Source organism: Hyperolius riggenbachi, chromosome 2 (genome assembly GCF_040937935.1).
Source record: "Hyperolius riggenbachi isolate aHypRig1 chromosome 2, aHypRig1.pri, whole genome shotgun sequence".
Taxonomy (NCBI): domain Eukaryota; kingdom Metazoa; phylum Chordata; class Amphibia; order Anura; family Hyperoliidae; genus Hyperolius; species Hyperolius riggenbachi.
This window is the reverse complement of record NC_090647.1, coordinates 563,306,241-563,594,598: the sequence shown is the minus strand read 5'-3', so window position 1 is coordinate 563,594,598 and position 288,358 is coordinate 563,306,241.

The window sequence follows — 288,358 nt, the reverse complement described above, 5'->3', positions numbered from 1 at the left end:
TCGGGAGCTGCAAGGAGATAGGCTGCAGAGTTGCAATGAGGAAGAGTGAGGCGGAGGACATGTCCTGCTACCAGGAGCAGGTCAAGTATAATGCTTCACTGCCACTGCTCTGCATGCCTTCGCAGAAGTGGGTCCCCTTAGCTGCTCAGCCCCCTGATGGCAGGGGTCATGGAGACTATGGTCACACCCCTGCATATTGTCTTTTTCTGCTGGTGGTTTTGGGATGATCTGGGCTGATAATAACCTTCTCCCATGTCTGTCCCTTCTCCTCTCAGTAGATTATATCAGTAGTCCTGCTGGGATGAATACAGAGACAACCACAGAGAGAATATCATCAGAGTTGATTGGCTACATAATTACCTATTGGGGATTCAGGTTCCTCAGCCTTTTACAGCTTACACTTCCAGAACAGAAGACAACTCAGGACTGGAACCAGGACCACAACCAGACCACGCAGGTAATTATAACTGAAGGCTTTGCAAGAGATAGTTGATTGATGTTCAATTTGTTCTAAAACAATAAATACAATATTAATATCCATATGTACAGTTCATTATAAAATCATGATGCAATATACAACTTGCACACAGTTTCATAACATGAGCGTAGCTGCTGCTCAACAGCTTACGATTGCGGTTTTGCAGTGCTGGGATCCTGCATCTGATTCCAGGGACATTATCTGCGTGTAATCTCTATTTTTGTGTGAACTTTCTCTGGGCAGTAGCATAGCTTGGCCAGCACACCTGGGGCACTTGCCCCCAATCACTCATCACGGGCCCCAATCCCAACCTAGAATGCTATGTACACTTTGGTGTTTACAGACAGGAAGGGTGGATTGCAAGAGGAGAAAAGGAAATCACAAAAAGTCAAGATATGAACAAGAATGGAGAAATACATTACAGGAGACAAGGATAGAAGAGGATGATAAGAAGAAGATCAATTCATGTACATCTGGAAGAAGCAAATATAGTTTGAGGAGGGGAATATCCAAGAGGTGAGAAACGCAGCAAGAGTTACCGTAGATGTAGAAGAAGAAAGGAGGAGCGCTCCGTAGTGCATTAAAGTTATTTAATCATAAAACACGCAATGTATTAAAAACACTTACTAGAACTCAGTGCAAACAAGCATATCTTGGGATGAAAACGCAATCGAACAACCATGGGTGACAACCTGCTCCTCCTCTGTGGCCTGCAGTGGTGGGTGCCCTGATGGTGATGGACAGTAGGAGCCTTCCCTCTGAACGTGTGCAGTGACCTCACAACGCGTTTCGGTGCATCCACACCTTTGTCAAGCACTTGGCAAAGGCGTGGATGTGCCAAAACACGTCGTGAGGTCACTGCACACGTTCACCAGAGGGAAGGCTCCTACTGTCCATCACCATCAGGGCACCCATCACTGCAGGCCACAGAGAAGGACCAGGTTGCCACCCATGGTTGTTCGATGGCGTTTTCAACCCAAGATATGTTTGTTTGCATTGAGTTCTAGTAAGTGTTTTTATAACATTGCGTGTTTTATGATTAAATAACTTTAATGCACTACGGAGCGCTCCTCCTTTTTTCTTCTTCTACTGCCACAGTTATCCCTTTCAGCCAGGGCTGAGGAGCTGCTAGTGTTCGCATTCTTTACCCATCTACGCCTTGTTTGATTAGCGCAAGATTGCACATCATTTCTAAGAGTTAGATGTACATGGATAGAAGGATATTGGAGAGGAGGAGGACATTAGGAGTTGAATCAGTGAGAGAGACACGATGGTCCTCGATGGAGAACGAATGATGGAAGAGTAGGACAGCAAAAGTGATATAAATGATGGGCGAGTAGGACAACAGGGTTCACACGAGAAGATGACGAAAGGAGTTTGGAGGAAGTGAATGAGGACTTGGTAAGAAATTCAGGAATCGGAAAGAAGGCCCACAGGTAACAGTAGACAGTGTTAGGAGGAAGAGAGAAAGAACACTTTTATGGACAAATATAAAATTATGATATTAGAGGGGTTGTTAATTGTAGAAATGAATATATTATCTGTAAACATATGAAAATCAACACTGGGACAATCTGAACAGTAGGGATGGTCAATGAAACGCAAATAATTCAGAACTAGCCAACCCGCGTCGTAGCATACGCCGCATCTATCTATCTAATAGAGTACGTGCCTCAACCTTGAAGCAAGAAGAAGTAGGCTTTCCATGAGAAAATGTATGCGTGCTCAAACACCAAGTTTAACCCTAGCAAGTCTGGCTTTGCAAATCCGGCCTAATTGGCTATTCATGAGGCAATGCTCATGCAAATATGCATTTGCTTTCGCATGCCAAACTATGCAGGGTCAAAAAACCAATACTGCAAAGTGCTCTCTCGCTGCCTGGGAACCACAGCGGCACCCCGGAGTGGGAGGCTGGGTGGCGCAGCCGCACCCCCCCCCCAAGCGTGGCTAGCGCTGGGGAGAGCCGTCCGCACCCACCTCCTAATATTAAAAACAGCCACTTACCTTAACGTCCATTGGGTTCTGCTACATGCGCATTAATTTTCTCATGGAAAGCATTTTGTGCAGTTGTATCCTTTGGAGGCAGGTGGTGGATGGCTTGCTCCGGTGGTGTGAACCCTGGAGTGAGTGCGCCTGTCCCCCCCCCCCCCCCCCCTCTGGAGTGCTGTATGTGAGCCAGCCCTGAGCTCTAAAGCTCGGGATGACCCATGCTTCTCTCCTTTCTCATGTGGTGCCCCCAAATTAATGCGCATGTAGCAGAACACAATAGACGTTAAGGTAAGTGCCTGTTTTTAATATTGGGAGGTGGGGGCAGACGGCTCTCCCCGGCGCTGGCCACACTTGGGGGGGGGGGTCGTCCACGCCACCCAGCCTCCCCCTCCGGGGTGCCGCTGTGGTTTCCAGGCAGTGAGAGAGCCTGGGACCCTGCGGTCCCCCCAGTTGTATAAAAAGGGGGCATTGGGAATCCTCCCCGTGGCGCTCCTGGACCTGGAGCACACCAAAAACTGCTAGCAGATCCGCAAAATGCTAGCAGATTTTAAAACGCTTTTTCTTATTTTTCTGTAGCATTTCACCTAGCATTTTGCAGTTTTGTAAAGCGTTTTTGGTGTAGTAGATTTCATATATTGTTACAGTAAAGCTGTTACTGAACAGCTTCTGTAACAAAAACGCCTGCAAAACCGCTCTGAACTGCCGTTTTTCAGAGCGGTTTGCGTTTTTCCTATACTTTACATTGGAGGCAGAAACGCCTCCGCAATCCAAAAAATGCCTCACCTCGGGAGTATGCGTTTCAGCAAAACGCCTCCCGCTCTGGTGTGCACCAGCCCATTTAAATACATTACCCAAGCGTATCCGCAGCCGCAAGTGGATCGCAAAACGCTGCCGAACCGCTCTGGTGTGCACTAAGCCGGATAGTGCTAATGTAGCATGTAGCAGGGTGACTGCTTTGTGGTATTGGTTTGTGCATGCATTTGCATGAGCATTGCCTCATGAATAGCCAATTAGGCCAGATTTGCAATGTCAGACTTGCTAGGGTAAGGCCTTTTTTCCATGGACTGTGGATAGGCAGTGAAATGACTCTCAAACTCTCACAACTGCTCACTGCTGCCTGGTAACTGCTCACTGCTGCCTGGTAACTGCTTGCTGCTGCCTGGTAACTGCTTGTTGCTGCCTGGTATCTGCTCACTGCTGCCTGGTAACTGCTTGCTGCTGCCTGGTAACTGCTTGTTGCTGCCTGGTATCTGCTCACTGCTGCCTGGTAACTGCTTGCTGCTGCCTGGTAACTGCTTGTTGATGCCTGGTATCTGCTCACTGCTGCCTGATAACTGCTTGCTGCTGCCTGGTAACTGCTTGTTGCTGCCTGGTATCTGCTCACTGCTGCCTGGTAACTGCTTGCTGAGCACACAGCTCAACAGTCCGTGGAAAAGAGGCCTTAAACTTGGTGTTTGAGCACGCATAAATTTTCTCATGCAAAGTACTTCTTCTTCTTGTTTGAAGGTTGAGGCACTTAGTCTATTATATATATAGATTGATGTGGGATCATACTGTAAATTTTTTGCAGCATGAAAACAGAACCATTGAAACCCACCTCAGCAGGATTTGATTGATCCATTTTTAACCTTTTGGGGACCGCCTGCATTAGATCCTATGCCGCACTTGTGGCTGTTCTAGCCTGATGCGGCGTAGGATCTACGCCACCCGCCGTTACCGCTCCCCGCTACGATTGTGCACACCCAAGAGGGGAGATTAAGCTAGCTGTCATATGACAGCTGACATCTCCCCTCAGTGATCAGAAGCCATCGCGTATGGCTCCTGATCACATGATCACTATGATCGCCGGCGGATCGTAGTGATCACCAGTAAGAGCTGCGGAGGTAGGGGGGAAAGAAGAGGATCCACTCACCTCCCTGCCATTCCCCCGACGATCGATGATCCCCACTGCTCTGGCCGGCATCTCTGCTTGCTGTGACGTAAGTCCCGGGCCGCGGCTTGATGACGTCATCAAGCCGCGACCTGGGACTTAGCGTCAGTACGAGCGGGGATGTCGGCCAGAGCGGAGGGGTCCACAGCGGCTCACCGCTGGAGCCTGGAAGGTGAGTGAAGGCTGCCAGCTACAGGGGGGGGGGGGGGGGAACATCTGGCTTCAGGGGGGACGTCTGGCCCAGCAAGCCCTAACAAGATCCAGCTGCCTGCCCCCTAAATGTGTGCCCCTCCCCCTCCATGCAAAAATGCCTGGTCCTTATATTTGCATATAATATTTGCACAATTCTGCATCAACATGGAATAATTTTATCTCATTGACCATCCCCACTGAACAGCAGAATGTGAGAAGTATCAGGTGTGTGATGTGACTGCACAATATCCGTGCAGTGAGTTATAAACACACTGCAGTATGATGACACTATACAGATGACATCCCTGTTGCCGCTCATATTTGTTTTGTGATTGATGTGAAACAAATTTTGATTGTGCGCCCTATTTGGGGTAAAGGTAATTACTTATTTTAGCTGGAGCTGCCAAGATGGCTGAATACTTTTTATTCAAAAAAAGGGGAAGGTGTGATATGATGTCCAGTGATGTCATGGAGAACCAGAACCAGTAGGATTTTTGTAGAGGGCTTATGATTTGCATATTTTCCCATGAGGCATTATGGGAGTAGCTTTTTGTGTATGAGAAACTTCTTAATTTGGAATAACTTTTGAGTTAATAAGACAAAATTGTACTTTCCATAGCATATTCAGTTTAGGAGCCTTTTTTGTTCTTTTTGGCTCACAAGAAAAATATTAGTGGTTTTAGATCTCCAGAATGTTAATAGGTAATATCTCTATCTTATAAGTCCAGTGTTTGTGACTGTACTTTAGGGACTCTAAGCAGCCTGGATCCTATGGCAATAGGAAAGAGATCCCTACTTCATGAAGAATAGCTTGGAGATAGTAGTCTCCCTAAAACTGTCAGGAAGTTATTTTAAAAGTTTAACCAACATCCACCATATTTACAGTCACAAAATGCTTCCTGCATTAGATGAAACCTACTGACTATACCTCAACTAAAGACTCACCATAAATCATTACATCATTACATGCTGCCTCTTTGCATCATCCCTCGCTAGTGGCATCGCTACTCCATGCCCTGAATATTTGGTAGTGGTGCCCAGGTTCCTAAATACTCCAGCTTAAAGTGTCTGAAACTCAGAATTTCTTCTTTGCTCTAAAAGATTCCTTACAGCTTTAAAGCTACTATCACGGGAAAAAAAATGTAGCAGAACAGCATTCAAGCAGTTAAACACAGAACTTTGTCCTGCCACGGAAAGCCCCTTCAGCTTAGGATCCGATCCGAAATGGAGATAACAGTATCTTTTGTTTACGTTCCTCGGTTGTTACATTGTGTGTAACAACTGAAGAGGAGCTTTCTTTGTTTCAAGCATGCACACAGTTCAAAACAGCTCATTAGAAGATTTCAATATATAATAAAAAGCAGTTTTAATAAAATGCAATAGCAGCTTTCAGAGCAGATAAATTGTACTTTGGGAACTTGTAATTTTTAAACAGACAATATTACTTGTACACAAAAAGCAAATATGGTAACTGTATAGGTAATAAAAAGTAGGAAAATACATTTTTATTGAATGTTATGTAAGCGTTTCAGACCACTTTAAGAGTCTTATGTGTGGGGTGATGGCTATGCAGGAACGAGGGCTGCAGTGGAGTGCTGCTCCTCAGGCTGAAGCTGTCTATACTGTAAGTACAATCTCAGGTGGTCCTTATGCGGGCGTCTAGTGAAAAATGGCGCCGGCAAAAAAATGGCGCCCCCTTCTGCCCGATATATGTTTAAAACGATATTTATCGTTTTAAAGGTTAAAATAGTGCAGAACGAAATTTATCGTTTTAAAACTGTTTTTTTTTTTTTTTTGGTCCTGCCTGAACGATATTTATCGTTTTAACCCCTGCTTTGCTGCCGTTTTGAAAATATCTGCCCGCCGGCTTTAATGTTTAATAGCAAAGCCCCCTTAAAAGCTAAAAACACCAAATTTGCAGGGAATGTTAAGAAGAAAATTGTGAACAAGAGGAAAAAATTTTTTTTCAAAAAGACCTTATAGTTTTTGAGAAAATCGATTTTGAATATTCTTCTTCTGACCGTGGGAAAAATAAACGCCCGCCGACTTTAGCGGTTAATAGCAAAGCCCCTTTAAATGCCAGAAACACCAAAATGTGTAGGAAATGTTAAGAAAAATAGTGGGAACACGAAGAAAAAAAAATTGTTCAAAAAGACCTTATAGTTTTTGAGAAAATCGATTTCAAAATCTTCAAAGGAAATGTAACTATTTAAATCGCGTACTGACATTCCCGTGGAAACTTTTTCCGCCGACTTTAGCAGTTAATATCAAAGTCCCCTTAAGTCCTAGCAACACCAAATTTGCAGGATATGTTAAAAAGATACTGGGAAACAATATTTTAAAAAAAAAATTGAAAAATTTTATTTATTTTTTTTTAAATTAAAATTTTTGGGTTATGTTCAGAGTGTGGGAAAAGTTTTGAAAAAAATGACGTGGGGTCCCCCCTCCCGAGCCTCTGTAACCCCTTGTCTCCCATGCAGGCTGGGATAGCCAGAATGCGGAGCCCCGGCCGACTGGGGCTTCGCACCCTGAGCTATACCAGCCCGCATGGTCCATGGTATGGGGGGGCTTCGGGGGGGAGGGGCGGCCAAGCCTTCCCCTCCCCCCCGGAGCCCTTGTCCAATCCATGGACAAGGGGCTCTTCCCCACCTCCGGTGCCCCAGGAGGAGGTGGGGGCGACGACTCCCTGGGGGGGGGGGGGGGGTTCATGGTGGCATCTGGGAGTCCCCTTTAAGAAGGGGAACCCAGATGCCTGCCCCCCTCCCAGGAGAAATGAGTATAGGGCTACTTTGTACCCCTTACCCATTTCCACAAAAGGTTAAATGAAATAAAAACACAACAACGAGAAAAGTCCTTTAATGTTCTAAATTAACCAGAAATACTTACCTGTACCTTTAAGAAAAAAATCCCACGTCAATTAGGTCCCACGACAGTATCCTCCATCTTGCGACCTTCAGTTACATGTTGATTGAAGATCTCCGCCGCCCCGACGCCACACACGCCGCCTCCGCCGCACTCACTGCTCTTAGCTATACTTAGTATAGCTAAGAGCAAAAAGCATCTTTAAATTTTAGCTCCAATGGTCCCCATTGGTTCCTTAACAGACCAATGGGGATCAGGAGGATCCCCATTGGTCGATAAGGAACCAATGGGGAGCCTTGGAGCCAAAATTTAAAGATGCTTTTTGTTCTCAGCTATACTTAGTATAGCTGAGAGTTGCGTCTATGCATCTATATAGACGCATTAGCGCTAGCTGCCGCTGCCCTCCCTGCCTCCCCCCACCTGTCACCCTCACCCATGCTGGCACCCATGGGTGCATTGGGTGCCAGCATGGGTGAGGGTGACAGGTGGGGGGAGGCAGGGAGGGCAGCGGCAGCTAGCGCTAATGCGTCTGTATAGACGCATAGACGCAACTCTCAGCTATACTTAGTATAGCTGAGAGCAGTGCGGCGGAGGCGGCGTGTGTGGCGTCGGGGCGGCGGAGATCTTCAATCAACATGTATCAGAAGATCGCAAGATAGAGGATACTGCCGTAGGACCTGATTGGCGTGGGATTTTTTTCTTAAAGGTACAGGTAAGTATTTCTGGTTAATTTAGAACATTAAAGGACTTTTCTCGTGGTTGTGTTTTTATTTCATTTAACCCTTTATGGAAATGGGTAAGGGGTACTCCTGCACCCCTATACTCATTTCTCCTGAGAGGGGGGTGGGCATCTGGGGGTCCCCTTCTTAAAGGGGACTCCCAGATGCCACCATGAACCCCCCCCCCAGGGAGTCGTCGCCCCCGCCTCCACCTGGGGCAAGGGAGGCGGGGAAGAGCCCCTTGTCCATGGATTGGACAAGGGGCTCCGGGGGGGAGGGGGAGACTTGGCCGCCCCTCCCCCCCGGAGCCCCCCCATACCATGGACCATGCGGGCTGGTATAGCTCAGGGTGCGAAGCCCCAGTCGGCCGGGGCTCAGCATTCTGGCTATCCCAGCCTGCATGGGAGACAAGGGGTTACAGAGGCTCGGGAGGGGGGACCCCACGTCATTTTTTTTTTAAAATTTGCTATCAATTTTTTTTTTAATCTTCTGAGTGTGGGAAATAAATAAAAAAAAAAAACGACGTGGGGTCCCCCCCTCCCGAGCCTCTGTAACCCCTTGTCTCCCATGCAGGCTGGGATAGCCAGAATGCGGAGCCCCGGCCGACTGGGGCTTCGCACCCTGAGCTATACCAGCCCGCATGGTCCATGGTATGGGGGGGGCTCTGGGGGGGGAGGGGCGGCCAAGCCTCCCCCTCCCCCCCGGAGCCCTTGTCCAATCCATGGACAAGGGGCTCTTCCCCACCTCCGGTGCCCCAGGAGGAGGTGGGGGCGACGACTCCCTGGGGGGGGGGGGGGGTTCATGGTGGCATCTGGGAGTCCCTTTTAAGAAGGGGAACCCAGATGCCTGCCCCCCTCCCAGGAGAAATGAGTATAGGGCTACTTTGTACCCCTTACCCATTTCCACAAAGGGTTAAATGAAATAAAAACACAACCACGAGAAAAGTATTTTAATAATCTTAATTAACCACAAATACTTACCTGTACCTTTAAAAAAATGTTCCCACGCCAATATATCCTCGGAAATGATCCAACGAATAACAATATCCTCTTATCTTGCGATCTTCAATTAACTTGATTGAAGATCTTCCACGCCAATTAAAATACTATACCTTACAATGCGTCCTGCGTAGGGACGCATAGCACGGCTCCCGCTGTCCTCCCCGCCTCCTCACCTGTCACCCTCACCTAGCCTGGCACCTGGTGCACCCATGGGTGCACCGGGTGCCACCCTAGGTGAGGGTGACAAGTGCAGGCAGGTGGGGAGAGATCGCGGGAGCCAGCGCTATACGTCTGCACAGGACGCATCCTAAGGTATAGTAACCGGCTCATAAATGAGCCGGTTCTTTTTGTATAGAATCAAATGAATCGATTCATTTGATTCTATAAAAAAAGAACCGGCTCATTTATGAGCCGGTTACTATACCTTAGGATGCGTCCTGTGCAGGACGTATAGCGCTGGCTCCCGCGATCTCTCCCCACCTGCCTGCACCTGTCACCCTCACCTAGGGTGGCACCCGGTGCACCCATGGGTGCACCAGGTGCCAGGCTAGGTGAGGGTGACAGGTGAGGAGGCGGGGAGGACAGCGGGAGCCGTGCTATGCGTCCCTACGCAGGACGCATTGTAAGGTATAGTATTTTAATTGGCGTGGGAGATCTTCAATCAAGTTAATTGAAGATCGCAAGATAAGAGGATATTGTTATTCGTTGGATCATTTCCGAGGATATATTGGTGTGGGAACATTTTTTTAAAGGTACAGGTAAGTATTTGTGGTTAATTAAGATTATTAAAATACTTTTCTCGTGGTTGTGTTTTTATTTCATTTAACCCTTTGTGGAAATGGGTAAGGGGTACAAAGTAGCCCTATACTCATTTCTCCTGGGAGGGGGGCAGGCATCTGGGTTCCCCTTCTTAAAGGGGACTCCCAGATGCCACCATGAACCCCCCCCCCCCCAGGGAGTCGTCGCCCCCACTTCCTCCTGGGGCACCGGAGGTGGGGAAGAGCCCCTTGTCCATGGATTGGACAAGGGCTCCGGGGGGGAGGGGGAGGCTTGGCCGCCCCTCCCCCCCCAGAGCCCCCCCATACCATGGACCATGCAGGCTGGTATAGCTCAGGGTGCGAAGCCCCAGTCGGCCGGGGCTCCGCATTCTGGCTATCCCAGCCTGCATGGGAGACAAGGGGTTACAGAGGCTCGGGAGGGGGGGACCCCACGTCGTCTTTTTTTAAATTTATTTCCCACACTCAGAAGATTAAAAAAAAAAATTGATAGCAAATTTGAAAAAAAAAATGACGTGGGGTCCCCCCTCCCGAACCTCTGTAACCCCTTGTATCCCATGCAGGCTGGGATAGCCAGAATGCGGAGCCCCGGCCGACTGGGGCTTCGCACCCTGAGCTATACCAGCCCGCATGGTCCATGGTATGGGGGGGCTCCGGGGGGAGGGGCGGCCAAGCCTCCCCCTCCCCCCCGGAGCCCCTTGTCCAATCCATGGACAAGGGGCTCTTCCCCGCCTCCCTTGCCCCAGGTGGAGGCGGGGGCGACGACTCCCTGGGGGGGGGGGGGTTCATGGTGGCATCTGGGAGTCCCCTTTAAGAAGGGGACCCCCAGATGCCCACCCCCCTCCCAGGAGAAATGAGTATAGGGGTGCAGGAGTACCCCTTACCCATTTCCATAAAGGGTTAAATGAAATAAAAACACAACCACGAGAAAAGTCCTTTAATGTTCTAAATTAACCAGAAATACTTACCTGTACCTTTAAGAAAAAAATCCCACGCCAATCAGGTCCCACGACAGTATCCTCTATCTTGCGATCTTCTGATACATGTTGATTGAAGATCTCCGCCGCCCCGACGCCACACACGCCGCCTCCGCCGCACTGCTCTCAGCTATACTAAGTATAGCTGAGAGTTGCGTCTATGCGTCTATACAGACGCATTAGCGCTAGCTGCCGCTGCCCTCCCTGCCTCCCCCCACCTGTCACCCTCACCCATGCTGGCACCCAATACACCCATGGGTGCCAGCATGGGTGAGGGTGACAGGTGGGGGGAGGCAGGGAGGGCAGCGGCAGCTAGCGCTAATGCGTCTATATAGATGCATAGACGCAACTCTCAGCTATACTAAGTATAGCTGAGAACAAAAAGCATCTTTAAATTTTGGCTCCAAGGCTCCCCATTGGTTCCTTATCGACCAATGGGGATCCTCCTGATCCCCATTGGTCTGTTAAGGAACCAATGGGGACCATTGGAGCTAAAATTTAAAGATGCTTTTTGCTCTTAGCTATACTAAGTATAGCTAAGAGCAGTGAGTGCGGCGGAGGCGGCGTGTGTGGCGTCGGGGCGGCGGAGATCTTCAATCAACATGTAACTGAAGGTCGCAAGATGGAGGATACTGTCGTGGGACCTAATTGACGTGGGATTTTTTTCTTAAAGGTACAGGTAAGTATTTCTGGTTAATTTAGAACATTAAAGGACTTTTCTCGTTGTTGTGTTTTTATTTCATTTAACCCTTTGTGGAAATGGGTAAGGGGTACAAAGTAGCCCTATACTCATTTCTCCTGGGAGGGGGGCAGGCATCTGGGTTCCCCTTCTTAAAGGGGACTCCCAGATGCCACCATGAACCCCCCCCCCCCCAGGGAGTCGTCGCCCCCACCTCCTCCTGGGGCACCGGAGGTGGGGAAGAGCCCCTTGTCCATGGATTGGACAAGGGCTCCGGGGGGGAGGGGAAGGCTTGGCCGCCCCTCCCCCCCGAAGCCCCCCCATACCATGGACCATGCGGGCTGGTATAGCTCAGGGTGCAAAGCCCCAGTCGGCCGGGGCTCCGCATTCTGGCTATCCCAGCCTGCATGGGAGACAAGGGGTTACAGAGGCTCGGGAGGGGGGACCCCACGTCATTTTTTTCAAAACTTTTCCCACACTCTGAACATAACCCAAAAATTTTAATTTAAAAAAAAAAAAAAAAATTTTCATTTTTTTTTTAAAATATTGTTTCCCAGTATCTTTTTAACATATCCTGCAAATTTGGTGTTGCTAGGACTTAAGGGGACTTTGCTATTAACTGCTAAAGTCGGCAGAAAAAGTTTCCACGGGAATGTCAGTACGCGATTTAAATAGTTACATTTCCTTTGAAGATTTTGAAATCGATTTTCTCAAAAACTATAAGGTCTTTTTGAACAATTTTTTTTTCTTCGTGTTCCCACTATTTTTCTTAACATTCCCTACACATTTTGGTGTTTCTGGCATTTAAAGGGGCTTTGCTATTAACCGCTAAAGTCGGCGGGCGTTTAATTTTCCCACGGTCAGAAGAAGAATATTCAAAATCGATTTTCTCAAAAACTATAAGGTCTTTTTGAAAAAAAAAAATTTCCTCTTGTTCACAATTTTCTTCTTAACATTCCCTGCAAATTTGGTGTTTTTAGCTTTTAAGGGGGCTTTGCTATTAAACATTAAAGCCGGCGGGCAGATATTTTCAAAACGGCAGCAAAGCAGGGGTTAAAACGAAAATTATCGTTTGGGAGCAATACAAATAAAAACGATAAATATCGTTTTTAAAGCCGGCGCCGTTTTTTAGCTGTCAAAAACGAAAAATAACTAGCGATAGTGGTTCTCTATGGGGCGCCGTTTTTTAACTACGATAACTGGCGCCATTTTTAACGGACCCCGGTCCTTATAGTCCAACCCGTTGTGTAGGAGATTCACTGCTGCACGCATGAACTGCAGGATGAGTCAGACGACAGGCAGGTATACTGAGTCCTTATTTTTATTTACAGCTGCCATTGACACCAATGATTTGGGGGGATCACTATCAAGCAACATCCCCAGGTCTGCATCCCTTTCTTTACTGCCCAGTGTCAGGTTAGTAGGGTCCTGCTCCGTCCTTATAGAGGGTAGGCATAGTCTTCAGGACAGTAATAAAATTCTCCCCTCATGGAATTACTTAGTTTCCAAACAAAACAATAATACAAATTAATTCAGTCTAATACTTTTATGGGCTTAAGTCACAGTATCTAGTATTAGTTGTGGTAATCCGAACTTCCCACCATGGTAAGTGAGGTAAAGAGTGAGTAGGGTCACACTCTGCACTTGGGTGTTGGTGGGCCTACGGACAGTGGTGTTGGCCTCTCCGGTATTGTGTCCTCTGGAGTCAGAAGATTGGTTTTGTCTCTTGATTCTTTGGTTTATGAGTTTAGAGGATTGTTCTGATGTTGGGTTCCACAACACTAGAGAAGAGATTTCTAAATCCTTCGGACATTTACAGAGTACCGCTCCTTGCTCATTCTCCTTCCAAGCTTGTGGCACCAATTCTGTAACTCTGTGGACAGCTCAACCATGGGTAAGAGTAACAGTGGGGTCGTACTCCCACAGCCATCCTGCCTGTGAATCCATCATCATTTTCTTCTCTTGTTCAAGTCTCTATCACTGAGGCTTGAACAAGGGCCCCCAAAAAAATGGAACAGTTAGTACCATGATCCACGTTGGTTTACCTAATGGTACAGGGTGGTTCCAGTGCCACGTTTTCAAAGGGCTAGTCGCCTCTCCAGATAGATCTGGTATACTGGAAGTTCTGCTAATCAAATACATATAAAACATGGTTGTGAGCTTTATTGATCCTTTCTTTGCTTCCCTTGGGTACTTAGGTTCCCGAATAAAGCCAAAGGGACCTACACAGCTCTCTCTTTAGCCAAATGTGGATCCATTCCAGCTGTACTTCCAGTTATCTTTATCCAACTCTTCACCTGTCACCATCTGTCCTGTCATACCAAGGCTGTCTCTGTCCTGGTGTAGAACATAATCTGCCGGTTGGAGAGGGTAGAGGGTTTCAGCCACAAGTGCAGCCACAAGTGCAGCCAGTCACACCTCCTTAATGGCAGTAGGGGTTGCAGAGATTGCAACCGCATCAGGGCCCTTGGGCCAGAAGGGCCTGAGGGGCCCTCCCTCAACTGCAGTATTAGCTCTCTATTGGTCCTGTGCTCATAATAATCACTTCTATAGATACTTTGAATAGTGGTAATCATTAACAAACTGTTCCCCATCCCTTTATTGCACCTCTGACACTGTATTTGTCATTGGCAGGTTTTGGTGCGTCGTATCAATTGTTATGTATAGAGTGCTTGGGGGGCCCCATTGTAAAACTTAAATCGGGGCCCACAGCTCCTTAGCTACACCACTGCTTAATGGCACACAGTACTGGTCAGTAAGCAGATGCTTACACATGCTGTGCGTTTAAATGTTGTCAATACACATTTCTGCAGCCACTATAAGACAGGTGCTTGCTTGGCCTGAGCACACACCTCTGTTTCTTTTGTGCAGTAGTCACTGTTCAGTAAGTGTCTGGTAGTTTCCAGCTGGTGGTGCTGCTGCTGCTGGTGGTGGGGCTCTTGAGTCATGAAGGAGAACTGTAATATAATGGACAACAGGCAGCAGCCCAGGGAGAAAATATTTCCCCTTCACTCCTCTAGACCACAGGTCTGTACTGATATCTTTACAGTTAGGTTCCTTACTGGGACGCAGACTAATGTGGAAAAAAAAATAATGTTCCTGACAAGGTTACACCAGTGTATATTGTTGACAGGCTCCCCCCTTGCCTGCATTACCCCTATTCTCAGGGCCGGGCCGAGGCAGGAGAGGCTCCCCCCTTGCCTGCACTACCCCTGTTCTGCACTATTCATGTGTTCGTAAGCAGCCAATTACATTCAGGTACCCAGCCTCACCTGCTGGCTGCTCATCACTGAGATCCAGATCTACCAATCTCACTCCACGCTGTAAATGTTTCTGTCACCCCCTACAACGGTGATTGTCCTTCTCCCCAAATAATAATATATATAAAAGGCTCACAATGAGACCTGGTTATATTAGCAGCCAGTGAAGGTCTATGCTGGTCTGTTCCTCACCTGTGACTGTCAGATATGTCCCTCTCCCACTGACCCGAGTGAAGCCCGTCATGGACAGCACAGAGCAGATGTAGCATCCGGTGTCGTTAGCTGTGACAGAGGAGATGACCAGAGAGCTCCGTGTAACTGTCATCCTAGAAGAGTTCTGCAGTAGTTCCATGGTTCCATTCACATACCAGGATATTGTTATATTATCATTCTCATCCACCTTGCTGACATCACAGGTCATGCTGGCGGTGTCACCCTCATACAGATGCAGGGAGGGAGGATGCTGGGACACCTGCAGAGCGCCAACACCTGGGGAACAACAAAGATTGTAGTCACTGACATGATACATATTTTATAAATGGTTTCTCTCAGAATTTTTGTAGCACTCACAATGAAGAAAAAATGTATAAAACCTAAATTGTATCTTCTAGTCGGAGCATGTATCTTCTATATGGAGCAGCATGGAAACATGGTGGCTGAGTGGTCAGCTCTGTTGCCTTGCAGTACTAGATTCCTGGGGTCTATCCCCACCATGTAGACCACCTGAATGAAGTGTGATTGTTTTCCCCATAGATTACCTGAGTAACAATGTGGTTTTGGCATATTTGGAAGAGGCAACCTGGATGATAAGCAGGGGTCAGGCCTGTGTCAGTGACACCATCCCCATTATCGGCCTGCAGGAACAGATGCTGGTGAAGCTCAGCGAAAATGGCACAAAGCGGGCACTGCAGAAAGAGATGACATTGTACCCACCACAGATGCAAGGCCGGATAAAATCATCTATGACAAGCGTGTCTACTAGGCCTAGTGTTCCACAAATCCAGGAACTGGTGGAAGGGGATGAGGATGAGGAGGAGATTGCAGGCTCAGAAGAAGGGGAGGAAGGGGAAGAGAAGGCTATGGAGACTACATGGCATCTATCCACCCAAACACAAGCTGGCACATCCCATAGATGGGAAGACCAGGCAGAGGAGGTCCAACTTATAGGAATCTGGGTCCACAAGTCCCTCAGCTGTTGGAACTTTGAAACATATGACTGCCGTCATGCAGGAGTGCCGGTGTATGGAACATAACAATAAAACAGAGATGAATATTGGATTGCTACATTGCAGTAGTCACTGTTCAGTAAGTTTCTGGTGGTGTCCAGCTGGTGGTGACTAGTGGTGGTGGTGGCTGGGGGCACTTGAGTCGTGAACGACAACTATACAGCTATAATGGAAAACAGACATCAGCCACAGCAGTCCAGGGAGAAAAAAAATTCCTCCCCATTCCTAGACCACAGGCCTACACTGATATATTTATAGTCATCAGGTTTCTTACAGGGACACAGACTAATGTAGAAAAATCATGATCTTCCTGACAAGGTTATATTAGTGTATATTGCTGGCAGCCTGTCCTTGTTCTGCACTAGGCATGTTCTTATGCAGCCAATTACATCCAGGTACCCGGCCTCACCTGCTGCTCATTACTAAGATCCAGCTGTACAAATCTCGCTCCATGCTGTAGATATTTCTGTTATCCCCCCAAAAGTGATCGTCCTTCTCCCCAAATAATAATATACATAAAAGGCTCACAATGAGACCTGGTTATATTAGCAGCCAGTGAAGGTTTATGCTGGTCTGTTGCTCACCTGTGACTATCAGATACGTCCCTCTCCCACTGACCCGAGTGAAGCTAAAGCCCGTCATGGACAGCACAGAGCAGATGTAGTGTCCGGTGTCACTAGCTGTGACAGAGGAGATGACCAGAGAGTTCCGTGTAACTGTCATCCTAGAAGAATTCTGCAGTTTCATGGTTCCATTTATAATCCAGCTGATTGTGATATTTTCATTCTCCTCCTCCTTGCTGACATCACAGGTCATGCTGGCGTTGTCACCCTCATACAGATGCAGGGAAGGAGGATGCTGGGACACCTGCAGAGCGCCAACACCTGGGGAGAACAAACATCACAGTCACCGCTGTGATAAATACTGTGATGTGGATATATATTTCATTAATGGTTTCTCTCAGAGTTTTTGTAGCACTCGCAATGAAGAAAAAATGTATGAAACCTAAATTGTATCTTCTAGTCCTCATAAATGGAGCAGTATGGAAACATGGTGGCTGAGTGGTCAGCTCTGTTGCCCTACAGTACTAGATTCCTGGGGTCTATCCCCACCATGTAGACCACCTGAATGGAGTGTGATTGTTCTCCCCATAGATTACCTGAGTAACAATGTGGTTTTGGCATCTTCGGAAGAGGCAACCCGAAAGATAAGCAGGGATCAGGCCTGTGTCAATGACACCATCCCAATTATTGGCCTGCTGGAACAGATGCTGGTGAAGCTCAGAGAAAAAAATAACACAGAGCTGGAGCTGCAGAAAGAGATGACATTGTACCCACCACAGATGCAAGACCCCATAACATTGTGTAGGACAAGCGTGTCTACTACTAGGCCTAGTGTTCCACAAATCCAGGAAGAGGTGGAAGGGGATGAGGATAAGAAGGAGCTTGCAGGCTCAGAAGAAGGGGAGGAAGGGGAAAAGAAGGATATGGAGACTTCATGGTATCTATCAACCCAAACACAAGCTCAAGCTGGCACATCCCATGGATGGGAAGACCAGGCAGAGGAGGTCCAACTCACAGGAATCTGGGTCCACAAGTCCCTCAGCTGTTGGATCTTTGCGACATATGACTGCCTTCATGCAGGAGTGCCGTTGTGCGGGAAATCTTCCTGACAAGGTTACACTAGTGTATATTGTTGGCAGGCTCCCTGCTGGCCTACCCTGTCCCTGTTCTGCACCAGTCATGTGTTCTTATGCAGCCAACTGCATCCAGATACCCAGCCTCTCCTGCTGCTCATTACTGAGGTCCTGATGTACCAATCTCGCTCCATGCTGTAGATATTTCTGTCACTCCACCCAAAAGTGATCCTCTTTCTCCCCAAATATTTATATAAATAATTGGTTCATAATGAGACCTAGTTATATTAGCAGCCGGTGAAGGTCTATGCTGGTCTGTTGCTCACCTGTGACTGTCAGATATGTCCCTCTCCCACTGACCCGAGTGAAGCTCCTCATGGACAGCACAGAGCAGATGTAGAGTCCGGTGTCACTAGCTGTGACAGAGGTGATGACCAGAGAGTTCCATGTAACTGTCATCCTAGAAGAATTCTGCAGTTTCATGGTTCCATTTATAATCCAGCTGATTGTTATATTTTCATTCTCCTCCCCCTTGCTGACATCACAGGTCATGCTGGCGGTGCCACCCTCATACAGACGCAGGAAAGGAGGATGCTGGGTCACTTGCAGAGGGCCAACACCTGGGGCACAACAAAGATCGTAGTCACTGACATGATACATATTTTATTAATGGTTTCTCTCAGAATTTTTGTAGCACTCACAATGAAGAAAAAATGTATGAAAACTAAACTGTAATGATCGCTGCTGCAGCAGCTATTACTGGAAGTAGTAGTGCTGCAGCTCAGGCAGTTCTGATCTATTTCCATGCAAGCTGCATAGCTTTGTCTGTCTTTCCCTGCTGTCAGCTTGTGACTGATTATCATTCACCTGTGTGGGAATCTGCATGTCTGCTCCCATTGGATGACCTCAGTATAAAGATCTGCTTCCTGCAGGGTTTCCTTGGGTTTTCATAGCTTCAGCTTAAGCCTGTCTTGCTGTCGCTTTAGCCCCCGATCGTGTTTCTTGTTATAAAGATACTTTGCTGGTCTTTGCATCATATATTGGTTCATTGCCAATATATATACATACCAGCACGTTTATTATTTTCCTTGTATTTGTGTTACGTCGATACATCAGTGTCGCTGATGTATACGTACACGAACTGTTTATATCCTGTGTGCAGTTAGTCAGCTTTCCAGCACGTTTTGGTAGGTTGCGCGTACCGTGACCACCCGTGCTGAGGTAGTTACCCTGCTCCTGGTTCTGTTTGTGGATTGCGTTCATCTCTGCGAAGAGATAACGAATCCTTCTGAATCCTGTTCTGTTACTGTTTGTGGATTGCGTTCATCTCTGCGAAGAGATAACGAATCCTTCTGAATCCTGTTCTGTTACCGTTTGTGGATTGCGTTCATCTCTGCGAAGAGATAGCGAATCCTTCTGAGTCCTGTTCCCTGTATTACTCTAGTCCTAGTCAGCGTTCCTGCTTATGTCATATATCGGTTCATTGCCGATATATACATATGTTAGTCAGACGTTACAAATAGTTTCATTGATAGCTGTAATTGTAATACGCTAGGAAAACATACTTATTGTATATTTATCTGTGTTACGTTCATCTATCTTGATCCTGCTGTTTTCTGACTGTCCTGTCCTGTCTTGTGAGGCACGCCATCGCCGCAGCGCATTGGCTGCCTCATTCCAGTCTGTCTGGTTTTGGACGCTTGCTGTTGCTAAGTAGCCGCTGGCTTGCAAGCGTTCATTCTGTCTACCTGTCCTGATCTCCTCAGTTCTGGTTTATGCGCTCAGCGCTACTTTGCGCTGAGACGTTATAACGAAAGCATTGTTTGTGGCTGTCAGATCTGCACCGGCTCTGTGCGCCACAATCTCCTATTGCAGTCAGTCCTCCCCTCCACTATACTAGGGATAGCCTGTTTCCTTGTGCTAGTGTGTGTACCTCCTCCACGCCAGCTCATGCGTTGCATGCTGACTGTGGAGAATACACCACCAAGCCTTACATTATGAAAACCCCATTACCAATCCCCATTGTGGGGGGGATTCCCAGAAAGTATGACACTGTTAATTATGGTTCCTGTTCCTTTAAGAAATTTGAAGAACTTAGCTCTGAAACAGAAAATGAGTTTTTCTCTGAATGTGCCAGGTTCCTGACCAATCCTGATCTCCAAGCGACTCCTGTTTCAACCTGGGCACTCCAACTAAGTTATATTTTGTTTAAAGGGGAATTATTACAGTGGGCATTTGATGTTCTCAATCATTCCGATTTGAAAGAGAGACCACTGGAATTTCTAGCGTTTGTGATCCATAACTGGTTGCGCATAGATCCATTGCCTTTTCCTCTAAATGAACTCCTGGCAGCAGGCCAATCAGCTGCTCCTTCAATTGCTTGCAAGAATGAGCAGCAAGCAGAAAGTGTTACTGATAATTTTCCTGCAGCTTTGAATAAATCACCAAAAACCGCAAGGTCAAAGGCAAAACGCAAACGTTCTAAGAAACGTGTCCAATCTGCAGAATCGTTATCCTTAGCGACTGAGACCTATAATGAGATTCTGCCATTAACAGATAATGAAATGCAATTGTCTTTCAGGGGAGTTAAATGGACTTATGAAACTACTAATGAACTTTCCTCCCTGGCTAGGGAAAATAAAGATTTTTGTTTAAAAGAATTATCTGAGTATGATTATGATGAGATATTACAGAGTATTGAACAAATCAACTTATTTGTGAACCAAGGGAAGTTTGCATACACTACAGTTCAACACTTGCTACAGGTATTGGAGATTCTTAAGAATAAGGAATCTGCCAATCACCTGCTAATTAACCCTATACATGTGCCTGCCACAATCATATCTGCAAACCATGATCTGCCTGTTAAGTATGCTTGGAATCCTCCATTTGAGAGGGGAGAGATGGAAGCTCTGGTCAATGAATGGAATAATGATTCAAGTTCATTTTGTCAATTTTACAGTGCAAAAAGTGAATTGGTATTGAATGCATGCATTAAGTCTGCCTATAACCTAATAAAAACTGGTGTGTGTGAGTATGACTTTGTGGCTCCATTGATTGATGTGTGGGAACTGATTTTGGATGATTTTTTTGTGACTCCGAATTCGCAAATTTGGCGTTCTGACCCGCCTGCTTCAGCACCTTTGGCTGATTCAGCAGGTGATTCGGAGCTCTTTTTGTGTGAAATTGAAGTTCCTGCAATTCCACCCTGTACCATGGATAACTCAGTGTTACTTCCCAGTAAAACAGAAGCCACTGATACATTCTTAACCTTGCCCTGCGCAAATTTCTCAGCAGAGAATCCAGAGGTCCTGCTGACTTCCGAGTCCAGCCTAGCCAGTACTCATGACTCTTTGTTTAGTGAAACAGACACCAGAAAAATCTTGCCTGTCTCTGCAAACACTTCTGCAGAAATTACCTGTGTTAATAAAGTTCAACTCCTGTCTGATCCAGCAGATGCGCAAACATTGTGTCTTGATCTTCCTGTTTCTACACCTCGCTCTAGTTTCATGAATAGCTCAGAGCATCTGCTATGTGAACCTGAAATCGCAGAATTATTACCTTGTTCAGAAAATGTTCCAGTGAACTTGCCCTGTACCATGAATTGTGCAGTAGATCTCTCCAATGAAACTCAGGTCACAGAATCATTATGCTGTCCAGCAGGTGCTTCCATGGTTTTGCCCTGCAATATGGACTGTTCAGTGATCCTGTCCAGTGAAGCTGTGGTCGCAGAGTCTTATGCTTCACCCAGTATTTTGGATACTTTAAACCCTCTAGCAGAGGAGGCTGAAGCACTGCTTACCTCAGTTGGTGTTGCAGTAATATTCACTTGTCTAGCAGCTGTTTTGGAATTACAGTCTGCTCTAATAAAACTTGATGAATTTCTGCCCAGCAAAGCAGAAGCCATTGAAATATTGTCCTCGTCAGCAAGTGTGTCAGATACCTTGCCCTGTACACAGTCTGATTTAACCAATGTTGTTGAGTCCCTCTCCAGTGTTGTAACAGCCGAGGAACTCCAGCCCTGTCCTCTGAATGTTTCAGAAGTCTTGCCCTGTAACATGGATAATTCTGATTCTCTGGTCAAAATAATAGAAATCTCAGAATTTCAGTCCGGTCCGATGAGTGTTCCTGAAACCCAGCCCTGTATCCTGAAAGATTCTAGTTCTCTGGCCGCTGTGGCAGAGGTTCCAGAGTCCCCTTCCTGTCCAGGGAATTCCTCAGTTTTGCCTAGTCCAGTGGGGGCTGCTGCAATACTGACTTGTTCTGCAGCGCCTCATGAGCTCCAATCCAGTGTATTAAATGAGTCTCTGTCCAGTCCAGAGGTAGTTGTGGAGTCCCTATCTGGTTCAGTGCATACATCAGAAGATTTGTCCTGTTTTGTTGGTGCCCCTGAATCTGATTTGTTACTGACTTTGCTGGAATCAGCGACATCTAAGTCTGATCCAGCATTCTCGTGTAAAAGTCCAGTGGTTGCGAAGTTTAGTCATGATGATTTTTTTTTGGCCAGTCCTGGTTTTGGTCCTGTCTTGGCTGACCCTGAGGCTCACAGTTCCTTGACATGCCCAGAGGTTTCTCTTGTGCTGGTGTGCCCAGATGTTCTTTGTGTGCCAGAATGCCCAAGTGTGTCTAAGGTGTTAGCGTGCTCTGATGCTTCCTTAGTGGGAACACGTTCTGATGTTGCCAGTCTGCCTGCATGCCCAGAGATGGTTCTGGTCCCTGAAAGCCCTGATATTGATGTTTGTCCTTGTGGCCCTGACTCGGGAATTGCCCTAGGTTCCATAGGGGTTCTTGATAGTTCTCCATGTGAGCCTAAGGGGCGTTCTGACATATGGGGATCTCTTTGGAGCTTCAAGGTGTTCTGGGAGGTCTCTGAGAAAACCTGTCCTGGTACCTTGGACTGGTTCAACAGTGGGTTTTGTGTTGGTAAAGACAGTACCGGTGGGCATTGCAAAGGCTTTGGCGTTTCTGAACGGTTCCTGGAAGGCGGTGGGTATCGCTCAGGGAATTTCGGAGGGCTTTCTTCTGGAAATCATGGTTCTGATGGGTGTCACACTGGGGCTTGTGGTACTGATGGGCGTGGTTCTGTAGGTTCTGGTTCTGATGGGTCCAGTCTTGTGGGGACTGATTCTGGAATTCGGTCTTGCCGGGCTGTCCCGGTCATCATGAATTATCAGTCAGACTGTTTTGTTGGGAATTTCGGTTTTGAAAAGCGTCTGGAATCCGCTTTTAAAGGCGGGGGTACTGTAATGATCGCTGCTGCAGCAGCTATTACTGGAAGTAGTAGTGCTGCAGCTCAGGCAGTTCTGATCTATTTCCATGCAAGTTGCATAGCTTTGTCTGTCTTTCCCTGCTGTCAGCTTGTGACTGATTATTATTCACCTGTGTGGGAATCTGCATGTCTGCTCCCATTGGATGACCTCAGTATAAAGATCTGCTTCCTGCAGGGTTTCCTTGGGTTTTCATAGCTTCAGCTTAAGCCTGTCTTGCTGTCGCTTTAGCCCCCGATCGTGTTTGTTATAAAGATACTTTGCTGGTCTTTGCATCATATATTGGTTCATTGCCAATATATATACATACCAGCACGTTTATTATTTTCCTTGTATTTGTGTTACGTTGATACATCAGTGTCGCTGATGTATACGTACACGAACTGTTTATATCCTGTGTGCAGTTAGTCAGCTTTCCAGCACGTTTTGGTAGGTTGCGCGTACCGTGACCACCCGTGCTGAGGTAGTTACCCTGCTCCTGGTTCTGTTTGTGGATTGCGTTCATCTCTGCGAAGAGATAACGAATCCTTCTGAATCCTGTTCTGTTACTGTTTGTGGATTGCGTTCATCTCTGCGAAGAGATAACGAATCCTTCTGAATCCTGTTCTGTTACCGTTTGTGGATTGCGTTCATCTCTGCGAAGAGATAGCGAATCCTTCTGAGTCCTGTTCCCTGTATTACTCTAGTCCTAGTCAGCGTTCCTGCTTATGTCATATATCGGTTCATTGCCGATATATACATATGTTAGTCAGACGTTACAAATAGTTTCATTGATAGCTGTAATTGTAATACGCTAGGAAAACATACTTATTGTATATTTATCTGTGTTACGTTCATCTATCTTGATCCTGCTGTTTTCTGACTGTCCTGTCCTGTCTTGTGAGGCACGCCATCGCCGCAGCGCATTGGCTGCCTCATTCCAGTCTGTCTGGTTTTGGACGCTTGCTGTCGCTAAGTAGCCGCTGGCTTGCAAGCGTTCATTCTGTCTACCTGTCCTGATCTCCTCAGTTCTGGTTTATGCGCTCAGCGCTACTTTGCGCTGAGACGTTATAACGAAAGCATTGTTTGTGGCTGTCAGATCTGCACCGGCTCTGTGCGCCACAATCTCCTATTGGAGTCAGTCCTCCCCTCCACTATACTAGGGATAGCCTGTTTCCTGGTGCTAGTGTGTGTACCTCCTCCACGCCAGCTCATGCGTTGCATGCTGACTGTGGAGAATACACCACCAAGCCTTACATAAACTGTATCTTCTAGTCCTCATAAATGGAGCAGTATGGAAGCATGGTGGCTGAGTGGCCAGCTCTGTTGCCCTGCAGTACTAGATTCCTGGGGTCTATCCCTACCATGTAGACCACCTGAATGGAGTATGATTGCTCTCCCCATAGATTACCTGAGTAACAATGTGGTTTTGGCATCTTTGGAAGAGGCAACCCGGATGATCAGCAGGGATCAGGCCTGTGTCAGTGACACCATCCCAATTATCGGCCTGCAGGAACAGATGCTGGTGAAGCTCAGCGAAAATGGCACAAAGCGGGTACTGCAGAAAGAGATGACGTTGTACCCACCACAGATGCAAGGCCAGATAACATCATCTAGGACAAGCGTGTCTACTAGGCATAGTGTTCCACAAATCCAGGAAGAGGTGGAAGGGGTTGAGGATAAGAAGGAGCTTGCAGGCTCAGAAGAAGGGGAGGAAGGGGAAGGGAAGGATATGGAGACTACATGGTATCTATCCACCCAAACACAAGCTGGCATATTCCATGGATGGGAAGACCAGGCAGAGGAGATCCAACTCACAGGCATCTGGGTCCACAAGTCCCTCAGCTGTTGGATCTTTGAGACATATGACTGCCTTCATGCAGGAGTGCCGGTGTATGGGTAATCTTACTGACAAGGTTACACTAGTGTATATTGTTGGCAGGCTCCCTGCTGGCCTACCCTGTCCCTGTTCTGCACCAGTCATGTGTTCTTATGCAGCTTACTGCATCCAGATACCCAGCCTCTCCTGCTGCTTATTACTGAGATCCAGATGTACCAATCTCGCTCCATGCTGTAGATATTTCTGTCACTCCCTCCAATAGTGATCCTCATTCTCCACAAATATTTATATAAATAATTGGTTCATAACGATACCTGGTTATATTAGCAGCCAGCGAAGGTGTATGCTGGTGTGTTGCTCACCTGTGACTATCAGATATGTCCCTATCCCACTGACCCGAGTGAAGCTCGGCATGGACAGCACAGAGCAGATGTACAGTCCGGTGTCACCAGCTGTGACAGAGGTGATGACCAGAGAGCTCCGTGTAACTGTCATCCTAGAAGAATTCTGCAGTTCTATGGTTCCATTTATAATCCAGCTGATTCTTATATGATCATTCTCATCCACCTTGCTGACATCACAGGTCATGCTGGCGGTGTCACCCTCATACAGATGCAGGGACAGAGGATGCTGAGACACCTGCAGAGCGCCAAAACCTGGGGCGGAACAAACATCACAGTCACTGACAGGATACATATTTCATTAATGGTTTCTCTCAGAATTTTTGTAGCACTCGCAATGAATTAAAAATGTATAAGACCTAAATTGTATCTTCTAGTCCACATAAATGGATTATCATGGAAACATGGTGGCATCTTTGGAAGAGGCAACCCGGGTGATCAGCAGGGATCAGGCCTGCCATCCCCATTATCGGCCGGCTGGAACAGATGCTGCTGGTGAAGCTCAGTGAAAATGACACAAAGTGGGTGCTGCAGAAAGAGATGACATTGTACCCAGTATAGATGCAAGGCCGGATAACATCATCTAGGACAAGCGTGTCTACTACTAGGCCTAGCGTTCCACAAATCCAGGAAGAGGTGGAAGGGAATGAGGATAAGAAGGAGATTGCAGGCTCAGAAGAAGGGGAGGAAGGGGAAGAGAAGGATTCGGAGGCTACATGGTATCTATTCACCCAAACACAAGCTGGCATATCTCATGCAAGACCAGGCAGAGGAGGTCCAACTTACAGGCATCTGGGTCTACAAGTCCCTCAACTGTTGGAACTTTGAGACAAATGACTGCCTTCATGCATACAATAAAACACTGATAAATATTGAATTTCTAAATGATTTGATCCACTTTACAAGCCTGATACTGTGTGACATCACTCTCTAATTCCTGTTCTCCTTGTTACCACGTACCGGTCAGCCGTCAGAGGTTCTTCTGAAGGGATTCAGTACTGTGAGAAAGGAACCTTTTGGATTGGTTGGCGAGGGTTCCATGAAGCAGGCCCCCCTACAATCAGCACAAATGCAAATTCCATAATGCTTGGTTAGAGCTGTTTGTGCCCATTTGTGCTGCAAACATGAAGGTTTGTGCTTCTTTAATTTTGAAGATAATAGCACTTATATTCTTCAAAACAATACCATCACCCAGCCCCCATGCAACAAGCTATGGACATGAAACTGGTGTGTTTGGATAGTGCCGTGTTTGTGTTCATTTGTGCTGCAAAATCATTAAAGATGGCCCGAACATCAGATTTCGAGTTCGCGTGAATCGGGCAAACCGCCATAGACTTCAATGAACAGGCGAATTTTAAAACATACAGCGACTCTTTCTGGCCACAAAAGTGATGGAAAAGTTATTTCAAGGGGTTAACATCTGGACTGTGACATGCTGGAGTGGGATACATGCTGAAAGTCCCTGGGAAAATTACGGATTTGAAGCAGAGTAGGGTTATAATTCACATTACATTCCTAAATTGGAGGCATAAAGTGCTTTAAAACATCTTGCGTGTGTATACATTGATCAGGTAGTGTAAGTAGTATACAGCTTCACACTGACAAACCAAACTCACTGTTTAACGCACCGCCGCAAACAGCTGTTTGTGTAGTGATGGCCGTGCTGGTGCGCACCATGGCGAGAGTGCAGGCAAAGGCGATTTTCCAGTCCATATGGTTGGGCTGAGGTAGGCCAATGGCAGAACAGTGACTGTCCAGTTGATCAAATTTGGTCTGTCCACAATGAAGCAACAACCTTATTATCTTGGGTGTGCCCCCAACACACTCATATAGCCGGTCATTGCTTCATTGTGATACGCAAGCCCCTTCACCCCGGCACGGTAACAATCAGGAAGGGGAATTGACACATGTACATGCCTTTTATTTTGTTGTTGCAGCTGCAGTGCAGCCAGAAAAATTAGGCATGCACACGCACCAGAAAAATTATTATTGTTTTTGTTAGCGGTCGTTGCTAGCAGCGGCTTTAAAAATTCAGGAATCCACCTGGAGTCCTGGACCCTGATGGTGGCGGAGGAGGCAGGAGAAGGCAGTCAAGCGGCCTGCAGGCAGAGATGCTGTGTGGGGACCGACTTAGTCTTCGGGCAGGCTTAACCCCTGCGGTATCCATGCCAGGGGCGTATCTACTGGCCCCGGGGACTGAGGGGCCCGGTACCTGTCTGTATGTATCAAGATGCCGGCAGGCCGACAAGCTACATTTAAATCCCCGTCAATTACTTGTTTGTGCCAAGAGGGGCGCATAGGACGCACGGTAATAGACACGCAGAGGCAGAGCAGCATGCTTGATGCTGTTGCCTCTAATCACGTCAGACTTGGCAGTCAAGTTTACTGCCCCGCCCCCTCACGCTTGTTGTGGTCTCTGGAGAAGAGAGAAGATGCAGGCACCTCCGTAGTGACGACAGCCTGCCTGAGCTGCCGAGACTCCAGGGTGACAGAGGGAAAGAGGCTGCCCTGCAGTCCTGCCACAGATTGACTCCTGCCTAAGGCCCGGTTCACACTTGCGGTGGCCCTCCGGAATCGCCGTGCCGGAGCCGCACCGCCTGCAGAACGGACGGAACGGACGCACGGCATAGCAATTAAAGCCTATGCGTCCGTTCACATGGGTCCGTTCTGCAGAACCGGAGCCGGACCGGATCCGGGCCGGATCCGGACTCCGGCCTCCGTTCCAACATGCGCTATTTTTTCATCCGGCCCCTCCGGCAGCCGTATCCGGGGCGGAGCCGGACTGCACCATCCGGCCAATACAAACAAATGGGAACCGGAGGCCGCACAACACACTGGCTGAGAAATCCGGATGTTCTACCCCACTTCCTATGCGGATTGTTGCGGCGATATTGGCTGGGGACACATGGGCAAGCATTTTGGAGTGGAGCAGCACGAGCTGGAGGTGTTGGCAGGATGTTGGCAGCATGTCGGAGGTGGAGGTGAGTGCTAAACAGCAGAGGGCCTGATTCCACAGGTCCCCCTTCTGCTGACCTCCCAGACCCCAACATTTTTTTTTTTTTTTACGTTACTTTGCCAAACGGATCCGGATCGCATCCTGATTACCACCTGATGCAACCTGACCGGATCCGGATCGGATCCGGATCAGAACCGTACGGTTCCGATCCGGATCCGGTCCGGATCCGGTCAGGTCATCCGGTCCGTTTGGCAAACAATCGCTAATGTGAACCGGGCCTAAGTTGGCTTTTATGTTTATTTATGTAGCCTGCCACTGTGCCTTTTGTTTTTTTATTATGCTAATTGTAGTTGGGGAAAGGGAGAAGGGAGGGGGAGAATAGGTGTGTAAAAGCAGGGGTTTCTCTCTCTTTTTAAAATAATGGAAGGGGGAGGGGAGGGTCAGAGCAGTTGTGAGGCAGGGGTCTTAGCTAACAGAGCTGGGAATTGGAAAGGTATGTGCTGGTTGTTAGGATGACATATTAGACAGTGCAGGGTAAAAACAATTAAAAAACGGGGAGCAGGTATGTATAGGAAGCTCTACTCTTGCCCACCACTCCCCCATTCTCTTCAGTTAACATCTAAAGCCTCCCCCCCGACGCTACTTCCGAGTTGGTGAGCAGTGCGCTGGCGCTGCATGGTAAAGTGTCTTTGATCACACATTGTCACAACTGTGTAGTGCTCCTGGCCACGGGCGCGTGATTAAAGATGCATGGGCAGCGCCTGCGCACTGCTCTGCGACCCAGCTGATCCTGAAGTAGCTTCATGGGGGCCTTTAGAAGATAACAGAAGGGGACAGAGGAGAAGGGGGGAGCAGTGGACATGAGGAGAGCTTCCTACGCATGCCTGCTCCCCCCCATTTTTACATTTTTAATATCCCTAATGTATACTTTTGGGGGTCGTGGGGGGAGTTTGCCCTCACAATTAATCAGGTTTTTTTTCCTGTAGTTTCAATTTCCTCCAGGGTGCTGCTGTCCACTCCTAAAGATCTGGCAACTGTGCATCTCCTTGTTCTCACTCCCGTGGCCTGGAGTGTTCAGCACATGCACAGTCTTTGTAAGCTGCGCAAGCGCAGAATACTCCCATTTGCAAGAATGCAATCAAGAAATCCTGTGGACGGGCCAACACATGCGCAGTAGCCACAACCAAAATCTAGTCTGGATCATTTGGAGGGGACAGTGGTACTCTGGAGGGTATCGGAACCACAGCAAGGGACCTGATAGACTGGGGGGGAGGGTGTCTGGAAGAAGCCCCAGGTAAGGACAAGAGCTTCTAGGATATGTTACTTGGCTATGCTCCTCTTCATACACGAGTGTGGCCATACTACACCTGTGTGAGTTTGGCCTGCATTAAGAGCAGCGCAGTGTGAAATCCAAGGGTCTCGGGCAGCGGCGGTGGTCTGGAGGAGAACACATAAAGCCTCTGGAGGATTCAGAAGCTTTTCTCTTAGATTGTTTTTTTAGGTCCCAATTTGCCTTGGGTTTGAGGTAAAAATTTACTCAAAGTGGACCTGAACTCTTACACAGGAAAGAAGAAAAACATATAGAAATGCACCCTGTATGTATTTAGAGAGTTTAGCCTGTCTAATTACCCCTCATCTGTGACTAATCACAAGTTGTAATTTGATCTCCTACCTGTCAGGTGAGTGCCGTGGCAGAGATGGCACATAGGCTCATTTGAAAGCACAGGATGTTAACAATAGGTCTGCTTCCATGGAAGCAGGAAGTAGACATACTTTAGGATTTGTGTCAGCTGTAACAAAGAAATGTTTTTTGTTTAAAGGTTATTATGACGTTGTGTATCTTTTAGAACAGAGAGGATGTTCTGAGTTCAGGTCCGCTTTAAAGGACAACTGGAGAGAGAGGTATATGGAGGCTACCATATTTATTTCCTTTTCAGCAATACCAGTTGCCTGGCTGTCAGGAGCAGATCAGGAGTTTCTGAAATATTTGTCAGATCTGACAAGATTAGCTGCAGGCTTGTTTCTGCTGTTATTCAGACACTACTGCAGCCAAATAGACCAGCAGGGCTGCCAGACAACTGGTATTGTTTAAAAGGAAATACATATGGCAGCCTCCATATTCTTCTCACTTCAGTTGTCTTTTAAGGCTTAGGCTTGTTTCATGGGGTCAAGGTTGTTGTGGATATTCTGTTGAAACAGAAGAAACCTGAGTATGTGAAGGGGTGAGGGCTGGAGTTGAAAGGGGGGGCCCCATCCAAGGTTTTGCAGGGGGGCCCAGTGAGCTCTAGTTATGCCTCTGATCCATGCCTCATTCATTTTAATAAATGTGAGGTACTGAACACTTTTTTGACCTAGGTGACTTTTCTTGTCAGTGACAATGCCTCCAGCTGCGCTGAAGGTCCTTTCTGACAGGATGCTTGAGGCGGGGCAAGACAGAAGGTGGAAGGAAAATTGTGACAGCTCAGGCCACAGGTCAGGCCTGCGCACCCAGTAGTCCACGGGTTCATCGCTGCTCAGAGTTTCTATATCGGCATTTAAGGCCAGGTAGTTGGCTATCTGCCGGTTGAGGCGTTTGTAGAGGGTGGATCCGGAAGGGCAGAGGCGAGGCGTTGGACTAAGGAAAGTCTGCATGTCCGACATCACCATCAGATCTCTAGAGCATCCTTTCCTTACCTGCATGGACATGGGTGGAGGATTACCGGCACCTTTTTCTGTTGTGCTGTGACATCACCTTTAAATGCACTGTAAAGCATACTTCCCAAATTGTGTTGCAAGTGCTGCATCCTTTCAGCCTTCTGGTAATGTGGTAACATCTCTACCACTTTGTGCGTATACCGAGGATCTAGTAGCGTTACCACCCAGTACAGGTCATTCACCTTGAGATTTTTTATATGGGGGGTTTTTGCCAGCGAAGAGGAAGAGGAGATGACTAGGTTGGATGCCGACCTAGTCATCTCCTCTTCCTCTTCATCAGTGATGTCAGGTAATTCCTCCTCCTCCCCCCAGCCAGCCACTAACAATACCATGGATACCCAAAAGGTGAGCAGCACAAGCCCCCTGTGATGCCTGCTGCGGTTGTTCTTCCACCTGCTCCTCAAAGCCACCTTCCTCGTCTGACTCCTCTTCCTCCCCCCTCCTCTGTGCTGCCGCAGGTGTTGACGACAAATCTGGTTCTGGTTCTCACAACTCTTCCTCCTCTTCCTTTTCACGCTCCTCTACAGCTTGATCAAACAAACACAGAACATTTATATCGCGCTTTTCTCCTTGCGGACTCAAAGCGCCAGAGCTGCAGCCACTAGGATGCGCTCTATAGGCAGTAGCAGTGTTAGGGAGACTTGCCCAAGATCTCCTACTGAAATAGGTGCAGGTTTACTGAACAGGCAGAGCCAAGATTCGAACCCAGGTCTCCTGTGTCAGAGGCAGAGCTCTTAACCATTACACTATCCAGCCACTGATCCACCACTCTACACACGGCATGCTCCAGGAATAAAGCATATGGGATCAGGTCGCTGATGGCGCCTTCACTGCGACTCACCAGGTTTGTCACCTCCTCAAACAGACACATGAGCCTGCAGGCATTATGCATGAGTGTCTAGTACCTCAGAAAGAAAATCCCCAGATCGCCAGAGCCTGCCCTAGCACCATAGCTTTACAGATACTCATTGACAGCTTTCTCCTGTTGTAACAGGCGGTCAAACATGAGGAGCATGAGGCTATTGCAAATCAACCGCCACACTGGCAAGTTCATTTTCCGCTGAATTTCGGAGAAGCGTGACATGGCCGTGTAGAGAACGCCTGAAATGCGCACACACCTTTCTGGACTGCCCCAGGACGTCCTGCAAGTCTGGGAACTTAAACACAAATTGTTGGATTATAAGATTCAGCACATGTGCCATGCAGGGCACATGTGTTAACCTGTCCAAATTCAAAGCTGATGTGAGATTGCTTCCATTGTCATATACCACGTTGCCAATCTCCAGTTGGTGGGGGGGGGGGGGGGGGGGGTCAGCCACTGATCCACCTGTTTCTTCAGAGCGGCCAGGAGTGCTGGTCTGATGTGACTCTCGGTTTTGAAGCAAGACATGTCCAAGATGGCGTACCTGGCATGCGGAATAGGCCCTGGGGAGCTGGGGGTGTGCAATTGGAGGAGAGGAGAGCGCAGCAGTAGAGTAGGATTCAGCCGAGGAGGAGGACATCAGAGAAGAGGATGGAGGAGTAAGAGCAGAGGAGAAGAAGAGAAGGTGTCAGCAGGCCTGCCTGCAAGCCCTGGGGGTTTCACCACCAACTCCGCTGCACAGTCACGTACTCCATACTTGTCAGCGGTCACCAGTTTTACCCAATGTGCTATATAAGTAATGTACCTGCCCTGACCGTGCTTTGCAGACCAGGCATCCGTGGTCAGATGGACCCTTGACCCAACGCTTTGTGCCAGAGATGACACCACTTGCCTTTCAACATCATGGTACAATTTGGATATCGCCTTTTTTGAAAAAAAATTGCGGCCTGGTATCTTCCACTGCGGTGTACCAATCACCACAAATTTCCGGAAGGCCTCAGAGTTCACCAGCTTGTATGGTAACAGCTGGTGGGCTAACAGTTCTGCCAAGCTATCTGTCAGACGCTGGGTAAGGGGGTGACTGGCAGACATTGGCTTCTTCCGCTCAAATATTTCCTTACCGGACACCTGGCTGCAGTGGGCAGAGGAGCAGGAACTGCTCAAGGTGAGAGGCGGAGTGGAGGAGGGTGTCTGTGAAGGTGCAAGGGCATCACAGGATAAAGCGGCTGAAGATTCTGCACCTGGAGGAGGAAGAGGAGGCGAAGGGTGGCTTTGCATTTGTGTGCTACTTTTCCTAATGTGCTCATCCCATTGGTGTTTGTGCTTCTTGATCAAGTGCCTTCGTAAGGCAGTTGTCCCTAGGTGGGTGTTGCTTTTTCCCTGACTCAATGTTTGGTGGCAGATAGTACAGATGGCATTGCTGTAATCTGAGGCAGACACACACAAATTTTTTTCACACTGGTGAGTTCTGGGTTAACGGCATTCTGGTGGTGGCAGCAGCTGACGTTGAAGGGTGTGTTGGCTGGCTGTCCCTAGGTGGCGATACATGCTGCCGGACACTGCCACCAGAAGTTTCCGCGAGCTCCCCCTGCTTCTTACAGCAACTCGTTTCCTCCTCCTCCTTTCTGTCTTCCCCTCTGAACTGTCCCCCTGTTCATCTTGTTTCTGGGATCCCATGTGACATCCATGCCATGATCATCATCATCATCCACAGCTTAGCTTGTATCAGACACCTCCAAAACTGCACCAACAACAGGTACTTCATCATCATCCTCACACCTTACGTCCATAGTGACGCATAACTGAGACATATGAGGTGGTGTAGCGCCTTCATCTTGTAACAATAATGGTTGTGGATTAGTAAAGTCACCACAAACGTGTGAATAACTCCTGCGTCATCTGATGTGGAGATGCTGTGGTGCTAGTAGTAAAGGTGGTGGCTGCCGGCTGAGTATTATTAAGTAGTTGTGGGGTGCCTGAATCAGAGCAGGAGAAGGAAGATATGTCACGGTTCCATGCGGAAGCTGAGGAAGATGAGGTGTTCTGTGTTTAATAGTCAACTACGTCCTCACTATCTTGGGGGTCGAGGGTACGTGCCTTCTGAACACTGTACTTTGGTTGAGGGCTGCACGAAATCACGACAGCACAACCTGGAACAGACCTGCGGGGTGACCTGCCTCTGCCCCGTCCGTGAACTTTCGCGGAAGGTTCGGTTCGCGCGAACTTTCGCGAACCGTAATAGACTACAATGGGGAGGCGAACTTAAAAAATTTGAAAAACTTCTGCTAACTGGAAAAATGATAGAAAAGATGTTTCAAGGGGTCTAATACCTGTAGGAAGACATGGTTGAGTGAAATACACATCAAAAGTCCCAGAAAAAAATCTGCATTTAATACAATGCAGTGTTTTAAGTTCAGAAATCTCATTGAATGTTCAATTGCAGGCCTACACTGCTTTATGACATAAGGAATCTCTCCCTCCCTCCTCCCAGAGGGTCTCGTCTTCCAAGGAATTGTAGTATTTCAAAAGCCAGCTTACATACCGTGGCTGGGAATTGAACCCAGGTCTCAGTGTGTGGTAGGTAACTCACTTAACCACTATACCACCACCAACACTACATGCTGAAGCCAGCCTAGCATGTACCATTATGATATATCCAAGAGAAAAATAGCTTGCTTAAGGATTTGTAGCATGTCAAAAGCCAACTTACATTGGCTGGGAATAGAACCCAGGTCTGAATGTGTGGTAGGTAACTTACTTAACCACTATACCACCACCAACACTACATGCTGAAGCCAGCCTAGCATGTACCATTATGATATATCCAAGAGAAAAATTAGCTTTCTTAAATATGTGTAGCATGTCAAAAGCCAACTCGCATTGGCTGGGAATAGAACCCAGGTCTGAGTGTGTGGTAGGTAACTCACTTAACCACTATACCGCCACCAACACTACATGCTGAAGCCAGCCTAGCATGTACCATTATGATCAATCCAAAAGAAAAATTAGCTTGCATAAGGATTTGTAGCATGTCAAAAGCCAACTCACATTGGCTGGGAATAGAACCCAGGTCTGAGTGTGTGGTAGTTAACTTACTTAACCACTATACAACCACCAACACTACATGCTGAAGCCAGCCTAGCATGTACCATTATGATCAATCCAAGAGAAAAATTAGCTTGCTTAAGGATTTGTAGCATGTCAAAAGCCAACTCACATTGGCTGGGAATAGAACCCAGGTCTGAGTGTGTGGTAGGTAACTCACTTAACCACTTGGTAAGTGAGTTACCTACCACACACTCAGACCTGGGTTCTATTCCCAGCCAATGTGAGTTGGCTTTTGACATGTTACAAATCCTTAAGCAAGCTAATTTTTCTCTTGGATTGATCATAATGGTACATGCTAGGCTGGCTTCAGCATGTAGTGTTGGTGGTGGTATAGTGGTTAAGTGAGTTACCTACCACACCCTGAGACCTGGGTTCAATTCCCAGCCCAACTTGGGTTCAATTCTCATCCACGGTATGTAAGCTGGCTTTTGAAATACTACAATTCCTTGGAACACGAGACCCTCCTTCCTCCGGGAGGAGGGAGGGAGGGAGGGAGAGAGAGGAGAGGGTAAGATAAGGAATAACAATCAGCTAGGAACAAGCCTACAAGAGCTAAAGAACTAAACTCTCCCTAGCAGAGTCTGTCAGCAGCTGTCCCTTAACTAATTACTGTAGGCAGACGAGTGAGTAAAATGACTTGCCTTGTATAAGGGGGGGGGGGGGCTCCAGCAGTGAGTGCAGTCTGATTGGTGACAATGTGCCTGCGGAGCATTATGGGGCGAATCAAACTTCCGCAAAAGTTCGCCGGCGAACGCGAACCACCTAAAGTTCGCCTGGAACCGTTCGCGGGCAAACCGTTCGGGCCAGGGGCGTAGCAATAGAGGTCGCAGCGGTCGCATGCGCGACTGGGCCCGGCTCCTGAAGAGGCGGGGGAGGGGCCCGGGGGAGCCCATGTCTTTTTGTAGTGCGGACAGGACTGAGTGCGGCCCGTGCGCCGTGCGCGCTATTGGGAGGGGGGAGCCGCAGCTGCGGGGAGAGCAGCCCGACCTCTCCCTCCCTTCCTCTCCCCGGGCCCCCCCCCTTCAGATGCAGAGTGACGCGCACGGAAGCGCTGTAGGCTGAAACTCACCTCCGTCCCTGCGTTCCAAGCGCCACTGATCTCCTCTCGCTGTATAGATGTTGTTACACACTGCTTCCGGCTAAACAGGAAGCAGTGTGTAACAACATCTATACAGAGCGGGAGGAGATCAGCGGCGCAGGGACGGAGGTGAGTTCTGCCTGCTACAGCGCTTCCGTGCGCCGCGCACTCTGCATTTGAAGGGGGGGGGGGGCCGGGGAGAGGAAGGGAGGGAGAGGTCGGGCTGCTCTCCCCGCAGCTGCGGCTCCCCCCTTCATTATGGGGGGGGACCTACCTACCTACCTACCTAATCCTGGGGGGCAGGTACCTACCTATCCTGGGGGGGCAGCTACCTAATCTAACCTATCCTGGGGGGCAGCTACCTAATCTATCCTGGGGGGCAGCTACCTACCTAACCTATCCTGGGGGGGCAGCTACCTACCTAACCTGTCCTGGGGGGGCAGCTACCTACCTAACCTATCCTGGGGGGGCAGCTACCTACCTAACCTATCCTGGGGGGGCAGCTACCCACCTAACCTATCTGGGGGGAGGGCAGCTACCTAATCTAACCTATCCTGGGGGGCAGCTACCTAATCTATCCTGGGGGGCAGCTACCTACTCTAACCTATCCTGGGGGGCAGCTACCTAATCTAACCTATCCTGGGGGAAAGCTACCTAATCTATCCTGGGGGGCAGCTACCTAACCTATACTGGGGGGCACCTACCTCATCTAACCTATACTGGGGGGCAGCTACCTAATCTAACCTATACTGGGGGGCACCTACCTATCTAACCTGGGGGCACTTACTTGTCTAACCTGTATTCGGGGCACCTAGCTAGCCTATACAGGTGGCAACTATACTGGCTACCTATATTGGAGGCACCTACCTAACTAACCTATAATGGGGGCACCTACCTATCTAACCTATGCTGGGGACAACTATTCTGGCTACCTATATTAGAGGCACCCACCTAGCTAACCTTTACTGGGGGCACCTATCTATCTAACCTATACCGGCGGCGCCTGCCTATCTAACCTATACTGGGGGCAACTATACTGGCTACTTATGCTGGAGGCACCTACCTGGCTAACCTATACCGGGGGCAACTATACTGGCTTACCTATGCCTGGCTACCTATACTGGGGGGACCTATAGCTGGCTATAGGGATTTGGATATGTGGGTGCGTCGGGTGTTGCCGGGGGAGGGGGGCTGTTGTTGCCGTGGGGGGGGGCCCACATCCAGACTCCGCATCGGGGCCCAGAGGTTTGTAGCTACACCACTGGTTCGGGCCATCTCTAATCACAAAGAGGCACACAATCAGTGTCAAATACACAGCAGCTCTGTGTTTGTGTATCACAGGGCTGTGTACTTTAACACACACACATGTGAAAAGCGCAAATGATTGCGTGCAAACCTCTGCTTATCCCGTGAAGTCAGGCTGTTCACATGAAAACCTCTGCGAGTGGCAGCTCGCATGATAACTGCTGTGATAGCAGTTATCACACTTTTGTGAATTGAGCACACAGAGAGATATCCTATAGTACTTTCAATTACAAATACAGTTGCCAGCTAAGCACTGGTTATGATAGACAGTGTGCTGGCTTGTACTAGATTAAAGAGGATAGTAGAACTGAAAAACCCAGCAATGACTGTGGCCTGGCCTTTATGCAGTGTCTCTCTCTCTCTCTCTCTCTCACACACACACACAAAAAGAATAGAACAATATGACCCCTCAAAAGGGCTTTTGTTTTGGGGTGCTTTCTGCAATAAAGAACAGCCTAGTTAACTGTCCCTGTCTCTCTGTGGGCTGCTGTATGCAGAGTGTCACCCACAAAGAGAGCTATGCTTTAGTAAGTTCAATCACAAATACAGTGGAAAGATATGCACTGGTATAATACAGTGTGCTAGCAGACGGTGGCGGACTACAAATGCCAGCTGAGACTGTGGGCTGTACCTATCCAATGTCACCCGCAAAGAGAGCTATGGTATAGTAAGTTCAATCACAAATACAGTGGAAAGATATGCACTGGTATAATACAGTGTGCTGGCAGACAGTGGCAGACTACAAATGCCAGCAGAGAACTGTGGGCTGTACCTATGCAGTGTCACCCACAAAGAGAGCTATGGTATAGTAAGTTCAATCACAAATACAGTGTAAAGATATGCACTGGTATAATACAGTGTGCTGATACAGTACAGCAAGGTCCAGACACACACACACACACACACACACACACACACACACACACACACACACACACACACACACACACACACACACACACACACACACACACACACACACACACACACACACACACACACACACACACACACACACACACACACACACCAGAAGAATGTTAGCCCTCAAAAGGGCTTTTTTGGGGTGCTTTCGGGAACAAATTTCAGCGAGGAGCAAGCTAACAACAGCCTAACTAACACTTTCCCTATCTCCACAAATGTCTCTCCCTTCCTCCCACTACAGCAGCAGACAGAGACTGAGAACATGGCCGACGCTGCTGTGTTTTTATAGGGGGGGCGGGGGTCCATGGGTGAGTGCAGCCTGATGTCTGCTGACTGTGATGTAGAGGGTCAAAGTTTAGCTTAATGACAAGGTATAGGAGGCGGGTCTAAAGGGCTATGCATCCGCTGCTCGCCGCGGAGGCGAACAGCTGAAAGTCACGCGAACTACCCGCCGGGCGAACTGTTCAGGCCATCTCTGAAAATCATCTATCTTTTATACTTTTTGAGATATTTAAGTTTTCATAAAGGTCAAAAGTTCACTCAGTCTCAAGTAGCCTTTGTGATGTTGTAGGGAGGCTAAGTGAACTTTTGACATGTATTAACATGTATATAAATGTTTTTTGTTATATGTTCAGAGTGTGGGAAATATAAAAAATGACATAGCGTCCCCTCTCTAAAGCTTCTTTAACCCTTGTCCCCCATGCAGGGTGGGATAACCAGGGCCGGTTTAAGCCACATGGGAGCACCGGGGCAAATAAAAACACAACCACAACGAGTAACGTCCTTTATTATTCTTAATTAACCATGAATACTTACCTTTAAAAAAAAGTTAGGATATTCAACCTCACCAGAATGATAGTGTTAGTGTGCCAGACGTGGCCGGGGAGATTACCGGCAGAGCAGTGATGGTAGATGTAATTCTTTGTCCTCCGTCTACTCTGTCAGTGGTTAAGTTTTTCCTTCCCCAGGGTGACTAATTTCAACAGCACTTGGCAGTGCCGAGGCTTGGCGCTGCTGCTGCCGAGGTGGGCTTGCTTGCCGGGTGTGGAGGGACTGGGATGAGAGGAGCCTGCAGCATCCCCCCTGATCCCATGTGGTGGCACCACCAATTGGACTGCTGCACTCTTGTCCTCCCTCCCTTCCACCAATGTCACCCAGTGCACCGTAAAGGACAGGTAGCGACCTGTCTCAAATCAGCTACTCCACGAGTCCATGGTGATGTGGACCCGCTCGCCCACAGAGTAGTCGAGCGAACGGGCCATGTTTTCCACCACAAACTTGTGGAGTGCTGGGATGGCGTTCCTGGAGAAATAGTGGCGGCTGGGGATTTGCTACTTGGGGATGCCAAACTGGAGCAGCGACTGCACCAGGGAGTAGGGAAGGAGCTGTGATGCCATGGCCCAGGTCAGCAACCCATTTCATTTCCTGATTCGCCTGTGACCAGGAGGCAGAGGCTTGGTCAGACCCTGAAAGGTGTCACTCAGCAGGGTCTGACACCGATGTGCTGCAGGGGAAGCAGAGGAGGCCAATGACGAGGACTGGCTGACAGCCTCAATATCTGTGTCTTGAGTAGCTGAGGGAGCACTGGAGGTCGAATAGCGCTTGCGTGCTACTGCTGCTGCGGTGGGGGATTCACGACCCTGAGGGAGGGATGATGCTGCTGCGGTGGTGGGCCTTGTGCTCTCAACACCCCCTGCTTGCAGAGCCTGCATCCTTTTGAACTCAGCATACTCATGGCGGCGGGAGCTCTTCAGGTGGCTCTGGAGGGATGAGGTACCCATCTTGGACACGTTGCGCCCATGGCTCAATTTTGTTCTGCATAAATTACAGAATGTATACGTTTAGTCATGGCTTGACACTTCAAAAAATGTCTATACCGGGGACGTCAATAACCTGTGGCCCTGGCTGCTACTGCAAGCAGAGGGTGCAGGTTCAATCTCTGTGGTTGGGGGTTGCATGGTGGTGGTGAGGACTGAAGCAGTGGCCTGTCTTCTACCATGCCCACTGCTACACCTGCCCCTGCCTGACATATGGTGATATCCTTGCCTAGGTGACTCATCATCCTGCTGCGAGCTTTCTTTCACAGACTCAGGCTGCACATACCACAACCTCATCACCGTCATCATCATCATCAGGATAAAGCTCTTCTTCTGACTCCCCCACCTCCTCTTCCTCCCCTACATCCCCAGACACAGACCCCTCTTCATCCTCAAAAAAGACTTGTGATGCTGGCCCAAGCACAATCTCCTCCACATCAGTCCCCAGTATGTCCTGAGCTTCAGCCATCAACACGTTCCCAGATACCGGACTGAGGGACAGAACACTCTCGTCTGGGGAGGGCTGCTGACCACTGGCTGCTGGAGTGGATGTCACAGCAAGCGTGGGGCGTTGGCTGCTGCTGCTGCTACTGGGAGTGCTGCTCACAGCGGAGGTCTGTGATGAAGTGATGATGTCCATCAATACGTTAGGTTCCATCTGCTCAACCACCACACGGGGACCAGAAAGTTTGAAATATTGGCATAACGGCGTCGGCTGAGTCGGCCCAGGCTGTGCTGCCCTTTCTGCTGCACCACAATACAGCTGGGCGCCCTCTCCCTGGCCGTGGAGCAGTCCCAGAAGTGGCGGAAGCAATGGCACTCTCTTTCCTGACACCACCACAAACCCTGACAGACATGTTGTATCACAAATATTACAAGGTGGAGAAAGTGTGCTGATTTTTTTTTACAGTCACTATGTGTGTGGGCCTGGGGACAGACGGAATATATCAGGGGGCTTTTTCAGTAAAGGGGAAAAAAATGAATACAGTAATTGAACACGAAAATTAGGCTGAATAATACAAGTTAGCAGTACAACGTCAATCACGAAACTTACTGAATGAACAACAGTGGCAGTATGACTGTCTGTAAGTAGTAACTGAAGTGTATCACTGGCTAATGAGCTGAATACAAGTGAGCAGTACATTCAGTCTGAACCTGCCTGCCTGCACTAAACACACTAATCAGTACACTCTCTCACTACTATCTATGACTACAACTAATTTCACAGTAATCACTCACTGGCTAGCTAGCTGAATAAAAGTGTAGTGTACAGTATAAGAGCACTGTTAGGAGTAAAAACGCTGGGGTTTGAGACACAAACGCTCTTGCTGAAGCAACAATGGCCTGAAGATGATCCTCTCAGTACCAGAGTCTAGCAAGGACGGAGCTTTTCATCATGGCCGCCGCTTTATATACAGGAGGGGAGGGCATAGCCTACCCACCTATGATTGGTTGCTAGGGCCTGGCTGGGGGCCTCTGATTGGCCCAGGGAAGTCATTTCCGTCCATTTCCGCTAATCACGACCTAACCACGGCTTCTGCACCGTTTTCACGACCGTGAATGCGATCGAATTTTCGCATTCATGGTCTGCCGAGGCAATCTTTAGTGATTGAAAATGTGTCCTTGGAATCGAATACTGGAGGCGAATAGCGGAAAATGGTTGTGAATCACAGCTAATCTGTGATCACGGCTTACATCCGAGCACCACTGATGCAGGGGCATAACTAGAAATCCCTGGGCCCCCCTGCAAAAATAAATCTGGGCCCGCCCCCCCCCCCTAGGGCCCACCCAGGGACTTTTTGGGGGGCAGGAGGGGTCGCAACATAAGAGAGCGTGGCCGCAGATCGACATTCCCTCCCCCCTCACCTCGGGCTCTCCTCCCAGTGATCCCCCTCCTGCAATCATTAGTGGCAGCGGGCGGGCCGTGGCAGGCTGAATACATACCTCCATCGTGCCGGAGGTCTCTGATCTCTAAGAGCTTCATGTTACTTCCTGTTTACACAGGAAGTAACATGAAGCACTTACTGCTGGGAACCTCCGGTGCTAAGGAGGTATGTATTCAGCCTGCCCGCTGCCACTAATGATTGCAGGAGGGGGATCACTGGGAGGAGAGCCCGAGGTGAGGGGGGGGGGGAATGTCCCCCCCCCCACGATCTGTGGCCACGCTCTCCTCTTATGTCGCGACCCCTCCTGCCCCCCCAAAAGTCCCTGAGCAGGCCCTAGGGGGGCCCCGGGCCCCCCGCGGGGGCAGGGGTCGCATCCCCTATTGTTACGCTGGTGCACTGATGGTTTTATCTGTTTCCTGGGGCAGGTACTGGGGTGAGCAGGTGGATCCACACCAGGAGTTGGCCTGAGACTGAGAGGGTGAATCAGGTGCAGCATAAAGCAGGGTACTAAGGTCAGCCTGTTGCAGCTCATCTGGGAGGGGCACACAGGCTGGGTCTGCAAGGCTATAAGACAAGGCTATTTGTGCTGAGAAGAGACATTGTGATATTGGAGTTGCGGTTTTGTTCAGGACTGGCACTAGGCCTGTACTCTATAGAGAGGTATTCTCAGTAGCCCATCCAGTGACAAGGATTTGGTTTCATGTTTATTTTTATTTGCATATTTCATACCTCCCAACTTTGTGAGAGGAGAAAGAGTGAAACTTAAGCCACGCCGCTGCCACACCCCTGATCACGGCCCCGTCACACCCCTAGTCACGCATACCATAAAGATTTTATAAGAAAAATATGTTATTTTATAATTCAAACCACACTGGCCCTGTCTATCCTGGTTCATTTTGCTTCATATTAACATTTTACAGTTATTAATATATCAATTTAAAGGATGGAAATACAAATTTGTAAATAGTCTGCACAGCATCTCAGAAGGTAAAAGCAGCTGCTACCTATTCTCCGGGCAACAAGGTAATGTTTCTCACCCTTGACTGTCAGATATGTCCCACTTCCCCAGAATTCAGAGGCTTTGGAGGTCACTTTCCTGCAGGTGTAATTTCCGGTATCATGTGCTGTGACAGAGGAGATGACGAGGGAGGTGGGGGTGACAGTCCTCAGTGAGGTGTTCCTCAGAGAATGTTGTGATGCATTGACAAACCAATATTGAAGCTCAATCTCTTCATCCCCAACATTGGTGACATCACAGTACATGGTGGCAGTGCCCCCCACAGTGACATAAAGGGTGGGAGGATATTGGATCACCACCATGGCTCCGGCACCTGCAAGAGAACAGAATATACCCAACATCTTGCTGTGGAGATAGATAGATAGATAGATAGATAGATAGATAGATAGATATCCTACATACTGTAATCAGCCATCCTAATGGCATGAGGTAATTTACCTAACATGACATTTTTACAAAACTGGTCTTAATGTGAATTGAGGCCAATGTGCCTATAAAAATACCATTTCAAATTTTTTGAGTTATGTTTACCAAGGCCAGAATGTTCAGCAGTCAGATAGTTTTATCACATATCTGGGATTTGTTATTTTGACAACAAAGTTAATCTGGACATCCTCCAAGATTAGTGATTCTGTATTTTTTGCCATGGGTTGCAGGGGTCAGAAAGTGTCAGGATCAGGATGGAAGGTTAGGGTTTAAGAGGCAAAGCAGGTCGTTTTGATGCACAGCGCTCAGTACCAAGCGGCAAAACTATGTGCCCCCTAGCAGTAATGTTCCGGGCTTCGGTGATTGCTGGACCCTGAATTACACCTACCTCTGAGTTGCGATAGCTCGGAGGGGGAATAGTATTCTACACCGCCGGTGATTTGAGCGGCAGCAGGGTCAGTTGTCATTCGGCTCAGCCTGCGCCCAGCTCACCATCAGTGTAACTATACGTACGCTTTAAGAGGAACTGTACTGAAAATAAGACATTTAGCCTTCCGCTGGATAAACTGAGATATGTAAGGATGCAGGCTCGTGTTGTACCAGGAGAAGAGAGGAACGTGCACAGAGGTGTGTAGAACTAGCATGAATACCTGTGATTACTTTAGGTAGCTTTTCCCTGGGTCAGGCATCCTTTAAAGGGAAACTTAAAGGACACCTGTAACAAGAGGTGTATGGAGGCTGCCATATTTATTTCCTTTTAAACAATACCAGTTGCCGGGCAGCCCTGCTAATCTGTTTGGCTGCAGTAGTGTCTTAATCACACACCTTAAACAAGCATGCAGTTAATCTTGTCAGAACTGACAATAATGTCAGTAACACCTGCTGCATGCTTGTTCCGGGGGTATGGCTAAAAGTATTACAGCCAGAGAATCAGCACGACAGCCAGGCAACCGGTATTGCTGAAAAGGAAATAAATATGTGTCAGCCTCCATATACTTTGTACATTCCCAAACATTAAGTGAACCTTTTCTACTTATTTTTAAAGTAAAATCAAAGATTGTTCAGAAAAATGCTTTAAAATATGTTTTTGCAGAGAGGCCAGAATTAAACTAATAATGTGCAGAAAATTAATTTGCAGAACTTGTTTATAAAAACAAACAAACAAACAAACAAACAAAAACACTTATGTACTAAGTTGCTTGGCTTTCAACACTGAGAATATGTATAGCTAGTATAGTTGCCCCCAGTGTAGGTAGTATAGTTTCCCCCAGTGTAGGTAGTATAGTTGCCCCCAGTGTAGGTAGTATAGTTGCCCCCAGTGTAGGTAGTATAGTTGCCCCCAGTATAGTTAGTATAGTTGCCCCCAGTGTAGGTAGTATAGTTGCCCCCAGTATAGTTAGTATAGTTGCCCCCAGTATAGTTAGTATAGTTGCCCCCAGTGTAGGTAGTATAGTTGCCCCCAGTATAGCTAGTATAGTTGCCCCAACTTAGGTAGAATAGTTGCCCCCAGTATAGATAGTAAAGTTTCCCCCAGTATAGTTGTCTCAGTATAGTTAGTATAGTTGCCCCCAGGATACATAGTATAGTTGCCCCTGGTATGGGGGAAGCTTGGAAGGAGGATCAGTGGGGACAGTGGCGGGGAGGGGGGCCACCATAGGTCCCAGCATAGTTGCCCCCCATGTAAAGTTGGCCTAGCATAGGTAGTAATGTTGGCCCCAGTATCGGTAGCTGCTATAGTTGCCACCAGCATAGCTAGTATAGTTGCCCCAGTATAGCTAGTATAGTTGCCCCAGTGTAGGTAGAATACAGGTAGTCCCCGGGTTACGAACGTCCGACTTACGAACGACCCGCCGATACGAATGTCCGCCGACCCGCCGCGATGACGTCACGCAGCTCGGGGACTACCTCTTGTGCCCCCTTTTCTAAAGCAGAGTATGCGACACTGGAAGCACAGGGGACAGAGAAGGCACAGTGTCCCGACTTAAGAACAGATTCAGGTTAAGAATGAGCCTACGGTCCCTATCTCGTTCGTTAACTGGGGACTACCTGTAGTTAGTATAGATAGTATAGTTGCCCCAGTACCAGTATAGTTGCCTCAGTATAACTAGTATAGTTGACCCCAGAATAGATAGTATAGTTGCCCCTGACATGGGGGAAGCTTGGAAGGAGGGGCAGTGGGGACAGCAGTGGGGAGGGAGCCAGCATAGTTGCCCCCTGTAAAGTTTGGCTAGCATAGGTAGTAAAATTGCCCCCAGTTTAGGTAGCTACTATAGTTTCCCCCAGTGTAGGTAGTATAGTTGCCCCAGAATAGCTAGTATAGTTGGCCCCAGTGTGGGTAGTATAGTTGCCCCCAGTATAGCTAGTATAGTCGCCCCCAGTGTAGGTAGAATAGTTACCCCCAGTATAGATAATATTGTTGCCCAGTACCAGTATAGTTGCCTCAGTATAGCTAGTATAGTTGCCCCAGAAAAGATAGTATAGTTGCCCCCAGTACGGGGGAAGCTTGGAAGGAGGGGCAGTGGGGACATCGGCGGGGGGGGGGGGGGGGGCAGACCACCCACCTCCCTCATCTGGGTCCCATCCTTCTTGCACTTCCCCCTTCAGATTAGCGGCGGCAGATAGGAGCGGGCGGAGAGGAACTTCTCACCTTCTTCCTGCGTTCCAGGCGATGACGTGCAGTGTCATTGTCACGTGACACTGGTCTCCGCCTTCTCCACCGCTCACTGTGCTTCTGCTAATCAGGAAGCACAGTGAGCGGTGGAGAAGGCGGAGACCAGTGTCACATGATGATGACGCTGCGCGCCTTCACCTGGAACGCAGGAAGCAGGTGAGTAATTACTCTCTGCCCACTCCTGTCTGCCGCCGCTAATCTAGAGGGAGAAAAGCACAAGCAGGAGGGGACCCAGGTGAGGGAGGTGGGGGGTCTGACCCCCCTCCTTGCTGCTCTCCCCACTGCCCCTCCTTCTTTTGCTGCTTTCCCCATCCTGCAACATGGCTTCTGTGGGAGGCCTTGGTGACCCCCCATCCCGTCTGTCACCCACTGTGCTCTGTCCTCCTGTGCCCAATGGCAGGAACGTCACTGTGAGACAGTTGAGATAAGAGCTTCAAAAGACAGTGCTGTTCACCACTTTTATGGTCCTGAAGCTCAGAGAAGCTCTTTAGCATTGATAACAACTGAAGTTTCTTAACTCTCCCTATACTGGAAACAATATTTGTGCTGTCAATGTTGTATTTCTTAGCTGTACTACACATACAATTAATGTTCATACGTTTATTTTCACTTCAGATTCCCTTTAAAATTTGAGTCATGTGCTATGTTTATTTTCTTTTAATTGTTAAAATGTGGCCAGTAATCTATTGGTCTTAAAGGACAACTGAAGTGAGAGGGATATGGAGGCTGCCATATTTATTTCCTTGTAAACAATGCAGATTGCCTGGCTGTCCTGCTGATCCTCTACGTTTAGCCATAAACCCCGAACAAGCATGCAGCAGATCTGGTGTTTCTGACATTATTGTCAGATCTGACAAGATTAACTGCATGCTTGTTTCTGGTGGGAGTCAGACACCACTGCAGCCAAATAGACCAGCAGGGCTGCCAGGCAACTGGTATTGTTTAACTACTTCACCCCAGAGGGGTTTTTACCGTAATGGACTAGAGCAATTTTCACCTGTCAGTGCTCCTCCCTTTTATTCTCTAATAACTTTATTACTACTTATCACAACAAAATGATCTATACCTTGTTTTTTTCACCACCAATTAGGCTTTCTGTGGGTAGTACATTTTGCTAAGAATTGTTTTATTCTAAATGTGTTTTAATGGGAAAAATAAGAATATAATGAAAAAATTAATTATTTCTCAGTTTTCGCCCGTTATAGTTTTAAAATTAAACATTATCGTGTGGTTAAATTTGACACATTTTGCTTGCCCAGTTGTCCTGATTATTAAACCATTTAATAATGTCCCTATCACAATGTATGGCGACAATATATATTATGTGGAAATATAAGTGTTATTTTCCTGTGTTTTTTTTTTTTTTTTTTGTCTGGTTTATAATTACATGTAGTAGTAAAGTTATAGTAATATTCCCTCATAAAATATAAAAGCTTAGTCCCTAAAGCAACAGTTTTATTTATGTATTTTTTTTAAACTTATTTTTTTTACGCGTTTTTTTTTTGGGGGGGGGGGGCTTTGGAAGTGTAAGTTGTTAATTTTATTAATATTGTGTATAAGTGAATGTGTATGTATGTGTAATTTTACTTTTTGGCCACAGGATGGCGCTAGTGAACACTCTCCTGTTTAGGAAGTGTTCACTCTTCTTTTTTTTTTTACATTTTACTAAACTGTGACTGCTTCCTGTTTTATGAATGGACGCAGATGCTGATCGCGGTCACGTCCATTCATTCCAGGCATTGCAATTGGGTAGAGGACTGCTTGGTCCTCTTTCCCAATCACGGAACACGGAGACCCGACGGGTAACGGCGGCGGGGACGGCGCACACACGTCCTGTTGCCATTAACAGGCTCAGACAGGACATTTTAATAAGTCAGTTTGCCATTAATTGGTTGAAAGGAATTAAATATGGCAGCCTCCAGATACCTCTCACTTCAGTTGTTTTTAATGTAAATGACTGATATGTTGTATATGTGCCACAATAAAAAGATTTAAAAACAAAACAAAAGGAACCACCACAAACGCCTAAAATGAACCCCTTCCCCCCACCTAATGTCTAAACCCCCCCGTAAGTGCCTAGAATGAACTTTCTTACCCCGGCGCCCAAATGACTGCTAGTTGTAGCCGATCGTTTATCTACAACAATGAATTCCTATGTATGGTTTTCCTATGGGGTTGATGTTGCTCTGTGAAATGTAAAGCTATAGGCTTGCTATCAGCGGTTCTGGATGCTAGCGTGGCTTACAGGGGCATAAAGAGATCATTTGCACATTCAGTAGCAGTGCATTGTGTGGGTAACCCCAAATGTTCACTTAAAGGGACTCCGAGCAGTGCAGAAACTATGGAAAGATGCATATCATTTTAAAGCTCTCTTTCTCCTCTGCTCGGAGTCCCTTTAAAGCTGAATTATTGCAAGTTTCCTTCTGTTTTAAGAAGGCAAATCACACCAAGAATTCCTATGTAGCAGCCACAGGGGGTACCCAGCTCACCCCGTGGGCATCTGATTATCGATAAGTAACACAAGTCTTTCAGATGCCTGCCAACCCTGCTGACCTAATGAGCTTGAGCTGCAAAATTCCTGTGTATATACCGTATTGTTCACCACTCTGTATACCTTGAAAAATCTCCAATACCAATGAAACATGGATTTAACAAGACATTTAAAGGCCACAGAATATCCAGGTTTTAAGGGTACTAGCTCTAATCTATATGAATTGGAACCTCCAGCCCAGATCTGCCCCCCCCCCCCCCCCCCCCCTACATACCTGTGAGGAGGGTCAGTAGTAGTAGCAGTGTCAGGACCATCGCTGATTCTAGCTGGAGGATCTTACATGCTTGTCAGCTATCAGCCAAGTGCCGGGCTCCTCCTCTGACCACACAACAGGCTGTATGCTGAAAAAAATCAGACAAGAGCTAGCAGGTGACTTATCCTTTCCTGCCTCAAAATCAGGGTTATAAAACTGTCTTCTTGGTGGACTTATTATCTAGGGTGAAGAATCAACAGGAACTGGAAGGGAAGAACAGGCTGGTATGTGAATAAATGTACGATTGGGAGTAAGGCCTGGTGCACATCAAGCGTTTTTGGTAGCGTTTTCAAAACCGCTGCCACTTGTGAAAACGCTTGGCTAATGTATCTCTATGGGATGGTGCACACCAGCGGTTTGAGGTTTTTAGCAAACTGCAAACGTGGCTCCTGCAGCATTTTTGCGGTTTGCAGATGCGTTTCTGCCTCAATGTAAAGTATAGGAAAAGCTCACACCTCTCTGAAAAATGCTAGATCAGAGCGGTTTTCCAGGCGTTTGTTACAGCTGTTCAGTAACAGCTTAAAGTGAACCTCCAGACTAAAAATCGACTCAGCAGCACTGAAAAGGCTTTGTGTTTCTTTAACAGTTTCACAGCATTAGAACTTTGTTTCTCTTATACAAGTCTCATTTTTAGCTGCACAGAAGAAAACTGCCCGGGCAGTTTTCCCCTTATGCTGTGCAAAGCATGATGGGATTTCTGATGTTGTTGTTCTCATTCTGCTGTTTGGTGCAATTTTTTTTTCTTACATTTTGAATTTGACATTTGAAGTCTAGTGCGTGCAGCTGGGAGGGGTTATCAGGACAGTTGGAACTGTGTCTCATGCTCCCTGTCACCTCCTTTCAACCAAAAAGATGGCTGCCCCCATGACAAAGATGGCAGCCCCCATGAATCATAAACATTTGCCTGTTCTTTTAAAACAGGGTGGGTAAAAGATTATATTACCTATCTATTCTAATTAACATAACTAATGTAACTTAATGACAGTATGTTTATTTAGGCTGAAGTTCCCCTTTAACTGTAACAATACATGAAATCTGCTACACAAAAACACTCCCAAAACACTAGGCATGATTAGAAAATCTCTCTAATCATGCCTAGAATCGCTCTGAAATCTGCTCCAAAAACCTCTAGCGTTTTGCGGATCTGCTAGAAGTGTTTGGTGTGCACTGGGCCTATGTGTGGGCCGAGTGTATGAGAAGGATTGGTGGATGGGGAAGGTGGTAGAGGCATGAGTGAGAGTGACCCATTTGGGGGAGGTGGAGTGAGAGTTGGGGGTAGGTACTAGGAGTGTCAGAGTGTCATTTTGATTATGAGTGCTGAATTTTTTATTTTTTTTTCTTGTTTTTTGTGCGTATCCTTTTTCCTCAATAAAGGTTCATCTGGCGAGTTGAAACGGGAACTATGATGCAAACTAAGAGCCACAAGACACAAGGAGTGTCTCAATGAAGCCTGAGGTCAAGTCTGGCAAGAGCGAGGTTGAGCTGAGTTCGAAAAAGGAAGAAAAAAATAAACATAATAAATAAATAAATAAAATTGTCTTCTTTATTACTAGCATAGCTGAGTTATCCAGATTGTTTCCTAATAAATTAGATTTAAGGTGGCTATACATGAGGCAACTTGGCGGAATCGGATGAAAACTGGTGCCACCAAGCAGGGTCGGGCCGAGGCATAGGCTGGAGAGGCTCCAGCCTCAGGGCGCAGTGTAGAAGGGGGCGCACAATTCATTCAGCTGTCATTCCTAATTGTGTTTGAAGCAGAAAGAAATAAGTAAAGGGGATACATAGCAGTGACTGGAAGCCATATAACTAGATATTAAGTAGAGTGACCAGATTTTTGTAGGCTCAACCTGGGACGGGGTGAATTGGGGGGGGGGGGGGGGCGCCGAAAAATAGGGGGTGCAGCGCGCCGAAAAATTTGGTGTCTGCAGCGTGCGCGAAAAATGGGCGTGGTCATGACATTCTATGGGCGGAGCTAACAGAATGATGCAACAGCGAGGCATAAGAAAGCAGTGTTTAAGCCGTGATGTGGTCAAACGTGGATTCACATCATAGGTGTGCAGAAACTGTGTGATGCTATTTAATAGTATGCCATAACCCCAAAGCAGCAAACACAGCCAACTATGACCATTAAATAATAAATGCAGCAACAGTTACCCCAGACACCACAAAATAAACGCAATGGGCAACATTTCAGCACAAAATAATCGCATTGCGGGCAAACATATCAGTACAAAATAAACGCAATGCGGGCAAACATGTCAGTACAAAATGAACGCACTGCGGGCAAACATGTCAGTACAAAATAAACGCACTGCGGGCAAACATGTCAGTACAAAATAAACGCACTGCGGGCAAACATGTCAGTACAAGATAAACGCACTGCGGGCAAACATGTCAGTACAAGATAAACGCACTGCGGGCAAACATGTCAGTACAAGATAAACGCACTGCGGGCAAACATGTCAGTACAAGATAAACGCACTGCGGGCAAACATGTCAGTACAAGATAAACGCACTGCGGGCAAACATGTCAGTACAAAATACACGCAATGCGGCCAAACATGTCAGTACAAGATAAACGCACTGCGGGCAAACATGTCAGTACAAAATACACGCAATGCGGCCAAACATGTCAGTACAAGATAAACGCACTGCAGGCAAACATGTCAGTACAAAATACACGCAATGCGGCCAAACACTTCACCTGCAAGAAAAGGCATTTACTCACCTGGCAGAAGACGTCCCCTCACGCAGCCGGCTTCTGGTGTGTGCAGCTCCCCCTGGCCTGGACGATGTTCAATCTCCCGCTCAGCCTCTCACAGGCAGAGCAGGGCTACGGCAAGATGGCGTCCGGAGGCGGAGCCCTGTACTGGAGACAAATAGTCTCCAATACAGGGCTCCGCCTCCGGACGCCATCTTCCCGTAGCCCTGCTCTGCCTGTGCCTGCCGGAGGAGAACATTGCAGGCTGGAGCGGGGCTGCGGGGAATGAACTAGCGCAGCGTCTAGTAGACGCTGCGGCTAGTTCACTGTACGGTGGCCAGAGTCCCGAGGCCGGGACGTCCCGCTGCTAAAAGCGGGACGTTTCCCGGGACCTCATGCAGCCTGGGACAGCGCCCCCCGAAGGCGGGACGCGTCCCGGGTAAAGCGGGACGTATGGTCACCGTATATTAAGGTGTTGGGGAGGTCGTGGACCCTGTGGCCCTCTTAGTCTAATAGCAATCAGTGTGTGACGGCTGGGGTGGCAGGAATGGAGGGGCGCACTTTCGTGTCTCAGCCTTGGGTGCTGGAGGACCTTGTCCCGGCTCTGCCACCAAGTGCATGCCCGATCGACAGTGCAACCAATTTTGGGCCAAAATTGGTCACATTAGTCGAGTGCACATGCTGCAAGATGTAGGGCCGGCTTGCTCGATCGCGTGCGTGGAGATAACCCCCGATATGGGGACAACCGCGAAGAGACCCCTGACGCTGCCCCCCCTAATGTATAATGTGACACCCACCCCCCAGTGCCCTGTGCACTATACATTACCTGTGCATGGCCGCAGCTTGTCCTCCTCTTGCTCCGGGCGCACTCAGCTCTTCTTACAAGCGCACCATGTGGTTGCCGAAGTAACGGGGGCGTGTGTGTGATAATAAAGTGCATCATTCTTGGTGTTCAAATAATCAAGCAAAAACATAAGTATCCATGCAGCTTGCATTACTTGTAATTTTGCATACAACTTGCATTATGCAAGTATTGCACATATAAATGTTATGATAAAGTGCCCTCATTCTTAGTGTTAAATTGATCATATCATCTGATATGTGTAACTAACTCCTTTCATTACTCTCATATATTCACATTAAAAGTGGCAATACATCAGGTGACTTGTTGGCCCATCGACTATCCCATATGATTATTGTAATCGGAATTGGATGAGAGCGCAAGTTCGAAAGACGATGCAAACAATTTAGAGCCAAAATTGGTTTCATTAATCAGTCAGACATGCTGCAAGTCGGCCGACTTGCTCAACCCGGTGCGCATCGGTAACGGCCAGCAATATCGAGATAAACGTGACAAAGCTCTGTCTTGATGCTATCCCCCCCAATGTGTAATGTGCCCCTCAATGCCCAGTGCACTATATATTACCTGTCCGTGGCTGCAGCTTGTCCTCCACCGGCTCCCGGCGCAATCCTTCATCCATAAACGCACCCTACATGGTTGCTGGAGCAACGGGGGTGCATGTGATGCCATGTGATGTCATGTCACACGAGCCTGCATATGCATTATATATGGAGCAAGGAGTGGGCCCAGAGCCAGTGGTGGACAAGCTGCGGCCAGGATCGGGAATTGGCCTGCAGTGTATGGGCAACCGACAGATCTCTCTCTATTGAGATTCAATTAGAGAGAGGTTTGTCTCTTAATCGAATCTGCCCATCATCGCTACATGTATGGCTACCTTCAGTCTTAGTTATAGGCATGAAGAATCCATTCATCGAGAAAGCCAGCAGCCAAAGCTAAATTCCTCATTTAAAGCAGCTGGACTCTTATCTTCATGTCATAGATGGATTTCTGATGTAAGTTGCTGGTGATATCACCACCTTGGTGCCCCGGTCAATGCATTGTACGTTACAAAATCACCAATCTATTAACCAATTCACCTTATGCATCAGAGCAATTTTCACCTCCCATTCATTCGCCGATAACTTTATCACTAACTAGCTGATGACCCGGCGTTGCCCGGGTATGTATTTGGCTGGTGTCAGCTCCGCCCACTTTTTCTAACCCTAACACACAAACACTCAATGACCAAGTTTGTGAGCTTTGGGGTCTTTGGCATCAATAATTTGTATATTCCCATAGAAAGTCACCCAATGACCAACTGTAGCAGGTTTGAGGCATCTGCTATTAACAGTGTACAAATGGCAGCAATTTAAATATTCCCCTTGAAAATCAACAGATGAATTTTTATTGGCTATTATAGGCTCCACCCACTTCCCTGAATATTACTCTCAGTCACCCAGTGACAATCTGGGCAAAGTTTGAGAACCCTGCCATTAACAGTGTAAGAAGGCCTGCAGTCAGGGCCGGTTCTAGTAACAGTGGGGCCCTGGGGCAGAATAAATCCGGGGGCCCCCAATAGACCAAAAAGTGGCATTAAGGGCCCTTTTTTGCAACAAATTTTCCTCCTGGGGCCCTGAGCCGACTGCTGTCCCTCCCTCCCAATCACATTCACCATCCAACTTAAGTGTGCTCCCCGGGGCAGAGTCTTTGGCAGTGTAGTTTTTCTCCTGCCCCAGCACAGATGAGACGCTACTCTACAAAAGACTCTGCAGAGTCCCCAGTGAGCAATAGTTTTGATGGGGGGGAGACACCTTGGGGGCCCCTACAGGCTCTGGGGCCCTGGGGCAATTGCCCCCTTTGCCGCTATGGTAGCGCCGGCCCTGGCTGCAGTTTTTACTTTCCCAGTGAAATTTGTTTTTGGCTCTGCCCACTTTATGTAACCTGGACACACAGTCACTCAATGACCAACTTTGTGAGCTTTTGGGTCCTTGGCATCAATAAAAACAAATCTGAATAACTGTTTGTGGCTCTGCCCCTTTTCTGAATTTGAACACCAGTGATCCAATGACCAACTGTACCAGGCTTGTGCCATTAACAGTGCAAGAATGGCAGCAATTTTAATATTCCCCTTGAAAATCAACAGGCGAATATTGATTGGCTTCTTTAGGCTCCACCCACTTCTCTGAATTTTAATCCCAGTCACCCAGTAACCAACTGTGCAAAGTTTGAGAACCCTTCCATTAACATTGAAGAAGGGCTGCAGTTTACATTTTCCCAGGGAAATCCATTTTTGACTCCACCACTTTTTGTAACCTTGACACACAGTCACTCAATGACCAAGTTTGTGAGTTTTCAGGTTCCTGGCATCAAAATTGTGTGAATGGAAGCAGTTTATCCAGCAAGGAAATCTGATTGGCTGTTTGTGGCTCTGCCCCTTTAGTGTATTTGAACCCCAGTCACTTAATGACAGCCTGTAGCAGGGTTGAGGCCTCTGCCATTAACAGTGTAAGCATGGCAGCAATTTCAATATTCCCCTTCAAAATCAAAAGGTGAATTCTGATTGGCTGTTGTAGGCTCCACCCATTTTCCTGAATATTAATCATAGTCACCCAGTGACCAACTGTGCAAAGTTTGAGAACCCTGCCATTAACAGTGTAAGTATGGCTGCAGTTTATATTTTCCCACGAAAAAGTTTCTAGTCTTCTTGACATACAGTCACTCAATGACCATGTTTATGAGCTGTGGGGTCCTTGGCATCAATAAATTTCGTATTTTCGAATGGCCGAAATCAATCTAACAAATCTGATTGGCTGTTTGTGGCTCCCCTCCCTTTAGTGAATTTGGACCCCAGTCACCCAATGACTGACTGTATCAGGTTTGAAGCCTCTGCCATTAACAGTGTAAGAATGGTAGCAATGTAAGAATGGAGCAATGTAAATATTCGCCTTGAAAAATCAATAGGTGATTTTTGATTGGCTGTTGTAGGCTCCACCCACTTTCTAAATGTTCACCCAGTCACCCAGTGGCCAACTGTGTCAAGTTTGGGAACCCTACTATTAACCGTGTAAGAATGGTTGCAGTTTATATTTTCCCATGTAAAAAAATTTAGTTGTTGGCGCCACCTACTTTTTCTAACCTTGACATACAGTCACTCAGTTACCAAGTTTATTAGCTTTGGAGTCCTTGGTATCATTAATTTGTATATTCCGATTGAAATTAAACAAATCTGATTGGCTGTTGGTGGCTTCGCCCCCTTTCTGAATTTGAACCCCAGCCACCCAGTGACCAACTGTACCAGGTTTGAGGCATCTGCTATTTACAGTTTAAGAATTGCAGCAATTTAAATATTCCCCTTGAAAATCAACAGGTGAATTTTGATTGGCTGTTGTAGGCTCCATCTACCGGTATTTTCCTGAATATTAATCAACTATGCAACGTTTGAGAACCCTGTCATTAACAGTGTAAGAATGGCTGCAGTTTATATTTGACCAGTGAAATTTGTTTCTGGCTCCGCCCACTTTTTGTAACCTTGACACACAGTCACTCAATGACCAAGTTTGTGAGCTTTCAGGTTCCAGGCATCAAAAATGTGTAAATGGAAGCAGTTTATCCAACAAGGAAATCTGATTGACTATTTGTGGCCCCGCCCCTTTAATGATTTTGGACCCCAGTCACCCAATCACCGACTGTAGGAAGTTTGAAGCCTCTGCCATAAAGAGTGTAAGAATGGCAGCAGTTTAAATATTCCCCTTGAAAATCAATAGGTGAATTTTGATTGGCTGTTGTAGGCTCCACCCACTTTCCTGAATCTGAATCTCATTTACCCAGTGACCAAGTGTGCCAAGTTTGAGAACCCTGCGATTAACAGAATGGCTGCACTTTACATTTTCCCATTAAAAATGAACGGCTGAAATTTGATTGGCTGTTTTACGCTCCGCCCACTTTTCCTGGATTTGTAACCTCGGTCACCAAGTGTCCAACTGTGCCTAGTGTGGGGACTCTGGCTTTATTACTGTGAGAATGGCAGCCTTTTCCATTTTTTCCATTGACATGAATATGTGAAATCTGATGTAGCTCCGCCCAGGTAAGCAGGGGGGACGCGAGACCCCCAGAACATATCATCTCAGGTAGTAAGGCATCCACATACCAAGTTTCCTTCAAATCGGTCAAACCATTTTCGCGTGATCGCGGCACATACATACACACATACATACATCCGATTTTATATACATAGATGAACTTTTACCTTATTGCCACTAGATGGTGACATAACCTCTATTCACCATTACATTACTGTTATTTCCACCTTTATATACTGTATGCATAGTTTTGTATCTATTTAATTATGATTACTTGTATACAATGTAAAATTTAGTGTATTAGGCTGCAATTGCATTACTGTTTGCCAGGATCCAATGTAACTGTTAAGCTTTGAGGTGTAATCTCCACAGTCAGCATGCAACACATAAGCTGACTAGAGGTGTACCGAACGGTTCGCCGGCGAACGGTTCCAGGCGAACATTGGGGGTTCGCGTTCGCCTGCGCCAGGCGAACTTTTCCGGAAGTTCGATTCGCCCCATAATGCACTATGAGGGTCAACTTTGACCCTCTGCATCACAGTCAGCAGGCACATTGTAGCCATTCAGGCTACAGTAAGCCCTGGAGCCCCACCCCCCCTTATATAAGGCAGGGTCCGGCGGCCATTACAGTCACTCGTGTGCCTGCTAGTGAGAGGAAAGGGACAGCTGCTGCAGACTTTTTCTCTTAGGGACAGATTAGTTAGGTTCTAGGCTGCTTTGCTTGTTCCTGACTGATTAATATTGCTTTTAAAGCACCCAGCAACAGCTCTTTTCAGAGCTCAACCTGTACATTTTTTTTCCTGACACTTTTGTTGCATGCACAGCCTTGCTAATTGATAGTGTGTGTGTGCCACTGCCAGCAGCCCAGCACATTCAGTGACTGACTGCCTGTGTGTGTGACAGGGAACTGCACATTGTACTACCCAGTACTGCATATACCCCAGTACCTGTTGTGTTTACTTAACCCACCTCATCACTGCATATACCTAGCTTTGTGTTGAGTGAACCCAGCTCACTGCATCTAACTACCCAGTACCTGTTGTGTTTACTTAACCCACCTCATCACTGCATATACCTAGCGTTGTGTTGAGTGAACCCAGCTCACTGCATCTAAGTCTAACTACCTGTTGTGTTGAGTGAGAACCCACCTCACTGCATCTTAAGTACCTTTACTGTATACTGTTCAGTGAACCCAGCTCACTGCATCTAACTACCCAGTACCTGTTGTGTTTACTTAACCCACATCATCACTGCATATACCTAGCGTGGTGTTGAGTGAACCCAGCTCACTGCATCTAACTACCTGTTGTGTTGAGCGTGAGCCCACCTGGCCACCTCACTGCATCTAACTACCTGTTGTGTTGAGTGTGAACCCACCCGGCCACCTCACTGCATCTAACTACCTGTTGTGTTGAGTGAGAACCCACCTCACTGCATCTTAAGTACCTTTACTGTTGAGTGAACCCAGCTCACTGAATCTAACTACCTGTTGTGTTGAGTGTGAACCCACCTGGTCACCTCACTGCATCTAACTACCTGTTGTGTTGAGTGAGAACCCACCTCACTGCATCTTAAGTACCTTTACTGTATACTGTTCAGTGAACCCAGCTCACTGCATCTAACTACCCAGTACCTGTTGTGTTTACTTAACCCACATCATCACTGCATATACCTAGCCTTGTGTTGAGTGAACCCAGCTCACTGCATCTAACTACCTGTTGTGTTGAGTGTGAGCCCACCTGGCCACCTCACTGCATCTAACTACCTGTTGTGTTGAGTGTGAACCCACCTGGCCACCTCACTGCATCTAACTACCTGTTGTGTTGAGTGAGAACCCACCTCACTGCATCTTAAGTACCTTTACTGTTGAGTGAACCCAGCTCACTGCATCTAACTACCCAGTACCTGTTGTGTTTACTTAACCCACCTCATCACTGCATATACCTAGCCTTGTGTTGAGTGAACCCAGCTCACTGCATCTAATTACCTGTTGTGTTGAGTGTGAACCCACCTGGCCACCTCACTGCATCTAACTACCTGTTGTGTTGAGTGTGAACCCACCCGGCCACCTCACTGCATCTAACTACCTGTTGTGTTGAGTGAGAACCCACCTCACTGCATCTTAAGTACCTTTACTGTTGAGTGAACCCAGCTCACTGAATCTAACTACCTGTTGTGTTGAGTGTGAACCCACCTGGTCACCTCACTGCATCTAACTACCTGTTGTGTTGAGTGAGAACCCACCTCACTGCATCTTAAGTACCTTTACTGTATACTGTTCAGTGAACCCAGCTCACTGCATCTAACTACCCAGTACCTGTTGTGTTTACTTAACCCACCTCATCACTGCATATACCTAGCCTTGTGTTGAGTGAACCCAGCTCACTGCATCTAACTACCTGTTGTGTTGAGTGTGAACCCACCTGGCCACCTCACTGCATCTAACTACCTGTTGTGTTGAGTGAGAACCCACCTCACTGCATCTTATGTACCTTTACTGTTGAGTGAACCCAGCTCACTGCATCTAACTACCCAGTACCTGTTGTGTTTACTTAACCCACCTCATCACTGCATATACCTAGCCTTGTGTTGAGTGAACCCAGCTCACTGCATCTAACTACCTGTTGTGTTGAGTGTGAACCCACCTGGCCACCTCACTGCATCTAACTACCTGTTGTGTTGAGTGAGAACCCACCTCACTGCATCTTATGTACCTTTACTGTTGAGTGAACCCAGCTCACTGCATCTAACTACCTGTTGTGTTGAGTGTGAACCCACCTGGCCACCTCACTGCATCTAACTACCTGTTGTGTTGAGTGAGAACCCACCTCACTGCATCTTAAGTACCTTTACTGTTGAGTGAACCCAGCTCACTGCATCTAACCACCTGTTGTGTTGAGTGTGAACCCACCTGGCCACCTCACTGCATCTAACTACCTGTTGTGTTGAGTGAGAACCCACCTCACTGCATCTTAAGTACCTTTACTGTTGAGTGAACCCAGCTCACTGCATCTAACCACCTGTTGTGTTGAGTGTGAACCCACCTGGCCACCTCACTGCATCTAACTACCTGTTGTGTTGAGTGAGAACCCACCTCACTGCATATAGCTAGCATACCCCCGAGATGGACAAAATGGACAAACCAGGTAGAGGAAGAGGTAGAGGCAGACCCAGAGGAAGGCCACCAGGCACCGGCAGGTCTGTGGCTGTGCGAGGTGGTGTTGCTGTGATTTCATGCGGACCTGCCCCAAAATACAGTGCTCAGAAGAAGGCACGTGCCATCACTTCCCAAAATCGTGAGGAGGTGATTGAGTATTTAACACAGAACACCTCATCTCCCGCAGCCACCAGCGCTACAACAAGCACCACATCCGCTGCATTTGACACTTCGCAGGAGTTATTTGGTGGTGGTGGTGAAATCACTGATTCCCAGCCACTACTGCAACAACAACAAGAAGGCGCAGGTACACCACCTCATACGTCTGAGTTAGGTGGCGATAGTATGGACGTAACGTGTGTGGATGGGGATGATGGTGGACCACCTGAAGTTGGTGCACTTGAGGAGGTGTCTGAGGAAAGCGCAGCTGGCCAGGAGGATTATGATGACGATTATACGGATACCACATATGTTCCCGGTAGAGGAGATGACCAGGGGGACAGTTCAGAGGAGGAGTCAGAGAGGAGTAGGAGGAGACGACTCCATGATAGAAGCAGAGGGAGCTCGTCCTCAGAAACAGCTGGGGGCAGTGTCCGGTGCCATGTATCGCCAGCTATGGCCAGGGAGCACACATGCCCTTCAACATCAGCTGCTGCTGATGCCACCGTAGCGCCATCACCCCAAGGGGGCTCAGCGGTTTGGAAATTTTTTCACGTGTGTGTCTCAGATCGGAGCAAAGCCATCTGTTGTCTCTGCCAGCAAAAATTGAGCCGTGGAAAGGCCAACTCTCACGTAGGGACAAGTGCCTTACGAAGGCACCTGGAGAGAAGGCACAAACAGCTATGGCAAGAACACCTGAGTAAAAGCAGCACTCCTCAAAAGACAAGCCAAACTCCTTCTCCTCTTCCTCCTTCAGGTGCATCGTCTTCATCCACTTTCTCCCTTGCACCTTCACAGCCCTCCTCCACACCGCCTCTTCCCTTGAGCGGTTCCTTCTCCTCTGCCCACAGCAGTACCCAGCTGTCCGTGAAGGAAGTATTTGAGCGGAAGAAGCAAATGTCTGCCAGTCACCCTCTTGCCCGGCGTCTGACAGCTGGCGTGGCGGAACTATTAGCTCGCCAGCTATTACCATACAAGCTGGTGGAGTCGGAGGCTTTCCGTAAGTTTGTGGCCATTGGTACACCGCAGTGGAAGATACCAGGCCGCAATTATTTTTCTCAAAAGGCCATACCCAAACTGTACCGTGCAGTTGAGAGGCAAGTGGTGTCATCTCTGGCACACAGCGTTGGGTCAAGGGTCCACCTGACTAGTGTTGGGCGAACAGTGTTCGCCACTGTTCGGGTTCTGCAGAACATCACCCTGTTCGGGTGATGTTCGAGTTCGGCCGAACACCTGACGGTGCTCGGCCAAACCGTTCGGCCATATGGCCGAACTAAGAGCGCATGGCCGAACGTTCCCCGAACGTTCGGCTAGCGCTGTGATTGGCCGAACGGGTCACGTGGTTCGGACCCGAACGCGCTCTGATTGGCCGAACGGTCACGTGGTTCGGGTAAATAAATACCCGAACCACGTCATATCTCCGCCATTTGTCTGTGGGTTTAGCTTTGGGTAGGCAGGCAGGGTAGTTCGCGCTCCAGCCACGCTAGCCAGGGTCCCCCCTGTCATTGTGTCACTGCTGGGAACAGTAGTACACCGCTTGCTCAGCCACACTATATAGCATTCTGTTTACTGCCACTCTGTGTACCTCGCTCAGCCACACTATATAGCATTCTGTTTACTGCCACTCTGTGTCTGCTGGGAATAGTAGTACACCGCTTGCTCAGCCACACTATATAGCATTCTGTTTACTGCCACTCTGTGTACCTCGCTCAGCCACACTATATAGCATTCTGTTTACTGCCACTCTGTGTCTGCTGGGAATAGTGGTACACCGCTCGCTCAGCCACACTATATAGCATTCTGTTCACTGTTCTGTGTCTGCTTGGAATAGTGGTACACCGCTCGCTCAGCCACACTATATAGCATTCTGTTTACTGTTCTGTGTCTGCTGGGAATAGTGGTACACCGCTCGCTCAGCCACACTATATAGCATTCTGTTTACTGTTCTGTGTCTGCTGGGAATAGTGGTACACCGCTCGCTCAGCCACACTATATAGCATTCTGTGCACTGTTCTGTGTCTGCTGGGAATAGTGGTACACCGCTCGCTCAGCCACACTATATAGCATTCTGTTCACTGTTCTGTGTCTGCTGGGAATAGTGGTACACCGCTCGCTCAGCCACACTATATAGCATTCTGTTTACTGTTCTGTGTCTGCTGGGAATAGTGGTACACCGCTCGCTCATCCACACTATATAGCATTCTGTTCACTGTTCTGTGTCTGCTGGGAATAGTGGTACACCGCCCGCTCAGCCACACTATATAGCATTCTGTTCACTGTTCTGTGTCTGCTGGGAATAGTGGTACACCGCTCGCTCAGCCACACTATATAGCATTCTGTTCACTGTTCTGTGTCTGCTGGGAACAGTAGTACACCGCTCGCTCAGCCAGAGTATATAGCATTGTGTTTACTGCCACTCTGTGTACACCGCTCAGCCAGACTATATACCATTGTTTACTGACACTCTGTGTACACCGCTCAGCCAGACTATATACCATTGTTTACTGACACTCTGTGTACACCGCTCAGCCAGACTATATACCATTGTTTACTGCCACTCTGATTCTGCTGGGAACAGTAGTACACCGCTCGCTCAGCCAGACTATATAGCATTGTGTTTACTGCCACTCTGTGTACACCGCTCAGTCAGACTATATACCATTGTTTACTGACACTCTGTGTACACCGCTCAGCCAGACTATATACCATTGTTTACTGAAACTCTGTGTACACCGCTCAGCCAGACTATATACCATTGTTTACTGCCACTCTGATTCTGCTGGGAACAGTAGTACACCGCTCGCTCAGCCAGACTATATACCATTGTTTACTGACACTATATAGCAGACTATATAGCATTGTGTGTACACCGCTCAGCCAGACTATATACCATTGTTTACTGACACTCTGTGTACACCGCTCAGCCAGACTATATACCATTGTTTACTGCCACTCTGATTCTGCTGGGAACAGTAGTACACCGCTCGCTCAGCCAGACTATATACCATTGTTTACTGACACTCTGTGTACACCGCTCAGCCAGACTATATACCATTGTTTACTGCCACTCTGATTCTGCTGGGAACAGTAGTACACCGCTCGCTCAGCCAGACTATATACCATTGTTTACTGACACTATATAGCAGACTATATAGCATTGTGTGTACACCGCTCAGCCAGACTATATACCATTGTTTACTGACACTCTGTGTACACCGCTCAGCCAGACTATATACCATTGTTTACTGCCACTCTGATTCTGCTGGGAACAGTAGTACACCGCTCGCTCAGCCAGACTATATACCATTGTTTACTGACACTCTGTGTACACCGCTCAGCCAGACTATATACCATTGTTTACTGCCACTCTGATTCTGCTGGGAACAGTAGTACACCGCTCGCTCAGCCAGACTATATAGCATTGTGTTTACTGCCACTCTGTGTACACCGCTCAGCCACACTATATAGCATTGCGTACTCTGCCAGTCAGTGTGTATATTGCTGGGATCAGTAATACTCCACTCACCGTCAACCACTATATGAGCTCAACATGAGTTCCCCAGAGACCTCCGCTGTGAGCAGCACTCCCAACAACAGCAACAGCCAACGCCCCACGCAAGCTATAACATCCACCCCAGCAGCCAGTGGTCAGCAGCAGCCCTCCCCGGAGGAGAACGTTGTGTCCATCAGTCCGTCGCCAGAGCGATTAATGAGGGCTGCCATTGAGGAGATGATGGGGCCTGATGTGGAGGAGGAGGTCTGGCTCAGGCCAGCATCCCAAGTTAATGTTGAGGACGATGAGGGGTCTGTGTCTGGGGATGTTGGGGTGGCAGAGGTGGTGGGTGGGTCAGACTCAGGAGAAGAGTTGTATGATGAGGATGATGATCGGGACCATCTGTATGTGCCTCAGAGTCCGACCCCGGAAAACATGTTGTATCGTGTGTTTAGGTACTAAAATCTGCGTTCCCTCCCAGTAGTGTTGGGCGAACAGTGTTTGCCACTGTTCGGGTTCTGCAGAACATCACCCTGTTCGGGGTGACTATATAGCAGACTATATAGCATTGTGTTTAATGCCACTCTGTGTACACGGCTCAGCCACACTATATAGCATTGTGTTTACTTCCACTCTGTGTCTGCTGGGAACAGTAGTACACCGCTCACCCGCCACTGTATAGCATTGTGCTCTGTGTCACTGCTGACAATAGTGGTACACCGCTCACCCACCACTGTATAGCATTTCTGTACTGCCACTGTACTGCTGCCAGTCAGCGTGTACTTTAAGGATAAGTGAAATGAGGAAGAAATCCGGTGAAAGAGGGAGGGGCAAGGGAAGAGGTGTTTCCCCTGACGGTTCACGTACAGGCCACAGGGGAGCACCCAAGAAAACCCACTCAATACTGCCCATGTTGTCCAGGACAACAACCCTCACAGATCCAAAAGAACAGGACCAGATAATTACTTGGATGACCTCTCAAGCGTCCAGCAGTGGGTTAAGCAGCACCAGCACATCACGCACGAGGTCCGAGTCCTCAGCCAGTTAAAGTCTGGGCTTTCTTTGAAGACTGCACTGAGGATGTTACCATGGCGATTTGCAAGGTGTGCAAGACCCGCCTGAGCAGGGGGAAAAGTATTAACAACCTCTCCACCACCAGCATGAGCCGCCACATTCTATCCAAACATCCCACTCTGTGGGCAAACGCGGCAGGACAGGGTACCACCAGCAACACTGCCTCCCTTGGGTTCACCAGACTCACCACCAGACCCGCCTCAGCAGCAGCAGTAGCCCAGCCATTGCGTGGTTCACAACATTCACAAACATCAGACGATGCTGACACTGTCACTTTCCGGACTAGTGCTCTTGAGGTCTCCCAGTGTTCATCAAACACAACAACCAACAGCCCTTCGGTGTGCAGCGCTACGGTTGAGTTGTCTGTCTCTGAGATGTTTGAGCACAAGAGGAAATTGCCAGCAAATGACCCCCGGGCCGTGGCAGTAACAGCCAGCCAGCATAGCCAAGCTTCTGGCCTGCGAAATGCTGCCATATCGAGTGGTGGAGACAAACAGCTTCAAGGGCATGATGTCAGTGGCCATCCCACGTTACGTTGTTCCCAGCCGCTACCACTTTGCGCGCTCTGCAGTGCCTGAGTTGCATGAGCACGTGGTCAGCTAAATAACCCGAAGCTTGAAGAATGCCGTTGCCTGCAAGGTTCACCTCACCACTGACACCTGGACGAGTGCGTTCGGCCAGGGTCGATACATCTCCCTTACCGCGCACTGGGTGAACCTTGTGGAGCCTGGCAGCGATTCCTCACCTGCTACGGCGCGGGTGTTGCCCACGCCGCAAACAGCTGGATAACAACAGCAGCACCTACCTCTCTGACTCCTTCTCCTCCAACGCATCTCAAAGCTGTACCTCATCCGGAAATGCTAACCCAGCACCAGCAGCAGTAGGATCGTGGAAGCAGTGCAGCACAGCTGTTGGCATGCGTCAGCAAGCGTTGCTGAAGCTGATCTGCCTTGGGGATAAGCAGCACACAGGGGAGGAAATTTGGAGGGGAATAAAGGAACAGACGGATTTGTGGCTGGCACCGCTGGACCTGAAACCGGGCATGAAGCTAGACACCTGGCACGAACTGGCAATGTACGCAATAGAGGTGCTGGCTTGCCCGGCAGCCAGCGTTATGTCGGAACGCTGTTTCAGTGCTGCCGGAGGCATCATCACAGATCGGCGTATCCGCCTCTCCACAGAAAATGCAGACCGTCTGACTCAAATTAAAATGAATCAATCCTGGATTGGAAACGACTACGCAACACTCCTGGACCCCAACCAAGTAACATGACCGATGAACATCTGGGATGGTTTAGCGTTTCCGGTCCCTGTTTATTGAACCTCTCATCTGTATTACATTTATGACTGCATGGCGGCAAAAAGCATTGCTGCTATATCCGCACGCTTTTTGTCCTCATGCAAGGCCTGGGTTGTTGTGTCTCACAAAGCGTGGCCTTCTCCTCCTGCGCCTCCTCCTGTTCCATCACGTGTGCTGCTGCTGCTGCTGCTGCTGCTGGGTTACCGTTGCCGGTCCCTGTTTATGGAACCTCTTATCTTTATTACATTTATGACTACATGGCGGTACAAAGCATGCTATCCGCACGCTTTTTGTCCTCATGCAAGGCCTGGGTTGTTGTGTCTCACAAAGCGTGGCCTTCTCCTCCTGCGCCTCCTCCTGTTCCATCACGTGTGCTGCTGCTGCTGCTGCTGCTGCTGGGTTACCGTTGCCGGTCCCTGTTTATGGAACCTCTTATCTTTATTACATTTATGACTACATGGCGGTACAAAGCATGCTATCCGCACGCTTTTTGTCCTCATGCAAGGCCTGGGTTGTTGTGTCTCACAAAGCGTGGCCTTCTCCTCCTGCGCCTCCTCCTGTTCCATCACGTGTGCTGCTGCTGGGTTAGCGTTGCCGCGTGGTCCCTGTTTATTGAACCACTTATCTTTATTACATTTATGACTGCATGGTGGTACAAAGCATGCTATCCGCACGCTTCTTGTCCTCATGCAAGGCCTGGGTTGTTGTGTCTCAAAGCGTGGCCTTCTCCTCCTGCGCCACCCTCCTCCTGTTCCATCACGTGTGCTGCTGCTGGGTTAGCATTACCGGTCCCTTTTCCTGGAACCTCTTATATGTATTACATTTATGACTGCATGCCGACAAAAAGCATGTTACCTGTGCAAAGAAAACAGACATTTCCCGCATTTAAAAGACAGTTTTCCCTTTGAAACTTTAAAATCGATTTTCTCAAAAACTATAAGCTCTTTTTGCTAAATTTTTTTTTCCTCTTGTACCCACTCCCAAGGTGCACATACCCTGTAAATTTGGGGTATGTAGCATGTAAGGAGGCTTTACAAACCACAAAAGTTCGGGTCCCCATTGACTTCCATTATGTTCGGAGTTCGGGTCGAACACCCGAACATCGCGGCCATGTTCGGCCTGTTCGGCCCGAACCCGAACATCTAGATGTTCGCCCAACACTACACCTGACCACGGATGCCTGGTCTGCCAAGCACGGGCAGGGCCACTACATTACATACACAGCCCATTGGGTCAACCTGGTGACCGATGGCAGCAAGCAGGGAGTACGTGGCTGCGCAGAGGACCGACTTGTCACACCTCCACGGCTTGCAGGTAGGCCTCCAACCACCTCCTCTCCACCTGCTATCACCGCTTCGCTGTCGTCATCCTCCTCCTCCTCCTCCTCCTTGGCTGGTGCCGCCATCTCCTCCCCAGCTACACAGCCCCAGCACCCCAGGGCCTATGCTGCATGCCAGGTGCGACGGTGTCATGCAGTGTTAGACATGTCTTGCCTGAAAGCGGAGAGTCACACTGGAGCAGCTCTCCTGGCTGCTCTTAACAAACAGGTGGAGCAATGGCTGACCCCGCACAAGCTTGAGATCGGCAACGTGGTGTGTGACAACGGCAGCAATCTCATTGCTGCGTTGAATTTGGGAAAGCTGACACACATACCCTGCATGGCACATGTGCTTAATCTGGTCGTGCAAAGATTTGTGTCCAAGTACCCAGGCTTAGAGGACGTCCTGAAGCAGGCCAGGAAGTTGTGTGGGCATTTCAGGCGCTCTTACAAGGCCATGGCACGCTTTGCAGAGATTCAGCGTAGAAACAACTTGCCGGTGAGACGCCTGATTTGCGGTAGCCCGACTCGCTGGAATTCCACCCTGCTGATGTTCTCTCGCCTGCTAGACCAGGAGAAAGCCGTCACCCACTACCTGTATCATTACAGTACAAGGACACAATCTGGGAGGATGGGGATGTTGTGGCCCAACAACTGGACACTGATGCGAAATGCATGCAGGGTCATGGAGCCCTTTGAGGAGGTGACCAAACTGGTGAGTCGCGATGAGGGCACCATCAGCGACTTGATCCCCTACGCCTACTTCCTGGAGCGTGCCGTGCGTAGAGTGGTGGATACAGCTGTGGAGGAGCGTGAACAAGAAGAGTTAGGGCAGCAGGATTCATTGGAGCCATTTACACACGAACCCGATGTTTCCACAACACCGGCGGCAGCACAGAGGGGGGAGGAGGAGGAAGAAGAGGAGTCGTGTGGGGAAGGAGAGGAGTCAGACTCTGATGATGGTGATGATGAGGAAGGTGTTTCTGTGGAGGAGGAAGAGGCGGTGGAAGGAGAACAACCACGGCAGCCATCACAAGGGGCTTCTGCTGCTCCACGTTCCCGTGGTATTGTTCGTGGCTGGGGGGAGGAAGAGGAGTTGCGTCCCGTCACTGAGGAAGAGCAAGAGGAGATGGAGAGTACCTCTGCATCCAGCTTTGTGCAGATGTCCTCTTTCATGTTGTCCAGCCTGTTGAGGGACCCCCGTATCAAAAAACTCAAGACGAATGACCTGTACTGGGTGGCCACGCTACTAGACCCTCGGTACAGGCACAAAGTGGCGGACCTCTTACCAACTCAACAAAAGGCGGAAAGGATGCAGCACTTGCAGAACAAGCTGTCGATGATGCTTTACAATGCGTTTAAGGGTGATGTGGCTGCACAACGCAATCAAGGTACCACTGGCAGTAACCCTCCTCCTCCCAAGTCCACGCAGGCAAGAACAGCACGCTCCAGCGATCTCAGGGTGATGTCGGACATGCGGACGTTCTTTAGTCCAACTCCTCGCCATAGTCCTTCCGGATCCACCCTCCACCAACGCCTGGACCGGCAGGTAGCCGACTACCTGGCCTTGAGTGTGGATGTAGACTCTGCGAAAAGCGACGATGAACCCTTGGACTACTGGTTGCGCAGGCTTGACCTGTGGCCAGAGCTGTCCCAATTTGCCATACAACTTCTCTCTTGCCCTGCCGCAAGCGTCCTGTCAGAAAGGACCTTCAGTGCAGCTGGAGGCATAGTTACTGAGAAGAGAAGTCGCCTAAGTCACGACAGTGTTCAGTACCTGACCTTTATCAAAATGAATGAGGAATGGATCACGGAGGGCTACTGCACGACCGAAGACTAAGTCAGTCCACTCCCCACACACAGCATCTCTGCCTGCAGGCCGCTTGACTGCCTTCTCCGCCACTACTAACAGGGTCCAGGACTCTAGGCGGATTCCTGAATTTTTAAGGCCGCTGCTAGCAGCGGCCGCTACACTAATTTTTCTGGTGCGTGTACATGTGCCCATCCCCCTTCATGATCATTACCTTGCCGCGGTGAAGGGGCTTGCGCATCACAATGAAGCAATGACCGCCGGCTATTTGAGTGTCTCGGGTGGGGGTGGCACACAAAAGATATTAAGGCCATTGCTTCATTGTGGTCAGACCAAATTTGATCAGCTGGAAAGTCACTGTTCTGTCATTCAGCTACATCAGCCGGGCAAGCATATGGGCTGAAAAGCCACCATCACCTGCACTCTCGTCACGGTGCGCACCAGTCCAGCACGGCCGTCACTACACAAACGGCTGTTTGCAGTCACTGCATACCTTTCACTGCATCTGTGACTGCACATTATACCTGGCAGTCAGTGCATAACTTGCACTTGAATGGATACACTTTCAAACAATTTAAAAATACAACCATCTAAACTTTCAAACAATTTAAAAATACAACCATCTATCATTTTCAAAAAATTTAAAAAAAGGGCAAAAAAACTTGCCCTCCGTAAAACATTCTTGGCAAATGCTTTCGACTTGGTTTGTCTTCCGCTGGCTCAAGGGTCCATCTGACCACAGATGCCTGGTCTGCAAAGCACGGTCAGGGCAGCTACAGCATGGGTCTCAGCAGGCTCCCACTTCGGGCCGCAATCCAACCTTCATTCCCCGCGGTGACAATGGCAGACTTGCCCTCCATAACGGATTCCCGTTAAAGGATTTAAAGTTAGTTCATTTCAATTAGGGCCGCAAAAGGTCCTCCTGAGTCCTGTATTGTTATTTTTGGTCACTACCTCGGGGCGGGCGTGCATGCCTGCCTGCTTCCCTCCTTGCCTGGATGTGTGGTGGTAGACGTTGATCAGGCTCCAACTCCGGAACGCAATACAAGAGGGAGCTCGTCCTCAGAATCAGCTGGGGGCAGTGTCAGGCTCCATGTATCGCCAGCTATGGCCAGACAGCCAACGTGCCCTTCAACGTCAGCTGCTGATGCCACCGTAGCGCCATCAGCCCAGGGGGGCTCAGCGGTTTGGAAATTTTTTCACGTGTGTGTCTCAGATCGGAGCAAAGCCATCTGTTGTCTCTGCCAGCAAAAATTGAGCCGTGGAAAGGCCAACTGTCACGTAGGGACAAGTGCTTTACGAAGGCACCTGGAGAGAAGGCACAAACAGCTATGGCAAGAACACCTGAGGAAAAGAAGCACCCCTCAAAAGACATGCAGCGGAGAACAACCGTGGCAGGGGGCTTCTGCTGCTCCACGTTCCCATGGTATTGTTCGTGGCTGGGGGGAGGAAGAATGGATACACTTTTAAACAATTTAAAAATGCAACCATCTAAACTTTCAAACAATTTAAAAATGCAACCATCTAAACTTGTAAACAATTTAAAAATACAACCATCTAAACTTTCAAACAATTTAAAAATACAACCATCTAAACTTTCAAACAATTTAAAAATACAACCATCTAAACTTGTAAACAATTTAAAAATACAACCATCTAAACTTTCAAACAATTTAAAAATACAACCATCTATCATTTTCAAAAAATTTAAAAAAAGGGCAAAAAAACTTGCCCTCCGTAAAACATTCTTGGCAAATGCTTTCGACTTGGTTTGTCTTCCGCTGGCTCAAGGGTCCATCTGACCACAGATGCCTGGTCTGCAAAGCACGGTCAGGGCAGCTACAGCATGGGTCTCAGCAGGCTCCCACTTCGGGCCGCAATCCAACCTTCATTCCCCGCGGTGACAATGGCAGACTTGCCCTCCATAACGGATTCCCGTTAAAGGATTTAAAGTTAATTCATTTCAAATACACAGCAGGGCCTCGAAAGTCCGCCTCCTGTATTGTTATTTTTGGTCACTACCTCGGGGCGGGCGTGCATGCCTACCTGCTGCCCTCCTTGGATGTGTAGTGGTAGCCGTTTCTCAGGCTCCACACCGGATTCCATCCCTCATTCCCCGGCCATTACCCGGGGTCACAAATGACAGACTTGCCCGCCTCCATATGATTCTCGTGAAAGGAATGTGGTGTCATCTTTGCCCGCCATAACTGGTTCTCGTTAAAGGATTTAAAGTACATTCATTTCAAATACACAGCAGGGCCTCGAAAGTCCGCCTCCTGTATTGTTATTTTTGGTCACTACCTCGGGGCGGGCGGGCGTGCATGCCTGCCCGCTGCCCTCCTTGGATGTGTAGTGGTAGCCGTTGCTCAGGCTCCACACCGGATTCAAACCTCTCATTCCCCGGCCATTACCCGGGGTCACAATGGCAGACTTGCCCGCCTCCACAGGATTCTCATTGTAGCGGTACTGAACAAGTACACAGCAAGTAGAAAATGTAAATTAAAAACAAAACGTAAGCTTTTTAACAATGCCATGGAAAGTTGAGAAGGAAGTCACACATTACCTGACATCACTGAGTGAGGAAGAGCAATCACGCCATGTTGCGCAGTAGTCCAGCATGGCCGTCACTACACAAACAGCTGTTTGCGGTGCGTTACACAGTGAGTTTGGTGTGTCAGTGTGAAGCAGTACTCTAATTACACTCCCTGTTTGATGTATACACATGCAAGATGTTTGAAAGCACGTTAGGCCTGCAATTTAGCATTCAATGTGATTTCTGCCCTTAAAACGCTGCTTTGCGTCACATCCAGATTTTTCACCGGGACTTTTGGCATGTATCCCACTCCGCCATGCCCCCCTCCAGGTGTTAGACCCCTTGAAACATCTTTTCCATCACTTTTGTGGCCAGCATAATTTTTTCTATTTTTCAAAGTTCGCCTCCCCATTGAAGTCTATTGCGGTTCGCGAATTTTTCCGCGAACCGAACCTTCCGCGAAAGTTCGCGAACCCGGTTCGCGAACTGAAAATCGGAGGTTCGCGACATCTCTAAAGCTGACGTGAAGGAGGTACACACACCAGCACAAGGAATCAGGATATCCCCAGTTTAGTGGAGGAGAGGACTGACTCCAATAGGAGATTGTGGTGCACAGAGCCGGTGCAGATCCGAACAGCCACAAACAACACTTTCGTAATAACGTCTCAGCGCAAAGTAGCGCTGAGCGCATAAACCAGGACTGAGGAGATCAGGACAGGTAGACAGAATGAACGCTTGCTTAACTAGCCACTACTTAGTGACAGCAAGCGTCCACAATAAGACAGACTGGAATGAGGCAGCCAATGCGTTTACAGCAATGGCGTGCCTCACAAAGACAGGACAGGATAGTCAGGAAATAGCAGGATCAAGATAGATGAACGTAACACAGATAAATATACAATAAGTATGATTTCCTAGCGTATTACAATTACAGCTATCAATGAAACTATTTGTAACGTCTGACTAACATATGTATATATCGGCAATGAACGATATGTGACATAAGCAGGAACTCTGACTAAGACTGGAGTAATACAGGGAACAGGACTCAGAAGGATTCGCTATCTCTTCGCAGAGATGAACGCAATCCACAAACAGGACCAGGAACAGGATAACTAGCTCAGCGTGCTGGAACGCTGACTAACGGAACACAGGATATAAACAGTTTGTGTACGTATATATCAGCGACACTGATGTATCAACGTAACACGAATACAAGGAAAATAATAAACGTGCAAGTATGCGTATATATTGGCGATGAACCAATATATGACACAAGACAAGCAGAGTAACAACTTCTAGAACAAGAGCAGAACTAGGAGGACTCGCTGACCCCTTCGCAGGAGTCAGCGCAGTCCACACGGACTAGGAACGAGGTGGGGCACGGGCAGAGTAACAGACTGAATCTGAGACTATGGTAGCCCATGAGGCATTGCAGGAAGCAGTTCTTTATACTGAGGTCATCCAATGGGAGCAGACCTGCAGATTCCCACACAAGTGAATGGTAATTAATCACAGGCTGATAGCAGGAAAAGGCAGACAATGATATGCAGCCTGCAGGAAAGGGATTGCCCCTCCATTGCAGCAGACAATGTTTGTTTACACAAAAGCATATTAAACTGTCATTAACTTCAGAGTGACTGCAGATGGAATCAGCAACCAGTTCAAGTGCAAACCAAACTATGCAAGCAAATGCATGTAATGACATTAGAACTGCTTGGTTTGCAATACCACTGCAGCCAGCAGTAAACGCTGCAGAAGCGATCATAACAGTAACATAGTATAAGGAGGCATAACTGCTGTGACATCATTATTATTTAATTTAGTATATAAATTCACATTTATATACATTAGTATGTAAATACTTGAATACATAAATAAATAATAATTTATTAGATTTATATAGTACAAACACTGGTGCACATTACAGAAGGGGGCCCCGGGCTCTGCCATCGCCTGAGACCCCCAAACCCACGTGTCACCAAGAGGGGGAGTCAATCAAGTTTAATTGTATACATCCATGGCTATATCATTCATGAACAGGTTGTCGGTAAAAAGAATCTGTGCGGGAAAACACAGCTGGCGGATTTTTAGACTTCTGGGTGGGCATTCATAAAAAAGTATCCATGTGCAGAAGCAGTGCGGAGATTCCCCGAACTAGGCAGGCGGTAGGCAGGCGGTAGGCAGGCGGAGACACGGAAGCTGCCGAGTTGATACATTTCTCCATGTTCCGCTCTGCTGCAGCTGCCTGGGAGGTCTGTGTGTCTCCATTCACTTACATTGTTATCGCCACATCAGAGGGAGCGGTACTTCCCGACCTCACACCGCTTGTGGTAATCTGTATGAATTAACATTTTATTACATTTGTTACGATAGTCACCGCACAAGGCGGTGATTTATCGCTCTGCTCGGTAATGTCAGGTTTTCATGCGGAAAGAGCCTTTATGAATGCCGAATTTGCTAACTGTTCAGTAAAGTCAGCTGTTTTAAGCATTTCTGCATGCGGAAATGCTTTATGAATGACTAGCTGATTGCCCGGCGTTGCCCGGGTATGTATTTGGCTGGTGTTGGCTCCACCTACTTTTTCTAACCCTAACACACAATTACTCACTGACCAAGTTTGTAAGCTTTGCATTGTTTGGCACCAATAATTTACATTGAAATGAAACAAATCTAATTGGCTGTGTGTGGCTCCACCCCCTTTTCTGAATTTGAACCCCAGTCACCCAATAACCAACTGTACCAGGTTTGAGGCCTGTGCCATTAACAGTTCAAGAATGGTAGCAATTAAATATTCCCCTTGAAAAGCAATAGGTGAAGTTTGATTCACTTTTGTAAGCTCCACCCACTTTTCTGAATATTAATCCCAGTCACCCAGTGACCAACTGTGCAACGTTTAAAAACCCTGCCATTAACAGAATTGCTGCAGTTTACATTTTCCCAGTGAAATTTGTATTTGTCTCCAGCCACTGATGACCCGGCGTTGCCTGTGTATGTATTTGACTGGTGTTGGCTCCGCCCACTTTCTAACCCTAATGCACAAACACTCAATGACCAAGTTTGTGAGCTTTGGGGTCCTTGGCATCAATAATTTGTATATTCCCATAGAAATTAAACAAATCAGATAGGCTGTTTGTGGCTCCACCCCTCTCCAGCATTTGAACCCCAGTCACCCAATGACCAACTGTAGCAGGTTTGAGGCATCTGCTATTAACAGTGTAAAAATGGCAACAATTTAAATATTCCACTTGAAAATCAACAGGTGAATTTTGATTGGCTATTATAGGCTCCACCCACTTCCCTGAATATTAATCTCAGTCACTCAGTGACCATCAGGGCAAAGATTGGGAACCCTGAAATAAACAGTGTAAAAAGGGATGCAGTTTACACGTTCCCAGTGAAATTTGTTTTTGGCTCCGCCCACTTTTTGTAACCTGGACACAAAGTCACTACTCAATGCCTAAGTTTGTGAGTTTTGGGGTCCTTGGCATCAATAATTTGTATTTTCCCATGAAATGAAACAAATCTGATTAACTGTTTGTGGTTCTGTCCGTTTTCTGAATTTGAACCTCAGTGACCCAATGACCAACTGTACCAGGTTTGAGGCTTGTGCCATTAACAGTGCAAGAATGGCAGCAATTTTAACCTCCTTGCCGGTCTAAAAAATCCGGCAAGGAGGCAGCGCCGCACTTTTTTTTAATTTATTTTTTTTTAAATCATGTAGCGAGCCCAGGGCTCGCTACATGATAGCCGCTAAGCGGCGGCATCCCCCCACCCACTCCGATCGCCTTCGGCGATTAGAGTATGCAGGGAATCCGGTTGAGAACGGGATTTCCTGCAGGGCTTCCACGGTCGCCATGGCGACCGGGCGGGATGACGTCACCGACGTCATAGACGTTGTGACGTCAGAGGGAACTCTGATCCGCCCCTTAGCGCTGCCTGGCACTGATTGGCCAGGCTGCGCAGGGGTCTGGGGCGGGGGCGGCTCGGCGCGGTGGGTAGCGGCGAATCGGCGGCGAGCGGCGGCGATCGCAACCTACACGCAGCTAGCAAAGTGCTAGCTGCGTGTAGGGAAAAAAAATTATGCAAATCGGCCCAGCGGGGCCTGAGATATCCTCCTACGCAGGTTACCCCGAGCTGAGCTCGGGATAACCGGCAAGGAGGTTAATATTCTCCTTGAAAAGTGACATGTGATTTTTGATTGGCATTTTTAGGCTCCACCCACTTTTCTGAATATTAATCCCAGTCACCCAGTAACCAGCTATGCTAAGTTTGAGAACCCTGCCATTAACAGTGAAGAAGGGCTGCAGTTTACAATTTCCCAGAAAAACCTGTTTTTAACTCCACCCACTTTTTGTAACCTTGACACACAGTCACTACTCAATGACCAAGTTTGTGAGCTTTTGGGTTCCTGGCATCAAAATTGTGCTAATGGAAGCAGTTTATCCAGCAAAGAAATCTGGCTGTTTTTGGCTCCACCCCTTTACTGAATTTGAACCCCAAACACTTAACGCCCGACTGTAGCAGGTTTGAGGCCTCTGCCATTAACAGTGTGAGAATGGCTGCAGTTTCAATATTCCCCTTGAAAATCAATAGGTGAATTTTGATTGGCTCTTGTAGGCTCCACCTACTTTTCCAAATATTAATCCTAGTCACCGAGTGACCAACTGTGTGAAGTTTGAGAACCTTGCCATTAACAGTGTAAGAAAAGCTGCAGTTTACATTTTCCCATGTAAAAAGTTAGTTGTTTTTGGCTCCGCCCACTATTTCTAATCTTGACATACAGTCACTTAATGACCAAGTTTATGAGCTTTGGGGTGTTTGGCATCAATAAGTTGCATTTTACCATTGAAATTAAACAAATCTGATTGGCTGTTTTTGGCCCGCTACCTTCAGAATTTAAACCCCAGTCTCCCAGTGACTGACTGTAGCAGATGTTAGGCCTCTGCCATTAAGAGTGCATGAATGGCAGCAGGGGCGTAACTAAGCCCCACCGTGCCCCCTGCAGAATTTCAGAGCGCCCCCCCCCGGGGCCCGCTCGTGGCCGGTTTTTGGGTGCTGGAGGGGTGGCAGCATGAGGGGAAAGCCTTGCCCACAGTCGGCGGGGAGAGGGGAAGTTCCCCCCTCTCCTTCACCTCGGGGCTCTCCCCTCTGCGCTCCCCTCCAGCTAGTTAGTGTGTGGGCAAAGGCCAGTGGGCAGCGAGCGGCGGGCAGATACATACCTTCTTCCTTGCGTTCCATCGCCGCCTTCTCGCTCTAGCAGCTGACGTCACTTCCGGAAGCGGAAGTGACGTCAGCTGCTAGAGCGAGAAGGTGGCGATGGAACGCAAGGAAGAAGGTATGTATCCTGCCGCCGCCGCTGCTCGCTGCTCGCTGCCCACACACGTTCACTAGCTGGAGGGGAGCGCAGAGGGGAGAGCCCCGAGGTGAGGGAGAGGGGGGAACTTCCCCTCTCCCCGCCGACTGTGGGCAAGGCTTTCCCCTCATGCTGCCACCCCTCCAGCCCCCAAAAAACAGCCCCGAGCGGGCCCCAGGGGGGGGGGGGGCCGGGCCCCCCCGCGGGCGCAGGCGCTGCAGGGCCTATTGTTACGCCCCTGAATGGCAGCAATGTAAATATTCTCCTTGAAAATCAAAAGGTGAATTTTGATTGGCTGCTGTAGGCTCCACCCACTTTTCTGAATATTAGTCCCAGTCACCCAGTGGCCAACTGTGTCACGTTTGAGAACCCTGCCAATAACAGAATGGCTGAAATCAATCTAACAAATCTGATTGGCTGTTTCTGGATCCACCCCTTTAGTGAATTTGGACCCCAGTCACCCAATGACTGACTGTATCAGGTTTGAGGCCTCTGCCACTAACAGTGTAAGAATGGTAGCAATGTGAATATTCCCCTTGAAAATCAATAGGTACATTTTGATCGGCTGTTGTAGGCTCCACCCGCATTTCTGAATATTCATCCCAGTCACCCAGTGGCCAAATGTGTAAAGTTTGGGAACCCTGCAATGTAAAAAATGAAGTTGTTGGCACCGCCCACTTTTTCTAACCTTGATATAAAGTCACTCAATCATCAAGTTTATCAGCTTTGGGGTCCTTGGTATCAATACTTTGTATATTCCCATTGAAAATAAACAAATCTGGCTATTTGTGGCTCCGCCCCCTTCCTGAATTTGGACCCTAGTCACCCAGTGACCAACTGTACCAGGTTTGAGGCATCTGCTATTACCAGTATAAGAGAATGGTAGCAGATGAAACATTCCCTTTGAAAATCAAAAGGTGAATTTTTATTGGCTGTTGTAGGCTCCACCCACCTTCCAAAATCCTAATCTGTCACCCAATGACCAACTGTGCAAAGTTTGAGAACCCTGCTATTAACGGTGTAAGAATGGCTGCAGTTTATATTTTCCAGTGAAATTTGTTTTTAGCTCCGCCCACTTTTTGTAACCTTGACACACAGTCACCCAGTGACCAAGTGTGTGAGTTTTCAGGTTCCTGGCATCAAAAATGTGTGATTTGAAGCAGTTTATCCACCAAGGAAATCTGATTGGCTGTATGTGGCCCCGCCCCTTTAGTGAATTTGGACCCCAGTCACCCACTGACTGACTGTAGCAAGTTTGAAGTCTCTGCCATTAAAAGTGTAAGAATAGCAGCAGTTTAAATATTTCCCTTGAAAATCAATAGGTGAATTTTGATTGGCTGTTGTAGGCTCCACCCATTTTCTTGAATCTTAATCGCATTCACCCAGTGACCAAGTGTGCCAAGTTTGAGAACCCTGCGATTAACAGTCTAAGAATGGCTGCAGTTTACATTTTACCATGTAAAATGAACGGCTGAAATTTGATTTGCTGTTTTATGCTCCGCCCACTTTTCCTGGATTTGTAACCTCGGTCACCAAGTGACCAACTGTGCCAAGTGTGGGGACTCTGGCTTGATTACTGTGAGAATGGCAGCCTTTTACATTTTTTCCATTGACTTGAATGGGTGGAATCTGATTTGCTGTTTGTTGCTCCGCCCACGTGTGCAGGGGGGCCGCGAGACCCCCAGAACATATCATCCCAGGTAGTAAGGGACCTGTGTACCAAGTTTCGTTCAAATCGGTCAAGCCGTTTTTGCGTGATCGCGACACACACACACACACACTGTACACACACACACACACACACACACACACACACACACACACACACACACACACACACACACACACACACACACACACACACACACACACACACACACACACACACACACACACACACACACACACACACACACACACAATCACACACAATCACACAATCACACACACACACACACGATTTTATATATATATATATATATATATATATATATATATATATATATATATATATATATATATATATATATATATATATATATATATATATATATATATATATAGCCCATGTCTGTAGTACCAAATATAGCAGGTGCTGTATAGGGCCAGCAAAAGACAGGAGAGAGGGTTCGGTCACACATAATCATAGACTATGTGACCAGCAGGGGGCAGTGCGAGCAGGTAAACCTCTCACACCTCCCTACACTCACCTGCATCTGCATACTGGAAGCTGCAAAAAGGAAAATTACACCCAAACCCACATTCGACACCAAGAGGGGGAGTGCAGGTGAGCCCCAGTGCTCTCACCACCAGGGGATTTACCCACACTGTCTTGAAACCAGGGGTGTCAAACTCAAGTACAAAGTGGGCCGAAATTGAGCTCTGGGACCAAGTCTCGGGCCAACCTCAATGTCTAGTGGCCACCTCCCTCTCTTATACAGTTCCCTGGTGTCTAATGGTTCCCCTGCATCCCCTATACAGTTCCCTGATGTGTAGTGGGCCTCCCTCATCTATACAATTTCCTGGTGTTTAGTAGGCCCCTCCTTCCCCTATATAGTTCCCTGGTGTCTAGTGGCCCCCTACCCTCTCCTATACAGGTTCCTGGTATCTAGTGCTGTCCACCTCTCCATATGGCTTCCCTGGTGATCTAGAGCCTAGTTTCTCAACGTGTGGTACGCGTACCCCAGGGGGTACATCTGTTGGTTCCAGGGGGTACTCGGGCTTGATATACTTCACCAAGAATAACAAATTTAGAGTTTCAGAAAATGATAAATCTTATTTAAACAACACCAAATTAGTGTTTTAACTAATTAAAAGCAATAGTAAATGCTTGGAAATAGTTTAGAACCAATTATAGTGTACTACAATTAAATATGTATTTGTCAAGGGGTACTTGTGATAACGTTTACTATGCTAGGGGGTACTTGGTGAGTACAGGGCTTTAAAAGGGGTACATACCGATAAAATGTTGAGAAACACTGATCTAGAGCTTACCTTCCAATATAGCTTCTCTGGTGGTCTAGAGTGGGCCAAACATAATGCAAAGTGGGGACACCACCCGAGGGCCAAATCTGATGGTTCTGAGGGCCAGATTTGGCCCACAGGCTGGAGTTTGACATGTATGCTCTAAATACTGATTGCAAAACGCAAGAGAAGCAAATGCTCCCTCCCAGCCAGCAATCTGCCATTTTATACGGTCCACAGACAGCCCATCAACCAATCAAGTGTCATTATACTGTATACACCTGTGTCTGCAGTGCCAAATCTAGCAGGAGCTGTATAGCTTCAGCAAAAAACAGGTGAGGGTGTTCGGTCACCCATGATTGCACACTATGTGACCAGCAGGGGGCACTGCATGCAAGTAAACCTCTTAATACCTCCCTCCCTCCCTACACTAACCTGCATCTGCATACTGGAAGCTGCAAAAAGGAAAATTAATTACACAAACACTGATGCACATGACAGAAGCAAATGACAGAAGCAAACGCTCACTCAAAGCCAGCAATCTGCCATTTTATATGGTTCACAGACAGACAGCCTGTCAGCTGATCAGGTGTAATGGTATACACCCGTGTCTGAAGCAGTCAGTGTCACTGCAGACATGGCTGTCTGGAAAATGTGTGTGTGAAAAAAACATTCACGGTTTCCACCCTGATAAGCGCAAACCCTAAACTGAAATTAAAAATTTGACTCTCAGTTCTGTGTTACTAATGTTACTATTTAACATCAGCACATAAAATGAATTAAGCTTATAAGCAGGGGCGTAACTAGTCTAGAAATCACTGGGCCCCCCTGCAAAACTTTGAATGGGGCCCCCTCCCACCAAAGGGGCTGGGCACTGTACACAAGACCCTGCTGCACACTGAATAGGGACTGTCTGCAAATCTTTGTCTACCAAACTTTGCATGATTCGTTATCAGTGGTTAAGCAGATGCAGTCATTAGAACAATTGTGCAGAGAGCAGAACCAGGGATGGTCGTAGTCAGCCAACTTCGCTACACTGGAACTACGCATAGTTTTACGCAATTACGCTTCGCCAAACTACGGCTTTGAAATCAAATATTCCCTTCGTATGCATTTCGTAGACTACGCGTTAAAATACGCAATTACGCGTAGTGCGAAGCGTAGTGTATGTGGATGCTTATGCCCGTATGCAGAAAATTTTACGCATTAATTCCTTTAAAATGCTTATACCGGGAACATTCCCCTTTCCAATGTGTAGATTTGTGAGCATAAAATCGCACGCGGAAAATTAGACGCGAGTAGCGCATTCGTAGTTCACTACGCAATACACATGTTAACTACGCATAGTGGGCGTAAGCTACGCGTAGCGGTACTTCGCTACGTGTAAATTCGTAAGTGTAGTTTTGAAACTTCACCTACGAACTACGATGCATCAATTCGCACTGGTGTAGTTTTTGCTCATCCCTGAGCAGAAAGCTTTTCCTCTTCGCGCCCTTAGCTGTCAGTTTCTCAGGGCAGGGAAAATAAACTTCACCCCAGGGCCCCCTGCGGCTTCTGGGCCCCCTGCGGCTGCATCCCTTTCAGGGTCTATTGTTACATCCCTGCTCATAAGTTTATCTTCCCTTCTGGTGTGCTTTCAGTTTTTATATTTATTTTATTTGTATTTTTTTTTAGCAATACACGTTCTCTTCAGTTTAGCACTTCGTATTGCTAGGATTAGTGCTGTATTTTAAACTATGCAACATACAGTACATCTTTTCCAAGAAAGAATAAAAATATACTGACAACCCATGAGGAGATGGACTAGTCCTAACCCTGTCAGATCTTTTTTACTGGCAGAAATGTTTATTTTTTATATATGTATTTTAAGTTTTACAGTTTGTCTTAGTACTTTATTATTTAGCATTTATATAGCGCCGACATCTTCCACAGCACTGTACAGAGTATATTGTCTTGTCAATAACTGTCCCTCTGAGGAGCTCACAATTTAATCCCTACCATAGTCATATGTCTATGTGTATATCGTGTAGTGTATGTATCATAGTATGGGTCAATTTAGGGTCAATTTAGGGGGAAGCCAATTAACTTATCTGTATGTTTTTGGGATGTGGGAGGAAACCGGAGTGCCCGGAGGAAACCCACTCAGACACAGGGAGAACATACACACTCCTTGCAGATGTTGACCTGGCTGGGATAGAACCAGGGACCCAGCGCGGCAAGGCGAGAGAGCTAACCACTACACCACTGTGATAGTGATGGGAATTCCGGCTCTTCTTGGAGAATCGGCTCTTCTGAATCAGCTCCCATTAAAGAACCGGCTCTTTTGGCTCTGAATCGGCTGTTCATTAAATATCAATAGACACCACTCAGAATTGGAGTAAAAGCCCCGCCCCTGTCTCCATGACAACTCCAGACAGCTTCTCTGACTGGGGCAATCCCTCCTGCTACTGCTCTGCTCCGCCCCATACACTCCTACAAGCTGCAAGAGGAGGACTACATCTCCCAGCATGCCTCAGTGCCCTTTTATTACACAGCAAATCAGAGCTGTGTGGGGCGGCTGAGGCATTGGCTCTTTCAAAACTGAGAACCGGCTCTTGTCGTTCGCAGCAAAGAGCCGGCTCTTAGAGCCGGCTCGTTCGCGAACGACCCATCACTACTACCCAGAGTACTAGTCCTTTAAATATGTATTTATCCTGAGAGAAAGTATTTCAGCTAAAATCACAGCGCCTGTATTGAATAAATTAATGGGTTTATTGAATGCAAAGTGATCTTTGTGCTATTTTAAAATCAGCAAAATCAACTGCTTCTCATCCTAAAACCATTGCCGGTTATTATTCTTTGAATCTTTTCAGAGTTTGTACTTCATTGGACATGGACTTCTTATTAGTGAACTGTCCTGCTGATTACTTTTTTGCTAACACCCCTCCCCCACCCATTGTGATCCATATAGTGAAGCATACAGTACATGAAGCATACCGCTTTACCTGGTACCCCACTGCATTATGCCAATGTATTCCACTGCACAGCCCTGCTAGTGTGCCGTTGTGAACGCCCCATTACAATATAATCGTACTGCATTATCAATATGATTATATTGTCTGACACAATGCAACGTATCAGCATCAATGTAGCCTTACAGTAAAAAGCAAGTAACAGAACATAAAGAAAAACCTTGCCACTAGTTGGACTTCTAACTGCAGCTTTAAGATAAGAAATCCTATGTACAGGGAGTAAACCTACTCCCAAATAAACTTAAAGAGACTCTGTAACAAAATTTTCAGCCTTATTTCTTCTATTCTATGAGTTCCTATACCTGTTCTAATGTGGTCTGGATTACTGCAGCCTTTTCTAGTTGCCCTGTCTCTGTAATATATCTTCTTTTCTTTGTCAAGCTTTGTCGTGCCAGGGAGGAATGTGCTGCCTCTGCTGTGATAGGGAGAAGTTATACACGCCCCCTGCAGGCTCTGTGTGTGTGCTTTGTTTACTACTCTCAGAAAGAGCTCTCTGAGAATCCCAGACTGGAGTGCAGATAATTCTCTATGTAATAAAAACTTGTAGTATACTGTAACATGAGATATATACAAACATCCCTTCCTGGTTAGCGGCCATGTTTTTTGTTTGTAAACGCTGCCTAAAACTGGCGATTAAAAGCCAGGATCGTGGTGGGGAGCGGCGGATACGGCAAAGAGGGGCCAGGAGAACATAATGAATAGAATGGTATGCTTTTTTTGGTGGCTGGATGGTTAAGGGCTCTGCCTCTGACACAGGAGACCTGGGTTCAAATCTCAGCTCTGCCTGTTCAGTAAGCCAGCACCTATTCAGTAGGAGACCTTGGGCAAGTCTCCCTAACACTGCTACTGCCTATAGGGCGCGTCCTTGTGGCTGCAGCTCTGGTGCTTTGAGTCTGCCAGGAGAAAAGCGCGATATAAATGTTATTTGTCTTGTCTTGTATTTTTAGTGTAAGAATTTGAGAGTACAGATTCTCTTTAACACACTGAAACTCGTACATGTAATAAAGGCACCTGGAAAAAAGGGTGCCAGAAATAACGGCTAGTAGAATATCATTAAAATTATCAATATTCTGCTACTTAACTACCAAAGCGAAATATTGGTAATATTTGCTGATATTTAACAATGTCCTAACCTAACCCTATCCTCATACACAACCCTCCCTCCCTCTGCTGATGCCTGATAATTAACCTTCTCTCTACTGAAGCCTAACCCTTAACCCCTCCTCTACCAATGCCTAAATGTAACCTCTGTCTGTGTTGCCTAACCCGTAACCCTCCCCCCTGGTGGCACCTAACCTTTAACCCTCATGTGCCTAACTCACCAATTTTCTGCTCATTGCTACCATTCATGGCTTTTATCATTGCTACGAATGACGATTCCCTTGCTTCCAGGATGCTTTCCTTTTTAACAGCTTCAAACCAAAACAACTGAAAAATACCCGCCAGTTCTGCAGCACAAAAGTCACAACCCTTTTGTTTGTCAGTCCATATATAAACACCATCAACGACTTTCCCAAACTCTCTCCCTTCAACTGCCACACATGCCTTAAAATAATTTTTAGGATAGAATTTTTAGATATTTAACTACTTACTGTTTTTGAGCAGTATATCTACACTTTGCAGGACTTCATCTAAAGTCCCAGTGGTGTAGATACTGTTCTTCTGCAGTCTATGGGTGTCCGTTAGAGCTCAGATTGGTGAATGGGAACAGGTGTTTCCAAAGCCAATCAAAGTGCCTAAATCATGAATGATTAGTGCTGCAATGAACATTCAATGAAAGTCAGTAAATAAAAAAATACAATTCACTTTCTTTTTTGCACCTATTGTGGTGATATATTGGGGTGCTGATGATGTAAGGATAACAGGAGCATATTTCCTTCATTTTCTATCGCCTTCAGCTATATATTTTGTCAGAGGTGTAGGTAGGCCAGCCAGTCTGGCTTTTGGAAGGTGTCACCTGGATATGTCTGTATGTAGATTAATCGCTTAACAACCAAAGAAAAGTACCCAAAATATACAGCACCAGACCACTCCTGATAATTGTCAAAGAAGTATAACAAACTTTATTGAAAATAGGTTAACAACATTAAAAATTCCTAAAAATCACCATAGGGTGATGGCAGCGGTGTACGGAATTATAAATAACAGGATAATACAATAATCACAGGACCTAACAACCACCTCTCTAAGTAAAATATTACAATTTAAATAGATCCAAAAAGCGCATAGTATTCAAATAGAATCAATATACAGTGCAGGTATATGATATATTGTGGAAAAGTTGCACAATATAAATAAGGTCAATAGGAATAATAGGGAAGGTGCAGGCAAGGGTCCCTCAGAATACCAGTAACATAAAAATATATAGTGTCCAATGAACCCAAACAAATAGAGAAAGAGAGCCCGTGCACAGGCAAGAGAGAAAGCGCAAGACTTACGAGGTGGAGGAGGGAAGGACCGTGTCACCGCTGCACGCCTAAATGCATCGCGCGGGCTCTACCCGCTTCAGAAGCTCTAGAAATCCAATTATGACTGAGGATGTAATTAAATCTAGCCCGCCCCCCCCCCCCCCCCCCCCCCCCCCCCCCGTCCACACAGGCTTACAGCCTCGAGGCGAATATTTCATTATAAAGACCAGGGGACAGATACCTCAAATGAGTTCTTTTCTGACGGTAGCGGCAGCTGGACTCCCAGCCCAAGCTAAGGGGCTCCTGGTCAAAGCCAGAACTGTGTCCGTCCACAAAAGTCCAAGATTCTTCTATCTGGATCCCTGTATTTGGTAAGCAAATCGCTTTGTGTGTATCTTTGTAACTCTTTATTTTTGTAACTTTTATTTTGTAACTTTTTTACTTTGTTTTTGTACCTCTTTTGTATATATTAAGTTCTGCATTGTTCCATGTTTTTCTGGAATATTAAATTATTATTTAATAAGCTTGACTTCTGCCGTACTAAATAGAGATGGGCCGAACGGTTCGCCGGCGAACGGTTCCCGGCGAACTTCGGTGGTTCGCGTTCGCCTCCCGCAGGCGAACGTTTCCGGAAGTTCGGTTCGCCCCACAATGCACTATGAGGGTCAACTTTGACCCTCTACATCACAGTCAGCAGGCCCAGTGTAGCCAATTAGGCTACACTAGCCCCTGGAGCCCCACCCCCCCTTATATAAGGCAGGCAGCGGCGGCCATTACGGTCACTCGTGTGCTGCCTGCGTTAGTGAGAGTAGGGCGAGCTGCTGCAGACTGTCTCTCAGGGAAAGATTAGTTAGGCTTAACTTGTTCCTGTCTGGCTGCATACCTGTTCTGTGAACCCACCACTGCATACCTGTGCTGTGAACCCACCACTGCATACCTGTGCTGTGAACCCACCACTGCATACCTGTTCTGTGAACCCACCACTGCATACCTGTGCTGTGAACCCACCACTGCATACCTGTTCAGTGAACCCACCACTGCATACCTGTGCTGTGAACCCACCACTGCATACCTGTTCAGTGAACCTGCCACTGCATACCTGTTCTGTTCAGTGGACCCGCCACTGTATACCTGTTCAGTGAACCCACCACTGCATACCTGTGCTGTGAACCCACCACTGCACACCTGTTCTGTGAACCCACCACTGCATACCTGTTCAGTGAACCCGCCACTGCATACCTGTTCTGTTCAGTGGATCCGCCACTGTATACCTGTTTAGTGAACCCGCCACTGCATACCTGTTCTGTTCAGTGGACCCGCCACTGTATACCTGTTCAGTGAACCAGCCACTGCATACCTGTTCTGTTCAGTGGACCAGCCACTGTATACCTGTTCAGTGAACCCGCCACTGCATACCTGTTGTGTTCAGTGAACCTGCCACTGCATACCTGTTCTGTGAACCCGCCACTGTATACCTGTTCTGTTTAGTGAACCCGCCACTGTATACTTGTTCTGTTTAGTGAACCCGCCACTGCATACCTGTTCTGTTCAGTGGACCCACACTGTATACCTGTTCAGTGAACCCACCACTGCATACCTGTTGTGTTCAGTGAACCTGCCACTGCATACCTGTTCTGTGAACCCGCCACTGTATATCTGTTCTGTTTAGTGAACCCACCACTGCATACCTGTGCTGTGAACCCACCACTGCATACCTGTTCTGTGAACCCACCACTGCATACCTGTGCTGTGAACCCACCACTGCATACCTGTTCAGTGAACCCACCACTGCATACCTGTGCTGTGAACCCACCACTGCATACCTGTTCAGTGAACCTGCCACTGCATACCTGTTCTGTTCAGTGGACCCGCCACTGTATACCTGTTCAGTGAACCCACCACTGCATACCTGTGCTGTGAACCCACCACTGCATACCTGTTCTGTGAACCCACCACTGCATACCTGTAGGTAAGGTAGGAGAGTGGGCTCGCACACCAGCTTCTCAGTCGAGCAAGTAGTTGTTTATTAATCCATCATATGTCAGATACACAGCATGACAATTGTTTCGGGGCCATTGTAGGTCCCCTTCATCAGATAAGTGCAAACAAACATTGAGTAAAAAAGTGCACACCCATAAATACTAGTGATACAGGCTCGCCCATAAAAATGGGAACACCCACTCGTTACAACATAAACATGCAGCATACTGGTAAATAAATATCATCAAATGCATATAACACAGGCATCAACATACCTCATGGATGCACAGTGTGATGCCCAATAAACGGGTCTCCTAGCAAACTTTGCTGTATGCATAAGAGCAAAGACATTCGTACTATCAAATCTGTCACTCACCATGAGGTTCAAATCAATTGGCCAGCGTTATCCGTGTGATGCAACTCCCAAAATACAGCCGTTAGGGAGGGGCATCTCCGGCTAGCCCAGTCCAAATCGCCGCAAGATCCAGCAGGACTCACGGAAGCGGAAGGGGCGTGGCCGGGCGATCGCCGAAAAAGATCCAATAAACATTATGTGCAAGCTGCTAATACACAAACCTCGGCCAACGTTGTCGGTGTGAGGCAACTTCATTATAGATGAAAACTTCCCGCTAGCCCGCCCCAACCTGCCGAAAGACCCAGCAGGACTCACATACGCGGAAGGGGCGTGGTCTAGCGTGCCGCCGCACAAAGTTAAGAAAACGCAACATCGCTCTGCGCATGGCAATAGAGCGTGTGAAGACAAAAGGGCGAATGGCATGCCCGGCTCAACACGTAACCCAGGCAACCCCCCAAGGACCGCCCCAAACAAAAATTACACTGCGCTGGCTACGCATAAAAGTACGCTGAGATTGTAGAACTCCCCTATACAAAGTACAGGAGTGTCCACACAACGGTCCACGCTGGCCAATGATGAGCATAAATCACTAACCAATATACAAGATTCATATTGCAATCTGTATATTGCTGGATGGACGGACATTTACAATATATCCACAATCTGAAAAGGTGACAGAGCTGCATACGTATAGAAGAGATGGGTCAGGAAAATAAGGGGACGGGAAAAGGACAGGGGATGGTAGACAGACAAAGGAACTGAACAAACGGGAAGGAGAACCAGGGAGCCTGTAGAGATAAACCAATACATAAAAAATACATCGTGCAATTGCAAATAGTAATTGGAGGTCACAACGGACAGCTACAGAGACCAACATTATATACCCTCCTGGGGAATTGGAGAATGCTACCTATCTTCAAGGTAACATGTAAAGGAGTTGAACTGGTTGAGTCCTTTTGGTGACACAGTGTCCAGAGTATGTATCCAAAAAGTTTCTTTCCTTAGCAGCAAAACATCCCAGTTGCCCCCTCGCCTTGGTTTATTCACCTTGTCAATGACAAGGCCCCTAAGCTCACTGACTCGGTGACCCATATGTACAAAGTGTACCGCAACTGGCTTAGTGGAATCCAGGGGTTTGCCTTCCTCATGTGCCTTTATGGCAACACGTATGTCGCTCCTATGATGTTGGAATCTAGTTTTAAAGGCACCAGTGGTCTTCCCCACATACCCCTTGCCACATGGACATTTCAGCAGGTAAACACAGTGTTCACTGTTGCAATTATAGTAATCATTCATAGTAAATTTCTTACCAGAACTTGGATGGGTGAAGAAGGTACCTGTAATAAGAGAGTTACAAACATTACAGTTAAAACATTTATAGCATCCTTTCTTTTCAGAAAAAATAAATGGTTGTTTACTGTATTTTTGGCAAGGATCAGCTTGCACTAATATATCTCGAATGCTCCTATTGGATCTATATGAGAACAATGGTCTTTCTCTAAGAATAGGATTAAGACTCTTGTCAGATTGAAGGATCGATAAATTCTTGTCAACCGATCTTTTAATGGCCATAGACATTTGGCCAAAATCTTGGACAAAGGGAATGCTACCTTTCACCGGTTTTGTGGTCGTGCCATTAAAAATGGCATGTGCCTTGTCAATCGCTGCCTGGAGAATATGATCAGGGTATCCTCTCTCAATAAATCTATCCCTCATAATGCTGATTTCATCATCTGCTTCTTTTGCATCAGAGCAGATCCTTAACACTCTAAGAAATTGAGACACAGGCAGCCCATTCATTAAATGACTAGGGTGAGCACTACTGTACAGCAATAGTGTGTTCCGATCAGTCGGTTTTCTGTACAATGTAGTGCTCAATCCATTTGCCACTTTTTCAACCATGACATCTAAAAAGGGCACAGAGAGATCAGAGATCTCAGGATTGAAAACAATACCCGCAAAAAGCGAATTAAGGTATTCAATGAAATCGAGAAGGTCCTTGCGACCCCCTCTCCATAGCACGAACACGTCGTCAATGTACCTCACCCACAGAACAACGTGGGCAAGGTACAGTGGCGACTGGAACACAAACATCTCCTCAAGAAATCCGACAAATAAATTAGCATAAGCAGGGGCAGCCGAACTGCCCATAGCTGTTCCCCTGCACTGTCTAAACCAAACATTCTCAAATCTAAAGCAATTGCATGTCAGTATTAGCTCTAGACCCGCCAAGATGAATTCAGATGGCACAAGGACATGTTGTTGTAGCAAAAAGTGTCTTACCGCACCAAGTCCCTCCTCATTAGGAATTGATGTGTACAATGAACCAATGTCCATTGTACACAGAATGACATCATCAAGATCAATCGAGATGTCATTAAGTCTGGCAAGAAAATGCTGTGTGTCCTTCAAGTAGGCCGGTAAGGATTGCACAGTGGGTTGAAGATGGAAGTCAATGAACTGGGCAATAGGTTGGGTCACCGAGTCGGAGCCGGATATAATTGGGCGGTATTTCAAGGGCATAGTCCCTTTGTGTATTTTGGGTAATCCGTAGATCACGGGTTTTTGGGGGTGTTCCGGCAAAAGGAACTCCATTTCCTTTTCAGTTATCCAATCATTAGATCGCCCAAGTGCTAATAAATCTTTTAATTTCCTCAGTATTGAATGTGTGGGATCTCCATGTATCATACAATAACTGCTCTGATCACTCAGCATTGCCCTAATACCCTCGCTATACTTTTGGTAGTTCAATACTACAATAGCTCCACCCTTATCGGCTGGCTTAACTATAATTTCATTGTTTTCTTTCAAAGATTTAAGGGCCAGTCGTTCGTTCCGTGTGAGGTTTCGATTAGGGGACTTGGGTTGGGCAGTATGCAATACATCATAGCGTACAGTTTTGATGAAACTTTCAATACTGGGAAAAGATCCAGGTGGAACAAATTTGCTCTTCAATTTAAAGTTCGAAATAGGTGTAGTTATTTCAGTGGTAGGTTTATTATAGAAAAACTGTTTTAATTTCAATGATCTTTCAAACTTGAAAAGATCAACCTCAAAGCGAAAAGGATCAAAGCAGGATGTGGGGCAGAATGATAAACCCTTAGATAATACAGCCATTTCGTGTTTATTAAGTCTGTACTCACTCAGATTCACTATTGGTGATGTTGTTGTGTGCTCCGTGTGGCTGGTCGTTGACCTTGAGATGGTTGCTGACGTGGGTTTTTTTCTTTTGGATTTACCCCTCCTGAGTCTTCGCCGCCTCGACCGCCCTGAAAACCCGACGCACCTTGGGCGTCACTGTCTGATGAAGGGTTTTCGGTGATAATGTCCGAGTCCGGATTTTGTTCAGGTGTCTGTTTGGGTTTCGGTTTTGGTTTACCACCGCCCCGAGGTTTCGGCCACCGCCTTGGTGGACCCCTCCTCTGAGTAGCACCGACGATCCAGGGGTATATTCGTCCTTCCTGGTGGTCTTGACAGATCTGTCTGTATTTGTCCCTTTTCCTCTGTTGAACCTGATCTCTGTATGTTTCAATTTCTGTTTCAATTACAGCAAGACGGTCAGAGATCTTTTTGTCACTGTTCATCAATTCCTTAATCCCGGTCTGTATAGGTACCAGTTCCTTTTCAACTTGTAAAAGCAAAACACGAACCTCCTCAATCACCATCAACATGTAATTAAGTGAGTGTTGTGTAGACAAGGCACACCATCTCTCACAAAATTCCTTCTTATTACGACTGATTGTGGGTTGAATTCCAAGGCGGAATCCCTTAGGTATCTTCTTGGTTCTGTAATACTCGGACAGTGTGTGACCGTGTAACTCAAGATCAACTTTACGTTTTTTCAGACGTTTCAAACGTTTTTTTGAAACGTCTGGAAAAACGTAAAGTTGATCTTGAGTTACACGGTCACACACTGTCCGAGTATTACAGAACCAAGAAGATACCTAAGGGATTCCGCCTTGGAATTCAACCCACAATCAGTCGTAATAAGAAGGAATTTTGTGAGAGATGGTGTGCCTTGTCTACACAACACTCACTTAATTACATGTTGATGGTGATTGAGGAGGTTCGTGTTTTGCTTTTACAAGTTGAAAAGGAACTGGTACCTATACAGACCGGGATTAAGGAATTGATGAACAGTGACAAAAAGATCTCTGACCGTCTTGCTGTAATTGAAACAGAAATTGAAACATACAGAGATCAGGTTCAACAGAGGAAAAGGGACAAATACAGACAGATCTGTCAAGACCACCAGGAAGGACGAATATACCCCTGGATCGTCGGTGCTACTCAGAGGAGGGGTCCACCAAGGCGGTGGCCGAAACCTCGGGGCGGTGGTAAACCAAAACCGAAACCCAAACAGACACCTGAACAAAATCCGGACTCGGACATTATCACCGAAAACCCTTCATCAGACAGTGACGCCCAAGGTGCGTCGGGTTTTCAGGGCGGTCGAGGCGGCGAAGACTCAGGAGGGGTAAATCCAAAAGAAAAAAACCCACGTCAGCAACCATCTCAAGGTCAACGACCAGCCACACGGAGCACACAACAACATCACCAATAGTGAATCTGAGTGAGTACAGACTTAATAAACACGAAATGGCTGTATTATCTAAGGGTTTATCATTCTGCCCCACATCCTGCTTTGATCCTTTTCGCTTTGAGGTTGATCTTTTCAAGTTTGAAAGATCATTGAAATTAAAACAGTTTTTCTATAATAAACCTACCACTGAAATAACTACACCTATTTCGAACTTTAAATTGAAGAGCAAATTTGTTCCACCTGGATCTTTTCCCAGTATTGAAAGTTTCATCAAAACTGTACGCTATGATGTATTGCATACTGCCCAACCCAAGTCCCCTAATCGAAACCTCACACGGAACGAACGACTGGCCCTTAAATCTTTGAAAGAAAACAATGAAATTATAGTTAAGCCAGCCGATAAGGGTGGAGCTATTGTAGTATTGAACTACCAAAAGTATAGCGAGGGTATTAGGGCAATGCTGAGTGATCAGAGCAGTTATTGTATGATACATGGAGATCCCACACATTCAATACTGAGGAAATTAAAAGATTTATTAGCACTTGGGCGATCTAATGATTGGATAACTGAAAAGGAAATGGAGTTCCTTTTGCCGGAACACCCCCAAAAACCCGTGATCTACGGATTACCCAAAATACACAAAGGGACTATGCCCTTGAAATACCGCCCAATTATATCCGGCTCCGACTCGGTGACCCAACCTATTGCCCAGTTCATTGACTTCCATCTTCAACCCACTGTGCAATCCTTACCGGCCTACTTGAAGGACACACAGCATTTTCTTGCCAGACTTAATGACATCTCGATTGATCTTGATGATGTCATTCTGTGTACAATGGACATTGGTTCATTGTACACATCAATTCCTAATGAGGAGGGACTTGGTGCGGTAAGACACTTTTTGCTACAACAACATGTCCTTGTGCCATCTGAATTCATCTTGGCGGGTCTAGAGCTAATACTGACATGCAATTGCTTTAGATTTGAGAATGTTTGGTTTAGACAGTGCAGGGGAACAGCTATGGGCAGTTCGGCTGCCCCTGCTTATGCTAATTTATTTGTCGGATTTCTTGAGGAGATGTTTGTGTTCCAGTCGCCACTGTACCTTGCCCACGTTGTTCTGTGGGTGAGGTACATTGACGACGTGTTCGTGCTATGGAGAGGGGGTCGCAAGGACCTTCTCGATTTCATTGAATACCTTAATTCGCTTTTTGCGGGTATTGTTTTCAATCCTGAGATCTCTGATCTCTCTGTGCCCTTTTTAGATGTCATGGTTGAAAAAGTGGCAAATGGATTGAGCACTACATTGTACAGAAAACCGACTGATCGGAACACACTATTGCTGTACAGTAGTGCTCACCCTAGTCATTTAATGAATGGGCTGCCTGTGTCTCAATTTCTTAGAGTGTTAAGGATCTGCTCTGATGCAAAAGAAGCAGATGATGAAATCAGCATTATGAGGGATAGATTTATTGAGAGAGGATACCCTGATCATATTCTCCAGGCAGCGATTGACAAGGCACATGCCATTTTTAATGGCACGACCACAAAACCGGTGAAAGGTAGCATTCCCTTTGTCCAAGATTTTGGCCAAATGTCTATGGCCATTAAAAGATCGGTTGACAAGAATTTATCGATCCTTCAATCTGACAAGAGTCTTAATCCTATTCTTAGAGAAAGACCATTGTTCTCATATAGATCCAATAGGAGCATTCGAGATATATTAGTGCAAGCTGATCCTTGCCAAAAATACAGTAAACAACCATTTATTTTTTCTGAAAAGAAAGGATGCTATAAATGTTTTAACTGTAATGTTTGTAACTCTCTTATTACAGGTACCTTCTTCACCCATCCAAGTTCTGGTAAGAAATTTACTATGAATGATTACTATAATTGCAACAGTGAACACTGTGTTTACCTGCTGAAATGTCCATGTGGCAAGGGGTATGTGGGGAAGACCACTGGTGCCTTTAAAACTAGATTCCAACATCATAGGAGCGACATACGTGTTGCCATAAAGGCACATGAGGAAGGCAAACCCCTGGATTCCACTAAGCCAGTTGCGGTACACTTTGTACATATGGGTCACCGAGTCAGTGAGCTTAGGGGCCTTGTCATTGACAAGGTGAATAAACCAAGGCGAGGGGGCAACTGGGATGTTTTGCTGCTAAGGAAAGAAACTTTTTGGATACATACTCTGGACACTGTGTCACCAAAAGGACTCAACCAGTTCAACTCCTTTACATGTTACCTTGAAGATAGGTAGCATTCTCCAATTCCCCAGGAGGGTATATAATGTTGGTCTCTGTAGCTGTCCGTTGTGACCTCCAATTACTATTTGCAATTGCACGATGTATTTTTTATGTATTGGTTTATCTCTACAGGCTCCCTGGTTCTCCTTCCCGTTTGTTCAGTTCCTTTGTCTGTCTACCATCCCCTGTCCTTTTCCCGTCCCCTTATTTTCCTGACCCATCTCTTCTATACGTATGCAGCTCTGTCACCTTTTCAGATTGTGGATATATTGTAAATGTCCGTCCATCCAGCAATATACAGATTGCAATATGAATCTTGTATATTGGTTAGTGATTTATGCTCATCATTGGCCAGCGTGGACCGTTGTGTGGACACTCCTGTACTTTGTATAGGGGAGTTCTACAATCTCAGCGTACTTTTATGCGTAGCCAGCGCAGTGTAATTTTTGTTTGGGGCGGTCCTTGGGGGGTTGCCTGGGTTACGTGTTGAGCCGGGCATGCCATTCGCCCTTTTGTCTTCACACGCTCTATTGCCATGCGCAGAGCGATGTTGCGTTTTCTTAACTTTGTGCGGCGGCACGCTAGACCACGCCCCTTCCGCGTATGTGAGTCCTGCTGGGTCTTTCGGCAGGTTGGGGCGGGCTAGCGGGAAGTTTTCATCTATAATGAAGTTGCCTCACACCGACAACGTTGGCCGAGGTTTGTGTATTAGCAGCTTGCACATAATGTTTATTGGATCTTTTTCGGCGATCGCCCGGCCACGCCCCTTCCGCTTCCGTGAGTCCTGCTGGATCTTGCGGCGATTTGGACTGGGCTAGCCGGAGATGCCCCTCCCTAACGGCTGTATTTTGGGAGTTGCATCACACGGATAACGCTGGCCAATTGATTTGAACCTCATGGTGAGTGACAGATTTGATAGTACGAATGTCTTTGCTCTTATGCATACAGCAAAGTTTGCTAGGAGACCCGTTTATTGGGCATCACACTGTGCATCCATGAGGTATGTTGATGCCTGTGTTATATGCATTTGATGATATTTATTTACCAGTATGCTGCATGTTTATGTTGTAACGAGTGGGTGTTCCCATTTTTATGGGCGAGCCTGTATCACTAGTATTTATGGGTGTGCACTTTTTTACTCAATGTTTGTTTGCACTTATCTGATGAAGGGGACCTACAATGGCCCCGAAACAATTGTCATGCTGTGTATCTGACATATGATGGATTAATAAACAACTACTTGCTCGACTGAGAAGCTGGTGTGCGAGCCCACTCTCCTACCTTACCTACAAGTATTGGGTGTTTGCTTAGCATCCAGGACTCAGCACCCTACTTTTGAAAACGGAAAGGTGTGCCGCTCCTACCCTTGTTGCTACACCACTGCATACCTGTTCAGTGAACCCGCCACTGCATACCTGTTCTGTTCAGTGGACCCGCCACTGTATACCTGTTCAGTGAACCCGCCACTGCATACCTGTTCTGTTCAGTGGACCCGCCACTGTATACCTGTTCAGTGAACCAGCCACTGCATACCTGTTCTGTTCAGTGGACCCGCCACTGTATACCTGTTCAGTGAACCCGCCACTGCATACCTGTTGTGTTCAGTGAACCTGCCACTGCATACCTGTTCTGTGAACCCGCCACTGTATACCTGTTCTGTTTAGTGAACCCGCCACTGTATACCTGTTCTGTTTAGTGAACCCGCCACTGCATACCTGTTCTGGTCAGTGGACCCGCCACTGTATACCTGTTCATTGAACCCACCACTGCATACCTGTTGTGTTCAGTGAACCTGCCACTGCATACCTGTTCTGTGAACCCGCCACTGTATACCTGTTCTGTTTAGTGAACCCGCTACTGTATACCTGTTCTGTTTAGTGAACCCGCCACTGCATACCTGTTCTGTTCAGTGGACCCGCCACTGTATACCTGTTCAGTGAACCCCCCACTGCATACCTGTTCTGTTCAGTGGACCCGCCACTGTATACCTGTTCAGTGAACCCGCCACTGCTTACCTGTTGTGTTCAGTGAACCTGCCACTGCATACCTGTTCTGTGAACCCGCCACTGCATACCTGTTCTGTTCAGTGGACCCGCCACTGCATACCTGTTCAGTGAACCCGCCACTGCATACCTGTTCTGTTCAGTGGACCCGCCACTGTATACCTGTTCAGTGAACCCGCCACTGCATACCTGTTCTGTTCAGTGGACCCGCCACTTCAGTGAACCCGCCACTGCATACCTGTTCTGTTCAGTGGACCCGCCACTGTATACCTGTTCAGTGAACCCACCACTGCATACCTGTTCTGTTCAGTGGACCCGCCACTGTATACCTGTCCAGTGAACCCGCCACTGCATACCTGTTCTGTTCAGTGGACCCGCCACTGTATACCTGTTCAGTGAACCCGCCACTGCATACCTGTTGTGTTCAGTGAACCTGCCACTGCATACCTGTTCTGTGAACCCGCCACTGTATACCTGTTCTGTTTAGTGAACCCGCCACTGTATACCTGTTCTGTTTAGTGAACCCGCCACTGCATACCTGTTCTGTTCAGTGGACCCGCCACTGTATACCTGTTCAGTGAACCCACCACTGCATACCTGTTGTGTTCAGTAAACCTGCCACTGCATACCTGTTCTGTGAACCCGCCACTGTATACCTGTTCTGTTTAGTGAACCCGCCACTGTATACCTGTTCTGTTTAGTGAACCCGCCACTGCATACCTGTTCTGTTCAGTGGACCCGCCACTGTATACCTGTTCAGTGAACCCACCACTGCATACCTGTTGTGTTCAGTGAACCTGCCACTGCATACCTGTTCTGTGAACCCGCCACTGTATACCTGTTCTGTTTAGTGAACCCGCCACTGTATACCTGTTCTGTTTAGTGAACCCGCCACTGCATACCTGTTCTGTTCAGTGGACCCGCCACTGTATACCTGTTCAGTGAACCCGCCACTGCATACCTGTTGTGTTCAGTGAACCTGCCACTGCATACCTGTTCTGTGAACCCGCCACTGCATACCTGTTCTGTTCAGTGGACCCGCCACTGTATACCTGTTCAGTGAACCCGCCACTGCATACCTGTTGTGTTCAGTGAACCTGCCACTGCATACCTGTTCTGTGAACCCGCCACTGTATACCTGTTCTGTTCAGTGAACCCACCGCATCAGTGCGCATACCTGTGCAGTTAAGTGAACCCACCTACCTACGTGAGTGCACGCAGTGTGAAATACCACTCCGTGCATACCCGATATGGACAAAACAGGTAGAGGAAGAGGTAGTGCCAGAGCCAGAGGAAGGCCACCCGGCAGGTCTGCGCGAGGTAGGTCTGCGCGAGGTTGTGTAAATGTAATTTCGTGTGGACCTGGCCCACAGTACAGTGCTCTGAAGAAGGCACGTCCCATCACCTCCCAAGATTGTCAGGACGTGGTTGAGTATTTAGCGACACAGAACACCTCATCTTGCTCAGCCACCAGCGCTACTACTAGCACCACTTCCGCTGCATTTGACACTTCGCAAGAATTATTTAGTGGTGAAATCACTGATGCACAGCCATTGTTGTTACAGCCAGATGAATTTTCACCAGCTCATATGTCTGAGTTACGCGGTAACACTATGGATGTAACGTGTCAGGAGGATGAAGGACCTACTGATGGTGCAAGTTTGGATTTGTCTGAGGCAAGCGAAGCTGGGCAGGATGACTACGATGATGACGGTAATAGGGATCTTCTGTATGTTCCCAATAGAGGAGATGAAGAGGGGGACAGTTCAGAGGGGGAGTCAGAGAGTAGTAGGAGGAGAGAAGTTGCTGAAAGAAGCTGGGGCAGCTCTTCGTCAGAAACAGCTGGTGGCAGAGTCCGGCACCATGTATCGCCACCTATGTACAGCCAGCCAACTTGCCCTTCAGCATCAGCTGCAGAGGTCCCCATAGTGCCCACATCCCAGGGTGGCTCAGCGGTGGGGAAATTTTTTAATGTGTGTGCCTCAGATCGGAGCAAAGCCATCTGTTCACTCTGCCAACAAAAATTGAGCCGTGGAAAGGCCAACACTCACGTAGGGACAAGTGCCTTACGAAGGCACCTGGAGAAAAGGCACAAACAGCAATGGGATGGCCACCTGAGCAAAAGCAGCAGCAGCACACAAAAGCAAAGCCACCCTCCTTCTCCTCTTCCTCCTCCATCAGGTGCATTATCTGCTTCTGCCGCTTTCTCCCTTCCACCTTCACAGGCACCCTCCTCCACTCCGCCTCTGCCCTTGAGCGGTTCCTGCTCCTCTGCCCACAGCAGCAGTCAGGTGTCCGTGAAGGAAATGTTTGAGCGGAAGAAGCCAATTTCGGCCAGTCACCCCCTTGCCCGGCGTCTGACAGCTGGTGTGGCGGAACTGTTAGCTCGGCAGCTGTTACCATACCGGCTGGTGGACTCGGAGGCCTTCCGTAAATTTGTGGCCATCGGAACACCGCAGTGGAAGATGCCAGGCCGCACTTATTTTTCGAGAAAGGCCATACCCCAACTGCACCGTGAAGTTGAGAGGCAAGTGGTGTCATCTCTTGCGAAGAGCGTTGGGTCAAGGGTACACCTGACCATGGATGCCTGGTCTGCCAAGCACGGGCAGGGCCGCTACATTACCTACACAGCCCATTGGGTGAACCTGGTGGTGAACGATGGCAAGCAGGGCGCAGCGGACCAAATTGTGACACCTCCACGGCTTGCAGGCAGGCCTCCTGCCACCTCCTCTCCTCCTGCTACATGCTCTTCGCTGTCCTCCTCCTCCTTGGCTGAGTGGCAGTTCTCCTCTCCAGCTACACAGCCCCAGCTCCGCAGGGCCTATGCTGCATGCCAGGTAAGACGGTGTCACGCCATCTTAGACATGTCTTGTCTCAAAGCGGAGAGTCACACTGGAGCAGCTCTCCTGGCTGCTCTTAAGAAACAGGTGGATGAGTGGCTGACCCCGCACCACCTGGAGATAGGCAACGTGGTGTGCGACAACGGCAGCAATCTGCTTGCCGCTTTGCATATGGGGAAGCTGACACACATACCCTGCATGGCACATGTCATGAATCTAGTGGTTCAAAGATTTGTGGCAAAGTACCCTGGCTTAGCGAATGTCCTGAAGCAGGCCAGGAAGTTCTGTGGGCATTTGAGGCGGTCTTACACAGCCATGGCACGCTTTGCGGAAATTCAGCGCAAAAACAACATGCCGGTGAGACGCCTCATTTGCGATAGCCCGACTCGCTGGAACTCGACCCTGCTCATGTTCTCCCGCCTGCTAGAACAGAAGAAAGCCGTGACCCACTACCTCTACAACTACAGTAGAATGAAACAGTCTGGGAAGATGGGGATGTTCTGGCCCGACAACTGGACACTGATGAAAAATGCATGCAGGCTCATGCGGCCGTTTGAGGAGGTGACCAACCTGGTGAGCCGCAGTGAGGGCACCATCAGCGACTTAATTCCCTACGCTTACTTCTTGGAGCGTGCTGTGCGTAGAGTGGCGGATGAAGCTGTGAATGAGCGTGACCAGGAACCGTTACGGCAGGAACAGGCATGGGACCAATTTTCATCAGACCCAGCTGTTTCCTCAACACCTGCGGCAGCACAGAGGGGGGAGGAGGAGGAAGAAGAGAAGTCGTGTGCAGAAGACGAGTCAGACTCAGAGGATGATGAGCAAGGTGTTTCTTTGGGGGAGGAGGAGGAGGGGAAAGCGGCAGGAGAACAACCTCAGTAGGCATCGCAAGGGGCTTGTGCTGCTCAACCTTCCCGTGGTATTGTTCGCGGCTGGGGGGAGGAGGTTGACTTACCTGATGTCACTGAGGAAGAGCAAGAGGAGATGGAGGGTACTGGATCCGACTTTGTGCAGATGTCGTCTTTTATGCTGTCCTGCCTGTTGAGGGACCCCCGTATAAAAAACCTCAAGGGGAATGACCTGTACTGGGTGGCCACACTACTAGACCCTCGGTACAGGCACAAAGTGGCGGACCTGTTACCAACTCACCGGAAGGTGGAAAGGATGCAGCACATGCAGAACCAGCTGTCAACTATGCTTTACAATGCCTTTAAGGGTGATGTGACGGCACAACGCCAGCAAGGTACCACTGCCACTAATCCTCCTCCCGTGTCCACGCACGGGTGATGTCGGACATGCGGACGTTCTTTAGTCCAACGCCTCGCCGTAGCCCTTCTGGATCCACCCTCCACCAACGCCTGGAACGGCAGGTAGCCGACTACCTGGCCTTAAGTGTGGATGTAGACACTGCTGTGAACAGCGATGAGGAACCCTTGAACTACTGGGTGCGCAGGCTTGACCTGTGGCCAGAGCTGTCCCAATTTGCCATCCAACTTCTCTCCTGCCCTGCCGCAAGCGTCCTGTCAGAAAGGACCTTCAGCGCAGCTGGAGGCATTGTCACAGAGAAGAGAAGTCGCCTAAGTCACTAAGTACCTCACCTTTATCAAAATGAATGAGGCATGGATCCCAGAGGGCTGCTGCCCGCCCCAAGACTAAGTCAGTCCCCGCACACACAGCATCTCTGCCTGCACGCCGTGTGACTGGCTGCCTGGCCTGCCCCAAGAAGACTAAGTCGCTCCCAGTCCCTCCACACAGCATGTCTGCCTGCAGGCCGCTTGACTACCTTCTCCGCCACCACCAACAGGGTCCGGGACTCCAGACGGATTGCTGAATTTTTTAAGCCGCTGCTAGCAGCGGCCGCTGTAATAATTTTTCTGGTGCGTGTACATGACTGCCTAATTTTTCTGGCTGCACTGCGGGCAGCTGCAACAACAAAAGAAAAGGCATGTACATGCGCCCATTCCCCTTCGTGATCATTACCTTGCCGTGGTGAAGGGGCTTGCGTATCACAATGAAGCAATGACCGGCGCCTAGATGAGTGTCTCGGGGGGCACACCCACGATAATAAGGTCGTTGCCTCATTGTGGTCAGACCAAATTTGATCAGCTGGACAGTCACTGTTCTGTCATTCAGCTACATCAGCCAGGCGACCATATGGGCTGTAAAGCCACCAAAACCTGCACTCTCGCCATGGTGCGCACCAGTCCAGCACGGCCGTCACTACACAAACAGCTGTTTGCGGTGCGTTACACGGTGAGTTTGGTGTGTCAGTGTGAAGCAGTACCTTAATTACACTACCTGATTGATGTATACACATGCAAGATGTTTGAAAGCACTTTAGGCCTGTCATTTAGCATTCAATGTGATTTCTGCCCTTAAAACGCTGCTTTGCGTCAAATCCAGATTTTTCCCGGGGACTTTTGGCATGTATCCCACTCCGCCATGCCCCCCTCCAGGTGTTAGACCCCTTGAAACATCTTTTCCATCACTTTTGTGGCCAGCATAATTTTTTTTTTTTTTCAAAGTTCGCATCCCCATTGAAGTCTATTGCGGTTCGCGAACTTTACCGAAGTGTCTAGCGAACCGCTAGTGGTGGCAGTGAGAGGTGTTCTGAGGGGTCCCAGCCTTGTTTTAGCTTGACGAAGGCTGCTTCCCCTCTCGATCTGGTCAAACCCGCAGTCGGGAACGGTATACGCAGGCGTGCCGTGGGCCGGTTCCTGACACCTATCCCTTAGAATACTTCAGGATAAACCTAGTGGTCAAATTTAAAAATTTGCAGTAAAAAAAATAAAAAATAAATAAAAACACAAAATGGAAAAATACACCTTTATTTTGAAATATAATATTGTCGCCATACATTGTACTAGGGACATAATAAAAATGTTGTAATAACAGGTACAATGGGCAAATAAAATGTGTGGGTTTTATCTCTTTGTACGTTTTATTTTACAACTATAATGGCTGAAAAGTGAGAAATAATATTTTTTTTCTTATTCCCTTTAAAATGCAAATAAAATAACTCTTAACAAAAAATACCACCCAAAGAAAGCATAATTGTGGCAAAAAATACCAAGATATAAATAATTTTGGTGTGATAAGTAGTGACAAAGTTATTGGAGAATTAATGGGAGGAGCATTGAAAGGAGAAAATTAATCTGGTCCAGAAGAGGAAAAAAAACGAATCGGACTCCAATCACACTGGAGTGCTTTTTGCCGGCGATCCGTGATCCTATAGGATTACTCTCACTGCAGTGATTGCGGCAAGTTTACCATCATCGCTGATAGCAAATGCGCTTCATACCACATTTTCGTGGTGCCACAATTCTCATTCACTAGAATAAGAGGAGCAAAATGCAATTGCCTAAAATAAAGCCGGAAAAGAACACAAGTAACACAAAATCACAACTGATTGCATGTGAGACCCCGTTCACGAGTGTGAACTGAGCCTCAGTCCCCTTTTCCACTGCTGCTTGCAATCCCGCAAGCAGCCATTTCACCTTACCGTCATTTGAGCCGTAGCCACCTGGAATGGGGCACAAGCGAGACAAGAATTACGCAAGCCAGCGTTTGAGTTTGGGGAAAAAAACAATGCTCACTAGTGGGAAATGAGCACCACGATTTACAGGTAAATCGCTGTGCTCTTTCGATTGTAAAAACATCTACTGGAAAATGGCCCTCAGTGGTGAAGTAGTTAATCTGAGGTCACATGTTTCTGAGAGCCGGAATGCATGTTGGGATTTTAGTCTTGTCTTTCAGCTCGGTGTACATTCAGTTTTTCCATAGAGCTATTCCAGTTTAATTCTGAGTATTTTCTGTGTCGCGTGTTGTTTTTACCTTTCTTGTTCTGTGTGGTCTATGTTGGGCTCTCTGTATGATCTAGCTGAGTGTGTGGGTGGCTGTCTCTGGGCATAACTGTGTGATTGTACACGTGTGGTCAGGCTATGGTCATGGGCTAGTCTGGAACATGTTGGCCAATTTGTGTTGCTGTCTTGCTGATGTTCTCACTGGATAGTTTTGTCATCTTAAAGCCACATTTTCTCACCACCCTTAGTTGTGACAACAAGACAGGAAAGATGTGAAATGACCAACATGAGGCCTTGACTGTCTCATGCCTCAGTGTGGTCACTGCATGGTGTCCAGAGCTGCAGATACTCGAGGTTTCTGTTCCTCTGTTTTTCACAGTTTACACATCGAAGCTTCTATATGTGCACAGCATGCCAGGAAGTGCCAGATATCATCTAAACCACACTTCTGTAGGACAAAAAGCTGTAATGTGCTCTGGTCTTAGCAGCAGCTCATTTCAGGTTCTGCTGGACCCCGGAGAGAGGGGGATTAGTTGTGGCAACAGGAGTCACTAGATCTCCTCAGGGCAGAGAACTCCATAGCTGAAGACTTCTGAAAACACTTCCCTAAAACTATGCATCACAGAAGAGAAACTTATGTTTTCAAACAGAGATGGGACAAGGTCCTCCAGCACCCAAGGCTGAGACACCAAAGTGGACCCCTCCATCCCTCCCACCCCAGCCGTCACACACTGATTGCTATTAGACTAAGAGGTGCCCCAGGACCCCCAACACCTTAAAGGGACACTTAAGGCAACCAAAAAAAAAATGAGTTTTACTCACCTGGGGCTTCTACTAGCCCCCTGCAGCTGTCCGGTGCCCACGCAGTCTCGCTCCGATGCTCCTGGCCTCACCGGCAGCCACTTCCGTTTTTCAGCGACAGGCGCCGACAGGCCTGGGAATGCGAGTGATTCTTTGTGTTCCTGGCTGCAATAGCAGTATAGAGGGCACTATTGCAGCCAGGAACGCAAAGAATCACTCGCATTCCCAGGCCTGTCGCCGAAAACAGAAGTGGCTGCCAGCGGGGCCAGGAGCATCAGAGCGAGACTGCGTGGGCACCGGACAGCTGCAGGGGGCTGGTAGAAGCTCCAGGTGAGTAAAACTCATTTTTTTTGGTTGCCTTAAGTGACCCTTTAATCTATATTTAGCTGGCTTGCAGTGACTGCCATGTATCCCCTTTTCTTATTTATCTCTGCTTCAAACACAATAGAGGAATGATAGCTGAGTGAGTTGTGCGCCCCCTCCTACACTGTGCCCTGAGGCTGGAGCCTCTCTTGCCTCTTCCCCACCCTGCGCCCCCTCCTACACTGCGCCCTCTGCCTTGGCCCGGCCATGTTTTCAAATAAGACGCCGAGGCAAATACATATTATGTGCTGCTGTCTATCCATTGTGGAGTGGGAACCTCTGGCAGCTGTTTATCTGGTTCAGTGCTTATATCATCACCTACCAAGCCCCTTGTATATATAGCAGGGACATAGCAATAGAGCACGCAAGGGATGCAGCCGCAAGGGGGCCCAGAAGCCGCAGGGGGCCCTGTCCTGAGAGACTGACAACTAAGGGCAAGGAGAGAAAAAACTTTCTGCTCTATGCACAGTTGTTCTAATAACTACATCTGCTCAGCCACTGACAAGGAATCCTACAAAGTTTTGCAGACAAAAATTTCTAGACAGTCCCTATTCAGTGTGCATCAGGCTCTTGTGTACAGTGCCCAGCCCCTTTGGTGGGAGGGGGCCCCATTTAAAGTTTCGCAGGGGGGCCCAGTGATTTCTAGTTACGCCCCTGATATATAGCACAATATTAGTGATAATAAAAAAGAGACCACTCCCCCAACCGATTACGTAATTTCTGCCAAAAAACTTGTAAACAAACTGTAGATGAGACAAAGTTAGGGAAAGGCAGTCCTCAATGAATTGGAATCAGGATATGGGTGTGTAATCTGGGGGCTTCAAGCTCCTCAAAAAGAGACCACACACAAATCTTTGGGCCCCAAGAAAAATTAAAGTACATAACTTATTAACCACAGAGCGAAAAAGTTTGAAAGCAGGGCCTCAACATGATTCAAAAATGCAAAAAAAATCTTTATTGTGGACCTATTCACAGTAATCAACAAACAATTAAAATCACTTAAAAATGAGGATCCCAGGGTGCCTCAGTCCCCCCTCCACACATACAACCGCATTCCACACTCAGACCACACTCAATTAAACTAGTTAGAATGCTGCAGCAATTCTAGATATATGGGTATTGCAACTAATGAATATATGTAAGTGTCCCCTTTAAACCACAGCTGATAGCTTTGACGTGGGCTTTGACCTCATGATAGAGGTGAGAGAATGTGCCAGAAATTGCAACTAGCAAAATGCTGGATAGTTCAACCCTTGAGTGCACTCAAAAAATATGATGGCCAATACAAAAAGAAAGAAAGTTCCTTGTTAGAAAAAGCACAGGTTGGATACACTTCCAGTCATTACGCGTAATATTCTCCTCCACAATAAGCATATCTTGGGATATCTTTTGTATTAGAAGCAAAACTTAATCCACAGCTTACTTGTGTTCCTGGTGAATCTGCATGCTGAATATCACTTTCACCTCCGGACGTCCGCAGGTCCCCAACACTCTGCGGTCCACGGTGGCTGTGCGCTGATTTCACCTGGTTTGCCGTTCCCATATATCACGCTGTTGCACCTCCTGAGACTGGCGTGGTCTGATACTGATAGTAGTGGTGAGCGCGATCTACCCGCTTCCTACTTAGATTGTAGCATCACAGCGGGGATCGAGCGCTCCTGTGTTCCTGGTGGTGAACGAGGCCGGCCTCCTGGGACTCCTCCCACTTACATGTTTCACCAATCAACTTGGCTTCGTCAGAGTGACGTCAGGGGGAGTGGTTAGACATCCAGATGGCTTTTTTATATTCTCCAGCCTCATCACATGACAATCCCTCAGCGGCCATCTTTGTTTATGGAAAAGTACGACTTCTTTTCCCAATCAGCGTTCATTGCTTATAATCATCCCCTCCAGCTCAAAGTCCCCCAAATATGTTATTTACAAGGAGCTAGCCAAACAGATTACACGGATTTTAGAGGAGGATAGTTCTTAGTACCCATTTTTTTTAAAATAAACTGATAGTAACTCTATTATTTCTTCTCTTTCATTTTTCAGCAGGCGTATTAAATGTAGAGTACAAATGGAGCATGAAGTATATATGGCTAGCAATACCCATGATCGTAGTTTTAGACATATAAACATGTAGATGATTTTCCTCTCCAGGAAATATCGTACACATATATCATGCATTACCAGTCAGTCACACTCACATATATATACTCCTCCCTTTTTCCCTTTTGATCTTTAAAGGGGAACTCTGCTGTCACCACTTAGTCAGTTAATTCAAAAATACGGAGAAATCCATCTCAGAATTTAAACCTAATGGGGACAGTGTCCCCAACTTATATATCCACATTGTCTCTACGCGGCACAGTTCCTTTTCTAAATTGGTTTTCCTTGCCCCTTTCTTTCTAGAAACCAGGAGTTTTACAAGACTTCCCCTGAAAGAGCCCCCATGGTGCTGCTGGTAGTGCTCTCTCAAAGGACCTTTACAATTTTCATTTTTGTTGCCAACATTGGAGATATGCTCCAATATCCGAGCCTTAAAGGCTCGTGTGGTCATCCCAATATACTGTAGACCACAGGGGCAGGTAACCATGTATACTACCCCAGTAGTCTCACAGTTCATAAATGCATTAATGTTATACTCCTTTTCATGCTTAGAGTCCCAAAATGTCCCGGTTTTATGTACAAAGGGGCAGACCTTACATCTCCCACACCGATGCATACCTTTTGGAGGGAGGGTAGCAGAGAGCCAGTTCTTCCTTTCTTCCTCTGATCGTTTAGTAAAAAATTCGGAACTGACCAGATGATCTTTTAGGTTACGTGCCCGTTTAGCTGTCATCGTGGGATATGGTCCCACGATTTCTGCTATATCAGGTGATAACAATAGAATTGGCCAAAGTTTAGTCAGGCAATCTCTCAGAGAGCTCCAATGGGAGCCATATTGGGTCACTATTCCCACCTTTCTCACAGTGTCCGATCCATCCCTTTCACCATCTGCAAGGAGAGATTCACGATCCCGTTTCCTTGCTCTCTGGAGACATCTCCTCAAGGTTCTGTGGGAATATCCACGTTCCCTGGGGCGTCCATATAGTTCACGGGCTTCAGAATTAAAATCCTCCTCAGTGGTACAGTTCCTCCTTAAACGGAGGAACTGACCATAAGGGATGTTTCTCACCAGGTGGTCGGGATGATGGCTGGTGGCGTGGAGGATGGTGTTGCCGGCTGTTGGCTTTGTATACGTGGTACTTACCAAGCGTCCCTCCCTGACCGCAATTCTTAGGTCCAGAAAGGGTAGCTCTCTAGCATCACACGTATAGGTAAGTTTTATATTCTTATCATTAGCATTTAAACTATCAATAAAAACCTCCAGCTCGGCTTTTCCACCCTTCCACACCACCAGCACATCGTCAATAAATCTTATCTAGAGGGCAACGTGGCGCCGGAACTGCTCCATGGTATAAACATCCCTCCTCTCCCAATACCCAAGATGGAGGCATGCATAGGCCGGCGCACACGCCGCCCCCATTGACGTCCCGGCCACCTGGTGATAGGGTCTACCCTCAAAAAGAAAAAAGTTCTCAGTGAGCACCAACTCCAACATATCACTCAAAAATTGATTATGTTCGGGTATGTCCGGGTAGGATTCTCTCAGAAAGAAGGAAACCGCTCTTAGGCCTGCTTGGTGTGGAATCGACGTATATAGTGACTCAACGTCGATTCCCACCAACAGAGCCTCGGGGGGAACGTTGACACTCGAGATGACTCTCAGTACATCTCTCGTGTCCTGCACATAGGGGGGTAGGGCCTGAACTAGACCCCTTAGCTTCTTGTCCACAAACTGTTCAAGTTTTTCCGTCGGGCCCCCCATTCCAGACATAATCGGACGACGCGGAGGTCTTTCCTTATTTTTGTGTAGCTTTGGAATTAGATAGAAGGTGGGTTTCACATATTCTACCACCTTCAAATATTCCAATTCAGTCTTTGATATAAGGCCTTCCGAAAGGGCTTCTTCCAATTTGTCATTGATTTTATTGACCAAGGGGGGGAAAGGGTCTCTGGTGAGGCGATGATAGGTGGCCCCATCATTCAAATGACGATGTGCCTCCCTTAGGTAGTCCTCTTCCTTCCACAGAACCACATTCCCCCCCTTATCACTTGGCTTAATGACTACACCTTTTAGATCTTTAAATTCTTTTAAAGCTCGCTGTTCATCTTTGGACAGGTTGTGTTCACCCAAGGGGTCCAGTTCAAGGGCTCCTATCTCTTTAGCAAATGTTTCTAAGAACACCGACAAATACTTGTTTGAACTGATTGGTGGCATGAAGCTAGATTTTTTCCTCAGGCCTGTTGTCGGGATATGACAGTCAGTAAGGGCTGGGACAATCTCCTCTGTTCCCTCACAGGATGTTTCTACATTGCCCTCATCCCATAACAGTTCCAGGGCCATAAGAGCTTCTCTCTCATCCAAATTCAGGCATTGATAATTAGCTCTCATATTAAAGTTCTCAGTATGAGAACTTTGTTTGTCTTTATACATTAGTTTCAATAAAGTTCTTCTCAAAAATAATATAACATCCTTGTAAACAGTAAATTCGTCACCTTTTTGGATTGGGGCAAATGATAGCCCTTTTGATAACAGGGAGATGTGACGTGGTTCAAGCCTGAATTCGGTGAGATTCACTACATTGACCCCTATTTGTCCTTGTTCTCCTTGTTCTGACTGCGCCCCCTCCTTAGTTCTTCTTTCTGCTCTCTCTCCCTTGGTTCCCTTCCCTTCTGGTCCCTCCTCTTTGCTCCTTTCCCTGAACCTTTTCCTCTGTCCTGGTCGTCGTCTTCCTGTTCCTCTCCATCGTTCTCGTCTAAAAACCCGAACATAATCAATTTTTGATTGATATGTTGGAGTTGGTGCTCACTGAGAACTTTTTTCTTTTTGAGGGTAGACCCTATCACCAGGTGGCCGGGACGTCAATGGGGGCGGCGTGTGCGCCGGCCTATGCATGCCTCCATCTTGGGTATTGGGAGAGGAGGGATGTTTATACCATGGAGCAGTTCCGGCGCCACGTTGCCCTCTGGATAAGATTTATTGACGATGTGCTGGTGGTGTGGAAGGGTAGAAGAGCCGAGCCGGAGTTTTTATTGATAGTTTAAATGCTAATGATAAGAATATAAAACTTACCTATATGTGTGATGCTAGAGAGCTACCCTTTCTGGACCTAAGAATTGCGGTCAGGGAGGGACGCTTGGTAAGTACCACGTATAGAAAGCCAACAACCGGCAACACCATCCTCCACGCCACCAGCCATCATCCCGACCACCTGGTGAGAAACATCCCTTATGGTTAGTTCCTCCGTTTAAGGAGGAACTGTACCACTGAGGAGGATTTTAATTCTGAAGCCCGTGAACTATATAGACGCCTCAGGGAACGTGGATATTCCCACAGAACCTTGAGGAGATGTCTCCAGAGAGCATGGAAACGGGATCGTGAATCTCTCCTTGCAGATGGTGAAAGGGATGGATCGGACACTGTGAGAAAGGTGGGAATAGTGACCCAATATGGCTCCCATTGGAGCTCTCTGAGAGATTGCCTGACTAAACTTTGGCCAATTCTATTGTTATCACCTGATATAGCAGAAATCGTGGGTCCATATCCCACGATGACAGCTAAATGGGCACGTAACCTAAAAGATCATCTGGTCAGTTCCGAATTTTTTAGCAAACGTTCAGAGGAAGAAAGGAAGAACTGGCTCTCTGCTACCCTCCCTCCAAAAGGTATGCATCGGTGTGGGAGATGTAAGGTCTGCCCCTTTGTACATAAAACCGGGACATTTTGGGACTCTAAGCATGAAAAGGAGTATAACATTAATGCATTTATGAACTGTGAGACCACTGGGGTAGTATACATGGTTACCTGCCCCTGTGGTCTACAGTATATTGGGATGACCACACGAGCCTTTAAGGCTCGGATATTGGAGCATATCTCCAATGTTGGCAACAAAAATGAAAATTGTAAAGGTCCTTTGAGAGAGCACTACCAGCAGCACCATGGGGGCTCTTTCAGGGGAAGTCTTGTAAAACTCCTGGTTTCTAGAAAGAAAGGGGCAAGGAAAACCAATTTAGAAAAGGAACTGTGCCGCGTAGAGACAATGTGGATATATAAGTTGGGGACACTGTCCCATTAGGTTTAAATTCTGAGATGGATTTCTCCGTATTTTTGAATTAACTGACTAAGTGGTGACAGCAGAGTTCCCCTTTAAAGATCAAAAGGGAAAAAGGGAGGAGTATATATGTGAGTGTGACTGACTGGTAATGCATGATATATGTGTACGATATTTCCTGGAGAGGAAAATCATCTACATGTTTATATGTCTAAAACTACGATCATGGGTATTGCTAGCCATATATACTTCATGCTCCATTTGTACTCTACATTTAATACGCCTGCTGAAAAATGAAAGAGAAGAAATAATAGAGTTACTATCAGTTTATTTTAAAAAATGGGTACTAAGAACTATCCTCCTCTAAAATCCGTGTAATCTGTTTGGCTAGCTCCTTGTAAATAACATATTTGGGGGACTTTGAGCTGGAGGGGATGATTATAAGCAATGAACGCTGATTGGGAAAAGAAGTCGTACTTTTCCATAAACAAAGATGGCCGCTGAGGGATTGTCATGTGATGAGGCTGGAGAATATAAAAAAGCCATCTGGATGTCTAACCACTCCCCCTGACGTCACTCTGAGGAAGCCAAGTTGATTGGTGAAACATGTAAGTGGGAGGAGTCCCAGGAGGCCGGCCTCGTTCACCACCAGGAACACAGGAGCGCTCGATCCCCGCTGTGATGCTACAATCTAAGTAGGAAGCTGGTAGATCGCGCTCACCGCTACTATCAGACCACGCCAGTCTCAGGAGGTGCAACAGCGTGATATATGGGAACGGCAAACCAGGTGAAATCAGCGCACAGCCACCGTGGACCGCAGAGTGTTGGGGACCTGCGGACGTCCGGAGGTGAAAGTGATATTCAGCATGCAGATTCACCAGGAACACAAGTAAGCTGTGGATTAAGTTTTGCTTCTAATACAAAAGATATCCCAAGATATGCTTATTGTGGAGGAGAATATTACGCGTAATGACTGGAAGTGTATCCAACCTGTGCTTTTTCTAACAAGGAACTTTCTTTCTTTTTGTATTGGCCATCATATTTTTTGAGTGCACTCAAGGGTTGAACTATCCAGCATTTTGCTAGTTGCAATTTCGGGCACATTCTCTCACCTCTATCATGAGGTCAAAGCCCACGTCAAAGCTATCAGCTGTGGTTTAAAGGGGACACTTACATATATTCATTAGTTGCAATACCCATATATCTAGAATTGCTGCAGCATTCTAACTAGTTTAATTGAGTGTGGTCTGAGTGTGGAATGCGGTTGTATGTGTGGAGGGGGGACTGAGGCACCCTGGGATCCTCATTTTTAAGTGATTTTAATTGTTTGTTGATTACTGTGAATAGGTCCACAATAAAGATTTTTTTGCATTTTTGAATCATGTTGAGGCCCTGCTTTCAAACTTTTTCGCTCTGTGGTTAATAACAAACTGTAGATGAACAACCCTAAAGGTGGCCACACACCATACAATTTTTTTTAAATATCTGTTCAATTCAAGAATAGCAATCGATTTTTATGACTGATTGTAACAATTCAAAAATCTGACCAATGTGCCACACACACACACACCTATGTTTAATTTTCCCCCAATCATGAATAAAATAATTGAAAGCTCAGAAAAAAATTGATAGGAACTGTACATCAAGTAATTGATAATCCATCACACACCATATAATTCTTTATAAAGTTGGTCTGACATTTCCAACATGTCTAATCTCCATAAATCTAAAAAAAACAGTATTGGGTCCCGTCACTTCAGCCAGTCGGGGCCAGTCTACGCAGGAGAAGTGCGCCCTCTATGTATCTCTCCAGAGGCTGCTGGAAAGATACGCAAACAGCGCACTTCTCTTACGTCAGACTGGCCGCAACTGACAGTAGTGACGGGACACGGTTCCCAAAGTTGCAGAGACAGCGGAGGACGGCGGTGTGGGAGCGATCATAGCTTATGGGGCTGGCGGAAGCCCCTGGTATGTATAAAACTTTTTCTTTTTCTTTTCAGGAGCTCTGGTTTCCTTGTGGCCAATTTCCTCTCTGTGCATGAGAATAGCTGCACTGCATGTATGTGAAGTATGGCCCAAGCCTGCGCAGTCGCTCCGAGCCACTCATGGATTTTTTTTGCACTGTGCTCAAAAACTCTGTGTTAGGGCTGGTGCACACCGAGCGGCTTTTTCAGCGTTTCTGCAGCCGCTTGCGACTGCAGATACGCTTGGTCAATGTATCTCAATGGGGTGGTTCACACCAGAGCGGGAGGCGTTTTGCAGAAACACATACTCCCGGGGTGAGGGATTTTTTGGATTGCGGAGGCGTTTCTGCCTCAATGTTAAGTATAGGAAAAACGCAAACCGCTCTGAAAAACGGCAGTTCAGATCGGTTTTGCAGGCATTTTTGTTACAGAAGCTGTTCAGTAACAGCTTTACTGTAACAATATATAAAATCTACTACACCAAAAACGCTTCCCAAAACCGCAAAACGCTAGCTGATACGCTACAGAAAAATAAGAAAAAGCGTTTCAAAATTTGCTAGCATTTTGCGGATCTGCTAGCAGGTTTTGGTGTGCACCGGGCCTTACTACGCAGGCATGAACCCATTGGTGCCTGCATGAGGCCATGCGTGTAGATGGAGTGGAGCATGGCCACGGAGATTAAGGGAGGATCCCAGCCAGGGCCGGATTTGTGGGAAGGCAAACAACGCCTGTTCCTAGGGCGGCAGATTTCAAAGGGCGCATTGCAAACATGCACACCGCAAATTGTAAATTGCTTGATCCGATCTGAGTCATCCAACTACCTGCTGCAAAGTCCTATGATAACTTCAGTGCCGCGGGCAGCAACGGACATATCTCCGCCCTCCGGCTCTTCCACCCCAGTTCCTGCCTGTCAGCCCGCTGGAGGATTGTGGGGATTCTGGGGAAGTCAGTGGCAGTGTGCGGCGCAATTTGGCTGGAGGCTGCTGGCGGCGGACTCGGCTTGGGTGACTCAGCGGGTGTGTGGCTGGTGGCGGCTCATCGTACACACAGCAGCTCCAGGACTTCTGGGAAGGAGGGAGACAAGAACGGGGGAGGATGAAAGAGAGCCAACTGCATGGAGGAGGGCGTCAGAGGAGGAGAGGCAGGCACCCCTCACCCGGGAATGTGTCGGCTCCATGACCATGAGAAGAAACAGGCTGCGTGAGTGACAGCTGGGGGAGGGGACAATGGACGGACTGCAAGGCTCAGCATGAATCAAGAGAGCACCTGAAACGCTAAAAGTGCCAGCATAGCCTTCACCTAAAGCACTGCAAGTGTCAACATAGCCTGTACCTGTTACATAGTGCAACAGCCAGGTACAAGCAATGCTGACACTTGTAGTGCATTACACACAGGCTATGCTGGCACTTTTAGTTCTTCACACACAAGCACATACAGATTATACTTGTACTTGTAGATCATCACATACAGGCTATACTGGCACTTGTAGTGCAATTTGCATTTCAAGTACAAGTATAGTCTGTATGTGATGCACTACAAGTACAAGTATAGTCTGTATGTGATGCACTACAAGTGCCAGTATAGCCTGTACGTGATGCACTACAAGTGCCAGTATAGCCTGTACGTGATGCACTACAAGTGCCAGTATAGCCTGTATGTGATGCACTACAAGTGCCAGTATAGCCTGTATGTGATGCAATACAAGTGCCAGTATAGCCTGTATGTGATGCAATACAAGTGCCAGTATAGCCTGTATGTGATGCAGTACAAGTGCCAGTATAGCCTGTATGTGATGCACTACGTGTCAGCACAGATTGTGTGAGAGGCACTACAAGTGCCAGCATAACCTGTGTGTGGCACTGCCAGCTTAGTCTGTACCTGTGGTGAATAATCACTGGTACTGGTCTACTGTAGGTATGGTGAGCAGACGTTCCACTTTGCTGGGGACACGTCCTGTCCTAGGCTGAAATTTGTCCCAGGCAATGTCCCGGGTTGTCCCAGGTTGGCCGCCGGACATCCTGGCTGCGGGACTCTGGGTGGTTGCCCACCGCCCAAATCCAGAAGATGTATGGCAGCTCCTACCCTCCTCCGAGGTGTGTAGGCAGGTGACGGTGCCACAACTAGCACATACAGGACTGCACTCCACCTGTCAGGCCAAACCACTTCCTCCATCTTGGTAGAGTCAGGGAGGAAGAAGCGACAAAGTCACATGATGCCGTGCACACCTGCAGTCTATCCAACAGTTTTTTGGCACCACAACTTCCCACCTGTGGGCGGTCACATGGCTGTGTCTGATGTCAGGATTAGCCATCTACTGCTAGGCAGGTGCGATTGCGGCAGATTTGACTCCAAATCACAGCTGGCTCTGGAGGTGAGGACACACAGGAGAGGTATACACAACAGGCTTGGTACCAGAGACTTTGGCCTCGATTCATAAACAGCAGTGCGATAAAAAAAATCTTGTCGAGAAAATACCGCACTCAGTATTTTACCGGTCTGTGTGCTAATTCATAAAGATTTCCCCAGCTGCCCTTGGAGGTCGGTAAATTACCGCAGCCCATTGAGCGGTAGAGTAGAGCAGTGTCCCGATTCCCTCTTTGCCCTGCAGAAATGAATCACACAGACGGCTCTCTCTGGCTCTCTCCACTGATGTCTCAGACAGATGAGTCACACAGTCTTTCCCTGCCTGCAGAAATTACTCACACAGACGGCTCTTTCCACTGATGACTCAGACAGATGAGTCACACAGTCTTTCCCTGCCTGCTGAAATGATTCACACAGACGGCTCTCTGGCTCTCTCCACAGATGAATCAAACAGACTTCGGATCTCTGCACTTTTGCATTCATCAGAGCTGTCAGAGCTGTCGGTAACTTGTTATCTCCTCACTAGAGGTGTCGGTAACTACCGCCAGGCTTACCGCTTGTTGAAGGCTTTATGAATTGACATTTGCTGACAATTTACTGACATGTGTTGTCAGTAACTACAGCCAAGTCGGTAATTTAGCTCCTTGGTCGGTAATGTCAGCTTTTCATGCGGTAACAGCCTCTATGAATTGACATTTTGCTAAGTGGTCGGTAAAGTCTGCTGTTTTCAGCATTACCGCATGAGGTAATGCTTTATGAATCGAGGCCTTTGTCTGTGTTTGGTGATTGTTTATGACACTGTGCAACAGCGCAGGAAACATGAGTTTGTCTTACCTACTAGCTGTTTGTTTAATGCACGCAGCCACAGCTCGGTCCTCAATCTGACCCATATCTCCCTGTGTTTTCTAAATATGCTATTAATTTTAGGGTCCCCTGACACAGATTTAGGGTCCCCTGTTTCTCTGGCCATTTGTTAGGTACATCTTGCTAGTACTGAGTTTGACACCTTTTTGCCTTCAGAACTGCCTTATTCTTCATGGCATTTCTCTGAAATTTTGATACACACTGACATGATAGCATCACACAGTTTTTGCAGATATGATCTGCTCATCCATGATGTGAATCTCCCATTCCACCACATCATGGGGAACCTCTGCTTTCTTATGTGTTTGGGGAATGTTGTCTAACTACCTTTAGGGTTACTTTCCCTGTGTTTTAACTTACATTGCAGTTAGCACTGTCCGTGCCATGGCCACGCCTATTTTTTGCCACGGCTACCTTACTCTGAATCCCCCCCCCCCATCACCTTATCGCTTATTTAGAAAAAGAAAAAAAAAAGTTAGGATTGGTCAGGGGCTAGTAATAGTGGGCCTAGGGGGCGGCTGGCGATAGTGGGCCTAGGGCGGTAAAAAGTACAAATCCGGCCCTGATCCCAGCCAGCAGCGGAAGGGTCACAGAGGATCAGGGAAGCCCCTAGAGCATCCATAGGCTTCCTCCTACTGACTTAAAGTGGATCCGAGATGAAGTTTTACTCATTGCATAATTGTGTTCCTTTCCTATTGTTTATAGGGCATTCCTCAAGCCAAATACTTTTTTGTTTAAATACTCTAAAGCAGACTTAAGAGCTAATTAAACAACTTAGTATACGAATTCCTTAGAACTTGACAATTAAATATAAGGAAGGAGAAAAAAGAAGGAAAGAAAGGAAAAAAAAGGGGAAGGAGAAAAGGAAAGAAAAAAAAAAGAAAAAAAAAAAATAGCGGGGTGAATATGGATGATCTATGGGCAAAAAGTAGACCTATGGGCTAAAGAAGAAAGGAGAATGTTTGACTGTAAGAGAACGATGATTGATAGGAGGAAGTGAATGTTTGACTATGTTGCTGAATGGAAAATTTCCCCAGAATAAGCATATTGAAGAAGACATATAAAAAAAAAAAAGAGAAAACCTATGATGATAGCACAGCTCAACATAGGAGCACAGCAATGAAGTTATGTTTTCTCACAGTTGAGCAGGTGACTTATCTGAGGGGAAAAAAAAAAAAAAAAGGGAATAATAAGAAAAAAATGTACAAATTCATTATTTCTCAGTTTACAGCCATTATAGTATTAAAATGAAACTTGCTGCTGTAGATAAAACCCTCACTTTTTTGCCCATTTGTCCTGGTTATTACACCATTTAAATTGTGTCCCTAGTATAATGTATTGTGATAATATTTTAACTGGAAATAAAGGTGTATTTTTTCAGTTTATAGACTTTAAATACTATATCACTAATTACAAGGCTTTATTTGCAAAATTAACAGTAATATACCCTGATGACATACACATTAAAAAATCCATAAGGTAACTATTTATGCTTTTTTTTTTTAATGGACTCTGAGCAGTGCCTGTGGGTATGCCTTTAAGCATACCCACAACTAATTAATTATATCCTCACACCTACCAGCATGATGTTTGTAAGTATATCCCCCTGGGTTCCTTGTATTTCATTGCATTCCACTGAATGAAGCTGCCGACACTGGGGAAAGTAACGAATAACGAAAACTAAAAGGCGTAGGGTGGCGGTTTATATATCATTGGAGAGAGGAGAAAGAGAGCTTCAAAATGATATGCATATGCTCGGAGTCCCTTTAAATGTCATTTACATAGTTACATAGTTATTTGGGTTGAAAAAAAAGACAATGGGGCCTTTTCTTATTACAAATGTTTTATTTTTTGGTAACTATAGGGTAGCTGTATAAAGGGTTACATTTTAACACAAATGTATGCATTTCTATATATACAGTGTATGCATGGGTGCATATTTACTTCTTGGCCACAAGATGGCACTACACTTTACTTCCGGGTACTATAAATAGTATACGGAGGAACGGATTACTTTTGTCTTGTTAATGAATTGCGGGCGCCTTGCAGGTGCCGGCTTTTCATTCAGCATAGGCACTGTGATTGGGTTTGGGAACAAGCTGTTCTCATTCACCGATAGTGGAACGGCGGGTTTGTGGTGGAAATGATTGGCAGCGGCGCAGTGATCAGGAACAGTGAGGTAAACGAAGCAGATATATGTATTTATGCTCTTGGTCATGAAGTGTTGTGCAGAGGGGTGTAAATACACGATGCAGCGGTCGGGTGGCAGTTAATATACAGATGTTCTTTAAGCTATAGTGAGCCAGTTACCTCAGCTGGCTGCAGCACATAGTGAGCAGTACTGAGTCACAGTGCAACTCACAACTGAGGGAGACCTTACAGTGTTTTTTTTAACTGCTTGCCAACCGTGTCATGCCGATGGGCGTGGCCTCTGCGGCAGCCCCAGGACCGCCTAATGCTGATCGGCATAAGGTCCTTGGGGCTCACAGTGCAGGAGATCATGCACAGGTTGCGCACGCATCTCCTGTTGGTAGGCGGAGTGGAGTTCCGCCTTCAGTCTCCAAGCGGCGATCACCGCTCAGGAGACTGTTACATTGTACAGCGCTGCGATCAGCAGCAGCGCTGTACTGGGGACAGCTGGGTGACACGGCTGTCCCCCTGGGACACTAGAGAGTGATCATCTCTCATAGGCAGAAGCCTATGACAGCCGATCGCCAGGATTGGCTGGCTGCGGGGAGGGAGGGAGGGAAGAAAAAAAAAAGAAATAAATAGCAATATTTATTAAAAAATAAAATTACAAAAATGTTGACCAAAAAAAATAAACACCGGGGGAGCGATCAGACCCCACCAACAGAGAGCTCTGTTAGTGGGGAGAAAAGGGGGGGGAGGGATTACTTGTGTGCTGTGATGTGCGGCCCTGTAGCTTGGCCTTAAAGCTGCAGTGGCCTATTTAAAAAAAATGGCCTGGTCTTTAGGGGGGGTTTAACACTGTGGTCCTCAAGAGGCTAACCAGGCGTGCAATCAGCTGCCTTTATTGAGAGTTTGTCTAAGTGACCCCCAAAGTGAAGTCAGCAAAATCCCCAAAACTGGAATGAAAACACGTTTTAGTGACATCTGATAAGTTTTCTGGATCTGCTTCAGTGTTTCAGTGCTGGCGCTGTTTCATTCATAAGTCGCCAGAGCAAATATCTGTAAATATGTTTTGTGTGTTAAATGTTAAATGTTGCACCATTTTGAAGGTACCAGATGAGACTTTATTTCTTCTGCACATTATAGAAATCACATTTAGCGTCATTGGGCCAAAGCTGAGGAAATATGTAAAGTGCAATAAGCTATTTTTTTTCATTTTCTATAAAGTGTGACACCACCTATCACAGAAACAGGACAGTACTGGTTTCATTCATTATGGTATATCCCGAAATTCTGATCCTCAGATTGCTGTGCCATCTCTCTCAGCCTCACATGATTTCCTGCCCGTATTGCCATGACCCGGTTACTTCTCCCTTCTGCATCATCCTGCTCAGTCTAAAGGTAGGTGTGGGTGTGGCCAGCGGGATTGCATCAGGTGAGTGCTAGAGCTAAAAGGTGATGGTCACTACTGGCTATGAGTCTTCAAGCAGCAAAGAGGTAGAGTTCAGGCCCATTGACTTGAGGATGCGGGCTACAAGCAAGATAACAAGAATCTTCAAGCAACAAAGGTGAAGACTTCTACCAACACAAGAGCATCAGAATAACACCAGGGTCCTGAAGAAGAACCCTGAAGATTTCTATCAACATTAAGACTAAAATATTACAACTCGTGTGTCTTGACTACAATTTTACATATCAGGCAACTGGTTAAGAGGTCAACTGAAAAGCCGTCTTTACCTGTGTGGTTTTAAGAGGTGACCAGACAGCACAATAATTCCCCCTCATTGTATTGCCCCTGTTCTTTCTTTGGGCACAGGGAGATGGGGAAGTGCTCCTAACTTTGAGAGAAGGATGCTGTGCAAGAGAGTTGTGGAGATTCCCCCCTCCCCTTTCAAGGCGCCTCTCTATTGCTAAAGCCATGTGGGTTGGTATTGGTCAGGGGTGGAGCCCTGTGCTCATTGTATCTGCCTTCCTGGCCTCCCATCCTGCATGTTGGATGGAAAAATTGTAAAGGCTCAGTATGTGTTTTAGGCTTCTTTTTATTATTAACAAAGCATTTGTATCCATTTCAATATCTGTGCGTGTGCTTGGGCAGGTGAAACCGCTGGTTGTTGGGAATTGCTCTGCAGGGCTGCAGCATAATAATGTAACACTCAGTATGAAGCCAGGTGATGGTTGGGGAAGCATGCACACACTTCTCTATTCATTTCTAGGGAGCCTGCTGTTGCTCCTGATGTGTAGAGAGCCCTGTGAGTCCTCGGCTCTGTACACAAGATCCTGCTGAACACTGAATAGGGACTGTCTTCAAATCTTTGTCTGCAAAACTTTGTATGGTCCCTTATCAGTGGCTGAGCAGATGCAGTCATTAGAACAGTTGTGCAGAGAGCAGAAAGTTTTTTCTCTTCGTGCCCTTAGTTGTCAGTCTCTCAGGACAGGAAAAAGAAACTTCACCCCACTCGGCCCCCGTTTGGCTTCTGGGCCCCCCTGCATCCCTTGCAGGGTCTATTGTTACGCCCCTGTTCAGCCTATCAAGTCAAAGACCCGAAACATTCATTGCAGAATAAACACAGATTGCTCAAGTTTTTGTTCCTTCAGGCAGAGAGGAGGCAGCAGATTCCAACAAGGGGATATATCCTACATTATCTCCCCGCTGGCTGAATGATGGGTAATAGTGGAATAATGCAGATTCCTCCCGGGGAATCAAAAGGTGAGGCTAACAGGAAATAAGTAAGAGTTTGTTAGTGACAGTGAACTGTTTTTACATATAGAGGTACAGAAACAATATATACTTATAATGTTTAATAGAAAGGGTTTTGAAAGAAGTTTCTGATTTCTGAACAATTATAAAATATAGTCATTGATTTTTTTCCACTAAAGAGTTTAGATGAGGCATCAGCTGCCCTTTATTTAGACACAGGAACAACTTGAAGTGGTCCCAGCGCCGTGGTATAAAGATTAATTCACTTTATTGAACAAGGATATCCATAGTCCAAGCACTATAAACATGACATGGCTGATACAATATTACAGCAACATTTCCAGGGGTGCATCCTCCCTTTATCAAGCTTGTACAGCCTCTCTACATAATGTAAGACAGGAGGACTACATACTGTGTTTTTTGGACCATTAGACGCACTATTTCTACCCCAAAAGTGGGGGGGGGGGGGGGGGAAAGTCAGTGCGTCTCATGGTCTGAATAGTACAATTCAGACTAGTGCATATCCACATGAATGGTACATACCATACATAAGCTGTCTTCCATTGTTTTCTCCAAGCTTTTTTTTTTTTTTTTACCATCAAGTCCATAAATGAAAATAATAGATCACAATCAACTGTTAATGAAATGTGAGGGCATCTCTCATGCATTTGTAATATGAAAGTATCAAGGGTCGAACGTGGCCCCGCCCAAATGACAAAAATGCCATCAATGTATCTCCACCACCCCTTGTAATGGCAGAGGAATATGTAATTAGAATAGTCAAAGAATTTCTCACACGGGACGATGTAAAGATTAGGAAGTAGTTTTTTCTTAAAATAATCTGAGTCAAGAAAACTCTCTGAGAAAGCACCACATCTGCACATGTTTGAAAGTAATAATCAGCAGCCTCTACACCTCCATCACGAGAGGACCTGATGGGGAACAACTGATAGTAAGAGCGCACCAATCAGAGACTAGAGGCGTGGCTGGAGTGACCAATCCTAGAATTGCTGATGCACAAGACAAAAAAAGACAGAGAAAAATTTGGTAGTGCGGCACACACCATCGGCATGTTATATCTGCTCCACTCATACCACTGTATCGCACTTTGTGCTTGATTCACAAAAGAGTGCTAACGGAAAGCACGTCCGTTTCCGCGTTAATTTTCGCGCGATCGCGAATTTTTGCGTGAAATCACACGTTTTCGCACACAAACGCGAATTCGTTATCATTTGCGTACGAAAATTAGCATTTGCGTGTGAAAACCATGCAATTGCGCATGAAAATTTGCATGAAAACGCGCAAAAATTCATGTGAAAATGGCCGTGCTATCAGTTAGCACTCTTTTGTGAATCAAGCCCTTTATGTTTTTTCTCTTGCGCGTCGGCACTTCTGTGATTTGTTGCACCAGTGGTGCCTCCAGTCTCTGACCGGTGCACTCTTACTAAGTGCATGAATCTTCATGCTACTATATTTTGGGGTTTTCCAATGCATTTGCGTTTTTCTTTTTCTTATTTTGGTTTTTGATGCATTTTGTCCCATTGAAATGCAGCCGTGTCTTGAGTCTCTGATTAATAAACATGTGTGTCTTTGCGTTTTCTAAGGCCTTTGCGTTTTTTTCAACATGCTGGTTTCGATGCAATTTTGATGCATTTTGCAAATGCAAGTGAAAAGTAGTGCATGTTGTCAGTTTTTTTACCACAGAGAAAATGCAATACAGAATCGCAGAGAGGAACAGAGATCGCAGTAGGGCCATTGGAAACCATTGTGTGAATGTTTGCATGCAGTTGCTGGTCGGGCAGCCAGGGAGCATGTTTTTGGGTTTCCCCACCAACTAAGCTCTGTTCAAGAGCTGCCCACACACCCGAAGTAACTGTATTAGCTGAAATTAGTATCAGCAGCGGAGCGTTATACTGTACTTTATCTGCTTACGGTGGCGGGACAGGTCCTCCTCACTACACTTCAGTGCAGCTCCACAATGTGCAGCCTATCACCTTGCTGCTTCCATCTCTGCATGTCATGTGACATGTATCGGGAGCCGCAAGACATAGGCTACACAGCACCTGTCAAAGAGGAGTGAGGAGGCCCTGTCCTGACACTTTAAGCAGGTAAAGTATAACACTACCACGGCTCTGCATGCCATCACAGTAGTGGGCCCATTAGCCCTCTTAGCCATGTTGGAAGGTGTTGGTGGGCTATTTTTACACCCCTGCATACTGTATTTTCTGTGCTGGTGGTTTTGGGATGATCTGGGCTGCTAATAACCTTCTTCCATGTCTGTCCCTCTCCTCTCAGTAGATAATATCTGGAGGTCCTGCTGGGATAAATACAGAGACAATCTCAGAGAGAATATCATCAGAGATGCTTGGCTTCATAATTACCTATTGGGAATTCAGGTTCCTCAGCCTTTTAGAGCTTACACTTCCAGAACAGAAGACAACTCAGGACTGGAACCAGGACCACTAGCACCGCACGCAGGTAATTATAACTGAAGGGGTTGGAACTTGATTCAGTATGTTCAATGCGTTCTAAAAAATAAATAAAATATTAATATCCTTATGCACAGTTCATTGTAAAAACATGATACAGTATACAACATGCACACAGGTTTCCTAACATGAGCCTAAGACTTAATGGCAGGTGAACGGCGGCTGAATTTAGGCAAAGCCCCCTTACGTACTAGAAACACCAGATTTGCAGGGTATGTGGAGGAGGACAGTGGGAACAAGAGGGGGAAAAAATTCAAAAAGACCTTATAGTTTTTGAGAAAATGTTGATAGTAGTAAAAATGTTTCTGTACCGTGTTAGCCAAACAAATTATGTAGGTAGAAAAAAACGAAGTCTTGTAAAGACAAAAAAGACCTGTGTCCTGTGAAAATGTTAAAATTAGAGGGGAAAAAAATGTGATTTAAATGTAGTAAAGTGACAAATAATGTATCCACATATACATAAATGTATTTTTTTAAATATGTTCTGAGTATGGGAAATAAAAAAATGACATAGGATCCCCCCCCCCCCCCGAGCCTCTTTAACCCGTTGTCCCCATGCAGACTGGAATAGGCAGAATGCGGAGCCTTCGTACCCTGAGCTATACCAGCCTGCATGGGTTGGATTGAACAAGGGCTCTAGGGGGTAGGAGGAGGCTTGGCCACCCCTGTCTTCCAGAGCCCCCCCATATAATGGACCATGTGGGCTGGTATAGCTCAGGGTGCAAAGCCCCAAGTGGGCAGAGCTCATTCTGGCTATCCCAGCCTGCTTGGGGGCCAAGAAGTTAAAGAGGCTCGGGAGGGGGGACCCCACGTCATTTTTTTTTATTTCCCACACATTCATATACATGTTGATACATTATCTGTCATTTTACCGCATTTAAATCGTGACTTTTTTCATCTAATTTTAACAAAAATTCTTCTTATTCCCACTGTCGTCCTAAACATATCCTGCAAATTTGGTGTTTGTAGCACATAAGGGGGCTTTGCTATTAAACGCTAAATTCGGAGGCGGTTGAAACATTTCCCACACTCAGAACGAGAACTTTAAAATCGATTTTCACAAAAAACTAAAAGGTCTTTTTGAAAATGTTACCTCTTTTTTCCACGCTCCTTCTTAACATACCCTGCAAATTTGGTGTCTGTAGCATGTAAGGGGGCTTTGCTATTAACCGCTAAATTCAGTGGCCATTGACTTTAATGTAAAATGCGGACGCATTAAAAGCTTTGCATTAAAAGCAAATGGTGAACAGCCCAAGTTCACCAGGAACTGTTCACCGGCAAACTGTTCAGGCCATCTGTAGCAGAGATGGTCTAGCAGAAAAGGGCGCACAGGGATAGTGGACAAAAAGGGCGCCGCCATAGACTGCAATGCAAAATATCGGCTATTCGGCGCCCGACAGGAAAAAAGGGCGCCCGAGAAATAGCGTTTACAGGGATCGTGTTAACAAAAGGCTCCGATTACAGGATAAAGTTTATAACAAATATCGTTTACAAGTTCGTTTTGACTTTGTATTATACTTATTTTTCGTTTGTAAATTTCGCTTATATGAGTTTTAACTAGTTTTTTCGTTTTAAAATTGCGCTTACAAACCTATTACAACTAAAATTTCGTTTACACTTCTTTTTGCATTTAAAATTCGTTTTCATATGTATAATGCTTAAATACCGTTTCTCAACCTGATTGTATTAGAAATACATCGCTTTTGGTATTAACTTTGTTTTTACATTTATAATGCGTTGATTATAGTTACTAATATATCGCTTTAAATATTACTGTTATTTTAAGATTTCTAATGCATAAGTGATTGTAAGGCTATCTATTGTATTGTATGTGTATATATATATTATATATACCTTTTTCTACTTCTAATATTATTAATGTATACGTGATTTTAAGGCTACCTATTCCATGACGAATATATAAATTATTTTATTCATGTTATTTGGAGTGAAGTATACCAGGGGGGTCTTAGGTTTAGGCACCACCAGGGGGGTCTTAGGTTTAGGCACCAACAGGGGGGTCTTAGGTTTAGGCACCACCAAGGGGGTCTTAGGTTTAGGCACCACCAAGGGGGTCTTAGGTTTAGGCACCAACAGGGGGGTCTTAGGTTTAGGCACCAACAGGGGGGTCTTAGGTTTAGGCACCACCAGGGGGGTCTTAGGTTTAGGCACCACCAGGGGGGTCTTAGGTTTAGGCACCAACAGGGGGGTCTAGGGGTTAGGGATAGGTACAGGGAGGGTTAGGTATACTTACAGTGCAATATACACCACCAGGGGGGTGGTTAGGTTTAGGCACCACCAGGGGGGTGGTTAGTTTTAGGCACCACCAGGGGAGTTTAGGTTTAGGCACCACCAGGGGGGGTCTAGGGGTTAGGGATAGGTACAGGGAGGGCTCTGTGTGAGAGTAAGGTTAGGTATAGTTATAGTACAATATATGTCATATATACAATTTATTAAATTATGTGTATTTACACAAAAGAGGGGTCTAGGTGAGAGGGATAGGGATAAGGAGATATATCTGTGACCCTAAAGTTAGGTATAATTGTAGTAAAATACCTGTAAAACCTACCATTCTAATACTATCTATATATATAATAGACTAAGTGCCTCAACCTTCAAGCAAGAAGAAGAAGTAGTGCCCTGCCCCCAGGGCCGGTCCAAGCAAGAAGAAGGGGCTGGTCCAAGCAAGAAGAAGAAGTAGTGTCATATCAAACTAAGGGCAAAGAGGGATAATTTGCATATTCAGTAGCAGTGCATTGTGGGTAACCACAAATGTTCACTTATAGCTGAATTATTGCCTATTTGCTTCTGTTTTAAGAAGGAAAATTACACCAAGCTTGCTTTTTTTTAGTAAGAGGGCTTTTTGGTCTCTTTTATCCTCCTATACATTCTTAGTAGTTTGGGTCACCCTGAACTGCTTGGTTACTCTGTTGTACTGGTCCAAGCCCTATCTCATACAGCCTTATCAATCCCTGCTGTGTACTGATGAGGACTAAATGTCTGAAATATGCTGTCACATGTGGGTTTGATATAACTGTGTAAAATTTAAAGCTATAGGGCCTGATTCACAAAGTGGTGCAAACTGTTTAGCATGGGTGTGCTAAACAGTTAGCACGTGAAGTGCCGTTTGTGGACTTTTGCACGCGTAACGTGCCGCGATTTGTGGCAAATCACGGCACTTTGCGCGCAAAAGTCCACGTCCCGCGCTAAACAGTTTGCACAGCTTTGTGAATCAGGCCCGTAGGCTTGCTTGACTTACCAAAGGTGAAAAGGAAGAATTTGCATATTTAGTAGCGGTGCATTGTGGGTAACCACAAATGTTCACTTATAGCTGAATTATTGCACATTTCCTTCTGTTTTAAAAAGGCAAATTATACCAATACAGTGTGCGGCATTGCAGGAAGTGACAACAGTGGAGCGCATGATGGAACACGGAAGAGGTGAGTCATCCCCGCCCGCTGCCTCTTACTAATAGTGGTGGCTGCTACTGTGCTTAAGCAGGAGGGGTAGCGCACATGGGGGACCTGAGTGAGTGAGGGAGGGGGGATCCTGCTGAGCTTAAGCTGGAGGGGGAGTGCACATGGGGGACCCAGGTGAGAGGGGGTTCCAGTGGCGTAGCTAAGGAGCTGTGGGCCCCGATGCAAGTTTTATAATGGGACCCCCCAAGCACTCTATACAATTGACATTAACAATTGATACGGTGCACCAAAACCTGCCAATGGCAACTACAGTGTCAGAGGTGCAAGAAGGGGATGGGGAACAGTTTGTTAATGATTACCAATATTCAAAGTATCTATAGAAGTGATTATTACCAGCACAGGACCAATAGAGAGCTAATACTGTAGTTGAGGGAGGGCCCTTTGGGGCCCCTCTGGCCCAAGGGCCCCGATGCGGTCGCTACCGCTGCACCCCCTATTGCTACGCCCCTGGGGGGTTCCTGCTGAGCTTAAGCTGGAGGGGGAGCACACATGGAGGACCCCTGTGCCCAATACCCCCTTCCTGCCCTCTACCCCTTATGTGGCGTGTGCTACGCCGCGGGTCGGCTAGTGCTTAATACACGTGTAAATAGCGTTTTTTTTCTATAGACGCTATTTGACGTTTTATTTCAGAATTCGTTTACTGTTATAGACGGTATTTTGCCATTTCATTACCGTTTATTTAACCTATTTAGCGCTAAATTATCGTTTATAACATATTAAACGAAAATATGGTTTTGCATTCAAACGTACAATTTTGGCTACACCCCGCGCCCTTTTTTCCACGCGCCCTTTTTTGATAGACGCCACAGCGTCCACCAGCTATAAAAGCAGAGCTGTTATACGTGAAAGGAGGGGGATGCAGCTACAAGGAAGGTGTAGTAAGAGACTGCACTCTTCCACACACACTAATATAGTGTCTACCCCTCCCCACACTGGAATCTTTCTTTGCATCTCATTTTAAATAAGCCCCTCCCCAGAAAATAAGACCTAACACAAATTAATATAAGACACTAGGCTTGATTCACAAAGCGGTGCTAACAGTTAGCACCCTGGTGAAAAGCCCCTTATCATGCCTAAACTCAGATAAGTTTAGGCCTGATAAGTTATAAGTTTAGGCGTGATAAGTTTAGGCGTGATAAGTTGATGCATGATAAGTTTAGCCGTGATAATTTTAGCCGTGATAAGCACCAACTGGGTTAGCACCGCAGTGCACAGCTGATCAAAAGTTTGCGCTAGCAAAGTCTGGTGCACTTCGCATAGAGTTTAATGGCGCTGCTTTGCGTGCGGGTCTTTGCACGCGATCTAAACTTATCTAAACTTATCACACCTAAACTTATCACGCCTAAACTTATCACGCCTAAAGTTATCATGCCTAGACTTATCACACCTAAACTGGCTTTTCACCAGCGTGGTGCAATGGTTATCACGCCTAAAGTCTCTAACTGGGTTAGCACCGCTTTGTGAATCGAGCCCCCAGTATTTACATGCATTTGCCATGACACACATGACATACTATATTACTTTGCTGCCAGGGAGTCACCAGGTAGATTGAGGATGGCACAATCTCTCCTGAACACAGACACATTAATAGAAAGAAGATCGCTTATATGTTGTGTACTAGCTGAAGACCCTGCATTGCCCGAATATGTATTTGCTTGTTGTCGGGTCCCCCCGGCCACTTTTCTAACCTTGACACATAGTCAGTCAATGACCAAGTATGTGAGATTTGGGGTCCCTGGCATCAATAATGTGAGAATGGAAGCAGTTTAAATTCTTCCATTGAAATCAATCAAACAAATCAGATTGCTATGCCCCTCCTACTTCCTGTGCTGTATGACTGTGTATTGTCTGCACTGCCCTTGTTCTCATTACATTACATCATCTCATCATTCCACTGTAATTGTCACTAAATATGATGACGCTATATAAAATATTAATAAATGTCTCACAATAAGACCTGGTTATATTAGCTGCCGATGCAGGTCAATGCTGGTCTCCTGTTAGGGGCGTAATTAGAGGGGAACAGCCCTTGTGACTGCAGGGGGGCCCAGAGCTGTGGGGGCCCCAACTACTAACCTCCCCTTCCTCCTATACACAGGGCCGGATTTCTGGGAAGGTCACAGAGGCCAAGGCCTAGGGCGATAAAAATTAGCAGGGCGCAGGACTTGGAGAGATAAGTCACATGTCAAAGTAAATCACCTCTCCTGCTTTGCTCTGGTCTGCCTGAATTCCAGAGATCCCTGCATCTCTCTTACTTGTGCAAAGTGTGTTATGGCAGTCAGCATCTGCTGTCACCTGTATGATGAGAGGGGACAAACAATCTGCTGTGAGAAGAAAAATATATGGGCTCAAGTAGCAGAACTCTTGAGTTCCGATTAGTTTTTTTCATGCAGCAAACTAAACATTCAGGGGCAGGAATTAGCAGCTCTCCCCTCTACCTGACTGATGTTAGTTTATTACTAGTAGGTCAGTGCTGTTAAAGACCTCAGACTTGTCAAATTTATGGCTTTTTTTTTTCCTCCTAGAGAATGACAACAACATTCTTTGTCCTACAGTTTAACTCTTTCCTGGCTTGTTTTTGTCAGCAAACTACTGTGTTGACCATCAGTGAAATCAGGATGATTTGAAACAGAATGACAACTGTGTTACATTTATTTACATTTACAAAACAATCAATGGATCTCCTGCTGACTGTATATATAGCTGTGTGCCTAACATCTTGTACACAAGTCTGAAGACGGCTCTCACTGTTTTTCTTTTGGTTAGCCAAAAAAAAGTGTTATTCTGTTACAAAACTTCCTGCTGACTGATTTTAAGATCTGTCTTAAGTGCTAAATTTTTATTGTGTAAAGTACACCTGAGCTTATGCTGGGTACACACAATGCAATTTTCTGACAGATTTACTGTCACATCGACTATTTCCAACATGTCCGATATGCTTTCCAATCAATTTTCTGAATGTTTTTTCATAGAAGTGAACAGCAAATTGATCGAAAAATTGAAATTAGATCAGACATGATGGAAATAATCGACCTGACAGTAAATCTGTCAGAAAATTGCATCATGTGTACCTAGCATTACACTACATCTATGCCAGTGTGTGTAGTGTCAGAACCTTCTACTTACCTGGACTCTGTTTTGGATGGGCTTCTCTCCATTGCACTGCTCTGTCCAGTTTGTGGCTCTGACTACAGCTAGTCGCACAGAGCACAAAGAAGCAGCGATGTCCACTGGGGCTCCTTGTGATTTTGCACTCCTATATGCATGTGCACAGGAGCCGAGGGAGTGTTATGGGTATGTGTACTTGACAAGTGCTGCTGAGTGCTCATACATGAGCATCATTTCTGAAGTCTGCAAGCCCAGAACACTATCGCCTGCTGTGCATGCAGACAGGAGCGCAAAATTACATGGAGTGGACAGAGCATGCACTGCTTCTTTGTTGAACGGGCAGGGCCGGGCCGAGGCACAGGCTGGAGAGGCTCCAACCTCAGGGCGCAGTGTAGGAGGGGGCGCACAATTCATTCAGCTGTCATTCCTAATTGTGTTTGAAGCAGAAATAAATAAGAAAAGGAGATACATGGAAGTGACAACAAGCCAGATAACTAGAGATTAAGGTGTTTGGGGCCCTGGGGTGCCTCTTACTCTAATAGCAATCAGTGTGTGACGGCTGGGGTGGGAGGGATGGGGAGGGGCCTCTTACTCTAATAGCAATCAGTGTGTGACGGCTGGGGTGGGAGGGATGGGGAGGGGCCTCTTAGTCTAATAGCAGTCAGTGTGTGACGGCTGGGGTGGGAGGGATGGGGAGGTGCCTCTTAGTGTAATAGCAATCAATGTGTGACGGCTGGGGTGGGAGGGATAGAGGAGGGGCCTCTTAGTGTAATAGCAATCAGTGTGTGACGGCTGGGGTGGGAGGGATGGGGAGGTGCCTCTTAGTGTAATAGCAATCAGTGTGTGACGGCTGGAGTGGGAGGGATGGAGGAGGGGCCTCTTAGTGTAATAGCAATCAGTGTGTGACGGCTGGAGTGGGAGGGATGGAGGAGGGGCCTCTTAGTGTAATAGCAATCAGTGTGTGACGGCTGAGGTGAGAGGGATGGGGAGGGGCCTCTTAGTGTAATAGCAATCAGTGTGTGACGGCTGGGGTGGGAGGGATGGGGAGGGGCCTCTTAGTGTAATAGCAATCAGTGTGTGATGGCTGGGGTGGGAGGGATGGGGAGGGGCCTCTTAGTGTAATAGCAATCAGTGTGTGATGGCTGGGGTGGGAGGGATGGGGAGGGGCCTCTTAGTGTAATAGCAATCAGTGTGTGACGGCTGGGGTGGGAGGGATGGGGAGGGGCCTCTTAGTGTAATAGCAATCAGTGTGTGATGGCTGGGGTGGGAGGGATGGGGAGGGGCCTCTTAGTGTAATAGCAATCAGTGTGTGATGGCTGGGGTGGGAGGGATGGGGAGGGGCCTCTTAGTGTAATAGCAATCAGTGTGTGACGGCTGGGGTGGGAGGGATGGGGAGGGGCCTCTTAGTGTAATAGCAATCAGTGTGTGATGGCTGGGGTGGGAGGGATGGAGGAGGGGCCTCTTAGTGTAATAGCAATCAGTGTGTGACGGCTGGGGTGGGAGGGATGGAGGGTCCTCTTAGTGTAATAGCAATCAGTGTGTGACGGCTGGGATAGGAGGGATGGGGAGGGGCCCCTTAGTGTAATAGCAATCAGTGTGTGACGGCTGGCGTGTGAGGGATGGAGGAGGGGCCCCTTAGTGTAATAGCAATCAGTGTGTGACGGCTGGGGTGGGAGGGATGGGGGAGGGGCCTCTTAGTGTAATAGCAATCAGTGTGTGACGGCTGGGGTGGGAGGGATGGAGGAGGGGCCTCTTAGTGTAATAGTAATCAGTGTGTGATGGCTGGGGTGGGAGGGATGGGGGAGGGGTCTCTTAGTGTAATAGCAATCAGTGTGTGACAACTGGGGTGGGAGGGATGGAGGGGCGCACTTTGGTGTCTCAGCCTTGGGTGCTGGAGGACCTTGTCCCGGCTCTGTGAACAGGGCAAAGCAGCAAAACAGAGGGGGGGGGGGGCGTTCAAACTAGTCAGAGTTGGACAGAATGGGGGGGGGGGGCGGTTGGTGACAGCCGGCCTAGGGCGCTGGAAAGTACAAATCCGGCCCTGCCTATACAGGGGACTGACCTTCAGATCAGGTGGTTTGTGGCTACACTGGTTACGGGTGTGAAGATCTTGATGGCCACACTTGTTTTATGACCCTTGTGAGATGGGCCCCAAGGTTCTAAAAGGCCAAAAAGGGGAGACAAAGAAGGGGTGTGAACACTGGGGGGCCCGATGAATTGTAGTTATGCCACTGTCAGTTGCTCACCTATAACTGTCACATATGTCCCACTTCCATTGATCGGAGTGAAGCTCGGGATGGGCAGCACAGAGCAGATGTAGAGTCCGGTGTCACCAGCTGTGACAGAGGAGATGACCAGAGAGCTCCGTGTAACTGTCATCCTTCTAGAATTCTGCAGAGGTTCCATGGTTCCATTCACATACCAGGAGATTATTATATTATCAGTCCCCTCCCACTTGCTGACATCACAGGTCATGCTGGCGGTGTCACCCTCATACAGACGCAGGGAGGGAGGATGCTGGGACACCTGCGGTGCAGCTGGGGGAGAACAAACATCACAGTCAGTGACATGATATACACATGTTTTTCTTTCATAATATTTACAGTGAAGGAGAATGAATGAGAGTAAAAATCAAGATGCAAATTGTACCTTCTATTGCTCATCTACGGAGCAGCATGGACACATGGGGGCTGAGTTGTAGATTCCTGGGTAGTGAGGCTCATTTGGATTCTGCTGAATTTAAATTTCTGCATTTTTGATAGGAAAACGGAAAATGGAAATTGGAAAACGGAAATAATAATTCTCTAGAAATCTGACTTACCGCAACACTGTAGTTTTAGCCCAATCAAATAACTCGAAAGCATTGGACCAACCAGAGAATACAGAATTTCTGCTAAATTTTAATTCTAGACCAATCACAAGACTGATTTTCTGACTTCTGTTCTTTTTTTTTTTCCTGCATTCTCTGAGGCAAAAAATCCCTGGATCAACAGGGATATGTGAGGGTGCAGGCTGGTGTTGTGCCTTCCTCTGGGTCAGCAGGGATATGTAAGGGAGCAGGCTGGTGTTGTGCCTTCCTCTGGATCAGCAGGGATATGTGAGGGTGCAGGCTGGTGTTGTGCCTTCCTCTGGATCAACAGGGATATGTGAGGGAGCAGGCTGGTGTTGTACCTTCCTCTGGATCAGCAGGGATATGTGAGGGAGCAGGCTGGTGTTGTGCCTTCCTCTGGATCAGCAGGGATATGTGAGGGAGCAGGCTGGTGTTGTGCCTTCCTCTGGATCAGCAGGGATATGTGAGGGTGCAGGCTGGTGTTGTGCCTTCCTCTGGATCAGCAGGGGTATGTGAGGGAGCAGGCTGGTGTTGTGCTTCCTCTGGATCAGCAGGGATATGTGAGGGAGCAGGCTGGTGTTGTACCTTCCTCTGGATCAGCAGGGATATGTGAGGGTGCAGGCTGGTGTTGTGCCTTCCTCTGGATCAGCAGGGATATGTGAGGGTGCAGGCTGGTGTTGTGCCTTCCTCTGGATCAGCAGGGATATGTGAGGGTGCAGGCTGGTGTTGTGCCTTCCTCTGGATCAGCAGGGATATGTGAGGGTGCAGGCTGGTGTTGTGCCTTCCTCTGGATCAGCAGGGATATGTGAGGGAGCAGGCTGGTGTTGTGCCTTCCTCTGGATCAGCAGGGATATGTGAGGGTGCAGGCTGGTGTTGTGCCTTCCTCTGGATCAGCAGGGATATGTGAGGGTGCAGGCTGGTGTTGTGCCTTCCTCTGGATCAGCAGGGATATGTGAGGGTGCAGGCTGGTGTTGTGCCTTCCTCTGGATCAACAGGGATATAGGAGGGAGCAGGCTGGTGTTGTACCTTCCTCTGGATCAGCAGGGATATGTGAGGGAGCAGGCTGGTGTTGTGCCTTCCTCTGGATCAGCAGGGATATGTGAGGGAGCAGGCTGGTGTTGTGCCTTCCTCTGGATCAGCAGGGATATGTGAGGGTGCAGGCTGGTGTTGTGCCTTCCTCTGGATCAGCAGGGGTATGTGAGGGAGCAGGCTGGTGTTGTGCTTCCTCTGGATCAGCAGGGATATGTGAGGGAGCAGGCTGGTGTTGTACCTTCCTCTGGATCAGCAGGGATATGTGAGGGTGCAGGCTGGTGTTGTGCCTTCCTCTGGATCAACAGGGATATGTGAGGGAGCAGGCTGGTGTTGTGCTTCCTCTGGATCAGCAGGGATATGTGAGGGAGCAGGCTGGTGTTGTGCCTTCCTCTGGATCAGCAGGGATATGTGAGGGTGCAGGCTGGTGTTGTGCCTTCCTCTGGATCAGCAGGGATATGTGAGGGAGCAGGCTGGTGTTGTGCCTTCCTCTGGATCAGCAGGGATATGTGAGGGTGCAGGCTGGTGTTGTGCCTTCCTCTGGATCAGCAGGGATATGTGAGGGAGCAGGCTGGTGTTGTGCCTTCCTCTGGATCAACAGGGATATGTGAGGGAGCAGGCTGGTGTTGTACTTTGTTCTCTGGTTGAACTCGATGGACGTATGTCTTTTTTTAACCAAAATAACTATGTAACTAATAAAATACTCCTCAAAAATCGGAAAAATACAATATTCGAAATCGCAAAACTGAAAAATGAAAAATCGTAATTCCAGCCAAATCAGAAAAAGGTATTTCTAACCATCTCTGTCCCCACCACCAGGCATGGGCTTTCGAGTAAAAATTTATTAACCCTTCACACTCTCGCACTCTATTCAGTGCACTCCCTCCTTCCCCTGTATGTGTTTGTCAGCATGCACACAGCTTATGCTGGTGTATGCGCATGGTGCACATGGACACATAACGTTAGCTCCCTTGTGCGATTGGTAAGATGCACTGTCTGTCCCAGGAGAGGACGTTAGGATGTGTGCTCCTAATCCATTGATAGGTTTGATGTAATGAATGTTTGCATGTATGCACTATGCATGTTACAGGGCCAGAGTTAGGACACCTATGTTTACCTGGGTACTTCTGCGCAGTATAGGTGACTAAGCATAAGAATGCATTCTTCTGTGAACTAACTTTTAACTTAGCTGTAGGGATAACAGTTGTGCCTGGATGAGTGAATCTGTGAATGCATTTGTTTGAACATTTGCATGCGAGAGTGCAAAGGGTTAATAGATTTTTGCTGTTTTCTGGCCACACCCCCCTTCAGCGCCTCGCTTTCGTTAATAACTTATTAATGTTCTAACTAGAGGCGATTGTGACTAGATATATGTGTTTTTTTCTATGGGCTTTCGAATCCAAGAGGACTCGAATTCGGAATTGACTGCCACGCGGCTTTCAATACGCCTATGACATGTAATGGTATGCAGACATCACCGAAGACTTCTGGGAAAGTTAACTCCCCATTGCCTGTGGTCACAGCTGAAGTCATTAGACTTCGTTTGAATTCCAAATTCGAGTCCTTCTGGACTGGAAAGCCCATCCCTGCCCATCACTATCTACATGAAGTTTATTATTATCTGGTTATGTCTGGCACTAACTGTTTAAAAGATGATACAAAATGGTGGCCATTTACAACTGTGGAGTAAAAACTGGTTTATTTCACCCGGAGGCTTAGCTATGGGTGGGCAAGAGGGGGGGCATATGTCACTGGGTGCAGCAATGTGAGGGCGCTTAGCATGGCCACTGCACCCCCACGCACGTGAAAGGAAGCTTGCTGGATGCCCCTGCTTCTCTCCCTCCCTCTGCAGTGGAGTGCAGAAACGTTACAGCAAGTCAGTAACAGAAAAAGCGGGCACATCTTTCTATATAAACAGGAGGAAAGGGGGCACATTTGGCTATCTAAAGGGGACACACCTGGCTATTTAAAGGGGGCACATCTGGGTATCTAAATGGGGGAAGAGGGCACATCTGTCTATCTATGGGAGAAGGGGGCACATGCGGCTATCTAAACAGCATTTGTCCATCTGTCTCCACCCATGACCACGCCCACATTCTGATGCATGTCAATGCCCGTTCTGTCCAGGTAAGGGAGAGTGCGCAAAAACTGTCTTTGTCCCCGGGCACTGAAAAGCATAGCTACGCCTCTGATTTCACCACTGAGCAGAACACAGGATGCACCGAGCCAATGAGTGTTGCAGAGGACTGTAGTCAGTTGAGTGATGCTTGGGACTGGGGAGGTGCAGAAGGTTTGAAATGAAAATACTGGCATGCTATTGTTTTGGGAGACCTACATTGGCAGTGAGGGGCGGAGCAAAGCAGCAGTATGTGATGAGGTTGTGTCTACAGAAGAGGTGGGGTCAAGCAGTAAGGCAAGGAGTAATATAACTCACATAATACAGTGAGCATTCTGTGCCCGTGAATATGGTGGGTGCAGAGAGGCATTGTATAGAGAGGCAAGCACCCTGTTTACCTGATCTGCCCCGTCCTGCACCAGTCACATGTTATTATGCAGCCAACTGCATCCAGATACCCAGCCTCACCTGCTGCTCAGCACTGAGATCTGATGTACCAATCTCGCACCATGCTGTAGCAATAGCTTTTTTGCCCGTTTGGTTAAGTATGTTGTGGTTCCCATTCCATGTGCAGCCCATCCTCCATGTGTAACATCCAATGTACAGTAGAGATGGCCCGAACAGTTCGCTGGTGAGCAGTATTCTGCGAACATTGACTGTTCGAATGCTCACATTTGCAGCGAACATTTGTTGTGTTCGATTCGCCCCCTATACATCATCATTGAGCTAAGCTTTGACCCCTTACTAGTGATGGGCGAACATCCAGATGTTCGGGTTCGGGGTGGTTCGGCCGAACATGCCCCCGATGTTCGGCATGTTCGGGCCGAACCCCGAACCCAACCCGAACATGTCCCCTTGGGGCCCCTATAGGGTCCCAGCATAAAGGGAGAGCATGCCCTGAGCGCGGGGGGGCGGTGTCGAAAATGCCCCCCACCCCTCATCGCTAAGCTCTCCCTTTTGCCGGTACCCTATAACGTTAAATTTAAGCCCCCCAAAAGTACCTGAGGAGGAGGGCAGGAAGCGGGCAGCCGGAGATGCTAGGCGCTAGTACCCTCTGGTACTTTCGCCCTCTCTTGACGCACTTCCTGTTTACATTTGAAGTCGCGTCAAGAGAGCGCAGAAGTACCGCGATGACACGAACGAGGGTACGCGTCATCTACATGATGACACGTACCCTCGTACGCAATATCGCGATACTTCTGCGCTCTCTTACATTTTCAAATGTAAACAGGAAGTGCGTCAAGAGAGGGCGGAAGTACCAGATGGTACTAGCGCCTAGCATCTCCGGCTGCCCGCTTCCTGCCCTCCTCCTCAGGTACTTTTGGGGGGCTTAAATTTAACGTTATAGGGTACCGGCAAAAGGGAGAGCTTAGCGGGAAGGGGTGGGGGCATTTCCGACACCCCCCCCCGTGCTCGGGGCATGCTCTCCCTTTATGCTGGGACCCTATAGGGGGCTATGTTCGGCCAGACACGGCTGTGTTCGGCCGAACAAAGAAGGCACGTTCGGGTTCGGGCAGCGTGGCTGAGCACCCTCCCGAACACCATGAGGTGTTCGGGGGGTGCCGAACCGAACCCGAACAGGCCAAAATCCGGGCGAACCCGAACAGTGGCGAACACTGTTCGCCCATCACTACCCCTTACCTCACAGTCAGCAGACACATGGCAGCCAAATCAGCTAGCTCCCCCTCCTGGACCCCCCACCCCCTATCAAAAAGCAGTTGTGGTGGCCATATTGGATTAATTCTCTTCTTGTTGCTGACTGTTAGTGAGAGGAGGGTCAGACTTGCTGCAGATAGCTAGGGAAAGCATTAGCTAGGCCTGTGTTCTTGTTCCTCACTTGCTGTGAAAACACTTCAAACAGCCCTTTTGAGGGTTAGCACATCGGTCTCCTGTGTTTTTTGTGTTTGTGTTTGACACTCCACAGCCCACTGACACCCAGAGCTGTGTGCACACTACTGCTGTTGCCTCATTAAGTTGCAGGCACAGAACCACTCCAGTGTATTATTATTGCACTGTATTCTGATATTGCATTTCTCTGTGTGAGACACTCCACAACCCACTGACATCCAGAGCTGTGCATAATGTGATTTCTGCCCTTTAGGGATTAAAACACGACTCTGCGTCAACTCCGTAATTTTTGGTGGGACTTTTGACATGGATCCCCCTCCGGCATGCTACAGTCCAGGTGTTAGACCCCTTCAAACAACCTTTCCATCACTTTTGTGGCCAGAAATAGTCTTTGTAGGTTTTAAAATTTGCCTGCCCATTGAAGTCTAAGACGATTTGCCAGATTTGCCTGTTCACGAACAATTGCGGATGTTCGCATTCTGCCGTTCGCTGTTCTCTAATGTACAGCAGCCCCCACTCACTCATGAACAGCACCCTTGAGCATCAGCTTCTATTTTCATGTGTTGCTCTCCATTTGCAGGCTTCTCTTTCATATGTAGTAACTAGTGTTGGGCGAACATCTAGATGTTCGGGTTCGGGCCGAACAGGCCGAACATGGCCGCGATGTTCGGGTGTTCGACCCGAACTCCGAACATAATGGAAGTCAATGGGGACCCGAACTTTTGTGCTTTGTAAAGCCTCCTTACATGCTACATACCCCAAATTTACAGGGTATGTGCACCTTGGGAGTGGGTACAAGAGGAAAAAAAATGTAGCAAAAAGAGCTTATAGTTTTTGAGAAAATCGATTTTAAAGTTTCAAAGGGAAAACTGTCTTTTAAATGCGGGAAATGTCTGTTTTCTTTGCACAGGTAACATGCTTTTTGTCGGCATGCAGTCATAAATGTAATACATATAAGAGGTTCCAGGAAAAGGGACCGGTAACGCTAACCCAGCAGCAGCACACGTGATGGAACAAGAGGAGGGTGGCGCAGGAGGAGAAGGCCACGCTTTGAGACACAACAACCCAGGCCTTGCATGAGGACAAGAAGCGTGCGGATAGCAATTTGCATTTTGTCGCCATGCAGTCATAAATGTAATACAGATGAGAGGTTCAATAAACAGGGACCGGAAACGCTAACCCATCACAGATGTTCATTGTTCATGTTACTTGGTTGGGGTCCGGGAGTGTTGCGTAGTCGTTTCCAATCCAGGATTGATTCATTTTAATTTGAGTCAGACGGTCTGCATTTTCTGTGGAGAGGCGGATACGCCGCCGATCTGTGACGATGCCTCCGGCAGCACTGAAACAGCGTTCCGACATAACGCTGGCTGCCGGGCAAGCCAGCACCTCTATTGCGTACATTGCCAGTTTGTGCCAGGTGTCTAGCTTCGATACCCAATAGTTGAAGGGTGCAGATGGATTGTTCAACACAGCTACGCCATCTGACATGTAGTCCTTGACCATCTTCTCCAGGCGATCGGTGTTGGAGGTGGATCTGCACGCTTGCTGTTCTGTGTGCTGCTGCATGGGTGTCAGAAAATTTTCCCACTCCAAGGACACTGCCGATACCATTCCCTTTTGGGCACTAGCTGCGGCTTGTGTTGTTTGCTGCCCTCCTGGTCGTCCTGGGTTTGCGGAAGTCAGTCTGTCGGCGTACAACTGGCTAGAGGAGGGGGAGGATGTCAATCTCCTCTCTAAAGTCTCCACAAGGGCCTGCTGGTATTCTTCCATTTTGACCTGTCTGGCTCTTTCTTCAAGCAGTTTTGGAACATTGTGTTTGTACCGTGGATCCAGAAGGGTATAAACCCAGTAATTGGTGTTGTCCAGAATGCGCACAATGCGTGGGTCGCGTTCAATGCAGTCCTAGGCCGAAGAGGTCATAGCCTAGGGTCACAAAACCTGTTTATTGGGCAATTTCAGAGGTGGCGAGTCTGACGTACATAAATCGCAGCAATGGCCGTTAGCAACGTCTGAATCTCACGAAATGTCTCATGCAGGTAGAAGACATATTGTTAGACTTGGGCTCCAAAGATGGGTTCCCTACATCTCTGCAAACCAGAGTTACAGGGCTCCAAATTTGGTAAAATCCCCCATAGGCTTTCATTGGGCCTCCTATTTACAGTTCCAAAATCTCACATCTTTTCAAAGGGCAATTACTCAGCAGTGGCAAATTTTCTAGCATTGTAGGGACCCTTAGGGGGAACATGACTGGTGAGTTTCGGGCCCCTAGGCCGAAGAGGTCATAGCCTAGGGTCACAAAAACCTGTTTATTGGGGCTATTTCAATGGTAGTGATGGTGACGTACATAAATCGCAGCAATGGCCGTTAGCAAAGTCTGAATCTCACGAAATGTCTCATGCAGGTAGAAGACATATTGTTAGACTTGGATTCCAAAGATGGGGTCCCTACATCTCTGCAAACCAGAGTTACAGGGGTCCAAAATTGGTAAAATCCCCCATAGGATTTCATTGGCTCCCTATTTCACTTTCCAAAATCTCACATCTTTTCAAAGGGCAATGGCTCAGCAGTACCAAATTTTCTAGCATTGTAGGGACCCTTAGGGGGAACATGACTGGTGAGTTTCGGGCCCCTAGGCCGAAGAGGTCATAGCCTAGGGTCACAAAAACCTGTTTATTGGGGCTATTTCAATGGTAGTGATGGTGACGTACATAAATCGCAGCAATGGCCGTTAGCAAAGTCTGAATCTCACGAAATGTCTCATGCAGGTAGAAGACATATTGTTAGACTTGGATTCCAAAGATGGGGTCCCTACATCTCTGCAAACCAGAGTTACAGGGGTCCAAAATTGGTAAAATCCCCCATAGGATTTCATTGGCTCCCTATTTCACTTTCCAAAATCTCACATCTTTTCAAAGGGCAATGGCTCAACAGTACCAAATTTTCTAGCATTGTAGGGACCCTTAGGGGGATCATGACTGGTGAGTTTTGCCACTGCTGAGCCATTGCCCTTTGAAATGGTGTGAGATTTTGGAACGGTAAATAGGAGGCCCAATGAAAGCCTATGGGGGATTTTACCAATTTTGGACCCCTGTAACTCTGGTTTGCAGAGATGTAGGGACCCCATCTTTGGAATCTAAGTCTAACAATATGTCTTCTACCTGCATGAGACATTTTGTGAGATTCAGACGTTGCTAACGGCCATGGCTGAGATTTATGTACGCCACCATCACTACCATTGAAATAGCCCAAATAAACAGGTTTTTGTGACCCTAGGCTATGACCTCTTCGGCCTAGGGGCCCGAAACTCACCAGTCATGTTCCCCCTAAGGGTCCCTACAATGCTAGAAAATTTGGTACTGCTGAGCCATTGCCCTTTGAAAAGATGTGAGATTTTGGAAAGTGAAATAGGGAGCCAATGAAATCCTATGGGGGATTTTACCAATTTTGGACCCCTGTAACTCTGGTTTGCAGAGATGTAGGGACCCCATCTTTGGAATCCAAGTCTAACAATATGTCTTCTACCTGCATGAGACATTTCGTGAGATTCAGACTTTGCTAACGGCCATTGCTGCGATTTATGTACGTCACCATCACTACCATTGAAATAGCCCCAATAAACAGGTTTTTGTGACCCTAGGCTATGACCTCTTCGGCCTAGGGGCCCGAAACTCACCAGTCATGTTCCCCCTAAGGGTCCCTACAATGCTAGAAAATTTGGTACTGCTGAGCCATTGCCCTTTGAAAAGATGTGAGATTTTGGAAAGTGAAATAGGGAGGCAATGAAATCCTATGGGGGATTTTACCAATTTTGGACCCCTGTAACTCTGGTTTGCAGAGATGTAGGGACCCCATCTTTGGAATCCAAGTCTAACAATATGTCTTCTACCTGCATGAGACATTTCGTGAGATTCAGACTTTGCTAACGGCCATTGCTGCGATTTATGTACGTCACCATCACTACCATTGAAATAGCCCCAATAAACAGGTTTTTGTGACCCTAGGCTATGACCTCTTCGGCCTAGGGGCCCGAAACTCACCAGTCATGTTCCCCCTAAGGGTCCCTACAATGCTAGAAAATTTGGTACTGCTGAGCCATTGCCCTTTGAAAAGATGTGAGATTTTGGAAAGTGAAATAGGGAGCCAATGAAATCCTATGGGGGATTTTACCAATTTTGGACCCCTGTAACTCTGGTTTGCAGAGATGTAGGGACCCCATCTTTGGAATCCAAGTCTAACAATATGTCTTCTACCTGCATGAGACATTTCGTGAGATTCAGACTTTGCTAACGGCCATTGCTGCGATTTATGTACGTCACCATCACTACCATTGAAATAGCCCCAATAAACAGGTTTTTGTGACCCTAGGCTATGACCTCTTCGGCCTAGGGGCCCGAAACTCACCAGTCATGTTCCCCCTAAGGGTCCCTACAATGCTAGAAAATTTGCCACTGCTGAGTAATTGCCCTTTGAAAAGATGTGAGATTTTGGAACTGTAAATAGGAGGCCCAATGAAAGCCTATGGGGGATTTTACCAAATTTGGAGGCCTGTTACTCTGGTTTGCAGAGATGTAGGGAACCCATCTTTGGAGCCCAAGTCTAACAATATGTCTTCTACCTGCATGAGACATTTCGTGAGATTCAGACGTTGCTAACGGCCATTGCTGCGATTTATGTACGTCAGACTCGCCACCATTGAAATTGCCCAATAAACAGGTTTTGTGGCCCTAGGCTATGACCTCTTCGGCCTAGGACTGCATTGAACGCGACCCACGCATTGTGCGCATTCTGGACAACACCAATTACTGGGTTTATACCCTTCTGGATCCACGGTACAAACACAATGTTCCAAAACTGCTTGAAGAAAGAGCCAGACAGGTCAAAATGGAAGAATACCAGCAGGCCCTTGTGGAGACTTTAGAGAGGAGATTGACATCCTCCCCCTCCTCTAGCCAGTTGTACGCCGACAGACTGACTTCCGCAAACCCAGGACGACCAGGAGGGCAGCAAACAACACAAGCCGCAGCTAGTGCCCAAAAGGGAATGGTATCGGCAGTGTCCTTGGAGTGGGAAAATTTTCTGACACCCATGCAGCAGCACACAGAACAGCAAGCGTGCAGATCCACCTCCAACACCGATCGCCTGGAGAAGATGGTCAAGGACTACATGTCAGATGGCGTAGCTGTGTTGAACAATCCATCTGCACCCTTCAACTATTGGGTATCGAAGCTAGACACCTGGCACAAACTGGCAATGTACACAATAGAGGTGCTGGCTTGCCCGGCAGCCAGCGTTATGTCGGAACGCTGTTTCAGTGCTGCCGGAGGCATCGTCACAGATCGGCGGCGTATCCGCCTCTCCACAGAAAATGCAGACCGTCTGACTCAAATTAAAATGAATCAATCCTGGATTGGAAACGACTACGCAACACTCCCGGACCCCAACCAAGTAACATGAACAATGAACATCTGTGATGGGTTAGCGTTTCCAGTCCCTGTTTATTGAACCTCTCATCTGTATTACATTTATGACTGCATGGCGACAAAATGCAAATTGCTATCCGCACGCTTCTTGTCCTCATGCAAGGCCTGGGTTGTTGTGTCTCAAAGCGTGGCCTTCTCCTCCTGCGCCACCCTCCTCTAGTTCCATCACGTGTGCTGCTGCTGGGTTAGCGTTACCGGTCCCTTTTCCTGGAACCTCTTATATGTATTACATTTATGACTGCATGCCGACAAAAAGCATGTTACCTGTGCAAAGAAAACAGACATTTCCCGCATTTAAAAGACAGTTTTCCCTTTGAAACTTTAAAATCGATTTTCTCAAAAACTATAAGCTCTTTTTGCTAAATTTTTTTTTCCTCTTGTACCCACTCCCAAGGTGCACATACCCTGTAAATTTGGGGTATATAGCATGTAAGGAGGCTTTACAAAGCACGAAAGTTCGGGTCCCCATTGACTTCCATTGTGTTCGGAGTTCGGCCATGTTCGGCCCGAACCCGAACATCTAGATGTTCGCCCAACACTACACGTGACCCGTTCGGCCAATCACAGCGCTAGCCGAACGTTCGGGTAACGTTCGGCCATGCGCTCTTAGTTCGGCCATATGGCCGAACAGTTTGGCCGAACACCATCAGGTGTTCGGCCGAACCCGAACATCACCCGAACAGGGTGATGTTCTGCAGAACCCGAACAGTGGCGAACACTGTTCGCCCAACACTAGTAGTAACCCCTATTTCATGTCACGTTGCCCCCTGGTGCTGCAGCCGCCCAAGACCGAGCCTTTGTGGCCCTTTTCTAGAAATCCGGCCCTGCACAGGGGAGATATTTCTGTCTGTTTCTCTAAAGGTGGCCACACACCTTACCAATTTTAAAATTTCCTTTCTATTCAAGGATCACAGTCAGGGGCGTAACTAGAAATCCCCGGGTCCCCCTGCAAAGAAACAAAATCTGCCCCCCCCCTCCCTAGGGCCCGCTCAGGGACTTTTTGGGGGGCAGGAGGGGTCGCAACATAAGAGGAGAGCGTGGCCGCATATTGGCGGGGAGGGGGGACATTCCCCCCCCCCCTCACCTCGGGCTCTCCTCTCAGCGCTGCCCCTCCTGCAATCAGTGGCAGCGGGCGGCAGGCAGGCTGAACACATACCTCCATCGTGCCGGAGGTTCCCATCAGTAAGTGCTTCATGCTACTTCCTGTAACAGGAAGCGGGCGGCAGGCAGGCTGAACACATACCTCCATCGTGCCGGAGGTCTCCGATCTCTAAGAGCTTCATGCTACTTCCTGTTACAGGAAGTAGCATGAAGCACTTACTGATGGGAACCTCCGGCGCGATGGAGGTATGTGTTCAGCCTGCCTGCCGCCCGCTTCCTGTTACAGGAAGTAGCATGAAGCACTTACTGATGGGAACCTCCGGCACGATGGAGGTATGTGTTCAGCCTGCCTGCCGCCCGCTGCCACTGATTGCAGGAGGGGCAGCACTGAGAGGAGAGCCCGAGGTGAAGGAGGGGGGAAATGTCCCCCCTCCCCGCCAATATGCGGCCACGCTCTCCTCTTATGTTGCGACCCCTCCTGCCCCCCAAAAAGTCCCTGAGCGGGCCCTAAGGGGGCCCCAGGAACACCCCCCCCGTGGGGGCAGGGGTCACATCCCCTATTGTTACGCCGGTGATCACAGTCAATTTTTCTGACTGTGACATTTGAAAAATCTGACCAATGTAACACACCAGTGTTCAATTTTTCCCCAATTATGAAAAAAATGATTGAAAACACTGAGAAAATTGTTTGGGGGTATATATTAATAAATTGACAATCTACCACATACCATTCAATTTTCATATCAATTTTTATATCAATCTTCCACCACTTCTGATCGACTTATATTAATCAAAAATGAGAAATCCATTTGGATTCCTTGCTCAAATAAAAAAAAAGCTTTTGATTGTTTGGGAAAATCCAATTGTTTTATTGCCGTAAAATTGAAACATTTTATTGTATCGTGTGTGGCCACCTTAACAGTGATCCTCATTCTCCCCCTCCAATAAACCAATTCTGTTCTCCTCTCCCCCATCCACAGCAATAGAGCCAAAGTTATGAAGAGGACAGAAATGACGTCACTTTACTGACAGGAAGTCAGCAGGCAGAGAGATGGCACAATCCCTCCTGAACAGGGACACATTAAAGAGGCCCTGTAGTGACATATAGCAGAATGCAGTAAAGAGGCCCTGTAGTGGCATATAGCAGAATGCAGTAAAGAGGCCCTGTAGTGACATATAGCAGAATGCAGTAAAGAGGCCCTGTAGTGACATATAGTAGAATGCAGTAAAGAGGCCCTGTAGTAACATATAGTAGAATGCAGTAAAGAGGTCCTGTAGTGACATATAGGAGAATGCAGTAAAGAGGCCCTGTAGTGACATATAGCAGAATGTAGTAAAGAGGCACTGTAGTGACATATAGGAGAATGCAGTAAAGAGGCCCTGTAGTGACAGGTAGCAGAATGTAGTAAAGAGGCCCTGTAGTGACATATAGCAGAATGCAGTAAAAAGATCCTGTAGTGACATATAGCAGAATGCAGTAAAGAGGCCCTGTAGTGACATATAGCAGAATGTAGTAAAGAGGCCCTGTAGTGACATATAGCAGAATGCAGTAAAGAGGCCCTGTAGTAACTTTGTAGAATGCAGTAAAGTACAGTGACCAGATTTTTCTAGGCTCAACCTGGGATGGGAAATAGACGTGTCCATGACGTGGTGGAAAAATGGGCGTGTCCATGATATGGTCTGGGTGCAGTGAACTGTAATGTAACTCTGAGGCAGTGCGTTTCCTCCGAAAACACAGATAGGCAAAGTGGCCCTAAAGGTAGGCAATGTTCCCCAAATGCATAAGAAAGCAGTGTTCCCGCAATGATGTAGTGCAGTGATCTGCAAATTGGGAAATGGGAGATTTGCATCATGGATGTCAGTCCATGACATGACTACGGTATGTACTCTGTAAAGTGCTGCAGAAGATGCAAGTGCTACATAAATACATAATAATGATATGGTGGGACATTAGACTTTGACTATGGCCGGTATTAGATTGTGAGCTCCGCCAAGGACATGACTACATTCTCTGCAGAGTGCTGTGTTAGATGCCAGTGCTATATAAATACATAATAATATCGTGGGACATTAGACTATGACTATCTGATGCTACAATATTAGCATACCATTTAATAATTATGAGCCCCCAAAATGCCAAATGCTCCAACAATAACCCCAAAGTAGCAAATGCAGTCTCATCAAATAATAACTGCAGCAACTGTTACCTCCAAAACATGAATTGCAATAACCGTTACCTCTGACACATGAAATGCAGCAGAAAAAAATTACTTAGACTCCGCAAACAGTAAGGCCCCGTTCACACTTGCGGTTTTGCAAAAACCGCACCGGATGTCCGGACCGCACCGGAGCCGGATCGGACCTGAACCGTACGGTTCCTGTCCGGATCCGGTCCGGATCCGGTCCGGTTGCATACGGTTTCCGTGCGGTATGAACACGGTTGCGGTCCGGATCCGGATTCTTAAAGAGATAACAACCTGTATAAATACCTGGGGTTCTGGGAGGTCAGCAGAAGCTCTGGGGTCATTGTTGGAGACAGCTGGACGTGTGGAGACCATCCTTGGATACAGAGACAGCAGTTGGGACCATGGATCCAGTCATTTTTTACGCTTATTACCTGGGAATTCTCTCCTTCCTGTTGTTTACCTACTACTATGTGGGGAGAAGGCGTGCTCCTCGCAGGAGATGGTGGGTGCACCCTCTACTAGCCAGGAGGCAGAGGAAGGGAGAGTTCCAGGCCCTCTACCGGGACCTCAGACGACACCCACAGAAGTTCTACAGCTACACTCGGATGTCTATTCCCCTGTAAGTATATAGGCCTAAATACACCAACCCCCACCATTCCTAAACACCCCACCCTCACCCCCACAACACCTCATCCCTGTATACCTAGCTAAACACACCACCCTGACCCCCACACCCCTGTATACCTAGCTATACACTACACCCCCACCCTCCACAACACTCCCAAACCTCTGTAAACACACCTCCCCCATCCTCCACCCAACACCTTGTCCCACAACATACTTTACAGCTTCTTCCTTTACATCTCCTGACAGGTTTGATACCCTTTTGGAGATGGTGAAGGATGACCTTAGGAAGAAGGATACCACGTTCAGGAGAGCAGTCACACCACAAGAACAACTACTCATCACACTGAGGTATGTAAAAACAAATTTTTTTATTGCAAAAACAACCACTTTCCAACATGGAAACATTCTTCCAACATGGAAGACAAAAAAATAACATATCTATGGTATAGCCCGGTCAGTTTTAAGGAACACCAACCACCAACTTTGTGCTGGAAGAGTTGTAGGGCATAGCTGCCCAAGTGTCTTTCGGGGACACCAGGCCCTAAAATTGAAGTGCTTCAAAAACCTAACCACTGGCACATGACCCTCTGAGCCATGGATGAAGGACACAGGGCAGTGAAAAGGCTAGGCCTCTCACCGACCAGTCAAGGTGTCCTTCATCCATGGCTCCAAGGGTCTTGTGCAAGTGGTTAGGAACAAGAACAAAGTGAGGAGCAAGAGGAACCGATGGCAGAGGTGCATGACTACAGGTGCAGTGCAACAGGCACAAGGTTGTGACCCAGGTAGTGTCTTTCGGGGACACAAGGCCCTAAAATTGAAGTGCTTCAAAAACCTAACCACTGGCACATGACCCTCTGAGCCATGGATGAAGGACACAGGGCAGTGAAAAGGCTAGGCCTCTCACCGACCAGTCAAGGTGTCCTTCATCCATGGCTCCAAGGGTCTTGTGCAAGTGGTTAGGAACAAGAACAAAGTGAGGAGCAAGAGGAACCGATGGCAGAGGTGCATGACTACAGGTGCAGTGCAACAGGCACAAGGTTGTGACCCAGGTAGTGTCTTTCGGGGACACCAGGCCCTAAAATTGAAGTGCTTCAAAAACCTAACCACTGGCACATGACCCTCTGAGCCATGGATGAAGGACACAGGGCAGTGAAAAGGCTAGGCCTCTCACCGACCAGTCAAGGTGTCCTTCATCCATGGCTCCAAGGGTCTTGTGCAAGTGGTTAGGAACAAGAACAAAGTGAGGAGCAAGAGGAACCGATGGCAGAGGTGCATGACTACAGGTGCAGTGCAACAGGCACAAGGTTGTGACCCAGGTAGTGTCTTTCGGGGACACCAGGCCCTAAAATTGAAGTGCTTCAAAAACCTAACCACTGGCACATGACCCTCTGAGCCATGGATGAAGGACACAGGGCAGTGAAAAGGCTAGGCCTCTCACCGACCAGTCAAGGTGTCCTTCACCCATGGCTCCAAGGGTCTTGTGCAAGTGATTAGGATCAACAAAGTAAGGAACAAGAGGAATCAAAGGCACAGGTGCAGGACTACAGGTGCAGTGCAACAGGCACAAGGTTGTGACCCAGGTAGTGTCTTTCGGGGACACCAGGCCCTAAATTATTAGTGCTTCTAAAACCTAACGACTGGCACAGGACCCTCTGAGCCATGGATGAAGGACACAGGTCAGTGAAAAGGCTAGGCCTCTCACCGACCAGTGAAGGTGTCCTTCACCCATGGCTCCAAGGGTCTTGTGCAAGTGATTAGGATCAACAAAGTAAGGAACAAGAGGAATCAAAGGCACAGGTGCAGGACTACAGGTGCAGTGCAACAGGCACAAGGTTGTGACCCAGGTAGTGTCTTTCGGGGACACCAGGCCCTAAAGTTCAAGTCCAGCAAAACCAAAAGTTAAAAAGCCCTGTGATGGTATCCTTCCTCCGAGGATCGGAGGTATTCAGAGGAGCATGTCCAGGAACAATTTGACTTTTTTTTTCAAATTGTATCGGCACCACTACTAGAAAAGGTGGGAGTTGCTGCCTGGAAATCTGGACTCTCTTGGGTGCTGGTCGTGGATGAGCTGGACCCTGACAGCGGTGGCCCATATTGACTGCCTCTGTAGCCGGTGTACATCTGTGATGATTGCCAGGTGGGCACCGCTGTTGGTTGTGGGGGTCTAAAAATTGGTGGTTGCAATAATGGCGTGTCCATGTGCTGTTTAATCACCTCCAGCAAATTGGAATGGCACGCCAGCAGGTTTTGTGAAGGCACCTTTTCAAGATATGGTATTAGAGACATCACAGTGTGAAAACACGGGTGTGCCTGCAATTTCAGTAGTTCCTTGCTTTGTTGATGCATTTGCTGCATCATGTTCTGCAGCTGGCCCACCGACTGATGATGCTGCGCACGCAGTTGGTCGATTTCTCCTCTGTGCATCTCATGCATCATTTTAAGCTCGTCCCTGTAGTGCCCATGTACAGCGTCGAGCTCACATTGCAGTGTAGTGATGTGGGACTTGTACTGCTCCATGATATGGCCCCTGTCCTCATCTTGCAACTGCCGGGTTATGAGAGTTTGGTGGCTCTGAAGAATCCCGAGAAGTCCGGAGACAGCCCCGGACATCTCGGACTCTGTCTCTCTCCTTGTTGGGGGGAGGGTACCTCGACGCCTCACTGGTGTGGTGGTCCTCACTAGTGTTGGGCGAACATCTAGATGTTCGGGTTCGGGCCGAACAGGCCGAACATGGCCGCGATGTTCGGGTGTTCGACCCGAACTCCGAACATAATGGAAGCCAATGGGGACCCGAACTTTTGTGCTTTGTAAAGCCTCCTTACATGCTACATACCCCAAATTTACAGGGTATTTGCACCTTGGGAGTGGGTACAAGAGGAAAAAAAAAATTAGCAAAAAGAGCTTATAGTTTTTGAGAAAATCGATTTTAAAGTTTCAAAGGGAAAACTGTCTTTTAAATGCGGGAAATGTCTGTTTTCTTTGCACAGGTAACATGCTTTTTGTCGGCATGCAGTCATAAATGTAATACATATAAGAGGTTCCAGGAAAAGGGACCGGTAACGCTAACCCAGCAGCAGCACACGTGATGGAACAAGAGGAGGGTGGCGCAGGAGGAGAAGGCCACGCTTTGTGACACAACAACCCAGGCCTTGCATGAGGACAAGAAGCGTGCGGATAGCAATTTGCATTTTGTCGCCATGCAGTCATAAATGTAATACAGATGAGAGGTTCAATAAACAGGGACCGGAAACGCTAACCCATCACAGATGTTCATTGTTCATGTTACTTGGTTGGGGTCCGGGAGTGTTGCGTAGTCGTTTCCAAACCAGGATTGATTCATTTTCATTTGAGTCAGACGGTCTGCATTTTCTGTGGAGAGGCGGATACGCCGCCGATCTGTGACGATGCCTCCGGCAGCACTGAAACAGCGTTCCGACATAACGCTGGCTGCCGGGCAAGCCAGCACCTCTATTGCGTACATTGCCAGTTTGTACCAGGTGTCTAGCTTCGATACCCAATAGTTGAAGGGTGCAGATGGATTGTTCAACACAGCTACGCCATCTGACATGTAGTCCTTGACCATCTTCTCCAGGCGATCGGTGTTGGAGGTGGATCTGCACGCTTGCTGTTCTGTGTGCTGCTGCATGGGTGTCAGAAAATTTTCCCACTCCAAGGACACTGCCGATACCATTCCCTTTTGGGCACTAGCTGCGGCTTGTGTTGTTTGCTGCCCTCCTGGTCGTCCTGGGTTTGCGGAAGTCAGTCTGTCGGCGTACAACTGGCTAGAGGAGGGGGAGGATGTCAATCTCCTCTCTAAAGTCTCCACAAGGGCCTGCTGGTATTCTTCCATTTTGACCTGTCTGGCTCTTTCTTCAAGCAGTTTTGGAACATTGTGTTTGTACCGTGGATCCAGAAGGGTATAAACCCAGTAATTGGTGTTGTCCAGAATGCGCACAATGCGTGGGTCGCGTTCAATGCAGTCCTAGGCCGAAGAGGTCATAGCCTAGGGTCACAAAACCTGTTTATTGGGCAATTTCAATGGTGGCGAGTCTGACGTACATAAATCGCAGCAATGGTCGTTAGCAACGTCTGAATCTCACGAAATGTCTCATGCAGGTAGAAGACATATTGTTAGACTTGGGCTCCAAAGATGGGTTCCCTACATCTCTGCAAACCAGAGTTACAGGGCTCCAAATTTGGTAAAATCCCCCATAGGCTTTCATTGGGCCTCCTATTTACAGTTCCAAAATCTCACATCTTTTCAAAGGGCAATTACTCAGCAGTGGCAAATTTTCTAGCATTGTAGGGACCCTTAGGGGGAACATGACTGGTGAGTTTCGGGCCCCTAGGCCAAAGAGGTCATAGCCTAGGGTCACAAAAACCTGTTTATTTGGGCTATTTCAATGGTAGTGATGGTGACGTACATAAATCGCAGCAATGGCCGTTAGCAAAGTCTGCATCTCACGAAATGTCTCATGCAGGTAGAAGACATATTGTTAGACTTGGATTCCAAAGATGGGGTCCCTACATCTCTGCAAACCAGAGTTACAGGGGTCCAAAATTGGTAAAATCCCCCATAGGATTTCATTGGCTCCCTATTTCACTTTCCAAAATCTCACATCTTTTCAAAGGGCAATGGCTCAGCAGTACCAAATTTTCTAGCATTGTAGGGACCCTTAGGGGGAACATGACTGGTGAGTTTCGGGCCCCTAGGCCGAAGAGGTCATAGCCTAGGGTCACAAAAACCTGTTTATTGGGGCTATTTCAATGGTAGTGATGGTGACGTACATAAATCGCAGCAATGGCCGTTAGCAAAGTCTGAATCTCACGAAATGTCTCATGCAGGTAGAAGACATATTGTTAGACTTGGATTCCAAAGATGGGGTCCCTACATCTCTGCAAACCAGAGTTACAGGGGTCCAAAATTGGTAAAATCCCCCATAGGATTTCATTGGCTCCCTATTTCACTTTCCAAAATCTCACATCTTTTCAAAGGGCAATGGCTCAACAGTACCAAATTTTCTAGCATTGTAGGGACCCTTAGGGGGATCATGACTGGTGAGTTTTGCCACTGCTGAGCCATTGCCCTTTGAAATGGTGTGAGATTTTGGAACGGTAAATAGGAGGCCCAATGAAAGCCTATGGGGGATTTTACCAATTTTGGACCCCTGTAACTCTGGTTTGCAGAGATGTAGGGACCCCATCTTTGGAATCTAAGTCTAACAATATGTCTTCTACCTGCATGAGACATTTTGTGAGATTCAGACGTTGCTAACGGCCATGGCTGAGATTTATGTACGCCACCATCACTACCATTGAAATAGCCCAAATAAACAGGTTTTTGTGACCCTAGGCTATGACCTCTTCGGCCTAGGGGCCCGAAACTCACCAGTCATGTTCCCCCTAAGGGTCCCTACAATGCTAGAAAATTTGGTACTGCTGAGCCATTGCCCTTTGAAAAGATGTGAGATTTTGGAAAGTGAAATAGGGAGCCAATGAAATCCTATGGGGGATTTTACCAATTTTGGACCCCTGTAACTCTGGTTTGCAGAGATGTAGGGACCCCATCTTTGGAATCCAAGTCTAACAATATGTCTTCTACCTGCATGAGACATTTCGTGAGATTCAGACTTTGCTAACGGCCATTGCTGCGATTTATGTACGTCACCATCACTACCATTGAAATAGCCCCAATAAACAGGTTTTTGTGACCCTAGGCTATGACCTCTTCGGCCTAGGGGCCCGAAACTCACCAGTCATGTTCCCCCTAAGGGTCCCTACAATGCTAGAAAATTTGGTACTGCTGAGCCATTGCCCTTTGAAAAGATGTGAGATTTTGGAAAGTGAAATAGGGAGGCAATGAAATCCTATGGGGGATTTTACCAATTTTGGACCCCTGTAACTCTGGTTTGCAGAGATGTAGGGACCCCATCTTTGGAATCCAAGTCTAACAATATGTCTTCTACCTGCATGAGACATTTCGTGAGATTCAGACTTTGCTAACGGCCATTGCTGCGATTTATGTACGTCACCATCACTACCATTGAAATAGCCCCAATAAACAGGTTTTTGTGACCCTAGGCTATGACCTCTTCGGCCTAGGGGCCCGAAACTCACCAGTCATGTTCCCCCTAAGGGTCCCTACAATGCTAGAAAATTTGGTACTGCTGAGCCATTGCCCTTTGAAAAGATGTGAGATTTTGGAAAGTGAAATAGGGAGCCAATGAAATCCTATGGGGGATTTTACCAATTTTGGACCCCTGTAACTCTGGTTTGCAGAGATGTAGGGACCCCATCTTTGGAATCCAAGTCTAACAATATGTCTTCTACCTGCATGAGACATTTCGTGAGATTCAGACTTTGCTAACGGCCATTGCTGCGATTTATGTACGTCACCATCACTACCATTGAAATAGCCCCAATAAACAGGTTTTTGTGACCCTAGGCTATGACCTCTTCGGCCTAGGGGCCCGAAACTCACCAGTCATGTTCCCCCTAAGGGTCCCTACAATGCTAGAAAATTTGCCACTGCTGAGTAATTGCCCTTTGAAAAGATGTGAGATTTTGGAACTGTAAATAGGAGGCCCAATGAAAGCCTATGGGGGATTTTACCAAATTTGGAGGCCTGTTACTCTGGTTTGCAGAGATGTAGGGAACCCATCTTTGGAGCCCAAGTCTAACAATATGTCTTCTACCTGCATGAGACATTTCGTGAGATTCAGACGTTGCTAACGGCCATTGCTGCGATTTATGTACGTCAGACTCGCCACCATTGAAATTGCCCAATAAACAGGTTTTGTGGCCCTAGGCTATGACCTCTTCGGCCTAGGACTGCATTGAACGCGACCCACGCATTGTGCGCATTCTGGACAACACCAATTACTGGGTTTATACCCTTCTGGATCCACGGTACAAACACAATGTTCCAAAACTGCTTGAAGAAAGAGCCAGACAGGTCAAAATGGAAGAATACCAGCAGGCCCTTGTGGAGACTTTAGAGAGGAGATTGACATCCTCCCCCTCCTCTAGCCAGTTGTACGCCGACAGACTGACTTCCGCAAACCCAGGACGACCAGGAGGGCAGCAAACAACACAAGCCGCAGCTAGTGCCCAAAAGGGAATGGTATCGGCAGTGTCCTTGGAGTGGGAAAATTTTCTGACACCCATGCAGCAGCACACAGAACAGCAAGCGTGCAGATCCACCTCCAACACCGATCGCCTGGAGAAGATGGTCAAGGACTACATGTCAGATGGCGTAGCTGTGTTGAACAATCCATCTGCACCCTTCAACTATTGGGTATCGAAGCTAGACACCTGGCACAAACTGGCAATGTACACAATAGAGGTGCTGGCTTGCCCGGCAGCCAGCGTTATGTCGGAACGCTGTTTCAGTGCTGCCGGAGGCATCGTCACAGATCGGCGGCGTATCCGCCTCTCCACAGAAAATGCAGACCGTCTGACTCAAATTAAAATGAATCAATCCTGGATTGGAAACGACTACGCAACACTCCCGGACCCCAACCAAGTAACATGAACAATGAACATCTGTGATGGGTTAGCGTTTCCAGTCCCTGTTTATTGAACCTCTCATCTGTATTACATTTATGACTGCATGGCGACAAAATGCAAATTGCTATCCGCACGCTTCTTGTCCTCATGCAAGGCCTGGGTTGTTGTGTCTCAAAGCGTGGCCTTCTCCTCCTGCGCCACCCTCCTCTAGTTCCATCACGTGTGCTGCTGCTGGGTTAGCGTTACCGGTCCCTTTTCCTGGAACCTCTTATATGTATTACATTTATGACTGCATGCCGACAAAAAGCATGTTACCTGTGCAAAGAAAACAGACATTTCCCGCATTTAAAAGACAGTTTTCCCTTTGAAACTTTAAAATCGATTTTCTCAAAAACTATAAGCTCTTTTTGCTAATTTTTTTTTTCCTCTTGTACCCACTCCCAAGGTGCACATACCCTGTAAATTTGGGGTATATAGCATGTAAGGAGGCTTTACAAAGCACGAAAGTTCGGGTCCCCATTGACTTCCATTGTGTTCGGAGTTCGGCCATGTTCGGCCCGAACCCGAACATCTAGATGTTCGCCCAACACTACACGTGACCCGTTCGGCCAATCACAGCGCTAGCCGAACGTTCGGGTAACGTTCGGCCATGCGCTCTTAGTTCGGCCATATGGCCGAACAGTTTGGCCGAACACCATCAGGTGTTCGGCCGAACCCGAACATCACCCGAACAGGGTGATGTTCTGCAGAACCCGAACAGTGGCGAACACTGTTCGCCCAACACTAGTAGTAACCCCTATTTCATGTCACGTTGCCCCCTGGTGCTGCAGCCGCCCAAGACCGAGCCTTTGTGGCCCTTTTCTAGAAATCCGGCCCTGCACAGGGGAGATATTTCTGTCTGTTTCTCTAAAGGTGGCCACACACCTTACCAATTTTAAAATTTCCTTTCTATTCAAGGATCACAGTCAGGGGCGTAACTAGAAATCCCCGGGTCCCCCTGCAAAGAAACAAAATCTGCCCCCCCCCTCCCTAGGGCCCGCTCAGGGACTTTTTGGGGGGCAGGAGGGGTCGCAACATAAGAGGAGAGCGTGGCCGCATATTGGCGGGGAGGGGGGACATTCCCCCCCCCCCCTCACCTCGGGCTCTCCTCTCAGCGCTGCCCCTCCTGCAATCAGTGGCAGCGGGCGGCAGGCAGGCTGAACACATACCTCCATCGTGCCGGAGGTTCCCATCAGTAAGTGCTTCATGCTACTTCCTGTAACAGGAAGCGGGCGGCAGGCAGGCTGAACACATACCTCCATCGTGCCGGAGGTCTCCGATCTCTAAGAGCTTCATGCTACTTCCTGTTACAGGAAGTAGCATGAAGCACTTACTGATGGGAACCTCCGGCGCGATGGAGGTATGTGTTCAGCCTGCCTGCCGCCCGCTTCCTGTTACAGGAAGTAGCATGAAGCACTTACTGATGGGAACCTCCGGCACGATGGAGGTATGTGTTCAGCCTGCCTGCCGCCCGCTGCCACTGATTGCAGGAGGGGCAGCACTGAGAGGAGAGCCCGAGGTGAAGGAGGGGGGAAATGTCCCCCCTCCCCGCCAATATGCGGCCACGCTCTCCTCTTATGTTGCGACCCCTCCTGCCCCCCAAAAAGTCCCTGAGCGGGCCCTAAGGGGGCCCCAGGAACACCCCCCCCGTGGGGGCAGGGGTCACATCCCCTATTGTTACGCCGGTGATCACAGTCAATTTTTCTGACTGTGACATTTGAAAAATCTGACCAATGTAACACACCAGTGTTCAATTTTTCCCCAATTATGAAAAAAATGATTGAAAACACTGAGAAAATTGTTTGGGGGTATATATTAATAAATTGACAATCTACCACATACCATTCAATTTTCATATCAATTTTTATATCAATCTTCCACCACTTCTGATCGACTTATATTAATCAAAAATGAGAAATCCATTTGGATTCCTTGCTCAAATAAAAAAAAAGCTTTTGATTGTTTGGGAAAATCCAATTGTTTTATTGCCGTAAAATTGAAACATTTTATTGTATCGTGTGTGGCCACCTTAACAGTGATCCTCATTCTCCCCCTCCAATAAACCAATTCTGTTCTCCTCTCCCCCATCCACAGCAATAGAGCCAAAGTTATGAAGAGGACAGAAATGACGTCACTTTACTGACAGGAAGTCAGCAGGCAGAGAGATGGCACAATCCCTCCTGAACAGGGACACATTAAAGAGGCCCTGTAGTGACATATAGCAGAATGCAGTAAAGAGGCCCTGTAGTGGCATATAGCAGAATGCAGTAAAGAGGCCCTGTAGTGACATATAGCAGAATGCAGTAAAGAGGCCCTGTAGTGACATATAGTAGAATGCAGTAAAGAGGCCCTGTAGTAACATATAGTAGAATGCAGTAAAGAGGTCCTGTAGTGACATATAGGAGAATGCAGTAAAGAGGCCCTGTAGTGACATATAGCAGAATGTAGTAAAGAGGCACTGTAGTGACATATAGGAGAATGCAGTAAAGAGGCCCTGTAGTGACAGGTAGCAGAATGTAGTAAAGAGGCCCTGTAGTGACATATAGCAGAATGCAGTAAAAAGACCCTGTAGTGACATATAGCAGAATGCAGTAAAGAGGCCCTGTAGTGACATATAGCAGAATGTAGTAAAGAGGCCCTGTAGTGACATATAGCAGAATGCAGTAAAGAGGCCCTGTAGTAACTTTGTAGAATGCAGTAAAGTACAGTGACCAGATTTTTCTAGGCTCAACCTGGGATGGGAAATAGACGTGTCCATGACGTGGTGGAAAAATGGGCGTGTCCATGATATGGTCTGGGTGCAGTGAACTGTAATGTAACTCTGAGGCAGTGCGTTTCCTCCGAAAACACAGATAGGCAAAGTGGCCCTAAAGGTAGGCAATGTTCCCCAAATGCATAAGAAAGCAGTGTTCCCGCAATGATGTAGTGCAGTGATCTGCAAATTGGGAAATGGGAGATTTGCATCATGGATGTCAGTCCATGACATGACTACGGTATGTACTCTGTAAAGTGCTGCAGAAGATGCAAGTGCTACATAAATACATAATAATGATATGGTGGGACATTAGACTTTGACTATGGCCGGTATTAGATTGTGAGCTCCGCCAAGGACATGACTACATTCTCTGCAGAGTGCTGTGTTAGATGCCAGTGCTATATAAATACATAATAATATCGTGGGACATTAGACTATGACTATCTGATGCTACAATATTAGCATACCATTTAATAATTATGAGCCCCCAAAATGCCAAATGCTCCAACAATAACCCCAAAGTAGCAAATGCAGTCTCATCAAATAATAACTGCAGCAACTGTTACCTCCAAAACATGAATTGCAATAACCGTTACCTCTGACACATGAAATGCAGCAGAAAAAAATTACTTAGACTCCGCAAACAGTAAGGCCCCGTTCACACTTGCGGTTTTGCAAAAACCGCACCGGATGTCCGGACCGCACCGGAGCCGGATCGGACCTGAACCGTACGGTTCCTGTCCGGATCCGGTCCGGATCCGGTCCGGTTGCATACGGTTTCCGTGCGGTATGAACACGGTTGCGGTCCGGATCCGGATTCTTAAAGAGATAACAACCTGTATAAATACCTGGGGTTCTGGGAGGTCAGCAGAAGCTCTGGGGTCATTGTTGGAGACAGCTGGACGTGTGGAGACCATCCTTGGATACAGAGACAGCAGTTGGGACCATGGATCCAGTCATTTTTTACGCTTATTACCTGGGAATTCTCTCCTTCCTGTTGTTTACCTACTACTATGTGGGGAGAAGGCGTGCTCCTCGCAGGAGATGGTGGGTGCACCCTCTACTAGCCAGGAGGCAGAGGAAGGGAGAGTTCCAGGCCCTCTACCGGGACCTCAGACGACACCCACAGAAGTTCTACAGCTACACTCGGATGTCTATTCCCCTGTAAGTATATAGGCCTAAATACACCAACCCCCACCATTCCTAAACACCCCACCCTCACCCCCACAACACCTCATCCCTGTATACCTAGCTAAACACACCACCCTGACCCCCACACCCCTGTATACCTAGCTATACACTACACCCCCACCCTCCACAACACTCCCAAACCTCTGTAAACACACCTCCCCCATCCTCCACCCAACACCTTGTCCCACAACATACTTTACAGCTTCTTCCTTTACATCTCCTGACAGGTTTGATACCCTTTTGGAGATGGTGAAGGATGACCTTAGGAAGAAGGATACCACGTTCAGGAGAGCAGTCACACCACAAGAACAACTACTCATCACACTGAGGTATGTAAAAACAAATTTTTTTATTGCAAAAACAACCACTTTCCAACATGGAAACATTCTTCCAACATGGAAGACAAAAAAATAACATATCTATGGTATAGCCCGGTCAGTTTTAAGGAACACCAACCACCAACTTTGTGCTGGAAGAGTTGTAGGGCATAGCTGCCCAAGTGTCTTTCGGGGACACCAGGCCCTAAAATTGAAGTGCTTCAAAAACCTAACCACTGGCACATGACCCTCTGAGCCATGGATGAAGGACACAGGGCAGTGAAAAGGCTAGGCCTCTCACCGACCAGTCAAGGTGTCCTTCATCCATGGCTCCAAGGGTCTTGTGCAAGTGGTTAGGAACAAGAACAAAGTGAGGAGCAAGAGGAACCGATGGCAGAGGTGCATGACTACAGGTGCAGTGCAACAGGCACAAGGTTGTGACCCAGGTAGTGTCTTTCGGGGACACAAGGCCCTAAAATTGAAGTGCTTCAAAAACCTAACCACTGGCACATGACCCTCTGAGCCATGGATGAAGGACACAGGGCAGTGAAAAGGCTAGGCCTCTCACCGACCAGTCAAGGTGTCCTTCATCCATGGCTCCAAGGGTCTTGTGCAAGTGGTTAGGAACAAGAACAAAGTGAGGAGCAAGAGGAACCGATGGCAGAGGTGCATGACTACAGGTGCAGTGCAACAGGCACAAGGTTGTGACCCAGGTAGTGTCTTTCGGGGACACCAGGCCCTAAAATTGAAGTGCTTCAAAAACCTAACCACTGGCACATGACCCTCTGAGCCATGGATGAAGGACACAGGGCAGTGAAAAGGCTAGGCCTCTCACCGACCAGTCAAGGTGTCCTTCATCCATGGCTCCAAGGGTCTTGTGCAAGTGGTTAGGAACAAGAACAAAGTGAGGAGCAAGAGGAACCGATGGCAGAGGTGCATGACTACAGGTGCAGTGCAACAGGCACAAGGTTGTGACCCAGGTAGTGTCTTTCGGGGACACCAGGCCCTAAAATTGAAGTGCTTCAAAAACCTAACCACTGGCACATGACCCTCTGAGCCATGGATGAAGGACACAGGGCAGTGAAAAGGCTAGGCCTCTCACCGACCAGTCAAGGTGTCCTTCACCCATGGCTCCAAGGGTCTTGTGCAAGTGATTAGGATCAACAAAGTAAGGAACAAGAGGAATCAAAGGCACAGGTGCAGGACTACAGGTGCTGTGCAACAGGCACAAGGTTGTGACCCAGGTAGTGTCTTTCGGGGACACCAGGCCCTAAATTATTAGTGCTTCTAAAACCTAACGACTGGCACAGGACCCTCTGAGCCATGGATGAAGGACACAGGTCAGTGAAAAGGCTAGGCCTCTCACCGACCAGTGAAGGTGTCCTTCACCCATGGCTCCAAGGGTCTTGTGCAAGTGATTAGGATCAACAAAGTAAGGAACAAGAGGAATCAAAGGCACAGGTGCAGGACTACAGGTGCAGTGCAACAGGCACAAGGTTGTGACCCAGGTAGTGTCTTTCGGGGACACCAGGCCCTAAATTATTAGTGCTTCTAAAACCTAACGACTGGCACAGGACCCTCTGAGCCATGGATGAAGGACACAGGTCAGTGAAAAGGCTAGGCCTCTCACCGACCAGTGAAGGTGTCCTTCACCCATGGCTCCAAGGGTCTTGTGCAAGTGATTAGGATCAACAAAGTAAGGAACAAGAGGAATCAAAGGCACAGGTGCAGGACTACAGGTGCAGTGCAACAGGCACAAGGTTGTGACCCAGGTAGTGTCTTTCGGGGACACCAGGCCCTAAAGTTCAAGTCCAGCAAAACCAAAAGTTAAAAAGCCCTGTGATGGTATCCTTCCTCCGAGGATCGGAGGTATTCAGAGGAGCATGTCCAGGAACAATTTGACTTTTTTTTTCAAATTGTATCGGCACCACTACTAGAAAAGGTGGGAGTTGCTGCCTGGAAATCTGGACTCTCTTGGGTGCTGGTCGTGGATGAGCTGGACCCTGACAGCGGTGGCCCATATTGACTGCCTCTGTAGCCGGTGTACATCTGTGATGATTGCCAGGTGGGCACCGCTGTTGGTTGTGGGGGTCTAAAAATTGGTGGTTGCAATAATGGCGTGTCCATGTGCTGTTTAATCACCTCCAGCAAATTGGAATGGCACGCCAGCAGGTTTTGTGAAGGCACCTTTTCAAGATATGGTATTAGAGACATCACAGTGTGAAAACACGGGTGTGCCTGCAATTTCAGTAGTTCCTTGCTTTGTTGATGCATTTGCTGCATCATGTTCTGCAGCTGGCCCACCGACTGATGATGCTGCGCACGCAGTTGGTCGATTTCTCCTCTGTGCATCTCATGCATCATTTTAAGCTCGTCCCTGTAGTGCCCATGTACAGCGTCGAGCTCACATTGCAGTGTAGTGATGTGGGACTTGTACTGCTCCATGATATGGCCCCTGTCCTCATCTTGCAACTGCCGGGTTATGAGAGTTTGGTGGCTCTGAAGAATCCCGAGAAGTCCGGAGACAGCCCCGGACATCTCGGACTCTGTCTCTCTCCTTGTTGGGGGGAGGGTACCTCGACGCCTCACTGGTGTGGTGGTCCTCACTAGTGTTGGGCGAACATCTAGATGTTCGGGTTCGGGCCGAACAGGCCGAACATGGCCGCGATGTTCGGGTGTTCGACCCGAACTCCGAACATAATGGAAGCCAATGGGGACCCGAACTTTTGTGCTTTGTAAAGCCTCCTTACATGCTACATACCCCAAATTTACAGGGTATTTGCACCTTGGGAGTGGGTACAAGAGGAAAAAAAAAATTAGCAAAAAGAGCTTATAGTTTTTGAGAAAATCGATTTTAAAGTTTCAAAGGGAAAACTGTCTTTTAAATGCGGGAAATGTCTGTTTTCTTTGCACAGGTAACATGCTTTTTGTCGGCATGCAGTCATAAATGTAATACATATAAGAGGTTCCAGGAAAAGGGACCGGTAACGCTAACCCAGCAGCAGCACACGTGATGGAACAAGAGGAGGGTGGCGCAGGAGGAGAAGGCCACGCTTTGTGACACAACAACCCAGGCCTTGCATGAGGACAAGAAGCGTGCGGATAGCAATTTGCATTTTGTCGCCATGCAGTCATAAATGTAATACAGATGAGAGGTTCAATAAACAGGGACCGGAAACGCTAACCCATCACAGATGTTCATTGTTCATGTTACTTGGTTGGGGTCCGGGAGTGTTGCGTAGTCGTTTCCAAACCAGGATTGATTCATTTTCATTTGAGTCAGACGGTCTGCATTTTCTGTGGAGAGGCGGATACGCCGCCGATCTGTGACGATGCCTCCGGCAGCACTGAAACAGCGTTCCGACATAACGCTGGCTGCCGGGCAAGCCAGCACCTCTATTGCGTACATTGCCAGTTTGTGCCAGGTGTCTAGCTTCGATACCCAATAGTTGAAGGGTGCAGATGGATTGTTCAACACAGCTACGCCATCTGACATGTAGTCCTTGACCATCTTCTCCAGGCGATCGGTGTTGGAGGTGGATCTGCACGCTTGCTGTTCTGTGTGCTGCTGCATGGGTGTCAGAAAATTTTCCCACTCCAAGGACACTGCCGATACCATTCCCTTTTGGGCACTAGCTGCGGCTTGTGTTGTTTGCTGCCCTCCTGGTCGTCCTGGGTTTGCGGAAGTCAGTCTGTCGGCGTACAACTGGCTAGAGGAGGGGGAGGATGTCAATCTCCTCTCTAAAGTCTCCACAAGGGCCTGCTGGTATTCTTCCATTTTGACCTGTCTGGCTCTTTCTTCAAGCAGTTTTGGAACATTGTGTTTGTACCGTGGATCCAGAAGGGTATAAACCCAGTAATTGGTGTTGTCCAGAATGCGCACAATGCGTGGGTCGCGTTCAATGCAGTCCTAGGCCGAAGAGGTCATAGCCTAGGGTCACAAAACCTGTTTATTGGGCAATTTCAATGGTGGCGAGTCTGACGTACATAAATCGCAGCAATGGTCGTTAGCAACGTCTGAATCTCACGAAATGTCTCATGCAGGTAGAAGACATATTGTTAGACTTGGGCTCCAAAGATGGGTTCCCTACATCTCTGCAAACCAGAGTTACAGGGCTCCAAATTTGGTAAAATCCCCCATAGGCTTTCATTGGGCCTCCTATTTACAGTTCCAAAATCTCACATCTTTTCAAAGGGCAATTACTCAGCAGTGGCAAATTTTCTAGCATTGTAGGGACCCTTAGGGGGAACATGACTGGTGAGTTTCGGGCCCCTAGGCCAAAGAGGTCATAGCCTAGGGTCACAAAAACCTGTTTATTTGGGCTATTTCAATGGTAGTGATGGTGACGTACATAAATCGCAGCAATGGCCGTTAGCAAAGTCTGCATCTCACGAAATGTCTCATGCAGGTAGAAGACATATTGTTAGACTTGGATTCCAAAGATGGGGTCCCTACATCTCTGCAAACCAGAGTTACAGGGGTCCAAAATTGGTAAAATCCCCCATAGGATTTCATTGGCTCCCTATTTCACTTTCCAAAATCTCACATCTTTTCAAAGGGCAATGGCTCAGCAGTACCAAATTTTCTAGCATTGTAGGGACCCTTAGGGGGAACATGACTGGTGAGTTTCGGGCCCCTAGGCCGAAGAGGTCATAGCCTAGGGTCACAAAAACCTGTTTATTGGGGCTATTTCAATGGTAGTGATGGTGACGTACATAAATCGCAGCAATAGCCGTTAGCAAAGTCTGAATCTCACGAAATGTCTCATGCAGGTAGAAGACATATTGTTAGACTTGGATTCCAAAGATGGGGTCCCTACATCTCTGCAAACCAGAGTTACAGGGGTCCAAAATTGGTAAAATCCCCCATAGGATTTCATTGGCTCCCTATTTCACTTTCCAAAATCTCACATCTTTTCAAAGGGCAATGGCTCAACAGTACCAAATTTTCTAGCATTGTAGGGACCCTTAGGGGGATCATGACTGGTGAGTTTTGCCACTGCTGAGCCATTGCCTTTGAAATGGTGTGAGATTTTGGAACGGTAAATAGGAGGCCCAATGAAAGCCTATGGGGGATTTTACCAATTTTGGACCCCTGTAACTCTGGTTTGCAGAGATGTAGGGACCCCATCTTTGGAATCTAAGTCTAACAATATGTCTTCTACCTGCATGAGACATTTCGTGAGATTCAGACGTTGCTAACGGCCATGGCTGAGATTTATGTACGCCACCATCACTACCATTGAAATAGCCCCAATAAACAGGTTTTTGTGACCCTAGGCTATGACCTCTTCGGCCTAGGGGCCCGAAACTCACCAGTCATGTTCCCCCTAAGGGTCCCTACAATGCTAGAAAATTTGGTACTGCTGAGCCATTGCCCTTTGAAAAGATGTGAGATTTTGGAAAGTGAAATAGGGAGCCAATGAAATCCTATGGGGGATTTTACCAATTTTGGACCCCTGTAACTCTGGTTTGCAGAGATGTAGGGACCCCATCTTTGGAATCCAAGTCTAACAATATGTCTTCTACCTGCATGAGACATTTCGTGAGATTCAGACTTTGCTAACGGCCATTGCTGCGATTTATGTACGTCACCATCACTACCATTGAAATAGCCCCAATAAACAGCTTTTTGTGACCCTAGGCTATGACCTCTTCGGCCTAGGGGCCCGAAACTCACCAGTCATGTTCCCCCTAAGGGTCCCTACAATGCTAGAAAATTTGGTACTGCTGAGCCATTGCCCTTTGAAAAGATGTGAGATTTTGGAAAGTGAAATAGGGAGCCAATGAAATCCTATGGGGGATTTTACCAATTTTGGACCCCTGTAACTCTGGTTTGCAGAGATGTAGGGACCCCATCTTTGGAATCCAAGTCTAACAATATGTCTTCTACCTGCATGAGACATTTCGTGAGATTCAGACTTTGCTAACGGCCATTGCTGCGATTTATGTACGTCACCATCACTACCATTGAAATAGCCCCAATAAACAGGTTTTTGTGACCCTAGGCTATGACCTCTTCGGCCTAGGGGCCCGAAACTCACCAGTCATGTTCCCCCTAAGGGTCCCTACAATGCTAGAAAATTTGGTACTGCTGAGCCATTGCCCTTTGAAAAGATGTGAGATTTTGGAAAGTGAAATAGGGAGGCAATGAAATCCTATGGGGGATTTTACCAATTTTGGACCCCTGTAACTCTGGTTTGCAGAGATGTAGGGACCCCATCTTTGGAATCCAAGTCTAACAATATGTCTTCTACCTGCATGAGACATTTCGTGAGATTCAGACTTTGCTAACGGCCATTGCTGCGATTTATGTACGTCACCATCACTACCATTGAAATAGCCCAAATAAACAGGTTTTTGTGACCCTAGGCTATGACCTCTTCGGCCTAGGGGCCCGAAACTCACCAGTCATGTTCCCCCTAAGGGTCCCTACAATGCTAGAAAATTTGGTACTGCTGAGCCATTGCCCTTTGAAAAGATGTGAGATTTTGGAAAGTGAAATAGGGAGCCAATGAAATCCTATGGGGGATTTTACCAATTTTGGACCCCTGTAACTCTGGTTTGCAGAGATGTAGGGACCCCATCTTTGGAATCCAAGTCTAACAATATGTCTTCTACCTGCATGAGACATTTCGTGAGATTCAGACTTTGCTAACGGCCATTGCTGCGATTTATGTACGTCACCATCACTACTATTGAAATAGCCCCAATAAACAGGTTTTTGTGACCCTAGGCTATGACCTCTTCGGCCTAGGGGCCCGAAACTCACCAGTCATGTTCCCCCTAAGGGTCCCTACAATGCTAGAAAATTTGGTACTGCTGAGCCATTGCCCTTTGAAAAGATGTGAGATTTTGGAAAGTGAAATAGGGAGCCAATGAAATCCTATGGGGGATTTTACCAATTTTGGACCCCTGTAACTCTGGTTTGCAGAGATGTAGGGACCCCATCTTTGGAATCCAAGTCTAACAATATGTCTTCTACCTGCATGAGACATTTCGTGAGATTCAGACGTTGCTAACGGCCATTGCTGCGATTTATGTACGTCAGACTCGCCACCATTGAAATTGCCCAATAAACAGGTTTTGTGACCCTAGGCTATGACCTCTTCGGCCTAGGACTGCATTGAACGTGACCCACGCATTGTGCGCATTCTGGACAACACCAATTACTGGGTTTATACCCTTCTGGATCCACGGTACAAACACAATGTTCCAAAACTGCTTGAAGAAAGAGCCAGACAGGTCAAAATGGAAGAATACCAGCAGGCCCTTGTGGAGACTTTAGAGAGGAGATTGACATCCTCCCCCTCCTCTAGCCAGTTGTACGCCGACAGACTGACTTCCGCAAACCCAGGACGACCAGGAGGGCAGCAAACAACACAAGCCGCAGCTAGTGCCCAAAAGGGAATGGTATCGGCAGTGTCCTTGGAGTGGGAAAATTTTCTGACACCCATGCAGCAGCACACAGAACAGCAAGCGTGCAGATCCACCTCCAACACCGATCGCCTGGAGAAGATGGTCAAGGACTACATGTCAGATGGCGTAGCTGTGTTGAACAATCCATCTGCACCCTTCAACTATTGGGTATCGAAGCTAGACACCTGGCACAAACTGGCAATGTACGCAATAGAGGTGCTGGCTTGCCCGGCAGCCAGCGTTATGTCGGAACGCTGTTTCAGTGCTGCCGGAGGCATCGTCACAGATCGGCGGCGTATCCGCCTCTCCACAGAAAATGCAGACCGTCTGACTCAAATTAAAATGAATCAATCCTGGATTGGAAACGACTACGCAACACTCCTGGACCCCAACCAAGTAACATGAACAATGAACATCTGTGATGGGTTAGCGTTTCCGGTCCCTGTTTATTGAACCTCTCATCTGTATTACATTTGTGACTGCATGGCGACAAAATGCAAATTGCTATCCGCACGCTTCTTGTCCTCATGCAAGGCCTGGGTTGTTGTGTCTCAGAGCGTGGCCTTCTCCTCCTGCGCCACCCTCCTCTTGTTCCATCACGTGTGCTGCTGCTGGGTTAGCGTTACCGGTCCCTTTTCCTGGAACCTCTTATATGTATTACATTTATGACTGCATGCCGACAAAAAGCATGTTACCTGTGCAAAGAAAACAGACATTTCCCGCATTTAAAAGACAGTTTTCCCTTTGAAACTTTAAAATCGATTTTCTCAAAAACTATAAGCTCTTTTTGCTAAATTTTTTTTTCCTCTTGTACCCACTCCCAAGGTGCACATACCCTGTAAATTTGGGGTATGTAGCATGTAAGGAGGCTTTACAAAGCACGAAAGTTCGGGTCCCCATTGACTTCCATTATGTTCGGAGTTCGGCCATGTTCGGCCCGAACCCGAACATCTAGATGTTCGCCCAACACTACACGTGACCCGTTCGGCCAATCACAGCGCTAGCCGAACGTTCGGGTAACGTTCGGCCATGCGCTCTTAGTTCGGCCATATGGCCGAACAGTTTGGCCGAACACCATCAGGTGTTCGGCCGAACCCGAACATCACCCGAACAGGGTGATGTTCTGCAGAACCCGAACAGTGGCGAACACTGTTCGCCCAACACTAGTCCTCACTGGTGGTGTGGCAGCATCTTCCCGTCCTCTGGCCTGTGTCGGGGTTGCCCTGCGCGCTGGTTGTGCTGCAGTCTCTCGGTGCTCCTCATTTTGTTCTTGTTCCCCTGGAGCTTCCATAGCGGTCGATTGTGGAGGTTCAGCTTCTTCCACACTCGGTCCTGCAACCTCAACATCCAAGCTCTCTTCTGCCAAGTCATCATCAAAGGACGGAGTTGTGATTAAGGACTCCCTCCTCCTACTCCTCGCCTCGGGGCAATAGGTTACATCGGCGACGTCATCATCCACCAAGCTCTCCTCACTGCTGAACCGTGCCTCCTGGGTCGGTTCCTCTTGCTCCAAATTGTCTTCAGTCCTGTAGATAAAAAAAATATTTATTGGTGTGCCAAACAGCATGTGGCGTCAATTCACAGAGCTAGCAAACACTAGCAATCACTTTATCACCCGTTTCTACCCAACATTTGATAAAGCTTGTGAGAAAAGTTCGCTAGCCATGGGAATTGAGGCCATAGCAATACATGGCCGAAGTCATGGTAAATGAGCTCTCAGTTCCTGCCCACAGTAGTGGTACTTACAGTCTAGGTTCCAGGCTTGCATTGATGAAAGACAATTGCTTGGCAAATTGGTAGTCTTTTTGTCGCCTTCCCCCGCCACTGCCACTTCGTTCGGCAAGTTTTTTCTTCCGTAGCCATTTCACATATGCATCCCGTATATTGCGCCACCTTGTCTTGTACCTTTCTCCTGTAACGACATGAAAAATTGATTTCGATTATTTCTCTTGTAGGTACATTGCAACTGGACAAACATATACATCGCTACATGTCACATTTCGTATTGGGAAGAGCACGGTGGCAGGCATCGTTGTGAGGACTTCGAGGATCCTTTGGACGCGACTGAGGGCCAGATACATGCCTGTGCCGGACACCACGAAATGGGAGGAGATCGCCCAGGGCTTCTGGACCGAGTGCAAGTTTCCTAATTGTGTTGGCGCACTGGATGGGAAACACATCCGGATTCAGAAACACGTGGGGAGTGGCAGCCATTATTTCAACTATAAAAAATACTTCAGCATTGTTCTAATGGCAGTGGCAGATGCGGACTACAAGTTTGTGTACGTGGATGTGGGGTCGTACGGTAGTTCCAATGACTCTGGAATTTTCCAGCGTACGACCCTTTGCCGGCTGATGGAGGAAGGCAGACTGCGTCTCCCCCGTGACAGACCCTGGCCTGGGACAAGGGCACCGGCCTACCCCTATGTGTTTGTGGGGGACGAGGCCTTCGCCCTGTCCGACCATGTAATGCGTCCGTACCCAGACAGGGGACTTGATGCCAGCCAGCTACACTTCAATGCTCGGTTGAGCCGTGCAAGGAGAATGGTGGAGTGCACATTTGGGATCCTGGTGTCAAAGTGGAGGGTGTTCCACACGCCCATGCTGCTGAAACCGGGCAACGCAGTTGTCGTGGTGAAGGCAGCATGCATCCTCCACAACTTTGTGCGGCAGGAGGAAAGAGAGACTCCGGAACCCCCGAATGTGCTTCCACTAATGCCCCTGCGGAGGTATGCAACCAGGCCAAGGGTAGTGTCACTGCGGAACAGGGACCAACTGAGACTTTATTTTACCACACCACCTGGACGAGGGTGAATGTTTGGTTTTTAATATGTTTTGTTGAAATGTGTTTATTTTGGAGTTTCAAGTTTGAGTGATTTTAAATGTATTAATTTTTTACAATAAATTGATGTATAATAATTGGTCATTGTGTATGTTTTATGTGCACAGGTGGGGTACATCGCAGGTGGGTGGGATACATCACAGGTGGGTGGGATACAGCACAGGTGGGTGGGATACAGCACAGGTGGGGTACAGGTGGGTGGTATACATCACAGGTGGGATACATCACAGGTGGGGTAGAGGTGGGTGGGATACATCACAGGTGGGGTAGAGGTGGGTGGGATACATCACAGGTGGGGTAGAGGTGGGTGGGATACATCACAGGTGGGGTAGAGGTGGGTGGGATACATCACAGGTGGGGTACAGGTGGGTGGGATACATCACAGGTGGGGTACAGGTGGGTGGGATACATCACAGGTGGGGTACAGGTGGGTGGGATACATCACAGGTGGGGTACAGGTGGGTGGGATACATCACAGGTGGGTGGGATACATCACAGGTGGGTGGGATACATCACAGGTGGGATACATCACAGGTGGGATACATCACAGGTGGGGTACAGGTGGGTGGGATACATCACAGGTGGGGTAGAGGTGGGTGGGATACATCACAGGTGGGGTACTGGTGGGTGGGATACATCACAGGTGGGATACATCACAGGTGGGGTAGAGGTGGGTGGGATACATCACAGGTGGGGTAGAGGTGGGTGGGATACATCACAGGTGGGGTAGAGGTGGGTGGGATACATCACAGGTGGGGTAGAGGTGGGTGGGATACATCACAGGTGGGGTACAGGTGGGTGGGATACATCACAGGTGGGGTAGAGGTGGGTGGGATACATCACAGGTGGGGTACAGGTGGGTGGGATACATCACAGGTGGGGTACAGGTGGGTGGGATACATCACAGGTGGGTGGGATACATCACAGGTGGGTGGGATACATCACAGGTGGGATACATCACAGGTGGGATACATCACAGGTGGGGTACAGGTGGGTGGGATACATCACAGGTGGGGTAGAGGTGGGTGGGATACATCACAGGTGGGGTACAGGTGGGTGTGATACATCACAGGTGGGGTAGAGGTGGGTGGGATACATCACAGGTGGGGTAGAGGTGGGTGGGATACATCACAGGTGGGGTACAGGTGGGTGGGATACATCACAGGTGGGGTAGAGGTGGGTGGGATACATCACAGGTGGGGTACAGGTGGGTGGGATACATCACAGGTGGGGTACAGGTGGGTGGGATACATCACAGGTGGGTGGGATACATCACAGGTGGGTGGGATACATCACAGGTGGGATACATCACAGGTGGGATACATCACAGGTGGGGTACAGGTGGGTGGGATACATCACAGGTGGGTGGGATACAGCACAGGTGGGGTACAGGTGGGTGGGATACATCACAGGTGGGGTAGAGGTGGGTGGGATACATCACAGGTGGGGTACTGGTGGGTGGGATACATCACAGGTGGGATACATCACAGGTGGGGTACAGGTGGGTGTGATACATCACAGGTGGGGTACAGGTGGGTGGGGAACAGGTGGGTGGGCCACGGGTGGGTGGGCAACACGTGGGTGACACAAATCCATAGCAAAAGTTGAATACATCACAAGCTTAAACCACAAGCCCCCCCCCAAAAAACTTCTAGTCAACATACCCTCTGTGCCTTGCTGTCTTTTGCTCAAGTTCTCAAAGTCCTCCACATACAGCTTGGCAATTTTTTTCCACAGGCCTCTGCATTTTTTGATGTTGCTGTGGTCCGCATCCCCCTTGTCCCACAGGGCTGGTACCTGCTGCACCTGTAGGATGAGGTCTTCTGATGTGTAGGGCCTCACCCCCTCGCTATCAGACAGATCCTGCTCCATATTGCTGCCAAAGAGCTCCAGCATGAAGTCACTGCTGCTCCACTCTGTGAACGCTGGTGCCATGTGGTCCCCATCCAAAATGGCCACCATACCATAGAGTCTGCATAGGAAGTGTGGTACAACATCCGGTTTTTATAGCCAGTGTGTTGTGCGCTCTCCGGTTCTCATTGGTTTCCATTGGCCGGATGCAACATTCCGGCTCCGGTCCGGATACGTCAGCCGGACCAGCCGGACCAAAAAATAGCGCATGTTGGAACGGACGCCGCAGTCCGGATCCGGTCCGGCTCCGGTCCGGACGAAACGGACGCATGTGAACGGTCGCATAGACTTTCATTGCTATGCCGTGCGTCCGTTTCGTCCGGTCCGCATGCGGTCCGGCTCCGGCACGGCTCCGGCACGGCGATTCCGGATAGCAACCGCTAATGTGAACCGGGCCTAAATGGGGCAAATATTACTTCATGCGGCCACGGAGTCCCACGGCTGGGACACCCGGTGGCCAAAAGTGGGACATAACCTGGAACACATTACAGCCTGGGACAGGGGACCCTGAACCTGGGACGTGTCCCAGGTAAAACGGGACGTCTGGTCAGGGTAAGTAAAGAGGCCCTGTAGTGACATAGTAGAATGCAGTAAATTATTCAGGATAACCACTTTTACGGCAACCAATATTTTTTGTCGCTTTCCCCTGCTTACTGTTAATTCAATGGGCCTGTATTGCGGTGTCCAAATTTCCTGCTACCCACAAGAAGACCTGGTTATATTAGCAGCCAGTGAAGGTGTAAGCTGGTCTGTTCCTCACCTGTGACTGTCAGATATGTCCCATTTCCATGCACAGAATTGAGGGTGATTGTGAGATACACAGAGCAGATGTAGAGTCCGGTGTCATTAGCTGTGACAGAGGAGATGACCAGAGAGTTCCGTGTAACTGTCATCCTAGAAGAATTCTGCAGTTTCATGGTTCCATTTATAACCCAGCTGATTGTTATATTATCATTCTCCTTGCCCTTCCTGACATCACAGGTCATGTTGGCGGTGTCACCCTCATACAGATGCCGGGAAGGAGGATGCTGGGACACCTGCAGAGCGCCAACACCTGGGGGAGAACAAACATCACAGTCTTTGACATGATGTATAATTGTTTTTATTTCCTTTTTCTCTCAGAATTTTATTTCATAGTGCATTATACACAATTAAAATCAAAACCTAAACTGTACCTTCTAGCCCTCATATATGGAGCAGTAGGACAGCCAGCATGGTGGCTGAGTGGTCAACTCTCTCATCTTGCTGCACTAGATTCCTGGATTCAATCCCCACCACTGCATGTACTTAGCTTGACTGACCTCCGCATGGATTACATGGGTCAGATTCTTAAATCATGCCTTGTATTGCAGGCCTAGCTCATGGCACTAAAAAAGATTGCCAATAACAACTATAAAAACAGGTACTTTATTGTTTATTACTAGTCTAGCAAAGTCAAATGATTGCTCCATTGATTTTAATGGCAGGCAAACTTCAAAACTTTCAGGGCATCTCTGCAGTGACAATTTAAAAAAAAAGAGGTACAAAGTGTCCAAAACCCTAGAGATTGCCCAAACGGTTCAGTTCCCAGAGAATTTCCACTGTTTGCATCCATGGCGAACAGCGAACATTTGGCGTGTTCGACCTATACATCATCATTGAGCTAAACTTTGACCCCTTACCTCACAGTCAGCAGACACATGGCAGCCAATCAGCTAGCACCCCCTCCTGGACTCACCACCCCCTATCAAAAAGCAGTTGTGGTGGCCATATTGGATTCATTCTCTGCTGGCTGCTGACTGTTAGTGAGAGCAGGGACAGACTTGCTGCAGATAGGTAGGGAAAGCATTAGCTAGGCCTGTGTTCTTTTTCCTTACTGACTACTTGCTGAAAGCACCCCAAATAGCCCTTTTGTAGGCTAGCACATCGGTCTCCTGTGGTTTTTTGTGTGTGAGACACTCCACAGCCCACTGACACCCAGAGCTGTGTGCACACTACTGCTGTTGCCTCATTAAGTTGCAGGCACAGAACCACTCCAGTGCATTAGTTCGGACTGTATTTTGATAGTACTATTGCATTTCTCTGTGTGAGACACTCCACAGCCCACTGATACTCACAGCTGTGCACCATACTACTGCTATTGTTTGCCACATTAGTAACAAGCACAGTTGCACTCCAGTGCATTATGTTTCACTGTATTCTGATAGTACTATTGAATTTCTCTTTGTGTGACACTACACAGCCCACTGACACCCAGAGCTGTTCACAGCTGTGTGCAACCATAGCTGTGTTCTGAAAATGATTTGATTTCTGCCCTTTGGGGATTAAAACCTGACTCCGCGGCAACTGCATAATTTTTGGTGGGACTTTTGGCATGGACCCCCCTCCAGCATGCTACAGCCCAGGTGTTAGACACCTTGAAACACATTTCCCATCACTTTTGTGGCCAGAAAGAGTCCCTGTAGGTTTTAAAATTCACCTGCCCATTGAAGTCTATGGCGGTTTGCCAGGTTCACATGTTCACGAACATTTGCGGAAGTTCGTGTTTGCTGTTCGCGAACCCAAAACTTGATGTTCAGACTATCTCTATCAATGGCAAAATAGTTATACCAAAATATTTTATGTAACCGCTTTTTATAATGTATTTTTTTTTTAAAGAAATGTCAAAGGCCACTGAGTCTGACTTTAGGGGTTAATAGCACAGCCCTCATACATGCTAGAACCACCAAATTTACAGGGTATTTCAAGATTGCAGTGGCAAAAAGAGGACATTTTTTTTTCCAAAAGAATGATTTTAAATTTATGATAGGAAAAAGCTTATTTTTTAAATGCTGTTAAATGTCAGATAATGTATCGACCTATCGGTAGTGTAAATTTTCATATATTAAAAGAAAGAGCAGTCAATTTCATGCCAAGGGGTCCATATGCAGTGCGTAATGACCACCAGGAAACCCGTGGAATTGGCAATGCTTTGGCTAGGGATTGCTGTATAGCAGCCGTATTGCTGTATAAGGATCCCTGGCAAATTTAGTATTAATGATTTGGCCATTAAATAGTAGAATAAAAAAAAATGACATGGGGTCTTACCTCCCAAACCCTTTGTCACCCATGCAGGCTATAACACCAAGAATGTGGAGCCCAGACTGTGTGGGCCTCCTCACCCTAAGCTATACCAGCCCACATGGTCCATGGTGGGGGAAGGGGCTTAAATCAAACAAGGGTGCAGAAAATACAGTCAAACTCAAGTCAAGCATCTGATATGTATATTTGTTTAGGATCTATGGGCCATATTCTATTCCAGGTGATAAGTAGCTTTCAAATGCGATCTACTTAATACCTTGCCATCGCGTGAGGAATACCAGCAAATCCTATTGCCAGCATCACTCATGCGTTGGCCGATTGTTAGACGAAAGCCTGAACGATGCTCCCATATCCAGGACGAAGGGGAGCGGGGTTTGCGCTGTTGTGTTGTCCTTCAGCACTACGGCACTGCTGCCTGGCTCTCCCAGGAGATGCGCACGACTCGCAAAACATCTGCTGCCATCTTCTGCTGCTGCATCCGGGGGTCTCTTTTAATAAAGGAGACGCTTTATTAATCAAGCCTGAATGCAAAAAACTCTGAGCCCTGGCAAATCATCTCTTAACTCCTACTGGGGCTCCCCATTGGTTCACTGTCTGGACCAATGAAAATCCCCATTGGTCCAGATCAGGGGTCAGGAACCTTTTTGGGTGAGAGAGCCATAAACGCCACATATTTTAAAATACAATTCCGTGAGAGCCATACCATATGTTTCAAACTGGGACAGTAGGGCTCACGTCCCTGTTACCATGGTGATGTGTATACAGTTGATCCTCCAGGCAGCGGAAGTGTCAGACACATCTTCAGCTTCTCTTTGGTTTTAGCAACATCAGCAATTTCCCCGAGAGCCAGACAGGAGGAATACCGACCAACAGCTTGTACAATTAGCTAGCTAACTTGGGGGTTGATTCACTTTGTAGGACGAGATTCCCGCACTTTGTCCCAAAAGGCTGCCTTTCAAGTGACAGGCAGCCTATTGGGCCAATAAAAGTGTGGGGATTTCATCCTACAAAGTCACTGGACCTGTCAGGGTCCAGAGTGGGACAAATGGAGAAGCTGTTCATTTTGGGGGGAGCGCGAGTAAGTTAGTAGTGCATTCTACAGCAGTAGTGTGCCTACTTCGAAAATGTTACTTGCACTGCCACACTAAGCTGCGCTGCTTGGGCAGTGTAGCTTAGTGAATCAACCCCTACTGATTTGTCTGTGAGCCAGATGTAGCCATCAAAAGAGCCATAGGTTCCCTACCCCTGGTTCAGATAGTGAACCAATGGGGAGCCCCGGGGGAGCTTCAAAAATGCATTGCCTGGGCTCAGAGACTACGGTGAGGGGCGGCGGATGTTCAGCCTGGTCAGTTGCTCAGCTGCAGGGTTGCCTGCTTGAGCTGCGGTGCTGGGGGAGGGGTTCAGTGCTGAACGAACGGACCGACAGGGAGCTGTGGGGGTCTCTTTTTTTAAAGGAGACCCTTAGAGTCAGTGGCGGTAGACATGTATTAGCGTGTTTAGACCTGCTTTTTGCATCAGGCCCTATGAATCAAAGTAGGCTGAGGATCAACAGGAGAGCCAAGCAATCTGCATTGTTTATAAGGAAATAAATATGGCAGTCTCCATATACAGTACCTCTCAGGACATCTGTCCATTAAAATAAAAGCACAGCACAAAATTGTGAACTCATTTTAAAATAATCTTTTCTAAACTAAATTACGCTGACATTGGCCAAACAAAATTTTATTTGTGGAATACATTGATGTGACCATAAAATAGAACTTTTCTTTCTCAGATTTATTTAAAATAAACAATGAGCTTATGTGCTGTAAATAGATGGTCTAAATGATTATTGAATTCACTAAAGTAGAGGAAAATATGGTGCGGCACTCCTATTCATGTGTCCAGTGGAAGGGTAAAATAAGCAAAATCACTCTCACCGTCTCCAGTCAGGTCCTTGCTGCTAGCCACTTGTTAGACGTGTGCTCCGCTGTGTTACAGGGATAGAGAATCAATTCATAATGGTGGAGAGAAGAAATACGTGCACCTTCCGTCTTGAATAATCCGTGTTTTATTGCAGCAGTGAAGATAAAATCACATTGGACACTGTATTGTAGTCAAAAATTAGTTAACATACCATATTGTGGAGCGATGAAGGTGAAGGAGGTGGGCGGCGGGTGTAGAGGCGGAGAGCGACGGCCGTTTCGTGTCGCGGGGACACTTGGTCACGCTGCGTTCCACCAGAATACGGAGGGGCGGCCGATTCAGGATTAAGACGGAGATAGACTCCGCCTCTTCCGGAATGGTCGTCCTCTCTGTGATTGGAGTAGCGGGGACAGCCACGTCAAATGCGTCAGGCGTAATGTACCTAGTGCGTGCGTCCAAAGAGGCGTCCACAAAGAAACTACATTACCCATAAACCAACCTGCAGAGCAACTGTAATACAGGTCAGCCGCATATAATACGTTAGTAAAAAGCCCTAATTAGGGTATAAATTGGACAGGAGAAACATTTTAACATCTCATAATCCTGGGTAAAAGTGTTTCTATACTTTGGTACAGGAAAGTGGGTTATATTTACAAAAGCCCAACCATCATGCCTGTGCTGTCAGACCTGGCTAGCCCCGCATACTAAGACTGTGCCAACATATTTAAAATATTTAAAGTGGCAGTGACTCATTATTAGTGAAACAAACAGTAAAAACAAACTGGACACTCAGCAGCTGTCAATGGACAAGTGGGTAACACCCAATATTAAATATTACTCATTAGGAAGAAAGGGAGGGGGGGGGGAGAAATTCTCCCATATTATAAATCGGAGGTTGAGGACAGGAGGAGTCTAAGTGGATGAATAAATCATATAGGGATATGTAAAGACCATCAGTAGCTCCAAATAGCGCAACAAAGGCCACTATTTTTTAAAAAGAGAAATTATATATATATAGATGGATACACATTTCTGTCGGGCGATTAGCCCACACCTCCCCACATAAATTTAACACATGTAGGGAGTATAAGTGGTGTAGTTGCATCTATGGGCACAAAGAGGGCAAAACATATTCCAACGATTTATGAGTGCCTTAACGTATGAGGCTCATTATCACTATAGCACACCAAACGGGACAAATGTATCTAGGAGTTACAGCTTGTATATACAAAGGGCTGTACTCGTTTTATCAGCCATATGAGGAACTTCCATGCTGCAGAAGGCAAAGGAATAAAATTTGCCGGTTTGATGAAAGTAGAAAACCCACGGAGGGGTGGGGACCGTGACAAAATACTTCTGAGAGAAGAGACCAAATTGATCATAAGGACTGAAGCAATGGGCCCCTTGGGAATGAATGATAAAATAGAGATGGCTAGCACATTAGATCCATGAAATTGAGTTGGGAATTCTTCTTCTTTTTTCCATTGTATATACAAGCTGTAACTCCTAGATACATTTGTCCCGTTTGGTGTGCTATAGTGATAATGAGCCTCATACGTTAAGGCACTCATAAATCGTTGGAATATGTTTTGCCCTCTTTGTGCCCATAGATGCAACTACACCACTTATACTCCCTACATGTGTTAAATTTATGTGGGGAGGTGTGGGCTAATCGCCCGACAGAAATGTGTATCTATCTATATATATATAATTTCTCTTTTTAAAAAATAGTGGCCTTTGTTGCGCTATTTGGAGCTACTGATGGTCTTTACATATCCCTATATGATTTATTCATCCACTTAGACTCCTCCTGTCCTCAACCTCCGATTTATAATATGGGAGAATTTCTCCCCCCCCCCCTCCCTTTCTTCCTAATGAGTAATATTTAATATTGGGTGTTACCCACTTGTCCATTGACAGCTGCTGAGTGTCCAGTTTGTTTTTACTGTTTGTTTCACTAATAATGAGTCACTGCCACTTTAAATATTTTAAATATGTTGGCACAGTCTTAGTATGCAGGGCTAGCCAGGTCTGACAGCACAGGCATGATGGTTGGGCTTTTGTAAATATAACCCACTTTCCTGTACCAAAGTATAGAAACACTTTTACCCAGGATTATGAGATGTTAAAATGTTTCTCCTGTCCAATTTATACCCTAATTAGGGCTTTTTACTAACGTATTATATGCGGCTGACCTGTATTACAGTTGCTCTGCAGGTTGGTTTATGGGTAATGTAGTTTCTTTGTGGACGCCTCTTTGGACGCACGCACTAGGTACATTACGCCTGACGCATTTGACGTGGCTGTCCCCGCTACTCCAATCACAGAGAGGACGACCATTCCGGAAGAGGCGGAGTCTATCTCCGTCTTAATCCTGAATCGGCCGCCCCTCCGTATTCTGGTGGAACGCAGCGTGACCAAGTGTCCCCGCGACACGAAACGGCCGTCGCTCTCCGCCTCTACACCCGCCGCCCACCTCCTTCACCTTCATCGCTCCACAATATGGTATGTTAACTAATTTTTGACTACAATACAGTGTCCAATGTGATTTTATCTTCACTGCTGCAATAAAACACGGATTATTCAAGACGGAAGGTGCACGTATTTCTTCTCTCCACCATTATGGTCTAAATGATTATTGTTGACAGGAACGATCTGTTTGCCGATTGTTTTTCTGATCAATTTTCTGATCACTTCTTTACAAAGTTGATCAGAAAAACAATTGGGAATCAGATCGGATCTGTTGGAAAGAATTGATTTGACCGTCAGTCTGACGGAAAATTGCATTGTGTGTCCTAAGCATTAAACTAACCATTAACAACACAATGCAGAACAAGATAATAAAAGCAACTGAATCCAGGTTTCAGGATTACTATTCCTAATCTTTAGGGGTGGGGAAGGAAGTTATACTTCCAGGCAAAATCTGCCCCTCTCTCCTTCCTTGACATACCTGTGGTGAGGGTCAGTAGTAGCAGTGTCAGAGTCATTGTTGATTCTAGCTGGAAGATCTAACATGCCTGTCAGCTATCAGCCCAGTGCTCCACCCACACACCCCCAAGCAGACCACATGCTGTATGCTGGAGTTTTACTGACAAGTGGTTGTTACCATATCAGACAAGAACTAGCAGTCAAGATACTGTAAACTGTCTCACTTATGGTAGCCATCAGTGGTGTACCTAACATAAGGTTGGCTGCAGGTGCTCACAGTACCAGGTGTAGCCATGGCTAGGGGTGCCACTGTGGTGCTCAGTAACTGTGTTCTTCCGTGTGAGACCTTTTTTCTTAGTTCCGGTAACATTCTGGAAAATAGAAGCAGGCAGTGCAGGGACTGTACTACTTCCTGCACTAGATGAAGCACCCCTCCCTTTCCTGTCCCGTAGACAATGTGTCTCCTCACTCTCTACACACAGCCTGCAGTGAGTGAATGTGCAGAGCAGCAGGGTAAGTAGAGAGAATGATTGCTGTGCTGCAGCTGGGACATTAGCAGGGAGAGGTGGCAGGATGTGTTTAGTGCTTCAGAAGTTGTCTAAATTTGCAGAAACATGCTTAGTCCTCTAACACGTCAACCCTCCTATCAAAATAATTGGTTGTTTTAGGGGGGTGTCTGTAACTAATCAGCACCGGCGCTGTGTCCCCCTATTGTAAATTTCCCCCCGATGCCCAGTGTAAAGTATACATTACCTGTCCGCGGCCTGCACTTGTCCCCAGCTGGCTTCCTGGATTCCTTCTGCTTACATGCGCCCCACATGGTTTCTTAGTAAGGGTGCACATGTGTGCCATCACACGCGCGCCCTTACTAGGAAACCACGTGGGGTGTGCGTATATGGAGAGGGTAATGCGCCCGGAGCAGCGAAGGGACAAGCACAGGCTGTGGATAGGTAATGTATCCTTAACACTGGGCACCTGGGGGGACATTTACAATAAGGGGGCACAGCGTCAGGGGTTTTGCTGCATTCGTTAGGAAATTGCATGCCATTACCACCAAGCACCCGATCGAGCAACATCTTGCAGCAGGGTCGGACTGGGACACTAAGGGCCCACCAGGAAAGCTTCAGCCTGGGCAACCCCCCCCCCCACCCCGCCCGATCACCCCCCCGATCTCCTCTACCCACCCCCATTTTGGGCTCACATACGCATGTACTCTAGAAATTTTGCACTATATATATATATATATATATATATATACATAATTTGGTAGGACATTAGATTATGGTATGAAATAGATTGTGAGCACTTTTGAGGACAGTCCCCAACAGGGAGATGTCCACATGCAGCGCGACACAGCAAAATGAATGGGTGTCACCACACACTGGAACATGGACCAGATACATGTTAGATAAAATAATCAAGTAGTTAGATGCCTCATGATAATTCATCAAGTAGTCAAATAAAAATATTAAGTAGTCCAGTTCTGTCCAACTTCGTGGGCAATGGAGGGCCACTTTTCTGCCAGATCACAAGGTGGAGAGCTGAACCACCCCCCCCCCCCCCCCAAGAAAAAAAGCAAGAAAAAAATCTAGTAGCAGTCTCCATACAAAATGCACCCACATTGGCAGCACATTTCCCCACATAATGCAACCACATTGGCAGCACATTTCCCCACATAATGCAACCACATTGGCAGCATACTTCCCCACAAAATGCAACCAGATTGGCAGCACATTTCCCCACAAAATGCAACCAGATTGGCAGCACATTTCCCCACAAAATGCAACCACATTGGCAGCACATTTCCCCACAAAATGCAACCAGATTGGCAGCAAATTTCTCCACAAAATGCAACCAGATTGGCAGCACATTTCCCCACAAAATGCAACCAGATTGGCAGCACATTTCCCCACAAAATGCAACCAGATTGGCAGCACATTTCCCCACAAAATGCACCCAGATTGGCAGCACATTTCCCCACAAAATTCAATCAGATTGGCAGCACATTTCCCCACAAAATGCACCCAGATTGGCAGCACATTTCCCCACAAAATGCAACCAGATTGGCAGTACATTTCCCCACAAAATGCAACCAAATTGGCAGCACATTTCCCCACAAAATGCAATCAGATTGGCAGCAGATCTCCCCCAAAAAGAGAGGGCCTGGTGGGAAGGTCTATAGGTGTCCCCAGTTTAGGTAGCCATGTACAGTATATAGGTGTCCTCAGTTTAGGTAGCCAGGTCTAAAGGGGTCGCCAGTTTAGTTAGCCAGGTCTATAGGTGCCCCAAGTTTAGTCAGGTCTATAGGTGTCCCCAGTTTAGCCAGGTCTAGACTAGGCAGCCTGAAGGCGGAGCAGCGGCAAGCACAGAGCAGCTCCCTCACCTTGAGGCCTCCCCTTCGCCGCTCCTCCCTCCTGGCTAGAATGAGCAGCGGCAGCGACTCAGCGAGCAGGCAAAAACGTTCTACTTACTATTTCCTGCATCCCGCTCTGCCTGCCGCTGCTCTGGTCTTCTCTGCTGTGCTGTCCAATCACGAGCGTGATTGGACAGTACAGAAGAGAAGACCAGACCAGAGCAGTGGCCCGCAGAGCAGGAACCAGAAAGTACTAAGTTCATCAGTTCCCCACTGGCTGCTGCTCTGGTCTGCCACATTGTAGCCTGGAGGGGGAAACGCGGAAGGGAGGCCCCCAGGTGAGGGAGGGGGAGAGACTGCCCCCCCTGCTGCTCTGTGCCCGCCGCTGTTCCTCCTTCCTGCGCTGTGCCCCCTCCTGCAGTGCTCGGGGCCACTAAAAGGGAGGCCTACCGGGTGAAATCCTGAGCTCACCCGGCCCTGTCTGAGCCTGTCTTGCTGCATGTGTGATCGAGATTGCAACCAATTTCCGTCCCAAAATTGGTCACATTGTCAGTTGGGCATGCACTTGGTGGGAAAGATTTTCATCCAGTTTGATTATAAAAGTCGAATTAGATGGGCGATCAGCCACCAAGTCGCCTGATGTACGACCACCTTAGCAGGATCAGGGGCATAGCAATAGCCATAGCAGCCATAGCATCTGCTATGGGGCCCTGGAGCAGATGGGCCCCAGGTGGTAATTGATGTATTCACTATCAACTTTCTTGTGTTCCTCCACCCTGTGACTGTGTCTCAGTGCCCATGAACTATGTACAGTGCCAGTGTAGATGAGAATGAAATGGTAAGGATAAGGTGGCATTGCTCAAGAATGTCTGAGGGCACCATGAAAGTTATGCTATGGGGCTCCATAATCTCCAGCTATGCCACTGATCAGGATTACAAACTCCTCCTTTAAACTACTGACATAGCGGAAATATACACATTCCTAGGTGCTAATGAATAACACTACTTCACTCTTTCCAAAATCTCCAAGTGCCAAATATTAGAGATGGTTCGAACCTCAGATTTTCAGTTTGTGGACTGCGGATGTGAACTGAAGTTCGAGTTTGCATGAACCGGGCGAACCGCCATACTGTAGACTTCAATGGGCAGGCAAATTTTAAAAAATACAGGGACTTTTTCTGGCCAGTGGCCACAAAAGTGATGGAAAAGTTGTTTCAAGGGGGTCTAACACCTGGAGGGGGGCATGGCGGAGTGGAATACATGCCAAAAGTCCCGGGGAAAATTACGTATTTGACGCAGAGTAGGGTTATAATCCCTAATGTGCAGAAATCACATTACATTCCTAAATTGGAGGCATAAAGTGCTTTAAAACATTTTGCGTGTGTATACATCGATCAGGCAGTGTAAGTAGTGTACAGTTTGGGCATCGCCTTTTTGGAAAAATAATTGAAGCCTGGTATCTTGCACTGTGGTATCCCAATCGCCACAAATTTTTGGAAGGCCTCAGACTCCACCAGCTTGTATGGTAACAGCTGGTGGGCTAACAGTTCCGCCAAGCTAGCTGTCAGATGTCGGGCAAGAGGGTGACTGGCAGACATTGGCTTCTTCCCCTCAAATATTTCCTTAACGGACATCCAGGAAAGTAACTGGCTGCATTTAGGGACCAGGAGAAGTTAATTGTGGTGCTTGGGGACCGCGGGGTCAACAACTGCACTGCAGCCATAAACCCCTCCTGGTCTTCATGTACAGCTATTAACCCCTTGTGGTCAATATGATAAGCGGATGTATTCACTTTCACATTTGCATATTTAGTAGCGCACATCTGTGGGTAACCCCAGATGTTCACTTAAAGCTGAATTATCGCAAATACCTTCTGTTTTAAGAAGGCAAATCACGCCAAGTATTCACATTATAGTTAAATTTAATGAATAAAGTAATGCTGTGATTTCCTTTACTAAATAAAAGTGCAGTCAATCGGGTGCACAATGCCCGTGCATTACAATACTCTACCTGTCTGGCTGCCTGCCGCTAGTGTCCAGCCTCTGCCTTCCGCATTTGCATCCCGTGTGACTACTTGCGTATTTGCCCCCATGTGCAATATGTCAGCAGCCATGTGGGATGCCAACGTAGAAGTGGCTGGACACCAGGGGGCACATATAAAATTTTTTGGGGGAAAGCCACGGAGGTGGCGAGGCAGTCTCACAAGGTGGATTCCCAAACAATTTCATACTGCAGCCAACAGATCTCTCTCCGATCACATTTGATCTGTCTCTTGGACGATCTGCCCATACATTTCTAGATGTATGGGAACTTTAAAGGGATACTGTAGGGGGGTTGGGGGAAAATGAGTTGAACTTACCTGGGGCTTCTAATAGTCCCCTGCAGACATCCTGTGCCCGCGCAGCCATTCACTGATGCTCTGGCCCCGCCTCCGGTTCACTTCTAGAATTTCAGACTTTAAAGTCTGAAAACCACTGCGCTTGCGTTGCCTTGTCCTCGCTCCCCCTGATGTCACCAGGAGTGTACGGCGCAGGCATAGACCATACTGGGCCTGCGCAGTACGCTTCTGGTGACATCAGCGGGAGTGAGGACATGGCAATGCAGGCGCAGTGGTTTTCAGACTTTAAAGTCGGAAATTCCAGAAGTGAACTGGAGGCGGGACTGGAGCATCGGGGAGTGGCTGCGCGGGCACAGGATGTCTGCGGGGGACCATTAGAAGCCCCAGGTAAGTTCAACTCATTTTCCCCCGACACCCCTACAGTATCCCTTTAACATTTTCAACCTTCTAAGGTGCAGGTGCTAATTTTCCAGGGAGCTGGTGGGGGAACGGCACCTGTCTCCCTATGTCCATCAGGGGCGCTTGCCTCTCTCTTCTGCCCTTGTACCCCATGCCTGTATGCAGTTCTAGCACAATGGCATACGCACACCTATTCCACCACTTGGCTCCAGCAACTTCTTCAGAGCTGCTCCCATACATTATTGTCCTCTTGATGATGCCATCAGGGCTGAAGGTGGGAAGTTAATGCATGCAAGCAACTCTGAAGAGGAGATTAAGGTCCTGGCGCTTAGTGGGGGAATAGGTGTGTGCGCATGCTGCTGTGCTGGCTCTGCATATAGGTGGCACCCCCACAAACCTCCCCGTAGCATGCTTTAGGAAATTGGCAGTGTATAATGGTTATTTGGGCTAAAAAGATCAAGTGGCCCCCTAACATCCTGGCTACAAGCCAGAAACTTAGGTCTGTGGACTTGTGGATAAGGCACCCCACAATTTTCTTTCTTGAGTCAGTCCTAAACTTCTTGACTTATAGCTCATAAATACAGTAGCTTTAAATTTAGGCTGTATCTGTGCTATAAACCAGCAGATCTGGGGGTACAGTTGGATAAATGGCTGTATATTTAGGCTGTATCTGTGCTATAAACCAGCAGATCTGGGGGTACAGTTGGATAAATGGCTGTATATTTAGGCTGTATCTGTGCTTTAAACCAGCAGATCTGGAGGTACAGTTGGATAAATGGCTGTATATTTAGGCTGTATCTGTAGCAGATCTGGGGGTACAGTTGGATAAATGGCTGTATATTTAGGCTGTATCTGTGCTATAAACCAGCAGGTCTGGATGTACAGATGGATAAATGGCTATATATTTAGGCTGTATGTGTGCTATAAACCAGCAGATCTGGAGGTACAGTTGGATAAATGGCTGTATATTTAGGCTGTATCTGTGCTTTAAACCAGCAGATCTGGAGGTACAGTTGGATAAATGGCTGTATATTTAGGCTGTACCTGTGCTATAAAGCAGCAGATCTGGAGGTACAGTTGGATAAATGGCTGTATATTTAGGCTGTATCTGTGCTATAAAGCAGCAGATCTGGAGGTACAGTTGGATAAATGGCTGTATATTTAGACTGTATCTGTGCTATAAACCAGCAGATCTGGAGGTACAGTTGGATAAAAGGCTGTATATTTAGGCTGTATCAGTGCTATAAACCAGCAGATCTGGAGGTACAGTTGGATAAATGGCTGTATATTTAGGCTGAATCAGTGCTATAAACCAGCAGATCTGGAAGTACAGTTGGATAAATGGCTGTATATTTAGGCTGTATCTGTGCTATAAACCAGCAGATCTGGAGGTACAGTTGGATAAATGGCGGTATATTTAGACTGTATCTGTGCTATAAACCAGCAGATCTGCGGGTACAGTTGGATAAATGGCTGTATATTTAGGCTGTAGAGTATCTGTGCTATAAACCAGCAGGTCTGGATGTACAGATGAATAAATGGCTGTATATTTAGACTGTATCTGTGCTATAAACCAGCAGATCTGGAGGTACAGTTGGATAAAAGGCTGTATATTTAGGCTGTATCAGTGCTATAAACCAGCAGATCTGGAGGTACAGTTGGATAAATGGCTGTATATTTAGGCTGAATCAGTGCTATAAACCAGCAGATCTGGAAGTACAGTTGGATAAATGGCTGTATATTTAGGCTGTATCTGTGCTATAAACCAGCAGATCTGGAGGTACAGTTGGATAAATGGCGGTATATTTAGACTGTATCTGTGCTATAAACCAGCAGATCTGCGGGTACAGTTGGATAAATGGCTGTATATTTAGGCTGTAGAGTATCTGTGCTATAAACCAGCAGGTCTGGATGTACAGATGAATAAATGGCTGTATATTTAGGCTGTATCTGTGCTATAAACCAGCAGATCTGGAGGTACAGTTGGATAAATGGCTGTATATTTAGGCTGTATCTGTGCTATAAACCAGCAGATCTGGAGGTACAGTTGCATAAATGGCTGTATATTTAGGCTGTATCTGTGCTATAAACCAGCAGGTCTGGATGTACAGATGAATGAATGGCTGTATATTTAGACTGTATCTGTGCTATAAACCCGCAGATCTGGAGGTACAGTTGGATAAAAGGCTGTATATTTAGGCTGTATCAGTTCTATAAACCAGCAGATCTGGATGTACAATTGGATAAATGGCTGTATATTTAGGCTGTATCTGTGCTATAACCAGCAGGTCTGGATGTACAGATGGATAAATGGCTGTATATTTAGGCTGTATCTGTGCTATAAACCAGCAGATCTGGGGGTACAGTTGGATAAATGGCTGTATATTTAGGCTGTATCTGTGCTATAAACCAGCAGATCTGGAGGTACAGTTGGATAAATGGCGGTATATTTAGGCTGTATCTGTGCTATAAACCAGCAGATCTGGGGGTACAGTTGGATAAATGGCTGTATATTTAGGCTGTATCTGTGCTATAAACCAGCAGATCTGGAGGTACAGTTGGATAAATGGCTGTATATTTAGTTTGTATTTGGCTGGTATTGGCTCCACCCACTTTTTCTAACCCTAACACCCAATTACTGAATGACCTAGTTTGTGAGCTTTGCGGTGTTTGGCATCAATAATTTGCATTGAAATGAAACAAATCTGATTGACTGTTTGTGGTGCCACCCCCTTTTCTGAATTTTAACCCCAGTCACCCAATAACCAACTGTACCAGGCTTGAGGCTTGTGCCATTAACCTCCTTAGCAGTAATCCCGAGTCAGGCTCGGGATAGAAATCCGCAGCTCATAGCGGTAATCCCGAGCCTGAGCGAGTTATATGCAGAAGCTACTGCAGATCTCTCTGTGGTATTTTTTGTAATGCCTAAAAGCTTGTGAAAAAAATTCACAGCTTTTAGAACCTAAATCTGGAAATAATCATAACGCCAATGAGCTTAACAGTGCAAAAATAGCAGCAATTAAATATTCCCCTTGAAAATCAATAATTGAATTTTGATTGGCTTTTGTAGGCTCCACCTACTTTTCTAAATATTAATCCCAGTCACCCAGTAACCAGCTGTGCAAAGTTTGAGAACCCTGCCATTAACAGTGTAAGAATGGCTGCAATTTATGTTTTCCCTGTGAAATTTATATTTGTCTTTGTCCACTTTTTTGGTATGGGGAATTGGAGATAAAAAGTATCCTATACAGGATCTTCTAAAAAAATTAGCATATTGTGATAAAGTTCATTATTTTCTGTAATGTCCTGATAAACATTAGACTTTCATATATTTTAGATTTATTACACACAACTGAAGTAGCTCAAGCCTTTTATTGTTTTAATATTGATGATTTTGGCATACAGCTCATGAAAACTCAAAATTCCTATCTCAAAAAATTAGCATATTTCATCCGACCAATAAAAGAAAAGTGATGGTCTGGGGTGCCATGTCAGCTGCTGGTGTTGGTCCACTGTGTTTTATCAAGGGCAGGGTCAATGCAGCTAGCTATCAGGAGATTTTGGAGCACTTCATGCTTCCATCTGCTGAAAAGCTTTATGGAGATGAAGATTTCCTTTTTCAGCACAACCTGGCACCTGCTCACAGTGCCAAAACCACTGGTAAATGGTTTACGGACCATGGTATTACTGTGCTCAATTGGCCTGCCAACTCTGCTGACCTGAACCCCATAGAGAATCTGTGGGATATTGTGAAGAGAAAGTTGAGAGACACAAGACCCAACACTCTGGATGAGCTGAAGGCCGCTATCGAAGCATCCTGGGCCTTCATAACACCTGAGCAGTGCCACAGGCTGATTGCCTCCATGCCACGCCGCATTGAAGCAGTCATTTCTGCAAAAGGATTCCTGACCAAGTATTGAGTGCATAACTGAACATCATTATTTGAAGGTTGTCTTTTTTTGTTTTAAAAACACTTTTCTTTTATTGGTCGGATGAAATATGCTATTTTTTTGAGATAGGAATGCTGTATGCCAAAATCATCATTATTAAAACAATAAAAGGCTAGAACTACTTCAGTTGTGTGTATTTGATTCTAAAATATATGAAAGTCTAATGTTTATCAGTACATTACAGAAAATAATGAACTTTATCACAATATGCTAATTTTTTGAGAAGCTCCTGTATGTTATTCCAGGTAATGTACTATGTGTGTGCCAAATTTCATTCAAATCCATTAAGCCATTGCTGCGTGATTGAGTAACAAACATCCAAACTCCTAAACTTTTGCATTTATAATACTAGCTGATTGCACGGCGTTGCCCGGGTATGTATTGGGCTGGTGTTGGCTCCACCCATTTTTCTAACCCTAAAACACAATTACTTGACTACTCAATGACCTAGTTTGTGAGCTTTGCGGTCTTTGGCATCAATAATTTGCTTTGAAATGAAACAAATCCGATGGGCTGTTTGTGGCTCCACTCCCTTTTCTGAATTTGAACCTCAGTCACCCAATGACCAACTGTACCAGGTTTGAGGCTTGTGCCATTACCAGTGCAAGAATGGCAGTAATTAAATATTTCCCTTGAAAATCAATAGTTGAATTTTGATTGGCTTTTGTAGGCTCCACCTACTTTTCTGAATATTAATCCCAGTCACCCAGTGACCAACTGTGCAAAATTTCAGAACCCTGCCATTAACAGTGTAAGAGTGGCTGCAGTTTATATTTTCCCAGGGAAATGTGTATTTGTCTCCGCCCACTTTTTGGTTATGGGGATAAAAAGTATTCTATATGTTATTCCAGGTAATGTACTATGTGTGTGCCAAATTTCATTCAAATCCATTTAGCCATTGTTGTGTGATTGAGCAACAAACATCCAAACATCCAAACTTTCACCTTTATATTAGAAACATACTAGGTATTTCCCGGTGGTGTTGATCCAGGGATTTTATCTGATTGCCATCTGGAGTCAGGAAGCATTTTTTTTCCCTTTGAGACTAATTGGACCATGCCTTGTAAGGGTTTTTTAACTTCCTCTGGATCATCTGAGATTTGTAAGGGTTCAGGCTAGTGTTGTACCATATTTCTTGGTTATACTTGATGGACGGGTGTCTTTTTTTAACCCAACTAACTATGTAACACAATACAGTTTTAAAATACAATTTAAAAAAGGCATAGCGATTGAATAAAAAATAACAAATCCTGTAAGTTGATGAATTATGACACAATGGACCCTGTATCAGTATAAATGTTTGCAGAGGTGTAACAACTGGGGCTACAGGTACCCTACCTCATGGCCTGCCTCCGATACAGGGTTCCCCCTCCAGAGCTACTATTGGGGACCACATGACACAAGCTGCACTGACAGCAGAGCTGGTGACCACTTTGTTGCAAGGAAACAAAAGTAAAAAGCATCTGTATTTATTGAAATAAAAGAGCAGCAACAAACAAACAGTGAAAAAAATATGATCAACCAAATAATGCAAGAACAGTGAAGATCTCCCTTTCCAAGCACATCAAACATAAAGGATAAATACAAAAGCAAGTTGGTAGTATAAGATCAGTACTGAGTGCACACTACATTGTCTTCTGAGTTCATGATCTGTAATCCAGGCACATTGTTAGGGTCAGAGATTGGGGGCCTAAGCCCTGGATCCCCTGGCACTGTGCCCCAAGGACATCATGGTGCCCTGAATCTCAAATAGTGCTGGCATCTGTTACCATGGTGCTAGTGACACTCCCCCTAGGCCGGTCTGCTGAAGAAATAGCCTACGTATGGAATCTGCCTACATGCATTAACAAATGCATAGTCAGGAGGGTTAGAGTTAGGGTTACCAGACCACAGCACAGCCACAGTCTGTCCCTAGCTTACATAGCGGCAATGTTTATTGGTTGCAGCAGTGCATGCGCCCCGTTTGCCTTCCAGGTCTCTTGGTGGGTGTGGCCATGATGTGGCTCTGGCGCCAGAAAGAAGAGAGGAGGTGATGCTGACTGCACCAGTGTAGAAGAGAGTGATGGCACTGCAGCAGGCAGAGCACTGTGTTTTGTGTGTGTTATGTGCTGTATTGCATAATATAATATTGGGGGGGGGGGGGGGGGGAGCAAAATTTACTTTTGACAGTAGTAAAGCTGCCTATATCTTCAAAAATAACTGTACAGAGCTCATTCAGGAATAAAATACAATCTTTATTAATGTAAGCCTGAGGGGAAGAAAGGTTTTAAAAACATACTCATCTAGATGATGCATAGCTTCTCCTGACAACTCCAGGCTTGATACTGAGTCTGGCCTCCCCTCTGTCTTTCCACTTTAGCCTCTGTTTGGGATGTCCAAGGCACATGCACAGTCCATCCGTGCACCCTCTCTGTATGTGCTCCGGCGTGTGTGTGTGTGTGGTGTATGCATGATGTGTGTGTGTGTGTGTGTGTGTGTGTGTGTGTGTGTGTGGTGTATGTATGATGTGTGTGTGTGGTGTGTGTACTCTGGCAATGCGCACTTCCGATTGTTCCTGTAGTGTGCATGCCCAGGATGCTCTTGGACACAGAGTGCAATTCATGAGGGCAGATGGTGTGGATTGAGCGTGCACTAGGCTCTGACTGGCCTCAGTCGTAACTAAGAACGGGCTACAGTAGCAAGATGGAGGGATGGTCATGCACAGTAACATACCTAAAAGTGTCAGAATAGCCAACACAATGCCTACCAAACATAAACCCAAACTGTGGTAATGGTGTTGGTGGGTCACTTTCTTATGGCTATAGTAGAAATGTCACACACATTTATGCATCGTTTACACCGCTACTCATACTGAAGGGCACAGACTGTGCAAGTCCTAACGCCTAGATGATGTCATATGGACTTTGAGGATCTTTGAGGATCTTGCGTTCTATCAGTACACTACAGTGCGAGTTTTATAGGCTTTTTGTTGCAATTTTATTGTCTTTTGGTGAATGTATACCCATTGAACATTTTTTTTGTTTGGGGGGGGGGGGGATGCTGTCTCCTCATTTGTGGGTATTTTAGAGGCGTGGGGGCAATGTTGCTTTATTATTTCTGATTAATTACTTGTAGGCCCATTTTGCCTAGGTATGTTTTGGGAGGAAAATTGGGCCCAGTGCCTTCTTTGAGTTGCAATGTTTATGTTACATTTATGTCACGGACGGTTGCGGGGCCGCAGACGCGTCCTGGAACCGCCCGTGAAGAAAAAGCGATCGCACTCGATTCTCTGCATCGATTGCGCTTCAGATCAATAGAATCTGGATTGATTGTGTAGGAGCATCTGCAGTCTTTTCTCAGCAGAGAGATAGCATCAGCTTAACTGCAGGATGGCTCTTTTGATATGCTAATGAGCAGGAACAAACCCTTGAGTTCAGGAAGCTAATCCCAGCAGGGGGCTATTCAAAACCTGCTTTTTCCCCAGACCGGCTGTAGCCGTATAGACAGAATAAGAAAGCATGGAGTTTAGAATTTTGAGCATGTTTAAGGAATACCGTTCAGGTGAGAAATGTGAAAGTTATATAATTCTGCTGGTCCGGATCTTGTATTTTGATATTAAATTGGGGCCACTGGCATAACCAGAACTCGGGGGATTCCACCGTTTTTTAACCGGGCATGCAAACATGCCCAAGTTTGGTATCATATGAACTGGCCTAGTCTGAGAAATATGAATATGTGATGGTCATGTGTGTGCAGAAAGCGTAAGCCGAGATATGGCAAATGTCATATTTGGTGGGCATAGAGCACCCCTCCAGGGAGCTCACCGCCCCTGTCCAACCCCTGGGCTGTACTTGAGGCTCCACCCAAAGGTGGGTATTGTTCAAAAGTGTTTGCAAGGAACCACTCCTGCAGTCCTCCACCCTGAACCACCATCTTGATCTCATCTGTGCCAGCTTGAGGATATGCTGGCATCCACCTGGTCTGAACTCTGAACTTTGATTGAAACCAAGAACTTTACAAGTTTTCCCACTAAAGGACATCTTTCCAGGAACTAAGTATTTTTTCTCCCTTCTTTTATTTTTCATACTGGCTATTACTGTTTTAATAATTGTTGATTTTAATAATTGTCTGTATATATTAATTATTTATATTGCTTTCAATAAACCGAAGCTATTGTCAGTTGTTGTTCTAGCTACCCTATTATTCAGCACACACAGAACTGATCCCAGGTCTCTGAAGAGATGCTACTATTGTTTGTTGTTGGCTAGACAGAATACAGCGTGTTTTAACCGTTTTTATTTGTAGATCTAGGCTCAGACAGTCAATGGGCTCCTCTGTCCCATGGTAACAGAGTGGGCGGCAGATACCCTGGAATCGTGTGTAAGTTGTAATTACCGTACCTCACAGGCTCCCTTCTGGTTTGTCTGTGGCCAATTCCCAACGGGTCCTGCGCATTGACTGCGACCAGAGTTCAGACGATCCGTGCGCTGGCACCGTTTGGAAGGCCATTTGCGGTTTGACCACTAGGGCTTCCTGTGACAATTTACTATTCACTCTGCTCTCATTTTGTTTGAACATGCCGAATTTAAGCCAAGGCCACATAGGCCATGGCCTAGGGCACCACAGGATCAAGGGTGGGTGGGCAGCAGGCTAAACTGGGGTTGGGGGCAGGAAGGGTCACCTGACTACCTATACTGGAGGGAGAGGGGGATCATCAGGCTATCTATATGTAAGGGACAGCATCATCTGGCTTCTTATACTAAAGGGAAGGGGGGGGGCATCAGTCTACCTATACTGGAGGGAAGGGGGGGGGGATTGGGTATCCAGGCTATCAAAACTGGAGGTGGGAAGTGTCATGAATGATATGGGAGTTGAGATGATTAGCGATTCTGTATCATTCCGCAAAGAATGACATTTTTTCTTTTCATGACGTATGTTTGTTGACCAGTGAAGGCAAGTGTGTCTAATTAACTTGTTCAAAAGAATTCCTTTCCTGGCCTGGGACTTGTTAATTAGCCAGAGGTGTAAAACTCAAAGGTTGTTCTAGCTGGTCACGCTTAGATGCTAATTAACATACCAGAAGGTGGTTTTCATCCAGGGGAAGCCAAAGGAAGCTAGCTCCACAGGGGTCCACTGAAGAGCTCAGACACAGAGGCACCGCTGGGGAGAAGATTTAAATGCATATGGTTTATGATGTTGGTCTGTTAAATGAAAACCGTGTATTGCACAGCTATGAAATTAATATAGTCTTATTCGTTAAAATCTGTCCAATGTGCTGATATAAAATTCATAAAAATAACCCGCCCGGTTCTTGGTGTACGACCCTTCTCGGGGACAGGACAGCCTAACGCACTCATACAAGATGTCATATTAATCGGTATTTTCTGACAATTATGAATCTGCTATCCACCTAAATATAACATGTATAGTTTAGGTGTTTTACAATCCAAGCTCAAAATCCTCCTAGAAGGAGGTGGACTGTCATTGGTGGGTAATTCAGAGGGGGTAGGCATTGCCACACCCCCAAACCAGCTTCATCAAAAGCACATTGCCAGCAGGCAGACCTCAGTCCTCCAAATCCCATCTTCACGAGAGCCTGCTGCTGCTTACCAGAGGACCATGTGGTTAGCAACCATCTTGGAACTGTAACACCTGCTTGGATTACAAAATATACCTAAAGGCCTCTGATTCTGAAACCAAGGACTTTGCATTTCTTTTCCCAGAAGGAAATATTCCCACACAGACTGCATTTCGGCTAAGTAAACCTTTCACAATTATTCCCTTTTATTTTAAGCTTTGTGTGTATATGTTAATTAGTGTATGTAAATGTGTGTAATGCATTTTTGTAATTAAAACGTTTACAAATCATTTTACGGTTATGACCTGTTCCTGATCATACACAATCGTACTTACTCCTCCGAAAACGTTACCTTGTGTTCTAGAGTATCTTGTATTTACAACCCGTATGCTTGAATCGGGCACAGATAGACAGATCTGGCGCCGATCCCTGCATACAGCTAAGGGTTAACTTACAGTGTTCGCAGTGTGCTAATATATTTACAGTCATGTGCTGACTCACATGTGGTGGCAAGCATTTGAATTGTACGTGTGTTGTGAATCCTTTGGAGTCAGGACGCTCCTCTCGGCTAGTCGGTTCATAGATTGCGAATCCACATGTGGGCATCTATGCGCAAAGCGACAGCGAGACCGAGTTTCTGACTCTGAGCGATTGACCCGATCAAGGACCGGCCTGTGCGGTCTATGACAGGAAGAGAGTCATCTGGCTGCCTATACTAGAAGGGGGCAGCTGTTAACAGTGGCCTTGGGTGGTAAAGAGTACAAATCTTGCCCTGCATGCCGCTCTAAACACACCTTGCTCTCCCTCCTTTCTGCCCTGGGGTGCCCTGGATCTTTCAGGATCCAGCACCTGTTGTATTCCATTTTTGTCTCAACCTCAAGTGCATAATCAGCACAAAGAATGGGGTAAAAAAAACTGGTAATAACGGTAACAGGACCAGGAGTTCAGGTAGTCAGGGGCCTTGTGCTAACCAGGAATGGTCAATAATGAGATGCAAATAATCCTGCGCCGATGCAGATTCTATGCTAATTTTATGTGAATGTATGCAGTCTAAAAATAAATTCTCATCAGTGGGAAGGATGTTGTATACTTGTAGTGCTCCATGCTTTGCTACTATGCAAGGGGATAAAGAAGGAGTCAATGGTTGGTGTATTCTTCATGGACAGGAAGGGGCGGGAGACCTGGCGGTTGCACTTCCTATATGACCTCTGGCAGACCGGGATTACCATGGGGAGAGGGGGGGGGGGGGGAATAGTAGGTGGGTAATGGAATCTAGGGAAACATGTCCCCATGATTTGTATCTACATCCAAGCAGCTAAGTGCATTTGGTCGGAGAATTCTTTGGATTTAGCTGCACCGGGCATTTGGTCTATGTCCTCTTGGAAGCCACTTGCGAATATACACAATCAGAGTTAGTGGTAGTTTGTTGCAGAGGCCTGGTGTTTGGCAGGGACATATTCAGAGTAGCGTAACACAAGTTCTCTGGGTCTCCGTTCTTCTGGCCAGATGTGGCGGATCGGTCAGGGGCAGCTCTCCTCACTGGGGCATATTCTACATCACCCACCCTCTCCCTGCTTCTCTCTTTCCTCTTCTGTCCACTGGCTGGACGATGGGCTATAGTGGCATAATCCAGATCCAAGTCTTCCTGTGACACACAAGGTGACAACACAAATGTAACAAGAACATTTTTATGTAAAGAAGTAAAACCATACAAGCGCTTCTAAAATAACCGAAGAAATGATGCTTCAGCCAGGTGGAGTATTCCACAGATAGACAAAGGGCAGTAGGGCACATGGATTCAATATTCCTCAGCGCTAGCAAACTGAAGATCAAAAAGCAGTTCTTCCTTTCATAGGTTGCCAATCAGACTAATCCCTCCTGTGGACACTCAGTGCTCATGAGACAATGGTGACAATAACCAAATGCAATTAAGGCACCCAAGGCAATCCTTATCTGCCGGCAATTTCCATGATGCCTTCTGACTGGCAGAAGTAGGAAATTACAGAGTGATGTGAACTCTTTAATGTAAAAAGATGAGATAAAACTGAAGTTTTTTTTTTTAGTAATGAGCCGCGTTGTTAGCATGCATTTCTAATATGCTATTGAGATGCCCTGGAGGTTAAAATGCTGCTTGGTTCCCTTTAAGCTTTAAAGAGGGGTAACTACTCCATGGGACGCCTTTGTGGCCACACAAGATGCCAACAGGGATAGATGAGAGGGTCTAGGTCTTAGGTAAAGGATGGGGTTAACAATAGACTGGGAGCTCAAAATCATATGATGTCTGTGAGTTAGGGATTAAGCATGGAAGAACATTGATGATTAGTCACCAGGCAGATAAAGCCTTTTACACACACACTACAAAAATGTCTCTGTATCCAAAAATAACAGAAAACCTGCACCCATTTGGAGCTAGGAGTTAAAGAAACTCTGTAACAAAATTTTCAGCCTTAGTTCTTCTATCCTATAAGTTCCTTTGCCTGTTCTAATGTGCTCTGGCTTACTGCAGCCTTTCCTAATTGCACAGTAGCTGTGTTATCTCTGTTATATGATCTAATCTTCTCTCTTCTGTCGGCAGAGGCTGGAATGTGTGGAATGTGCAGGGCTGCTTGTCAATGGCAGAAGCAATACACACCCCCTGCACACTCTGTATGACGCACACACTCTGCTTATGTGAGCCTATCACAAGCTGGTTAGTTTGTTTGTAAACACTGCCTAAAACTGGCAATTACAAGCCAGGATCTCAGCAGAGAGTGGCAGAAACAGCACAGAGGGGCCCAGGAGAACATAATGAATAGAATGGTATGCTTTTTGCTGTAAAAATTTTAGAGTACAGATTCTCTTTAAAGTTTAGGTATGAAGCTGATTATCTTATAGAACATTATGCTTTATCCTGGCTAGAGCTGATGCAATAATTTGTCAGATATGGTGGAGCAGTAGGTAAGAGTTTTTACACTAACCTGATTACATGTCCGGCGTCTACCTTTCCTTTTAGAAGATGATGCGTGGCGTTCTGCAGAGATAAATGTAAAATGTGTCACAGAGAGAATAAGATCAGAGTGAAATCACTATTAGGCCAGATCCCACTAGGAGCAATTTCTAATAGCTAGTGATTCCATTAGTACTGCATAATAATGGCGCACAGGGAAAAAAGAAGAAAAACGGCACACACTAACGTTATTTATCAATAGCGCCGCTCATGTGCCAAACAGCAGACGTTATTGCACACAGTAACGTTATTTATCAATAGCGCCCTACATAAGCCAAACTGCAGTGCAGACGTTATTTAACTGCAAAATGGTGAATGGATTTAATGTAACACTGTCAAGGTTAGGATTAGGCACCACCAGGGGAGATTTAGGGTTAGGCACCACCAGGGGGGTGGTTAGGGTTAGGCAGGCACCACCAGGGGGGTGGTTAGTGTTAGGCACCACCAGGGGGGTGGTTAGTGTTAGGCACCACCAGGGGGGTGGTTAGTGTTAGGCACCACCAGGGGGGCAACACCATGCGCCATTATTCGTAGGCGCCATTTTCAGATGCATCTGTATCCTCAATTCATGAGATTTGAACATTTATATCCTCTCATCCAAATGTATTGTTTCCAAGCATATATTTGTATTATTATTAATAATTTATAAAGCACCAACATATTCCGTGGCGTGGTATGCAAGTAACCAGCAGATACAGATACATTTTCTTTCTTCGCACCAAATGTATTTATTAATGATTTAGTAGACCAAATACAGACTATTGTAGCCATCTCTGAAGATACAAAATTATGCAGAATTACTGTATCAACACTAAGATGGATAGTGACATATTATAACCGGACCTACAGTGTGGCCATATGGGCAGAGGGGAGGTGAAATCTAATGTTGATAAATGTAAAGTCATGCACCTTAAATTGATCAGTGGTAGAGCAACATATAAATTAACCCCCCTGGCGTTACAATAAATTCGCCAGGGGGGCAGCGCAGGGGGGTGGCGATCGGTATGTATACGCATCTAGCAAAGTGCTAGCTGCGTGTAACAAAAAAAATATGATGGAAATCGGCCCACCAGGGCCTGAGAAATCCTCCACGGTGGCATAGCCCGAACTCAGTTCGGGATTACCGCCAAGGAGGTTAAAAAATGGGAGCAGGAACAAATGGCGCACAACTCCGCCGTATCATTATGGCGCCGCCATTCAAGTCATTCGTAAATGCTGTTTTAACGGCTTCAATGGTAACATTATGCTACTCGGGGCTTTTAAGTTATAACAGTATTTATCATTGCTGTTAAAATGGAAAACACTGTTATCAAATACATTTTATTACCAGTAATTCAATTTTGAAGCTCAAGCGATGGTGCTAATATAAATTGTAATACATACAAATGCGCTAAAAAAAATTTAAATAACACAAATGTGGAGTGAAAGAGGCCGCTGATTTTAGCGTTTAATATCAAAGCCCCACAAGTGAAAGAAACACTACATTTTCAGGATATGTTAAGGAGGACAGTGGACACAAGAAGAAGAAAACATTCAAAAAGACCTTGTAGTTTTTGAGAAAACTGATGTTAAATGTAGAGGAAGAAAGTCTATATAAATGTATTTATTTATTTATTTATATATACAGTATGTTCAGAGTGTGGGAAATTAAAAAAAAATTACATGGGGGCCCCCCTCCCGAGCCTCTTTAACCCCTTGCCCCCCCTGGCAGGCTGGGATAGCCAGAATGTTGAGCCCCGGCCATGGCCATGTGGGGCTTCGCACCCTTAGCTATACCAGTCCACATGGTCCATGGTATGGCTGTTGCTCTGGAGGAGAGGAAGGCCAAGCCTCCCCCTCTCCCCTAGTGCCCTAGTGCAATCCATTAACAAGGGGCTCTTCCCCACCTCCACAACACAGTTCCCATTCTTTGATCTTAGTCCCTGCATGAATGACCGCAGCTGTCTATGAGACGGCGCCGTCATTCACAAAACCCGTCCATGCAGTGCTTCCTGTTTGCGTATTAATAGTACGCATACGGAAGTCATCTGCAAGGACATCTTGTGGCCAAATAGTAAAATTACATCTGCATTTTTTTTCCAATATTTTTTCCTATTTTTACTTTTTAAATCAACCTCTGACCTCCCACACTCCCCAATAGTTACTGTAATGATCGCTGCTGCAGCAGCTATTACTGGAAGTAGTAGTGCTGCAGCTCAGGCAGTTCTGATCTATTTCCATGCAAGCTGCATAGCTTTGTCTGTCTTTCCCTGCTGTCAGCTTGTGACTGATTATCATTCACCTGTGTGGGAATCTGCATGTCTGCTCCCATTGGATGACCTCAGTATAAAGATCTGCTTCCTGCAGGGTTTCCTTGGGTTTTCATAGCTTCAGCTTAAGCCTGCCTTGCTGTCGCTTTAGCCCCCGATCGTGTTTCTTGTTCTAAAGATACTTTGCTGGTCTTTGCATCATATATTGGTTCATTGCCAATATATATGCATACCAGCACGTTTATTATTTTCCTTGTATTTGTGTTACGTTAATACATCAGTGTCGCTGATGTATACGTACACGAACTGTTTATATCCTGTGTGCAGTTAGTCAGCTTTCCAGCACGTTTTGGTAGGTTGCGCGTACCGTGACCACCCGTGCTGAGGTAGTTACCCTGCTCCTGGTTCTGTTTGTGGAATGCGTTCATCTCTGCGAAGAGATAACGAATCCTTCTGAATCCTGTTCTGTTACTGTTTGTGGATTGCGTTCATCTCTGCGAAGAGATAACGAATCCTTCTGAATCCTGTTCTGTTACTGTTTGTGGATTGCGTTCATCTCTGCGAAGAGATAGCGAATCCTTCTGAGTCCTGTTCCCTGTGTTACTCCATTCCTAGTCAGCGTTCCTGCTTATGTCATATATCGGTTCATTGCCGATATATACATATGTTAGTCAGACGTTACAAATAGTTTCATTGATAGCTGTAATTGTAATACGCTAGGAAAACATACTTATTGTATATTTATCTGTGTTACGTTCATCTATCTTAATCCTGCTATTTTCTGACTATCCTGTCCTGTCTTTGTGAGGCACGCCATCGCCGCATCGCATTGGCTGCCTCATTCCAGTCTGTCTGGTTTTGGACGCTTGCTGTCGCTAAGTAGCCGCTAGCTAGCAAGCGTTCATTCTGTCTACCTGTCCTGTTCTCCTCAGTTCTGGTTTATGCGCTCAGCGCTACTTTGCGCTGAGACGTTATAACGAAAGCATTGTTTGTGGCTGTCAGATCTGCACTGGCTCTGTGCGCCACAATCTCCTATTGGAGTCAGTCCTCCCCTCCACTATACTAGGGATAGCCTGTTTCCTTGTGCTAGTGTGTGTACCTCCTCCACGCCAGCTCATGCGTTGCATGCTGACTGTGGAGAATACACCACCAAGCGTTACAGTTACCAATTTAGAAAAAAATTACAAAAAAAACCATAATAAATAGTTACCTTAGGATTGAACTTTTTTTTTAATATGTATGTCAAGAGGGTATATTACTATTACCTTATAAATTATGGGCTTGTAATTAGGGATGAACGCAAAACTGACAAAATGCACCTTTATTTCCAAATGCAATATTGGCGTAATACATTGTAGTAGGGAAAAAATTTAAATGTTGCACTAACCGGGACAAATTGGCAAATAAAAGGTGTGGGTTTTAATTACGTTAGCATGTATTATTTTAAAATTATAATGGACAAAAACTGAGAAATAATGAATTTTTCCAATTTGTTTCTTATTTTTCCTGATAAAACACTTTTAGAATAAAATAATTCTTAGCAAAAAGTGCCCCGCAAAGAAAGTGAAAAAAACAAGATAGAGATTGTTTTGTTGTGATAAATAGTAATAAAGTTATAGGCGAATGAATGGAAGTAGCGCTGACAGGTAAAAATTGCTCTTTTTTTTTAGGGGAAAATAACCCTTCGAGGTGAAGTGGTTAATATGTTTTGTACTGTACATACACATGTTTATCTCATCATGTCACATGTTGCCTGGGGTACACTTAAAGACCCTATTCAATCATATGGTACAGTGATCTGCAAACTTGGCTCTCCAGCTGTTAAGGAACTAGAAGTCCCACAATGCATTGCGGGAGTCTGACAGCCAGTGTCATGGTTGATAAAAGCAAATGCGTTGTGGGACTTGTAGTTTCTTAACCATTTCAGCCCACTGGTATTTTTCAGCTTATGGACGAGAGGAATTTTCACCTGTCAGCACTCCTCCCATTCATTCCCCAATAACTTTATCACTACTTATCACAACAAAATTATCTATACCTTGTTTTTTCAGTCACCAATTAGGCTTTCTTTGGGTGGTACATTATGCTAAGAATTATTCTAAATGTATTATGATGGGAATAATAAGAAAAAAATGAAAAAAATTCTTATTTCATTATTTTTCAGTTTTCAGCCATGATAGTTTTAAAATAATTCATGCTACCTTAATTAAAATCCACACATTTTATTTGGGCATTTGTCCCGGTTATTGCAACGTTAAAATTATATCCCTAGTACAATGTGTGGTGACAATATTTTATTTGGAAATAAAGGTGCATTTTTTCAGTTTTACATCCATCACCAATTTTTAGCCCATTAGTAAATAATGATATGCCCTCTTAGGGCCCGTTTCCACTATTGTGGTGCGGAATAGCTGGTAATTCACCACTGACAAAATCGCATGCGGATGCGATTCCGCATGCGTTTTTTTCCCGCGATTTCGCATAGGTTAGGGTATATGCGATTTTAACCACGTCACTGCCTGTGTTAATTTACATTAGTTTCTATGCGAAATCGCACGCAAAATCGCGGGAAAAACGCATGCCAAAACATGGCCTGACATACCACTGCTATGCAGACGACACCCAACTATATCTTTCCTTCAAGCCTGGTGTGACAGATCCAACTCTAACTATAAACGCCTGCTTACGTGAACTACAGCAATGGATGAATGACAACTGGCTGAAACTAAATGCAGACAAAACTGAAGTCCTTTTGATTGGAGGGCAGAGCATGATAACAAAACAACTTAACTTGCAGTCTTCACCACTGGGAATAGGAGGCACGGATCTACGCAGCTCTGATCATGTGCGTAGCCTGGGAGTTCTAATTGATGGGGATTTAAACTTCAGAACTCAAATCTCTGCTGTGGTGAAATCATCCTATTTTCACCTGAAGAACATTGCAAAAATCAAGCACCTCATACCCCCAGAAGATCTGCCAACCTTAGTCCACGCCTTCATCACATCCCGACTGGACTACTGCAATGCTCTCTACACTGGCCTTCCAAAAAAGGCCTTGTACCGCCTACAGCTGATACAGAATACTGCTGCCAGACTGCTAACCAACCAACCCCGTCACTGCCACATAACGCCAGTCCTGCATTCCCTTCACTGGCTACCTATAGAATGGAGGGTCCTATTCAAGATCGGCCTACTGACATTTAAATCCCTGAATAATCTAGGCCCTGGATACATGAAAGATATGTTACAGCTGCGTAGCAATCCCCGCATTCTCAGATCCACAGGTTCTAATAATCTAGTCATACCCAGAGTCCACTTAGAAACTTTTGGTCCCAGAGCCTTCTGTCATGCTGCCCCTACGTTTTGGAACTCCTTACCTCAACAGATCAGGACAGCCCCATCCCTGGACGTGTTTAAATCCAGACTGAAAACCCACCTGTTCAGTCTGGCATTTGCAGAAATATAACTTTTGTTGTGTGAATACTTCATCCTACTAATTACTGAATCTGAGAGAGCCTAAGCGCTTTGAGTCCTATGGGAGAAAAGCGCTATACAAATGTTATTGTATTGTATTGTATTGTATTTCCCTATTCAATGCATTGTGTGCGATACACATAGCAGTGTGCAAATTCTGACGGCTCTGCTGTGCAGATTTTTCCCGCACAGAAAAACGCTCAGCACTTCGGACAAGTGGAAACAGGCTCATCCACTTGTATTGGCTACGCGATAGTGGAAACAGGCCCTTATAGATATTCATTTTTTTCCCCCTAAAGTTAGTAGGTGTAATTTACTATTTGGCCATAAGATGTCCTATTAGTGTACTTTGTACTCTACATAGGATACAATGTGTCGTTACTTTGTAACTAAGGAAGTGAAGCAGGTTTCGGCAGGATATTATGAATGGGAACATTATTTCCATTCATAAATTTAATGATCGGGTGGCGGAAACCGGCTTAAATCATGGCGGGAGGCAGCACGGCAGCTCTATGTAAGAATAAACACTGTTTTTGAACAAAAACAGTGCTTATTCTCGGCGGACATGCTCGGATTGGCACAGGGGACTTTTGTCCCCTGCAGCCAATCTCCCCCTGCTAACAGCAGCAGCGCGATTGCGGGCATTTCCCTGCAGACCACCCAAACTGCAGGGACGTGACTACCACATCCCTGCGGCTCTAGCAGCGGCCGCTGCGGACGTGCAGCTCATAAATGGTTAACAGTTGGAGAGCCAAGTTTGCAGATCACTGATATAGTAGACTGCAGTAAATTATTCAGGATACCCACTTTTACATTAATTATCCTATAAATATGTTTATATTGGTATATAGCTCCACCCTCCAAGTGATGCTTAGCCTTGGCAGTTTAGGTATGCAGAATTTTCCTGCCATAGCATTTTAGGAGACCAGTTATATGTTCTACTGGCCTTGGAACTGTTAGTAAATAAACATTCTGCAGAGATCATCTGACAGGACAAAAGATTTTACCACCTGTAAATTGGGGGTAAGGAAAGACTTTACAGTAGGTAGACACTGACTAAATAACCAGGGCTGTAGAGTTGGTACAAAAATCATCCGACTCCAACTTCGACTCCGACTCCTCAGTTTATGAAACTACCGACTCCAACTCCGACTCCAGATACCCAAAATGGCTCAGACTCCTTAGTCTAATACTTACCGGGGCTGTGAATTTGGTAAAAAAAATCATCCAACTCCGACTTCCGACTCCTCAGTTTAGGAAACCACCGACTCCAACTCCAGGTACCCAAAATTGCTTAGATTCCTCGACTCCAACTCCAACTCCGACTCCACAGCCCTGTAAATAACCACTGCTTGCCACTAGAGATGGGCCGAACCTCCGATTTTTAGGTTCGCGAACCGGGTTCGCGAACTTTCGCGGAAGGTTCGGTTCGCGTAAAAGTTCGCGAACCGCAATAGACTTCAATGGGGATGCGAACTTTGAAAAAAAAAAAAATTATGCTGGCCACAAAACTGATGGAAAAGATGTTTCAAGGGGTCTAACACCTGGAGGGGGGCATGGCGGAGTGGGATACACGCCAAAAGTCCCCGGGAAAAATCTGGATTTGACGCAAAGCAGCGTTTTAAGGGCAGAAATCACATTGAATGCTAAATGACAGGCCTAAAGTGCTTTAAAACATCTTGCATGTGTATACATCAATCAGGTAGTGTAATTAAGGTACTGCTTCACACTGACACACCAAACTGTTCACTGAACAGAACAGGTATACAGTGGCGGGTTCACAGAACAGGTATGCAGTGGCAGGTTCACTGAACACAACAGGTATGCAGTGGCGGGTTCACTAAACAGGTATACAGTGGCGGGTCCACTGAACAGAACAGGTATGCAGTGGCGGGTTCACTGAACAGAACAGGTATGCAGTGGCGGGTTCACTGAACAGGTATGCAGTGGCAGGTTCACTGAACAGTACAGGTATACAGTGGCGGGTTCACTGAACACAACAGGTATGCAGTGGCGGGTTCACTGAACAGGTATACAGTGGCGGGTTCACTGAACAGAACAGGTATACAGTGGCGGGTTCACAGAACAGGTATGCAGTGGCAGGTTCACTGAACACAACAGGTATGCAGTGGCGGGTTCACTAAACAGGTATACAGTGGCGGGTCCACTGAACAGAACAGGTATGCAGTGGCGGGTTCACTGAACACAACAGGTATGCAGTGGTGGGTTCACTGAACAGGTATGCAGTGGTGGGTTCACAGAACAGGTATGCAGTGGTGGGTTCACAGAACAGGTATGCAGTGGTGGGTTCACAGAACAGGTATGCAGTAGCGGGTTCACAGAACAGGTATGCAGTGGCGGGTTCACTGAACAGGTATGCAGTGGTGGGTTCACTGAACAGGTATGCAGTGGTGGGTTCACAGTACAGGTATGCAGTGGTGGGTTCACAGTACAGGTATGCAGTGGTGGGTTCACAGAACAGGTATGCAGTGGCGGGTTCACTGAACAGGTATGCAGTGGTGGGTTCACTGAACAGGTATGCAGTGGTGGGTTCACTGAACAGGTATGCAGTGGTGGGTTCACAGTACAGGTATGCAGTGGTGGGTTCACAGAACAGTATGCAGTGGTGGGTTCACTGAACAGGTATGCAGTGGTGGGTTCACAGTACAGGTATGCAGTGGTGGGTTCACAGAACAGGTATGCAGCCAGGAACAAGTTAAGCCTAACTAATCTTTCCCTATGAGAGACAGTCTGCAGCAGCTCGCCCTACTCTCACTAATGCAGGCACACAAGTGACCGTAATGGCCGCCGCTGCCTGCCTTATATAAGGGGGGGTGGGGCTCCAGGGGCTAGTGTAGCCTAATTGGCTACACTGGGCCTGCTGACTGTGATGTAGAGGGTCAAAGTTGACCCTCAAGGTGCATTATGGGGCGAACCGAACTTCCGCAAACGTTCGCCTGCGGGACGCGAACGCGAACCACTGAAGGTCGCGTGGAACCGTTCGCCGGCGAACCGTTCGGCCCATCTCTACTTGCCACAACACTGCTGATACTACCACTACCCATCGGAACTTCCTTTGCACTGCTGCCACCCTACCAGGCTCCCTTAGCACCGCTGCTACCCACCATAACGGTTCTCATACCTCCGGCTGCACTGCCACTGCTAACCACAATAGACTGGATTTGCTGTTAGTAGCTCATGTGCAATGTCCAGGTCCGGCCCGCTCATGAGGCGGAGTGAAACTTTTGCCTCAGGCGGCACATTTCTAGGGGCGGCATCCGCCCGTCGGTGGGTGCGGGGAGCCGGCCGCCGAGCTGGAGGTGTAGCGGGCAGGACGGGGGTTCTGTTACATCTGCTGCTGGGTGCCTCCTTGTGAGTTCTTATACCTCTGAATTGTCACAACAAATCAAGAAACCTGATAAAAAGCAGCTTCCTTACCTCTTCTGACCACATACATCAGGCAGAGAAGAAACACCAAGACTGGGATAAGACTTATCAGAGTGTAGAGGATGCTTAAATCTCTCTTTTCTAGGAAAACACACAAAACATCATTAATAACTAGAGATGACGAGCACAAATTTCACATAATTGTAATTTTGCATTCTAATTCACAATTACGATGCGAAATCTGATTGCAAAATCTTGTGAAAATTCGTAATTAATTTTGCATGTAAACATAATCAGGAACCGTAATTTCGCAATTTTGTGTAATTTTCCCGCAATATCGTGCCAATTTTAGTGGTTATTAGCAAAGCCCCCATATGTGCTATCGGCATAAAAATTGCTACATATGTTAAGGAGAATAGTGAGACTAAGAAAAAAAAAGACCTTGGAATTTATGAGATAAAAAGGTTTTGAAAATGCAAAGGAAAAATGGTTTTTAAACAGTCATATTTCTGAGTATAAAAACCATTTTTCCTTTGCATTTTAACCAGTTAATCCTATCTGGACAACTATAGTCGTCCAGATAGGAGCTGCTGAGCTCTAAGGCTAGGTTTAGTGTTGGGCGAACAGTGTTCGCCACTGTTCGGGTTCTGCAGAACATCACCCTGTTCGGGTGATGTTCGAGTTCGGCCGAACACCTTATGGTGTTCGGCCAAACTGTTCGGCCATATGGCCGAACTAAGAGCGCATGGCCGAACGTTACCCGAACGTTCGGCTAGCGCTGTGATTGGCCGAACGGGTCACGTGTAGTGTTGGGCGAACATCTAGATGTTCGGGTTCGGGCCGAACATGGCCGCGATGTTCGGGTGTTCGAGCCGAACTCCGAACATAATGGAAGTCAATGGGGACCCGAACTTTCATGCTTTGTAAAGCCTCCTTATATGCTACATACCCCAAATTTACAGGGTATGTGCACCTTGGGAGTGGGTACAAGAGGAAAAAAAATTTAGCAAAAAGAGCTTATAGTTTTTGAGAAAATCGATTTTAAAGTTTCAAAGGGAAAACTGTCTTTTAAATGCGGGAAATGTCTGTTTTCTTTGCACAGGTAACATGCTTTTTGTCGGCATGCAGTCATAAATGTAATACATATAAGAGGTTCCAGGAAAAGGGACCGGTAACGCTAACCCAGCAGCAGCACACGTGATGGAACAGGAGGAGGGTGGCGCAGGAGGAGAAGGCCACGCTTTGAGACACAACAACCCAGGCCTTGCATGAGGACAAGAAGCGTGTGGATAGCAATTTGCGTTTTGTCGCCATGCATTTATAAATGTAATACAGATGAGAGGTTCAATAAACAGGGACCGGAAACGCTAACCCATCACAGATGATCATTGTTCATGTTACTTGGTTGGGGTCCGGGAGTGTTGCGTAGTCGTTTCCAATCCAGGATTGATTCATTTTAATTTGAGTCAGACGGTCTGCATTTTCTGTGGAGAGGCGGATACGCCGATCTGTGACGATGCCTCCGGCAGCACTGAAACAGCGTTCCGACATAACGCTGGCTGCCGGGCAAGCCAGCACCTCTATTGCGTACATTGCCAGTTTGTGCCAGGTGTCTAGCTTCGATACCCAATAGTTGAAGGGTGCAGATGGATTGTTCAACACAGCTATGCCATCTGACATGTAGTCCTTGACCATCTTCTCCAGGCGATCGGTGTTGGAGGTGGATCTGCACGCTTGCTGTTCTGTGTGCTGCTGCATGGGTGTCAGAAAATTTTCCCACTCCAAGGACACTGCCGATACCATTCCCTTTTGGGCACTAGCTGCGGCTTGTGTTGTTTGCTGCCCTCCTGGTCGTCCTGGGTTTGCGGAAGTCAGTCTGTCGGCGTACAACTGGCTAGAGGAGGGGGAGGATGTCAATCTCCTCTTTAAAGTCTCCACAAGGGCCTGCTGGTATTCTTCCATTTTGACCTGTCTGGCTCTTTCTTCAAGCAGTTTTGGAACATTGTGTTTGTACCGTGGATCCAGAAGGGTATAAACCCAGTAATTGGTGTTGTCCAGAATGCGCACAATGCGTGGGTCGCGTTCAATGCAGTCCTAGGCCGAAGAGGTCATAGCCTAGGGTCACAAAAACCTGTTTATTTGGGCTATTTCAATGGTAGTGATGGTGACGTACATAAATCCCAGCCATGGCCGTTAGCAACGTCTAAATTTCACGAAATGTCTCATGCAGGTAGAAGACATATTGTTAGACTTGGATTCCAAAGATGGGGTCCCTACATCTCTGCAAACCAGAGTTACAGGGGTCCAAAATTGGTAAAATCCCCCATAGGCTTTCATTGGGCCTCCTATTTACAGTTCCAAAATCTCACATCTTTTCAAAGGGCAATTGATCAGCAGTGGCAAATTTTCTAGCATTGTAGGAACCCTTAGGGGGAACATGACTGGTGAGTTTCGGGCCCCTAGGCCGAAGAGGTCATAGCCTAGGGTCACAAAAACCTGTTTATTTGGGCTATTTCAATGGTAGTGATGGTGACGTACATAAATCTCAGCTATGGCCGTTAGCAACGTCTGAATTTCACGAAATGTCTCATGCAGGTAGAAGACATATTGTTAGATTTGGATTCCAAAGATGGGGTCCCTACATCTCTGCAAACCAGAGTTACAGGGGTCCAAAATTGATAAAATCCCCCATAGGCTTTCATTGGGCCTACTATTTACCGTTCCAAAATCTCACACCATTTCAAAGGGCAATGGCTCAGCAGTGGCAAAACTCACCAGTCACGGCCATAGCTGAGATTTATGTACGTCACCACCATCACTACCATTGAAATACCCCAAATAAACAGGTTTTTGTGACCCTAGGCTATGACCTCTTTGGCTTCCCCCTAAGGGTCCCTACAATGCTAGAAAATTTGGTACTGCTGAGCCATTGCCCTTTGAAAAGATGTGAGATTTTGGAAAGTGAAATAGGGAGGCAATAAAAGTCTATGGGGGATTTTACCAATTTTGGACCCCTGTAACTCTGGTTTGCAGAGATGTAGGGACCCCATCTTTGGAATCCAAGTCTAACAATATGTCTTCTACCTGCATGAGACATTTCGTGAAATTCAGACGTTGCTAACGGCCATGGCTGAGATTTATGTACGTCACCATCACTACCATTGAAATAGCCCAAATAAACAGGTTTTTGTGACCCTAGGCTATGACCTCTTTGGCCTAGGGGCCCAAAACTCACCAGTTATGTTCCCCCTAAGGGTCCCTACAATGCTAGAAAATTTGGTACTGCTGAGCCATTGCCCTTTGAAAAGATGTGAGATTTTGGAAAGTGAAATAGGGAGGCAATGAAAGTCTATGGGGGATTTTATCAATTTTGGACCCCTGTCACTCTGGTTTGCAGAGATGTAGGGACCCCATCTTTGGAATCCAAGTCTAACAATATGTCTTCTACCTGCATGAGACATTTCGTGAAATTCAGACGTTGCTAACGGCCATAGCTGAGATTTATGTACGTCACCACCATCACTACCATTGAAATAGCCCAAATAAACAGGTTTTTGTGACCCTAAGCTATGACCTCTTTGGCCTAGGGGCCCGAAACTCACCAGTCATGTTCCCCCTAAGGGTCCCTACAATGCTAGAAAATTTGGTACTGCTCAGCCATTGCCCTTTGAAAAGATGTGAGATTTTGGAAAGTGATATAGGGAGGCAATGAAAGTCTATGGGGGATTTTACCAATTTTGGACCCCTGTAACTCTGGTTTGCAGAGATGTAGGGACCCCATCTTTGGAATCCAAGTCTAACAATATGTCTTCTACCTGCATGAGACATTTCGTGAAATTCAGACGTTGCTAACGGCCATAGCTGAGATTTATGTACGTCACCACCATCACTACCATTGAAATACCCCAAATAAACAGGTTTTTGTGACCCTAGGCTATGACCTCTTTGGCCTAGAGGCCCGAAACTCACCAGTCATGTTCCCCCTAAGGGTCCCTACAATGCTAGAAAATTTGGTACTGCTGAGCCATTGCCCTTTGAAAAGATGTGAGATTTTGGAAAGTGAAATAGGGAGGCAATGAAAGTCTATGAGGGATTTTCCAATTTTGGACCCCTGTAACTCTGGTTTGCAGAGATGTAGGGACCCCATCTTTGGAATCCAAGTCTAACAATATGTCTTCTACCTGCATGAGACATTTCGTGAAATTCAGACGTTGCTAACAGCCATAGCTGAGATTTATGTACGTCACCACCATCACTACCATTGAAATAGCCCAAATAAACAGGTTTTTGTGACCCTAGGCTATGACCTCTTTGGCCTAGGGGCCCGAAACTCACCAGTCATGTTCCCCTTAAGGGTCCCTACAATGCTAGAAAATTTGGTACTGCTGAGCCATTGCCCTTTGAAAAGATGTGAGATTTTGGAAAGTGAAATAGGGAGGCAATGAAAGTCTATGGGGGATTTTACCAATTTTGGACCCCTGTAACTCTGGTTTGCAGAGATGTAGGGACCCCATCTTTGGAATCCAAGTCTAACAATATGTCTTCTACCTGCATGAGACATTTCGTGAAATTCAGACGTTGCTAACGGCCATAGCTGAGATTTATGTACGTCACCACCATCACTACCATTGAAATAGCCCAAATAAACAGGTTTTTGTGACCCTAGGCTATGACCTCTTTGGCCTAGGGGCCCGAAACTCACCAGTCATGTTCCCCCTAAGGGTCCCTACAATGCTAAAAAATTTGTTACTGCTGAGCCATTGCCCTTTGAAAAGATGTGAGATTTTGGAAAGTGAAATAGGGAGGCAATGAAAGTCTATGAGGGATTTTCCAATTTTGGACCCCTGTAACTCTGGTTTGCAGAGATGTAGGGACCCCATCTTTGGAATCCAAGTCTAACAATATGTCTTCTACCTGCATGAGACATTTCGTGAAATTCAGACGTTGCTAACAGCCATAGCTGAGATTTATGTACGTCACCACCATCACTACCATTGAAATAGCCCAAATAAACAGGTTTTTGTGACCCTAGGCTATGACCTCTTTGGCCTAGGGGCCCGAAACTCACCAGTCATGTTCCCCTTAAGGGTCCCTACAATGCTAGAAAATTTGGTACTGCTGAGCCATTGCCCTTTGAAAAGATGTGAGATTTTGGAAAGTGAAATAGGGAGGCAATGAAAGTCTATGGGGGATTTTACCAATTTTGGACCCCTGTAACTCTGGTTTGCAGAGATGTAGGGACCCCATCTTTGGAATCCAAGTCTAACAATATGTCTTCTACCTGCATGAGACATTTCGTGAAATTCAGACGTTGCTAACGGCCATAGCTGAGATTTATGTACGTCACCACCATCACTACCATTGAAATAGCCCAAATAAACAGGTTTTTGTGACCCTAGGCTATGACCTCTTTGGCCTAGGGGCCCGAAACTCACCAGTCATGTTCCCCCTAAGGGTCCCTACAATGCTAGAAAATTTGGTACTGCTCAGCCATTGCCCTTTGAAAAGATGTGAGATTTTGGAAAGTGAAATAGGGAGGCAATGAAAGTCTATGGGGGATTTTACCAATTTTGGACCCCTGTAACTCTGGTTTGCAGAGATGTAGGGACCCCATCTTTGGAATCCAAGTCTAACAATATGTCTTCTACCTGCATGAGACATTTCGTGAAATTCAGACGTTGCTAACGGCCATAGCTGAGATTTATGTACATCACCATCACTACCATTGAAATAGCCCAAATAAACAGGTTTTTGTGACCCTAGGCTATGACCTCTTTGGCCTAGGGGCCCGAAACTCACCAGTCATGTTCCCCCTAAGGGTCCCTACAATGCTAGAAAATTTGGTACTGCTGATCAATTGCCCTTTGAAAAGATGTGAGATTTTGGAAAGTGAAATAGGGAGGCAATGAAAGTCTATGGGGGATTTTACCAATTTTGGACCCCTGTAACTCTGGTTTGCAGAGATGTAGGGACCCCATCTTTGGAATCCAAGTCTAACAATATGTCTTCTACCTGCATGAGACATTTCGTGAAATTCAGACGTTGCTAACAGCCATGGCTGAGATTTATGTACGTCACCATCACTACCATTGAAATAGCCCAAATAAACAGGTTTTTGTGACCCTAGGCTATGACCTCTTCGGCCTAGGACTGCATTGAACGCGACCCACGCATTGTGCGCATTCTGGACAACACCAATTACTGGGTTTATACCCTTCTGGATCCACGGTACAAACACAATGTTCCAAAACTGCTTGAAGAAAGAGTCCGACAGGTCAAAATGGAAGAATACCAGCAGGCCCTTGTGGAGACTTTAAAGAGGAGATTGACATCCTCCCCCTCCTCTAGCCAGTTGTACGCCGACAGACTGACTTCCGCAAACCCAGGACGACCAGGAGGGCAGCAAACAACACAAGCCGCAGCTAGTGCCCAAAAGGGAATGGTATCGGCAGTGTCCTTGGAGTGGGAAAATTTTCTGACACCCATGCAGCAGCACACAGAACAGCAAGCGTGCAGATCCACCTCCAACACCGATCGCCTGGAGAAGATGGTCAAGGACTACATGTCAGATGGCATAGCTGTGTTGAACAATCCATCTGCACCCTTCAACTATTGGGTATCGAAGCTAGACACCTGGCACAAACTGGCAATGTACGCAATAGAGGTGCTGGCTTGCCCAGCAGCCAGCGTTATGTCGGAACGCTGTTTCAGTGCTGCCGGAGGCATCGTCACAGATCGGCGTATCCGCCTCTCCACAGAAAATGCAGACCGTCTGACTCAAATTAAAATGAATCAATCCTGGATTGGAAACGACTACGCAACACTCCCGGACCCCAACCAAGTAACATGAACAATGAACATCTGTGATGGGTTAGCGTTTCCGGTCCCTGTTTATTGAACCTCTCATCTGTATTACATTTATGACTGCATGGCGACAAAACGCAAATTGCTATCCGCACGCTTCTTGTCCTCATGCAAGGCCTGGGTTGTTGTGTCTCAAAGCGTGGCCTTCTCCTCCTGCGCCACCCTCCTCCTGTTCCATCACGTGTGCTGCTGCTGGGTTAGCGTTACCGGTCCCTTTTCCTGGAACCTCTTGTATGTATTACATTTATGACTGCATGCCGACAAAAAGCATGTTACCTGTGCAAAGAAAACAGACATTTCCCACATTTAAAAGACAGTTTTCCTTTTGAAACTTTAAAATCGATTTTCTCAAAAACTATAAGCTCTTTTTGCTAATTTTTTTCCCTCTTGTACCCACTCCCAAGGTGCACATACCCTGCAAATTTGGGGTATGTAGCATGTAAGGAAGCTTTACAAAGCACGAAAGTTTGGGTCCCCATTGACTTTCATTATGTTCGGAGTTCGGGTCGAACACCCGAACATCGCGGCGATGTTCGGCGAACGTTCGCGAACCCGAACATCTAGGTGTTCGCCCAACACTAGCTAGGTTCACAGTGCTCAGTTGCATTGCAGAAAAATTATGCTTGTCAACTAAAGGTGGCCACTAATGATCAAATTTCTAGCGAAAAATCGTTTGAGCGATCAGAAATTCTGATCGGAAGTGAAATATTGTAATACATCGGTCACTACACCATCAACGAACCAATCTTTGCTTCCTATCTATCACAACCAACAAGAAAATCCAAATTTTGGTTCGACGAAAATTCATTCGGACGACATTTTTTCACTCGTTCATGTAATAGATAGCGGAGATACCGCCGCAGAGACAAGCGGCATGGCGGCTATCTCCGCGTATCAGCCGGCGGCCTCTGCCGCGCAGGTACATGCTGGTGCTCTGCCTGGTCCTTCTATTGCACATAGGTTAGCGACAGGACCTTTATGCGAATAGAAGGGGAGTCAGCTGATCTGTCTAGTCAGCTGACTCCAAAGGTACTTTGGATTGGCTGAGTGATGGGGGTGGCGCTGCGGGGCATCTCTGTATATATAGTACTAGTCTGTCAGTCGGAGCAGTGCTTTTCAGCGCTGCTAGATTTGGGCGCAGCCGGCGCCTCCATAGACTACAATAGGAATCATTCCTATTGCAGCGCTCAGTGAGTAACGTCGGCTCCGTCAGAAGACGGAGCCGAAGTTGCTTAAAAACATAATAATTTGGCCTCCAGCAATCGCTGGAAGCCGAATTATTTCATTCCCCCACTATCCATGTCGGCCTGGAGGGGGAATAGTAATTAAATCGGCCCGGACTTGTGCAGAAGCAGGATCAGCTATATACCGCTGTATCCTGCGCCCAAGTCTACCGGCGCCGATTTCAAATGTACTCCTGTCAGTTGCCCCGTGTCTGCTGTCGCGAATGCTAACGTGTTAGCGCTCAGACCTTAGTCAGATCCCAAAGTGTGCTAGAACCAGCTGGAGCTGGGGATCCACACTTAGCCAGATTCTGTTGATAGCTTAAAGTACTAATTGCATTGTATTATTTGTTATGACCTTCTGCTTCCTTGACTATTCTCCTGCTTGTTGATTCTGTACCTCTGCTCATCTGATTCCCGTTGCCGACTCTGCCTGAACGTGACACTGAATCAGCCTTCTGTCTTTGTACTTTATCTGTCCGTACGTTGCCAACTCTGCTTGTCTGACCCTCCTGTCCTCACCAGTGGGCCTAGCCACTGGTGAGGGATCTGTAATAGTCTTCACCTGCTCCTCAGGTGAAGCTCAGCTGCAGCATTGTCTGTAGAGATGTCGCAAACCTCCGATTTTCGGTTCGCGAACCCTGTTCGCAAACCTCCGTGAAAGGTTCGGTTCACGAAAAAGTTTGCAAACCGCAATAGACTTCAATGGGGAGGAGAACTTTGAAAAATAGAAAAAATTCTGACGGCTGGAAAAATGATAGAAAACATGTTTCGAGGGCTCTAATACCTGGAGGCAGACATGATTGAGTGAAATACACATCAAAACTCCCAGGCAAAAATCTAGATTTCACAAAAACCCCTATTTTAGGCCTCCTACCCTCCTCCCTCCTACCAGAGGGAGGAGGGTCTCGTCTGCCAGAGAATTATATTATTTCAAAAGCCAGTTTACATATCATAGCTGAGAATTGAGCATCCATCTGAAAATGGCGCCTGTGAATAATGGCGCACAGTGTTGCCGCTAATCCGTTTGCCGCTTATCGCTATTTAACGTTAAAGCCTTATTGTTATTTAGCGTTAAAGCCTTATTGTTATTTAGCGTTAAAGCCTTATTGTTATTTAGCGTCAAAGCCTTATTGTTATGTAGCGTTAACACACAGAACCCTCTCTGTACCTATCCCTAACCCCTAAACCCCCCGGTGGTGCCTAACCCTAACCACCCCCCTGGTGGTGCCTAACCCTAACCACCCCCCTGGTGGTGCCTAACCCTAACCACCCCCCTGGTAGTGCCTAACCCTAACCTTGACAGTGTTACATTAAATCCATTCATCGTTTGGCAGTTAAATAACTTCTGCAGTTTGGCTTATGTAGGGCGCTATTGATAAATAACGTTAGTGTGTGCCACTATTGTTAAATAACGTTAGTGTGTGCCACTATTGATAAATAACGTTAGTGTGTGCCACTATTGATAAATAACGTTAGTGTGTGCCACTATTGATAAATAACGTTACTGTGTGCCGTTTTTCTTCTTTTTTTCCCTGTGCGCCATTATGATGCGTACTAACGATAAATAGCGATAAGCGTATCTTTTTAATGCGGCGCCATTTCTATGCATAGGCACTGTGCGCCATTATTTACTGATCCCGAGAATTGAACCCAGGAGAAAAGCGTGATATAAATGTTATTTGTCTTGTCTAATTTTTCTCTTGGATTGAGCATAAATGGTAAATGCTAGGCCAGCTTCAGTTAGTGGTGTTGTGGTACAGCAGTTGAGGTACTTGCCCACCACACAGTGAGACCTGGGTTCAATTCCCAGCCAATGTGAGTTGGCTTTTATGCTACAAATCCTTAAAGGGAACCTAAACTGAGAAAGATATGGATTTTTCCTTTTAAAATAATACCAGTTGCCTGAATCGCCTGCTGATCCTGTGTCTCTAATACTTTTAGCCACAGTCCCGGAACAAGCATGCAGATCAGGTGCTCTGACTGAAGTCAGACTGGATTAGCTGCATGCTTGTTTCAGGGTGTGATTCAGCCACAATTGCAGTCACAGAGATCAGCTGGACTGCCAGGCAACTGGTATTGTTTAACAGGAAACATCCATATCACTCTCAGTTAAGGTTCCCTTTAAGCAACCTAATGTTTCTCTTGGATTGAGCATAAATGGTAAATGCTAGGCCAGCGTCAGTTAGTGCTGTTGTGGTACAGCAGTTAAGGTACTTGCCCACCACACAGTGAGACCTGGGTTCAATTCTCAGCTATGGTATGTAAACTGGCTTTTGAAATAATATAATTCTCTGGCAGATGAGACCGTCCTCCCTCCGGTAGGAGGGTAGGAGTAATATACAAGAGCCTAATTAAACTCTCCATAGCAGAGTGTGTAGCAGCTGCCCCTTAACTAATTAGTGTAGGCAGACGAGATGAGTAAAAAGGCTCAAGGACCTTGCCTTTTATAAGGGGGGGGGGGGGGGGGCTCCAAGTGTGAGTGCAGTCTGATTGGCAATAATGTGCCTGCTGACTGTGATGTAGAGGGTCAAAGTTCTGCTCCACAGAGCATTATGGGGCGAATCGAACTTCCGCAAAAGTTCGCCTGGTGTAGGCGAACGCGAACCACCAAAGTTTGCCTGCAACCGTTCGCCGGCGAACCGTTCGCTACATCTCTAATTGTCTGTAACACCTGCTCCTCAGGTGTCCACTAGCTGCAGTATAATCTTAAACGCCTGCTCCTCAGGTGATCATCCTTTGCAGCATTGTCTGTAACACCTGCCCCTCAGGTGTCCACTAGCTGCAGTATAGTCTTAATCACCTTCTCCTCAGGTGATCAGCCTTTGCAGCATTGCCTGTAACACCTGCTCCTCAGGTGTCCACTAGCTGCAGTATAGTCTTAATCACCTGCTCCTCAGGTGATCATTCTTTGCAGCATTGCCTGTAACACCTGCTCCTCAGGTGTTCACTAACTGTACTATAGTCTGAATCGCCTGCTCCTCAGGTGATCATCCTATGCAGCACTGTCTGTAACACCTGCTCCTCAGGTGTCCACTATCTGCAGTATAGTCTTATTCATCTGCTCCTCAGGTGATCATCCTTTGTAGCTCTATCAGTGGTCCCTGCTCCTCAGGCGTCCACTGACTGCAGTACAGTCTGAATCACCTGCTCCTCAGGTGATCATTGGCTGCAGTACTGTCTGAGTCACCCGCTCCTCGGGAGATCTCCTCTTCCTCATTACTGTTGCACCAAACACTACATCACATTGGTTGTCCGGTGTGTGGCTATACTAACATTATTGGTGATTCTGCAGATCACCACATAATCAGGTATAGCATCTGTATTATTGGTGATACTGCAGATCGCCAATAATCAGAAAATCTGTTTTGCTGACACCAATCGTTACAGAACAGCAGACCAAACATTATGGACGCACTGCGCAGCCAACTTGACGTCCTGAACACCACGGTGAATAATCTAACTGGGGCGATTAATACCCAACAGACTCAGATCACACAACTGTCTGGGACAGTACGGGTACTTCTAACGGCTGTTGATACAGTGCGATCCCCTCCTGTTACGGACCTTTGCATGTCCGTACCCGAGAAGTTTTCGGGGCATAGATCTGACTTTTAGAATTTTAGGAATCGTGTGTTATCTTATTTTGAGTTGAGGCCTAACTTGTCAGGAACAGAGCACCAGAGGGTGACATTTATAAAAACTAGAGATGGGACGACGAATCCGGCGAATCCACGAATCCCTTGAATATTGGAAAATATTCGAGATTCGTGGATTCGAATCCCGACGCCATTTTTCACTTCTCGAATCTCGACGCTGCATCGCCGCGCATCCGCCGCTCCCCCCGCTCGCACTCGTCCTCCCCGACCTCCTCCGACCCTCCCCGCGCCTCCTCCGCTCGCCCGCCCGCATACAGCATCAACTCACCTGAGCGGAGCACAGAGCGGCAGACCTCTCGCTGACTTCCTGGTTCCCCCTAGTGACCGGCTCTTACAATGACGTCATCAGTAAAAGCCAGTCCAGCCACTAGAGGGAACAGGGAAGTAACGAAGAGGTCTGCCGCTCTCCGCTCCACGGGAAAGGTGAGTAGATACTTGATGCAGGGGTGAGCGGAGGAGGCACGGGGGATGGAGGAGGCACGGGGGGCGGAGGGGGCCGTGGGGGGGTTGGCGGTGAGCGGAGGGGGGACGGAGGAGGCGGGGGGGGTACCTATACCTACCCCTATACCTACCTACAGGCCCCCATATCTACCTACCTACCTACCTAAAGGCCCCTATACCTACCTACCTACCTAAAGGCCCATATACCTACCTACCCATCTACCTACCTACAGGCCCCTATACCTACCTACCCACCTACAGGCCCCTTTACCTACCCAGCTAAAGGCCCCTATACCTACCTTCCTAAAGGCCCGTATACCTACCTACCCATCTACCTACCTAAAGGCCCCTATACCTACTCACCTACCTACCTACAGGCCCCTATACCTACCTACCCACCTACCTACCTACCTAAAGGCCCCTATACCTACCTACCTAAAGGCCCATATACCTACCTACCCATCTACCTACCTACAGGCCCCTATACCTACCCACCTACCTACCTACAGGCCCCTATACCTACCTACCTACCTAAAGGCCCCTATACCTACCTACCTAAAGGCCCCTATACCTACCTACCCACCTACCTACCTAAAGGCCCCTATACCTACCAACCTAAAGGCCCCTATACCTACCTACCTACATACCTACCTATACTTAAGGCCCTATACCCTGCTACCTACACTGAAGGTCCCTTTACCTACCTACCTAAAGGCCCCTATACCTACCTACCTACCTATACTTAAGGCCCTATACCCTATATACCTATACTGAAGGTCCCTTTACCTACCTACCTACCTATACTGAAGGCACATGTACCTTACTACCTATACTGAAGTCCCCTATACCTAGCTACCTACCTATACTGAAGGCACATATACCCTGCTACCTATACTGAAGGCCCCTATACCTGCTTACCTACCAATACTGAAGGCCCATATACCCTGCTACCTAAACTGAAGGCCCATATACCCTGCTACCTAAACTGAAGGCCCATATACCCTGCTACCTAAACTGAAGGCCCATATACCCTGCTACCAACTATGCCACGGAGCGCACAATTCTTATGTGCATGATTCGTTAGATTCGGGATTCGAAAGGTTCGTGATATTCGAGAACCTTTTTAGATTCGGATCCGGATTCGGATTCGAAGAAATTGTGGATTCGTCCCATCCCTAATAAAAACCCTCTTGTCAGGAGATTCACAAACATGGGCATATAGTCTTCATGCAGAGCATGAGGCGTTATCCTCAGTCCAGGAATTTTTTAAGGCCATGGCCATTATATATGATGATCCGGATATTGCAATCACTGCTGAAAGGAAACTAAAGACCCTCAGGCAGGGTCGCAATCCGGTGGAGGTTTATGCTGCGGAGTTTAGGAAGTGGGCTGTGTCAGCTAGATGGGGAACATATGCATTGCTAGACTGTTTCCTGTCAGGATTGTCCGATGCAGTATCTGATTTGATGTTAGGACATCCTGAGCCCAAATCCATAGACGAAGCAATTTCTTTGGCAGTACGGGTAGATCACCGCTTACACTATCAGAAACAAACCCGTGGCAGAAATGCTGTAAGATCTGTCTCCTACGCCTCCTCTCCACCCTCGTCACCTCCGGAAGAGCCGATGCAAATCAGACACTCTAAGTTGACGCAAGTGGAAAAGAATCGCAGAAGGTCAGAAAGACTCTGTCTATACTTTGCTGAGGAGGGTCACATTGTCCAGAATTGCCCTAAGAAGTCGGGAAACGCTGCCGCCTAGGTGTAGTCAGAAGTAATACCCTAGGCGAGCAGTCTTTACCTCTAAACAATAATCGTTTGCTTCTTCCTTGTTCCATTACCTGGGAAGGTCAAACCACACCCACAGAGGCCTTTGTGGACTCCGGCTCTGCAGCCAATTTTATAGACTATGACTTTGTAAAACAATTGGGAATTCCCTTACTCCCTTTAGACCGGCAGATTTTGGTCACAGCGGTAGATGACTCTCCGTTACAGTGTAGACAGCCTCTTTCCCAGACCCTCTTACATAAAGAGAAATTACAGTTCTTTGTCCTGCAAATGGCAACCTCTACCATCATTCTTGGTATGCCCTGGTTGCAACTCCACTCCCCTCAGATTGACTGGGCTTCAGGTCAGCTACAGAGCTGGTCAACCCATTGTCATCACCATTGTTTGGAGAGAGTTGCTGTTTGCGCCACCAAGGTACAGGTTAAAAAAAACCTGAACTGAAAATTAAAAGTCAAAATAAGCATACACAAGTCATACTTACCTTCCATGTAGTCTACTCCTCAGTGTCTTTCTCCTGTCCCGCGTCCTGTTTGTTCACTGTGATCAAGGGAATTTTCCGTCCTCCATTTTGAAAATGGCCGTTACCCATACAGCTTTCTGGTCAGCACACAGTTAAACTGTAACATCGCCCACTTGAGCCATAGGGAAACATGGACATTACCTGGTACTTCAGTTTTCCTCTCAGTTATAACTGACAGCAACTGATATTTTACTGACAGCAAATGATATATTTCAGTTCTGACAAAATATTGTCAGAACTGGAAGGGATTATTGTCAGAAGAAAATGGTGAGCTTCTGAGAGGAACTGATGGCGAGGTAACTATGGAATGCTCATTTGAAGTTACCTCATGTGTTTATTTTAAATATTTTTACTCAGTACAGGTTCTCTTAAAAGGGGTGCCAGTACAGTACGCAGAATTCACTGATGTGTTCTGTCCAAAGTCTGCAGATAAACTCCCGCCCCACCGGAGTTTCGATTGTCCCATAGAGATAAGATCTGGTTGCATGCCTCCTAGAGGTCATCTTTATAATTTGTCAGGGCCTGAGAAGCTGGTGATGCAGGAATACATTAAGGAAAACTTGGCCAAGGGCTTCATCCGTCCTTCCCGGTCACCAGCTGGGGTTGGGTTCTTTTTTGTACAGAAAAAAGAAGGTGGGCTTAGCCCTTGTATTGACTATCAAGGTTTAAATAAGATCACTGCAAAAAATCGTTATCCGTTGCCTCTGATTGACGATTTGTTTGCTCAGGTGACCAATGCCAGTATTTTCTCCAAATTAGACCTGCGAGGGGCATACAACCTGGTACGCATTAGGGACGGTGACGAGTGGAAGACGGCGTTTAACACGCCCGACGGGCATTACGAGTATCTGGTTATGCCCTTCGGGTTGTGAATTGCCCCTGCCGTCTTCCAGGAGTTAATCAATGAAGTTTTTAGGGAGGTGCTGGGGAAATTTCTGCTAGTGTATCTAGACGACATACTGATTTTTTCTCCTAATTTAACAGAACATCGTAAGCACGTTAAGTTTGTTTTAAGAAAATTAAGACAGAATTCTCTGTACGCAAAGCTAGAGAAGTGCCTCTTCGAGGTCACTAAAGTTCCTTTTTTGGGATATATTATCTCCACTTCTGGGCTCTCCATGGATCCTGAAAAGGTCTCTGCTGTGTTGGAGTGGCCTCAACCTGTAGGATTGAAGGCACTCCAAAGATTTCTTGGCTTTGCCAATTACTACAGAAAGTTCATCAAGGGGTTCTCCTCCGTAGTGTCACCCCTCACCAATCTTACCAGAAAGGGGGCTGACACTTACCACTGGTCGGCAGAGGCACAGTCCGCCTTTGCCACATTGAAAAAACTGTTCTGTTCTGCTCCCATTCTGAGACATGTGGATGTCACCTTCCCCTTTATCGTTGAGGTCGATGCATCAGAAATTGGGGTTGGGGCGGTACTGTCTCAGCGCTCTGGCCTGCAAGGCAAACTACACCCATGTGCCTTCTTTTCTCGTAGGTTCTCTCCTGCCGAGAGGAACTACGATATTGGCAATCGAGAGCCCTTGGCCATTAAGTTAGCCTTTGAAGAATGGTGTCATTGGCTGGAAGGGGCAGAACATACTATCACAGTCTATACAGATCATAAAAACTTGGAGTACATAGAAGGGGCCAAAAGACTTAGTCCCCGACAGGCCCGCTGGTCCCTATTCTTTTCAAGGTTCAGATTCATCATAACGTATACACTAGGTAATAAGAACGTCAAAGCAGATGCTCTGTCTAGGTGTTTAGAGACTGAGACAGTTAAGCCTTCAACCCCTGAGACCATCCTACCTCAAAAAGTGGTGCTGGCAGCTACTGAAACTTGGGAGGACTGGATGGTTACTCTGGGGCCTTATCAACAGGACATTGCAGAAGGAAAGCCTGAGGGGGTCATGTTTGTACCACTTCCTTTTCGCCTGCAACTCTTACAATTATTCCATTCCCATAAGAATGCTGGGCATCCCGGGGCTGCCCGAACTCAGGATCTATTGGCCAGATGTGTATGGTGGCCTTCACTGGCACTTGATTGTAGAGTTTGTGGGAGAGTGCTCAGTTTGCGCCAGAAGTATGCCCTCTCGTCAGGCACCAGTGGGTACATTACAACCCCTACCAGTGCCAAATGAACCCTGGACTCATTTGTCTATGGACTTTGTGGGAGAACTCCCCAGGTCTGAGGGCAAGACGGTCATTTGGGTGGTAGTTGATAGGTTCAGTAAGATGGCTCATTTCGTCCCTCTGAAAGGACTCCCCTTGGCCCAGGAGTTAGCTGATCTCTTCATTCAGCACATTTTCCGGCTGCATGGCATTCCGGAGAATGTGGTGTCAGATAGGGGAGTCCAGTTTGTGTCGAAATTTTGGAGAGCCTTTTGCCATCAGTTAGGTATGGACCTTTCATTTTCATCAGGCTACTACCCACTGACCAATGGTCAGACAGAAAGAGTTAACCAGTCCCTCGAACAGTTCCTCAGGTGTTATGTGGCAGATGCACAGTCAGATTGGGTAAAGTTCCTACCATTTGCGGAATTTGCTCATAATAATCTGAAGAGTGCCTCTTCAGGATTTTCCCCTTTTCAGGTGGTATCGGGAAAATCTCCCAAGTTTTCTCCATTACCGGTGGCATCTTGTAATGAACAGCGGAGATGCCGCCGCGTGGTCTAGTGACGGGGCGGCTATCACCGCGTTCAGACCGCCGGTTTCCGTGCAGCGACACGCGTCTGGCTTGGCTGGACCTTCTAGTGCACACAGATGGATAGCTACGCGTGCGCGCGCCAGGCGACAGGACACAAGACCAGCAGAAGGGGAATCAGCTGATCAGGCCGATCAGCTGATCCCAGCTGGACTCTGGATTGGCTGAGTGGCTCGGGCAGGGCTGCACAGCACTGCAAGTATATATAGATCTTGCTTGTCAGTTGCTGGTTGTCTGCCGTTGCGAATACATACGTGTGAGCACTCAGACCAGTCAGATCCCACAGTGTGTTAGAACCAGGAGGACCTGGGAATTCACACTGAGCCAGATTACTCCTGTGTTATACTTTAGACCAGTTCCAGGGTGTTGTGACCATGGACCTCACACCCAAGCTTAGGGATACTGTGTCATTGCTGTGTTATACTTTAGACCAGTTCCAGGGTGTTGTGACCACGGACCTCACACCCAAGCTTAGGGATACTGTGTCATTGCTGTGTTATACTTTAGACCAGTTCCAGGGTGTTGTGACCAAGGACCACACACTCAAGCTTAGGAACACTGTGCTATTACTGTGTTATTCTCTAGACTAGTTCCTGGGTGTCGAGACCTCACACCCCAGACTAGGATTGTGCTTTATATCTGTTATTACCATTTGCTCGGGTGCTGCTGACCTGGCCTGCCCGACCCCTCGGGCTGTCACTCATCCCTCGAGTTTTCAGCCTGTCGGTACTACCCGTGACACTATTCCACCTAGTGTCAGTTAGCTGCAGGGACCTCTTGCTACTTAGAGAGGCCTCTCTGCAGTACAGCCAAGGGCTCTATCCCTTAGGAGTCCTTTGGCTGCAGTATAGTCTGATTCCCGGTATTGCAGGGAATCACTGGCTCTCAGGTGATCTCTATCCCCTGTCCTAGGAGATAGTCCTCACACAGCCAAGGGTCACCTGCCCCTCAGGTGGTCCATGCTCATTGTTATCTGCGTCTCCCGCCCCACGGGAGGCAGCCTATTGTTGCACCAAAACACTTACACTTTATCAGGTGTCCAGAGGTTAGTCATATATCTGTATTATTGGTGATTCTGCAGATCATCAATAATCAGGTATATATCTGTATTGTTGGTGATACTGCAGATCACCAATAATCAGATTCTCTCTGTGTGCTGACACCGATCGTTACAGAACGGCAGACCAAAAACATTATGGACGCACTGTATAGTCATGTTGAAGTCCTGACCACGGTGGTAAACAATCTTTCCGGGGTAATTATGAACCAACAGACCCAGATCAACCAGCTATTTGGGGCTATTCAGGAACTTCAATTAGCTATACATTCAGTGCGATCCCCTCCAGTCACGGACATTCGTATGTCCGTACCTGAAAAGTTTTCTGGCCATAGATCTGACTTTCGGAATTTCAGAGATCCGGTACTGTCTTATTTTGAGTTGAGGCCTACTTTGTCAGGAACTGAGTCCCAACGGGTAACATTTATAAAGACCCTGCTGTCGGGTGATTCCCAGACGTGGGCATATAGCCTACTTGCAGAGCATGAGGCGTTATCATCAGTTCAGGAATTTTTCAAGGCCATGGCCATTATATACGATGACCCGGATATTTCCTCCACTGCTGAAAAGAAGCTCAAGATGCTCAGGCAGGGTCGTAAATCGGTTGAGGTTTACGCCGCTGAGTTTAGGAAGTGGGCTGTCTCGGCTAGATTAGGGAGCATATGCTTTGTTGGACTGTTTTTTTGGAAGGATTGTCGGATGCAATCCATGACGTGATGATAGGACATCCTGAGCCCAAATCTGTAGACAAGGCAATTTATTTGGCCGTGCAGATAGATCGCCATTTGCGCTACCAGAAACAGATTCGTGGTAGAAATGCTATAAGGTCTGTCTCATGCGACTCTTCTCGACCTTCGTCACCCTCGGACGAGCCGATGCAATTCGGATATTCAGGGCTGAGTCAAGTGAAGAAGAGTCATAGAAGGCCAAGAAAGCGCGGTCTGTATGGTACTAAGGGGCCAGGAGAATGCTGCCGCCTGGGGTTAGTAAATACCATAGGCGAGCGGTCTTTGTCTCTAAACAATGATCGTCTGCTCCTTCCCTGCTCTATTACATGGGAGGGTCGGACTAGTTCCGCAGAAGCCTTCGTAGACTCCGGTTCGGCAGCGAACTTCATAGATTACGATTTCGTAAAAAAAATTGGGAATATCCTTGTTCCCACTAGACCGGCAGATTCTGGTCACTGCAGTGGATGACTCTCCGTTGCAAAAGTGGCCAGCCTCTTTTCCAAACCCCCTTGTTGTCATGTTGTTTAGGGGCGCTGCATGAAGAGAAATTACAGTTCCTGGTCCTTCCAATGGTAAACTCTACTGTTGTTCTTGGTATGCCCTGGTTACAACTGCATTCCCCGCAGATTGACTGGGCTTCAGGACAGCTACTGAAATGGTCAGCCCATTGTCATCGGCATTGTTTGGGGAAAGTTGAAGTTGGTACTACCAAGATACAGGTCGGAGGAGTGGCAGTGCGGTGTGCGGATTTTTCTGACGGGGTCTGTCCCTCACGGTCATCTCTTACGCATATACCAGGTAGTAAAAGTTCCAAAGCAGACGCTCTATATAAGACCATTCTACCGCAGATAAAACAGGCAGATGAGAGACGGTCTGTAAAGTGGAAATTTTCCCCAGGGGACATGGTATGGGTGTCCACCCGGCATTCGGCCCTGAAGCAACTGTCACCCAAACTGGGTCCTAGATTCATAGGACCATTCCCAGTGACCAGAAAAGTTAATAATGTTACTTATGTGATTGATCTCCCAGCCAGCATGCGAGGTGTGAGATCATTCCATGTGTCTCTGTTGAAGCCGGCAGTGCACGTGGATTCCTCTCCCCCCCCCCTGTGATGGTTGATGATCAACCCGAATATGAGATTGGAAAGATTCTGGACTCTCGGTTAGTGCGGAGTTCCGTGCAGTATCTGGTCCACTGGAAAGGATATGGTGTGGAGGAAAGAACTTGGGTGTCAGATTGTCGCATACATGCGGAAGGTATAAAGAAGGAATTTCATGACTCACATCCTGGGAAGCCTGGTGGGAAGTGTCCGGAGTCCACTCTTCAGGGGGGGGGGGTACTGTAATGAACAGCGGAGACGCCGACGCGTGGTCTAGTGACGGGGTGGCTATCTCCGCGTTCAGACCGGCGGTTTCCGCGCAGCAACACGCGTCTGGCTTGGCTGGACCTTCTAGTGCACACAGATGGATAGCTACGCGTGCGCGCGCCAGGCGACAGGACATTTATACCAGCAGAAGGGGAATCAGCTGATCAGGCCGATCAGCTGATCCCAGCTGGACTCTGGATTGGCTGAGTGGCTCGGGCAGGGCTGCACAGCACTGCAAGTATATATAGATCTTGCTTGTCAGTTGCTGGTTGTCTGCCGTTGCGAATACATACGTGTGAGCACTCAGACCAGTCAGATCCCACAGTGTGTTAGAACCAGGAGGACCTGGGAATTCACACTGAGCCAGATTACTCCTGTGTTATACTTTAGACCAGTTCCAGGGTGTTGTGACCACGGACCTCACACCCAAGCTTAGGGATACTGTGTCATTGCTGTGTTATACTTTAGACCAGTTCCAGGGTGTTGTGACCACGGACCTCACACCCAAGCTTAGGGATACTGTGTCATTGCTGTGTTATACATTAGACCAGTTCCAGGGTGTTGTGACCACGGACCTCACACCCAAGCTTAGGGATACTGTGTCATTGCTGTGGTATAATTTAGACCAGTTCCAGGGTGTTGTGACCAAAGACCAGACACTCAAGCTTAGGAACACTGTGCTATTACTGTGTTATTCTCCAGACTAGTTCCTGGGTGTCGAGACCTCACACCCCAGACTAGGATTGTGCTTTATATCTGTTATAACCATTTGCTCGGGTGCTGCCGACCTGGCCTGCCCGACCCCTCGGGCTGTCACTCATCCCTCGAGTGTTCAGCCTGTCGGTACTACCCGTGACACTATTCCACCTAGTGTCAGTTAGCTGCAGGGACCTCTTGCTACTTAGAGAGGCCTCTCTGCAGTATAGCCAAGGGCTCTATCCCTTAGGAGTCCTTTGGCTGCAGTATAGTCTGATTCCTGGTATTGCAGAGAATCACTGGCTCTCAGGTGATCTCTATCCCCTGTCCTAGGAGATAGTCCTCACACAGCCAAGGGTCACCTGCCCCTCAGGTGGTCCATGCTCATTGTTATCTGCGTCTCCCGCCCCATGGGAGGCAGCCTATTGTTGCACCAAAACACTTACACTTTATCAGGTGTCCAGAGGTTAGTCATATATCTGTATTATTGGTGATTCTGCAGATCATCAATAATCAGGTATATATCTGTATTGTTGGTGATACTGCAGATCACCAATAATCAGATTCTCTCTGTGTGCTGACACCGATCGTTACACATCTACTCTGTTCCCTGCCCTAGAGGATTGGCAAAGGGCATTAAAGGAGATTTGGGTGTTAGTTAAGAGGAATTTGGGAAAGGCTATTCAGACTCAGAAGAAACAGGCGGATAAGAGGCGGTCTGTAGAGTTGAAGTTTTCCCCAGGGTACATGGTGTGGGTTTCTACTCGGCATTTAGCGCTGAAACAACCGTCACCCAAGTTAGGACCCAGATTTGTAGGCCCATACCCTGTGTCCAGAAAGATTAATGATGTCACATATGCGAGTGATCTCCCAGCCAGCATGAGAGGTGTGATATCATTCCATGTTTCTTTGTTGAAGCCTGCGGTGCACGTGGATTCCTCTCCCCCCCCCCCCCGTGATGGTTGACGACCAACCTGAGTATGAGATCGAGAAGATTTCGGATTCTCGATTGGTGCAGAATTCTGTACAATACCTGGTTCACTGGAAGGGGTATGGTCTGGAGGAAAGAACTTGGGTGCCGAATTGTCGCATGCATGCTGAGGATTTAAAGAAAGAGTTTCATGAGTTACACCCTGAGAAGCCGGGTAGGAAGTGTCCGGGTCCACTCCTCAGGGGGGGTACTGTAATAGATAGCGGAGATACCGCCGCAGAGACACGCGGTATGGCGGCTATCTCCGCGTATCAGCCGGCGGCCTCTGCCGCGCAGGTACATGCTGGTGCTCTGCCTGGTCCTTCTATTGCACATAGTTTGAGGGCTACGCGCGTGTGCGCCAAGCGACAGGACCTTTATGCGACTAAAAGGGGAGTCAGCTGATCTGTCTAGTCAGCTGACTCCAATGGTACTTTGGATTGGCTGAGTGATGGAGGCGGCGCTGCGGGGCATCTCTGTATATATAGTACTAGTCTGTCAGTTGCCCCGTGTCTGCTGTCGCGAATGCTAACGTGTTAGCGCTCAGACCTTAGTCAGATCCCAAAGTGTGCTAGAACCAGCTGGAGCTGGGGATCCACACTTAGCCAGATTCTGTTGATAGCTTAAAGTACTAATTGCATTGTATTATCTGTTATGACCTTCTGCTTCCTTGACTATTCTCCTGCTTGTTGATTCTGTACCTCTGCTCATCTGATTCCCGTTGCCGACTCTTCCTGAACTTTAACACTGAATCAGCCTTCTGTCTTTGTACTTTATCTGTCCGTACGTTGCCAACTCTGCTTGTCTGACCCTCCTGTCCTCACCAGTGGGCCTAGCCACTGGTGAGGGATCTGTAATAGTCTTCACCTGCTCCTCAGGTGAAGCTCAGCTGCAGCATTGTCTGTAACACCTGCTCCTCAGGTGTCCACTAGCTGCAGTATAGTCTTAATTGCCTGCTCCTCAGGTGATCATCCTTTGCAGCATTGTCTGTAACACCTGCCCCTCAGGTGTCCACTAGCTGCAGTATAGTCTTAATCACCTGCTCCGCAGGTGATCAGCCTTTGCAGCATTGCCTGTAACACCAGCTCCTCAGGTGTTCACTAACTGTACTATAGTCTGAATCGCCTGCTCCTCAGGTGATCATCCTATGCAGCACTGTCCGTAACACCTGCTCCTCAGGTGTCCACTGGCTGCAGTATAGTCTTATTCGACTGCTCCTCAGGTGATCATCTTTTGTAGCTCTATCAGTGGTCCCTGCTCCTCAGGCGTCCACTGACTGCAGTACAGTCTGAATCACCTGCTCCTCAGGTGATCATTGGCTGCAGTACTGTCTGAGTCACCCGCTCCTCTGGAGATCTCCTCTTCCTCATTACTGTTGCACCAAACACTACATCACATTGGTTGTCCGGTGTCTGGCTATACTAGCATTATTGGTGATTCTGCAGATCACCACATAATCAGGTATAGCATCTGTATTATTGGTGATACTGCAGATCGCCAATAATCAGAAAATCTGTTTTGCTGACACCAATCGTTACAGTTCATAATCGATTGTGTCCATCAACGGAGGTTATTTACAACCAATCCGATCAGAATTTCTGATAGCACGAACGATTTATTGCTAGAAATTGGACAGTTAGTGGCCACCTTTACTGCCCATACAATTCTATGGACCTGTTCACAGTAATGGATCGCGTTATTCTAACTCGCTGTATGCAGGGCCAGGCTTTGCATTAAATTCTATTTCCAGTATTTCCAGTCTCAATTACAGTTCACACACATTTTAAGGCGTGCATCATGCAACTTACCACTGTGAATGCAGCCTAAGGGACACTTTCAAATGTGTAACTGTACATGATTTATTGCAAGCTTTCGAAACGTTAAGTTTGTATTCCTGAAGAAGAAACTTAACGTTTGGAAAGCTTGCAATAAACCATGTGCAGTTAGTCATTAGAGGTATCACCTGATTCCACGCTTGTTGGTTTGATGTCTGCAGTTCTACTCCTCAACTAACACCGGATCACACTTCACTTGTTTCAAACGTGTGTGATTTTCAAAATCGCCCTAAAACACTTGTGCAATGATTCTCAATGACAGAGTTCACATCTGAGCGGTTTGTTTCTGATCCGCTCAGAGAAGCGCTGGGCCATTTTTTAGGCGATTCCGCCTCAATGTAAGGTATAGGAAAAGCTCTCACAAAATCGCTTTGTGCAGCAATTGCGTTATCATTTTTAAGAATAAATACATTGTACTTATTCTTTTTCGGGTCACAGAGTTCACTTCCTGACTTGCGTCAGGGAGTGAATTAAAAAAACGCTCGGGAAAAGTGCTTAGAAAAGAGCTTTTAACAAAAACGCTTCGCCCACCCAAGCACCGGGAAAGAAAAAAAATATCGCCTCAAAAAAACCCCAACGCAGATGGCCATGCGAACGGAACGCAATGTAAACGAGGCCTAGTTAGTAAATAAGGGCTTATAATTATTGACTTATTTCCAAATAATATATTGGGCTTGATTCACAAAATGGTGCTAACTGTTAGCCTGGCTTTTTGCAAGTTTTAGCGCGTTTTCGTGTGAAAAATGGGTTTCGCATAAAAAACCAGTTATCGTGCGCAAAAATTTGCATTCACAATTTTTTGCGCATTAACGTTTGCGTGATAACACACATTTATTGCGCGAATGTTAACGCGCCAACGCAAGTTTTTGCGCACAATAACCGTTTTCACTCAAAAATTTCAAGCAAAGCACTTTATACAGCATGCTAACAGTTAGCACCGTTTTGTGAATCAAGCCCATTGTGCCGTACATTGTACTAGGAATAGGAACATTATTTAAACATTATTTAAGCGTTGTGATAACCAGGACTAACGGGCAAATACAATTGGTAGGTTTTATTTATTAGCATTGTTTATTTTAAAACTATAGCAAGTATCACCCACAAAATGCCTAATTTGTGGCAAAAAAACAAGATGTAGAACGTTTACGTATAATGAATAGTGTTAAAGTTATTGGTGAATGAATGGTAGGAGTTCTGACAGGGTAGAATTGCTTCCATCCTTGAGGTAAAAAAACACCCGTAGGCTTAGGTCGTTAAAATCAATTTTCTCAAAACTACAAGTTGATTTTTTTTTACTTTTTTTGTTTCAATTATTCCCCTTATTATTATTATTATTATTTATTGTATTTATAAAGCGCAAACATATTACGCAGCGCTGCACAATAGATACATGGGTTAACATACAGGTAGAACATACGGAAACTCACAACAAAACAAGATCATGCAAATGATTTGATAACAATACAGCGTCATAGGTCAAGATAGAGACTGTTCGAGTCTACAAGAAGGGTGGTTGTGAGTAAGATTGCACAATCAAGCTGGATACATTAGGGAGGAGGGCCCTGCCAGAGGCTTACAATCTAAAGGGTGGGGTGGAGACAATAGGTGCGTCTTTTGAGAGGGGGTCTAACATAAGTATCAATTTTGGTGATGTTAGCATGCGCTTTGTTATTAACCTCTAAAGTCAGCATTATAATTATCCAAAATTTTGTGTAATTACGTGAAATTACGAATGGATTACACAAAATCAATTGATTATCCAAATCGTAATTACTTATGGCTGTCATTGCAAAGAATTACACTAAATTGCACAGAATCCTAATTAGCACATTCAGATCATCACTATTAATAACAATTCATTATACCACAATTAGATAAACATGACTAGCTTGCAGTTATTTATGATATGTAACAGTAACACAGCTATTTAGTGGCTTTGATTAGAACTAGCTCCTTATATGGAGGTTGTTTGTTGTTAAGGAATTCCTCTAGTAGTTTTTAGTTTTTGTTCCCAGATCCAAAAGCGGCTGGGTAAGTTAAAATGCAACTCCGAACTGACCAAGCCCCCCAAAAAGCCACCAATACCCAATTGTCCCGCATATAACAATGTCAATAAAAACGGTTATGGTAACGGTCTTTCCAGAAAAGAGACTCTTTAAAGAACTACAAACCCTTAGACAACTTGGGTAGCTGAGACCCTCAGCTAACCAAGTTTATTTAATTATTTATTGTATTTATAAAGCGCCAACATATTATGCAGCGCTGTTGTCGTAAGTTGTCTAAGTGGTTGTTGGATAGCTCTGTAAAGAGTCCTGCTTTTCTGGCAAAAACGTTAACTTACCATAACCGTTTTTATTGATTTTGTTATATTTTGCTATCTCTAGAGAGGTTGTTGAAATAACTCTTTTCACTACATGATTTAGCTAGAGTTAGATTTGCATATTCACTTACTAATGTGAATTAGTGGCAGCTTACCTGATCTCTATAGATGATCGTAGATTGTACCGATTTTACGTACAATTTAAATTGTACTGTGTGTGGACTCACGTCACCAACCAATCCAAAAGGTTATTTTGCCTGCAGTGCTAAATGCCTTCAGGCTTCCCTCAGGGTCTGAGGCTGAATGGTACACTGCGACAAAGGGAACAGGAATTGGAGGGTGACGTCACATCAATTGTCCAAATAGTTCTCAATTTCTCACTTTGCAATCTATTGGTTTATTTATTTATTTTTTTATTTATTTCTCAGGACCTGGCTCCCACTTCTTCAGGCAAACACTGAGAGCCAAATCTCAAAAAAAAAAAAAAAAAAAAAAAAGCTGTAAGCAACGCAGCGCCTCAGTTTCCCCGATTGGGGCCGATTTTGTTCTCCCCAGCTGGCTACTGTGTGGCCCCATGTGGTTAATTAACATACAACACTATACTGGTTCTCAGTTTCTTCCCACATTCCCCTCCTTTTCCTTCTTTTGATATTTCCCTCGTTATTTCTTCCTTATAAACCAGGTATAAAGGGCCACTATTGTGAAAATTGTAAAATGTAAAATACATGTAAACACATACAAATAAGAGGTACATTTCTTCCAGAGTAAAATGAGCCATACATTACTTTTCTCCTATGTTGCTGTCACTTATGGTAGGTAGTAGAAATCTGACAAAACCGAAAGGTTTTAGGCTAGCCTCATGGGAGATTCTCAGGGTTTTCTTTATTTTTAAAAGTACTTAGTGAATAGCAGTTGCTCTATTAAATGGCCAAAAAAGTGTACGGAAAGCAGGGAGGCTGGCCAGCATCTTTATATCATTTTTTTTTAAGGATAAGGAGTGGCTTTATAAAGAACTAGCTGATTGCCCGGCGTTGCCCGGGTATGTATTTGGCTGGTGTTGGCTCTGCATACTTTTTAACCCTAACACACAATTACTCACTGACCAAGTTTGTGAGCTTTGCCATCTTTGGCATCAATAATTTACATTGAAATGAAAAAATCTGATTGGCTGTTTGTGCCTCCACCCCCTTCTCTGAATTTGAACCCTAATCACCCAATGACCAACTGTACCTGGTTTGAGGCCTGTGCCATTCACAGCACAAGAATGGTAGCAATTAAATATTCCCCTTGAAAAGCAACAGGTGAAGTTTGATTCACTTTTGTAGGCTCCACCCACTTTTATGAATATTAATCCCAGTGACCAACTGTGCAAAGTTTAAGAACACTGCCATTAACAGTGTAAGAATGGCTGCAGTTTATGTTTTCCCAGTGAAATTTGTATTTGTCTCCACCCACTGATGACCCGGCATTGCCCGTGTATGTATTTAACTGGTGTTGGCTCCGCCTACTTTTTCTAACCCTAACGCACAAACACTCAATGACCAAGTTTGTGAGCCTTGGGGTCCTTGGCATCAATAATTTGTATATTCCCAGAAGAACTAAACAAATCAGATTGGCTGTTTGTGGCTCCACCCCTCTCCAGCATTTGAACCCCAGTCACCCAATGACCAACTGTAGCAGGTTTGAGGCATCTGCTATTAACAGTGTAAAGATGACAGCAATTTAAATATTCCACTTGAAAATCATCAGGTTAATTTTGATTGGCTATTATAAGCTCCACCCACTTCCCTGAATATTACTCTCAGTCACCCAGTGACCATCTGGGCAAAGTTTGGGAACCCTGCCATAAACAGTGTAAGAAGGGCTGCAGTTTACATTTTACCAGTGAAATTTGTTTTTGGCTCTGCCCATTTTTTGTAACCTGGACACACAATCACTCAATGACCAAGTTTGTGAGCTTTGGGGTCATTGGCATCAATAATTTGTATTTTCCCATGAAATGAAACAAATCTTATTGACTGTTTGTGGCTCTGTCCCCTTTTCTGAATTTGAACCCCATTAACCCAATGACCAACGGTACCAGGTTTGAGGCTTGTGCTATTAACAGTGCAAGAATGGCAGCAATTGTAATAATCCCCTTGAAAATCAACAGGTGAAGTTTGATTGGCTTTTTTAGGCTCCACCCACTTTCCTGGATATGAATCCCAGTCACCCAGTAACCATCTGTGCAAAGTTTGAGAACCCTGCCATTAACAGTGAAGAAGGGCTGCAGTTTACCAGAAAAATCTGTTTTTGACTCCATCCACTTTTTGTAACCTTGACACACAGTCACTACTCAATGACCAAGTTTGTGAGCTTTCGGGTTCCTGGCATCAAAATTGTTCTAATGGAAGCAGTTTATCCAGCAAAGAAATCTGGCTGTTTTTGGCTCCGCCTCTTTAGTGAATTTTAACCTCCGTCACTTAACGACCGACTTTAGCAGGTTTGAGGCCTCTGCCATTAACAGTGTAAGAATGGCTGAAGTTTCAATATTCCCATGGAAAATCAATAGGTGAATTTTGATTGGCTCTTGTAGGCTTCACCTACTTTTCTGAATATTAATCCCAGTCACCCAGTGACCAACTGTGTCAAGTTTGAGAACTCTGCCATTAAAAGTGTAAGAATAGCTGCAGTTTATATTTCCCCATGTAAAAAGTTAGTTGTTTTTGGCTCCGCCCACTATTTCTAACCTTGACGCACAGTCAATCAATGACCAAGTTTATGAGCTTTGGGGTCTTTGGCATCAATAAGTTGCATTTTACCATTGAAATTAAACAAATCTGATTGTCTGTTTTTGGCCCGCTCCTGTAATGTTTGCGGAATCGTTTCCGTGGTCAGCGCACAAGATGCGCGCTGACACAGCGAAAATCCTCCACAAGCGTATAATTAAGGTAGAACCCAGGTTAGGTGCTGTGCACCTGTAGAGGGCAATTCCCACCAACAGATGGAGCTGTGGAGTGCAGACGAGCACAGCCTCTGCACGGCCACAGATGCCAGCTTGGGAATTGTACAGATAAAGGCAAAGTAGGGCACGATAGCCCTCTAAGAGAGAGAGCACAGAGACAGACTAAATGTGTGTCCACCAAACTAGTCGCCACCCAGCGACGGTGAACACACATCAGCAGAAACAAAGTATGAACGCAATCGCGAGAGAGGCGATTGCCAGAAGTGACACAAGACCGAGTACAGGAGTAGCAAAGACACAGAAAACAACAATGAGAGATAAGGAAAATAACAAACGCTAGCTAAACGCGAACACCGCACTCATTCGCAACACCGAACGCGTTTACGGCGCGGTCTCCGCACGATAAGCACAACAGAGACAAGCACGCCACCCTAACTAACCACAAGTAATACAAACGAACACAACTAGACTGAGACAGACAGAATGAACGCTTGCGAAAGCAAGCGATCAACACAGACAAACAGGTTGCGTAGACGCTTGCTAATCGGTTGCCTCACACCAGTCAACAGCAGGCGTAAACACAGGACAAGACATACAGACGAACGGAAAACAGGAATAGGACAGATAAGATCCACCGCTCTTCCGCCAGAGCGAGGGAGATCCAGGTTCAGGGACAGGACAGGAAAGATCCACTGCTCTTTCCACCAGAGCGAGTGTGAACCAAGTACAGAAACAGGCTAGCAGGATCCACTGCTCTTTCCGCCAGAGCGAGTGTGAACCACGTACAGAAACTGGCTAGCAGGATCCACTGCTCTTTCTGCCAGAGCGAGTGTGAACCAAGTACAGAATAGGTTTAGCAGGATCCACTGCAAGACACACAGATGAGGTAGCCAGTAGCAACCGCTGCTCCAGCTTACACTCCAGGAACACAGATCAGAAGGATCCACAGCCGCTACCGCTAGAGTCTAGTGCGATCCAAACAAGACACACAGATGAGGTAGCCAGTAGCAACCGCTGCTCCAGCTTACACTCCAGGAACACAGATCAGAAGGATCCACAGCCGCTACCGCTAGAGGCTAGTGCGATCCAAACAGATGAACAGAAGGGGCTACCAGTAGCAACCGCTGCTCTGGTTAGCACCCCCAGACAGACAGAACGATTTCCTGTCGACCACCGCTGGCGACAGGACAATCGCAGCAAAGAGGCAAAACAGACAAAACAGATAAGCAACCTGACTAGCACTAGAGGAGCTGCCTAGTGCAGTCCCAAGAATTACTCTAAGATAACTTCAGCAAACAAACAGGGCTGATACTCTAGGAGAGTACATTAGTAACAAACCATGAAGGATGACCAGCAAAGGATTCTGGGAGAACCTGGCTTTTATACTGCCAGCCTTCAAAGGAGGCAGCTAGGTGATTTGCATAACAAATGTATGCAAATCCCTCAGCAGAAGAGCAGGTCTGGAACTTGCAAAGAAAAGACAGGTCTCTCTTCCAGAGACCTGCAGCCCACAGACTAGAGGAATGGTCAAACAGCTGTCTGCCTGTGCAGCCAGCTGAGCGGATCATTACAGCTCCCTTTTCCGAATGTAAACCCCAGTCTCCCTGTAAGAGAACGCGGAAAAGCCGCAGCGTGTACTGGCGGCAAGGCGGCTGATTCCGCGTCCAGCGCGGCGGTTTGTCCGCAGCAGCATGCGTCCAGCACGGCGGTTGTCCGCAGCAGCATGCGTCTGGTGTAGCTGGGTCTGTTAGTTCACATAGGCTGAGGAATACGAGCGCGCGCGCGCTGAGAGGCAGAGCCTTTATGACAAACGGAGAGGGATCAGCTGACCAGGTTGGTCAGCTGACCTCAAGGCAGGTGACTATTGGTTGATTGCATAGGGGTGGCGCCAGAGAGCGCTGCTCTATATATAGTCACTGCTGGTCACTTTCAGGTTGTCTGCCATTGCGAACACTTATGTGGAAGCACTCAGACCTTAGTCAGATCCAACAGTGTGTTAGAACCAGGAGGACCTGGGAATTCACACTGAGCCAGATTACTTCTGTTTATTATTGTATTATCATTGTGTTATACTTCAGACTAGTTCCAGGGTGTCGAGACCACGGACCTCACACCCAGACTAGGGACTCTGTATTATCATTCTGTTATACCTCAGACTAGTTCCAGGGTGTCGAGACCACGGACCTCACACCCAGACTAGGGACTCTGTATTATCATTCTGTTATACCTTAGACTAGTTCCAGGGTGTAGAGACCACGGACCTCACACCCAAGACTAGGGACTCTGTGTTATCATTCTGTTATACATCAGACTAGTTCCAGGGTGTCGAGACCACGGACCTCACACCCAAGACTAGGGACTCTGTGTATCATTCTGTTATACATCAGACTAGTTCCAGGGTGTAGAGACCACGGACCTCACACCCAAGACTAGGCATTGTTGATATCTGTTATGACCTATTGCATTCCTGACTATCCCTCTGCTTTCTGATTCGGTACCTACATATATCTGATTACCTGTTGCCAAACCCTGCTTGCCTTGGATACCGAATCAGTCTTCTGTCTACTTTATCTGTCTGTGTGTTGCCGACCTGGCTTGCCCGACCTTGAGAGCTATCTCCCCCTTTTAGAGATAGTCTCCAGACCTGCTAGTGACATCCACCTTCTGGTGTCACTCACTTACAGGTCCCTCCTACCTTCACCCTGGGACTCCACCCCTTTGGAGGTCTCAGGTTGCTGGAAGGTTTTTGTACATCCCAAAAGGCGGTATCGCCCGTACTGCCAAAGACCACCTGCTCCTCGGGTGGTCTTACTCAAAGTTATTACTGTTGCACCAAACACTCACACTATAAAGGTGTCCAGAGGTTAGTTATACTTGGATTATCGGTGATTCTGCAGATCATCAATAATCAGGTATAATCTGTATTCTTGGTGATACTGCAGATCACCAATAATCAGATTCTCTCTGTGTACTGACACCGATCGTTACAGAACGGCAGACCAAAACCAAATGGACGCACTTAACAGCAGTCTTGATGCACTCACCACTGCGGTGGAAAACTACACCCGGGTGCTGGACAGTCATCAGACCCAGATCAATGCTTTGTCTGGGTCTGTACTAGTGTTGGGCGAACAGTGTTCGCCACTGTTCGGGTTCTGCAGAACATCACCCTGTTCGGGTGATGTTTGAGTTCGGCCGAACACCTGATGGTGCTCGGCCAAACCGTTCGGCCGCATGGCCGTACTAAGAGCGTATGGCCGAACGTTCCCCGAACGTTCGGCTAGCACTGTGATTGGCCGAACGGGTCACGTGGTTCGGACCCCGAACGCGCTCTGATTGGCCGAACGGGTCACGTGGTTCGGCCCGAACGCGCTCTGATTGGCCGAACGGTCACGTGGTTCGGGTAAATAAATACCCGAACCACGTCATAACTCCGCCATTTGTCTGTGGGTTTAGCTTTGGGTAGGCAGGCAGGGTAGTTCGCTCTCCAGCCACGCTAGCCAGGGTCCCCCCCCAGTCATTGTGTGTCGCTGCTGGGAACAGTAGTACACCGCTCGCTCAGCCACACTATATATAGCATTGTTTACTGCCACTGTGTACCTCGCTCAGCCACGCTATATATAGCATTGTGTTTACTGCCACTCTGTGTACACCGCTCAGCCAGACTATATAGCATTGTGTGTACTGCCACTCTGTGTACACCGCTCAGCCAGACTATATAGCATTGTGTGTACTGCCACTGTGTACCTCGCTCAGCCACGCTATATATACATTGTGTGTACTGCCACTCTGTGTACACCGCTCAGCCAGACTATATAGCATTGTGTGTACTGCCACTCTGTGTACACCGCTCAGCCAGACTATATAGCATTGTGTGTACTGCCACTGTGTGTACACCGCTCAGCCAGACTATATAGCATTGTGTGTACTGCCACTGTGTGTACACCGCTCAGCCAGACTATATAGCATTGTGTGTACTGCCACTGTGTGTACACCGCTCAGCCAGACTATATAGCATTGTGTGTACTGCCACTCTGTGTACACCGCTCAGCCAGACTATATAGCATTGTGTGTACTGCCACTGTGTGTACTACGCTCAGCCAGACTATATAGCATTGTGTGTACTGCCACTGTGTGTACACCGCTCAGCCAGACTATATAGCATTGTGTGTACTGCCACTGTGTGTACACCGCTCAGCCAGACTATATAGCATTGTGTGTACTGCCACTCTGTGTACACCGCTCAGCCAGACTATATAGCATTGTGTGTACTGCCACTGTGTGTACACCGCTCAGCCAGACTATATAGCATTGTGTGTACTGCCACTGTGTGTACACCGCTCAGCCAGACTATATAGCATTGTGTGTACTGCCACTCTGTGTACACCGCTCAGCCAGACTATATAGCATTGTTTACTGCCACTCTGTGTACACGGCTCAGCCACACTATATAGCATTGTTTACTGCCACTCTGTGTACACCGCTCAGCCAGACTATATAGCATTGTGTGTACTGCCACTCTGTGTACACCGCTCAGCCAGACTATATAGCATTGTTTACTGCCACTCTGTGTACACGGCTCAGCCACACTATATAGCATTGTTTACTGCCACTCTGTGTACACCGCTCAGCCAGACTACATAGCATTGTGTGTACTGCCACTCTGTGTACACCGCTCAGCCAGACTATATAGCGTTGCGTACTCTGCCAGTCAGTGTGTATATTGCTGGGATCAGTAATACTCCACTCACCGCCAACCACTATATGAGCTCACCATGAGTTCCTCAGAGACCTCCGCTGTGAGCAGCACTCCCAACAACAGCAACAGCCAACGCCCCACGCAAGCTATAACATCCACCCCAGCAGCCAGTGGTCAGCAGCAGCCCTCCCCGGAGGAGAACGTTGTGTCCATCGGTCCGGCGCCAGAGCGATTATTGAGGGCTGCCATTGAGGAGATGATGGGGCCTGATGTGGAGGAGGAGGTCGGGCTCAGGCCAGCATCCCAAGTTAATGTTGAGGACGATGAGGGGTCTGTGTCTGGGGATGTTGGGGTGGCAGAGGTGGTGGGTGGGTCAGACTCAGGAGAAGAGTTGTATGATGAGGATGATGATCGGGACCATCTGTATGTGCCTCAGAGTCCGACCCCGGAAAACATGTTGTATCGTGTGTTTAGGTATTAAAATCTGCGTTCCCACTTCCCAGTACTGCCCACAGTGCCCGGGTCCACGGATCCATATAATTTTTTTGGGCAGCACTATCAAACTGTGGTACTATGAGTGAGTTGCCATGGTCCTTCTGTGCTGCCTGTCACACTCACCGTCTGTCTGCAGATGGATTGTTCAACACAGCTACGCCATCTGACATGTAGTCCTGGACCTTGACCATCTTCTCCAGGCGATGGTGTTGGAGGACGTGGAACTGGCCGATTGCTGTTCTGTGGGCTGCTGCATGGGTGTCAGAAAATGTTCCCACTCCAAGGACACTGCCAATACCATTCCCTTTTCGGCACTAGCAGCAGCTTGTGTTCTTTGCTGCCCTCCTGGTCCTCCTGGGTTTGCTGAAGTCAGTCTGTCGGCGTACAACTGGCTAGAGAAGGAGGAGGATGTCAATCTCCTCTCTAAAGTCTCCATCCTCAAGGGCCTGCTGGAATTGTTCCATTTTTGACCTGTCTGACACTTTCTTCAATCAGTTTTTTAACATTGTGTTTGTATAAACTGGGTATAAACCCAGTAATTGGTGTTGTCCAGATTCCAGAATAATGAATAATAATGAATAGTGAATAATGCGCGGGCCGCGTTCAATGCAGTCTAGCATGAATTGAGCCATGTGTGCCAGAGAGTCCTGCCAGACTCCTCTGTCTTCATGTTCTTGTGAGCGTTGTGATTGTTGTGATGCACCATATTCGTCACCAGCATCACTTTCTTCCTCTTCTGCTGTCCATTCCCGCTAAATTGTGGAAGTCCAACGTGCACCGCTCTGTCCCTCGGCAGTGGGGGCATCCAATTCCTGCTCCAACTCCAGCTGTTCCTCGTCCTGTTCTTTGTCATAGCTGGGACCAGCGTTTCCTGAGGCAGGTTGCCTGATGTTGGTATCATCACGCTGATCGTTTTCATTTTCAGAATCCCCCACTTGCATCATGCCAGCGGTTTTCCATCTTCAACATTGATTTCTTCAGTAAACACAGCAGTGGTATTGTAATGCTGACTGTAGAGTTGTCACTGCTCAGTCACGCAACGTGGATTGCTCAAAATTTTGGAGGACTTGGCAGAGATCCAACATGGTGGCCCAATCAGATCCACAGAAGCTTGGTAGCTACTAGCTAGCTAGCTGCTGGAATGCGCCTCGGCACTGCGCAAAAGCGTGCTAGCATGTGCAGCGTAGAATTCCAGCGCGTAGGGAGGGACATCACCCAGCGAGCGATGGTGCGCTAGCATCTCTTGGTGAGTCCTTCAGAAGCGGTACTGGACTTTTAACAATGTTTTTTTTTTTTTCCTTCAACAGATCTGCCACGTTGGAGTGAGGAGGTCGCCGCCGACCCCGACACCAAGCTGAACCCCGGCGAACTCCAAGCAGAGGATCTTCAGGAACCCTCAAGGCTTTGAGCAAGCTGAGGAGGATCAGCAGTCCCGACGAGACCTCTCCTCATATGCGACTGAGTGCAGTGGAGCTCCCCAGAACAACCTCTCAGTTGTCACTTTGTCACTGGTCACTTTGTCACTTTGTCACTTGTCACTTTGTCACTTGTCACTTTGTCATTTTGTCACTTTGTCACTTGTCACTTTGTCACTGGTCACTTTGTCACTGGTCACTTGGTCACTTGTCACTTGGTCACTTGGTCACTTGGTCACTTGTCCAGATGATCTCGGTACACCTCCTGCGATTCAAATTCCTGCACACATTGCTCTGGGATTTGGGTGTGATGAATGATGCATCTAACTGGCCACCGGAGGCAATTAAGGCCTTCAAAACATTGAAAGCAGCTTTCTGTTCCGCCCCCATTTTGCGTCATGTTGAGTTGTTGATGTCATGTTCATCCTCGGCCTCGCCTTGCATTTCAGTGCGAGGTGCATTTTCCACAGAAAAAGATTGTGAATCCGGGCACAACATTTGTGGCTGTTCCATTGACCTTTCACAGGTAGAAGATTGTGGGGGTGGGAATAGCTCCTCCGAATAGCCCATTGTGTCCTGAAAACTACTCATTGCATTGCTTTGCGCGCACATTTTTTTGTCCTCATGCAAGGCCTGAGTTGCACCTGAAAGCGTGGCCTTCTCCTCCTGCGCCTCCTCCTGTTCCATCACGTCTGCTGCTGCTGGGTTAGCGTTGACGCCCGGTCCCTGTTTATTGAACCTCTTATCTTTATTACATTTATGACTGCATGGCGGTAAAAAGCATGCTATCCGCACGCTTCTTGTCCTCATGCAAGGCCTGGGTTGTTGTGTCTCAAAAAGCATGGCCTTCTCCTCCTGCGCCTGCTCCTGTTCCATCACGTGTGCTGCTGCTGCTGGGTTAGCGTTACCGGTCCCTTTTCCTGGAACCTCTTCTCTGTATTACATTTATGACTGCATGGCGACAAAAAGCATGTTACCTGTGCAAAGAAACATGACATTTTCCACATTTAAAAGACAGTTTTTCCTTTGAAACTTTACAATCAATTTTCTCAAAAACTATAAGCTCTTTTTCAAATATTTTTTTCCCTCTTGTACCCACTCCCAAGGTGCACATACCCTGTAAATTTGGGGTATGTAGCATGTAAGGAAGCTTTAGAAAGCACGAAAGTTCGGGTCCCCATTGACTTCCATTATGTTCGGAGTTCGGCGCGAACACCCGAACATCGCGGCGATGTTCGGCGAACGTTCGCGAACCCGAACATCTAGGTGTTCGCCCAACACTAGTCTGTACAAGTCTTTCAAACGGCTGTAAATACAGTGCGATCTCCTCCTAGTACAGACCTACGTATGCCTGTACCCGAAAGGTTTTCTGGTCACAGATCTGACTTTCAGAATTTTAGAAACCGAGTGTTGTCATACTTTGAGTTGAGACCTAGTTCATCAGGAACCGTGGCACAGAGAATTACGTTCATTAAGACTCTGCTGTCAGGGGATTCCCAGACCTGGGCATATGGTCTTCAGCCAGGGAATGAGGCCCTAACTTCAGTCGAGGAATTTTTTAAAGCTATGGCTATAATTTATGATGATCCGGATATCGCCTCTACTGCTGAGCGGAAGCTCAAGACTTTGCGGCAGGGCAAGGATCCGGTTGAAATTTACGCAGCTGAGTTCAGAAAATGGGCAGTTTCAGCTAGATGGGGGTCATTTGCACTTCTGGACTGTTTCTTGTCAGGGTTATCAGACGCAGTGTCTGATCTAATGCTGGGTCATCCTGAGACGAAGTCTATTGATGAGGCCATTTCATTAGCAGTCAGAGTTGATCGTCGTCTGCGATACCAGAGATAGACTCGGGGTAGGAACAATGTGAGATATGTTTCCTACGCCTCTCCTCCACCCGTTTCACCTCCACCAGAGCCAATGCATATTGGTCGATCAAAATTGTCCCGGGTGGAGCAGAATTGCAGAAAAGCAGAACAGCCTTGTTTATCCTGTGCAGAGGAGGGTCACAAAGTGCAGAATTCTCCCAAGAAGTCGGGAAACGCTGCCGCCTAGGTGTGGTCGGAGGTAATACCCTAGGCGCGCAGTCTTTACCTCTAAACGATAAACGTTTGCTCCTCCCTTGTACTGTATCTTGGGGAGATCAAACAGTGACCACTGAGGCCTTCCTAGATTCAGGCTCAGCAGCCAATTTTATGGATTATGAATTTGCTAAGAAATTAGGGATTCCTATTTCTCCTTTGATTCAACAGATTCTGGTCACTGCAGTGGATGACTCTCCTCTGCAGAGTGACCATCCTCTGTCTTAGACCCCAGAATTAAGGGTTACGGTGGGGGTGTTACACAAAGAGAGCCTCCAGTTTCTGGTTTTATGAATGGCAACTTCCACGATCATTCTTGGCATGCCATGGTTACAACTAGTGTTGGGCGAACACCTGGATGTTCGGGTTCGGGAAAGTTCGCCGAACATGGCCGCAATGTTCGGCATGTTCGGGCCGAACCCCGAACTCCCCGAACATCCCGCTTGTAGGGGCCCTATGGGGTCGCAGGCATAAGGGGGGAGCATGCCCCGATCGCGGGGGGGGGTCGGAAATTCCCCCCACCCCCTCCGCTAGCGCTCCCCCCTCTGCCCGCTTCCCCATACAAAAGTTGCAAGAAGTACCTGTGTCCGGGTGGTAGTGGGTGGCTGTCTGGCTGGCAGTGGGCGGCACTATGCAGTGACTAAATGAGGAGGAGGAGTCCGGAGAGTGACGCGTTGAGGGAGGCCGGGCAGCGGGCGGTTCAGCAGTAGTACTGCTGAACCGCCCGCTGCCCGGCCTCCCTCAACGCGTCACTCTCCGGACTCCTCCTCCTCATTTAGTCACTGCATAGTGCCGCCCACTGCCAGCCAGACAGCCACCCACTACCACCCGGACACAGGTACTTCTTGCAACTTTTGTATGGGGAAGCGGGCAGAGGGGGGAGCGCTAGCGGAGGGGGTGGGGGGAATTTCCGACCCCCCCCGCGATCGGGGCATGCTCCCCCCTTATGCCTGCGACCCCATAGGGGGGCCGTATTCGGTCGAACAGGGCCCTGTTCGGCCGAACAGGGGCCCTGTTCGGCTAGTAATTTGGCAGTTCGGGCGAACGCGAACAGTTTGGCCGAACACCACCAGGTGTTCGGCCGAACTCGAACATCACCCGAACAGGGTGATGTTCTGCAGAACCCGAACAGTGGCGAACACTGTTCGCCCAACACTAGTTACAACTTCACTCTCCTCAGATCAATTGGGCTTCAGGTCAGCTAACGAGCTGGTCTACCCATTGTCATCATCATTGTTTAGCGAAGGTAACCTTGGGTAACACCAAAATTCAAGTGGAGGGGTTGCCAAGTCAGTATTCCGAATTCGCGGACGTGTTTAGTCCCAAATCTGCAGATAAACTCCCTCCACACCATCCTTTTAATTGTCCCATCGATCTCAGGTCTGGTTGTATGCCCCCTAGAGGTCATCTCTATAATCTGTCTGGACCAGAGAAATTGGCCATGCAAGAATACATCCGAGAAAATTTAGCTAAAGGTTTTATTTGTCCCTCCCGGTCACCAGCAGGGGCAGGATTCTTTTTCGTGAAAAAGAAGGATGGAGGCCTCCGTCCATGCATTGATTATCGGGGCTTAAATAAGATTACAGTAAAAAATCGTTATCCTTTGCCCTTAATTGACGATTTGTTTACCCAAGTTACCAATGCTAAGATTTTCTCGAAATTGGATTTGAGGAGTGCATACAACCTTGTGCGTATCAGGGACGGTGATGAGTGGAAGACGGCCTTTAACACACCCGACGGGCATTACGAGTACCTGGTGATGCCCTTCGGGTTGTGCAATGCTCCGGCCGTCTTCCAAGAACTGATTAACGAGGTGTTCAGAGAGGTGTTGGGCAAATACGTCTTGGTATACTTAGACGATATACTGATTTTCTCTTCCAACATCTCAGAACACAGGAAACATGTTAAGTTTGTGCTACGGAAGTTGAGGCATAATATGCTGTATGCTAAACTGGAAAAATGCATTTTCGAAGTGACTTCTGTCGCCTTTCTTGGGTACATAATCTCGACCTCTGGCCTCACTATGGACCCTGGAAAGGTTTCTGCTGTCTTGGAGTGGCCTCAGCCTGTCGGACTGAAGGCACTCCAGAGATTCCTAGGGTTCACCAACTACTACAGGAGGTTAATAAAGGGGTACTCTACGGTGATCTCGCCTCTCACCAGTCTTACCAAGAAAGGGGCAGACACTCATCACTGGTCCCCAGAGGCCCATGATGCTTTCTCCACTCTGAAGAAACTGTTCTGTTCTGCACCCATATTGAGACATGTTGACATAACCTTTCCCTTTATCGTGGAGGTTGATGCCTCGGAGGTAGGGGTAGGGGCTGTGCTGTCTCAGCGTTCTGGCTTGCAGGGGAAACTTCACCCCTGCGCCTATTTTTCCCGTAGATTTTCACCCGCAGAGAAAAACTACGATATAGGCAACCGGGAACTTCTAGCCATCAAGTTGGCCTTTGAAGAATGGCGTCATTGGCTAGAAGGGGCAGAACACACCATTACAGTTTACACCCACCACAAAAATTTGGAGTATATTGAGGGCGCTAAGAGACTTAGCCCCCGACAGGCCCGGTGGTCGTTATTCTTCTCGAGATTCAGATTTGTAATCACGTATACCCCTGGTAGTAAGAACATCAAGGCTAATGCCTTATCCAGGTGTTTCGAGCCCGAGACAGCACAGCCCTCAGCCCCCGAGACCATTATACCGCAAAAAATGGTCCTGGCAGCCACTGAGACCTGGAAAGACTGGACTGTCACTTTGGGTCCATTTCAACAGGATGTTCCCGAGGGGAAGCCTGAGGGGGTCTTGTTTGTACCATTGCCTTTTTGCCTACAGCTGTTGCAGCTGTTTCATTCCCACAAGAATGCTGGACATCCTGGGGCCACCAGAACTCAGGATCTACTTTCTAGATGTGCTTGGTGGCTGTCATTGGCAACAGGCTGTAAGGAGTTTATGAGAGAGTGTGCAGTGTGTACTAGAAGCAACCCCTCCCGTCAGGCACCTGTTGGAACATTGCAGCCTTTACCAGTTCCAAGTGAACCCTGGACCCATTTGTCCATGGATTATGTGGGCGAACTTCCCAGATCTGAGGGCATGATGGTCATTTGGGTGGTAGTCGATCGATTCAGTAAGATGGCTCATTTTGTCCCTCTGAAAGGACTCCCCTCGGCCCAGGAATTGGCTGATCTCTTAATCCAGCACATTTTCCGGCTGCATGGCATTCCGGAAAATATAGTGTCAGATCGGGGAGTCCAATTTGTAAATTTTGGAGGGCATTTTGCCATCAGCTTGATATGGATCTTTCATTTTCATCAGGCTACCACCCACAGACCAATGGCCAGACCGAGAGAGTCAATCAATGCCTGGAGCAGTTTCTGAGATGTTATGTTGCAGATGCCCAAACTAACTGGGTTAAATTTTTGCCGTTTGCAGAATTTGCACACAACAATCTGAAAAGCTCCTCATTAGGATTTTCCCCATTTCAGGTGGTGACGGGAAGGTCACCTAAGTTTGCCCCATTGCCAGTGGCTTCTACTCCGTTTCCAGCCCTGGAGAATTGGCAGAAGTCTTTGAAACAAGTTTGGGGAGTAGTTAAAAGAAATTTGGGGAGGGCTTTTCAGAACCAGAAGACACAGGCTGACAAGAAACGTTCCATAGAATGGGAATTCTCTCCAGGGGACTTGGTCTGGGTGTCCACACGACATTTGGCGTTGAAGCAACTGTCACCCAAACTGGGCCCTAGATTTGTGGGTCCTTTTCCAGTGACCAGAAAGATCAATAAGGTCACTTATGCTATTGATCTCCCTACCAGCATGCGTGGTGTGAGATCATTCCACGTGTCCTTACTCAAGCCGGCAGTGCACGTGGATTCCGCTCCCCCCCCCCCCCCTGTATTGATTGATGACCAACCTGAGTATGAGATTGAAAAGATTCTGGACTCACGGCTTGTGCAGAACTCCGTGCAGTATCTGGTTCACTGGAAGGGATATGGCATAGAGGAGAGAACTTGGGTGCCAGACTGTCGTATGCACGCAGAGGATTTGAAGAAGGAATTCCATGACCTGCACCCTGGAAAGCCTGGTGGCAAGTGTCCGGAGTCCACTCCTCGGGGGGGGGGGGGTACTGTAAGAGAACACAGAAAAGCCGCCGCGTGTACTGGCGGCAAGGCGGCTGATTCCGCGTCCAGCGCGGCGGTTTGTCCGCAGCAGCATGCGTCCAGCGCGGCGGTTGTCCGCAGCAGCATGCGTCTGGTGTGGCTGGGTCTGTTAGTTCACATAGGCTGAGGAATACACGCGCGCGCGCTGAGAGGCAGAGCCTTTATGACATACGGAGAGGGATCAGCTGACCAGGTTGGTCAGCTGACCTCAAGGCAGGTGGCTATTGGTTGATCGCATAGGGGTGGCACCAGAGAGCGCTGCTCTATATATAGTCACTGCTGGTCACTTTCAGGTTGTCTGCCATTGCGAACACTTATGTGGAAGCACTCAGACCTTAGTCAGATCCAACAGTGTGTTAGAACCAGGAGGACCTGGGAATTCACACTGAGCCAGATTACTTCTGTTTATTATTGTATTATCATTGTGTTATACTTCAGACTAGTTCCAGGGTGTCAAGACCACGGACCTTACACCCAGACTAGGGACTCTGTATTATCATTCTGTTATACCTCAGACTAGTTCCAGGGTGTCGAGACCACGGACCTCACACCCAAGACTAGGGACTCTGTGTATCATTCTGTTATACATCAGACTAGTTCCAGGGTGTAGAGACCACAGACCTCACACCCAAGACTAGGCATTGTTGATATCTGTTATGACCTATTGCATTCCTGACTATCCCTCTGCTTTCTGATTCGGTACCTATTTATATCTGATTACCTGTTGCCAAACCCTGCTTGCCTTGGATACCGAATCAGTCTTCTGTCTTTGTACTTTATCTTTCTGTGTGTTGCCGACCTGGCTTGCCCGGCCTTGAGAGCTATCTCCCCCTTTTAGAGATAGTCTCCAGACCTGCTAGTGACATCCACCTTCTGGTGTCACTCACTTACAGGTCCCTCCTACCTTCACCCTGGGACTCCACCCCTTTGGAGGTCTCAGGTTGCTGGAAGGTTTTTGTACATCCCAAAAGGCGGTATCGCCCGTACTGCCAAAGACCACCTGCTCCTCGGGTGATCTTACTCAAAGTTATTACTGTTGCACCAAACACTCACACTATAAAGGTGTCCAGAGGTTAGTTATACTTGGATTATCGGTGATTCTGCAGATCATCAATAATCAGGTATAATCTGTATTCTTGGTGATACTGCAGATCACCAATAATCAGATTCTCTCTGTGTGCTGACACCGATCGTTACACTCCCATTGACTGACTGTAACAGATTTGAGGCCTCTGTCATTAAGAGTGTATCAATGGCAGCAATGTAAATATTCCTCTTGAATATCAAAGGGTGAATTTTGATTGGCTGCTGTAGGCTCCACCCACTTTCCTGAATATTAGTCCCAGTCACCCAGTGGCCAACTGTGTCAAGTTTGAGAACCCTGCCAATAACAGAATGGCTGAAATCAATCTAACAAATCTGATTGGCTGTTTGTGGCTCCACCCCCTTTACTGAATTTGGACCCCAGTCACCCAATGACTGACTGTATCAGGTTTGAGGCCTCTGCCATTATTCCCCTTGAAAATCAATTGGTGAATTTTGATTAGCTGTTGTAGGCTCCACCCACATTTATGAATTTTAATCCCAGTCACCCAGTGGCCAATTGTGTCAAGTTTGGGACCGCTGCCATACAAAAAATAAAGTTGTTGGCGCCGCCCACTTTTTCTAACCTTGACATACAGTCACTCAATTATCAAGTTTATCAGCTTTGGGGTCCTTGGTATCAATACTTTGTATATTCCCATTGAAAAATAAACAAATCTGGCTGTGGCTCCACCCCTTTCTGTATTTGAACCATAGTCACCCAGTGACCAACTGTACCAGGTTTGAGGCATCTGCTATTAACAGTATAAGAATGGTAGCAGTTTATATATTCCATTTGAAAATCAAAAGATGACTTTTTATTGGCTGTTGTAGGCTCCACCCACCTTCCAAAATCTTAATCTCATTCACCCAGTGACCAACTGTGCAAAGTTTGAGAACCCTGCCATTAACGGTGTAAGACTGGCTGCAGTTTATATTTTCTCATGTAAAATTTGTTTTTGGCTCCACCCACTTTTTGTAAACTGAACACGCAGTCACTCAATGACCAAGTTTTTGAACTTTCAGGTTCCTGGCATCAAAAATGTGTGAATGGAAGCAGTTTATCCTCCAAGGAAAGCTGATTGGCTGTTTGTGGCCCCGCCACTTTAGTGAATTTGGACCCCAGCCACCCAATGACTGGCTGTAGCAAGTTTGAAGACTCTGCCAAGACTGCCATTAACAGTGTAAGAATGGCAGCAGTTTAAATATTCCCCTTGAAAATCAATAGGTGAATTTTGATTGGATGATTTAAGCACCACCCACTTTCTGGAATATTAATCCCAGCTATTCAGTGGCGAACTGTGTCAAGTTTGAGAACCCTGCGATTTACAGTCTAAGAATGGCTGCAGTTTACATGTTCCCATTTAAAATGAATGGCTGAAATTTGATTGGCTGTTTAATGCTCCGCCCACTTTTCCTGGATTTGTGTAACGATCGGTGTAACACAGAGAGGATCTGATTACCGGTGATCTGCAGTATCACCGAGAATGCAGATATATACCAGATTATTGATGATCTGCAGTATCACCGATAATCAGATATATCTCTAACCTCTGGACACCTGAGTAATATGAGTGTTTGACACAACAGTAATACTTAGAGGAGAATCCCTGTAAAGGGGTACAGTACAGTAAGAGATACTGCTCAGAGAACAGATTCCTTCCAATGGCCTGATGCTCCCCAAGGGGCGGAGCCAAACTGAGAGTGGGAAGGACCAGAAAGTGAGTGACACCAATGGTGAAGTGTCACTGACAGGTCTGTGAACTATCTCCAAACAGGGAAGATAGTTCTCGAGGTCGGACAGGCCAGGTCGGCAACAGACAGACAGATCAGGTACAGAGACAGGAGGCAGATGCAGATTCTAGAGACTAGCCGAGTTCAGCAACAGAGTATCAGAATGACAAAGGTACAAAATCAGAGATCAGAAGAATGGTCAAGGAAGCAGAAGGTCATAACAAATAATCAACAATTCCTAGACTAAGGTGTGAGTTCCTTGATCGTCAACACCTTGGAAACTGGTCTAGATAATAACACAATAATACAGAATTCCTAGACTAAGGTGTGAGCTCCTTGATCATCAACACCTAAGAAACTGGTCTAAAGTAACACAGATACTGACAGGGTTTGAGTGCTACCACGTAGTGATCGCAACGCCAGACACCAGAGAAATGACCAGCACCCAGTATATATACACCAGCGCTCTCCTGCGCCTCCCCTAAGTGCTGGACCAATGAGAACGGGAACAATTGTCAGCTGACTGGCCTGGTCAGCTGACACCCCTCTGGCTGTCATAAATGCTCTGCCTCTCCGCGCGCGCACTCGTCCTTCTGAACCAGTGTGGACTATCAGTCCCAGCCACACCAGACATGTGTTGTAATGCCTCTGCTGTATTGGATGCGGAATCTGCCGCACCGCTGTCAGAGCGTGCAGCGTTTTTTCCTCATTCAGCAGTACTGAGAGAGGTAGGCCTATGCGTGCAAACCGCCGTGTCGGACGCGGAATCCGCCGCCCTGTTCTCTGGGCATGCGGCGGTTTCTCCGCGTTCCGTCAGGCCGGTGAATGCAGGTCCCTGCGTGCAAGCTGCCATGTTGAACGCGGAATCAGCCGCCTTACTCTGAGTACTTGCGGCGGCTTTTCCGCGTCTTCTCACAGTACCCCCCCCCCCCCGAGGAGTGGACTCCGGACAGCTCCTACCCGGTTTCTCAGGATATCGAGCGTGGAATTCCCTTCTTCATTTGTCCGCATGCATGCGACACTCAGGTACCCATGTTCTTTCCTCGATACCATACCCCTTCCAGTGCACTAGATACTGTACTGACTTCTGCACTACCCGTGAGTCTAAAATCTTTTCTACTTCGTACTCAGGTTGGTCGTCTACCATCACAGGCGGAGGAGGAGTGGCACCCACATGGACTGCTGGTTTAAGCAGGGACACATGAAACGATCTTACCCCACGCATGCTGGCAGGAAGATCAATGGCATAAGTAACATTGTTGATCTTCCTGGTTACAGAAAAAGGGCCCACAAACCTGGGACCTAACTTGGGCGAGGGTTGTTTCAGGGTCAAATGACGTGTGGAGACCCAGACCAGGTCTCCTGGTCGGAACTTCCACTCCACGGATCGTTTCTTGTCAGCTTGACCTTTCTGACTTTGAAAAGCCTTCTCCAAATTATTTTTCACAATTCCCCAAGTGGCTTTAAATGACTTTTGCCAAGCCTCCAGAGCTGGAAACGGAGTGGAAGCTACTGGCAATGGGGAGAACTTGGGCAACTTTCCGGTTACCACCTGAAACGGAGAAAATCCAGAGGAAGAGCTTTTCAAATTATTGTGCGCAAATTCTGCATATGGCAAGAACTTGACCCAATCATTTTGCGCATCCGCAACGTAACACCTTAAAAACTGTTCCAAAGACTGATTAACCCTTTCCGTCTGACCATTTGTCTGTGGGTGGTAGCCCGACGAAAATGACAGTTCCATGCCCATTTGATGACAAAATGCCCTCCAAAATCTAGAAACAAATTGGACTCCCCGATCTGACACTATGTTTTCCGGAATGCCATGCAGTCGGAAAACGTGGATGATGAAAAGATCGGCCAACTCCTGGGCTGAGGGGAGTCCTTTCAAGGGCACAAAATGGGCCATTTTACTGAAACGGTCGACTACCACCCAAATGACCGACATGCCTTCAGACCTCGGAAGCTCACCCACAAAATCCATGGACAAATGGGTCCACGGTTCACTCGGGGTGGGCAAAGGCTGCAACGTTCCCACAGGTGCCAGACGGGAGGGTTTGCTTTTAGCACACACTGCACACTCTCTAACATACTCCCTGCAGTCAGTTGCCAGAGAAGGCCACCAAGCACACCTAGCAACCAAGTCTTGTGTTCTGGAAGCCCCTGGATGCCCAGCATTCTTGTGCGAGTGGAACAATTGCAAAATCTGGAGGCGAAATGGCAGTGGAATAAACATAACCCCTTCAGGCTTACCCTCAGGGACATCCTGCTGGAATGGACTTAAAGTCTCCGTCCAGTCTTTCCAGGTTTCTGTGACTCCCAGTACTACTCTCTGTGGGACAATGGTCTCTGGGTCTGAGGGCTGTGCTGTCTCCGGCTCAAAACATCTGGACAAGGCATCTGCTTTGATGTTTTTACTCCCTGGAGTATACGTAATTACAAATCTAAATCTCGAGAAAAACAGTGACCACCGAGCCTGTCGGGGACTCAATCTCTTAGCCCCCTCAATGTATTCCAAATTTTTGTGATCAGTGTAAACTGTAATGGTATGTTCTGCTCCTTCTAGCCAATGACGCCATTCCTCAAAGGCCAATTTAATGGCCAGGAGCTCCCTGTTGCCTATATCGTAGTTTTTCTCTGCCGGTGAAAACCTCCGAGAAAAATAGGCACACGGGTGTAACCTTCCCTGCAGCCCAGAGCGTTGAGACAGCACAGCCCCGACCCCGACTTCAGAGGCGTCAACCTCTACAATAAATGGATAGGAGGTGTCTACGTGCCTCAAAATGGGTGCAGAGCAAAACAGTTCTTTCAAAGGGGAGAAAGCAGCCAGGGCTTCGGGGGACCAGTGGTTGGTATCTGCCCCTTTCTTTGTGAGACTGGTGAGGGGTGCTACAACTGTGGAGTACCCCTTTATGAACCTTCTGTAGTAATTAGCAAATCCTAAAAATCTCTGAAGGGATTTGAGTCCTACTGGCTGAGGCCATTCCAGGACAGCAGAGACTTTGGCGGGATCCATAGAAAGGCCCGAGGTGGAAATTATATATCCCAGAAAAGCGACAGATGTCACCTCAAAAATGCATTTCTCCAATTTGGCATAAAGTCTGTTTTGTCTAAACCTGTCCAGCACGAATTTGACATGAGACCTGTGCTCAGAGAGGTTGTCTGAAAAGATTAATATATCATCCAGGTATATTAAAACAAATCTACCCAACACCTCCCTGAAAACTTCATTGATGAGTTCCTGAAAGACGGCCGGGGCGTTACACAACCCGAACTGAGTGCCAGGTACTCGTAATGCCCGTCGGGTGTGTTGAAGGCCGTCTTCCATTCACCGCCCTCTCTGATCCGCACCAGGTTTTATGCACCCCTCAAATCCAATTTTGAAAAAACCTTAGCATTGGTGACTTGGGTGAATAACTCGTCTTTCAAAGGTAACGGGTAACGGTTTTTGACTGTGATCTTAATCAGTCCCCGGTAATCAATGCATGGCCGAATGCCTGCGTCTTTCTTTTTTACAAAAAAGAAACCTGCTCCGGCAGGCGACCGAGAAGGGCGAATGAATCCCTTAGCTAAGTTTTCACGGATGTATTCTTGCATGGACAGCTTTTCTGGCCCAGACAAATTGTAGAGATGACCTCTAGGGGGCATACAACCCGATCGGAGATCAATGGGGCAATCGAAAGGGCGATGTGGAGGCAGTTTATCGGCAGCTTTGGGGCAAAACACGTCAGAAAACTCAGCATATTGTTCCGGAACTCCCTCCACATGAATCCTGGTCTGGCCTAAGGTCACCTTCACTAAACAATGACGAAAACAGTGGGCCGACCAACTAGTTAGCTGACCAGTGGCCCAATTTATCTGAGGGGAGTGAAGGTGTAACCACGGCATGCCAAGGATGACTGTGGAGGTTGTCATGCGCAACACGAAAAACTGCAATTTCTCTCTATGCAGCACCCCTATAGTGACTTCCACCTCTGGTGTCTGGGACAGAGGATGGTTACGCTGCAGTGGTGAATCATCCACTGCCGTAACCTGGAGGGGTGGTTTTACCGGGGTGAGCGGAATACCCAATTTTTTTGCAAATTCGTAATCCATAAAATTAGCCGCTGAGCCTGAATCAATGAAGGCCTCAGAGACTTCAGATGTATCCTCACATGTAATCATACAAGGAAGGAGTAACCGCTTATCCTCTAGGGGTAAAAGCTGTACGCCTAGGGTATTACCCCCAACTACTCCTAAGCAGTAGCGTTTCCCGACTTCTTAGGGCAATTTCGTACTCTATGACCCCCCTCTGCACAATAAAGACACAACTGCTCAGAAATCCTGCGTCTCCGCTCCACTTGAGACAGTCTAGACCGACCAATCTGCATTGGCTCGGGTGGAGGTGAAACGGGAGGAGAGGGAGTCACAGGAGGCGCAGCGTAGGACACCATTTTAACACTGTTCCTACCCCGGGTCTGCCTTTGATAGCGTAATCTGCGATCAATCCTGATGGCCGAGGAAATGGCCTCATCGATGGTTTTGGGTTCAGGCTGACTTAACATAAGGTCTGAGACCTCATCTGATAATCCTGATAAGAAACAGTCTAAAAGGGCATAGGTGTCCCACCTGGCTGAAACTGACCACCTCCTAAATTCGGCAGCATCCTCCTCGACCGGACTCTTACCCTGACGCAACAATTTGAGCTTCCGCTCTGAAGTCGAGGCAATGTCTGGATCGTCGTAAATTGCTGCCATAGCCTTAAAAAATTCATCTACGGAGGTTAAAGCTAAATCTCCGGTGGGCAGACTGTATGCCCAGGTCTGAGAATTGCTTGACAACAAAGTTTTAATAAATGTGACCCTTTGGGTCATGGTTCCTGAAGATCTAGGTCTCAACTCAAAGTATGACAACACTCTACTCCTAAAATTTCGAAAGTCAGATCTGTGACCAGAAAATTTTTCAGGTACAGGCATACGTATGTCTGTGCTAGGAGGGGATCGCACTTCATCTACAGCTGTCTGGAGGGTTCGTACGGATTCAGACAATGGGCCTGATTCACAAAGCGGTGCAAAGTGTTTGCACGCCAGTGAAAAGCCCTTTATCACGCCTAAACTCAGTTTAGGCATGATAAGAAGAAACTCGCGCGAATTTTCCGCGCGCAATCGGGCAGAAGCGCTTCGCACAGCGCCCATTAAGCCCTATGGGACTTTGCGCACAACGCGCACGCAAAACTTTGCGCGCGGGACTTTGCGCGCGATAATCAGCACAAAGCGGTGCTAACTCAGCGGTGCAAAGGTTATCATGCCTAAAGTCTTTTAGGCGTGATAACTGAGTTATCACCGCTTTGTGAATCAGGCCCCATGCGTCTATTAAAGTCTGATGACCACCCAGTACTTGGTTGATGTTATCCACCGAAGTGGCAAGTGTGCCCAGACGGCTGTGTGCGTCCATTTGTTTTTTGGTCTGGCGTTCTGTAACGATCGGTGTAACACAGAGAGGATCTGATTACCGGTGATCTGCAGTATCACCGAGAATGCAGATATATACCCGATTATTGATGATCTGCAGCAGGGCAGTTTCTAGGCTAAATTTCACCCAGGGCGAGGGTGTAAAAATCGCGCCCCCCCCCCCCCTCACCCACCGTGGAGCCAGGTATAGGTGCCCACAGTATAGGTTAGCTACGTAGGTGCCACCAGTATGTGTTAATTAGCTAGGTGCCTGCAGTATAGGTTAGATAGGTAGATGCCCCCAGTATAGGTTAATTAGGTAGGTGTCTTCTGCATAGGTTAGGTAGGTAAGTGGCTGCAGTATAGGTTAGATAGGTAGGTGACTGCAGTATAAGTTATATAGGTAGGTGACTGCAGTATAGTTTAGGTAGGTAAGTGACTGCAGTATAGGTTAGATCGGTAGGTGACTGCAGTATAGGTTAGGTAGGTAAGTGACTGCTGTATATGTTAGATAGGTAGGTGCCAGTATAGGTTAGATAGGTAGGTGACTGCAGTATAGGTTAGGTAGGTAAGTGACTGCAGTATAGGTTAGGTAGGTAAGTGACTGCTGTACAGGTTAGATAGGTAGGTGACTGCAGTACAGCTTAGATACGTAGGTGCCAGTATAGGTTAGGTAAATGACTGCAGTATAGGTTAGGTAGGTAAGTGATTGCAGTATAGCTTAGATAAGTAGGTGCCTGCTGTATAGGTTAGGTAGGTAAGTGACTGCAGTATAGGTTAGGAAGGTAAGTGACTGCTGTATAGGTTAGGTAGGTAAGTGATTGCAGTATAGCTTATTAGGAAGGTGACTGCAGTATAGCTTTGATAGGTAGGTGCCAGTATAGGTTAGAAAGGTAGGTGCCTGAAGTATAGCTTAGATAGGTAGGTGACTGCAGTATAGGTTAGGTAGGTAAGTGACTGCTGTATAGGTTAGGTAGGTAAGTGATTGCAGTATAGGTTAAGTAGGTAAGTAACTGCTGTATAGGTTAGGTAGGTAAGTGACTGCAGTATAGTTTAGGTAAGTAGGTGCTGCAGTATAGGTTAGGTAGGTAAGTGACTGCAGTGTAGGTTAGGTAGGTGCTGCAGTATAGATTAGGTAGGTAGGTAGGTGCTGCAGTATAGATTAGGTAGGTAGGCAGGTGCTGCAGTATAGATTAGGTAAGTAGGTAGGTGCTGCAGTATAGATTAGGTAGGTAGGTGCTGCAGTATAGATTAGGTAGGTAGGTAGGTGCTGCAGTATAGATTAGGTAGGTAGGTAGGTAGGTGCTGCAGTATAGATTAGGTAGGTAGGGGCTGCAATATAGGTTAGGTAGGTAGGTAGGTGCCTGCAGTATAGATTAGGTAGGTAGGTGCTGCAGTATAGGTTAGGTAGGTAGGTGCTGCAGAATAGATTAGGTAGGTAGGTGCTGCAGTATAGGTTAGGTAGGTAGGTAGGTGCTGCAGTATAGATTAGGTAGGTAGGTGCTGCAGAATAGATTAGGTAGGTAGGTGCTGCAGTATAGGTTAGGTAGGTAGGTAGGTAGGTAGGTGCTGCAGTATAGATTAGGTAGGTAGGTAGGTGCCTGCAGTATAGATTAGGTAGGTAGGTGCTGCAGTATAGATTAGGTAGGTAGGTGCTGCAGTATAGGTTAGGTAGGTAGGTGCTGCAGAATAGATTAGGTAGGTGCTGCAGTATAGGTTAGGTAGGTGCTGCAGAATAGATTAGGTAGGTAGGTGCTGCAGTATAGGTTAGGTAGGTAGGTAGGTGCTGCAGTATAGATTAGGTAGGTAGGTAGGTGCTGCAGAATAGATTAGGTAGGTAGGTAGGTAGGTGCTGCAGTATAGGTTAGGTAGATAGGTAGGTAGGTAGGTGCTGCAGTATAGGTTAGGTAGGTAGGTAGATGCTGCAGTATAGATTAGGTAGGTAGGTGCTGCAGTATAGGTTAGGTAGGTAGGTAGGTACTGCAGTATAGATTAGGTAGGTAGGTGCTGCAGTATAGGTTAGGTAGGTAGGTAAGTGCTGCAGTATAGATTAGGTAGGTAGGTGCTGCAGTATAGGTTAGGCAGGTAGGTGCTGCAGTATAGGTTAGGTAGGTAGGTAGGTGCCTGCAGTATAGATTAGGTAGGTAGGTAGGTGCTGCAGTATAGATTAGGTAGGTGCTGCAGTATAGGTTAGGTAGGTAGGTGCTGCAGAATAGATTAGGTAGGTAGGTAGGTGCTGCAGTATAGGTTAGGTAGGTAGGTAGGTGCTGCAGTATAGATTAGGTAGGTAGGTAGGTGCTGCAGAATAGATTAGGTAGGTAGGTAGGTAGGTGCTGCAGTATAGGTTAGGTAGATAGGTAGGTAGGTAGGTGCTGCAGTATAGGTTAGGTAGGTAGGTAGATGCTGCAGTATAGATTAGGTAGGTAGGTGCTGCAGTATAGGTTAGGTAGGTAGGTAGGTACTGCAGTATAGATTAGGTAGGTAGGTGCTGCAGTATAGGTTAGGTAGGTAGGTAAGTGCTGCAGTATAGATTAGGTAGGTAGGTGCTGCAGCATGGTGGGATCGGGCATAATAGTAATAACTCACCTTTTTCTTCAGCAGAATAGCCGATCTCATCCCACGCTGCTTCAATGTACTTCCTTTCCCGGCATCTGTCTCAGTAACAGCGCCCCCTGTGTTGACATGCGGAACATCAACACAGGGGGCGCTGTTACTGAGACAGATGTCGGGCAAGGAAGTACATTGAAGCAGCGTGGGACGAGATCGGCTATTCTGCTCAACGAACTAGGTGAGTTATTATTATTATACCGGCTCCCACCGCCACAGCGCCCCCCTCAGGCCGCAACAATACAGCGCCCCGGGCTATTGCACGTAGTGCACGCCCATAGAAACGGGGCTGATCTGCAGTATCACCGATAATCAGATATATTTCTAACCTCTGGACACCTGAGTAACATGAGTGTTTGACACAACAGTAATACTTAGAGGAGGATCCCCGTAAAGGGGTACAGTACAGTAAGAGATACTGCTCAGAGAACAGATTCCTTCCAATGGCCTGATGCTCTCCAAGGGGCGGAGCCAAACTAAGAGTGGGAAGGACCAGAAAGTGAGTGACACCAATGGTGAAGTGTCACTGACAGGTCTGTGAACTATCTCCAAACAGGGAAGATAGTTCTCGAGGTCGGACAGGCCAGGTCGGCAACAGACAGACAGATCAGGTACAGAGACAGGAGGCAGATGCAGATTCTAGAGACTAGCCGAGTTCAGCAACAGAGTATCAGAATGACAAAGGTACAAAATCAGAGATCAGAAGAATGGTCAAGGAAGCAGAAGGTCATAACAAATAATCAACAATTCCTAGACTAAGGTGTGAGTTCCTTGATCGTCAACACCTTGGAAACTGGTCTAGATAATAACACAATAATACAGAATTCCTAGACTAAGGTGTGAGCTCCTTGATCATCAACACCTAAGAAACTGGTCTAAAGTAACACAGATACTGACAGGGTCTGAGTGCTACCACGTAGTGATCACAACGCCAGACACCAGAGAAATGACTAGCACCCAGTATATATACACCAGCGCTCTCCTGCGCCTCCCCTAAGTGCTGGACCAATGAGAACGGGAACAATTGTCAGCTGACCGGCCTGGTCAGCTGACACCCCTCTGGCTGTCATAAATGCTCTGCCTCTCCGCGCGCGCACGCGTCCTTCTGAACCAGTGTGGACTATCAGTCCCAGCCACACCAGACATGTGTTGTAATGCCTCTGCTGTATTGGATGCGGAATCTGCCGCACCGCAGTCAGAGCGTGCGGCGTTTTCTCCTCATTCAGCAGTACTGAGAGAGGTAGGCCTATGCGTGTAAACCACCGCGTCGGACGCGGAATCCGCGCCCTGTTCTCTGGGCATGCGGCGGTTTCTCCGCGTTCCGTCAGGCCGGTGAATGTAGGTCCCTGCGCGCAAGCTGCCATGTTGAACGCGGAATCAGCCGCCTTACTCTGAGTACTTGCGGCGGCTTTTCCGCATTTTCTCACAATTTGTACCTCGGTCACCAAGTGACCAACTGTGCCAAGTGTGGGGACTCTGGCCTGAAATAGTTACCTTATGGACTTTTTATGTGATGAGGGTATATTACTGTTAATTTTGCAAATTAAGGCTCATAATTATTGTTATAGTATTAAAAATCACAAAATGAAAAAACATTTATTTATATTACAGATTGTACAGGACCACTTGGACAGGTCCTGGATGGACGGTACATTTCTCCTGCCTGTATTGTTTGGTCTCAGTGAATCCTGTCTGTATCCGGAAATGAGTCCAGGATTTTTGATTAGCAACCAAGGTTGCTATCTTTGATAGCAGTTTCAGGGCTGGACTCAGGAGTGAGAAGGATGGAATGGGTGGGCCGCTCACTCCACCCGGATACAGACCAGATTTTCCTACCTGCCCAGCAGGAAGGCCGGTAATAAGTCAGGTGCAGACCTGTGCACTCTGGCTGAGTGTGTGCAGCAGTGAGCTGCAAGCCTGTGTGTGTGCTGCAAGCCTGTGTGTGTGCTGCAAGCCTCTGTGTGTGCAGCAGGACTACACCCCTATCTGGAGTAATATTCACAGCTTTCCGTGAGGAAACAAGGCTGGACTGTGCAGGATTTCTGGACTTTCTTTTCCTGTGGACTATATGTTTGCTGTGGACACTTGGATGCTCTCCTGTGGCTGAAGTAAGCCTCTCTTTCTGTGATGTTTCATGCTGATTAATGAAGCCTGTTTGTTGAGCATTCAATAAATGAACTGTGTGCTTTGAACTGACCATCTCCTGCGTGCTGGCTGTGAGTCCCAGTCCCCCTGAATATCACAAGATAAAATATTATCGCCATACATTGTACTAGGGGCACAATTTAAATGTAGTAATAACCAGGACAAATGGGCCAATAAAATGTGTGGGTTTTATGTATCGAAGCACATTTCATTTTAAAGCTAGAATGGCTGAAAACTTAGAAATGAAGATTTTTTTTCCCCATTGTTCCCTTTAAAATGCATTTAAAATAAAATAATACTTAGCAAAAAGTACCACACAAAGAAAGCCTAGTTTGTGGTAAATAAAACAAGATATAGATCAATTTGATGTGATAAGTAACAATGAAGTTATTAGCAATTGTACTGTATGGGAGGAGCATAATGTGAAAATCGCTTTGGTTTTTAAGGGGAAAAACTGTGGTTGGGAAGTGGTTAAAATACATGTAAACACATACAAATAAGATGTATGTTTCTTCCAGAGTAAAATGAAAACACATGCAAATAGGAAGTATATTTCAGAGTAAAATGAGCCATAATTAACTTTTCCCCTATGTGTTGCTGTCACTTATAGAGTTGGGCCGAACCTCCGATTTTCGGTTCGCGAACCGGGTTCGCGAACTTTCGCGAAAGGTTCGGTTCGCGTTAAAGTTCGCGAACCGCAATAGACTTCAATGGGGATGCGAACTTTGAAGAAAAAAAATAATTATGCTGGCCACAAAAGTGATGGAAAAGATGTTTCAAGGGGTCTAACACCTGGAGGGGGGGATGGCGGAGTGGGATACATGCCAAAAGTCCCCGGGAAAAATCTGGATTTGACGCAAAGCAGCGTTTTAAGGGCAGAAATCACATTGAATGCTAAATGACAGGCCTAAAGTGCTTTCAAACATCTTGCATGTGTATACATCAATCAGGTAGTGTAATTAAGGTACTGCTTCACACTGACACACCAAACTCATCGTGTAACGCACCGCAAACAGCTGTTTGTGTAGTGACGGCCGTGCTGGACTGGTGCGCACCATGGCGAGAGTGCAGGTTTTGGTGGCTTTACAGCCCATATGGTCACCTGGCTGATGTAGCTGAATGACAGAACAGTGACTGTCCAGCTGATCAAATTTGGTCTGACCACAATGAGGCAACGACCTTATTATCGTGGGTGTGCCCCCCGAGACACTCATCTAGGCGCCGGTCATTGCTCCATTGTGATACGCAAGCCCCTTCACCACGGCAAGGTAATGATCACGAAGGGGAATGGGCGCATGTACATGCCTTTTCTTTTGTTGTTGCAGCTGCCCGCAGTGCAGCCAGAAAAATTAGGCAGTCATGTACACGCACCCGAAAAATTATTACAGCGGCCGCTGCTAGCAGCGGCCTAAAAAATTCAGCAATCCGCCTGGAGTCCCGGACCCTGTTGGTGGTGGCGGAGAAGGTAGTGAAGCGGCCTGCAGGCAGACATGCTGTGTGGAGGGACTGGGAGCGACTTAGTCTTCTTGGGGCAGGCCAGGCAGCCAGTCACACGGCGTGCAGGCAGAGATGCTGTATGTGCGGGGACTGACTTAGTCTTGGGGCGGGCAGCAGCCCTCCGGGATCCATGCCTCATTCATTTTGATAAAGGTGAGGTACTTAACACTTTTGTGACTTAGGCGACTTCTCTTCTCTGTGACAATGCCTCCAGCTGCGCTGAAGGTCCTTTCTGAGAGGACGCTTGCGGCAGGGCAGGAGAGAAGTTGGATGGCAAATTGGGACAGCTCTGGCCACAGGTCAAGCCTGCGCACCCAGTAGTTCAAGGGTTCCTCATCGCTGTTCACAGCAGTGTCTACATCCACACTTAAGGCCAGGTAGTCGGCTACCTGCCGTTCCAGGCGTTGGTGGAGGGTGGATCCGGAAGGGCTACGGCGAGGCGTTGGACTAAAGAACGTCCGCATGTCCGACATCACCATGAGATCGCTGGAGCGTCCTGTCTTTGACTGCGTGGACACGGGAGGAGGATTAGTGGCAGTGGTACCTTGCTGGCGTTGTGCCGTCACATCACCCTTAAAGGCATTGTAAAGCATAGTTGACAGCTGGTTCTGCATGTGCTGCATCCTTTCCACCTTCCGGTGAGTTGGTAACAGGTCCGCCACTTTGTGCCTGTACCGAGGGTCTAGTAGTGTGGCCACCCAGTACAGCTCATTCCCCTTGAGGTTTTTTATACGGGGGTCCCTCAACAGGCAGGACAGCATAAAAGACGACATCTGCACAAAGTCGGATCCAGTACCCTCCATCTCCTCTTGCTCTTCCTCAGTGACGTCAGGTAAGTCAACCTCCTCCCCCCAGCCGCGAACAATACCACGGGAAGGTTGAGCAGCACAAGCCCCTTGCGATGCCTGCTGAGGTTGTTCTCCTGCCGCTGTCCCCTCCTCCTCCTCCTCCTCCTCCTCCTCCTCCCCCAAAGAAACACCTTGCTCATCATCCTCTGAGTCTGATTCGTCTTCTGCACACGACTTCTCTTCTTCCTCCTCCTCCCCCCTCTGTGCTGCCGCAGGTGTTGAGGAAACAGCTGGGTCTGATGAAAATTGGTCCCATGCCTGTTCCTGCCGTAACGGTTCCTGGTCACGCTCATTCACAGCTTCATCCGCCACTCTACGCACAGCACGCTCCAAGAAGTAAGCGTAGGGAATTAGGTCGCTGATGGTGCCCTCACTGCGGCTCACCAGGTTGGTCACCTCCTCAAACGGCCGCATGAGCCTGCATGCATTCTCCATCAGTGCCCAGTTGTCGGGCCAGAACATCCCCATCTTCCCAGACTGTTTCATTCTACTGTAGTTGTAGAGGTAGTGGGTCACGGCTTTCTTCTGTTCTAGCAGGCGGGAGAACATGAGCAGGGTCGAGTTCCAGCGAGTCGGGCTATCGCAAATGAGGCGTCTCACCGGCATGTTGTTTTTGCGCTGAATTTCCGCAAAGCGTGCCATGGCTGTGTAAGACCGCCTCAAATGCCCACAGAACTTCCTGGCCTGCTGCAGGACATTCGCTAAGCCAGGGTACTTTGCCACAAATCTTTGAACCACTAGATTCATGACATGTGCCATGCAGGGTATGTGTGTCAGCTTCCCCATATGCAAAGCGGCAAGCAGATTGCTGCCGTTGTCGCACACCACGTTGCCTATCTCCAGGTGGTGCGGGGTCAGCCACTCATCCACCTGTTTCTTAAGAGCAGCCAGGAGAGCTGCTCCAGTGTGACTCTCCGCTTTGAGACAAGCCATGTCTAAGATGGCGTGACACCGTCGTACCTGGCATGCAGCATAGGCCCTGCGGAGCTGGGGCTGTGTAGCTGGAGAGGAGAACTGCCACTCAGCCAAGGAGGAGGAGGACAGCGAAGAGCATGTAGCAGGAGGAGAGGAGGTGGCAGGAGGCCTGCCTGCAAGCCGTGGAGGTGTCACAATTTGGTCCGCTGCGCCCTGCTTGCCATCGTTCACCACCAGGTTCACCCAATGGGCTGTGTAGGTAATGTAGCGGCCCTGCCCGTGCTTGGCAGACCAGGCATCCGTGGTCAGGTGTACCCTTGACCCAACGCTCTTCGCAAGAGATGACACCACTTGCCTCTCAACTTCACGGTGCAGTTGGGGTATGGCCTTTCTCGAAAAATAAGTGCGGCCTGGCATCTTCCACTGCGGTGTTCCGATGGCCACAAATTTACGGAAGGCCTCAGAGTCCACCAGCCGGTATGGTAACAGCTGCCGAGCTAACAGTTCCGCCACGCCAGCTGTCAGACGCCGGGCAAGGGGGTGACTGGCCGAAATTGGCTTCTTCCGCTCAAACATTTCCTTCACGGACACCTGACTGCTGCTGTGGGCAGAGGAGCAGGAACCGCTCAAGGGCAGAGGCGGAGTGGAGGAGGGTGCCTGTGAAGGTGGAAGGGAGAAAGCGGCAGAAGCAGATAATGCACCTGATGGAGGAGGAAGAGGAGAAGGAGGGTGGCTTTGCTTTTGTGTGCTGCTGCTGCTGCTTTTGCTCAGGTGGCCATCCCATTGCTGTTTGTGCCTTTTCTCCAGGTGCTTTCGTAAGGCACTTGTCCCTACGTGAGTGTTGGCCTTTCCATGGCTCAATTTTTGTTGGCAGAGCGAACAGATGGCTTTGGTCCGATCTGAGGCACACACATTAAAAAATTTCCACACCGCTGAGCCACCCTGGGATGAGGGCACTATGGGGACCTCAGCAGTAGTGTTGGGCGAACAGTGTTCGCCACTGTTCGGGTTCTGCAGAACATCACCCTGTTCGGGTGATGTTCGAGTTCGGCCGAACACCTGACGGTGCTCGGCCAAACCGTTCGGCCACATAGCCGAACTAAGAGCGCATCGCCGAACGTTCCCCGAACGTTCGGCTAGCGCTGTGATTGGCCGAACGGGTCACGTGGTTCGGACCCGAACGCGCTCTGATTGGCCGAACGGTCACGTGGTTCGGGTAAATAAATACCCGAACCACGTCATATCTCCGCCATTTGTCTGTGGGTTTAGCTTTGGGTAGGCAGGCAGGGTAGTTCGCGCTCCAGCCACGCTAGCCAGGGTCCCCCCCAGTCATTGTGTGTCGCAGCTGGGAACAGTAGTACACCGCTCGTTCAGCCACACTATATAGCATTCTGTGTACTGTTCTGTGTCTGCTGGGAATAGTGGTACACCGCTCGTTCAGCCACACTATATAGCATTCTGTGTACTGTTCTGTGTCTGCTGGGAATAGTGGTACACCGCTCGTTCAGCCACACTATATAGCATTCTGTGTACTGTTCTGTGTCTGCTGGGAACAGTAGTACACCGCTCGTTCAGCCACACTATATAGCATTCTGTGTACTGTTCTGTGTCTGCTGGGAACAGTAGTACACCGCTCGTTCAGCCACACTATATAGCATTCTGTGTACTGTTCTGTGTCTGCTGGGAATAGTGGTACAACGCTCGTTCAGCCACACTATATAGCATTCTGTGTACTGTTCTGTGTCTGCTGGGAATAGTGGTACACCGCTCGTTCAGCCACACTATATAGCATTCTGTGTACTGTTCTGTGTCTGCTGGGAACAGTAGTACACCGCTCGTTCAGCCACACTATATAGCATTCTGTGTACTGTTCTGTGTCTGCTGGGAACAGTAGTACACCGCTCGTTCAGCCACACTATATAGCATTCTGTGTACTGTTCTGTGTCTGCTGGGAATAGTGGTACACCGCTCGTTCAGCCACACTATATAGCATTCTGTGTACTGTTCTGTGTCTGCTGGGAACAGTAGTACACCGCTCGTTCAGCCACACTATATAGCATTCTGTGTACTGTTCTGTGTCTGCTGGGAACAGTAGTACACCGCTCGTTCAGCCACACTATATAGCATTCTGTGTACTGTTCTGTGTCTGCTGGGAATAGTGGTACACCGCTCGTTCAGCCACACTATATAGCATTCTGTGTACTGTTCTGTGTCTGCTGGGAACAGTAGTACACCGCTCGTTCAGCCACACTATATAGCATTCTGTGTACTGTTCTGTGTCTGCTGGGAACAGTAGTACACCGCTCGTTCAGCCACACTATATAGCATTCTGTGTACTGTTCTGTGTCTGCTGGGAACAGTAGTACACCGCTCGTTCAGCCACACTATATAGCATTCTGTGTACTGTTCTGTGTCTGCTGGGAATAGTGGTACACCGCTCGTTCAGCCACACTATATAGCATTCTGTGTACTGTTCTGTGTCTGCTGGGAATAGTGGTACACCGCTCACCCGCCACTGTATAGCATTGTGCTCTGTGTCGCTGCTGGGAATAGTGGTACACCGCTCACCCGTCACTGTATAGCATTGTGCTCTGTGTCGCTGCTGGGAATAGTGGTACTGTATAGCATTTCTGTACTGCCACTGTACTGCTGCCAGTCAGCGTGTACTGTAAGGATAAGTGAAATGAGGAAGAAATCCGGTGAAAGAGGGAGGGGCAAGGGAAGAGGTGTTTCCCCTGACGGTTCACGTACAGGCCACAGGGGAGCACCCAAGAAAACCCACTCAATACCGCCCATGTTGTCCAGGACAACAACCCTCACAAATCCAAAAGAACAGGACCAGATAATTACTTGGATGACCTCTCAAGCGTCCAGCAGTGGGTTAAGCAGCACCAGCACATCACGCACCAGGTCCGAGTCCTCAGCCAGTTACAAGGAGCCAGTGGGCACAAAGCTGACACAACCGGCAGCGACACCACGCACACAACTGCCAGATAACCAGTCCGATGAATTACCTCAGGACACAATGGGGTATTCGCAGGAGCTATTCCCAGCCCAACAAACTTCCACCTTTCAAAGGTCAATGGAGGAACAGCCAGAAATGTTGTGCCTGGATTCACAACCGTTAACTGTGGGAAATGCACCGCGCACTGAAATACAAGGCGAGTCCGAAGAGGACTCGGAAACCCAAATCCCAGAGCAATTTGGGCAGGAGGGGTTGCAATTGCAGGAGGTCGGCCGACAAGATCTGGAAGACGACGTTGGAGTGTGCTGCGCAGAGGTTGTTGTGGGGAGCTCTACTCCACGGCGGCGGCCCACAATGACATATGATGAGTTTGAGGAGATGGAAGAGGAGGGTATGGACAATGTGGACAGAGACCCAGATTTTGTTTGTGAACGAGAACATCGCCGTCGTAGCAGCAGCACAGATGAGTCTGTTGAAGAACCCACTGCTGCACGAGCTCGCCTTGTGCCACAAGGTAGGCGGCGCGCAATTTCAGGCACCACAAGTCTGGAAGTTCAAGTGAGAGGCAAAAGAGGAGCAAACAGAAATCGTCAGCAAGGAGGCAGGTGCTCCAAAGTCTGGGCTTTCTTTGAAGACTGCACTGAGGATGTTACCATGGCGATTTGCAAGGTGTGCAAGACCCGCCTGAGCAGGGGGAAAAGTATTAACAACCTCTCCACCACCAGCATGAGCCGTCACATGCTATCCAAACATCCCACTCTTTGGGCAAACGCGTCAGGACAGGGTACCAGAAACAACACTGCCTCCCTTGGGTTCACCAGACCCGCCTCAGCAGCAGCAGTAGCCCAGCCATTGCGTGGTTCACAACATTCACAAACATCAGACGACGCTGACACTGTCACTTTCCGGAGTAGTGCTCTTGAGGTCTCCCAGTGTTCTTCAAACACAACAACCAACAGCCCTTCCGTGTGCAGCGCTACGGTTCAGTTGTCTGTGTCGGAGATGTTTGAGCGCAAGAGGAAATTGCCAGCAAATGACCCCCGGGCCGTGGCAGTAACAGCCAGCATAGCCAAGCTTCTGGCCTGCGAAATGCTGCCATATCGATTGGTGGAGACAAACAGCTTCAAGGGCATGATGTCAGTGGCCATCCCACGTTACGTGGTTCCCAGCCGCTACCACTTTGCACGCTCTGCAGTGCCTGAGTTGCATGAGCACGTGGTCAGCAAAATAACCCGAAGCTTGAAGAATGCCGTTGCCTGCAAGGTTCACCTCACCACTGACACCTGGACGAGTGCGTTCGGCCAGGGTCGATACATCTCCCTTACCGCGCACTGGATGAACCTTGTGGAGCCTGGCAGCGATTCCTCACCTGCTACGGCACGGGTGTTGCCCACGCCACAAACAGCTGCACCGCCGTCCCTCCCACTGGATAACAGCAGCACCTACCTCTCTGACTCCTTCTCCTCCAACGCATCTCAAAGCTGTACCTCATCCGGAAACGCTAACCCAGCAGCAGTAGGATCGTGGAAGCAGTGCAGCACAGCTGTTGGCATGCGTCAGCAAGCGTTGCTGAAGCTAATCTGCCTTGGGGATAAGCAGCACACAGGGGAGGAAATTTGGAAGGGAATAAAGGAACAGACGGATTTGTGGCTGGCACCGCTGGACCTGAAACCGGGCATGGTTGTGTGTGATAATGGGAGTAATCTCATTCGCGCTTTAAGGTTGGCTAAGCTGACACACATCCCTTGCCTGGCGCACGTGATGAACCTAGTAGTTCAGCGGTTCCTGAGGACATACCCAGGCGTGGCCGATCTTCTGTTGAAGGTGCGTCGAGTGGCCAAACATTGTAGAACTTCCAGTACTGCTTCGGGGGCACTCGCCAAGATGCAGGAGCGCTTCAATCTCCCCCACCATCGCTTGCTGTGTGATGTCCCTAGGCGCTGGAATTCTACGCTGCACATGCTAGCCCGCTTTTGCGAGCAGAAGAGTGCAGTGGTCCAGTACATGACGGCGCAGTACCGAGGCACATCCGGCCAGCTGCCAAGCTTCTGTGGATCCGATTGGGCCAACATGTTGGACCTCTGCCAAGTCCTCCAAAATTTTGAGCAATCCACGTTGCTTGTGAGCAGTGACAACTCTTCAGTCAGCATTACCATACCACTGCTGTGTTTACTGAAGAGGTCGATGTTAAAAATCAAGGAAACAGCTGTCATGATGCAACTGGGGGAATCTGAAGGAGAAAACGATCAGCGTGATGGTACCAACATCAGGCCATCCGCCTCAGGGAACGCTGGCCCCAGCAGCTATGACGAAGAAGAGGAGGAGGAACAGCTGGAGTTGGAGCAGGAATTTCATGCCACCACTGACGAGGGCCAGAGCGGTGCACGTTGGACTTCCACAATTCAACGCGAATGGTCAGCAGAAGCAGACCAGGAGGAAGGTGACGACTATGATGCATCACAACAACTATCACAACGCTCACAAGAGGATGATGAGGATTCTGGTAGGACTCTGGCACACATGGCTCAATTCATGCTAGACTGCATTGAACGTGACCCACGCATTGTGCGCATTCTGGACAACACCAATTACTGGGTTTATACCCTTCTGGATCCACGGTACAAACACAATGTTCCAAAACTGCTTGAAGAAAGAGTCAGACAGGTCAAAATGGAAGAATACCAGCAGGCCCTTGTGGAGACTTTAGAGAGGAGATTGACATCCTCCCCCTCCTCTAGCCAGTTGTACGCAGACAGACTGACTTCCGCAAACCCAGGACGACCAGGAGGGCAGCAAACAACGCAATCCGCAGCTAGTACCCAAAAGGGAATGGTATCGGCAGTGTCCTTGGAGTGGGAAAATTTTCTGACACCCATGCAGCAGCAGCCCACTGAACAGCAAGCGTGCAGATCCACCTCCAACACCGATCGCCTGGAGAAGATGGTCAAGGACTACATGTCAGATGACGTAGCTGTGTCTAACAATCCATCTGCACCCTTCAACTATTGGGTATCGAAGCTAGACACCTGGCACGAACTGGCAATGTACGCAATAGAGGTGCTGGCTTGCCCGGCAGCCAGCGTTATGTCGGAACGCTGTTTCAGTGCTGCCGGAGGCATCGTCACAGATCGGCGTATCCGCCTCTCCACAGAAAATGCAGACCGTCTGACTCAAATTAAAATGAATCAATCCTGGATTGGAAACGACTACGCAACACTCCAGGACCCCAACCAAGTAACATGACCAATGAACATCTGGGATGGTTTAGCGTTTCCGGTCCCTGTTTATTGAACCTCTCATCTGTATTACACTTATGACTGCATGGCGGCAAAAAGCATTGCTATATCCGCACGCTTTTTGTCCTCATGCAAGGCCTGTGTTGTTGTGTCTCAAAAAGCTTGGCCTTCTCCTCCTGCGCCTGCTCCTGTTCCATCACGTCTGCTGCTGCTGGGTTAGCATTTCCAGTCCCTGTTTATTGAACCTCTCATCTGTATTACATTTATGACTGCATGGCGGCAAAAAGCATTGCTATATCCGCACGCTTTTTGTCCTCATGCAAGGCCTGGGTTGCGTCTCAAAAAGCGTGGCCTTCTCCTCCTGCGCCTCCTCCTGTTCCATCATGTGTGCTGCTGCTGGGTTAGCGTTTCCAGTCTCTGTTTATTGAACCTCTCATCTGTATTACATTTATGACTGCACGGCGGCAAAAAGCATTGCTATATCCGCACGCTTTTTGTCCTCATGCAAGGCCTGGGTTGTTGTGTCTCAAAGCGTGGCCTTCTCCTCCTGCGCCTCCTCCTGTTCCATCACGTGTGCTCTGTGCTGCTGCTGGGTTAGCGTTACCGGTCCCTGTTTATGGAACCTCTTCTCTTTATTACATTTATGACTGCATGGCGGCAAAAAGCATTGCTGCTATATCCGCACGCTTCTTGTCCTCATGCAAGGCCTGGGTTGTTGTGTCTCAAAAAGCGTGGCCTTCTCCTCCTGCGCCTCCTCCTGTTCCATCACGTGTGCTGCTGCTGGGTTAGCGTTACCGGTCCCTGTTTATTGAACCTCTTATCTTTATTACATTTATGACTGCATGGCGGTAAAAAGCATGCTATCCGCACGCTTCTTGTCCTCATGCAAGGCCTGGGTTGTTGTGTCTCAAAAAGCGTGGCCTTCTCCTCCTGCGCCTCCTCCTGTTCCATCACGTGTGCTGCTGCTGCTGCTGGGTTAGCATTACCGGTCCCTGTTTATTGAACCTCTTCTCTTTATTACATTTATGACTGCATGGCGGTAAAAAGCATGTTACCTGTGCAAAGAAACATGACATTTTCAGCATTTAAAAGACAATTTTTCCTTTGAAACTTTACAATCAATTTTCTCAAAAACTATAAGCTCTTTTTGCTAAATTTTTTTTTTCCTCTTGTACCCACTCCCAAGGTGCACATACCCTGTAAATTTGGGGTATGTAGCATGTAAGGAGGCTTTACAAAGCACAAAAGTTCGGGTCCCCATTGACTTCCATTATGTTCGGAGTTCGGGTCGAACACCCGAACATCGCGGCCATGTTCGGCCTGTTCGGCCCGAACCCGAACATCTAGATGTTCGCCCAACACTACTCAGCAGCTGATGCTGAAGGGCAAGTTGGCTGGCTGTACATAGGTGGCGATACATGGTGCCGGACACTGCCACCAGCTGTTTCTGACGAAGAGCTGCCCCAGCTTCTTTCAGCAACTTCTCTCCTCCTCCTACTCTCTGACTCCCCCTCTGAACTGTCCCCCTCTTCATCTCCTCTATTGGGTACATACAGAGGATCCCTATCATCGTCATCATCGTAATCATCCTGCCCAGCTTCGCTTGCCTCAGACAAATCCAAACTTGCACCATCAGTAGGTCCTTCATCCTCCTGACACGTTACATCCATAGTGTTGCCGCGTAACTCAGACATATGAGCTGGTGAAAATTCATCTGGCTGTAACAACAATGGCTGTGCATCAGTGATTTCACCACTAAATAATTCTTGCGAAGTGTCAAATGCAGCGGAAGTGGTGCTAGTAGTAGCACTGGTGGCTGAGCAAGATGAGGTGTTCTGTGTCGCTAAATACTCAACCACGTCCTGACAATCTTGGGAGGTGATGGGACGTGCCTTCTTCCGAGCACTGTACTGTGGGCCAGGTCCACACGAAATTACATTTACACGACCTCGCGCAGACCTGCCGGGTGGCCTTCCTCTGGCTCTGCCACTACCTCTTCCTCTACCTGTTTTGTCCATATCGGGTATGCACGGAGTGGTATATCACACTGCGTGCACTCACGTAGGTAGGTGGGTTCACTTAACTGCACAGGTATGCGCACTGATGCGGTGGGTTCACTGAACAGAACAGGTATGCAGTGGTGGGTTCACTAAACAGAACAGGTATACAGTGGCGGTTCACTAAACAGAACAGGTATGCAGTGGCGGGTCCACTGAACAGAACAGGTATGCAGTGGCGGGTTCACTAAACAGAACAGGTATACAGTGGCGGTTCACTGAACAGAACAGGTATGCAGTGGCGGGTTCACTTAACTGCACAGGTATGCGCACTGATGCGGTGGGTTCACTGAACAGAACAGGTATACAGTGGCGGGTTCACAGAACAGGTATGCAGTGGCGGGTTCACTTAACTGCACAGGTATGCGCACTGATGCGGTGGGTTCACTGAACAGAACAGGTATGCAGTGGCGGGTTCACTAAACAGAACAGGTATACAGTGGCGGTTCACTAAACAGATCAGGTATGCAGTGGCGGGTCCACTGAACAGAACAGGTATGCAGTGGCGGGTTCACTTAACTGCACAGGTATGCGCACTGATGCGGTGGGTTCACTGAACAGAACAGGTATGCAGTGGCGGGTCCACTGAACAGAACAGGTATGCAGTGGCGGGTCCACTGAACAGAACAGGTATGCAGTGGCGGGTTCACTTAACTGCACAGGTATGCGCACTGATGCGGTGGGTTCACTGAACAGAACAGGTATGCAGTGGCGATTTCACTAAACAGAACAGGTATACAGTGGCGGTTCACTAAACAGAACAGGTATGCAGTGGCGGGTCCACTGAACAGAACAGGTATGCAGTGGTGGGTTCACAGCACAGGTATGCAGTGGTGGGTTCACAGCACAGGTATGCAGTGGTGGGTTCACAGCACAGGTATGCAGTGGTGGGTTCAATGAACAGGTATACAGTGGCGGGTCCACTGAACAGCACAGGTATGCAGTGGTGGGTTCACAGCACAGGTATGCAGTGGTGGGTTCACAGCACAGGTATGCAGTGGTGGGTCCACTGAACAGAACAGGTATGCAGTGGCGGGTTCACTAAACAGAACAGGTATGCAGTGGCGGGTTCACTAAACAGAACAGGTATACAGTGGCGGTTCACTAAACAGAACAGGTATGCAGTGGCGGGTCCACTGAACAGAACAGGTATGCAGTGGCGGGTTCACTAAACAGAACAGGTATACAGTGGCGGTTCACTAAACAGAACAGGTATGCAGTGGCGGGTCCACTGAACAGAACAGGTATGCAGTGGTGGGTTCACAGCACAGGTATGCAGTGGTGGGTTCACAGCACAGGTATGCAGTGGTGGGTTCACAGCACAGGTATGCAGTGGTGGGTTCAATGAACAGGTATAAAGTGGCGGGTCCACTGAACAGAACAGGTATGCAGTGGTGGGTTCACAGCACAGGTATGCAGTGGTGGGTTCACAGCACAGGTATGCAGTGGTGGGTTCAATGAACAGGTATACAGTGGCGGGTCCACTGAACAGAACAGGTATGCAGTGGTGGGTTCACAGCACAGGTATGCAGTGGTGGGTTCACAGCACAGGTATGCAGTGGTGGGTTCACAGAACAGGTATGCAGCCAGACAGGAACAAGCTAAGCCTAACTAATCTTTCCCTGAGAGACAGTCTGCAGCAGCTCGCCCTACTCTGACTAATGCAGGCACACGAGTGGCCGTAATGGCCGCCGCTGCCTGCCTTATATAAGGGGGGGTGGGGCTCCAGGGGCTAGTGTAGCCTAATTGGCTACACTGGGCCTGCTGACTGTGATGTAGAGGGTCAAAGTTGACCCTCCATGTGCATTATGGGGCGAACCGAACTTCCGCAAAGGTTCGCCTGCGGGACGCGAACGCGAACCACTGAAGTTCGCATGGAACCGTTCGCAGCCCAACTCTAGTCACTTATAGTAGGTAGTAGAAATCTGACAAAACTGAGAGGGTTTTGACTAGTCTATCTCTGCATTGGGGATTCTCAGCATTTAATTTATTCCTTACAAAAGCAACCCCCACCCACCTGTTTGCACACTATTCTGGCAGTTGAACTGAGAAACTGCCATACACTAAGAGCTTTTGAATACATAAAATATCCATGAGAACCCTAGACCAAAATCTGCCAGTTCTGTCAGATTTCTACTATTGTAAGTGGGAGGCTACTGTATTACTGTTGTCGGGGGGCACAAGTGCTATTACTTTATCTGAGGGGAGCCCCAGAGAATGCCTAAAATGATGTTGGGGAAGGGCTGTTTGGGAACAAAAGTTACCTAAAACTCCTAAGGTGGGGGTCATCCAAGGCTGTGCTGTGATTTATAGTTATGTCCTTTAGTGTGGACTAGTTATTATAATGCTTCACAATAATAACAGATGGTTACTCTCAATAAATGCAAGTTTCTTACCTATAACTGTCACATATGTCCCACTTCCATTGATCGGAGTGTAGCCTGGCATGGGCAGCACAGAGCAGATGTAGAGTCCGGTGTCATTAGCTGTGACAGAGGAGATGACCAGAGAGCTCTGTGTAACTAGCATGCTAGAAGAATTCTGCAGAGGTTTCATGGTTCCATTCACATACCAGGAGATTATTATATTATCAGTCTCCTTTCCCTTGCTGACATCACAGGTCATGCTGGCGGTGTCACCCTCATACAGATGCAGGGAAGGAGGATGCTGGGTAACCTGTGGTGCTCCTGGGGCAAAACACAAAAATTGCAGTCACTGACATGATATATATATATATGTGTGTTTTTATCTTTTCCTTTTCAAGTTTTTATTATTAAAATGTGCAATGACTGTGCAGCTACCACAAAATCAGCTGTATAAGGAATACAATAAACAATTGTCCCTGACTGTCCTCAGAGGAGCTCTGTAATGGTTGTATAGGGGTCCTGCATTGCACTTCATGAGCAATGCGTAAGACCAGTGGTGCTCGGATGTAGGTCGTGATCACGATTTGATTTCACGACCATTTTTACGCCATCCGCCTCGGGTATTCGTCGCCGTGTATCAATTTTCAATCACTAAAATCTGCTTCGGCAGACTGTGAATGCGTGCATTCGAACGCATTCACGCTCGTGAAAACGGCGCAGAAGCCGTGGTTAGCGGAAATGCGTAGAGATGGGCGGAAGTGACTTCCCTGGCCAATCAGAGGCCCGCAGCCAGGCCCTAGCAACCAATCATAGGAGGGGAGGCTATGCCCTCCCCTCTTGTATATAAAGCCTTCCCTCCTGTATATAAAGCGGTGGCCATGATGGAAAGCTCCGTCCTTGCTAGACTCTGGTACTAAGAGGATCATCTCCAGGCCATTGTTGCTTCAGCAAGAGCGTTTTCTGTGTCAAAACCCAGCGTTTTTACTGCTAACAGTGCTCTTATATTGTACTTGTAAGTTGTATTTAGGTAGCTAGCCAGTGAGTGATTACTTCAGTTAGCTGTAGTCAGTGTAGTCATAGTAGTGAGAGAGTGTACTGATTAGTGTGTTTAGTGCAGGCAGGCCTGTTCAGACTGATTGTACAGCACTTGTGCCAGTCATACACTTCAGTTACTACTTACAGACAGTCACACTGCCAGTGCTGTTCACAGTGGCGTACCTAGGCCATTTGACACCTGGTGCTGGGTATTATAAAACACCCCCCCCCCCCAAAAAAAGGACCGAGTGCGGCAAACTACGTGTGCCACGGCAGTTATAGGTGCCCCCAGTAATAGGTAATATAGTTGCCCTAGTATACTTGCCCCCAGTGTAGCTAGTATAGTTGCCCCAGTATAGCTTCCCCCAGTGTAGCTAGCGTAGTTGACCCCAGTGTAGTTATCATAGTTGCCCCCAGTGTAGCCAGCATAGTTGCCCCCATTAGCATAGTTGCCCCCAGTGTAGCCAGCATAGTTGCCCCCAGTGTAGCCAGCATAGTTGCCCCCTTTGTAGCCAGCATAGTTTCCCCCAGTGTAGTCAGCATAGTTGCCCCCTTTGTAGCCAGCATAGTTGCCCCCTTTGTAGCCAGCATAGTTGCCCCCAGTGTAGCCAGCATAGTTGCCCCCAGTGTAGCTAGCATAGTTGCCCCCTTTGTAGCCAGCATAGTTGCCCCCAGTGTAGCCAGCATAGTTGCCCCCCTTGTAGCCAGCATAGTTGCCCCCCTTGTAGCCAGCATAGTTGCCCCCCTTGTAGCCAGCATAGTTGCCCCCCTTGTAGCCAGCATAGTTGCCCCCCTTGTAGCCAGCATAGTTGCCCCCCTTGTAGCCAGCATAGTTGCCCCCCTTGTAGCCAGCATAGTTGCCCCCCTTGTAGCCAGCATAGTTGCCCCCCTTGTAGCCAGCATAGTTGCCCCCCTTGTAGCCAGCATAGTTGCCCCCTTTGTAGCCAGCATAGTTGCCTCCTTTGTAGCCAGCATAGTTGCCCCCTTTGTAGCCAGCATAGTTGCCCCCAGTGTAGCCAGCATAGTTGCCCCAGTGTAGCCAGCATAGTTGCCCCCAATGTAGCCAGCATAGTGGCCCCCATTTGCATAGTTGCCCCCAGTGTAGCCTTAATAGTTGCTCCAGGACAGGAAAAAACGCTAGGAGGGGCTTGAGGGCAGCGGCGGGGAGGGGGGCCAGAACACCCCCCCCCCCCCTCACCTGGGTCCCCTCCTTCTGCTCTCTCCCGTTCCAGAATAGCGGCAGCAAGGAGGCGCGGTGGGCGGGCGGAGGATTACTCACCTCACTTCCGCGTTCCAAGCGCTGGAATGCAGCGTCCTCTCCTCACAGGTCTCCGTCTTCAATGCCGCCCACTGTGCTTGAAGGAAGCACAGTGGGCGGCATTGCAGGCGGGGACCTGTGACGAGAGGACGCTGCGTTCCAGCACTTGGAACGCGGAAGTGAGGTGAGTAATCCTCCGCCCGCCCACCGCGCCTCCTTGCTGCCGCTATTCTGGAAGGGGAGAGAGCAGAAGGAGGGGACCCAGGTGAGGGAGGGGGGGGGAGTGTTCTGGCCCCCCTCCCCGCCGCTGCCCTCAAGCCCCTCCTTCTAGCGTTTCTTCCCCCTCCTTCCTGCTCTGCCGCTGTAGGGGCCAGGGGGGCTTGGCGACACCCCCTTGCCTGTCCATCACCCGGTGCGCTACGCCCCCCTGCGCCCAATGATAGGAACGCCACTGGCTGTTCATTCACTAAGTTTCGTGAGTGACATTGTACTGCTCACTGGTATTATTCAGCTCATTAGCCAGTGATTCCCTTCAGTTACGTTGTACTGTGCTCACCGCTCACTGGTATTATTCAGCTCATTAGCCAGTGATTCCCTTCAGTTATGCTGTACTGTTAAATGCTCACTGGTATTATTCAGTTCATTTGGCAGTGATTCCCTTCAGTTACATTGCACTGCTCACTGGTATTATTCAGCTCATTAGCCAGTAATTCCCTTCAGTTATGTTGTACTGTGCTCACTGCTCACTGGTATTAATCATCTCATTTGGCAGTGATACCCTTCAGTTACGTTGTACTGTGCTCACTGCTCACTGGTATTATTCAGTTCATTTGGCAGTGATTCCTTCAGTTACATTGCACTGCTCACTGGTATTATTCAGCTCATTAGCCAGTAATTCCCTTCAGTTATGTTGTACTGTGCTCACTGGTATTATTCAGCTCATTAGCCAGTGATACCCTTCAGTTACATTGTACTGTGCTCACTGCTCACTGGTATTATTCAGCTCATTTGCCAGTGATTCACTAGCAACATGTCTGGCAGGGTTCGTGGAGGTGTCAGGAAAGGGAGTTCCATTGCCTCAGCCACTTCTGGGACTGCTCCACGGCCAGGGAGAGGACGCCAAGCTGTACGGGGTCATGGTGCAGCAGAAAGGGCAGCACAGCCTGGGCCGAGACAGCTGACGCCGTTATCACAATATTTTAAAGTTTCTGGTCCCCGTGTGGTGGTTGAGCAGATAGAACCTGACATATTGATGGACTTCATGACTGCATCCCAGACCTCTGCTGTGAGCAACACACCAAGCAGCAGCAGCAGCAGCCAATGCCCCACGCTTGCTGTGACATCCACCCCAGCAGCCAGTAGTCAGCAGCCCTCCCAGGATGACAGCGTTCTGTCCCTCAGTCCGGCATCTGGGAACATTCTGATTGATAAAGCTCAGGACATACTGGGAACTGATATGGAGGCAATTGAGTTCGAGACAGAATTAAAACTGTTATTAGATGATGTTGATTAAGAGGGGTCTGTGTCCAGGGCCACAGTAAATTGAAGTCCCCGGTATGGAACATTTTCCAAGTGTCAATCCAGGGCAAAACCTATGCGTTCTGTAACTTGTGCAGGAGAAAATTGAGCCGAGGGAAAAACGTGTCCAAGATGGGTACCTCATCCCTCCAGGGCCACCTGAAGAGCTGCCACTGCCATCAGTATGCTGAGTTCAAGAGGAGGCAGACACTGCAAGCAGTGGGTGCTGAGAGCACAAGGCCCACCACCGCAGCAGCATCATCCCTCTCTCAGGGTTATGAATCCCCCGCCGCAGCAGCAGTACTAGCACGCAAGCGCTATTCCACCTCCAGTGCTCCCTCGGCTAGTCATGACACAGATATTGAGGCTGGCAGCCAGTCCACATCATTGTCCTCCTTTGTTTCCCCTGCAGCACAGCGTCATCAGACCCTGCTGAGCGACACCTTTCAGGGTCTGACCAAGCCTCTGCCTCGGAACAACAGGCGCATCCATAAATTAAATGGCTTTCTGGCCTGGGCCAGCTCTTTCCCTACTCTCACTAAGAGCTTTTGAATACATAAAATATCCATGAGAACCCTAGACCAAAATCTGCCAGTTCTGTCAGATTTCTACTATTGTAAGTGGGAGGCTACTGTATTACTGTTGTCGGGGGGCACAAGTGCTATTACTTTATCTGAGGGGAGCCCCAGAGAATGCCTAAAATGATGTTGGGGAAGGGCTGTTTGGGAACAAAAGTTACCTAAAACTCCTAAGGTGGGGGTCATCCAAGGCTGTGCTGTGATTTATAGTTATGTCCTTTAGTGTGGACTAGTTATTATAATGCTTCACAATAATAACAGATGGTTACTCTCAATAAATGCAAGTTTCTTACCTATAATTGTCACATATGTCCCACTTCCATTGATCGGAGTGAAGCCTGGCATGGGCAGCACAGAGCAGATGTAGAGTCCGGTGTCATTAGCTGTGACAGAGGAGATGACCAGAGAGCTCTGTGTAACTAGCATGCTAGAAGAATTCTGCAGAGGCCCCATGGTTCCATTCACATACCAGAAAATTCTTCTTCTATTTTTCTCATCCCCCTTGCTGACATCACAGGTCATGCTGACCATGTCACCCTCATACAGACGCAGGGAAGGAGGATGCTGGGTAACCTCTGGTGCACCTGGGGCGAAACACAAATTGCAGTCACTGACATGATATATATCTATATATATAATTCAGTAAGTGCCTCAACCGTCCAGCAAGAAGAAGAAGTACTTTGCATGAGAAAATGTATGCGTGCTCAAAGACCAAGTTTGAGGCCTCCTTTCCACGGACTGTTGAGCTGTGTGCTCAGCAAGCAGTTACCAGGCACAGGTAAGAAGTTATCAGGAAGCAACAAGCAGTTATCAGGCAGCAACAAGCAGTTACTAGGCAGCAGTGAGCAGTTACCAGGCAGCAGTGAGCAGTTACCAGGCAGCAGTGAGCAGTTACTAGGCAGCAGTGAGCAGTTACTAGGCAGCAGTGAGCAGTTGAGAGAGTTTGAGAGGCATTTCACTGCCTATTAACAGTCCGTGGAAAGGAGGCCTAACCCTAGCAAGTCTGGGTTTGCAAATCTGGCCTAATTGGCTATTCATAATTGAATAAGGGCCTCAACCTTCCAGCAAGAAGAAGAAGTACTTTGCATGAGAAAATTTATGCGTGCTCAAAGACCAAGTTTGATGCCTCCTTTCCACGGACTGTTGAGCTGTGTGCTCAGCAAGCAGCCAGTTACCAGGCACAAGTAAGAAGTTATCAGGCAGCAACAAGCAGTTATCAGGCAGCAGCAAGCAGTTACTAGGCAGTAGTGTTGGGCGAACAGTGTTCGCCACTGTTCGGGTTCTGCAGAACATCACCCTGTTCGGGTGATGTTCGAGTTCGGCCGAACACCTGACGGTGCTCGGCCAAACCGTTCGGCCATATGGCCGAACTAAGAGCGCATGGCCGAACGTTCCCCGAACGTTCGGCTAGCGCTGTGATTGGCCGAACGGGTCACGTGGTTCGGACCCGAACGCGCTCTGATTGGCCGAACTGTCACGTGGTTCGGGTAAATAAATACCCGAACCACGTCATATCTCCGCCATTTGTCTGTGGGTTTAGCTTTGGGTAGGCAGGCAGGGTAGTTCGCGCTCCAGCCACGCTAGCCAGGGTCCCCCCCAGTCATTGTGTGTCACTGCTGGGAACAGTAGTACACCGCTCGTTCAGCCACACTATATAGCATTCTGTGTACTGTTCTGTGTCTGCTGGGAACAGTAGTACACCGCTCGTTCAGCCACACTATATAGCATTCTGTGTACTGTTCTGTGTCTGCTGGGAACAGTAGTACACCGCTCGTTTAGCCACACTATATAGCATTCTGTGTACTGTTCTGTGTCTGCTGGGAACAGTAGTACACCGCTCGTTCAGCCACACTATATAGCATTCTGTGTACTGTTCTGTGTCTGCTGGGAACAGTGGTACACCGCTCGTTCAGCCACACTATATAGCATTCTGTGTACTGTTCTGTGTCTGCTGGGAACAGTGGTACACCGCTCGTTCAGCCACACTATATAGCATTCTGTGTACTGTTCTGTGTCTGCTGGGAACAGTAGTACACCGCTCGTTCAGCCACACTATATAGCATTCTGTGTACTGTTCTGTGTCTGCTGGGAACAGTAGTACACCGCTCGTTCAGCCACACTATATAGCATTCTGTGTACTGTTCTGTGTCTGCTGGGAACAGTAGTACACCGCTCGTTCAGCCACACTATATAGCATTCTGTGTACTGTTCTGTGTCTGCTGGGAACAGTAGTACACCGCTCGTTCAGCCACACTATATAGCATTCTGTGTACTGTTCTGTGTCTGCTGGGAACAGTGGTACACCGCTCGTTCAGCCACACTATATAGCATTCTGTGTACTGTTCTGTGTCTGCTGGGAACAGTGGTACACCGCTCGTTCAGCCACACTATATAGCATTCTGTGTACTGTTCTGTGTCTGCTGGGAACAGTAGTACACCGCTCGTTCAGCCACACTATATAGCATTCTGTGTACTGTTCTGTGTCTGCTGGGAACAGTAGTACACCGCTCGTTCAGCCACACTATATAGCATTCTGTGTACTGTTCTGTGTCTGCTGGGAACAGTAGTACACCGCTCGTTCAGCCACACTATATAGCATTCTGTGTACTGTTCTGTGTCTGCTGGGAATAGTGGTACACCGCTCGTTCAGCCACACTATATAGCATTCTGTGTACTGTTCTGTGTCTGCTGGGAACAGTAGTACACCGCTCGTTCAGCCACACTATATAGCATTCTGTGTACTGTTCTGTGTCTGCTGGGAATAGTGGTACACCGCTCGTTCAGCCACACTATATAGCATTCTGTGTACTGTTCTGTGTCTGCTGGGAATAGTGGTACACCGCTCGTTCAGCCACACTATATAGCATTCTGTGTACTGTTCTGTGTCTGCTGGGAACAGTGGTACACCGCTCGTTCAGCCACACTATATAGCATTCTGTGTACTGTTCTGTGTCTGCTGGGAACAGTAGTACACCGCTCGTTCAGCCACACTATATAGCATTCTGTGTACTGTTCTGTGTCTGCTGGGAATAGTGGTACACCGCTCACCCGTCACTGTATAGCATTGTGCTCTGTGTCGCTGCTGGGAATAGTGGTACACCGCTCACCCGTCACTGTATAGCATTGTGCTCTGTGTCGCTGCTGGGAATAGTGGTACTGTATAGCATTTCTGTACTGCCACTGTACTGCTGCCAGTCAGCGTGTACTGTAAGGATAAGTGAAATGAGGAAGAAATCCGGTGAAAGAGGGAGGGGCAAGGGAAGAGGTGTTTCCCCTGACGGTTCACGTACAGGCCACAGGGGAGCACCCAAGAAAACCCACTCAATACCGCCCATGTTGTCCAGGACAACAACCCTCACAAATCCAAAAGAACAGGACCAGATAATTACTTGGATGACCTCTCAAGCGTCCAGCAGTGGGTTAAGCAGCACCAGCACATCACGCACGAGGTCCGAGTCCTCAGCCAGTTACAAGGAGCCAGTGGGCACAAAGCTGACACAACCGGCAGCGACACCACGCACACAACTGCCAGATAACCAGTCCGATGAATTACCTCAGGACACAATGGGGTATTCGCAGGAGCTATTCCCAGCCCAACAAACTTCCACCTTTCAAAGGTCAATGGAGGAACAGCCAGAAATGTTGTGCCTGGATTCACAACCGTTAACTGTGGGAAATGCACCGCGCACTGAAATACAAGGCGAGTCCGAAGAGGACTCGGAAACCCAAATCCCAGAGCAATTTTGGCAGGAGGGGTTGCAATTGCAGGAGGTCGGCCGACAAGATCTGGAAGACGACGTTGGAGTGTGCTGCGCAGAGGTTGTTGTGGGGAGCTCTACTCCACGGCGGTGGCCCACAATGACATATGACGAGTTTGAGGAGATGGAAGAGGAGGGTATGGACAATGTGGACAGAGACCCAGATTTTGTTTGTGAACGAGAACATCGCCGTCGTAGCAGCAGCACAGATGAGTCTGTTGAAGAACACACTGCTGCACGAGTTCGCCTTGTGCCACAAGGTAGGCGGCGCGCAATTTCAGGCACCACAAGCGTGGAAGTTCAAGTGAGAGGCAAAAGAGGAGCAAACAGAAATCGCCAGCAAGGAGGCAGGTGCTCCAAAGTCTGGGCTTTCTTTGAAGACTGCACTGAGGATGTTACCATGGCGATTTGCAAGGTGTGCAAGACCCGCCTGAGCAGGGGGAAAAATATTAACAACCTCTCCACCACCAGCATGAGCCGTCACATGCTATCCAAACATCCCACTCTTTGGGCAAACGCGTCAGGACAGGGTACCAGAAACAACACTGCCTCCCTTGGGTTCACCAGACTCACCACCAGACCCGCCTCAGCAGCAGCAGTAGCCCAGCCATTGCGTGGTTCACAACATTCACAAACATCAGACGACGCTGACACTGTCACTTTCCGGAGTAGTGCTCTTGAGGTCTCCCAGTGTTCATCAAACACAACAACCAACAGCCCTTCCGTGTGCAGCGCTACGGTTCAGTTGTCTGTGTCGGAGATGTTTGAGCGCAAGAGGAAATTGCCAGCAAATGACCCCCGGGCCGTGGCAGTAACAGCCAGCATAGCCAAGCTTCTGGCCTGCGAAATGCTGCCATATCGATTGGTGGAGACAAACAGCTTCAAGGGCATGATGTCAGTGGCCATCCCACGTTACGTGGTTCCCAGCCGCTACCACTTTGCACGCTCTGCAGTGCCTGAGTTGCATGAGCACGTGGTCAGCAAAATAACCCGAAGCTTGAAGAATGCCGTTGCCTGCAAGGTTCACCTCACCACTGACACCTGGACGAGTGCGTTCGGCCAGGGTCGATACATCTCCCTTACCGCGCACTGGGTGAACCTTGTGGAGCCTGGCAGCGATTCCTCACCTGCTACGGCACGGGTGTTGCCCACGCCACAAACAGCTGCACCGCCGTCCCTCCCACTGGATAACAGCAGCACCTACCTCTCTGACTCCTTCTCCTCCAACGCATCTCAAAGCTGTACCTCATCCGGAAACGCTAACCCAGCAGCAGTAGGATCGTGGAAGCAGTGCAGCACAGCTGTTGGCATGCGTCAGCAAGCGTTGCTGAAGCTAATCTGCCTTGGGGATAAGCAGCACACAGGGGAGGAAATTTGGAGGGGAATAAAGGAACAGACGGATTTGTGGCTGGCACCGCTGGACCTGAAACCGGGCATGGTTGTGTGTGATAATGGGAGTAATCTCATTCGCGCTTTAAGGTTGGCTAAGCTGACACACATCCCTTGCCTGGCGCACGTGATGAACCTAGTAGTTCAGCGATTCCTGAGGACATACCCAGGCGTGCCCGATCTGCTGTTGAAGGTGCGTCGAGTGTCCAAACATTGTAGAAATTCCAGTACTGCTTCGGGGGCACTCGCCAAGATGCAGGAGCGCTTCAATCTCCCCCACCATCGCTTGCTGTGTGATGTCCCTACGCGCTGGAATTCTACGCTGCACATGCTAGCCCGCTTTTGCGAGCAGAAGAGTGCAGTGGTCCAGTACATGACGGCGCAGTACCGAGGCGCATCCGGCCAGCTGCCAAGCTTCTGTGGATCCGATTGGGCCAACATGTTGGACCTCTGCCAAGTCCTCCAAAATTTTGAGCAATCCACGTTGCTTGTGAGCAGTGACAACTCTTCAGTCAGCATTACCATACCACTGCTGTGTTTACTGAAGAGGTCGATGTTAAAAATCAAGGAAACAGCTGTCATGATGCAACTGGGGGAATCTGAAGGAGAAAACGATCAGCGTGATGGTACCAACATCAGGCCATCCGCCTCAGGGAACGCTGGCCCCAGCAGCTATGACGAAGAAGAGGAGGAGGAACAGCTGGAGTTGGAGCAGGAATTTCATGCCACCACTGACGAGGGCCAGAGCGGTGCACGTTGGACTTCCACAATTCAACGCGAATGGTCAGCAGAAGCAGACCAGGAGGAAGGTGACGACTATGATGCATCACAACAACTATCACAACGCTCACAAGAGGATGATGAGGATTCTGGTAGGACTCTGGCACACATGGCTCAATTCATGCTAGACTGCATTGAACGTGACCCACGCATTGTGCGCATTCTGGACAACACCAATTACTGGGTTTATACCCTTCTGGATCCACGGTACAAACACAATGTTCCAAAACTGCTTGAAGAAAGAGTCAGACAGGTCAAAATGGAAGAATACCAGCAGGCCCTTGTGGAGACTTTAGAGAGGAGATTGACATCCTCCCCCTCCTCTAGCCAGTTGTACGCAGACAGACTGACTTCCGCAAACCCAGGACGACCAGGAGGGCAGCAAACAACGCAAGCCGCAGCTAGTACCCAAAAGGGAATGGTATCGGCAGTGTCCTTGGAGTGGGAAAATTTTCTGACACCCATGCAGCCGCAGCCCACTGAACAGCAAGCGTGCAGATCCACCTCCAACACCGATCGCCTGGAGAAGATGGTCAAGGACTACATGTCAGATGGCGTAGCTGTGTCGAACCATCCATCTGCACCCTTCAACTATTGGGTATCGAAGCTAGACACCTGGCACGAACTGGCAATGTACGCAATAGAGGTGCTGGCTTGCCCGGCAGCCAGCGTTATGTCAGAACGCTGTTTCAGTGCTGCCGGAGGCATCGTCACAGATCGGCGTATCCGCCTCTCTACAGAAAATGCAGACCGTCTGACTCAAATTAAAATGAATCAATCCTGGATTGGAAATGACTACGCAACACTCCAGGACCCCAACCAAGTAACATGACCAATGAACATCTGGGATGGTGTTGCGTTTCCGGGCCCTGTTTATTGAACCTCTCATCTGTATTACATTTATGACTGCATGGCGGCAAAAAGCATTGCTGCTATATCCGCACGCTTTTTGTCCACATGCAAGGCCTGGGTTGTTGTGTCTCACAAAGCGTGGCCTTCTCCTCCTGCGCCTGCTCCTGTTCCATCACGTCTGCTGCTGCTGGGTTAGCGTTGCCGCGTGGTCCCTGTTTATTGAACCACTTATCTTTATTACATTTATGACTGCATGGCGGTACAAAGCATGCTATCCGCACGCTTCTTGCCCTCATGCAAGGCCTGGGTTGTTGTGTCTCACAAAGCGTGGCCTTCTCCTCCTGCGCCTGCTCCTGTTCCATCACGTCTGCTGCTGCTGGGTTAGCGTTGCCGCGTGGTCCCTGTTTATTGAACCACTTATCTTTATTACATTTATGACTGCATGGCGGTACAAAGCCTGCTATCCGCACGCTTCTTGCCCTCATGCAAGGCCTGGGTTGTTGTGTCTCACAAAGCGTGGCCTTCTCCTCCTGCGCCTCCCCCTGTTCCATCACGTCTGCTGCTGCTGGGTTAGCGTTGCCGCGTGGTCCCTGTTTATTGAACCACTTATCTTTATTACATTTATGACTGCATGGCGGTACAAAGCATGCTATCCGCACGCTTCTTGCCCTCATGCAAGGCCTGGGTTGTTGTGTCTCACAAAGCGTGGCCTTCTCCTCCTGCGCCTCCTCCTGTTCCATCACGTCTGCTGCTGCTGGGTTAGCGTTGCCGCGTGGTCCCTGTTTATTGAACCACTTATCTTTATTACATTTATGACTGCATGGCGGTACAAAGCATGCTATCCGCACGCTTCTTGCCCTCATGCAAGGCCTGGGTTGTTGTGTCTCACAAAGCGTGGCCTTCTCCTCCTGCGCCTGCTCCTGTTCCATCACGTCTGCTGCTGCTGGGTTAGCGTTGCCGCGTGGTCCCTGTTTATTGAACCACTTATCTTTATTACATTTATGACTGCATGGCGGTACAAAGCCTGCTATCCGCACGCTTCTTGCCCTCATGCAAGGCCGGGGTTGTTGTGTCTCACAAAGCGTGGCCTTCTTCTCCTCCTGCGCCACCCTCCTCCTGTTCCATCACGTGTGCTGCTGCTGGGTTAGCGTTACCGGTCCCTTTTCCTGGAACCTCTTATATGTATTACATTTATGACTGCATGCCGACAAAAAACATGTTACCTGTGCAAAGAAAACAGACATTTCCCGCATTTAAAAGACAGTTTTCCCTTTGAAACTTTAAAATCGATTTTTTCAAAAACTATAAGCTCTTTTTGCTAATTTTTTTTTCCTCTTGTACCCACTCCCAAGGTGCACATACCCTGTAAATTTGGGGTATGTAGCATGTAAGGAGGCTTTACAAACCACAAAAGTTCGGGTCCCCATTGACTTCCATTATGTTCGGAGTTCGGGTCGAACACCCGAACATCGCGGCCATGTTCGGCCTGTTCGGCCCGAACCCGAACATCTAGATGTTCGCCCAACACTACTAGGCAGCAGTGAGCAGTTAAGAGAGTTTGAGAGGCATTTCACTGCCTATCAACAGTCTGTGGAAAGGAGGCTTAACCCTAGCAAGTCTGGCTTTGCAAATCTGGCCTAATTGACTATTCATGAGGCAATGCTCATGCAAATATGCATTTGCTTTCGCATGTCAAACTATGCAGGGTCAAAAAACCAATACTGCAAAGCGGTCGTGGAGCAGTGCTTTTCAGCACTGCTAGATTTGGGCGCAGCGAGTGCCGCAATAGACTGTAATGGGAATCAGTCTATAGCGGCGCTCAGTGAGTAACGTCGGCGCCGTCAGAAGACGGAGCCGAAGTTGCTTAAAAAACACAATAATTCGACCTCCAGCAATCGCTGGAAGCCGAATTATATCATTCCCCCACTATCCATGGCGGCCTGGAGGGGAAATAGTAATTATATAATAGAGTAAGTGCCTCAACCTTCAAACAAGAAGAAGAAGTAGCGCCCTGCCCCCAGGGCCGGTCCAAGCAAGAAGAAGGGGCTGGTCCAAGCAAGAAGTAGTGTCATATCAAACCAAGGGCAAAGAGGGATAATTTGCATATTCAGTAGCAGTGCATTGTGGGTAACCACAAATGTTCACTTATAGCTGAATTATTGCAGATTTGCTTCTGTTTTAAGAAGGAAAATTACACCAAGCTTTGCTTTTTTTTAGTAGGAGGGCTTTTTGGTCTCTTTTATCATCCTACACATTCTTAGTAGTTTGGGTCACCCTGAGCTGCTTGGTTACTCTGTTGTACTGGTCCAAGCCCTATCTCATACAGCCGTATCAATCCCTGCCATGTACTGATGAGGACCAAAAGTCTGAAACAGGCTGTCTACATGTGGGTTTGATATGACTGTGTAAAATTTAAAGCTATATGCTTGCTATACACCAGTGGCTCTGGATGCTTGCCTGACTTACCAAGCAATGTACTGATGAGGACCAAAAGTCTGAAACAGGCTGTCACGTGTGGGTTTGATATGACTGTGTAAAACTTAAAGCTATAGGCTTGCTTGACTTATCAAGGGTGAAAAGGAATTATTTGCATATTTAGTAGCAGTGCATTGTGGGTAACCACAAATGTTCACTTATAGCTGAATTATTGCACATTTCCTTCTGTTTTAGGAAGGCAAATTACATCAAGCTTTGCTTTTTTTAGTAGGAGGTCTTTTTGGTCCCTTTTATCCCCCTATACATTCCGAGTGGTTTGGGTCACCCTGAGCTGCTTGGTTACTCTGTTGTACTGGTCCAAGCCCTATCTCATACAGCCATATCCATCCCTGCCATGTACTGATGAGGACCAAAAGTCTGAAACAGGCTGTCTACATGTAGGTTTGATATGACTGTGTAAAATGTAAAGCTATATGCTTGCTATACACCAGCAACTCTGGATGCTTGCTTGGCTTACCAAGGGGGAAAAGGGGTAATTTGCATATTTAGTAGCAGTGCATTGTGGGTAACCACAAATGTTCACTTAAAGCTGAATTATTGCAGATTTCCTTCTGTTTTAAAAAGGCAAATTACACCAATACAGTGTGCGGCATTGCAGGAAGTGATGACAGTGGAACGCACGATGGAACACGGAAGAGGTGAGTCATCCCCGCCCGCTGCCTCTTACTAATAGTGGCGGCTGCTACTGTGCTTAAGCAGGAGAGGGAGTGCACATGGGGGACCCAGGTGAGGGGGGGGGGGGGGGGTTTCCTGCTGAGCTTAAGCCTCAGAGGGAGTGCACATGGGGGACCCAGGTGAGGGGGGGTCCAACCCCCCTCCCTGCCGCTGTGCCCAATACCCCCTTCCTGCCCTCTACCCTCTTATGCGGCGTATGCTATGCCGCGGGTCGGCTAGTATATCATAATAGTCATAGTAGTGAGAGAGTGTACTGATTAGTGT